This window comes from Platalea leucorodia (genome assembly GCF_965183815.1).
Source record: "Platalea leucorodia genome assembly, chromosome: 23".
Taxonomy (NCBI): domain Eukaryota; kingdom Metazoa; phylum Chordata; class Aves; order Pelecaniformes; family Threskiornithidae; genus Platalea; species Platalea leucorodia.
The window spans coordinates 1,523,140-1,779,513 of NC_138845.1; the positions used below are offsets into that span (position 1 = coordinate 1,523,140).

General features: G+C 69.5%; 28 protein-coding genes across 50 annotated transcripts; 16 read left to right on the forward strand and 12 right to left on the reverse strand.

The window, feature by feature from the left end:
* Positions 1 to 3,507: 3,507 nt before the first annotated feature.
* Positions 3,508 to 5,649, forward strand: C1QL4 (complement C1q like 4; the record flags this gene model as incomplete). Its single annotated transcript, XM_082332683.1, has 2 exons — positions 3,508 to 4,029; positions 5,470 to 5,649. The coding sequence occupies 2 exons, from the start codon at positions 3,508 to 3,510 to the stop codon at positions 5,647 to 5,649; spliced, it is 702 nt and encodes a 233-aa protein (XP_082188809.1).
* Positions 5,650 to 7,863: 2,214 nt separating this feature from the next.
* On the reverse strand, positions 7,864 to 10,934 carry PRPH (peripherin; the record flags this gene model as incomplete). The annotated part of the gene is made up of 9 exons (XM_082332674.1): positions 7,864 to 7,911; positions 7,987 to 8,063; positions 8,167 to 8,216; positions 8,592 to 8,812; positions 8,891 to 9,016; positions 9,087 to 9,248; positions 9,321 to 9,416; positions 9,626 to 9,686; positions 10,567 to 10,934. The coding sequence occupies 9 exons, from the start codon at positions 10,932 to 10,934 to the stop codon at positions 7,864 to 7,866; spliced, it is 1,209 nt and encodes a 402-aa protein (XP_082188800.1).
* A 1,567-nt stretch (positions 10,935 to 12,501) lies between these two features.
* Positions 12,502 to 14,521, reverse strand: LOC309600366 (tubulin alpha-1C chain; the record flags this gene model as incomplete). Its single annotated transcript, XM_082332682.1, has 3 exons — positions 14,293 to 14,521; positions 14,049 to 14,197; positions 12,502 to 13,476 (listed from the first exon to the last, which is right to left on the reverse strand). Exons 1-3 carry the CDS (start codon positions 14,411 to 14,413, stop codon positions 12,502 to 12,504), a joined length of 1,245 nt encoding a protein of 414 aa, XP_082188808.1. The 5' UTR covers positions 14,414 to 14,521.
* Positions 14,522 to 21,303: 6,782 nt separating this feature from the next.
* Positions 21,304 to 24,999, forward strand: TUBA1A (tubulin alpha 1a). Its single transcript, XM_082332661.1, has 4 exons — positions 21,304 to 21,388; positions 22,692 to 22,914; positions 23,010 to 23,158; positions 23,841 to 24,999. Exons 1-4 carry the CDS (start codon positions 21,386 to 21,388, stop codon positions 24,819 to 24,821), a joined length of 1,356 nt encoding a protein of 451 aa, XP_082188787.1. The 5' UTR covers positions 21,304 to 21,385; the 3' UTR covers positions 24,822 to 24,999.
* Positions 25,000 to 27,680: 2,681 nt separating this feature from the next.
* Positions 27,681 to 31,470, forward strand: TUBA1B (tubulin alpha 1b). The gene is made up of 4 exons (XM_082332662.1): positions 27,681 to 27,768; positions 28,931 to 29,153; positions 29,249 to 29,397; positions 30,295 to 31,470. Exons 1-4 carry the CDS (start codon positions 27,766 to 27,768, stop codon positions 31,273 to 31,275), a joined length of 1,356 nt encoding a protein of 451 aa, XP_082188788.1. The 5' UTR covers positions 27,681 to 27,765; the 3' UTR covers positions 31,276 to 31,470.
* Positions 31,471 to 32,097: 627 nt separating this feature from the next.
* LMBR1L (limb development membrane protein 1 like) lies at positions 32,098 to 37,490 on the forward strand. Of its 3 annotated transcripts, XM_082332658.1 has the most exons (17): positions 32,098 to 32,195; positions 33,779 to 33,863; positions 34,158 to 34,194; positions 34,376 to 34,515; positions 34,608 to 34,711; positions 34,792 to 34,918; positions 35,037 to 35,105; positions 35,343 to 35,407; positions 35,541 to 35,616; positions 35,738 to 35,821; positions 35,936 to 36,012; positions 36,086 to 36,163; positions 36,257 to 36,330; positions 36,412 to 36,502; positions 36,784 to 36,850; positions 36,931 to 37,092; positions 37,168 to 37,490. In XM_082332658.1, exons 1-17 carry the CDS (start codon positions 32,124 to 32,126, stop codon positions 37,224 to 37,226), a joined length of 1,467 nt encoding a protein of 488 aa, XP_082188784.1. In that variant the 5' UTR covers positions 32,098 to 32,123; the 3' UTR covers positions 37,227 to 37,490. The 3 variants fall into 3 exon arrangements, with proteins under 3 accessions (XP_082188784.1, XP_082188782.1, XP_082188783.1); XM_082332656.1 differs by having other exon boundaries at positions 36,257 to 36,502; XM_082332657.1 differs by lacking the exon at positions 35,037 to 35,105 and having other exon boundaries at positions 36,257 to 36,502.
* Positions 37,491 to 39,541: 2,051 nt separating this feature from the next.
* On the forward strand, positions 39,542 to 43,906 carry DHH (desert hedgehog signaling molecule). Its single transcript, XM_082332663.1, has 3 exons — positions 39,542 to 39,972; positions 41,561 to 41,822; positions 42,467 to 43,906. Exons 1-3 carry the CDS (start codon positions 39,661 to 39,663, stop codon positions 43,132 to 43,134), a joined length of 1,242 nt encoding a protein of 413 aa, XP_082188789.1. The 5' UTR covers positions 39,542 to 39,660; the 3' UTR covers positions 43,135 to 43,906.
* Positions 43,907 to 44,376: 470 nt separating this feature from the next.
* RHEBL1 (RHEB like 1) lies at positions 44,377 to 46,014 on the forward strand (the record flags this gene model as incomplete). Its single annotated transcript, XM_082332690.1, has 8 exons — positions 44,377 to 44,428; positions 44,813 to 44,884; positions 45,076 to 45,143; positions 45,243 to 45,325; positions 45,449 to 45,505; positions 45,576 to 45,623; positions 45,701 to 45,785; positions 45,867 to 46,014. 8 exons carry the CDS (start codon positions 44,377 to 44,379, stop codon positions 45,954 to 45,956), a joined length of 555 nt encoding a protein of 184 aa, XP_082188816.1. The 3' UTR covers positions 45,957 to 46,014.
* A 1,610-nt stretch (positions 46,015 to 47,624) lies between these two features.
* On the forward strand, positions 47,625 to 74,364 carry KMT2D (lysine methyltransferase 2D). 6 transcript variants are annotated; one of them, XM_082332610.1, is made up of 55 exons: positions 47,625 to 47,711; positions 49,280 to 49,362; positions 49,464 to 49,590; positions 49,681 to 49,910; positions 50,007 to 50,113; positions 50,205 to 50,367; positions 50,492 to 50,657; positions 50,744 to 50,858; positions 50,943 to 51,109; positions 51,243 to 52,018; positions 52,292 to 52,426; positions 52,514 to 53,364; positions 53,603 to 53,716; positions 54,085 to 54,195; positions 54,305 to 54,409; positions 54,656 to 54,837; positions 54,912 to 55,076; positions 55,167 to 55,276; positions 55,368 to 55,415; positions 55,525 to 55,740; positions 55,816 to 55,959; positions 56,050 to 56,166; positions 56,334 to 56,458; positions 56,570 to 56,759; positions 57,353 to 57,427; positions 57,816 to 57,920; positions 58,062 to 58,244; positions 58,563 to 58,647; positions 58,768 to 59,012; positions 59,311 to 59,384; positions 59,463 to 59,513; positions 59,664 to 61,373; positions 61,647 to 61,820; positions 61,904 to 62,052; positions 62,292 to 64,378; positions 64,483 to 64,606; positions 64,701 to 64,788; positions 64,988 to 65,054; positions 65,190 to 65,422; positions 65,524 to 68,640; positions 68,728 to 68,871; positions 68,946 to 69,110; positions 69,194 to 69,350; positions 69,435 to 69,516; positions 69,614 to 69,789; positions 70,345 to 70,493; positions 70,597 to 70,732; positions 70,817 to 70,956; positions 71,342 to 72,512; positions 72,676 to 72,812; positions 72,921 to 73,051; positions 73,136 to 73,421; positions 73,543 to 73,616; positions 73,729 to 73,837; positions 73,943 to 74,364. In XM_082332610.1, the coding sequence occupies exons 2-55, from the start codon at positions 49,314 to 49,316 to the stop codon at positions 74,033 to 74,035; spliced, it is 16,230 nt and encodes a 5,409-aa protein (XP_082188736.1). In that variant the 5' UTR covers positions 47,625 to 47,711; positions 49,280 to 49,313; the 3' UTR covers positions 74,036 to 74,364. The 6 variants fall into 6 exon arrangements, with proteins under 6 accessions (XP_082188736.1, XP_082188732.1, XP_082188733.1 ...); XM_082332606.1 differs by lacking the exon at positions 47,625 to 47,711 and adding an exon at positions 47,865 to 48,007; XM_082332607.1 differs by lacking the exon at positions 47,625 to 47,711 and adding an exon at positions 47,865 to 48,007 and having other exon boundaries at positions 59,469 to 59,513.
* Positions 74,365 to 76,148: 1,784 nt separating this feature from the next.
* Positions 76,149 to 79,607, forward strand: PRKAG1 (protein kinase AMP-activated non-catalytic subunit gamma 1). Of its 2 annotated transcripts, XM_082332675.1 has the most exons (12): positions 76,149 to 76,228; positions 76,318 to 76,402; positions 76,923 to 77,026; positions 77,219 to 77,300; positions 77,378 to 77,436; positions 77,547 to 77,592; positions 77,721 to 77,775; positions 77,881 to 78,007; positions 78,333 to 78,498; positions 78,650 to 78,687; positions 78,800 to 78,946; positions 79,033 to 79,607. In XM_082332675.1, exons 1-12 carry the CDS (start codon positions 76,223 to 76,225, stop codon positions 79,129 to 79,131), a joined length of 1,014 nt encoding a protein of 337 aa, XP_082188801.1. In that variant the 5' UTR covers positions 76,149 to 76,222; the 3' UTR covers positions 79,132 to 79,607. The 2 variants fall into 2 exon arrangements, with proteins under 2 accessions (XP_082188801.1, XP_082188802.1); XM_082332676.1 differs by lacking the exon at positions 79,033 to 79,607 and having other exon boundaries at positions 78,227 to 78,498; positions 78,800 to 78,902.
* Positions 79,608 to 88,520: 8,913 nt separating this feature from the next.
* WNT1 (Wnt family member 1) lies at positions 88,521 to 90,334 on the reverse strand (the record flags this gene model as incomplete). Its single annotated transcript, XM_082332673.1, has 4 exons — positions 88,521 to 89,009; positions 89,240 to 89,505; positions 89,721 to 89,974; positions 90,234 to 90,334. The coding sequence occupies 4 exons, from the start codon at positions 90,332 to 90,334 to the stop codon at positions 88,521 to 88,523; spliced, it is 1,110 nt and encodes a 369-aa protein (XP_082188799.1).
* A 2,758-nt stretch (positions 90,335 to 93,092) lies between these two features.
* On the forward strand, positions 93,093 to 96,798 carry ARF3 (ARF GTPase 3). The gene is made up of 5 exons (XM_082332689.1): positions 93,093 to 93,157; positions 93,890 to 94,079; positions 94,186 to 94,296; positions 94,422 to 94,546; positions 95,814 to 96,798. Exons 2-5 carry the CDS (start codon positions 93,932 to 93,934, stop codon positions 95,973 to 95,975), a joined length of 546 nt encoding a protein of 181 aa, XP_082188815.1. The 5' UTR covers positions 93,093 to 93,157; positions 93,890 to 93,931; the 3' UTR covers positions 95,976 to 96,798.
* Positions 96,799 to 98,411: 1,613 nt separating this feature from the next.
* On the forward strand, positions 98,412 to 101,392 carry FKBP11 (FKBP prolyl isomerase 11; the record flags this gene model as incomplete). Of its 2 annotated transcripts, XM_082332687.1 has the most annotated exons (6): positions 98,412 to 98,538; positions 98,953 to 99,018; positions 100,692 to 100,779; positions 100,884 to 100,917; positions 101,023 to 101,093; positions 101,175 to 101,392. In XM_082332687.1, the coding sequence occupies exons 1-6, from the start codon at positions 98,422 to 98,424 to the stop codon at positions 101,390 to 101,392; spliced, it is 594 nt and encodes a 197-aa protein (XP_082188813.1). In that variant the 5' UTR covers positions 98,412 to 98,421. The 2 variants fall into 2 exon arrangements, with proteins under 2 accessions (XP_082188813.1, XP_082188814.1); XM_082332688.1 differs by lacking the exon at positions 98,412 to 98,538 and having other exon boundaries at positions 98,964 to 99,018; positions 100,697 to 100,779.
* A 259-nt stretch (positions 101,393 to 101,651) lies between these two features.
* Positions 101,652 to 104,240, reverse strand: DRC2 (dynein regulatory complex subunit 2; the record flags this gene model as incomplete). The annotated part of the gene is given in 10 exon segments (XM_082332244.1): positions 101,652 to 101,813; positions 101,815 to 102,057; positions 102,189 to 102,341; positions 102,423 to 102,641; positions 102,718 to 102,915; positions 103,023 to 103,161; positions 103,290 to 103,459; positions 103,530 to 103,697; positions 103,788 to 103,978; positions 104,159 to 104,240. Coding segments are annotated over 10 exon segments (1,725 nt in total).
* A 310-nt stretch (positions 104,241 to 104,550) lies between these two features.
* DDX23 (DEAD-box helicase 23) lies at positions 104,551 to 112,944 on the forward strand. Of its 6 annotated transcripts, none has more exons than XM_082332617.1 (20): positions 104,551 to 104,712; positions 104,790 to 104,877; positions 105,932 to 106,041; positions 106,135 to 106,269; positions 108,127 to 108,344; positions 108,480 to 108,578; positions 108,746 to 108,842; positions 108,956 to 109,021; positions 109,177 to 109,315; positions 109,434 to 109,567; positions 109,647 to 109,759; positions 109,862 to 110,005; positions 110,197 to 110,422; positions 110,557 to 110,702; positions 110,797 to 110,974; positions 111,065 to 111,307; positions 111,476 to 111,627; positions 111,784 to 111,892; positions 112,042 to 112,216; positions 112,321 to 112,944. In XM_082332617.1, the coding sequence occupies exons 1-20, from the start codon at positions 104,593 to 104,595 to the stop codon at positions 112,542 to 112,544; spliced, it is 2,916 nt and encodes a 971-aa protein (XP_082188743.1). In that variant the 5' UTR covers positions 104,551 to 104,592; the 3' UTR covers positions 112,545 to 112,944. The 6 variants fall into 6 exon arrangements, with proteins under 6 accessions (XP_082188743.1, XP_082188744.1, XP_082188748.1 ...); XM_082332618.1 differs by having other exon boundaries at positions 109,437 to 109,567; XM_082332620.1 differs by lacking the exon at positions 104,790 to 104,877 and having other exon boundaries at positions 104,592 to 104,712.
* A 122-nt stretch (positions 112,945 to 113,066) lies between these two features.
* CACNB3 (calcium voltage-gated channel auxiliary subunit beta 3) lies at positions 113,067 to 119,566 on the reverse strand. 2 transcript variants are annotated; one of them, XM_082332660.1, is made up of 14 exons: positions 119,465 to 119,566; positions 119,236 to 119,328; positions 116,449 to 116,571; positions 116,245 to 116,367; positions 116,051 to 116,166; positions 115,921 to 115,985; positions 115,816 to 115,835; positions 115,543 to 115,623; positions 115,273 to 115,331; positions 115,081 to 115,190; positions 114,843 to 114,994; positions 114,672 to 114,767; positions 114,411 to 114,560; positions 113,067 to 114,297 (listed from the first exon to the last, which is right to left on the reverse strand). In XM_082332660.1, the coding sequence occupies exons 1-14, from the start codon at positions 119,504 to 119,506 to the stop codon at positions 114,007 to 114,009; spliced, it is 1,521 nt and encodes a 506-aa protein (XP_082188786.1). In that variant the 5' UTR covers positions 119,507 to 119,566; the 3' UTR covers positions 113,067 to 114,006. The 2 variants fall into 2 exon arrangements, with proteins under 2 accessions (XP_082188786.1, XP_082188785.1); XM_082332659.1 differs by lacking the exons at positions 119,236 to 119,328; positions 119,465 to 119,566 and adding an exon at positions 117,537 to 117,586.
* Positions 119,567 to 122,095: 2,529 nt separating this feature from the next.
* Positions 122,096 to 134,323, forward strand: ADCY6 (adenylate cyclase 6). The gene is made up of 22 exons (XM_082332435.1): positions 122,096 to 122,236; positions 123,045 to 123,879; positions 125,403 to 125,552; positions 125,660 to 125,781; positions 125,889 to 126,000; positions 126,068 to 126,195; positions 126,322 to 126,480; positions 126,569 to 126,710; positions 126,788 to 126,916; positions 127,591 to 127,616; positions 127,707 to 127,854; positions 128,254 to 128,351; positions 128,429 to 128,516; positions 128,590 to 128,706; positions 128,783 to 128,941; positions 129,619 to 129,794; positions 129,879 to 129,908; positions 130,504 to 130,633; positions 130,708 to 130,971; positions 132,134 to 132,338; positions 133,466 to 133,590; positions 133,674 to 134,323. Exons 2-22 carry the CDS (start codon positions 123,046 to 123,048, stop codon positions 133,800 to 133,802), a joined length of 3,471 nt encoding a protein of 1,156 aa, XP_082188561.1. The 5' UTR covers positions 122,096 to 122,236; position 123,045; the 3' UTR covers positions 133,803 to 134,323.
* A 538-nt stretch (positions 134,324 to 134,861) lies between these two features.
* CCNT1 (cyclin T1) lies at positions 134,862 to 144,253 on the forward strand. Of its 2 annotated transcripts, XM_082332427.1 has the most exons (9): positions 134,862 to 135,042; positions 135,849 to 135,930; positions 136,246 to 136,374; positions 137,252 to 137,312; positions 138,691 to 138,753; positions 139,140 to 139,185; positions 141,513 to 141,676; positions 142,031 to 142,101; positions 142,494 to 144,253. In XM_082332427.1, exons 1-9 carry the CDS (start codon positions 134,867 to 134,869, stop codon positions 143,919 to 143,921), a joined length of 2,220 nt encoding a protein of 739 aa, XP_082188553.1. In that variant the 5' UTR covers positions 134,862 to 134,866; the 3' UTR covers positions 143,922 to 144,253. The 2 variants fall into 2 exon arrangements, with proteins under 2 accessions (XP_082188553.1, XP_082188554.1); XM_082332428.1 differs by lacking the exons at positions 141,513 to 141,676; positions 142,031 to 142,101; positions 142,494 to 144,253 and adding an exon at positions 140,463 to 141,506.
* Positions 144,254 to 145,736: 1,483 nt separating this feature from the next.
* Positions 145,737 to 158,372, forward strand: KANSL2 (KAT8 regulatory NSL complex subunit 2). 3 transcript variants are annotated; one of them, XM_082332522.1, is made up of 10 exons: positions 145,737 to 145,772; positions 147,222 to 147,480; positions 148,435 to 148,613; positions 149,213 to 149,327; positions 149,753 to 149,920; positions 151,079 to 151,241; positions 152,016 to 152,112; positions 154,782 to 155,035; positions 156,799 to 157,035; positions 157,891 to 158,372. In XM_082332522.1, the coding sequence occupies exons 2-10, from the start codon at positions 147,230 to 147,232 to the stop codon at positions 158,017 to 158,019; spliced, it is 1,593 nt and encodes a 530-aa protein (XP_082188648.1). In that variant the 5' UTR covers positions 145,737 to 145,772; positions 147,222 to 147,229; the 3' UTR covers positions 158,020 to 158,372. The 3 variants fall into 3 exon arrangements, with proteins under 3 accessions (XP_082188648.1, XP_082188649.1, XP_082188650.1); XM_082332523.1 differs by having other exon boundaries at positions 145,749 to 145,772; positions 147,219 to 147,480; XM_082332524.1 differs by lacking the exon at positions 145,737 to 145,772 and adding an exon at positions 146,835 to 147,008.
* Positions 158,373 to 158,765: 393 nt separating this feature from the next.
* Positions 158,766 to 166,876, forward strand: NCKAP5L (NCK associated protein 5 like). Of its 3 annotated transcripts, none has more exons than XM_082332279.1 (13): positions 158,766 to 158,812; positions 161,850 to 161,891; positions 161,986 to 162,093; positions 162,498 to 162,566; positions 162,668 to 162,706; positions 162,785 to 162,904; positions 162,991 to 163,104; positions 163,605 to 165,346; positions 165,423 to 165,576; positions 165,659 to 165,737; positions 165,825 to 166,118; positions 166,266 to 166,405; positions 166,490 to 166,876. In XM_082332279.1, exons 3-13 carry the CDS (start codon positions 161,992 to 161,994, stop codon positions 166,724 to 166,726), a joined length of 3,090 nt encoding a protein of 1,029 aa, XP_082188405.1. In that variant the 5' UTR covers positions 158,766 to 158,812; positions 161,850 to 161,891; positions 161,986 to 161,991; the 3' UTR covers positions 166,727 to 166,876. The 3 variants fall into 3 exon arrangements, with proteins under 3 accessions (XP_082188405.1, XP_082188406.1, XP_082188407.1); XM_082332280.1 differs by lacking the exon at positions 158,766 to 158,812 and adding an exon at positions 161,330 to 161,419; XM_082332281.1 differs by lacking the exon at positions 158,766 to 158,812 and having other exon boundaries at positions 161,696 to 161,891.
* Positions 166,877 to 167,009: 133 nt separating this feature from the next.
* On the reverse strand, positions 167,010 to 170,663 carry TMBIM6 (transmembrane BAX inhibitor motif containing 6). The gene is made up of 10 exons (XM_082332277.1): positions 170,606 to 170,663; positions 169,059 to 169,162; positions 168,852 to 168,960; positions 168,625 to 168,745; positions 168,455 to 168,503; positions 168,284 to 168,381; positions 168,096 to 168,175; positions 167,876 to 167,976; positions 167,730 to 167,802; positions 167,010 to 167,631 (listed from the first exon to the last, which is right to left on the reverse strand). Exons 2-10 carry the CDS (start codon positions 169,112 to 169,114, stop codon positions 167,608 to 167,610), a joined length of 711 nt encoding a protein of 236 aa, XP_082188403.1. The 5' UTR covers positions 169,115 to 169,162; positions 170,606 to 170,663; the 3' UTR covers positions 167,010 to 167,607.
* A 389-nt stretch (positions 170,664 to 171,052) lies between these two features.
* FMNL3 (formin like 3) lies at positions 171,053 to 185,173 on the forward strand. Of its 2 annotated transcripts, XM_082332560.1 has the most exons (28): positions 171,053 to 171,246; positions 173,681 to 173,764; positions 173,847 to 173,927; positions 174,005 to 174,081; positions 175,525 to 175,608; positions 175,952 to 176,104; positions 177,101 to 177,209; positions 177,298 to 177,374; positions 177,453 to 177,546; positions 177,941 to 178,015; positions 178,099 to 178,209; positions 178,283 to 178,432; positions 178,561 to 178,662; positions 178,741 to 178,987; positions 179,168 to 179,236; positions 179,569 to 179,693; positions 179,779 to 179,981; positions 181,061 to 181,295; positions 181,385 to 181,453; positions 181,588 to 181,668; positions 181,770 to 181,899; positions 181,978 to 182,138; positions 182,675 to 182,776; positions 182,868 to 182,957; positions 183,056 to 183,167; positions 183,263 to 183,361; positions 184,692 to 184,724; positions 184,807 to 185,173. In XM_082332560.1, exons 1-26 carry the CDS (start codon positions 171,100 to 171,102, stop codon positions 183,352 to 183,354), a joined length of 3,060 nt encoding a protein of 1,019 aa, XP_082188686.1. In that variant the 5' UTR covers positions 171,053 to 171,099; the 3' UTR covers positions 183,355 to 183,361; positions 184,692 to 184,724; positions 184,807 to 185,173. The 2 variants fall into 2 exon arrangements, with proteins under 2 accessions (XP_082188686.1, XP_082188687.1); XM_082332561.1 differs by lacking the exon at positions 175,952 to 176,104.
* Positions 185,174 to 186,861: 1,688 nt separating this feature from the next.
* Positions 186,862 to 188,940, reverse strand: ATG101 (autophagy related 101). 2 transcript variants are annotated; one of them, XM_082332353.1, is made up of 3 exons: positions 188,900 to 188,940; positions 187,955 to 188,243; positions 186,862 to 187,822 (listed from the first exon to the last, which is right to left on the reverse strand). In XM_082332353.1, exons 1-3 carry the CDS (start codon positions 188,914 to 188,916, stop codon positions 187,418 to 187,420), a joined length of 711 nt encoding a protein of 236 aa, XP_082188479.1. In that variant the 5' UTR covers positions 188,917 to 188,940; the 3' UTR covers positions 186,862 to 187,417. The 2 variants fall into 2 exon arrangements, with proteins under 2 accessions (XP_082188479.1, XP_082188480.1); XM_082332354.1 differs by lacking the exon at positions 188,900 to 188,940 and adding an exon at positions 188,721 to 188,777.
* Positions 188,941 to 191,612: 2,672 nt separating this feature from the next.
* NR4A1 (nuclear receptor subfamily 4 group A member 1) lies at positions 191,613 to 196,570 on the reverse strand. The gene is made up of 7 exons (XM_082332573.1): positions 196,509 to 196,570; positions 193,510 to 194,318; positions 193,140 to 193,269; positions 192,873 to 193,024; positions 192,597 to 192,799; positions 192,332 to 192,510; positions 191,613 to 192,235 (listed from the first exon to the last, which is right to left on the reverse strand). The coding sequence occupies exons 2-7, from the start codon at positions 194,314 to 194,316 to the stop codon at positions 191,979 to 191,981; spliced, it is 1,728 nt and encodes a 575-aa protein (XP_082188699.1). The 5' UTR covers positions 194,317 to 194,318; positions 196,509 to 196,570; the 3' UTR covers positions 191,613 to 191,978.
* Positions 196,571 to 200,733: 4,163 nt separating this feature from the next.
* On the reverse strand, positions 200,734 to 204,892 carry TAMALIN (trafficking regulator and scaffold protein tamalin; the record flags this gene model as incomplete). The annotated part of the gene is made up of 8 exons (XM_082332478.1): positions 200,734 to 201,510; positions 201,587 to 201,653; positions 201,733 to 201,799; positions 201,871 to 201,964; positions 202,046 to 202,148; positions 202,511 to 202,565; positions 203,061 to 203,110; positions 204,758 to 204,892. The coding sequence occupies 8 exons, from the start codon at positions 204,890 to 204,892 to the stop codon at positions 201,083 to 201,085; spliced, it is 999 nt and encodes a 332-aa protein (XP_082188604.1). The 3' UTR covers positions 200,734 to 201,082.
* A 1,759-nt stretch (positions 204,893 to 206,651) lies between these two features.
* On the reverse strand, positions 206,652 to 225,149 carry ACVR1B (activin A receptor type 1B). The gene is made up of 9 exons (XM_082332464.1): positions 225,068 to 225,149; positions 215,828 to 216,067; positions 214,318 to 214,566; positions 212,854 to 213,084; positions 212,304 to 212,471; positions 211,610 to 211,766; positions 210,963 to 211,087; positions 210,172 to 210,302; positions 206,652 to 209,974 (listed from the first exon to the last, which is right to left on the reverse strand). The coding sequence occupies exons 2-9, from the start codon at positions 216,000 to 216,002 to the stop codon at positions 209,849 to 209,851; spliced, it is 1,362 nt and encodes a 453-aa protein (XP_082188590.1). The 5' UTR covers positions 216,003 to 216,067; positions 225,068 to 225,149; the 3' UTR covers positions 206,652 to 209,848.
* Positions 225,150 to 227,555: 2,406 nt separating this feature from the next.
* ACVRL1 (activin A receptor like type 1) lies at positions 227,556 to 237,877 on the reverse strand. The gene is made up of 10 exons (XM_082332465.1): positions 237,568 to 237,877; positions 234,182 to 234,252; positions 232,559 to 232,783; positions 232,036 to 232,235; positions 231,826 to 231,925; positions 231,338 to 231,484; positions 230,989 to 231,264; positions 230,241 to 230,438; positions 228,901 to 229,031; positions 227,556 to 228,805 (listed from the first exon to the last, which is right to left on the reverse strand). Exons 2-10 carry the CDS (start codon positions 234,246 to 234,248, stop codon positions 228,671 to 228,673), a joined length of 1,479 nt encoding a protein of 492 aa, XP_082188591.1. The 5' UTR covers positions 234,249 to 234,252; positions 237,568 to 237,877; the 3' UTR covers positions 227,556 to 228,670.
* A 3,677-nt stretch (positions 237,878 to 241,554) lies between these two features.
* On the reverse strand, positions 241,555 to 244,045 carry ANKRD33 (ankyrin repeat domain 33; the record flags this gene model as incomplete). Its single annotated transcript, XM_082332245.1, has 4 exons — positions 241,555 to 242,333; positions 242,473 to 242,613; positions 243,334 to 243,463; positions 243,740 to 244,045. 4 exons carry the CDS (start codon positions 244,043 to 244,045, stop codon positions 241,555 to 241,557), a joined length of 1,356 nt encoding a protein of 451 aa, XP_082188371.1.
* Positions 244,046 to 256,374: the final 12,329 nt, after the last annotated feature.

Sequence of the window (256,374 nt, forward strand, 5' to 3'; positions counted from 1 at the left end):
TCCCCGCGGCCAGGGCCCGGGCACCCGCTCCCCCCAGCCCTCCGTGCCTGCTAATTAGCACGCGGGCTTCCCCTCGCAGCCTGGCTAATTAATTTGCTGCTGCTGCTCATTAGGATCAGCCGGCGGAGGGGGTGGCGGTGGCGGTGGCGGTGGCGGGACTCCGGCGTCCCTGGGGAGCGGCACGGGCGGCATCGATGGCGCCTGGACCCCGTCCCCATCCCTGCCGGGGCGAGCGGGGGAGAGGCTCCGACCGCCGTAATTTGTTGCACAAACATTGCCGGGTTTTTCAGGATTGCATTGATCCTCCTGCATAAAGGGCCCATAAATCCATCCCATATCCCGGCTGATTGATCGCCGCCCTTTGGAGGGAGCTGGCCAGGCCTGCAAATTTAAAAACTATAGGGATAAATTACACACGCGGTCGCCACGGCGGGAGCATCTCCCCCGCCGGCCCCCCTCGCGCCCCGGCATGCATATGCACACGCATGCGGCGTGCACACACATGCACACAGCACGCCCAGAGCACACACACGCAAGCACAGAGCACACACACACATGCACTGAGCACACACACGCAAGCACAGAGCACACACACACGTGCAGAGCACACACACACATGCACTGAGCACACACACACATGCACAGAGCACGCACACACATGCACAGAGCACGCACACAGCACAGAGCACACACACGCAAGCACAGAGCACACACTCATGCACAGAGCACGCACACACATGCACAGAGCACGCACACAGCACAGAGCATGCACACGCATGCACTGAGCACGCACACAGCGCACAGCACACACATGCATGCACAGAGCACACACACGCATGCACTGAGCACACACACAGTGCACAGCACACACATGCACCCCGCCCCTGCACCCCGCAGCTTGCATCCGTGCACGCACGCAGACGCGGGGGGCCAGCCGCTGGCGCCGCAAGCACACGCGTGCACCCCTGCACGCAGCCACGCGTGTGCAAAGACCCCACAGGCCCGTCCCCACCCCGGCAGCTGCGTGCAGGGCCCCCCTCGTCCCGCAGCCCCAAGGGACCCCAGCCGTCCCCGGCGCGGGGCCGGGGGGCTCCTGCCCGGGTCCCCCGCTTTTCCCCGCTGCTTTGGCGGGCGAGGGCCGGCGGGGGAAGCGGCTCCGCTCCCGGGAGCGCGGAGGGCCGGGCTCCATCCCGCACACCGGAGCGACCGCGGGCAGGGCTGGAAAGCAGCAGCCGTGAATCCGGTCCCCGAGCACCCGCTGCGCCGCGGGGAGCCCCGGGGCCGGACCCGCACCCCGCAGCCCCGGCCGCTCGGGCCCCGGGGGCACCGGAGCCCCCCGAGGGCAGCGGCTCTGTCCCCGTCCCGCGGCTGGGGAGGGCCCCCGTCCCCCGGCAGAGCCCCCCCGGCCTGGGGCTCCCCGGCAGCGCCCTGGGGAGGGACCCCCAAAACCGGGCCCGTGGCCGCCAGCCCAGCCCCCGCGCGGGGCGCAGTCGGGGGGGCCCCGTGCACCCCCGCACCCGCAGCCCCCGTGCCGCACACAGCCGTGCACCCAGAGCCCCGCTCACGCCCCCGCGCCCGCCTTGCACACTCGCACACATGCACCCAGCACCCCCGGGACCCCCCGCCCTCCCCTTGCACACACACACGCACACCCCCCTGCACCCAGCACCCCCATCCCAGCACCCCCCGCCCTCCCCTTGCACACACACACGCGCGCCCCCCTGCACCCAGCACCCCCATCCCAGCACCCCCGGGACCCCCCGCCCTCCCCTTGCACACACACGAGCCCTGGCACCCCCACTGCGCCCTGCACACGCACCCCCGTGCACCGACACCCACAGCCCTGGGCACACCCACCCCTCATCTGTGCCCCCAGCACCCCCTGCACCCCCCTCCCCTTGCACGCACGCAGCCCCGCACCCCCGATGCGCCCCCCTTGCACACGCACGGAGCTGTGCACCCCCCCTTGCACACTCACACACGGAGCTGTGCACATGCACCCCCCCTTGCACACTCACACACGGAGCTGTGCACATGCACCCCCCCTTGCACACTCACACACGGAGCTGTGCACCCCCCCTTGCACACTCACTCACGGAGCTGTGCACATGCACCCCCCCTTGCACACTCACACACGGAGCTGTGCACCCCCCCTTGCACACTCACACACGGAGCTGTGCACATGCACCCCCCCTTGCACACTCACTCACGGAGCTGTTCCCCCCCCCCTTGCACACTCACTCACGGAGCTGTGCACCCCCCCCCTTGCACACTCGCTCGCGCCCCCCCGCGCCCCCAGCGCAGCCCTCCCCCCCCGCTCCCGTCCCTCCCCCCGCCCCCGCCGTGCCCGGTGCCGTCGAGCGGGGCGGGCGGAGCGGGGCTGCGGGCGCGGCGCGGCGCGGGCGGCGGCCCCGGCACGTGGCTCCCGGCGCCGCGGGCGGCAGGTACCGGCGGGCACCGGGGAGGGGGGGGAACCGGGGGGGGGGGCTCCGCCGCGGGCCCGGGGCCGCCCGACCCCGGGGACCCCGAGCGGGGCGCGGGGGCGGCTCCGGGAGAACGGCCCCGGGCGGCGCTGCCCGGCCCCGGCCCCGGCCCCGGCCCCGGCCCCCGCCGGTGCGCAGCGGGGAGCGCGCGGCGCGGGGCCGCTCCCGGGGGGGGGGGGGCCGCCCCCGGGGGGCCGCTCCCGGGCAACTTGGCGAGAAGTTGCCCCGCGCCTCGCGGCGGCTCCGTCCCGGCTCCGTCCCGGCTCCATCCCGGCTCCGTTACATCACCAGCTCCCGCACCGGCTCCGGTCCCGGCTGCACCATCGGCTCCGGTCCCGTCCCCAGCACCGGCTCCGGTCCCGGCTGCTGCAGGAGCTCCGCTCTCGACTCCGTCCCCGGCTCCGCTCTCAGCCCCTTCCCCGGCTCCGCTCCCGGCTCCGCCGCCGTCTCGGGTCCCGGCTCCGCTCCCGGTTCCATCATCGGCTCCGGTCTCATCCCTTCAGCAGCGCAAGTCCCGGCTCCACCCGCGGCTCTGCCCCCGGCTCCGGCCCCGGCCCCGGCCCCGCTCCCGGTCCCATCCTCGGCCCCAGCCCTGCTGCTGTGCCCATCCCTGTCCCTGTCCCCATCCCTGTCCCCGTCCCTGTGCCCATCCCTGCTGCTGTTCCCGCTCCCAGCTCCGCTCCCATCCTCGCTCCCAGCCCTGCTGCCGGCTCCATCCCCAGCCCCGCTGCTGTGACCATCCCCATCCTCATCCCCATCCTCATCCCCATCCTCATCCCCATCCTCATCCCCATCCTCATCCCCATCCCCATCCCATCCCCACCCTCATCCCCATCCCCGCTCCCAGCCCCGTCCCCGCTCCCAGCCCGGTCCCCGCCGGGGCGTGAGGCTCAGTGGGCGGCTGGGTGCCGTCCGCCCCCCCGGCACCACCATCGCGCCCAAGGGCGAGGAGGACCTGCTGGCGCTGGCCGCCTCCCGGCTGAGCCGCAGGAAGCGGGTGGCCGGGGCGGCCGTCGGCGTGGCCATGGTGCTGGTGCTGCTGGTGGCCATCCCGCTGCTGGTGCACAGCTCCAAGGCGGCCGCGCACTACGAGATGCTGGGCAGCTGCCGCATGGTCTGCGACCCCTACCCCGGCCCCGAGCTGCCCGCCGCCTCCCCGCCGCCCTTCCTGCCCGGCGCCAAGGGCGAACCGGGGCGCAAGGGCCGCGCCGGCGTGCGGGGCCCCCCCGGGCCGCCGGGACCGCGGGGGCCGCCGGGTGAGCCGGGCCGGCCGGGGCCACCGGGGCCACCGGGGCCGGGTCCCGGGGGGTACATCCCCTCCTTCTACAGCCCCAAGATCGCCTTCTACGCGGGGCTGCGGAAGCCCCACGAGGGCTACGAGGTGCTGCGCTTCGACGACGTGGTCACCAACGTGGGCAACTACTACGAGCCCTCCAGCGGGAAGTTCACCTGCCCCCTGCCCGGCATCTACTTCTTCACCTACCACGTCCTCATGCGCGGCGGCGACGGCACCAGCATGTGGGCCGACCTGATGAAGAACGGGCAGGTACGGGCCGGGCCCGGCACCGCTGCCGGCAGCCCCACGGCGGCTCCTCCCGGTGTCCCCGGTGCCCCCCGCCCCGCTCCCCCCAGCCGCTCCCTCGCCCTGTTCCACCCCGGCCCCTCCAGCTCCATTTCTCCGTGCGTCTCCACCGGGCTCCCCCATCCCAGCTCCCCCCATCCCAGCTCCCCCCATCCCAGTTTCCCCATCCCGCTTCCCCTGTCTTGGTTTTCCCATCCTGTTTCTTCCCATCCCTGTTTTCCCATTCCGGTTTCCCTTAATCTCAGTTCCCCCATCCTGTTCCCCCCATTCCTGATCCCCCATCCTGGTTCCCCATCCCAGTTCCCCCCACCCCAGTCCCCCCATTCCGTTTCCCCCAATTCCCATCCTCTTCTCCCCATCCCTCTTCCCCCATCTCATTTCCCCCCAGCCCTGGTTCCCCATCCCTGCTCTCCTCACCCCAGTATCCCCATCTACCCCCAGTCCGTTCCTCCTCTGGGACCATGGAGGGGGTGACTGGGGGAGCCACCCCGCAGCCCCACACCCGTCCCCACCGCCTGCCTCAGCCCTGGGGACACGAAACCCCCATCCCCGGGGCTCCTGCCGCAGGGACGGGGGGGACACGCTCCCCTGGGAGCGCCGGGCTCGGAGCTGCTGGGGAATGGGGTCCATTGGGGCCAGCTGGGCCAGCTGCCAGCACCGGGGGGGGACAGGCTGTGCCCCCCGGCCGGGACGGCCACCAGCACCGGGGGGGGGGACAGGCTGTGCCCCCCGGCCGGGACGGCCACCAGCACCGGGGGGGGGGACAGGCTGTGCCCCCGGCCGGGACGGCCACCAGCACCGGGGGGGGGGACAGGCTGTGCCCCCGGCTCGTCCCTTTGTTCGCGGAGGCGCAGCCCGGCCGGCAGCTCCTGCGCCGCCTCGCCCCGGACGCTTCCCATTTATTATGGGAGAAACGAGGATCGATCCAGCAGGGTCGATGCCGGCTCCGCGGCCCCCCCCGAGCATCCCTGGTCCCCGGGGCCGCGCAGGAGCGTGGGGCAGGGAGGGCCCCGGGCTCCCGCAGCCTCGGGGGCACCGGGGTTCTCCAAATCCGGTCCCCAGCGGGTCCTCGGGGCGAGCACCGCCGGTGAGACCCAGCTCCGACAGCCTGCCGCGGGCGTGGGGGGTGGCCCTACCCCGGGGGACCCCAGGGTGGGGGGGGCTCTGTCCCTGTCCCCCCCCCGTCACCGCTGGCGGCCGGCAACAGTTAGGGAGCGGGGGGGGACGCTGGCTCCCTCGCCCGGTTCTGCCGCAGCCGGGCGGCGTGACCTTGAGCGGTGATGGACGGGGGGGCCGAGCGGGCTGGGGGGGTCCAGAGCAGCTCAGCCCCCCCGTTCCCAGCCCCGCACGCCGCTCCCAGGCTCCCCCCGGGGCGGGGGGGTCCCTGACGGCCGTGCCCCCCAGGTGCGGGCCAGCGCCATCGCGCAGGATGCGGACCAGAACTACGACTACGCCAGCAACAGCGTCATCCTGCACCTGGACGTGGGCGACGAGGTCTTCGTCAAGCTGGACGGCGGCAAAGTGCACGGCGGCAACACCAACAAGTACAGCACCTTCTCCGGCTTCATCATCTACCCCGACTGAGCCCCCCGCCCCGCCGCGGGGCCGCGGTCCCGGCTCCCGCTGGTGTGAGCGTCCCCCGCGACGGCGCTGGGCGCGACGACACCCGCGGGGACACGCGTGCCCCCGCCGCCCCGCGCACGCGCACCCCCCGGCTCCTCCACGCCCCGCAGTCACCCCCACGCCCCCCCAGTGCCCCCCTCCCCGCATGCCAGCACCCCCAAAGGGCGTCGGGGTGTCCCGGTGCTGTCCCCGTCGCCGGGGGTCCCCCGGCCCCGCGGCCGATCGCTGGGCTCCGTGTTCCCCCCAATAAAACACTCGGGGTTTGGGTGCGCAGCTGCTGCCTTCGCCTCCGGGGGGGGGGCGGAGGGGACCCCTGGGGACGGGGCGGGGGGGACGGGGACCCCCAGGGAGGGCGCTTGGCCACCATCGCTCCTTGGCGCTGGCCCTGCTTGTCCCCTGTCCTCGCAGCGGGGACGAGCTCCGGGCCCCTGGTGGGGACCCTCATTGTCACCTCCCCCCCCCCCGCCTGCTGCCACTGGGGACAGCGACAGCCCCCCGCCACGCAGAGGGGCGCAGGCCACCCCGCGATGGGGCTGGGGTCCCGGGGGAGCGGAGCCGCGGGGTCCCCCCCGCCCGAGCCCTGCGGCCGCCGTGGCCGCGGGCCGGTGCTGCCACCGCGTGGCCAGTGGCCGGGAGGACACGGCTACCGCCGGCGGGGGGGGGCGGCGGCCCGGGGACCCCCGGGAAGGGCTGGCGGGGGGGGGCTCGGCGCCCCAGAGACCCCACGAGGTGCCCAGTGTCCGGGGGGGCGTCCCCATCCTTCCCGTCCTGCTCCCCCGGCGGGTCGGGGTCCCGGCTGCCCCCGGGGGTGGGGAGTGCGATCCCCCCCTCCCCAGGGTGCCCCCCTCCCCAGGGCCACCCCCCCCACTCTCAACCCCCCCATGGTGTCCCACCCCTCTCCCCAACTGGCCCCCACCCCCCCTCTCAGGGTCCCTCCCTGACCCCAGGATCCCCCCCGACCCCAGGATCGCCCCCCCCCGCCTGACCCCCCCCCAGCCCCAGGGTCACCCCCCCACCCCCCACCCCCCCCACCCCCCACCCCCCCAGGTGCCTGGGAGACACCGGGAAGAGCCGGCGCCGCCACCTCGGGGTCCCGCTGGCCCTCGTCCCCCCTGAGGTCTTGCACCCCGCTCTCCTCCTGGGGGGGTCCCCACGGTCAGGGCAGGTGGGGCTCCCCCCAACCTCCCCAGGGCCCCCAACCCCCCTGACCTGGGTCATGCCCCCCCCCCAGTTTCAATTCCCAGGGTGCCCCCATCTCCCCAGGCACCTCCCTGCCCCCAAATCCCCCCCCCCCCCCCCGCCCAGGGTCCCCCCACCCCGGGGCCACCCCACCCAAGCATTGCCGGAGCCTGGAGAGACACTGGGAAGAGCCAGCGCCGCCTTCACCGTCACCTCGGGGTCCCGGGGGGTCTTCGCCCCCCCTAAAGAGCTGCACCCCAACCCCTCCCTGGGGAAGCCCCCCCAGTCAGGGCAGGCGGGGGCCCCCCACTCCCCCGAGCCCCTGGGGGGGACAGGGGGCCCAGAAGGGCTCCGCACCCCCCAGCGCTCCCAGGCTGGGCCTGGATCCCCCCGGACCCCCGTGCTGTCACGCGCCTGCCGGGGGGCCCCCCCAGGGCTGCAGGGGCCGGGTGGCCACCCCCGGGCCTGGCCCCCCCCCGGCACGGCCCCTGCAGCCCCCCCCCCCCCCCCCCCCTTGGTGCAGCACCGGGTGCCCCCCACGGCCAACGCACGGGACCCAGCCACGTCCTCGTCACAGCCTTTATTTGCCACTCAAGCAGGATGGGGACATGGGGGGCAGCCCCCCGAGCCCCCCCAGCAGCGCCCGGGAGCCCCCGGAGCCCCCAGGCCCCGTCGGCGGGAGGGGACCCGGGGCCCCCCAGCCGCGGGCAGCGCGGGAGACGTTCGATAAACGTTCAGCACAACCGGGGTTCCGGCGGGGAGAGAAATAGAGGCAATAAATAGCAATAAATGGGGGGGGGCACCGGGCACCGGGCTGCGGCGCAGCTTCGCGCCGCGGCGCTGGGGAGGGGGCGCGGGGCAGCCGGCCCCCCGCTCAGCCCCCGGCCCCCCGCTCAGCCCCCGGCCCGCACCGGGGTCCGGCGAAGCCCCCCCAGCCGCCGCCCCGGGGGTCCGGGCAGCGCAGCCTGGGGGCCGGGGCGCAGGTCCCCTCCTCCGTCACTTCCCCGGCTCCGCTCGCTCCTTGTGGGACTCCGTCACCACCTGCTGCGGGGGGAGAAGGGGGGGTCAGCCCAGCCCCCCAGGCGGGGACCCCCCGGGCCTGCAGCCCCCAGCCCCCACCTGCCCGTCCCGCGTCTCGATGGTTTTGATGAGCACCATCCTGCGCGCCGGGCTCTCCGCGGGCTGCGGCTCCAGCACTGGGGCACAGAGAGGCCGTCAGCCCCCCTGTCCCCCCGCGGGGTGCGGGTGGGTGCGAGGCCACCCTGGGCAGGGGCGCGGGGACCCCCGGCCCCCCCTCACCTGAGCTCCTCATGCTGAAGGAGGTGGCGGGGTGCGGGGGGACGGTGATCCTGGGGGGGGAGAGGGGGGTCAGGGGCTCCCGGGCATCGCTGGTGACCCTGACCCTTCCACACCACGGAGCGGGTGACCCCCATCGCGGTCAGCCTGTGCCGGGCCGGCGGTGGGCTGTGCCCGCAGGCTGCCGAGCCGGCGGCAGCTCCCCCGCCATCGCGCCTTCCCTGGCCTCGCCTTTATCGCGCTGGCAAGAAGCTCCCGTGGGAACGCTCCGTCGGCCCGCGGAATCGGTGCCCAGAGCTGCCTCCTTGCAAGCCCACCCCGTAACAACCGGGCTGACCCAGCGGGGGGGACCCCCTGCACCCCGGCAGCGACGGGGCCGCGAGGCCGCGCGCGCGCTGGCCTCCCCTCGCCGGGCCGGGCAGCCTCACCGGCTCTCCTCGCCCTCCAGCAGCTTGCGGTACGTGGCGATCTCGATGTCCAGGGCCATCTTGACGTTGAGCAGGTCCTGGTACTCGCGCAGGTGCCGCGCCATCTCCTCCTTCATCTGCTGGATCTCCTGCTCCAGCCGCCCCACCACATCCTGGTAGCTCCCGATCTCCTCCCCGAACTCGTCCTCCATCTCCTGCATCTGCCGCTGCAGCGCCTCGTTCTGCGGGGGGAGAGGGGGCCGCGTGGGGCCGGGGCTCGGTGCCTGCGCCCCCCCGGAGCCCCCCGCCCCGGCTCTCACCATGCCCTTCAGCCCGTCCACCTCGCAGGTGAGGCTCTGGATCTGCCGCCGGGACTCGTTCATCTCCTGCTTGGCCAGCCGCAGCGCCTCGTGGTTGCGGTTGGCCGCGTCCGAGAGGTCGGCGAACTGCGGGGGCCGGGGGAGTCAGGGCCGCCGGGGCCCCCCGGCCCCCCCCGGCCCCCCCAGCCCCGGGTACCTTCGACTTGTACCACTCCTCGGCCTCCTGCAGGTTCTTCACGGCGATGCTCTCGTACTGGGTGCGGATCTCCCGCAGCGCCGCCGTCAGCTCCGGCTTGCGGACCTCCACCTCCACCGGCACCGCCGGGCTCGGGGCGCTCACCTCCAGGTCCCGCAGCTCCTGCGCGGGCGCGCGGGCCGTCACGCCGCGGCCCGCGGACCCGGCCCGCTCCCGGCCCCCCCGGCCCCCCACCTCCTCGTGCAGCTTCTTGAGGAAGCCGATCTCGTCCATCAGCAGCTCGACCCTGCGCTCCAGCTCCAGGCGGGACAGCGTGGCGTCGTCCACGTCCTGCGGGGAGAGGCCAGGCCGAGCTGCCGGGCAGCGCGGAGGGGATGGGGCCCCCCGGGAACCCCCCCGGGGGGGTGCAGGATGGGGAGCGCCGGGTGCACGGGGCATCGCGGGGGCCTTCGTAGGGCGGGGGCCTCACCGGCCGGCACCGCACGGGGGGGACGGGGAACGGGGACCACACGGGGGGGACGGGCCCCCCAGCCCCGCACCTTGCGGAACAGCACCAGGCTCTTCTCCGCATCCTCCCGTTTCTGCGTCTCGTCCTCCAGCCTGGGGACAGCAGGGGTGAGGAGGAGGCGGGGGCCAGGGTGCAGCCCCCCGCCCCCTGCCTCCTGCCGCCCGGGACCCCCGCCCTGCCGCAGCCCCCCGTGTGCTGCAGGAGGGGGAGGAGGCGCCCCCAGCCCGGGAAGGGGCAGCCCTGGGGTGTCCCTGTCCCCGCACAGCCAGGGCAGGACCAGCCCCTCCCGCAGGACCCCCAGATCCTGGGGGACCCCACCCGGGCCCCGTCACACCGCCCCGGGGCCACGACCCCCCTGCAGCCTCCCCGGGGGGGTCCAGCCCTGCCCCGGCCCCATCTCCCCCCAGTGCTCGTCCCAGTCCACGCCCAGTGCCCCCACCCCGCCGTGCGCCGCCCTTCCGCAGAGCCCTGCTCTCCCAGTCCCTCCCAGTCCCCACCCTGGGTCCCTCCCAGTGCCCCCCGTGCATCCCAGCTGCTTTCTCCGGCGTCTGCTGGGCGCATCCCCGGCCCCCTCCCCAGTTCACGCCCGCTCCCTCCCCAGTGCCCCCGGGGCATCCCCCGGGCCCTGTCACCCCCACGTCCCCCGGTGCAGCCCCCAGCCCCATCCCGGCGCACCCCTCATCCCGGTGCACCCCCCGGCCCCATCCCCGTGCACCCCCCGGCCTCATCCCGGCGCACCCCCCGGCCTCATCCCGGTGCATCCCTCATCCCGGTGCACCCCCCGGCCCCATCCCCGTGCACCCCCCGGTCCGCCCCATCCCGGTGCATCCCTCATCCCGGTGCACCCCCCGGCCCCATCCCGGTGCACCCCTCATCCCGGTGCACCCCCCGTCCCGGTGCACCCCCCGGTCCCCATCCCGGTGCACCCCCCGGCCCCGTCCCGGCGCACCCCCCACCCCGGCGCCCACCCACCGCTGCCGCAGGGCCGCCAGGTCGCCGGCCAGCCCATCCCGCTCGGCCTGGAGCCGGTCCCGGTCGCGGCCGAGGCGCTGCAGCCGCTCCCGCAGCCCCCGCAGCTCCCCCTGCACCAGCCCCGCGGTGCGGGGCGCGGCGGCGGCGGCGGCGCGGCCCAGGGCGGCTCGCAGGGCCCCGTTCTGCCGCTCCAACGCCCGCACCCGCTCCAGGAAAGCGGCGAAACGATCGTTCAGCGCCGCCAGCTCCTCCCGCTCCGCGCTCCGCGCCGCCGCCGCCGCCGCCAGCCGCCCCGGAGCCGCGGGGATGGGCGGCGGCGGAGCCCCGAGGGGGCGGCGCGGGGGGGGGGCGCGGGCGCCGCGGCTCATGGCGGTACCGGGAGGGCGGCGGCCGCCGGTACCGGCTGTTTATAGCGGGCAGCGGCTCCGCCCCGCCGGGGGGACCCGGGGGTGCGGGAGCGAGGGGAGGGGTCTCCCGGCCGGGGGGAGGACCGGGGGCTGCGGGTGTCCCCTCGGGGGGGGAGGGGGGCCGGGGGGGGCCGGGGACCCCCGTCGGGCTGCGGGACGGGGGCTGCGGGGGTCCCCTCGGGATGCGGGGTGGGGGCTGCGGGACGGGGGGCTGCGGGGGTCCCCTCGGGATGCAGGGTGGGGGCTGCGGGACGGGGGGCTGCGGGGGTCCCCTCGGGATGCGGGGTGGGGGCTTCGGGACGGGGGGCTGCGGGGGTCCCCTCGGGATGCGGGGTGGGGGCTGCGGGATGGGGGGCTGCAGGGGTCCCCTCGGGATGTGGGGTGGGGGCTGCAGGGGTCCCCTCGGGATGCGGGACGGGGGCTGCAGGGGCCCCTCGGGATGCGGGATGGGGGCTGCAGGGGTCCCCTCGGGGGTACAGGCAGAGGAGCCTGGTGGCCCCAGGGGCGGTGGGCAGCGGGGCCGGGGGGGCCCAGACCCCCACTGGGGCAGAGGGAGAGGGGCTGGGCAGCACCGGGTCTCCCCCTGCCAGGACGCAGGAGGGGGCTGGGGGACCCCGCGGGGCGCAGGGCAGAACCAGGGGGTGCGGGGTCCCCCCCAAGCAGCACGGGGAGAGGGGGTGCAGACCCCCCACTGGGATGCAGCGAGGGGCTGGGGGCTGCAGGGTGAGGCCCATCCTCACCCCCTGCTGCGGGGCTCAGCAGAGCCCCCTCCCCAGCTGGGTCCCATCCTGCCCCGGGTGCTCAGCCCCAGGGAGCAGGCGATGCAGGCCCTGCCCATGGCAGCCCCCAGGACGGGGGCCCTGTCCCCCCCATTTTGGAGGGACAGCCCTGACGCGGCTCACGATGGCCTCAGCCCCCCTTCCCATGCAGTGCTTATGGGAAGGGGTCGGTGCCCTGCCCGGGGGGGCCCCTCCCGCCCAGGACCCCCCCAGCGCTGCAGAGCACAGCGCAGCGGCCAGCGCCATGCCAGGAGCCGCGCCACGCCACGTACCGCCCGTCTGCACCAGCCGTGCCCGGGGCCGCATCCTGCCCACGCACCCGGGGCTGGAGCCGGGGGGCGTCTGCTGGGGCAGCAGGGGCTCCCAGCCCCCTGGGGGCTCTTCCCAGGGGTCCTCACCCCCCCAGGCACCCACCCATGTGACAGGGAGCCCTGGGGACAATGGTGGGGGGACACAGACCCCCCCCAGAGCAGGCAGCCCAGCAGGGCAGAGCCAGCGCACAGCACAGGACCCAGCCGAGGGACCCCAGGCCCCCGCAGCCCCCCCAGCCCAGCCCCTGGGCCAGCTGGCAGCAGGACCTGGCCACCAGCCCAGGCCAGCTCTGCCCAGCCTGGACCCTCCCCCCCCCCTCGGGACGTCCCCCCGGGTCACCGCGACGCAGATCCTGCTGGGACAATCACCGAGGCCAGCCTGGAAAGAGCGATTTTAATGAACAGCAGCACAGCGTGACCGGCGGAAGAGACAAGGCGCTAGTATTCCTCCCCGTCCTCCTCGCCCTCCACGCTGTCGGCCCCCACCTCCTCGTAATCCTTCTCCAGGGCGGCCATGTCCTCCCGCGCCTCCGAGAACTCCCCCTCCTCCATGCCCTCCCCCACGTACCAGTGCACGAACGCCCGCTTGGCGTACATCAGGTCAAACTTGTGGTCCAGGCGGGCCCAGGCCTCGGCGATGGCCGTCGTGTTGCTCAGCATGCACACGGCGCGCTGCACCTTGGCCAGGTCCCCCCCGGGCACCACCGTCGGCGGCTGGTAGTTGATGCCCACCTTGAAACCGGTGGGGCACCAGTCCACGAACTGGATGGTGCGCTTGGTTTTGATGGTGGCGATGGCGGCGTTGACATCCTTGGGCACCACGTCCCCGCGGTACAGCAGGCAGCACGCCATGTACTTGCCGTGCCGCGGGTCGCACTTCACCATCTGGTTGGCCGGCTCGAAGCAGGCGTTGGTGATCTCCGCCACCGTCAGCTGCTCGTGGTAAGCCTTCTCGGCCGAGATGACGGGGGCGTAGGTGGCCAGCGGGAAGTGGATGCGGGGGTACGGCACCAGGTTGGTCTGGAACTCCGTCAGGTCGACGTTCAGGGCCCCGTCGAAGCGCAGGGAGGCCGTGATGGAGGACACGATCTGGCTGATGAGGCGGTTGAGGTTGGTGTAGGTGGGCCTCTCGATGTCCAGGTTGCGGCGGCAGATGTCGTAGATGGCCTCGTTGTCCACCATGAAGGCGCAGTCGGAGTGCTCCAGGGTGGTGTGGGTGGTGAGGATGGAGTTGTAGGGCTCCACCACGGCCGTGGAGACCTGCGGGGCCGGGTAGATGGAGAACTCCAGCTTGGACTTCTTGCCGTAGTCGACGGAGAGGCGCTCCATGAGCAGGGAGGTGAAGCCGGAGCCGGTGCCGCCCCCGAAGCTGTGGAAGACCAGGAAGCCCTGCAGCCCCGTGCACTGGTCAGCCTGGCGAGGAGAGACCCCAGCGGGGTCCGGAGCAGGTCAGCCATGGCTTCGCACCCTCGTGCGCCCCGGGATGGCCCCGGCAGCAGCCACCCGTCCCACGCAAGCCCGTGGGCAGCCAGCTCAGCCTTTGATGTGCCGGGAGCTCCCCGAGCGGAGCCCGCGGCACAGCAGGTCCGGCCAGCCCCGGCGCCAGCCCCGGCGTGGGAACCAGAGGTTCAAAGAGCTCGGGCAGCCGCACCAGTCAAACCAGTGCCGCACCAGCAGCCAAAGCAGGGCTGCGCAGCCCCCTCTGCCCCGGGCATGGGGCTTCCCGTCCTGCTCTGCTCCACAGCCGGGCTCGGCACCGGGCTGGGACAGGGCCGGGCTGCCCCCAGGGCAGCAGTGTCCCCTGTGGGCACGGGGGACAGCCCAGACCCGCCACCCACACCCCGGGGCAGCCCCACCTTCTGTCCCAAAGCGCTGATGGGGCGAGAAGGACCTGCTGGTCACCTTCCCAGGGACACCGGCTTCCCGGTGTCCCCAGCCACCCCCTGGGGACGGACCCACCCCGCGAGACCCCACGGGACGCTCACCAGCTTGCGGATGCGGTCGAGGACCAGGTCGATGATCTCCTTCCCGATGGTGTAGTGCCCGCGGGCGTAGTTGTTGGCCGCATCCTCCTTGCCCGTGATCAGCTGCTCGGGGTGGAAGAGCTGCCGGTACGTCCCGGTGCGCACCTCGTCTGCGGGGAGAGCCCGCCCGCCCCGTTAGCGCCCGGCACCCGTTGACGCCGGGCGCGCCCTTCGCGCCGCCTGCCCCCCGGCCCCCCGCGCTCACCGATCACCGTGGGCTCCAGGTCCACGAAGACGGCGCGGGGCACGTGCTTGCCGGCCCCCGTCTCGCTGAAGAAGGTGTTGAAGGAGTCATCCCCCCCGCCAATGGTCTTGTCGCTGGGCATCTGCCCGTCGGGCTGGATGCCGTGCTCCAGGCAGTACAGCTCCCAGCAGGCGTTGCCGATCTGCACGCCCGCTTGGCCCACGTGGATGGAGATGCACTCGCGCTGCGGGGGCACGGGGGGATCGGGCTCAGCGGGGCGCAGCCCCCACCCCAACGCCGGTCACCCCCCACTTCCCCAGAGCCAGGAGCTGGGGCTCCCCAGGGTTATTCCCAGTCCCCACCATTCCCACTTCCCACCACCCAAGGCCTGTACTGGGACAGGGACAGCTTCAGCCCCCTCCCCACGGGGCTGCCCACGCCCCTCCCAGCCGCCCCCACTCGGGACCAGGGCAAACTCCATGGGCCGGGCAGAGCCTCCCCCATCGCGGCTGGGGTGAGAGCGGGGGCTGCCCCCGCCACAGCCCCACGCTGCCGTGGCTCGCTCCCATCCCCAGGGAGAGGCGGCGGGGGGCCCCCCAGCACCCCGCCACGGAGCAGGGTCCCCTCCCAGCTCGGGCAGCCCCAGGGGCAGCCGTGGGGACGTGTCCAGGACCTGCGTGGGAGCCCGGGCCACCCCGGCGTGTCCCCACGCAGGGGGGCAGGGAGCACCCAGGACAGCGAGCCCCGGCCGGGGGGGACCACGGCTCCGGCCCCCCGCCCCACACCGGGGGCACACAGAGCCCCCCGTGTCCCCCCTCTCAGGGCCTGCAAATGCTCGGCGGCCCCACGGGGTGTCCCAGACACGCGAGGAACCTTCACACATCCCCCCACCCGGACCGCAGCCCCACGCAGCGCCCTGGACACGGGGGACCCGGCACCCCCCTACCCCTCAGCCCCACGCGTTGCCCCGGGGGGTCCCACGCCCCCCCGGGGGGTCCCACGCGTGTCCCCCCGACCCTCACCATGGCCGCTCGCTGCCCGAACCGGTTACGGAGCTGCCGAGGAGGGAGGCGAGGGGCGCCCGGCGGGGCCCCCCCGATATACCCCGGGGGCGGGGCCTCCCGAGGGGCGGGGCGCGACGGGCGGGGCACCAGCCACGCCCCCCGCCAGCCACGCCCTCGCCGCCCGACCACACCCTCGCCGCCCCGCCTCGATTCCGATTGGCCGGTTCGAAAGCCGGCCAGGGTGCGTAGGCGGTGACGTCGGCGGAGTGGAATGTGGAGGGCGATGGGCGGGGCGATGGGCGGGGCATGGGGCAGGAGGGGCGGGGCGTTAGGGTTGGGGGGGCTTTAGGGGGGCATCGGGGGGCTTTAGGGAGGCTTTGGGGCGCATTGGGGGCTTTTAGGGGGGCTTTAGGGGTGGGGGGCATTGGGGAGCTTTAGGGGGGCATTAGGGGGGCATTAGGGGATTTTAGGGGGGCTTTAGGGGCAGGGGGGGCTGTGTGGGGTATTAGGGTCGGGGGGGTTCAGCAGGAGGGGTCCCTGCACCCCCCGGCCGCAGCCCCAGACCCGGGCTCTGCCCAGGGAGCACCACGGCCCGGCCTGGGCTGGGGGCCACGGGGGTCCAGCGGTCCCCATCCCCGTCCCGTCCTGTCCCCATCCCGGTCCCGGTCCCGGTCCCGTCCCCATCCCGGTCCCGTCCCCCTCCCGTCCCGGTCCCGGTCCCGGTCCCGGTCCCGTGGGAAGCCCCGCGGGCCCCCGCCGCGCCGGCTCCTGCGCCCGGCCGCCGCCCGGGTTCCCCGCCAGCCCCTGGGGCGGCTCCGCGGGGGAACCCACGCAGGGACGGGTCCTGCGGGGCGGGGCGGGGCGGGGGGGCCACCCCACGCTCGCCCCCGGGGAGCAGCGCCCCGGGCCCCCCCTGCCCTGGGCTGGGGCGAGCGCGGGTCGGGGCCACGCTCCAGGGCCGGAGATGGGTGTGGGGACGGCGTGGGGACACGGGTGGCCCCAGCGACCCCCAGCCCTGCAGTGGGGTCTCTCCCTCGGTGTCCCCCCCCCGGCAGAGGGACCCTGTCCCCACGCAGGGCCGGTGGGCAGAGAGCCGGGCGTGGGGGGACCAGGACGTCCCCGGGGGACCCGCCACGGCCATGCCCCCCTGCCCCGGGGGGGCTCCTGGCAGGGCCGAGAGCAGCGTGTCCCTGCAGGGCCCCCGTGTCCCCCCGTGCGCCCCGGGGTCCCTGTCCCCCCCCGTGCCCCCCTGTCCGCCCCCGCCCCAGGGCTGCACCCGGCCCCCACTGCACAGCATCCTGCACCACGGCTGAGCCGGGCCCCCCAGGGCTCCCCCAGGCTCCCCCCGTGTCCCCCCGCCCCCTGGGCACCCCCGTGTCCCCCCGCCCCCTGGGCACCCCCCGTGTCCCCCCGCCCCCTGGACACCCCGGTGTCCCCCCGCCCCCTGGGCACCCTGCTGTCCCCCCACTCCCTGGGCACCCCCGTGTCCCCCCGCCCCCTGGGCACCCTGCTGTCCCCCCACTCCCTGGGCACCCCCGTGTCCCCCCGCTCCCTGGGCTCCCCCCGTGTCCCCCCACTCCCTGGCCACCCCCGTGTCCCCCCGCCCCCTGGGCACCCCCTCGGTGCTGGCACCCACCCGGGGCCGGGGTGACCGAGGTGGCCGATGTCCCCACGACACCCGCTCCTTGAGCCACCCATGGCACCGGAGCCCCCCGAGCCCCCCCCCCCCAGGCTCCGGGGCCCTGCGGGGGGTCGGGGGTGCTCGGGGGGGCCGGGCAGAGCGGGGACCCCCCCGCAGCGGGGTCTCTCCCGCCTCGCCCCCGCCGCCGCCGCCGCCCCGCTCCTTTATCGCAGGCTTTGCCGCAATGCGGTGCTGCCCCGCCAGCGGCGAGCGATGCTGCAGCCCCCTCCCCACCGCCAGCCTGGCCGCAGCCCCCCGCCCCGCCGCTGCCTCCCCGCGCCCTGTGCTGCCCCTCGGGGGGCCCGTGCCCCCCTCCCGGGGCTGCGCCTCCGCGGGGGGCAGGGGGCACCCGGGCTGCGGGGGGACGGGGGGACACCCCCGCTCCCTGCCCTGGGGACGGGGTCACCCGCTGCCCCCAGCACCAGGGCTCGGGGGGTGCCTCGCCCTGCCCTTCAGAGGGGGGCTGCGGGGTCGGGTGCGGGCAGGGATGGGTGTCACCGCCCCCCCGTGCCCCTCCAGCCCCCCAGTCCCACCCCGAGCCAGCGGGGGGATGGTGGGACCCCTCCGGAGCCCCCCGCCGCCCCGGGGCCTCATCCTGCACCCCGGCGAGGCGCGGCCCCACCCCCGAGCTGCCCCGTCGCTCCGTTTCAATGCACCCGTCACATCGATGGTGGCAGGGGACGGACAGACGGACAGAGCGGGCGTTCGCACGCCGCGTTCTGCGGGAAAACAGGTTAAAAATAGCAGCAGCCGGTGCCCGGGCTGTCACCCCCTCCCCGGGAGCCCCCGGCAGGGCCAGGACCCCCTGATCCCCGGGGACGGATGCATCCCAGCCGGGGGGGGCGAGGTCACCAGTGAGGGACCCCCGGGAAGGGCCCAAACTGGGGGAGCTGGAAACCTCGGCCATGCCGCGGGCAGGGAGCCAGAGGCCGGGCAACGAGCCCGCGGCGGAGGGGAGCGGGGACGCCGGCTCTCGGAGCCCCCCCGGGCTGGGCATCCCGGGGGGGGGGGCAGCCATGGGCAGGGCTGGGGGCTCTGCGCGGCCGGGGGGGGCCCGGGGGGCCCGGGGCCTGTCCCACTCGGTGGTGGTGACATGGAGGGGGGAGCAACCGTCACCAGGAGCCGCGCGTTGCTACCAACAGTCAACAGAGCACCGGCGGGCGGGAGGCGCGGGGGGGTCCGGGAGCTGGGCCAGACCCCCCCCCCGGCACACACCGGGGCTGGGCACTGGGGGGCCCGGGCCCCCGGGGCAAGGCGCAGTGGGGCTGGGCGCTGGGGGACCCCAGCCCCGTCTCCCCGCGCCCCCGCGGCCAGGCCCCGGGATGGATGTTGGGGAAGGGGAATGCGAGGGGGGGTCCCCAGGCTGTCTCCTAGCAACCGGTCTCCTAGCAACCCTGCCACCACGACCCGTTGCCTGGCAGCGGTCGGCGCGGGGACGAGTGGCCTTCCATACCTAATGATGGGAAGGGGCTGGGGGGGGACCCCCGGCACCCAGGGCCCCTCGCCCTGCACCCTGCATCGCACAGGCCGAGCCACCCGCCGCCCCACGGGGCACCCCCTGCCCACGGCTCGGGGATGGGGTGGGCAGCGACCCCCCCAGCCTGGAGAGGGGTCCCCGAGGCGGGGGCTGCTGTGAGCCCCCCGCACCCCAGGCCCTGGGGACGCCCCGGGGACGCCCCGCCAGGCCCCGCACCGGCGCTGAGGCCTCGGGGCCGGGGGGAAACAAAGGCAGGAGACGTCTCCCACACGAGGACCGAGCCGGCGTGGGGCTGGGGGCTGAGCCGCTCTGGGGCCGGGGTCCCCCTAAACACCCGTTTCGCCCAGCGGGAGCCGAATCTGCCGGAGCTGCTCGGCTCGGCGCAGCCAGGGCCGCCCGGTTCTTTGTTCTGGCGGGCGATGCCCAAATCCCGGCCCCTCTTTGTCTGCTCGGGGACCGAGCCCCGGCCCCTCCCTGCTCCCACCCCGCTCCAGCAGCACCCCAAAAGCACCCGGCCGGCAGAGCCCGAACAAAACCGGGAGGAATCGTTGAGCCAAAGAATAGAAGAAATAAAAGCTGAAAGAAAAAGGGGAAGAGGAGGAACAAAAGGGGAAAAAGGAGTAGGAGAAAGAACAGGAGGAGGAAGAACAGGAAGACTGGGGGAAGCGGTTGGACTCGATGATCTTAAGGGTTTTTTCCAACCTAAATGATTCTATGACATTGGGCTGACAGCGGGGACGTGGGGCTGGCAGTGGGGACGTGGGGCTGATGGCGGGGATGTGGGGCTGATGGCGGGGACGTGGGGCTGACGGCGGGGACGTGGGGCTGGCAGTGGGGACGTGGGGCTGATAGTGGGGACGTGGGGCTGATGGCGGGGACGTGGGGCTGACAGCGGGGACGTGGGGCTGATGGCGGGGACGTGGGGCTGACGGCGGGGACGTGGGGCTGGCAGTGGGGACGTGGGGCTGATGGCGGGGACGTGGGGCTGACAGCGGGGACGTGGGGCTGATGGCGGGGACGTGGGGCTGATGGCGGGGACGTGGGAACCTGGAGCTGCCCAGAAATCTGCATAATGTGGGGAATGCAGAGAAAAATGTGATTTCTCGGCAGGGGGGGGCACCCTGGCAGCTCCACCTGCGGCAGCCGGGGCCAGCTCTGCCCGCGCGTGTGGCGTGAGGTCACCCCGCTGCAGGGACTGGGCCCCCCCGCAGCCCCCCGCCGCGGGGGGACGACCCCCAGCCCCCAGCCCCAGGCTCTGCAGGGACAAAGGGGAGGGGGAACCCCCAGGGCCACGGGCCGGTGGCTCGGGGGGGCCGCGCAGGGGCTGCGGCAGATGGAGGGGTGGCCGGGGGACGCGTGCCCCGGTGTCCCAGCTGTGTCCCAACCACCAGCTGCCGCAGAGCAGCTGCCGCTCGGTCCGCGCCCCCCCAGCCCCAAAAACTGTGCTGGGAGCCACCTCAGGGCTTTGTCCCCCGTGTCCCCTGCCGTCCCCGGCCCCCGGCCCCAGCTGCCCGGGGGGAAGGCGCTCTCTCCCCCCGGCTGGGCCCCGCGGGGCTGCTTGCTGCAGACAAAGAGGCGCTGGAAGGGCCAGGGCACGGCCGGGAAAGGGCCAGGCTGCGGCCAGGCCAGGCACCGGGCCACGGTGGGGACGGGGGCCAAGACGTGGCTGGGAAGCAGGGCACTGGGGCATGGCCAGGCACGGGGACAGTGTCCCCAGGGATGGGGCCAGGGCCAGGGATGGGGACCAGGGCGTGGCTGGGGCTGGGGACCGGAGTGCGACCAGGGATGGGGACAACAGCGTGGTTGGGGACAGGGACCAGGGCGTGGCCAAGGATGGGGACAAGGGCATAACCGGGAACCAGGGCAGCGGCCAGACAGGGGGACGGTGGCACAGCTCGGGACGGGGACAGGGACATGGCCGGGGCTGGGGACCAAGGCGTGGCCAAGGATGGGGACAGGGGCACAACTGGGAGCCAGCACAGTGGCGCACGGCCGGACTGGGGACAGTGGCACGACCAGGGATGGGGACCAGGGCGTGGCTGGGAATGGGGACCAGGGCGTGACTCGGGATGGGGACAGGGCCATGGCTGGGAGCCAGCGCAGTGGCGCACAGCCGGACTGGGGATGGTGGCACCACCGGCGATGGGGACCAGGGCGTGGCTGGGGATGGGGACAGGGGCACAACTGGGAGCCAGCGCAGTGGCGCACGGCCGGACTGGGGAGGGTGGCACCACCGGGGATGGGGACCAGGGCGTGGCTGGGGATGGGGACAGGGGCACAACTGGGAGCCAGCGCAGTGGCGCACGGCCGGACTGGGGAGGGTGGCACCACCGGGGATGGGGACCAGGGCGTGGCTGGGGATGGGGACAGGGGCACAACTGGGAGCCAGCGCAGTGGCGCACGGCCGGACTGGGGAGGGTGGCACGACCGGGGACGGGGACCAGGGTGTGGCTGGGGATGGGGACAGGGGCACAACTGGGAGCCAGTGCGGTGGTGCACGGCCGGACTGGGGAGGGTGGCACGACCGGGGACGGGGACCAGGGCGTGGCCGGGGACGGTGGCTCGGCCGAGAACGGGGACCGGGGCACCGGGGGACACGGCCGGGGACAAGGACGCGGCTGGGGACAGGGACCCGGCGACGGCGGGGGCCGGGGACGAGGACACGACCGGGGCGCAGACGGCGGCGGGCAGGAACGGGCGGCGGGGCCGGGGTCGGTGGCCGCCGCAGCCCCCGGCCCCCCCGCCCCGCCCGGCCTTTGTCTGCGGCGGCGGGGGGCCATTACCTCATCGCGGCCGCGCCAATGGCCGCCGCCGCCGCCGCCCCCGGCCCCGCCGCCCGCCCCGCCCCGCCGGGCCTATAAAGCCCCGCACCGAGCCCGCCGCTCCGCCGCGCCTCTTACATCGACCGCCTCAGCGTCGGGCTGTGAGACCGCCCCGGAGCCGACCGCCGCCATGGTGAGGGGGGGGCACGGGGTGGGGGTCCCGCTCCTCCCGCTCCCCGTTCCCCCGCTCCCGCCTTTATCCCCGGTCCCGACCCCCCCCCCCGCCCGGGATGGGCCCCGGGGCTGAGCCCGCACCGGGCGCGGCTCCCGTTACGGCGGGGGGGGGGGGGGGAATGGCCCGGGACCCAGCCCCGAGTGTGGCTGCCGTTAAATGAGCCCCCCCCGCCGCTTTCCCCGGGGCTGAGCACCGAGCCCCCGCAACGGGCGTGGCTCCCGTTAAACCGGGCGGGGTGGGATTATCGGGCACGGTGCCCGTTAAGCCGGGCAGGATGGGTCCCCGGGGCCGAGCACCGAGCCCGCACCGGGCGTGGCTCCCGTTAAACCGGGCAGGATGGGTCCCCGGGGCCGAGCACCGAGCCCGCACCGGGCGTGGCTCCCGTTAAACCGGGCAGGATGGGTCCCCGGGGCCGAGCACCGAGCCCGCACCGGGCGTGGCTCCCGTTAAACCGATCCGGATGGGTCCCCGGTGCTGAGCCCTGAGCCCGTCTTGGGCGTGGCCCCGCTTCGACGAGGCAGGATCGCCCCCCTCCCCCCCCCCCCGGTACTGAGCCACCGTCCCGCACGGGGCGTGGCTCCCGTTAAACCGGGCAGGACGGAGCCCCCCGGTGCTGAGCCCGCAGCCCGCACTGGGCGTGGCCCCGGTTGAACGGGGCAGGATGGGTCCCCCGGTGCTGAGCACCCCATCCCGCAGCAGAGGACGAGGCAGGGCAGGATGAAGCCCCCCCAGTCCTGCACTGGGCGTGGCCCTGCTTCAATGGGGACCCGAGTGGGCAGGATGAGCCCATGGTGCTGAGCCCCCCATGCACCGGGCATTGCTGGGTCTCAGCAGGGTGGGTAGGGCAGGATGGGACCCTCGAGGCTCCCCATCTCGCCCTGGGTGCGGTCCCAGTCCCTTGGGGCAGTATGAGCCCCTGGTGCTGAGCTCCCCATCCCACAACAGGCAGGGTCCCAGCTCCCGGGGAGGAGGGGGGGGCAGGATGGGACCCCCGGAGCTGAGCACCCCCCTGTACTGGGTGTGGCCCTGGAGCGGGGCCACCCCGCGGCCCTCTGCGCCTGCTGGGGCCCAGAACAATAGGGTGCGGCTGGGCAGGATCTGGCCCCCGGGATGAGCTGGCCCCATCCAGCCCTGGCCACTGGCCCTTCCCCGCTCGGTGCCAGCCCGTCCTGGGGGCAGCGTCCCCGCAGGGTCCTGGGGGGGGGAATGGGGACAAAGGGGGGACCCCGGGGTGACACGGCCCCATGTTCTGTCCCCGCAGCGCGAGTGCATCTCCATCCACGTGGGCCAAGCGGGCGTGCAGATCGGCAACGCCTGCTGGGAGCTGTACTGCCTGGAGCACGGCATCCAGCCCGACGGGCAGATGCCCAGCGACAAGACCATCGGCGGGGGGGACGACTCCTTCAACACCTTCTTCAGCGAGACGGGGGCCGGCAAGCACGTGCCCCGCGCCGTCTTCGTGGACCTGGAGCCCACGGTGATCGGTGAGCGCGGGGGGCCGGGGGGCAGGCGGCGCGAAGGGCGCGCCCGGCGTCAACGGGTGCCGGGCGCTAACGGGGCGGGCGGGCTCTCCCCGCAGACGAGGTGCGCACCGGGACGTACCGGCAGCTCTTCCACCCCGAGCAGCTGATCACGGGCAAGGAGGATGCGGCCAACAACTACGCCCGCGGGCACTACACCATCGGGAAGGAGATCATCGACCTGGTCCTCGACCGCATCCGCAAGCTGGTAGGGGCAGGGGGGGCTCGCGGGAGATGAGCCGAGGGCACCCAGGCTGGGTTCTCAGGCTCTCCCTCCCCCCTGGGCTAGCCGAGCTGCCTTTAGATTTAATATATTAATTAATGTTAATCCTGTTCTGCAGCAGCTGCCATTGGCCGGCAGCAGGACGCGGCGCAGCTGGGGCGTCGGCGCTGCGGCCCCCGGGCGCTGGCGGTGCTGAGCTGTGCAATTCCCTCTTTGTTCCCGTTTGGCTCTCGCCGCGGCCGAGTCCAGCTGCGGGCGGCTGGGAACGGGCGTCCCGGGGACTGCGCAGGCGCTGGCAGCCCTGACCGGCCCCTCCCGGAGCCCTGCGGCCGTGCTGAGGCCGATGCTTCGGCCCCCTCCCCGATGCCCAGGCCCCCTCCCCAGACCTGTCCCCGTTCTGCTGCCGAGCCGGTGGCACCCAGCCCAGGCTGCGGGGGGCTTCTGGCCGCTCTCCCACCCCGGGGGCCAAGGGGCTTCCCTAGGGGATTCACCGCTCCTATGAGTCAGTGCCCAACAGCCGGGGTTGGGGCCACCCTGTCCCCATCCCGGTGGCCCCTGCTCTGCTGCTGGAAATCCCCCAACTCTCCTCGTGAGGCCACGGAGAGGAAGGAGCAGCTTCTGTCGCTGCCCGGACTAAACATGGCCCCCCCTTGTCTCTCCTCGCCAGGCTGACCAGTGCACGGGGCTGCAGGGCTTCCTGGTCTTCCACAGCTTCGGGGGCGGCACCGGCTCCGGCTTCACCTCCCTGCTCATGGAGCGCCTCTCCGTCGACTACGGCAAGAAGTCCAAGCTGGAGTTCTCCATCTACCCGGCCCCGCAGGTCTCCACGGCCGTGGTGGAGCCCTACAACTCCATCCTCACCACCCACACCACCCTGGAGCACTCCGACTGCGCCTTCATGGTGGACAACGAGGCCATCTACGACATCTGCCGCCGCAACCTGGACATCGAGAGGCCCACCTACACCAACCTCAATAGGTTGATAGGCCAAATCGTGTCCTCCATCACGGCCTCCCTGCGCTTCGACGGGGCCCTGAACGTCGACCTGACGGAGTTCCAGACCAACCTGGTGCCGTACCCCCGCATCCACTTCCCGCTGGCCACCTATGCCCCCGTCATCTCGGCCGAGAAGGCTTACCACGAGCAGCTCTCGGTAGCGGAGATCACCAACGCCTGCTTCGAGCCGGCCAACCAGATGGTGAAGTGCGACCCGCGGCACGGCAAGTACATGGCGTGCTGCCTGCTGTACCGCGGGGACGTGGTGCCCAAGGATGTCAACGCCGCCATCGCCACCATCAAGACCAAGCGCACCATCCAGTTCGTGGACTGGTGCCCCACCGGTTTCAAGGTGGGCATCAACTACCAGCCGCCGACGGTGGTGCCCGGGGGGGACCTGGCCAAGGTGCAGCGCGCCGTGTGCATGCTGAGCAACACGACGGCCATCGCCGAGGCCTGGGCCCGCCTGGACCACAAGTTTGACCTGATGTACGCCAAGCGGGCGTTCGTGCACTGGTACGTGGGGGAGGGCATGGAGGAGGGGGAGTTCTCGGAGGCGCGGGAGGACATGGCCGCCCTGGAGAAGGATTACGAGGAGGTGGGGGTGGATTCGGTGGAAGGGGAGGGAGAGGAGGAAGGGGAGGAATACTAAACTCTCACAAGGGTGCTGCTCTTACAGGGAACATAACCTAGTTGAAGACCCCCCGTGGGTCTGTAGCAGTGTGTGCGCCGCGGTCTGTCCTGTTCAATGGTCTGTGCTTCAGTGGAAAAGTCTGTTCCGGACCCACCGTCCTCTCCGTGGGTCTGAATAAAAAGCATTCCCTGTCTTACCCCTGCCTCCGCTGTCTTTACTCCGTGCCGCGACGGCCCCGACAGCCCGGGGCATGGCCCTGGGGTCCCTGCCTGCACCCGGGGTCTCTGCCCTGGTCCCTGAGCGTGTCCCCGGGGCTGTGCTGAGCCCTGCAGCCCCCCCCAAACGGCGCCTCCCTCCCCGTCCCGGGGCAGCGTGCCCCCCGTGCTGTGCCCCCGCTCTGCAGGGGGGGCTGGGTGTTCTCAGGGCCAGGAGCCGAGCGAGCCCCAAGTGAGCGCGTGGGGGGGGTTAACTCCTCCTGGGGGGCTGGGGATCTCCGACACCCCCCAGTTTGGCAGAAGCCTGGGGGGGCCCTGCTGTGCCAAGGGGGGGGGCTGCCTTGCCTCAGGGGGCCTGGTTGCTGGGGGGCTCCTGCTGCCCACGGCGGGTGGGAGCACTGGGGCTGCAGATCCTCAGTCCCCAGGGTGCTGGGGTCCAGGGATGGGTGTCCCCCCCTCCCCCCGTGGGGTGTCCGGGAGCCCCTCTGCTCCCTCCTGCAGGGTGGGGCAGTGGCCCTGGCAGCCCCGGTCACCGGGAGGGGGGCAGCAGCCCCCCCAGCCCTGCCCAGGTACCCGGGCCCCGCCGCCCCCCCTCGCTGCTGGCTCCTGGCAGGGATGAATAATGAAGGGAAAGCTGAACGCAGAGTGAAACTCGAGCGGGTGCTGCAGCGAGGCGCAGGGTGTCCTGCAGTGGGGGGGGACCCCCCGGGACCCCCCAGGAGCCCGCAGCCCCCGGGCCACCGTGCCAGAAACGCCAGCTCCGGGCAGGGCGGCCATGAGCGGGGCTGGGAGCGGCTCTTCCGCGGCCACGGCCGGCCACCACATTGGCATCGCCGGGAGCCGAGCTGGCCCCAAGCCCCGGCCGGGACCCCCGCACCGAGGCGGGCTGCGGGAGCCCGATGCGGCGGGGCAGAGCCGGGGGGAGAGAAGCCCTTCCCGGCGGGAGCGGAGGTGCCGGGGCGGCCATGCGGCAGCCGGGCGAGGCAAATGGCGGGGAGCCACGTCACCCGCTGCAATGCAGCTGCGGCGGATGCTGCTGCGCCGGCCCCAGCCCCGTGCACCCCGGGGTGGTCGAGGCTGCGGGGCGGCCGTGGCTGCGGGGGGGCCCCGGGGGGGCACAGCGGGGACAGGGGGGGCCCCGGCAGCGCGTGGCGGCGGTGCTGCCGAAGGGGCCGCTGGGTTGTCCGCAAAGCTCTCGGCAAAACAGGAAGGCGGATTATCGGGAGCAAATAGCTCCGGGGATTAGGTGGGGGCTGGTGCTGGCCCCCCCCGGCCCCCCCCGGCCCCCCACGCCGGGCACCCCGCGGCCTCGCAGCCGCGCAGGCAGCCGCCCCGGGGGCCGTGGCGGGCCCCCCGCGCGTACCCCATCTTGTGGGCACTGCAGCGGGCCCCTGCGGCGGGCGAGGGGGAGCGTGGGGGGCCGGGGTCCCGCCTGGGGGGGGTCCCGCAGGGAGCCGGGGTCCCGGTGCTGCAGGCAGGGCTGGGACAAAGCCCACGGCAGCGAGAGCGGGAGCTGCCCCCCCCCCGGCCACTGCAGGGGGGCCCGGGGCACCGCACCCCCCCATTGCGGGTGGGTCACCTGCGGGTGGGCTGGGGGGGCTCTCCAGGGTGCAGATGGGCCGGGGGGGGAGTGTCCGTGAGGTGCAGATGGGCTGGGGGGGGGGCTCTCCAGGGTGCCGATGGGCTGGGGGGGGTCCGTGGGGTGCAGATGGGCTGGGGGGGGGGCTCTCCAGGGTGCCGATGGGCTGGGGGGGGTCCGTGGGGTGCAGATGGGCTGGGGGGGGGGCTCTCCAGGGTGCAGATGGGCCGGGGGGGGGGTCCGTGAGGTGCAGATGGGCTGGGGGGGGGGCTCTCCAGGGTGCCGATGGGCTGGGGGGGGTCCGTGGGGTGCAGATGGGCTGGGGGGGCTCTCCAGGGTGCAGATGGGCCGGGGGGGGGGTCCGTGAGGTGCAGATGGGCTGGGGGGGCTCTCCAGGGTGCAGATGGGCTGGGGGGGGGGGGCGTCCGTGAGGTGCAGATGGGCTGGGGGGGCTCTCCAGGGTGCAGATGGGCCGGGGGGGGGCTCTCCAGGGTGCAGATGAGCTGGGGGGGGTCCGTGAGGTGCAGATGGGGGGGGGGGCTCTCCAGGGTGCAGATGAGCTGGGGGGGGGGGTCCGTGGGGTGCAGATGGGCCGGGGGGGGGGGGGCGGGCGGTGCAGATGGGCCGGGGGGGGGGCTGGGGGGAGTCGGGCGGGAGAAGCCGATTAACGGCGGGGGCCGGGGGGGCACCGGGCGCGGCAGCACGTGCCGCCCCCCCCATGTCGCAGTTTTCCTCTGCAGCGGAGCCGCACCGGGCGGGGGGGGGAGGCGGGGGGGGCGGGAGCGGCCGTGCCCCCCCCATCCGCCGCAGGCGCAGTGAGGGGGGGGCTGAGGGCCGCGGGGGGGGGGTCAGGCCCCCCGGTCACCCCCCCTCCGTACCGGGGGTCCCTTCGCAAGCCCCGGGCGGGGGCTGCGCCCCGCGGGGGGGGGGGGGGGCCCAAAGCCCCGCAGCGCCCGCCCGGCAGCGGGGGGGGGGGGGGCGCCACGCGTCTCAGCCAATCCGCGGTGGCGAGGGCACGGATGGGCGGGCGCGGCGGCCAATAGGGAGGCAGGGCGGGGGCGCAGGGCCCGCCCCCCGGGCCGGTATATAGCGGGGAGCCCGGGGGCGGCTGCAGCCTGGTACTTGCGTCGATTCCTTGCTTGTCGGGACGAGTAACCGAGCCGCAGCCATGGTGAGGGGGGGCTGCAAGGGGGGGGCTGGGGCTGCAAAATGGGGGGGATTGCAAGGGGGGGGTGCGAAGTGGGGAGGATTGCAAAGGGGGGGAGGAGGAAGGCTGTGGGCTGGGGGGGAATGGGAAGGGGGAAAAGGCTGGGGAGAGCAGGGAGCTGGGGGGGGACGGGGATCGGGGGGGCGTAGGGTAGAGACGGGAGTGGGGAGGGACGGAAAGACAGACAGACAGACTGACCGCGGGTGGGGTGGGGGGGCAGAGCAGGGGCTGGGGGTGCCGCCCTTGCCAGGGGGAGCACCCCTGGGGGGGTCACAGCACCCCTGGGGGCGTCACAGCCCCCCTGGGGGGGCAGCACGTGGTCCCTTTCACCCCCCCCCGCCCCGTCCGGTGGGGGCGGGGCTCTGTCCCGCTTTCGGCGCCCGGCCCCGACCGTTACCGTTCCCGCGCGCGGGAAGGCGCGGGGCAGGGGCACAGCCCCACCCCCCGCAGGGGCGCAGCCCCGCCCACTGCGTCACCCCCCCCCCCCCCAAATCCAGCCCTGAACCCCCAATCCCCCCATGGAGGGGGCAGAGGGTCCCTGCTGCGCCCCCCTGCACCCCCCGAGTCCAAGCCACGGGGCTCCTCCTGCTCCGGGGCTCCCGGGGGAGCCCCCACGGGCTCCCCCCGCCCCCCAAAACCGGGGCTCCCCCCCGGCGGGAGGAATGCGCGGGAGCAGGGGGTGCGGGCAGGGAGCGGCCGGGAATGTGCTGGATCGGGGGGGGCACGCAGGGACCCCCGGGGTGACGCCATCCGCCCGCCCCGCGGGGCTGGGCGCAGTCACGTCCCCGCCGCTGCGCTGTCGGCTTCCTCCTCCTCTTCCTCCTCCTGCGGCGCAGCCTCGCCCTGCCCTGCTGCGGGCTGGAAAATGTCCTCCCTCTGCGCCATTCGGCAGCAGCTGGGGGGGGCGCCCCCAGGGCTGTGCCCAGCCTGGCTCCAGGCTGTCCCCAAACACGCGTGTCCCCCACCTCCCCCCCCGGGGCGAGCTCGGCCCCTGGGCAGCCCCCGCGCCGCTCGGCCGGCGGTTTGGGCTGGCACCGCGTCTGCTCCGGCCAGCCGAGCCGGGGCACAGCCGGCGTTGGGGTGGGGGCTGCGCCCCGCTGAGCCCGATCCCCCCGTGCCCCCGCAGCGCGAGTGCATCTCCATCCACGTGGGCCAAGCGGGCGTGCAGATCGGCAACGCCTGCTGGGAGCTGTACTGCCTGGAGCACGGCATCCAGCCCGACGGGCAGATGCCCAGCGACAAGACCATCGGCGGGGGGGACGACTCCTTCAACACCTTCTTCAGCGAGACGGGGGCCGGCAAGCACGTGCCCCGCGCCGTCTTCGTGGACCTGGAGCCCACGGTGATCGGTGAGCGCGGGGGGCCGGGGGGCAGGTGGCGCGAAGGGCGCGCCCGGCGTCAACGGGTGCCGGGCGCTAACGGGGCGGGCGGGCTCTCCCCGCAGACGAGGTGCGCACCGGGACGTACCGGCAGCTCTTCCACCCCGAGCAGCTGATCACGGGCAAGGAGGATGCGGCCAACAACTACGCCCGCGGGCACTACACCATCGGGAAGGAGATCATCGACCTGGTCCTCGACCGCATCCGCAAGCTGGTGGGTACAAAGCCCGGGTGGGGCCGGCGCCACGGCAGCCGGTGGGGAAAGGGGAGCCCTGCGGTGGGACCTGGGCGGCAACGAGGAGCCGGGCTCTGCCTCCAGGGTCCGGGTGCGTTTTATGGTTCTTGGCACCCTGCACCAGGTCGGGGTCTGGATCCTGTGAGTGGAGATCGGGATCAGCCCCTTCCCCTCCCAGTGGGCTGCTCGTGGGGGTTCACCCTGCCTCGGGGCCCTGCAAGCCCACCGCAGCTGCAAGCCCAGGATGCGCACCCCAAGGGCGAGATGGGGCCTGGGGGGAGGCTGCCTCGTTTCTGCCCTTGGGAACACCTTATTTCATCCCTTTTTTAGGGTCATGTGAGGTTTCTCCTTGATCTGGACTCTGATCCTTCTTGACCAACTGCTTATGAGCAGCTTTGCTGAGTGTTTAACCCGTGCTGGGGCAGCTCGTGCCCTGGGAGGGGAGCGCGGGCACCCGGCAGACCTCGATGGCTGCCAGCCTCCCGCCCAGGCAGCGCCCGCGCGATGGCGGCTCTGGGTGCCCTAACGCGCTCCCATAAAGCACCGCGGGTTTCCTCTTCCCCCAGGCAGCCCGCGCGGGTCGTGCTGGGTGTGGGCGCTGCAAGGGCCGGCTCCTGTAGCAGGAAGGAGCCGAGTGTCCCCGAATCCCTGCGGGAAGGGGCCCCTCTCCCAAGGGCAGGTTGTGCCCCCGCACAGGGCGCTGCGGCGGGGGCCGAGCTGGGGTGCTCAGGCAGGTCCCTGCCTGCGGCCCCGAGACAGAGAGTCCCCAAAGGCCAGAGATGCTGGGGTGAGAATTTGCCTTCCTGGGCAATTCAGGAGCAGCTTAAATTCAGAATTACTGACAGATCTGTCTTGTTTTCTCTTCCCTTCTTCCAGGCTGACCAGTGCACGGGGCTGCAGGGCTTCCTGGTCTTCCACAGCTTCGGGGGCGGCACCGGCTCCGGCTTCACCTCCCTGCTCATGGAGCGCCTCTCCGTCGACTACGGCAAGAAGTCCAAGCTGGAGTTCTCCATCTACCCGGCCCCGCAGGTCTCCACGGCCGTGGTGGAGCCCTACAACTCCATCCTCACCACCCACACCACCCTGGAGCACTCCGACTGCGCCTTCATGGTGGACAACGAGGCCATCTACGACATCTGCCGCCGCAACCTGGACATCGAGAGGCCCACCTACACCAACCTCAACCGCCTCATCAGCCAGATCGTGTCCTCCATCACGGCCTCCCTGCGCTTCGACGGGGCCCTGAACGTCGACCTGACGGAGTTCCAGACCAACCTGGTGCCGTACCCCCGCATCCACTTCCCGCTGGCCACCTACGCCCCCGTCATCTCGGCCGAGAAGGCTTACCACGAGCAGCTCTCGGTGGCGGAGATCACCAACGCCTGCTTCGAGCCGGCCAACCAGATGGTGAAGTGCGACCCGCGGCACGGCAAGTACATGGCGTGCTGCCTGCTGTACCGCGGGGACGTGGTGCCCAAGGATGTCAACGCTGCCATCGCCACCATCAAGACCAAGCGCAGTATCCAGTTCGTGGACTGGTGCCCCACCGGTTTCAAGGTGGGCATCAACTACCAGCCGCCGACGGTGGTGCCCGGGGGGGACCTGGCCAAGGTGCAGCGCGCCGTGTGCATGCTGAGCAACACGACGGCCATCGCCGAGGCCTGGGCCCGCCTGGACCACAAGTTTGACCTGATGTACGCCAAGCGGGCGTTCGTGCACTGGTACGTGGGGGAGGGCATGGAGGAGGGGGAGTTCTCGGAGGCGCGGGAGGACATGGCCGCCCTGGAGAAGGATTACGAGGAGGTGGGGGTGGATTCGGTGGAAGGGGAGGGAGAGGAGGAAGGGGAGGAATACTAAACGCTGGGTTCCTTCTGTTGCTGTAGCATGTCCACAAAATGTCCGCTTCAAACACTTTGGCTTTCCTGTGCACTGGGTGGGGTCCAGCCCCGGCCCGGCTGGAGGGGCGCGCTGCTCTGGCTGGGCTCTCCGATGTGATCATGTCGGTTTTCCATGTGTCTGTACCATGTCTGTGAATAAAAGGCTTTAAGAGAATCTGCCACTGTCTTGGATACAAACCCTCTGTGTCAGCACCCGCGGGGCCGCCTGGCCCCGGCCCATGGGAACAGACTGGCCCCATTGTCCGTGCCCAGCGAGACGATGGCCGCGCTCCGGCCGGAGCTGGCTCTGGCCAGCGCTTCCCGGGGTGCCCCGGGCCGGGGGCTCTGCCAGGGCGCCCCGGGTGCTGCTCTGCTGGCTCCCCCCTGGGCTGCCTTTGGGGTGCTGCAGCCCCCGGGGGGCCCTGCCCTGCTCGCCGCCCCAGCGCCGGGCTTAGCCCTGTTCTAGGGATTAGTCCCGGCCCGGGGATTAGCCCCGGCCCAGCGCCTAATCCCGGCTCCCGCCGGCCCGCGGAGCTGCTGCCCCCGTGGGAGCGGCGGCCGGGCGCCCTCAGCCTATCGGAGCGCTCCGCGCCGCCCTCGACCAATCGGCGGCGCCTCATTCACAAAGCAGGGCCAATGGGAGGGAGGAGGCGGGGCGTGGCGGGGCCCTTTCAGGCCGTGGCGGCGCGGATACATTGTAGCGAGTACCGGACGCGGGGGGCGGAGCCGCCCGGCTCGGCTGCGCTCGGCGGTTCCCGGTGCTCCCCGGTGCTCGGCCCGCAGAACCGGCCCGCCGCTCGGCCCCGGCCCGGCCATGCTGGCCGCAGCATGGCCCCTGCGGAGCAGGACGCGCTGGCCGTGCGGGAGCAGCTCTTCCACGAGAGGGTCCGCGAGTGCATCGTGAGTGGCGGGGCGGGAGAAGGGTCCCGGGGCGGCGGGAGGGTCCCGGGGCGGCGGGGAGCCGTGGGTCGGGGCTGGGAGGCCGCAGCCCCCCCGGGAGGGTCGGGTTCCCCGGCGGCGGCGGCTCTGGGCGCCGGCTGCCGCTGTGCCCCACGCCCGGCCCTTATCGGTGCCGGAGGCGCGGCGGCCGCCGTGCGCCCCGCAGATAGCGGGGTCCCGGGGCTGGGCCGGGCCGGGGGGGCCCCGGGCGAGCGGGAGGGCTGGGGGTGCCGGGTGCGGCGGTGTCGGAGCCGGGCCAGACCCGTGCCAGGCTCCCTGCTCTGTCCCCGTCCCCAGGCCAGCAGCTCCCCCGGGCGCTCGGTGCCAGCGGGAAGGGGCCCCGCAGAGCCCCGCAGCGGGGGCAGCGCGGAGGAGGCCGCCGGGCCTGCTCCTCCGCTCCCGCTCTGCCGGCCAGGGCACCCGCTGCCACCGGCCCAGGGATGGGGCCGACCCGGGCGTCCTGGTCCCGGCGGCTCCCGAGGGCCTCCGGGATGCCGCGCACCGGCGGCCAAGCGGGCTGTGACCAGCGGCCGGGGCGGCCCTGCCACGGCCAGGCTTGGTGCCTGCGGGCAAGAGCGGGCGGCCGGAGCCTGGCACCTCTGCCCTGGAGCCCCCAGACCTCAGCCCCGACCCCTCCCAGGGAGCCGCATCTCGCCCAGGAGCTCCTGGCTCGGCGCGGCCAGCGTGGAGCTCGCTCGGCCTGACTTCGCCGGGTGTGGAGGTGTTGGGGGTCCCCGGGCCAGGCAGAGCTCTGGGCTGCGGGGTACAGCCTGCGGCAGGGGGGACCCGCGGCCCTTCCCTGGGCGGGAGCAGGAACGGGAGGACCCGCTGGGCACTGCCCCTCCGGGGGTCCGGAGCTCCCAGGGCCCCCTGCCACCCCTCCCGGCAGACCCCCAGGACCCCCGGCCAGCCGAGCCCCCCAGGCCGGGCAGCAGGGAGGTGTCGCGGCTGCTCCGCTCCGCCTGTGCCAGGGTGGCGGGTTCGGGTGACCTTTCCCCGTCCTGCCGCGTACCCGGCGGGATGAAAGGTCGCCGTGTTCCTCGAACGTCTCCCGCTCCGGCTGGACCTCGGCATGCCGGCAGGGGTGGGAGGGACGCCGCGGCCGGCCTTGGCGCCCGGCTCAAGGCTGTTCCTGCGGCTCTGCCAGGTGCCGGTGCCAGCGGGGCGAGGGCTGCGGGGTCGGGCAGTGCTGGGGCGGGACGGGTGTCCCACGGCGTCCGGGCCACCCCGATCCCTGCGGACCCCTCAGCTCTGCCGGCACAGGCCCACCCAGAGCTGCTGGGTGGGCTCTCCCCATGGTCTCAGCCCCTCTGGGCCCCCCTGGCCCCCTGGGTGCTGTGGCAGCTTGCAAGCACCCATGGGTGAGCCCTGGGTGCAGCCCCCATGCACGGGCAGGGCCGAGCACACGTGTGGGGTGTAACCAGTGCCACGAGTGGAAAAACAAATAGGGTGGAGCTGGCGGGCCCTGGGGCCGGCGGCATCGCCCGGGGTGGGAGCGCTGCCCCTCGGGCCTGCCTGCGCTGCCCGCGCTCCTCTGCCTGCAGATCTGCACCCTGCTCTTCGCCAGCCTCTACATCCTCTGCCACTTCATCATAACCCACTTCAAGAAGCACACGGACTTCGCGGCAGGTAGGAGGGTGGGAGCTGCCGGCGCCGGGCGGCCGGCGGCAGCCGCCTTCAGCCTCCCCGGGGCTTGTTCCTCCATCGCTTTCTGCCTCCCCCCGAGCCCCGGTCCCGCTGCAGCCCGGTTTGCGGCATCGGTCGCTGCAGGGCACGGGAGAGGAGCAGAGCCCAAAGCCCTGGGAGTGTTTCTGCAGCGTTCAGAGCAGGGGAGGTTTGGGAGCGGGCAGGGGAGCAGGCAGGGAGCGATGCTCCAGGCAGCCCTGCCTCCCCCAGCCCCCTGGTTTGGGTTTCCCCCCGCAGTTCACGATGACGAGGATGCCGCTGTCAACAGGATTGCGTGAGTTCCTGCCCGTCCGCTCCCTGCCTGCGGGATGCTCGGCCGCTTCCCCTCCCTGCCCGGCCGGGACGCGGGGTCCCCCCAGCCCGCGGGGGCCGGTGACGCCGGGGGCCGCGGCCGGGCTGTGACACCTGCGGGGGCCCAGACCCGGTGCCGGAGCCGACGCTCGTCCCTCCCGCAGGCTGGGGCTCTGCACCTTCACCCTGGCCGTGGCGCTGGGCGCCGTGCTCCTGCTGCCCTTCTCCATCATCAGCAACGAGGTGCTGCTCTCCTTCCCCCAGAACTACTACATCCAGTGGCTGAATGGGTCCCTTGTCCACGGTGGGTGCAGGGAGTGGCCCCAGGGTGCCCCGAGGGCTGTGGGTCGGGGTCGCACCCCCGGGAGCTCACCCCACGCTGTCCCCCCCCCCCAGGCCTCTGGAACTTGGTCTTCCTCTTCTCCAATCTGTCCCTCGTCTTCCTCATGCCCTTCGCCTACTTCTTCACGGAGTCGGAGGGCTTTGCGGGATCTAAGAAGGTAGGTGGCCCTGCGGGTGGCCCTGCGGGTGGCCCCCCCGTCACCCCATCCCCGCCTCCCCGCTAACCCTGCTCCCGCAGGGCATCATGGCCAGGGTGTACGAGACGTCGGTGGTGCTGCTGCTGCTGACGCTGCTGGTGCTGGGCATGGTCTGGGTGGCCTCCGCCATCGTCGGCAACGACGCAGCCAGCCGCCAGTCGCTCTACGGTGGGTGCTGCTGGGGTGCGCTGGGGCTCTCCCGGCTCCGGCGGGGCAGGATCGGGCCACGTGCTGAAGGGGAGGAGGGATGCCCGGTGCCTCTGGCCTGACTCTGCCGTCTCCGCAGACCTCTGGGAATGCTACCTGCCCTACCTCTACTCCTGCATCTCGCTCTTTGGCATGCTGCTTCTGCTGCGTGAGTCGTGGGACGTTCCCCCGCGGTGCCCCGGCCCCGGTGGCCCATCCTGCACCGGCTGCGGGTCCCCCAGGGTGCCCGGCTGGGAGCAGGGGCTGCTCCCTGCAAATGGTGCTGGGGTCCGGAGGGGTCGCGGTGCAGGGCTGAGCCCCCAGTCCCTATCCAGGACCCTTCTGGGGGTGCGGGGAGGGGTAGGGTGCTGGGGCACCCCCTGCTCAGCCTCTCCTCCCGCTGCAGTGTGCACCCCCTTCGGCCTCTCCACCATGTTCACCGTCACGGGGAAGCTGCTGGTGAAACCCCGGGTAAGGTGTCCCCCCGGTCCCGCTGCCCCAGCCCCGGGGCTCGCTGTCCCCGGGGCTGCCTGCTCTCCCACCCGCGCCCGGGTGCCATTCGCACCCCCCACCGGCTGCTCATGGGCTCCTCGCCCTTTCCCAGCTCCTGGAAGACCTGGACGAGCAGTTGAGCTGCACGAGGCTCGAGGAAGCCGCCGTGTCCCGCAGGATCTCCTCCGGTGGGTGCCCAGCACGGCCGCTGGCCGGGAGCGGGGGGCTCAGGGCGGACTGGGGGCCCCTCTGCCCCACCACATGGGAACCCTCAGCCCCCACGAGACCTCGGCATCTCCTCCCTGGCAGGCAAAGCTTCCTGCTGGCTGAACTTGAACGTGGAGCTGCTGCGGGAGCAGTTCTTTGCCATCCGGAGCAAGAGACGGAAGCTGGGTAAGGAGCCTGGGGGGGACAAGCCCAGGACGCCTGGGTTCTCTCCAGCTTGGCACTGGGAGCACTGGTTCCCTGGGAGCCCGTGCCCCATGGCGGGCATGTCCCCCCCTGCAGAGCTGCGGCACCGAGCGTCGCCCTGGCAGAGGAACCTGGGCTACCCCCTGGCCATGCTGGGCCTCCTGGCGCTGACGGTGAGTGTCCCCGGGCTCCCGGGGAGCTGGGGCTCAGCCCTGGCCGCCCTCACTCCCTCCCTGCTCCTCCCAGGGCATCTCCGTGCTCATCGTCTGCTTCCACGTCCTGGAGCTGCTGCTGGACGATGCCGCGATGCCGCGGGGCATCCAGGTACCCGGGCGGGGGGACGGGGACAGCGAGGAGTCGTGTCCCACGCCGGCCCGGGGACCGCTCCCCCCAACGTGCCTCCTCCTCCCCCGGCAGGACGCGTCCCTGGGCCAGGTCTCCTTCTCCATCTTCGGTTCCTTCGGAGCTGCCCTGCAGGTCGTCCTCATCTTGTATCCTTCAGGCAGGCGCTCGCGTCCCCGCGCTGTCCCGGGGCCGTCCCACCCCGTTCTCCTCCTTAACGCCCCTCCCAGCTACCTGATGGTCTCCTCCGTCGTGGGCTTCTACAGCTCCCCGCTCTTCACCCGGCTGCTCCCCGCGCGGCAGGACACCCCCCTCACCAAGGTGGGAGCTCGGGCTGGGGCTGGGGGCTCCCGGCCCCCCCTCAGGGTGCAGGACCCCCGGTCCCCGCAGCGCGCGGCCGTGCGTGTCCCCGGGCACTGTGCGGTGTCCCCACGTGAGGGCACCGCGTGTCCCCCCCACCTCCCGGTGCCTCCGGCACAGCCCCGGGCACGGGCAGCGTCCCGGTGGGTCTCCGGCAGCGGGGAGCACCTTCCCCAGCCCGGGGGGGGCCCAGGCCCCACGGCAGCGCTGCCCCCCCCCCCAACGCTCCTTCCTCCCCCCAGATCATCGGGAACTGCGTCTCCTTGCTGGTGCTCAGCTCGGCCCTGCCCGTCTTTTCCAGGACGCTGGGTGAGTCCCGGGGGGCCGGGGTGACCCTGGGACTGGGGTGTCCCCCGGACTGGGGTGCCCTGACCGGTGTCCCCCCCCAGGGATCACCCGTTTCGACCTCCTGGGGGACTTTGGCCGCTTCAACTGGCTGGGGAACTTCTACATCGTCTTCCTCTACAACATGGGCTTTGCGGGGCTCACCACCCTCTGCCTGGTGAAGAGGGTCTCCTGGGCCGTCCAGGCCGAGCTCATCCGCGCCTTCGGTGAGGACGGGGACGTGGGGACACGGGGACAGGCACGGGTGTCCCCCCCGGCTCTCACGCTCTCCCTCTGCCCAGGTCTGCACAAGCTGCCGCTGCCCGTGCCGCGCTCCCGGCGCCGCGGCAAGCCCCGCTAGGGCCGGGGGACGGGGATGTGGCCCCCCGCGCTGCAGGGACCCAGGACGGCCACCCGCCGCAGAGCCGGCCCCCACGGCTTCAGGGATGTCGGAGCCCCCCAGGGAGAGCCGAGACCCCGGGGGGCCTGGCCCCCTCCCCCCGGGTCTATCTCAGCCCGTTGCGCTACTGAGCCTTGGCCTTGAGCCGCGTCCCCGTCACAGCCCCCCAGGGGCGCGGGGTCCCCCGGGGGCCGCGCTGGCTGTGGCCCCCCCCCCCACATACCTCATGCGAGGGCGGCCGGGCCCCCCCGCCCCGTGCCGCCCCTTGGGGTGCGGGCGGGCTCTGAACGGCCCCCCACCCCGGGGACGGTCCTGGCACTACAGCGGGGCCCGCGCCCCCCAGGCACTCCGCACCCCGTCCCCGGTCACCCCGGGGGGCACTGGCTGTCCCCCGCCCCCAAGGGAGGAGCAGGGCCGGGGGGGGCCAGGGTGCTGGGGACGAGCCCCCCCCAGGCAGCTTGGTGTGACGAGTGGGTCAGGTCTCTGTTACCACAGAACTTGTTTAGAGCAATAAACAAAGTCTCTTTTTTTTTAATATAAAAATATCTGAATCTGGGGGGTTTTATTCCCCCCGAGGGCAGGGCCGAGCGAGGGGGGGCTCCCTGCCTGGGGGGTCCCACTGCTGCCCCCCCTCCCTCCCCTCTCCCTGGGGGCCGCCATGCCCCCCCCCCCCCCCGGCCGGGGCTACGGCGCCGCTCCCAGCAGGGCCCCAAGGGGCTGAGGGACCCCGGGGGTGCGGGGGGCACCGGGCAGCTGCGGGGGGGGGGGCGAGCTGCCCGCAGCGAGGGGCACGGGGGGGTCCGGCTCGGGGGGGGGGGTCCTGCGGCCGGAGCGGAACCGGCCCCCCACCCATCCTGCCCCGGCCGGGGCCCAGCCAGGCCGCCCCCCCGGCGGGGGTGGGGGCCCGCGCCCCCCCGGCCGGGGCCGAGCAGGAAGCGCAGGAAGCCGCTTTATATTGCAGGAAATGAGGCCAGCGGTGCCCGCGCCTTCCCCGCACCGGCTCCCCTCCCAGTCACCCCGGGCTGGCACCGGGGGGGCTGCGGGGGCCCGGGCCCCCCCCAGCCGCTCCCAGCCCTCCGCCGCCCCGCTGCTGCCTCCCGCGCTGGCCGGGGCCCTCGGCACCCTTGGGTGCTCCGCCGGGAGCTCCGGGGGTGCTGGCGGGCGGGGGGGGGCACGGGCCCCGCTGCCATGGGTGCCCCCGGGGACCCCGCTCCCAGCCCCGGGGGTGCCCCGGTGGCGGGGGGCGCCCGGTGCCGGGGGTGCTCCGGTGGCGCGGAGGGGGCGGCCGGGGCAGGGCAGCGCGGCGGGGCCCCGGCGGGGGCGGCCCCGGGGGAGGTGGCCGCCGCTGCCGCCGCTCCCGGGGGCCGGGTCCGAGGCGGGGCCCGGCGGGGCCGCCAGTGCCGGAGCCGAGCGGCCGCAGGTGGGGGCAGCCCGGCCGGGGCGGCTGCGGGCAGCGCACGGCGCCGAGCGGCGCCCGGGGGAGCCGGTACCGGGGGCTGGGCCAGGAGCGGGTACCGGTACCGGGGGTCGGACCGAAGAGGGGGCACCGGGGCAGTGCCAGGAAGGGGGTCCCGGGAGCGGGGCTGTGCCAGGAGACGGAGCAGGTGCCGGCGGCGCAGCGTTAGGATAACGGGTGTCCCCGGTGCCGGGGGCAGCGGTCGGAGCAGAGGCACCGGGGCCGGCGCCGGGAGAGGGGAATCCCCGGTCCCGAGAGACGGCGACAGGAGAGGGGAGAGGTCCCGGGACCGGGAGCGCGGCGTTAGGACCGGGATAAGGCGGGTCCCGGTACCGGAGCGCGGTGCCGGGAGCGGGGAGAGGAGCCGGTACCGCAGCGCAGGGCTCAGACGGGGAGAGGGAGCGGGAGCGGGGCCCGGGGCCAGGTCCCGCCGCCGGTGCCGGGGCAGCGCCAGGAGCCGGGTGGCCGGTGCCCGGTGCCGGGGCAGCGCCAGGAGCCGGGTGCCCGGTGCCGGTCCCGGCGGGCAGCGCCCGGAGCGGGGTGCCGGTGCCCGGTGCCGGTAGCGGGACGCAGCGGTAGGAGGGGCACGGGCTGGGGCCGGGAGTCCCCGGGGCCGGGCTCCAGCGCCAGGCGAGGGGGTGCCGGGCCCGTGGGCGCGGAGCCGGCGGCGGGGGGGCCGTGCCGGTGCCCGGGCGCCGCGCTCCGAGTGGGTGGCGGCACCGGCGGGGGGGTGGCGTGGGGGGGGGGTGTCAGTCGTCCCGGGATCCCGCAGCGGCGACGGGGCCGTGGGTGTGAGAAGGAAACGGCGCCGACCCGCCCCTGGCACCGCGACCCTCTAAAAGCCCCGGGGCCGCCGCACCGGGACCATGCCCGCCCCGGCCGCCCGTGCCCCCGGCGACTGAACGGGGCCCGCGGAGGCAGCGGGGCCCGGCGGCCGGGATGCCCCGGCGGAGCCCGCTCGCCCTCGGCCTGCTCGGCCTCGCCGCCTGCCTGCTGGCCGCGCCGGCGCTGGGCTGCGGCCCGGGCCGGGGCCCGGTGGGGCGGCGGCGGCTGGGGCGGCGGCAGCTCTCGCCGCTGCTCTACAAGCAGTTCGTGCCCAACGTGCCCGAGCAGACGCTGGGGGCGAGCGGGAAGGCGGAGGGCAAAGTGCTGCGGGGCTCGGAGCGCTTCAGGGACCTGGTGCCCAACTACAACCCCGACATCATCTTCAAGGACGAGGAGAACACGGGGGCGGACCGGCTCATGACCGAGGTGGGGGCTGCGCCCGGCCCGGCCTCGCTCCCGGGGACGCGGGGACGCGGGGGCGGCGGGGGGGAGCGCAGCGACCCTCCCCGGGGGGCACCGGCCTTTCCCCGGGGGCACCGACTCTCCCATGGCGCACGGACCTTTCCCGGGGGGCACCGACCCTTCCCAAAGGCACGGAGCCTCCCCGGGGCGCACCGACCCTCCCCAGGGGCACGGACCCTCCCCGGGGCGCACCGACCTTTCCCGGGGGCACGGACCGTCCCCGGGGTGCACGGACTCTTCCCGGGCGGCACCGACCCTCCCGGGGCGCAGGGTCCCCCCCGGACCGCACGGAGCCTCACCCCGGTCCCCGGTCCCGGTCCCCGGTCCCCGGCCCTTGGCGGCGGCGCGGCAGCACGGACCCGCCGTCGGGGATTACCGGGGCGGGGGCGGCGCCGGGGCCCGGCCGCCGCAGCGGGGGCACGGGGGACCGGCGGCTCCGCTCCCCCCGCGCCCCGGCCCCGGGGTGGGTCAGCGGGGAGGGGGCGGCCCCGGTTCCCGTCCCCCGGGGGGGGATCCGGGGCGGCGGGAGCCCGGGACGCGCCGCGCCCCGCCGGGATGCTCAGGGTTGCCATGGCGAGGGGCGGCTCCGCGGTCGCCATGGCGACGGGGGATGCTGCGAGTGGTCCAGGCGGCGCCGGCGGCTCCCGCGGGCCGGGGCGGCGGGGGCGGCGGGGCCGGGGCGGCGGGGCCCGGCGGGGCCGCGGGCGCGGAGCCGGCCCGGGGTGCGGGCGGCTGAAAGGGCCCTTTGTGGCCGTGCCGGCATTCCCGGGGCCTGAGGTCAGCGCCGGGCTGGAAGGCGCCTATTGTCGCCGGGCCGGGCCGGGCCGGGCCGGGCGCATTCCTGCCCCCCCGCCGCTGCCGCCCCCCCGGCCGGGCCGCCCCGGGCCCGCGCCCCGCACTCCCGCCCCCGCGGCCCCGCGCTCCCGGGAGCGCCTTTGTTGGACGGGGGGCACCGGGGAGCGGAGGGACACCGCGACCTCCCCGGTGCCGGGGGGGGACCGGGGGGAGCTCCGACCCCTGCACCCCGCGTTGGCGCTGCTGGTGGGGAGAGGGACCCCGGGGCCGCCCGGGACCCCCCGCCATCGCCCTCGGCTCTGGGCGCTGGAGCCCCGGACCCCCCGTATCCCCCCGGCCCTGCTCCCATCCTGCCCCGCCTGGCCAGGGTGCTGCTCTGGGACTCGGGTCTGGTGCAGGGTCAGCTGCGCCCCCCGCTCTGCCCCGCAGCCCCCCCGCCGGGTTAATCAGTCACGGCCGTGGCCGCGGGGAAGGTGACACCGTCCCGGTCCCCTGCCCGTTCTGCCCGGCTGCCCGCACCGCGGAGCGGCTCCACCGCCGGACCCCGGGGCACGTTAACGTTCAACCTGTGCCCAGCCGGGGGGGCAGCTCGCCCGTGCTCTGCGCCCGGGGGGACACCCCATTGCCCCCCACCAGCGGGCTCCGAGCCCTCTGCAGGCCCGGTGCCCGTCTGTCCGTCTGCGTGCAGGACCCCCCGGGGAGGGGATCGGGCACGGCGGCGGGCCTGGGGGTGACGCCGGTGCTGGTCCCCCCCCAGCGCTGCAAGGAGCGGGTGAACTCGCTGGCCATCGCGGTGATGAACATGTGGCCGGGGGTGAAGCTGCGGGTGACGGAGGGCTGGGACGAGGACGGGCACCACCTCCCCGACTCGCTGCACTACGAGGGCCGGGCGCTGGACATCACCACCTCCGACCGCGACCGCCACAAGTACGGCATGCTGGCGCGCCTGGCCGTGGAGGCCGGCTTCGACTGGGTCTACTACGAGTCCAAGGCGCACGTCCACGTCTCCGTCAAAGCAGGTACCGCGCGGGGGGGCCGCCGGCCCCGTAAGCATCCCAGCCTGCGGCCCCGCGGCCCCCTCTGCTCCACCTTGGCGTCCCAGATCCGCATGGGACGCAGCCCTGCTCTGGCTGGTGTCCGGCCCCAGCGGGCTCAGCCCGCGTCTGGCCCCAGCCCAGCTTCCCCCGGCCTTTCCGGCCACCAGATTGGCAAAAAATGCACTTCCCCCCACAAATTTCGCCGGGCCGGAGCCACCCTCACGGTTCAGCTCCCGGTGCGAGGCAGAGCGAGGGTTGTTAAGCCGGTCCGGACGGCCGCAGCCCAGCCCACAGCCCCCAGCCCCGCGGCTGCTCCGGCCAGCAGCCCCCGTCCGGCCCAGAAATGACAATCGACAGAAAGTGAAAGTGGCCGTAAATGTCACCGTCCCCAGCCCCGAACAAAGGGCGTCAGTGCGGGACGGACAAAGGGGCCCTGCAGCACCCGGCCTCCCCGGGAGCCGCGCTCAGGAACCGGGGGGGGCTTCAGAAAATACCCGCTTTGTTCCGGGGGCGGTTTGGGGCCTGGGGGGGGCGGCTCCGCTCGGGGCCATTTCCCCTCTGGAGGTGGTGGCCAGTGGAGGTGGCCAGCGGGGACAGGGGACCCACGGCTTTCTCCATCCACCCAGATAACTCGCTGGCCGTCCGCACCGGCGGCTGCTTCCCCGGCCACGCCACCGTGACGCTGCGGAGCGGCGAGCGCCGGGGCCTGGCTGACCTGCGCCAGGGCGACTGGGTGCTGGGCGCGGAGCCGGGCGGGCGCCTGGTGCCCACCGAGGTGCTGCTCTTCCTCGACCGCGACCTGGGCCAACGCGCCTCCTTCGTGGCCATCGAGACGGCCAGCCCGGCGCGCCGGCTGCTCCTCACCCCCTCCCACCTGGTCTTCGCGGCCCGCGGGGCGGCCAACGGCACGGCCGCCTTCCTGCCCGTCTTCGCCCGCCGCGTGCGGCCGGGCGACGCGGTGCTGGCCCACGGGGCCGGCGGGCAGGGGCTGCGCCCTGCGCGGGTGCTGCGGGTCTCGCGGGAGGACGGCGTGGGGGTCTTCGCCCCCCTCACCTCCCACGGGACCCTGCTGGTCAACGGGGTGCTGGCATCCTGCTACGCCGTCCTGGAGAGCCACCGCTGGGCCCACCGCGCCTTCGCCCCCCTCCGCCTCTTCCACGGGCTCCTCTCGCTGCTGCCCGCCCGTGCCGAGGCGGGCAACGGGACGGCGCCGGAGGCGGGCATGCACTGGTACTCCCGCCTGCTCTACCGGCTGGCCGGGGGCGTGCTGGGCCACGAGGCCCTGCAGGCGTAGGGGTCCCCGGCCCCCCGAGCCGCCGCACCGCAGACCGCACCGCACACTGGAAGCGGGGGGCTCCGACCCTGGGTCCCCCTTGGGCCGGCGGGTGCTGGGGAGGAGGGGCGGGGGCGCCCCCAGCCCCGCGGGGAGGTCGGGGTGCCTCTCGGCTCAGCGCCGCCCAGGGGCGCGGGGCGGTGGGGACGGGGTCCCTGGGACGGGCTGTCGTGAGGTGGCCCAGGGACCTGGCCGCAGCCCCCCCGCGTCCCGGAGCCCCCCCGCCGCGCTGCCTGGCCGGGTCCCCGCGCCCCGGACCCCCGTGCGCTCCCCCTGTATTTATTGCTTCATTAACTGCCGCGGCTGGGGCCGGGGCTGCTGCCTGGCGAGCCGAGGCTGGGCACCGCCGGACCCTGCCCCGGGGCCACATCCAGCCCAAGGAGGGGGGATGCAGAACCAGCCCAGCACCCAGCATCTGGCAGCAGCTCCTGCCCGTCCCCCGGCTCTGGGTCTGTCCCTCCGTCACCCGCGGTGTCCCTGTCCCCGAGCGGCCCAGTGCCGCGGGGCGGCTGGACGGGGCGGCTGCCGCGGGCCCCCTGCGCCGGCCCGGCTCTAACCGCGCTAACCGCTAACCCGCCCTGCTTGAGAGTTTTATTTTTCTATTTATAAATGATAATATAAATGTCCCCCGCGCCCGCCCGCCCTGGCAGCGGGGCCCGCCCCGCGGGGCAGGGGGCCAGCCTGCTTTTAACCACTTGTTTAAAAAAAACCCCAAAGAAATACTACTATTTAATTGTTTGGAGAAATAAAAGAGACTCTATGGCCCCGGTGGAGCCGTGGCTGGGCCGGGGGGGCTGGGGTCGGGCATCCCGGGGGGCTGGGGGTCCCTGGGGCTGGCGGAGGCCGGGGTGGGGACCCCGGGGAGCAGGAGGGGGGTGCGGGTCCCCGGGGCGGGGGGGGGGAGGGCAGGAGGCGGGCACCCCCCACCCCCGCCCGTTCAGGTGTGCGGCCACCACGTGGCCCCAGCCGTTCCCTCCGTTTTCATGAATGGAGCCCCGGCGGCCAGCGCGGCTGCGCCGCCGCCAGGCCCCGCCCCCGCCGCCGCGGCGTGGCCAATGGGAGAGAGCGGGCGGGCGGTGTTGTGGTCACGTGGGGCCGCCGGTGTAGTGGCGGCGGCACCGCCCCCCCTCCCGCCCTCCCCGCCGCGGCGGGCGGTTTATAACGCCGTGTGCCGCGCCCGCCCGCCCCCCCCGCGGCGTGGCCATGCCGCCGCTCCGCCACCGCAAAGTGCTCATCCTGGGGTACCGCGCCGTGGGTCAGTGCGGGGGGGCGTGGGAAGGGGCTGAGCCCCCTGCCCCACGCGGCTCCGGGCGGGGGGGGGACCTGCCCGGGCGGTGCGTGGGAGCGGGGCTGCCCCGCGGGGGGGGGGGGGGCTGTGCCGGGCCCCTCGTGGGTGCCCCCCCCGCCGCCGTGGGGTCAGGGCATGGCGGGTCCCCACCTCGGGTGGGGGCTGTGGGGCGGACGCCCACCCCGGGAGGCCCCGTCACCCCGCGGCCGTGTCCCCTGCGCCCCCCGGGAGGGGGTGGCGGGTGCAGGGGCAGGGAGCCGGTTCCCGGGTCCCTTCCCTCGCTCGGGCTCCTTCCCCTGCCCCGCGGTGATGCTGGGACCCCGGCCCCCAGCCCTGCGCTTCCCCCCCCAGGCAAAACCTCCCTGGCCCACCAGTTCGTGGAGGGGGCGTTCATGGAGTGCTACGAGCCCACGGTGGAGAGCAGTAAGTTGGGGGGGGCTGCCTGGGGTCCCCCTTCCCGCTGCTTCCACGGGGCCGCGGGTGATGAGGGCAGATGTGACCCCGCTCCTGGGCTGCACCCCAAAGCCTTACGCCAGGGGCCGAGGCCCCCCCGGCCTGGGATGGAGCCCTGGGGGGTCCCGGGCACCCCCGTTAACCTGGTGCCACCTCCGCAGCCTACAACAAGATGGTGGTGGTGGGGAAGGACGAGTTCCAGCTCCAGCTGGTGGACACGGCCGGGCAGGTAACGCTGGGGGCAGGTCCTGGGCCGGGGGGGCCCGGGGGGCGGGCGAGGGGCTGCTGGCCCCGCAGCCGCCCCGGCACCGGCCCTGTCCTCCCCCAGGACGAGTACACCATCCTGCCCCACTCCTTCGTCATCGGCATCCACGGCTACGTCCTGGTGTACTCGGTGACGTCCCTGCGGAGGTGAGGGACCCAGCTGCCCTCCCTGCCGCGCCGTCCCCGCGCCCTCGGGGCTGGGACGGGTCCCCTTGAGGGGGGGACCCCGGTGGCGGGGGGCAATGCCTGGATCTCCCCTTCTCCCCGCAGCTTCCAGGTGGTGAAGACCCTGCACAACAAGCTGTACGAGAGCCGGGGGAAGACGCGGTAGGTGCTGTCCCTCCCGGGGAGGGGGGCGCCCGGGGGGGCCGGGCCCTCACCCTCCCCGTGCCCGCAGCATGCCCGTGGTGCTGGTGGGGAACAAGGCGGACCTGTCCCCGCAGAGGTAAGGAGGGCTCTGGGGGTCCCGGCCCCCCCGGGGACCCGGTGGCCCATCCTGGCCATCTTCTGCTGTGTCTCCAGCCGGGAGGTGAAGACGGATGAAGGGAAGAAGCTGGCAGAGTCGTGGGGCGCCATCTTCCTCGAGTCCTCGGCCAAGGAGAGCCAGGTCTGGGGCAGGGTGACGTACCCCGCCGGGGCTGGGAGCGGGGTCCCCGAGGTGCCGGGGCTGACGTCCCCTCGTCCCCAGGTGACCCAGGGGATCTTCACGAAGATCATCGAGGAGATCGACCGGGTGGACAACTCCTACGGCAGATCGAGCGGCTGCCGCCTGATGTGAGCCCTGCCTGGGACAGACCCCCGGACGGGGCAGACCTCCCATGGGACCTTCCCCCAGACACGGCGGTGGCTTCGGGGGGGTCCGGGGCCACGCGGTCCCGCCGTTGTACGGGACCCCTCACTTTGCACAGTCTGTGGGGCTCACGAGGGGCTGGGAGCGGGGTGGGGGTCCCGTCCCGGCCGGGGAGCACCCCCTGCTCATAGCTGCTGTCCCCCCACACGCACAAGGACACGCTGGGGCCGTTGCCACTCCGGCCGCGGGGAGCCGGGGCTGAATGCGGGTGTTGTTCCCGGCGCGGGGCCGCGGTCCGGCTGTGCCGCGCTGGCAACCGCCGCTCGTGGGAGTCAGGGCCGCGGGCTGGAACAATTAAACGTTGTTTTGACTGTGAACCCCCTCGGAGCCCGGGCTGGGGCTGGGGGGGCTGCTCCTGCCCCGGGACGGGGGGGTTGAAGGTGAGGCAGCATAGGGGGACCCCCAGCACCCCGGCAGTGGGCTCCCCCCCAGCCCCGACTGCGCCGTGGGGCTGAGCACCCCCCGCCATGGGGCTGGGGACCCCGGGGCCGTTGCTGGGACCCTGGGGGGCTCTGCAGCCCCGTCCCCCCGGAGCCGCAGCCCGGGCTGGGTGCCTGTGGGGGGACTCGGCAGCGCCGGGGTGCCCGGCCTGGCTGCGGTTCCCCATGCGGCTTATCTCCACCCAGCCAGGCTAATTACGGCTAATTACCCAATTAGGCTGTTTAGCGAGGAGCAGGGAGCTGCTGAGGAGGGAAGTGGGGTGTTGGGGTGCGGGGGGGCTGCTCCGTGCCCCCCGCCAGCAGCGCCGGGCTGCAGAGGGGAGCGGGTGCTGGGACGTCGCAGCCACCGGGGGTCGCGGGGGGGCCCTCACCCAGCCCCCACCTCCCCGTGGGACCCCGGGGCTGTCCTGCCCCGGGCGGGGGTCCCCGGCTGCGACCGAGGGGGCCGGGGGCCGGTTCTCCTTCCCCCCCCGCCCGAGCGGGGTCTCCGGGCCCGAGAACGGAGCCGCGGCCCCGATCCGGCCCCGCTCGGTGCACGGGTGTCCCGGGGGCGGCGGGATGGGCGCGGGCGGGGGGGGGGGCGCAGGGCGGGTGACGGGGCACGCGTGGGGCTCCCCGTGTGCGTGGCCCGGGCTGCCCGGTACCGGCAGGGACCACGGGTACCGGCGGGAGGGCAGGGCCGCGGCTCAGCCACCCGCGGCTGCCGTGGGGCGGCCTGTCCCAGCACCGGCCACGGCGGCTGCTCCGGGGACACCGGGACCGGGCGCGGAGCCCTCCCTACGGGCACCCACGGACACCCGCGTCCCCGGCGGGGCCGCTCCGGTCCCCGGGAGGGCGGGGGGGGGGCGGAGCCTCCGCCGTTGCCCGGTGCCGCCCCGCCGTGCCCACGTGCGCGCCCGCCCGCCCCGGCGCCGGCGGGGTTAAGCGTCGCGGAGGGATCCCTCCCGGCAGCGTGCGCTGCGGCCCCGCGCCGTCACACCCCCCCCCCCTCCCTCCGCCGCCGCACAGCGCCCGCCGCGCAACGTCTCCCTCCGCCCGAACCCCCCGCCGCCAAGTAGTGCGGGCGCGGCGCCCCCCGGCCGCGGCCCCCAGGGCGCAGCGCGGCGGCCCCGGCGGGGCGGGCGGGCGGGCGGGGCGGGGCGGGGGCGGGCGGCGGGACCTACTTTCCTCTGGAAATGGCCGCGCCGGGGAGCACCGTCCGCCCCGCGCCCCGAGGCCCGTCGGCGTAGGGGCGGCCGCGGGGGTAAGAAGCCGGGCGGGGGACGGGGGGCGGCCCCGCCGGGGCTCCCGCGCGTTACGGGACCGGGCCCCCGCGGCTCCGGAAGGGGAGAGGCCCCGCGTTCGGCCCCGGGCCGCGCCGCCTCCGCCGCGCCGGGCCGGGCCGCGCCGCCGCCGCCGCCTCCTCCCGGCCAGGCCTCCCCGGCGGCCGGGCCCGGAGCGCGGTTCCCGGCTCCCTTTGTGTCCGCTACCGGTACCGGCGATGCCCGCAGCCCGGGGAGCCGGTGGGGCCCGGGCCGCCGCGCCGCCGCTTGAGAGCAGGTACGGCCGGGCCCGGCGCCCCGGGGCCCCGGTGCCGGTGCCCGGGTAGGCCGCGGCGGGCCGGGGCACGGGGCCTGGCTGGCTCGGCCCCCCGGGAGGGCCCGGTTGTACCGGGGACGGGGGGAGAAGCGCGGCCCGGGGGCACCGGCGGTGGGGGGGGGTCCCCGCGCGGTGCTTCAGCCCCCCGGGGGTGCGGGCAGGGCCGCCGGGCCCCTCCGCCGACCCCCCCGGCCCCGGTAGGCGCCGGGGCCCTTCCGGGGAGGGCGCAGCCGCCCCGGGGCGGCCCTAATCCCCCCGGGATTACCGGGGAACCGGAGGGGATTTGCTGGGGGGGGCGACCCCCCCCACCCCCGGGCCGGGGGCTCCCTCCGACCCCCCCCGCGCCGCCTCGGGGGGGGCAGCCGGGGTTTCGGGGCGCGGGGGCTGCCCCCGCCGGTTCCCGGTGCTCGGGGGTGGGGGCCCCCCCCGGACCCCCGGTCCCCTCCCCTGCGCCTGGCTGGCGGGCGGGTTTGGGGTCTCCTTTGCCATCCCCCCCCCTGCAGCCGCCTGGGCCCCCCCGGGTTTTTGGGGCTCAGGTGAAGTGTGGGCCCCCCAGCTTTGGTCGCGGTGTTTGTGGGTGACCCCCCCCGGCGCTGCGGGGGCTCGGCTGCGTCGGCGCTGGCTCTGGGGAAACTGAGGCACAAAGGCGGGGGCCGGGTGCCGAGGGAGGGGACCCCGGGCACCCCGCTTTATCGCTGCACCCCAAATCCTACCTGGCACCGGGGGGGTCCCGGCTTCACCACGGGCACTGTGGGTGCTCCCTGCCCCGCGGAGCCGGTGCTGCCGCTGCCGGGAGGGTCTGGGTGGCTCCTCGGGGGTCCCGGTGTGACACCCTGGGGTGCCGCAGAGCCGAGGTTGTCCCCCCCCGCCAGGGTTTAATCGGGGTTGCGCACCCCCGGCCCCCACGCCGGTGGGGAGCGGGGTGCCCCAGGTACCTTGGGCTGCCCCCCAAGGGCGCTGGGGGGCAACCCGGGGGGCCAGTGGGCGACGGGGGGGAGGGTAGGGAGGAGCTGTCCCTGCCCGGCCTCTCGTGGACCCCTGGGGAACCAGGACCCGCCACCCGCTTGCGGCACGTGTGGGGAGGGACGCTTCGGCCGGGCTGAGACCTCGCAAACTCATCTCAGGGGGAGCGGCCGGAGGGTGCTGCCGTGTCCCTTGGGTGGGTGGGGGGTCACGGGGGGGCCGGGGAAGGGCCCCTTCGCCCCTGCGCTGACGGATCTCGCCCCCTCGCAGCTGCGGGCCTCCCCCGAGGGACGCCGGAGGCAGGATGGACGAACAGAAGCCGCCCAGCGAGGAGAAGGACGCGGCCGCGCGAGGTGAGCGCGGGGCAGGGTGCTGGGGGGGCTGGCGCTGTGTCCCCCCGGGGTGCTGGGTGCTGTCCCCCCCCCGTGGTGGCTGATGGCCGCTCTCTCGGCAGCCGATGGGGCCGTGGCCTCGGAGGAGATGGGCAGCGCGGAGGGGGACCCCCTGAAACCCCCTGAAGAAGCCTCCGCGGGGCCGGAGCTGGAGAGCACGGAGACGAAGGGACCTCCCCAGGGCCGCAGGTGAGGACTGGGGGGCTCGGGGGTGGCGTGGAACTTGGGGGGGGGGGGGGGGGGGTCCTGAGTGTCCCTGATGCCCCCTGTCCCCCCCAGCACACCGGCCCGCCGCTGCGCCCTCTGCAACTGTGGGGACTGGAGCCCGCACGGGCAGCGGGAGCTGCAGCGCTTCGAGCCGGCGCCCGACTGGCCCGAGCGGCTGGCGGGGCACGAGCCCCCCGAGGGTCCTGGCCAGCCCCCCCCGGAGCCGGAGCCGGCAGGCGACGACCTGGCGCAGATCGGCTTCTCCGAGCGGGTGACTCCGGTGCAGCTCTTCGAGCCGACGGGTGAGCGCAGTTGCGGTCCTGGGGTCCCCATCCCGCCGCCCCGGGTGTTCTGCCCGGCCCGGGGACCCCCCCGTCCCTGACGCCCCCTCCCCACAGGGCACTGCTGGGTCCACCGCTGGTGCGCAGCCTGGTCCGCGGGCGTGGGGCAGGAGGCGGCGGGGCTGGCCGGCGTGGACAGAGCTGTTTTCTCAGGGATCTCACAGGTGAGCGGGGCCCGGGGAGGGTGGGGGGCGGCGGGGGCTCAGCCCGGCCCCGGGCAGCATCTCTGACCCCGCCGGGCTCCTCCGCTTTCAGAAATGTGAACACTGTCGGCGGATGGGGGCCACCATCCCATGCTGGGCGGCCGGTTGCCCCCGCCTCTACCACTTCCCCTGCGCCGCCGCCGCCGGCTGCTTCCAGTCCATGAAGACCCTCCGGCTCCTCTGCCCCCAGCACGTGGCCGAGGCCGTGCAGATGGGTGCGTGCGGGCTGGGGCTGCCAGCCCTGGGGGCCGGGTCCTCCCCTGCCCTGGAGGGGGGCCGCAGGGGGGCAGAGCCCCGTGAGGGGGTGGCTCTGACACCCCCGTCTCTCCCCCTGTCCAGAGGACGCCCGGTGCTCGGTGTGCGACGGGCCGGGCGACCTGCGGGACCTGGTTTTCTGCACCAGCTGCGGGCAGCACTACCACGGGGCCTGCCTGGACATCGCCCTGACGCCCCGCAAGCGCTCGGGCTGGCAGTGCCCCGAGTGCAAAGTGTGCCAAACCTGCAGGTGAGCCCGCGTCCCCGTGGCGGGGGGGACAAGGAGGGGCGCACGGGGGAGCACGTGGCCCTCACAACCCCCCTTGCACCCCGCAGGCAGCCCGGCGAGGACTCCATGATGCTGGTCTGCGAGGCTTGCGACAAGGGCTACCACACCTTCTGCATGGAGCCGGCCATCGAGGGCCTCCCCACCGACTCCTGGAAGTGCAAGGTGCGTCCCGCTCTCGCCGACGGGGCGCGGGGGTGCCCGGTCTCCCCCCCTGCCCACCCCTGACGTGCCTCTGCCTCCCCCCAGAACTGCCGGGTCTGCTCAGACTGCGGCCGGCGCCCGGCCGGGCTCGATCCCGGCTGCCAGTGGGATCGGAGCTACTCGGTGTGCGAGGGCTGCCAGCAGCGCCGTGCCACGGAAGATGCCCACGGGGCGCCGGCACACGCGCCCCCGCCGGACCCCCCTGCCCAGATGTGAGTGGGGATGGGGGACCGGTTGGGGGGGTGTCGGGCTGGGTGCCCCCTTTGCAGGTGGGAGGACGGGTCCCGCGCCGCAGGGCGGGGGTCGCCTGAGCCCCGCTCCCCTCACCTGGTCCCCCCCATCCAGGTTGGCGTCCCCCGACCGCAGCGAGCCGCCGGACGTGCCCGTCCCCCCGCCCGAGCTGGAGCCCGCGGGGTGCGATGAGAAGCTGCAGCCGGGGGGGGACCCCGAGGAGGCACCCCCGGGCGATGGCGGGTCTCCTTCCGGCGAGCCAGCCCCTGTGGAGGTGCCCCCCAGTGAGGTGCCCCCCGATGAACTGCCCCTCGACAAGCCACCTCCCGATGAATTGCCCCCTGACGTGCAGCCCCCCGAGGAGCCCCCTCCTCTCGTGCAGCCCCCCGAGGAGCCCCCTCCTCTCATGCAGCCCCCCGAGGAGCCCCCTCTCGTGCAGCTCCCTGAGGAGCCCCCTCCTCTCATGCTGCCCCTTGACGAGCTGCCCCTTGACGAGCCACCCCTCGAGAGACCCGCCCTTGACGAGCCGCCCCTTGACGGACCCCCCCTCGAGGAGCTGCCCCCCAGCGAAGCATCCCTTGATGAGCCGCCCCCCACCGAGCCGCCCCTCGACGAGCTGCCCCTCGACATACCTCCCCTCGACCAGCTGCCCCCCAATAAACCACCGCTCGAGAAGTTGCCCCCCGACGAGCCGCCCCCCGACAAGTCTCCCCACCATGAGCCACCCCATGACGTGTCGCCGCCCCTTGACGAGCTGCCCCCTGACGAGCTGCCCCCCAACCAACCGCCCCCCGAAGAGCTGCCCCCTGAAGAAGCACCCCCTGACGAGCTGCCCCCTGAAGAGCTGCTCCCCAGCGAGCCACCCCCCGAGGAGGACCCCAAGCCACCAGGTAAATGGGGGACCCGTGAGTGGTCTGTCCCCTTCCCCGTCCCGTTGTCTCCCATGGGTGCTGGGGTCCCACGCCTGGGTCCTCTCCCAGCTCTTGTGTGACTCTCAACCTGTTGACCCTGATTTTATGCTTCGATGCCCCATTTTGGGGGTACGCAAGGGGCTGGGGGGTCTCTGGGGCAGGCTGAGGTGATGCTTGTTGCATCCCAGGCCGGGTAGCACAGGGGACAAGGGGACCCCCGTGGCCCCCCTCACTCGCGGCCGCGTCCTGCAGGTCTCCTCCCTGAGGTGGCTGCGGCAGAGGAAGCGCCAGCCCTGGCCCCGGAGGTGCCCCCCGAAGAGGAGATGGAGCTGGAGCCGGCGCCCTTGCTGCCCCCCGAGATGGCACCCCCACCCCCGGCTCCCCCAGGTGGGTCTGGGGACGCGCTGGGGTCGGGGGGGGTCTCTGCTGGGGGCTGCGGTGTCACCGTCCCCTCCCTCCTCTCCACCCCCGCAGATCTCCGCGCCATCTCGCCCGCCCACCCCCCAGACCCCTCGCCCGATGCCAAGGAGGACGAGGTGCCCGAGCCGCCCACCCCAGCCCTGCCCGAGCCCCCCGGCAGCCCCGGCACCGCCATGGACACTGAGCCCCCTGGCTCCCCACCGCCCCCCCTGGGATCTCCTGCCTGCACCCTGGCCCCCGCCGAGCCCCCCGAGGATGAGGAGATGGAGACGGCCGGTGGTGAGGGGGAGTCACCAGCCAGCCCCCCTGGCGATGGCCCCCGTGCCAGCCCTGCCCCAGAGCTGGGGCCCTTCCCGGGCCTGCCTGAGGAGGAGGAAGAGGAGGAGGAAGAGGCGCCGAGGCTGGAGCGGGAGGGCACCAGCGGGAGCTCCCCGCCGCTGAGCGAGGAGGATGCGCTGGACGAAGGCCGGGCTGGGGGGGACCCTGAAGCCAAGGGGTCCCCCTTGCTCCTGGAGCCGGAGGAGCTTGGCCCCGAGACCCCCATGGAGGTGTGCGCCGCCGGGGAGAAGCTGCTGGGGCGTGGAGACGAGGGGGGCCCCGAGCCCCCCGCCCTGCGCCCCCGGCCCGACATCCTCAACGAGATCTCCAACCTGAGCCAGGGGGACACGAGCAGCAGCTTCCCCGGCTCGGAGCCGCTGCTGGGCTCCCCGGACCCCGAGGGCGGGGGCTCGCTGTCCCTCGAGCTGGGGCCGGCCTCGGCCGACGCCAGCCTGCAGAAGGAGGACGCCGGATCGCTGCCGCTGGGCGCCGAGACCGACGACTCGCTGCTCTTCGAGCCGGCCGCCAAGGGGGACGGGGACAAGAGCCGGCGGCGCAGCTCCCCAGGGCGCTCCCGCGTCAAGCAGGTATCGGGGGGACCCCACCAGCCCCGTTCTCGGGGGGACCCACCACCCTCACCGCCCCGCCGGGGCTGTGCCCCCCTCCCCGGGCTGCCCCTGCGGCGAGTAGGCGAGGGCCGAGCGCGCGATGGGGGTGGGATGGGGGCCGTGCCCCTCCGCTGCCCCTGCCCCGGCCGGGATGCGTGGCGGGGGTCCAGCCGGGCCCCCCCAGGTTGCTGTAACCGCCCTCTCCCCTTGGCCCTAGGGTCGCAGCAGCAGCTTCCCCGGGCGGAGGCGCCCCCGAGGTGGGTCCCACGGGGGCCGGGGCCGGGGCCGTGCGCGCCTGAAGTCGACCACCTCGTCCGTTGACACCCTAGCAGTAAGGCTGGGCTGGGGCAGAGGTGGGGGGCCGGGGGGTCCCCAAGCTTTTAGGCGGCAGGGCTGAGAGCCGAGCCTCTCCCCCCATCCCTTTTCCTCTCCATCCCGGTCCCTCGGAAAGGCTCGGGAGCCCTGGGGGTGGTGTGGGGTGGGTGGGGGTCCTGGGGGGGAGGCGATGCCTGGGGCTGTGCTGTGGGTCTGGAGGTTTCACCCCACAAGCATAGGGCTGGTGAGGGGCTGCCCCCCGGGGTTCTGCTGCCCCCGCGTGTTCCTGTGCCCCCCCGTTTGACACCAGGCTGTGGCTGGTGCCCCCCCAAACTGCACGGAGAGCGGGGGTCCTTGGTGCTGAGCCCCCCGCTCTGTCCCCAGCTCGCCGATGTAGAGAGCTCGCCCAGCAAGGAGGAGGATGAGGACGATGACGACACGATGCAGAACACGGTCGTCCTCTTCTCCAACACCGACAAGTTTGTGCTCATGCAGGTAACCGGGGTGCTGTGGGACGGACAGACGGACGAGACAGGACAGACTCCTGGTCTCCCCCAGCTCCTGTCCCCCCTCCCCGGCTCCTCTCACGGCCCCTCTCCCCCAGGACATGTGCGTGGTGTGCGGCAGCTTCGGGCGCGGGGCCGAGGGGCACCTCCTCGCCTGCTCCCAGTGTTCCCAGTGCTACCACCCCTACTGCGTCAACAGCAAGGTGAGGGCGACGGGGTCCCCTGTCCCTGCGCCGGGCAGGCAGGATTGTGCTGTGCCCCTCGGGGACCCGCACGGCCGGGCCACGTCCCTTGTGGCACGCACGCAATGTGCCCAGCGTGGCTGTACCGAGCCCTGGGGTGTCCCCTGTGGCCGCGCTGAGCCCTGGGGTGTCCCCCACGGCCACGCTGAGCCTGGGGACCCCCGTGGCCGCACCCAGGGCTCACGCAGCTGCCCTCCCCGTCCCCAGATCACGAAGGTGATGCTGCTGAAGGGCTGGCGCTGCGTGGAGTGCATCGTCTGCGAGGTGTGCGGCAAAGCCTCCGATCCCTCCCGGCTCCTGCTCTGCGACGACTGCGACATCAGCTACCACACCTACTGCCTGGACCCCCCCCTGCAGACCGTGCCCAAGGGCGGCTGGAAGTGCAAGTGGTGCGTGGGGGGCGCGAGGGGGAGCCCCGGGGGGGCTCGGGGCCGGCGCTGACTCCTCAGGACCCCCCCTCCAGGTGCGTGTGCTGCGTGCAGTGCGGGGCGGCTTCCCCCGGCTTCCACTGCGAGTGGCAGAACAACTACACCCACTGCGCGCCCTGCGCCAGCCTGGTCGTCTGCCCCTTCTGCCGCGAGAAGTACGTGGAGGACGACCTGCTCATCCAGTGCCGGCACTGCGATCGGTGAGCGCCGCGTCCCCGGAGCGCGGGGTCTTCGCGCCTGGGTTCCCTGTGGGGCGGCCGGGGTGCGTGACGGGTCCCCGCTGCCCGCAGGTGGCTGCACGCGGCGTGCGACAGCCTCTTCACGGAGGAGGAGGTGGAGCAGGCCGCGGACGAAGGCTTCGACTGCAGCGCCTGCCAGCCCTACGTGATCAAGCCGGCCGGTGAGCGCCCGGGATAAGGGGAGCCCGCGGGGTTCAGGGGACGTTTGGGGGACGCAGGGACTCATCTCCCCGTCTGCTTTTCCCTCTGCAGTGCCCGCGCCTCCCCCGGAGATCGCCTCGGTCAAGGCCAAGGAGCCAGGTACGGGCGGCGCTGAAATCGGTGCTGGGGTCGGTGCTGGGGGCATCCGGGCGCTGGCCGTTCACCCAGCGCTGGCTTTTGTCCCCGATGCTGGCTTTCGTCCCCACAGGACCCCAGTATTTCCGCTTCGAGGGCGTGTGGCTGACGGAGACGGGGATGGCGGTGCTGCGCAACCTCTCCCTGTCGCCCCTGCACAAGCGGCGGCAGCGCAAGGGGCGGCTGGGCACCCTGAACGGGGAGGGGGGGCTGGAGGGGGGCGACCCCCTGGGCCCCGACGACAAGAAGGACGGCGACCTGGACGCCGATGAGCTGCTCAAAGCCGAAGGTTGGGTTTTCCTGGGGGGCTGCGGCGTGGGGGTGCCGGCGGACCCCGCTAAGGTGTCGTGTGTCCCCCCGGCAGTTGGTGTCGAGCACATGGAGTGCGAGATCAAGCTGGAGGCTCCGGCCAGCCCCGACCGCGACATGGGGGCTGACGTGGACTCGGGGAAGGGGCTGGAGGACCCGGAGGAGTGCAAGAAGAGGAAGCGCAAGCCATACCGGCCCGGTGAGTGCCGCCCGGGGCCCCCCCCCCCCGGGACCGGACCCCCCCCAGCCCCGCTGTGACCCCCCCGCCTCCTCTTCCTCTGCCTGCCAGGCATTGGTGGCTTCATGGTGCGGCAGCGCAAGTCCCACACCCGCTTGAAGAAGGTGTCGGCGGTGCTGGCCGAAGTGGGGCGCGAGGGGCTGAGCGCCGAGGGGCACCCGGAGGACGGTAGGGCCCGGTGGCACCCGTTCCCGTCCCTTCCCTGCCCGCTTGTCCCCTGGGGCCGGAGAGGGACTGCGGGGTGTACCCCGTGGTGCTGTACCCCAGCCCCTCCTGTGGCACGGGAACAGCCCCAGGCTCTTTGGGGGGAGGCGTTAACGGGGCGGCTGTTGCAGGGGCGCCGGGGGACCTCCCGGCCGAGGGTGGCCTGGATCCCGGCTCGGCAGAGGGGGACGAGAAGAAGAAGCGCCGGGGAAGGAAGAAGAGCAAGCTGGAGGACATGTTCCCCCCCTACCTGCAGGTGGGGCGGACGGGGGGGACGGAGGCGGCCCTGGGGTGGACGGGGTGGGGATGGACGGCAGGGACGCCCTGATGGACGCCGTGGCGCTGACAGCGGCTCCCGCTTTGGCAGGAGGCGTTTTTCGGGAAGGCGCTGATGGACCTGAGCCGGAAGGCGCTGCTGGCGGCGGGCGGCGTGGGGGACGGGGCCGCCCGCCCCTCCCTGGGCCAGGGCGCCCCGCGACCCAAGGGGGACCCCAGCCTGGCCGGGGCGCTGCAGGGTGCCCCCCCCGACAGGAGGGAGACCCCCACGCACCCCCGAGGTGAGCGCGGCCGGGGAGCCCGGACCCCGGCCACCGTCCCCGAGAGGGGTCATGGGGGGCTGGAGGGGGAGGTTTGGGGGTTGCCATGGACACCAGGGGCTGTTGGGGGACCCTGGGATTGTGGGGGGTTGTTGGGGGACATTGGGGTTGTTGGAGGTTGTTGGAGCACCCTGGGGTTGTTGGGGGATGCTGGGGGGCCCCAGGATTGTTGGGGGACATTGAGGTTGTTGGGGGATGTTGGGGAGCTGTTGGAGGACCCTGGGGTTGTTGAGGGCTGTTGGAGGACCCTGGGGTTGTCGGGGGATGTTGGGGGGCCCCGGGATTGTTGGGGGTTATTGGAGGACCCTGGGGTTGTTGGGGGACATTGGAGGGCCCCAGCGTTAGTGGTGGTTGTTGGGGGACCCTGGGGTTGTTGGGAGCCGCTATGGAGACTGGGGGTTGTTGGGGGCTGCTGAGGGCTGCTGGGGGTTGCCGTCGACACCGAGGGCTGTAGCAGGAGGCTGGGGGTTGGTGGAGGACCCCGGGGGCGGTTGGGGGGTACCGGTCCCCCTGCCGGAGGCGGCCCGGCCCCACTGAGGCCTGGTGCCCCGCAGGGGACGACAGCACCGACGGCAGCGCCGCCGCTCCCGACGATGACGGCAAGGACGACGCGAAGGCCGAGGACCTGGGTGAGCCCCGGGGACCCCCGCGGCCCCCCCGCCCCGTCTGTGGGCCGCCGCCCTGTGCGGGACAGGCCGAAAACCGGGGCCTTCGAGAGGCGGCCTAGAGCGTCCGCAACCACAGAGACGGAACTGCTCTATGGTTGAGGAGTACGCTCTAGGCAGGGCGGGAAAGTGCGGGGGGGAACTCTATGCTCTCTCGGAGTGACTCCCGGGCGCCGGTGACCATAGAGTAGCGCCTAGAGCGCCCCCGCGTGGGGTGGCGCTCTGCACGCCCCTGGGGGACTCCTGTCGCCCTGTAGGGGCGGGGGGCGATGGGGGTGCCCCGTGGGGGTCCCGGGGTGCTGAGGAGGGGGGTCCCGGGGTGCTGAGGGCACCTGGTGACTCTTCCCCACAGGGGCTGATGAGCCGAAGGATTCCCCGGACCCCGGGGACGCCGAGAAACCGGCCACCCCGGGCGAGGGCGCGCTCAGCTCCGACCTCGACAAGATCCCCACGGAAGGTGAGGGTCCCTGCGCCCCTCTTGTGACCAGAGGGGGGTCCCGGGGCCGGCACCCCCGCGTTTCTCCTCCAGCTCCTGTCAGCGCAGGATCTGCACCATGCGCCGCCCGCGACGGCTCAGCTCTTCCTTTTCCCCCTGCAGAGCTGCCCAAGATGGAGAGCAAAGACGTCCAGCAGCTTTTCAAGGACGTGCTGGGCTCGGCGGAGCGCGGGGAGCAGCCCCTCAACTGCGTGGCGGCGGGGATGGAGGCCGGCGGCGCAGGGCAGGACCCCAGCCGGGCGCAGCGGCCGTTCCTGCAAGGAGACCTGCAGCTGCCGGGGCAGGGTGGGTGGAGGTGGCACAGCCGCAAGCTGAAACGTGGTGACGGGTGGGGGGTCCTGGTGTGTGGGCTCGCTGTCTGCCCCGGGAGAGCCCCCACCTTGTGTCTTCGTTGGGGTGAGCTGTCTGAACGGCAGCGGTGCCGGTGGTACAGGAGAGCCCGGGCTCCTGGGTGTTCCCTGGTGCTGTGGGGGTGAATGTGGAAAGCGTTTTGGGGGCGCGTGGGGGGATCTCGCGTTGTCCGGGGGCTGCTGGGGCCCCGGGCGGGCGCAGGCTGGAGCCCCAGCCCTGCCCTCCCTGCAAGCCCTCTCCCTTCCCTCGCAGGGAGCGTCTCTCTGGGCTCGCTCTCCGGAGCCGTCTCCCTGGAGTCGTATTCGGGCGTCTGCCAGTCCCCGTTCCTTGATAACAGGTACGCGGGGGGACGGGGGAGCTGCGGCTGGCCTCCTTGGAGGGAGCGAGCCCCGGGGCGTTGCGGGACTCCCTCTTTCCTCCCATGCTGCCAGTCCGTGACGCTCTCTTCTCCACGCAGGGAGCGGAGCGGCTTCTTCAGCCCAGACCACTGCGAGCCCGAGAGCCCCTGGGCCAGCAGCTCAGCCGCCACCACGCCCTCAACACCCACGACGCCGACGACGGAGGGCGAGGGCGACGGGCTGTCCTACAACCAGCGCAGCCTGCAGCGCTGGGAGAAGGACGAGGAGCTGGGCGAGCTCTCCACCATCTCGCCCGTTCTCTACGCCAACATGAACTTCCCCAACCTCAAGCAGGATTATCCAGGTAGGGCTCTGGGGGGGCTGCGGCCCCCATCGGGGCGAGGGCAGGGGGGAGCTGGGTGCGGTGTGACACCCCTGGTCCCTCTTCGGAGGGGAGATCCCGTCCGCTCCGGCACAGGGCTTGGCTGTAGGACTGAAACGCTCCCCGCAGTGATGGTGGGGGGTCTCAGCACCAGCTCCTCGGCATGGGGCCGTCCCCGCACGTGAAGGGGGACGGTCACCCGCTGAGGACGTGGGTGGGCTCGTCAGGCACGGGCTAACGTAGCTTTTCTGCTGTTTGTCTGCTCCTACTGGACTCCCAGACTGGTCGAACCGTTGCAAACAGATCATGAAGCTCTGGAGGAAAGTCCCCGCCACAGACAAAGCCCCCTATTTGGTGAGTGCTGGGGCGTCGCTGGGGTGGGGGGCCTGGGCGCCGGGGGCTGCGAGTCAGCTGGCTTCGTGTTTTTGTTAGCAAAAGGCCAAAGATAACCGGGCGGCTCATCGCATCAACAAGGTGCAGAAGGTACGTGCTGCAGCGGGGAGGTGCCCGGCGGCCCTGGCCCAGCCCTGGGGGACATGGAGTGCCCACCCCGTCCCCCTTCGCCCCTTCCCCAGCCCGCTGGGAGGGCAGGCGTGGCTCCCCGTAGCCCTGACGGCCGGGCTCTCTCTGCAGCAGGCCGAGAGCCAGATCAACAAGCAGACCAAAGGGGAGGGACTGCGCAAGCCGGAGAGGCCCTCGCTGCACCTGCGGATCCCGGTGCCGCCGGGGGCACAGCCCGTCTACATCAGCAGCCCCCCTGCCACCGGAGAGAGCTTCTTGAAGCCCCCAGTGGGTGCCGGAGGGGGCCCAGAGTCGCCCAGCGAGCTCTTCCTCAAGCTCCCACCCCAGTCCCCTGCCCAAGTGCCTTCGCACGATCCCTACGGCGCGGCGCCCGCCTACGCGCTGGAGCCCCGCTTCCCCTCGCCCCTGGGCCAGAGCCCCACGGCGGGCACTGCTTTCCAGCCCTTCCCTGGCCAGCCCCAGCCCCTCGCCGGCCCCCGAGCTATCCCCGGATCCCAGCCCCCCGACTTCCACCCCACGCCGCCTGGCACCCCCCGGCACCAGCCCGGCACCCCCGACCCTTTTCTGAAGCCCCGGTGCCCCTCCTTGGACAACCTTTCGGTGCCGGGGAGCCCTGGGGCCCGGCCCCCCGAGGCCCTGCTCTCTCCCCTGCCTTTTGGGGAGCAGAAGAAGGGCCTGGAGGTGAAGAAGGAGGAAGGGGGGAGCCTGGGGGTTTGCTCGCCCGGCTACACCCCCGCTATGGGCTACGGGGACTCCCCGGGCGGCCCCCACCTCTCCGCTGCGGAGTTGAAGGCGGCCGACGTCTTCAAAGCCCCCATGACCCCACGGGTCTCTCAGGTAGAGCCGCAGAGCCCGGGGCTGGGGCATCGGCCCCCCGACCCCCACCCCCTGGCCCCCTCGCCCCCCGGCCACCCCGATCTCTACCGCCAGTCGCCCTACCCGGACCCCTACTCGCAGCCCCCGCTGACGCCCCGGCCGCAGCCCCCCGAGGCCTGCTGCGCCCTCCCGCCCCGCTCCCTGCCCTCGGAGCCCTTCTCCCGCGTCCCCGTCAGCCCCCAGTCCCAGTCCAGCTCCCAGTCCCCCCTCACCCCCCGGCCGCTCTCCAACGAAGCCTTTTGCCAGTCCCCCGTCACCCCTCGCTTCCAGTCCCCAGACCCCTACTCCCAGCCGCCCTCCCGGCCCCAGTCCCGGGACCCCTTCACCCCCCTGCACAAGCCCCCGCGGCCCCAGATGCCGGAGCCGGGGTTCAAGTCGGTGCCGCTCTCGCACAGCCCGGCGGCCGGCGGGGGCTTTGGGGGCACCCCGGCGGCCGAGCCCCACGCCAAGGCGCCGGGTGGGCAGCAACCCCCCTTTGCCCGCTCCCCTGGCGCCAGCGTCTTCCCGGGCAGCCAGCCCCCCATGCGCTTCACCTTCCCCCCGACCGTCTCGGAGCCGCTCAAGGGCTCCCCGTCCCACCAGCCCCATGGGATCAACAGCCATTACGTCCCCGGCAAGACCCAGAGTTCGGCCTACGCCTCGTCACCTGGCTTCCACCAAGCCGGCAGCCCCCTGGGGCCGGGTGCCGCGGCTGCCGAGACCTACAGCCTCTCGCCCCTCCGGCCCCCCTCGGTGCTGCCGCAGCAGCCCCCAGCCACCCCGCAGCAGCAGGACGCCTCCATCGCCTTCCTGCCCCGAGCCGCGCTGGGGCCACTGGCTGACAAGAGGGAGGAGGCGACGGCGGGGCTCTCGGCACCCCCAAACCGGGACCTGGCGGAGCTGCCCGGCGGCCAGGACGGAGCCCTCGGCACCATGAGCCAGTCGGAGCTGGAGAAGCAGCGGCAGGTGAGGGCTCGCCGGTGGCGAGCATCCGTCTGCATTCAAGAGGGAATGCGAGGGAGGAACCGGGACCTCTGCGGTCGGTGGGGGGGTCGAGGAGCCTGGCTGTGCTTGTAGCTCCTTCCCCAGAGGCGTGGAGGGGGCACGGGCACCCGGGGTGGGGGGCGTAGGTTGGCACGGCCAACGCGGTCTCCATGCGTGGTTTGTCCCTGGGTCCTGGGATGAGCTGGTTTCGCTCCCGTGTCCCTGCTCTCGGTCTTAACGCTCGGTTCTTCCCAGCGCCAGCGGCTCCGTGAGCTGCTCATCCGCCAGCAGATCCAACGCAACAGCCTGCGGCAGGAGAAGGAGAGCGCGGCGGTGGCTGCCACCTCCTCGCCGGCGGGCTGGGCCCCCGAGGCCGGCAGCCAGGCCTTCGAGCTGAGCCGGGGCATGGCCCCCTACCAGCCGGCACAGGTAGGAGAGTGCGGGGGAACGGCTCTGGGGGGAGGCCGGGGGCGGACAGAGGGGTGACGCTGCGTCCTTCCCTTCTCTTCCAGGACAAGGGTCTCCTTGGGACGCTGGCCACCGCAGCCAGCGCCGGGAAGCTGCCCGGCTCCGTCATGGTGCAGGCAGCGTTTGCGCAGGATGAGCGGCTCTCCCGGCCCCCGCCGGCGGCTACGCCGTCCACCCTGGACATCAATGGGAGGTGAGTGCCCAGCGGCGGGGCGACGGGCTCACCGCAGCCGGTTAGAAACGAGCAGAGCTTCGCCCTGGTGGGGTGCGTCCCCCCCCAGCTCTTGCTTGCGGGGATCGCCCAAGGGGGATGGGGTGGCTGTGGTTTTCCTGGGTGCCTGGTGTGGTCCGAGGGGGTTGGGACCCCTGGCGTCCTGTGCGTGGCGCGCCGTGGCAATGCCAATCCGGTCCCAACACCACGGTGTCTTGCAGGGCGGCGGTGGGGCCCCCCCAGGCCTTCTACCCCCGTGGCGTCTTCCCGGCGCCGTCCCCGCAGCAGCACCTCTGGCAGCAGCAGCAGCAGCAGGCGGCCACGGCCCTGCGGCTCCCCGTTGCCTCCCGCTTCGCCCCACCGGCCGCCGGCACCCCCGTGGGCAGCCTGAGCACCCGCCTGCCGGCGCCCGCCGAGACGGTGCCCGCCTCGCCCGCCGCCCTGGGCGCCCCTTTCATCGAGCTGCGGCACAACGTGCAGAAGGGACCCGGGGGGGTCGTGGGCTCCCCCTTCGCCCCCCAGGCACCCCGGCCCCGCTTTTTCTTGCCCGGGGAGGAGGGCACCCCCCAGGCCCTCTGCGCCCCCGTCGTGCCCATGCAGGCGCTCCCCGCCCCGGCGCTGCAGCCCCAGAAGATGCCGGTGCCGCTGCCGCCTGCCTCCCCGCAGGGTGCCGAGATGAGCAACAGCCACCACCAGCCTCACGCCAAAGCGGCCGCCCCCCCGCCGCTGCCGGCCCCCAGCCTGGAGCTGCAGCACGTCCCCCCGCGCCCGTTGTCCTCCGGCTCTGCTCTCCGCCCCGAGGGCCCCAAGGACGGCTCCGCAACGGACCCCACGCCGGCTCCGGCCCCGGGGAAGAGCCACCTGAACCTGGAGGGGGGACGTCTGCCCTGCGAGGTGCCCGTGGAGCCCGATTTGGACGATGACTTTGGCTCCCACAAGGACCTGGAAGATGACGATGATTTGGCCAACCTGAGCCTGGATCCAGACGTGGCTAAAGGGGACGACGACTTGGACAACCTGGACAGCCTGGAGACGGCAGACCCCCACCTCGACGACCTGCTGAACGGCGACGAGTTCGACCTGCTGGCCTACACCGACCCCGAGCTGGACACCGGCGACAAGAAGGACATCTTCAACGAGCACCTTCGCCTGGTCGAGTCAGCCAACGAGAAAGCCGAGCGCGAAGCCCAGCTCAAGACGGAGCCGCCGGCGCCCAGCTTGAAGCTCCCCGACCCTGGGGATGGCAAAGACGCGGCCCCACCTGTGGAGGACCGGGAGGTGCCCAAGGAAGGGCTGGTGCCTGGGGTGGGCTTGGGACCCGCTCCCTGCCCGACGGGCGCCACGCTGGCACCCGACCCGGCTTTCAAGGCGCAGGGCACGGAGGCGAAGGCGGGCGCGCTGCCCACCGACGTCAAGCCCAAGTTGGAGGATGGCTGCCTGAAGACCTCTCCTTGCCAGTTCACCACCGGTGGCCCCGAGCGGCTCCCGGTCCCCGTCAAGTCGGAGGCCCTGCAGGGCACGGATAAGATCTCTGCCTCCCTGGGACTGAGCCTCAAATCCGGCCAGACCCTCCTGAGCCCCGGCGCCGGCCCAGCTCGCCTCGGCTTGACTCACTTCCCTAACAGCAGCCACGCCGGTGTCCCTGTGCCGGAGAAGGACCCTTATGCCGGCCCCGGCCGCGGGCTGGCCCCTGCCCAGCTGGGCAGCCAGAGCAACCCCTTGCTGGAGAAGTTCGAGCTGGATGGCGGAGCCCTGGGCCTGGGCAGCGCCCGGCACTCGCCAGCCGATGACCTGGACAAGATGGAGAGCTCCCTGGTGGCCAGCGAGCTGCCCCTGCTCATCGAGGACCTGCTGGAGCACGAGAAGAAGGAGCTGCAGAAGAAGCAGCAGATGTCGGCCCACCTGCCCCGGGGCACCCCCCACCTCCCGGCCCCGGGGCACCCCATGCTGCACACGGCAGCGGCCGGGCAGCCCCCCGAGGGGCAGCCGCCCCGCCTGGGCGCCCCGCAGCCCCCCCTCCAGCTGGGGCTGGTGGCCAGGCCGCCGCTGATGCCGCCGCAGCCACCCCGGCTCGGTGCACCCCAGCAGGGCCCGGCGCTGGCCCCCCACATGGGCATGGCCCCCGGGCAGCCCCATGTGCTGGCGGCCCCCCACGGCGTGCAGGTGGCCCTGGCGCAGCCGCAGCAGAGCCAGCAGCAGGTGCTGGTGCAGAAGCCGATGGCCGGGGTGCAGCCACCCGCCCTGGGCCTGAAGCCCCCCCAGCTCGTCATGCAGCAGCAGCTGGCCAACAGCTTCTTCCCGGACACAGGTAGGGGCTGCGGGCGGTTGTTTTGGGGGGAGGTAGGGCCCTTTTGGGTGGGGGGCGTAGGGCTGAATGTGCTGCGGCACCGTCCGATGACTCTCTCTTGGCAGACCTGGATAAGTTTGCGGCCGAGGACATCATGGACCCCATTGCCAAGGCCAAGATGGTGGCGCTGAAGGGCATCAAGAAGGTGATGGCTCAGGGCAGCATCGGGGTGGCCCCGGGCATGAACAGGTAAGGGGCGCGGCGGGCGGCAGGGCACGGCCTGGGGCGGGCAGGGCGCCTCGGCCCCGGCTCATCCCGCGTCCCTGTGTGTCCCCCCCCAAAGGCAACAGGTTTCCCTGCTGGCCCAGCGGCTCTCGGGGGGCCCGGCCGTCTCCGAGATGCAGAATCACTTGCTGGCGGGGAGCGGGCAGGTGAGTGGGGCGTCCTGGGGGGGACGGGGGTCCCGTTGGGGCTGCCCGGCTTGGTGCCGGGGACCCCGCCAGGCAGGGGCCGCGCTGGCCGGTGGGTTTGGGGTTCCCTGGGGAGGTGGGGGCTGTGGAGAGGGGATGGGGGGGCACTGGGGAGGGGGCACGGCATGGCACGTGTCCCCAACACTCTTCTCTCCGCCAGGAGCGGAGCGGCACCGACCCAACCCAGGCTCGCCCCAACCCACCCACCTTCGCCCAAGGCGTCATCAGTGAGTACCGGGGGGCTGGGGTAGCGCTGGCCAGGTCTCATCCTGCCCACGCAGGCTGGGCTGAGCAGGGCTGTGGCCAGGCTCGCTCCAGAGCCAGGGTCCCTACTGATCCGAGCCCTCTCCCCGCTCCCGCAGACGAGGCCGACCAGCGGCAGTACGAGGAGTGGCTGTTCCACACGCAGCAGCTCCTGCAGATGCAGCTGAAGGTGCTGGAGGAGCAGATCGGGGCGCACCGTAAGTCGCGCAAAGCCCTCTGCGCCAAGCAGCGCACCGCCAAGAAAGCCGGGCGGGAGTTCCCCGAGGCCGACGCCGAGAAGCTGAAGCTGGTGACAGAGCAGCAGAGCAAGATCCAGAAGCAGCTGGACCAGGTAGGGCTGTGCGGGCACCCTGTCCCCGGTGCTGACGCCATGCCGTCCCCGGTGCTGACGCCGTGCCGTCCCCGGTGCTGACGCCGTGCCGTCCCCGGTAGGTGCGGAAGCAGCAGAAGGAGCACACCAACCTCATGGCCGAGTACCGCAACAAGCAGCAGCAGCACCAGCACCAGGCCTCGGCCGTCATGGCCCTGAGCCCCTCGCAGAGCCCCCGCCTCATGTCCAAGCTCCCCGGGCAGCTGCTCTCGGCACACGGCGTCCAGCAGCCGGCGGGGGCCGTGGTGGGCGCGCAAGGCCTCGGCCAGCAGCCGGGGCAGCCCGGGGGGCTGCGCCTGCCGCAGGGCGGCGTGTCCATGGCCGTGCAGCAGAGCCTGTCCTTCATGGGCCAGCAAGCCGTGGGGAACGCCCCGGTGCCCGGCACCTCCAACGCCTTCTTTGCCGGGAACCCCGCGCTGCGCGGGCTGGCCGCCGACAGCCGCCTGATGCAGGAGAGGCAGCTCCAGAGGATGCAGCTGGCCCAGAAACTGCAGCAGCAGAACATGCTGGGACAAGTGTCGCTGCAGCAGCAACAGGGCGTGATGGGACAGGCGGCCATGCAGCAGCCGGGTGTGATGGGACAGGCGTCGATGCAGCAGCCGGGTGTGATGGGACAGGCGTCGATGCAGCAATCGGGCGTCATGGCGCAGGCGTCCATGCAGCAACAGGGCGTGATGGGACAGGCGTCCATGCAGCAACAGGGCGTGATGGCGCAGGCGTCCATGCAGCAGCCAGGCGTGATGGGACAGGCGTCGATGCAGCAACAGAGCGTCATGGGGCAGGCGTCGATGCAGCAGCCGGGTGTGATGGGACAGACCTCGATGCAGCTGCAGGGCATCATGGCACAGACACCGATGCAGCAGCCGGGCGTCATGGGACAAGCTTCGATGCAGCAGCCGGGCGTTATGGCACAGACATCGATGCAGCAGCCGGGCGTTATGGCGCAGACGTCGATGCAGCAGCAGGCTGTCATGGCGCAGACATCCATGCAGCAGCCGGGTGTGATGGGACAAGCGTCCATGCAACAGCCGGGTGTCATGGGACAAGCCTCAATGCAGCAGCCCAGCGTCATGGCGCAGACGTCGATGCAGCAGCCCGGCGTCATGGGCCAAGGCTCGATGCAGCCGGCAGCCATGGTGGGGCAGCCCAGCCTGCTGGGGCAGCAGCAGCCGGCGCCGGCCCCGCAGCCGGGCGCGGTGGGGCAGCCCATGGTGCCGAAGCAGCCGGGGCTGATGGGCAGCCAGCAGAGCCTGCTGGTGCAGCAGCTCTCGCCCCAGCAGCAGCCAGGCTTGCTGGGCCACGCGCAGGCGCCGGGGCTGCAGCACCAGGCGGTGCTGGGCCACCCCCCGCCCCAACGCCAGGTCCTCCTGGCCCCCCACCAGCAGCGGGTCCTGGGCTCGCCCCAGCTGGCGCCGCAGACTCCGGGGATGCTGGGCCACCGGCTCGTGCTGTCCCAGCAGCTGGGGCAGTCGCGGGCGCTGCTGGCCCCGCAGCAGCAGCAGAACTCGACGGCCGCCCAGCCAGGCCTCCTGGGGCTGGGCCAGGGGCAGTCCCCGATCCAGCACTTTCCGCAGCACGGGGCGGTGGGCCAGGCCCCCTCTGTGCTGCACCTGAGTCAGGGAATGCAGCCGGCCCCGGCGGTCCTGGCTGCCAAGGACCAGCCTGGAGGGGCGGACGGCAGCGCCCTGCCCGCCGAGGGTGGCGAGAGCGGGGGGCAGCTGCACGGGGGTCCCCAGGAGCAGCAGGGAGCCCTCAACCCCCCGGGGCTGGGTGGCCCAGAGCCCTCAGCCCCCAAGCACCAGGCTGAGCTGGGGCAGGGCCAGCAGCTCCTCTTGGCCTCCCCGCAGCCGGGCGTCCTGGGCTCGCAGCCGGCGCTGCGGGCAGCCCCTGTGCAGCCGGGCACCCTGCTCGCCCCGTCCCTGCAGAGCCCCGGGGCCACCCGCCCCGAGCTGTCCCAGCAGCATGGGGACAGTGCCGGGGTGGCGGAGCCACCGCTGGGCTGCGGGACGGGCCAGGTGCAGGGTATGGTGCTGCCGCAGGCGCCGCGGCCCCCGGAGCAGCTGGCAAAGGGGCCGTCGGGCTCGCTGCAGGGCCAGCCACAGCCCCCGCGGCTCCAGAGCCCCGGGCAGCACAAAGCGGGGCTGGCAGTGCCATCGCCGGGCACGGCCACGCTCCCCCCGGGCCTCCTGGGGCAGGTGCCGGGGCCGGTGATGGGCCAGATCCGGGCGCAGCTCCAGGGCGTCCTGGCCAAGAACCCGCAGCTGCGGCACCTGACGCCGCAGCAGCAGCAGCAGCTCCAGGCCCTCCTGGTGCAGCGGCACCAGCAGAGCCTGCTGCAGCAGAGCCAGGCGCTCCGGCCCCCCAGCCCCTTCCCCGGGCAGGCCCCGGACCACAGCTCCCCGGCCCCTGTGGCCCGCCAGCCCCCTCGCCCACTAGGGCCCCTCTTCCAGCCGCGGCCGGGCGCCCCGGCAGAGGCACAGGCCGGCTTTGCCACCGAGCAGGGGCGGGCGCTGCCGGGGCAGCCCCCCCAGCAGCCCCTGGCCGAGCTGGTGCAGGCAGCCCTGGCTGCCCGCGGCCCCCAGCCCGGCCTCGTCCGGCTCCCCACGCCGCCGGCCCCCTCGCCCCTGGGCTGCGCGTCCCAGCACCTGGCCAGCCCCGAGCAGAGCCCCCAAGAGCCAAAGAAGACATCGCCGGGGGTCCCGGCCTCGGCCCCCAGCCCCGCGGTGCCGGCAGAGCAGGGGCTGACGCCCACGCCGAGCGGCACCCTCCCCGACCCGGCACATGGCCCCTGGGACCCCGAGGCACCCGGTGCAGACACAGCCGACCCCGGCGAGACCCACATCAATGGGGCTGTGCCGGAGGGGGCCTCCACGGCAGGTGAGCCCCCCCAGGTGCTGGTGAAGCAGGAGCCGAAGGATGAGGCAGCGGCGGCACAGTGCGAGCTGGATGGAGACGAGGCGGCAAAACCGGAGGCCAACGGGGACCCCGGGGCCGGCCAAGCCAACAGCCTGCTGGCACCGGGCGGCCGCTCCGAGGCCGGGCACCTCCTGCTGCAGAAGCTGCTGCGGGCCAAGAACGTGCAGCTCTCGGCGCAGAGTCCAGGCGAACTCAACGGGCACACGGAGAGCCGGGGCGCCGGGACGGAGCTGCGGCCGCAGCCGGTGCTGCTGGGCCGGGAGGTGAGCGGAGTGCTGCGGGGTGGGATGGGGGGCGATGGCCGTGGGGCTGCGCTCGGCATGGCTCCCACTCCCCTCTTTCCCCCCCAGGACCCCTCCATCGCCAGGAAGCCGGCGGCCACCAAGCCCAAGAGGGTGCAGAAGGGCAACGAGCGGGTCCCGGCCTCCCGCAAGAAGCTGCGGAAGGACGAGGGGCTGCGCCCCGGCGAGGCCCTCATGAAGCAGTTGAAGCAGGTAGGGCTGCAGGCCGGGGCTGTGGCGGGGGGCTGCCTTCTCTCCCCGTGCCCTCCTCACCGCTTTGCCCCCAGGAGCTGTCGCTGCTGCCGCTGACGGAGCCGACCATCACGGCCAACTTCAGCCTCTTCGCGCCCTTTGGCAGCAGCCCCATCAACGGGAAGAGCCAGCTGCGGGGCGCCTTCGGCAGCGCCGTGCTCGACAGCGTGCCCGACTATTACTCCCAGCTGCTCACCAAGGTGAGGCGGGGTTGTGCCCTTGTCCCCCCCTGTCCAGGGGTCCTGGGCCGCCCCGCCGTGCTCACCCCGCTGTCTCCCCCCAGAACAACCTCAGCAACCCACCCACGCCGCCCTCCTCGCTGCCCCCCACGCCGCCCCCCTCCGTGCAGCAGAAGATGGTGAACGGTGTCACGGCGCCCGAGGAGCTGGGCGAGCAGCCCAAGGACGCCGACCCGGCCCGCGAGCCCCACGGCCAGAAAGGTGAGTGTGGCTGGCACAAGGGTGGCACGGAGTCCCTGCCGTCACCCGTCCCCCCGCTGTGATACCTGTCCTTTCCCCACGCAGACACGCCGGCCGTGGAGGTGAAGAGCCTGGACCTGCTGGCAGCTCTGCCCACCCCTCCTCACAACCAGACCGAGGACGTCAGGTGAGCCACCGGCCGCGGTGACCCTCCACGGGTGACACCAGCCCCCTGCCATGGGTGACGCCAGCCCCTGCCGCCTGTAACACCTCCTTCCCTGCAGGATGGAGAGTGACGACGAGAGCGACTCCCCCGACAGCATCGTCCCCGCCTCGTCCCCCGAGAGCGTGCTGGGCGAGGAGCTGCTCCGCTTCCCCCTGCTCAGCGAGGCCAAGCCGGAGCTGGAGGAGCGCGTGCTGTCCCCCATCATCCCCATCATCCCCCGGGCCAGTATCCCAGGTGGGCTGGGCCGCACTGGGGGCGCGTAGGGACCAGGGAGGGGCAAAGCAGGGCAGGAGGGGGCTGCGGTACGTGTGACCGGGCGGGAGGGCGTCCACGGGACGTATGGGCCGGGCGGGAGGGGGTCCGTGGGGCATCTGGACCAGGCAGGAGTAAGGCAGGGCAGGGAGGGGGGCTGCAGGGCGCGTAAATCGGGTAGGAAGGGCTCTGCGCAGGGTGCGGACGGGGCAGGAGGGGTCCGTGGGTGTGTGGGCTGGTAGGGGCGTGGGGGGACAGGGGAAGGGTCCTTGGGGAGCGTGGGCTGAGGGAAGGGGGCTGTGGGGTGTTCTGCACCTGGGCAGCGGAGCCCTGAGCGTGGCCCCGTGTGTCAGGGCTGGCCTGTTCCCGAGGTGCTGGGTGCTCTGTCCCTGTCGCTGCACCCCAGTCTCTGCCCCACACGAGGGGATGGATTCCCAGCAGCGTTTCTGCAGGGGGCCGGGGCGGCTGGGTGGGCTCACAGGTGGCTGTCGGCGGGGCTGGGTCTGCGCAGCTCTGACCCCCCTCTCCCCACGCCAGTGTTCCCCGACACGAAGCCCTACGAGGCCGCGGAGCCCTTCGGGGCCCCCCCTGGGAAGGTGGGGGCAGTGGGCCCAGGCGTCCCGTGGGAGAAGGGCAAGAGCAGCGAGGTCTCCGTCATGCTGACGGTGTCCGCAGCGGCCGCCAAGGTGAGCGAGGGGACGGGGGGAGGCGAGACCCTCGGGGTCCTGGCACTGACCCCGTGTGGTGGCATCCGGGGCCCCGAACCCATCCCGTCCTCCTCTCGCCCAGAACCTCAACGGGGTGATGGTGGCCATGGCGGAGCTGCTGAGCGTGAAAATCCCCAGCTCCTACGAGGTGCTGTTCCCGGATGGCCCCGTGCGAGCGGCCGTGGTCGAGGCCAAGAAGGTGGAGACGGACATGGCTGGTGAGCGCCTGCCCCGTCCCCGCGGGCTCCCCCGTGTCCCCAGGCCAGGCGCCCCGTGACGGGCTCGCTCGCTCTCTCTCGCAGCGGTGCTCGGTGGCAAGGAGAAGGCGGCGCTGGCCGGGAAGGTGCCGGACAGCAGCTCCGAGTGGCTGAAGCAGTTTGACGCGGTGCTGCCGGGGTACAGCCTGAAGGGCGAGCTGGACCTCCTGACGCTGCTCAGACAGGTCAGCGGGGCGCGGGGGCCCCCCAGGGCTGTGGCCCGGGGAGAGGGCTTTTGGGGTCCCCGTAAGGCTGTGGCCATGTGGGGGTGCAAGACCTTTTGGGACCAAGTGTGAACGTGTAGAGAGGTGTGTGGTGGTCCCTGTAGCTCCCCCCGTGACTGCAGGGTGGTGCAGGGGGGTTCGTGAGGGGCCAGGTCCCCCCGTGGAGAGGTGCTGAGTCTCCCAGGACTGCGTGGAAGGGGTCGGGGAGGCCCTTGCAGGGCTGGGAGCGCGGTGGGGTGCTGAGGGGTCCCTGCAGGGCCAAGGACCCCTCCCCATGCCGTGCAGGGAGGTTGGGGGTCCCCATCCCTGGGACGCTCTGACCCGCTCCCCCCTCCCTGTGCCGCAGGAGAGCCCCGCGCCCGAGAAGACCCTGCACCACTGCTACGTCAACAACGTCTCCAACCTGGATGTGCGGCAGCTCTCCGTCATGCCCCAGGAGCCCTCGCCCCCGCTGTCCCCCTCTGTCCCCTCCCCGTCCAGCCCCACCGAGGCTGCCAGGGTCCCCGACCCCGAGGCGGCTCACGAGGCGGCCCCAGCCCCCCCGTCGCCCCTGCCGCCGGCCCCCTCGCCAGCCCCCCAGGAGGAAGGGGCCGCGGCCCCCCACTCGCCACCCCGCTTCAAGCCGCGCTCGCGGCCGCCGGAGGACGGGGACGAAGCGCGGCCCCGGCTGAAGAAGTGGAAGGGGGTGCGGTGGAAACGGCTGCGCTTCCTCGTCACCATCCAGAAAGGGGGGGCCAAGCGGGACGGCGACAAGGAGATCGCGGAGTTCATCGACAAGCTGGGCACCACCCTGCGCCCCGAAAAGGTGCCGCGGGACCTGCGCAAGTGCTGCTTCTGCCACGAGGAAGGCGACGGGGCCACGGACGGGCCGGCACGCCTGCTCAACCTCGACCTTGACCTCTGGGTCCACCTGAACTGCGCCCTGTGGTCCACGGAGGTCTATGAGACGCAGGGAGGGGCCCTGATCAACGTGGAGGTGGCCCTGCACCGCGGGCTGCTCACCAAGTGCTCCCTGTGCCAGAAAACCGGCGCCACCAACAGCTGCAACCGCATCCGCTGCCCCAGCGTCTACCACTTCGCCTGCGCCATCCGCGCCAAGTGCATGTTCTTCAAGGACAAGACCATGCTGTGTCCCTTGCACAAGCTGAAGGGCCCCTGCGAGCAGGAGCTGAGCAGCTTCACCGTCTTCCGACGCGTCTACATCGAACGGGACGAGGTGAAGCAGATCGCCAGCATCATCCAGCGTGGTGAGCGGCTCCACATGTTCCGCGTGGGCGGGCTGGTCTTCCACGCCATCGGGCAGCTCCTGCCGCACCAGATGGCCGACTTCCACAGCGTCACGGCCCTCTACCCCGTGGGCTACGAGGCCACGCGCATCTACTGGAGCCTGCGGACCAACAACCGCCGCTGCTGCTACCGCTGCACCATCTGCGAGAACAACGGCCGCCCCGAGTTCGTCGTGCAAGTCATCGAGCAGGGCCTGGAGGATCTGGTCTTCTCCGACTCCTCGCCGCAGGGTAAGGGAGCTGCAGGCGCCGGCCCGCTGCCTTCCTCCACCCCCTGGCCCGCTGATGAGGAGGATGGGGTGACGGGAGGTCCCGGAGTGGCTTGAGCCGGGGGTCCGCACCGCCGGGCAGCCTGGAGCAGGTCCCCAGCTCCAACCCCCTCTTCTCTCGGCAGCCGTCTGGAACCGGATCATCGAGCCGGTGGCGATGATGAGGAAGGAAGCCGACATGCTGCGACTCTTCCCCGAGTACCTGAAGGGCGAGGAGCTCTTCGGCCTCACGGTGCACGCGGTGCTGCGCATCGCCGAGTCGGTAGGTCCTGGGGGGGGGGTCTCCTCTCTGCGCCGGGGGTCAGCCCCGTTGGGAAGGGGGCTGGGGGCGGCTGCTCGACCCACGGCCCCTCCGCTCCCTCCTCGGCAGCTGCCCGGCGTCGAGAGCTGCCAGAACTACCTGTTCCGCTACGGGCGCCATCCGCTGATGGAGCTGCCGCTGATGATCAACCCCACCGGCTGCGCCCGCTCCGAGCCCAAGATCCTCACCCACTACAAGCGGTGAGCGGGGCTGGGATCCACCGGGAGAGCCGGGATCCCTGGGGATCCCTCAGGTCTGACTCCCTCTTGCCCCCTCCCCGGCAGGCCCCACACCCTGAACAGCACAAGCATGTCCAAGGCCTACCAGAGCACGTTCACGGGCGAGACCAACACGCCCTACAGCAAGCAGTTCGTGCACTCCAAGTCCTCCCAGTACCGGCGCCTGAAGACGGAGTGGAAAAACAACGTCTACCTGGCGCGGTCCCGCATCCAGGGGCTGGGGCTCTACGCAGCCAAGGACATCGAGAAGCACACCATGGTCATCGAGTACATCGGCACCATCATCCGCAACGAGGTGGCCAACCGGCGGGAGAAGATCTACGAGGAGCAGGTGGGGTCCGGCGGGATGTGGGGGGCTCTGGCGGGATGTGGGGGGCTCTGGCGGGATGTGGGGGGATTTGGGCGGGATGTGGGGGGCTCGGTGCAGCCGCTGACACCCTCTCCCTCCCCAGAACCGCGGCATCTACATGTTCCGCATCAACAACGAGCACGTCATTGACGCCACGCTGACGGGGGGCCCGGCCAGGTGAGCGCGGGGGGCTCGGGGGTGGTGGGAACCCCCGGAGGGAGCAGTGACCGTCCGTCTGTCCTGCCCCCCGGCTCGGCGCTGACCCCGTGCCTCCCTGTCCCCCCCCCAGGTACATCAACCACTCGTGTGCCCCGAACTGCGTGGCCGAAGTCGTGACCTTCGACAAGGAGGACAAGATCATCATCATCTCCAGCCGGCGCATCCCCAAGGGGGAGGAGGTCAGGCGGGGGCGCGGGGTGGCCGCGGGGGGCTTGGGGTGGCCGCGGGGGGCTTGGGGCCGGGCCCTGTGCCGCGCCGTGGGTGACTCCCCGCTCCCCCCCCAGCTCACCTACGACTACCAGTTCGACTTTGAGGACGATCAGCACAAGATCCCCTGCCACTGCGGAGCCTGGAACTGCCGAAAGTGGATGAACTAGCTGGGAGAAGGGGCTGGGGGCCGTGGCCCCCGCCTCGGAGACCTCGCCAAGACCCGCGGGGGCCGCGGGAGGTGCCAGGGCGGCCGGGCAGGCGGCCGGGGCACGGAGGCTCCGGCAGGGAGGGCGGCCGCCGCGGAGCCACCGGCCCTGCCCGAGCGGGACGGACGGACGGACGGACGAACTGGCAACTCAGGGTTTTCTTTGCTTCGTCCTGCAAGGAAGGGGGGGTCCGGCGAGACCCCCACCCACCCACCCACCGCCCGCCTCCCCCGTGGGGGAGCCACGGGGGACAGAGTGGTCCCAGTGGAGCCGGAGCGAGTTCGGAGCCGGCCTGGATTAATTAATTTTTTTTTTTTTTTTTTTTTTTTTTTTTTTTTTTTTAGAAACAAAACTAATAATATTTGCTCGCTAATTACCAAGGTAACACAGACTCCTTGAGCTCGACAATCCGGGCTCTGCCCCGTCGCGCCGCGGCGGCCAGAGCTCGCTCGGTTCCTTTGCTCTCTTTTTGTTTGTGCGTGTGGACGAGACCCCGGAGCGCGGCGGCGCGGGAGGAGGCGCCTGCGGCGAGGGCCCCCGGCAGACACGAGGAGCTTCTGCACCCAAACCTACCTCATTTTAAGTGTTAGATGGTTTTTTTTTCTTGGTTTTTTTTTTTTTTCTTTTTTTTCTTGTTGTTGTTTTTAAATGTGAGCCCCCCCCCACCCGTCCGGGCAGAGCCTCCTGCCCCCGGGGGGTCTGTCCCTCTCCCTTGGGCTCCAGGGGACGCGGCCCCCCCCCCCCGTCCCCCTCCTCCGGCCGGGGCTGCCGGCCCCTCGCCGGGCTCCCCGGGGAGAGGAGGGGGGCACGGGGGCGCCCCTGGCCTTGTCCCCCGCCCCGGGGGGGTCCCAGCCGTGCGACGTGCCAAGGTGCGAGGCGGGGACGGGGGCGGGGGGGGCCGGCCCCACTCCCCCCACACCGGGGGGGCTGGCGGGGACGGGTGGGGGTCCCCCCCGCAGCACCCAGGGCCGTCGGTGCGGGGGGGGGAAGGTTATTTATCTATTTATACCTTATATTGTATATATTAGATGGGGGGGGGGCTCTTTGTGCTCTGCTGGGCTGAGATTTGGGGTGCAGGGGCGAGGGGGGGCCGCGGCATTTTTAAAATCCCGATCTCCGAGGGGCTGGGGGGGGCTGGAGCCTCGGAGCGCGAAGCAGCGAGTGGGCATTACACCCCGGCCCCCCCAGCCCTGACCCCCCCCGGGGTCACCGCCTGCCCCCTGCCCTGGGGGGGTCCCCGGGGGTCCCCGGGGTCTCTGAACGCACAAACCTGGGCGTGGGGGGACCCTCCCGTCCCGGGGGGGGGGGGGGCGAAGGGGGTCGGTGCCCCCCCCCCCGCCCCGGTGTGGCGGGGGCAGCGCGGGGGGGGGCCGGGGCGATCTTTAAAGCTGCTTCTGCAACTCGTCAAAGCTGCAAAAAAAAAAGTTTAAGGTAAAAATGATTTAAAAAAAAAAAAAAAAAAAGAAAAGGAAAACAAAAAAAAAGACAAAAAAGCGAGAGTGGGGGTGGGGGATGAGAAAGTTTTAACAGAAAATATACGAGAAATTTAACTTTCAGAGCTGTACATAGCCGGGGCGTGTAGAAATCCCGTTTTTACCAATACCGAAACCACTGGATGTTATTTTAAAATAAAGCGCGTGAGAAGCCAGGCCGCCTGCCTGCCTGCCTGGGGGGGCTGGGGGGTCCTGGGGGGGTCCGGGGGGCTCTGGGGGGGCCCGGGGGCCGGGGGGGCGCGGGCCGGCCCTCCCAGCGGGGGGCACCGGGAGCCCGGGTCCTGGCACCGGGGGGTTCCCCCCCCCCCCGCCAACGTGTGTCTGTCCCCCCCGGGGGGGCTCGGCGGCCCCCAGGGTTGGGGTCCCCGACGTGGTGTCGTCCCCCGTCCCCCCCCCCCCCCCGGGGCTTGTGACCCCTCCCCAGGGGACCCCATGTCGTGTGTTCCCCCCCCCCGGGGACCCCATGTCGCCATGTCGTGTGTGTGTCGTTCCCCCCTCGGGGCCGCCGTGACCCGGCGGGAGGGGGAAAGGTCGCCCTACGGTCATGAGTCACGTGCGCCTGGCGCTTCCGGTCACGTGGGAGGTGCTGGCGGAAGCGGGTGCCAGGCGCCGGGCGGAAGTGGGGCGGTGGCGGCGGCGGGACGGACCGGGGGCCATGGAGGTTGGGGGGGACAGCGGGGCCGGGAGGGCGGGCACGGGGGGGAGCGGGGCCGGGGGCCGCGGCCCGAGCCGACCCACGTCTGTCCGCAGGATCCCGGCTCCGGTCCCGGTCCCGGTCCCGGTCCCGGTCCGGCTGCAGAGAGCCCGGCGGAGCCGAACGCCCCGGGGCTGGAAGGTGATAGCGGGGGTGCCTGGGGGGCACGGGGGGGGCCGGGAGGTGCCGGCTGTCCCGGGGTCTGCGACGGCCTTGGGGGTCCCTGTCCTGGGGGCTGGAGGGTCCCGGGGCACCGGGGGGGGGGGGGGCCGGGGTTTGGGGGGTCCCGGGGTTCGGGATGTCCCGGGGCGCTGGGGTTTGGGGTGTCCCGAGGGTCCGGGGGGGGGGGGTCCGGGGTTTGGGGGGTCCCGGGCTTTGAGGGGTCCCAGAGCCCTGAGATGGGTGGCCCAGGGTCTGGGGGGTCCTGGAGTTTGGGGGGTCCCGTGGTTTGGGGCGTCCTGGAGCCCTGAGGTGGGTGTCCCGGGGTTTGGGGGGTCCCAGGGCCCAGGGTTTGGGTGCCTCGGGGTCTGGGGTGTTCCAGGGCCCTGGGGCGGGGGGTCCTGGGGTTTGGGGTGTCCCAGGTTCCGGGGGGTCCTGGGGTTTGGGGGGCTCTGGGGCGTCTCCTCGCTGCCGGCAGGCGCCTCACGCTGCCCGTCCCCAGCGGGGCCCCACCACGGCCCCTACACCACCTTCATGAAGTCCCACCGCTGCTACGACCTGATCCCCACCAGCTCCAAGCTGGTCGTCTTCGACACTTCCCTGCAGGTGGGCGGGGGGCCGGGCTGGAGCCCGGGGGCGCGACGGGGGCCAGGAGGCCGGTTTGGGGCTGGGGGCCGGTCTCAGGGCTGCTCGCCCGCCGTGTAACGGTCTTGCGGAGGGACGTGGGCTGCAGGGCGTCCCCGCTGCCCCGGGGGTGCCCCGTCCCTCCCGTGACGTCCCCCGCCTCCCCGGCCGCAGGTGAAGAAGGCTTTCTTTGCGCTGGTCACCAACGGCGTGCGGGCCGCCCCGCTGTGGGACAGCAAGAAGCAAAGCTTCGTGGGTGAGCGAGCGCGACGAGGGGTCCCGGGGGGCGGCGGGGGGCTGGCGGGACCCCGCTCACCCCGCCCGTCCCCTCAGGCATGCTGACCATCACCGACTTCATCAACATCCTGCACCGCTACTACAAGTCGCCCATGGTAAGGACCGGGGCGCCTGCGCGGGGTCGTCCCCGCGGGGAACCGGGCTCTGGCCTCTGCCCGCTTCACGCGTGGCCGCGGTTGATCCCGGTTTCTCTCCTCGCGCCCAGGTGCAGATCTACGAGCTGGAGGAGCACAAAATAGAGACGTGGAGAGGTGAGAGAGATCGCTGCCGCCTGCCTCCCGCCCTCCGCGGACCCGCCTGGGCGGCCCGGAGCCCCACGGCTCTGCACCGTGCCTGCCCGCGGCGCTGCCGGTCCCCTCAGCGTCTCCTTTCCCCGCAGAGCTCTACCTGCAAGACTCCTTCAAGCCGCTTGTCTGCATCTCCCCCAACGCCAGGTACGCCTGTGCTGCGGGGAGGGGGCACGGCTGGCGGCGGCGCCCTCGGGTGCGAGGCCGGGGTCCGGGCGAGCCACGATTCCCCCTCTCCCTTCTGCCCCGCAGCCTCTTTGACGCCGTCTCCTCCCTGATCCGCAACAAGATCCACCGCTTGCCCGTCATCGACCCCGACTCGGGGAACACGCTCTACATCCTCACCCACAAGCGCATCCTCAAGTTCCTCAAACTCTTTGTAAGTCCCGTCCCTGCCCCGCGGCGGCGGCGGGGGCCGCCCTGAGACGAGCTCGGCCCAGGCTGTGCCAGGTACCGCCGGCTCCGGGGCGCGGGGGTGGGTGCAGCTTTGGTGCCTCGCGGCGTATGGTGGGTGCTGGGGGGTCCCCGGGACACCGCGTGGGCTCCGGGGTCCCCCAGGCCCCGCTCCGCACCCAGCGCTCTCTGCTTTCACTCCTAGGACCGCGGCCCAGGCCCCCCACAAGCCGGAGCCGGCAGCACCGCGGGGCCTGGGGCGCGGCAGGCCGAGCCAGCGTCAGCGCTGTCCCCCTCCCCGTCCCCTGCAGATAGCAGAGGTCCCAAAGCCCGAGTTCATGGCCAAGACGCTGGAGGAGCTGCAGATCGGCACCTACAGCAACATCGCCATGGTGCGGACCAGCACCCCCATCTACGTGGCGCTGGGCATCTTCGTGCAGCACCGCGTGTCCGCTCTGCCGGTCGTCGATGATTCGGGTAAGGACGGGGCCCGGCGCGGGGCACAGCGCGTGCTGGCTGTCCCCAAACCGCCGGCTCAGGGTCCACGTCCCCTCCGGTGTGCCGGGACCGGCCATACGGAAGCCCAGCGCCACGGGCGCCTCTCACAGCTCGCTCTTTCCCTCCCTAGGGCGGGTGGTGGATATCTACTCCAAATTCGATGTTATTGTGAGTACTGGGGGGGCTGCAGAGGTGGGGAGGGGGCAAAGCCTGGGCTGGGGGGGGACCGCGGGGCAGTGGGGTGGCCCCGCTGTGTCCCCAACGCCTCTCCCTGCCCCAGAACCTGGCGGCCGAGAAGACCTACAACAACCTGGACGTGACGGTGACGCGGGCGCTGCAGCACCGCTCCCACTACTTCGAGGGCGTCCTCAAGTGTTACAAGCACGAGACGCTGGAAACCATCATCAACCGCCTGGTAGAGGCCGAGGTAACTCGTCCCCGGGGCGCCGGTGACGGCCGGGGGGGGCCGGGGTCCCCGCGCCGGCCTCAGCCCCTCCCTGTCCCCCCCGCCAGGTTCACCGGCTGGTGGTGGTGGACGAGAGCGACGTGGTCAAGGGGATCGTCTCCCTCTCGGACATCCTGCAAGCCCTGGTCCTCCCGCAGGGCCCCTGAGGCGGCGAGGGGGGGAGATTCAGCCCCTCCCGGTGCCCCCACCCTGCCTCTCCTGCCACGCCGCGTCCCCCCGGGCCGGCGGGGACCCCACTCACCAGCAGTGTCCAGCAATAAGCTCCAGCCGCGGGGCAGCCCCACGCCGCCCCAGCCCTTCCCGGGGCGGGGAGAGCCCGCGGCTCCCCCCACGCTGCGCCCCAGGGCCGCGATGGCCGGGCGGCGGGTGCTGGGGGCAGCCCCCGACCCCCCCGGGGTGCAAGGCCAGGTTCAGCCACCTCCAGGCCAGGGCCGTCCCCTCTGCGGCCCCTCGTCCCCCGTCGCGGGGTTTCGCCGAGTTTGGTTTTAGTCGCCCTCCTTCAGCTCCGTCCGGCCCGGGGCTGCCCCCCCCGCCCCACCGCGCTCCCCGCCGGGCTGCGTCCGCGCCCGCCACCGCTTCGTGTGTGCAGAGAAACCGCGAATAAACACAGACCTGGCACGGACCCGGCCTCGCTGCGCGGCGCTCGGGGGCACCGGCCGCCGGTGCCGAGGGAGGGGGTGCCCGGAGAGGGGGTTCGCCCCCCCCCCCGCGGGACAGGGGGAATCTGCTGAGCTCGCCCAGCCCCTAAATCCCTGTTTGTTCCGCTTGTGGCTTTTCTAAAAGGCCGGGACTGGGGACGGGACAGGGACGGGGACCCGGCGGGACACGGGGACCCTCCTGGTGGTGGCCACGGTGAGCGGGGGGTGTCGGGGCAGGGGCTGGAGGGCAGCACGGGGGGTGCTGGGGTCCCCGGTGGGTGCTGGCGGGGGTCACCGGCTGCGCGGAGGCCTGGGTTCGCTGCCGGTGCCGCTCGGGGGAGGCGTGAGGCCCGGCCGTGCTGAGCGTGGCACATTCCCGGCCGGGGGGGAGGCCGAGACGCGGCCCCCGCCACCACCAGCTCCCGCCAGCGCTGGGGTCCGGCACGGGCTCCGGCGCAGCGGTGCGAGGTGAGAGCCGGGGACGGGTGCCCATGGGGCTGGGGGGAGTCTGGGGGGGCCCGGTGCCATACCGGGGGCTGGTGCCGGTGCCGGTGCCGTTGCCATGCCGCCGCCGAGGGTTGCTAAGCTCCGCTCGGAGCCCGCGTGGGCTGCAGCGCTCGGTGCCAAACCCGGCATCGCTTCGCTTTGTCGCAGGGGGGGAAGGGATCCCGGGGGGGGGGGGGGCACCCCCGGGACGGCCGGCGGGGTCCCTGCGGTGTGCCGGGCTCCCGGCCGCCGGGTGCCCTCCGGCCTGGCGGTGCCACCGGGCAGGGCGCGGGGGTCCCCGGGGGTGCACGTGCGGCGGTGGCTGCGTGCGTGTGCGGGCGGGCGCGTGGCTCCACCGAGGCTCCGGCGAGCGCGTGGCTGCGGGGCCCCCCCCGGCCGCCGGCGGCGGGGACCCCCCGGTCCCCCGGTGCCATGCTGGGGGGTCCGGAGCGGGGCGCGGGGCGCCTGCGGATCTGCGAGCGGACCAAGCTGCTGCTGGTGGAGATCGACACGGTGGCGTGTTGCAGCCCAACCGCCGGCATGGCCGCGGGGTGCCGGCCCGCGCCCCCCTGGACCTACCGCCGCATCGCCGGGGAGTACGCGTGAGTGGGGCCGGGCGGGGTGGGGGGTCCGTCCCCAGCCCTCGCGCCCCTCACGCCCCCCTCTCTCTCTTGCAGGTACCTGGAGAAGCGCTTCGTGGCGGAGCTGGCCCCCCCCTGGCCCCCGGCGCCCCCCGCTCCCCCCTGCCGCCCGCAGGACTTCGCCACCGCGGCCCCCCCGGGGCGCCAGAGCCGGGCACCCCCCGCCCGCTGCCCCCCGGGGCAGCCCGAGGGGACGGGGGACAGCGGACCCCGGGGCCGGCACCCCCCGTCCGCGCCCCGTCCCCCGCTGCCGGGGGGCAGGCCGGGCCCCCCCAGCTACGAGGCCCACATGCGGCGGGTGCAGGCGGCCCACGCTCGCCGCGGGGGGCCGCCCCCCTACATCTCGCCCCCCGCCTACGACGCTCCCCACCGCACCCTGCAGCTCCGGCCCCCCCGGGGAGCGCGCAGCCCCCCGCCGGCACCCCGGGGCCGCAGGGCTGTGCCGCGGGGCTGGAGCCACACGCTGCCCCGGGCGGCCACCGAGGCCGGGCACCGGCTGCCCCGCGGGATGCAGCCGTCCCCGGGGGGGCCCGGCACCCCCCGGCACAGCCAGACGCTGCCCCGGGCGGCGGCCGGCCGGGAGCGGGTGCTGGGGCGCGGCGGGGGCCGGCGGGGGACGGGGGGGCACGTCCTCATCGACGCCACCCGCGTGGTGGTCCGGGCCCAGTACGTCCCCCCGCCCCAGCGGCAGCAGGTCCGCTACGCCGGGGGGTCCCCGGGGCCCGCCGCCCCCCCGGGCGGCCCCCCCGCGGCTGCCCCCCCCCCAGCGGCCCCCTCGCCCCCCCGGGAGCCCCCCGGCAGCCCCCGCAGTCCCTGGCGGAGCCCGGGTGGCTGCGGGGGTCCCCGGGGCCGGCCCCCGCCGCGGCGGCCGGCGCTGTACGCCCAGGCGCTGCGCGAGGCCGTGTCCCGCATCCGGCGGCACACGGCGCCCGACTCCGACTCGGAGGCGGAGGGGGGCGCGGGGGGGGTCCCGGTGGCGGCACTGCCGCGACGCCCGCGCCTACAGCAGCAGCAGCAGCAGCCTGGAAAGCGTCGGCCCCCCCCCGGGGGCCGCCAGCCCCCCCCGCGCCTGAGGGGCGGGGCTTGGCGGGGCGTGGTGCCCCGGGGGCGGGGCTTGGCGGGGTGCGGTCCATACGGGGCGGAGCTTGGCGGGGTGTGGCCCTCGGGGGGCGGGGCTCGGGGCTGCGGTTCCCGCGGGCTGACCCCAATAAAGGCTGCGGGATCCCCCTGCGTCGCCTCCGCCCCTTGTGTGTGCGCGGCGAGGGGGGGCCCGGGGCCCCCCACCCCCCCACCCCAGCCCCCCCCGGGGTCAGTCGGAGGCCCCGGGCGTCCCGGCGGGCACCGCGGCGCGTCACGGCGCGGGTGGGACGCGCCGGCCACCCCCCCCACCCCGGGTCCCCCGTAATGAGTAGGTGAGCGCAGCGGCGCTGGCCCGCGGCCACCGGCCCCACGTCACGGCCGGGGGGGGACCCCGGGTGAGTCACCGGGGGGGACCGTCCCCCCCGACGGCCGCCACCTCTTAGTCATGGTGCGGGGGGGGGGGGAGGATCCCCGCGGCCAGAGGAAACCGCACAAATAACGTGTCCAATTTGCACGTTATTTAAAACCGGCTCCTCCTCCGCCCCCCTGCGCGACCCTGTCATTATCCCGGTGACACCGGCCGGGAGGTCACGGCGCGGGGCAGCCAGCGCAGCGGGGGACCCAGGCGCCCGGGGCCTCCCGCGCCCCGGGGGTGCCGCTCGCGGGGCAGCCCCGCGGCCACGTCACCCCGTGCGTCCCCCGTCCTGGCGCGGGGCCTCAGGTGGCCGCACGGCACCGGGGTCCCGCGCCTGGGCCTGACCCGAGCCGCGCCGGCCACCTCAGCCACCGCGGCGCGGCTGCGGTCCTGCCCCGGCTGCCCCGGGGCCTGGCACGGCTCGGCATTGCCCGGCATGGCACGGTACGGTCTGGCACCGCTTGGCACAGCTCGGCACAGCCTGGCACGTCTTGGTACGACCCGGCACGGCTTGGCATGGCTCGGCACAGCTTGGTACAACCCGGCATAGCCTGGCACAGCTCAGCACAGTCTGGCACAGTTCGGCACAGCCAGGCATGGCTTGGCATGGCACAACGCAGCCTGGCACGGCTCGGCACAGCCCAGCAAAGCCTGGACTAGCCCGGAACAGCTCAGCACAGCTTGGCAGAGCCCAGAACAGCTCGGCACAGCCCAGAACAGCTCGGCACAGCCTAGAACAGCTCGGCACGGCTCAGCACAGCCTGGGCCAGCTCGGCACAGCTCGGCACAGCATGGCACAGCTCGGCATGGCTCAGCACAGCCTGGCACAGCTTGGCACAGCCTGGCACAGCTCGGCACAGCCCAGCACAGCCTGGCACAGCTCAGTACAGCCCAGCACGGCTCAGCACAGCCTGTATCGGCTCGGCACAGCCTGGCACAGCTCGGCACAGCCCAGCACAGCCTGGCACAGCCTGGCACAGCTCAGTACAGCCCAGCACGGCTCAGCACAGCCTGGCACAGCTCGGCACAGCCTGGCACAGCTCGGCATGACCCAGCATGGCTCCGCGCAGCCTGTATCAGCTTGGTGCCACACAGCACGGCTCAGCACAGCCCAGCCCAGCTCGGCACAGCCCAGCACGGCTCGGCACGGCTCTGCATGGCTTGGCACGGCTCTGCATGGCTCAGCACGGCTCGGCACGGCTCGGCATGGCTCGGCACGGCTTGGCACGGCTCAGCATGGCTCGGCACAGCTCTGCATGGCTCAGCACAGCTCGGCATGGCTCGGCACGGCTCGGCACAGCTCTGCATGGCTCGGCACAGCTCGGCACGGCTTGGCACGGCTCGGCATGGCTCAGCATGGCTCAGCACAGCTCTGCATGGCTCAGCACAGCTCGGCGCGGCTTGGCACGGCTCGGCACGGCTCAGCATGGCTCGGCACGGCTCGGCACGGCCGGGCAGGCTGCCCGGCGTGGCGCAGGGCGGCCCAGACGCGGGGGAAGCGGCGCGGCCCTCTGCGGGCTCCGCTCCTGCCCAAACCCCTCCCGGCCCCGCCGGGAAAAATCACCCTCTAATTCGGGCTGCGCTGGCGCCAGCGCCGCCCCCCGCCGCCCCCCGAAACCGGGCTCCCCGCGGGGGGGGCGCAGCCGCGGGAGGGGCCCGCGCGTGGGAGCGGGGGGTCCCGTCCGCTACCGGTGGCACCGGACCGGGGCGCGGTCCCGCCCGTGGTCGCCAGGTGTCACCGCGCCGCCGGTGACCGGGGGCCCCGGGGGTCCCGGGGCGGGGGGGGCCCTGCCCTCAGCATCGCCCTGCCCGCCCGGTGCCAGCGGGGCCGGTGTCCCCAGAGCCACGCGTGTCCCCGGTGCTGGCGGCGTCCCCGGGAGCCGCGGTGCGGTGCCAGCCGTGTCCCCGGAGAGCCGTGGTCACCGTGCGCCGGTCCTGGCCGCGTCCCCAGAGCCGTGACCCACGTGTGCGGCTGGCATCGGCCACGCCACGACCCACGCGCGCCGGCAGCGCTGGCCGCGTCCCCACGGAGTGGTGGCTCTGGCGTGCACGTGGTGCCAGCCACACCACGGCCACACAGTGCCGGCCACGCCACGGCCACGCGGTGCCGGCCACGCCACGGCCCGGGACAGCAGCGTCCCACCTGCGCCCACTGCATCCCCACAGCCCGGTGGCCACCAGGTCATGGGCACAGTGGCCGTGCGGTGCTGGCCACGCCACGGCTCTGGACAGCCACATCCCACCTGCGCCCATTGCATCCTCGCAGCCCGGTGGCCACCAGGTCACGGGCACAGTGGCCATGCGGTGCCGGCCACGCCACGGCCCTGGACAGCCACATCCCACCTGCGCCCATTGCATCCTCGCAGCCCGGTGGCCACCAGGTCACGGGCACAGTGGCCGTGCGGTGCCGGCCACGCCACGGCCCTGGACAGCCACATCCCACCTGTGCCCATTGCATCCTCGCAGCCCGGTGGCCACCAGGTCACGGGCACAGTGGCCGTGCGGTGCCGGCCACGCCACGGCCCTGGACAGCCGCGTCCCACCTGCACCCACCGCGTCCCCGCAGCCCGGTGGCCACCAGGTCGCGGGCGCGGTGGCCACGCGGTGCAGGCCGTGGTGCCGGCTCTCCTAGGCCGCGCGCAGGAGCCGGCGGGAAGGGGGTGCGGTGAATGCGGCATTGTTGCGCGGGGTTGGAGTCACAGATAATTACCTCAATTAGTTACAATGGCAGAGTAATAAATACAGGCTTAGCGGCTCCTTCCCCACTGCGGCTTCTCAGATTAATCCAGCCCGGGCGAGCGGAGCTGAAAGGAGTGATGGACAATTCATTAAACTCGCCGAATGCCGCACAAGGCACCCGTGAAGGCCGGCGTTAGCCCCCGGCGGCTCCGGCTTTGTCCCTAATTGTTCGTCTCGGGCATTGGTCACCTATCGGGGAGTGGGTGACGGCGACGGTCCCCCCGGGGCTGGCATGCCCGGGGATTAGAGGCCAGCCCTGCCACGGTTGCTGGGCGCGCTGGCCCCGCGCCGGAGGAATGTGGCGGCCGGGGGGGGCGGCCGGACAAGCCGGGCGCTGGCGGGACGCGGGCCCACGCCGACCGGAGGCGAGGGGAGCCGGGACGGGGCTGCGCCGCTGCCGGCGGTTAACGGGGCACGGGATGGGGACGGGATGGGGACGGTCCCGCAGGCGGGCTGCTGCCACCGGCCAGCCGATGGCTCTGTCCCCATGTCCTGCACCTCTGGGCACTGTCCCGTCCTTCTGTCCTGCGCCTCTGGGAGTGACACTGTCCCCCTGTCCTGCACCTCTGGAAACAACCCTGTCCTTCTGTCCTGCACTTCTGTGTGCCATCCTGTCCCTCTGTCCTGAAACTTTGGGCACTGTCCCATCCCTCTGTCCTGCACCTGTGGGCACTGTCCTGTCCTTCTGTCCTGCACTTCTGGGAATGACACCGTCCCTCTGTCCTGCACCTCTGTGTGCTGTCCTGTCCTTCTGTCCTGAAACTTTGGGCACTGTCCCATCCTTCTGTCCTGCACCTCTGGCAGTGACACTGTCCCCCTGTCCTGCACTTCTGTGTGCCATCCTGTCCTTCTGTCCTGAAACCTTGGGCACTGTCCTGTCCTTCTGTCCTGCACCTCTGGGCATGGCTCTGTCCTTCTGTCCCGCACCCCTGGGAATGACACCGTCCCTCTGTCCCGCCCATCTGTGTGCTGCCCTGTCCCTCTGTCCTGAAACCTTGGGCATGGCTCTGTCCCTCTGTCCTGCACCTGTGGGCACTGTCCTGTCCTTCTGTCCTGAAACCTTGGGCATGGCTCTGTCCTTCTGTCCTGCACCTGTGGGCACTGTCCCATCCTTCTGTCCTGCACCTCTGGGAAGGACACCGTCCCTCTGTCCCGCCCGTCTGTGTGCCATCCTGTCCTTCTGTCCTGAAACCTTGGGCACTGTCCCATCCCTCTGTCTGGCATCTCTGGGCATGGCTCTGTCCCTCTGTCCTGCACCTCTGGGCATGGCTCTGTCCTTCTGTCCTGCACCTTTGGGATGACAGCGTCCCTCTGTCCCGCCCGCCTGTGTGCTGTCCTGTCCCTCTGTCCCGCGCCCCTGGGCAGAGCCCCCCCGCGCCCCGGCCCTGCCGGGAGCCCAGCCTGCAGCAGGCCCCGCTTGCGGCCGCCATCCAGCTGTTACCCGGCTTCCCAGATGTGACGGCCGGCGCGGGGCGGGACCGCCTGTCCCTGTCCCTGTCCCTGTCCCTGTCCCTGCGCCGGCCCCGCCGCTGCGACAGCAGCTATTTCCAGCGCCCGGGCGTATTTGTACAAGCCGGGGAGGTCTGCACCCTGCAGCCGGGCGCCCGCCCTGCGCCCGGGGTGCCCCTGCCCGCCCGGGGGTCGCGGCTGCCCGAGGTGCCCGGCGGTCACCGGCGCGCAGGAAAAGCTGAGTAACAGAGGTGACTTATAAGAATGTCATTATCTATATTCCTGACTCGCTACCGCAGGAAAACAGGCTATTTTCATGCCCTGTGCGTGTGCAGAATTTAGCAGGCAGATAACTCCCGGCAGGCGGGAGATGCTCGGAGGGTTATTTCGGGCTGTGTTCCTTTCCAGACGTTCTTTCTCGCATTTCTTTATTTTATTGCACCACGCCAGGCTGTGTTTTTACCTTGGCACGGACAGCGGGGGCCCCCGGGGTTTTTTCTCCCCCCCTCCTCTGGGTCTAAACATCAACTTTTCCACTATCGGCTCCGGGGATATTTCGGGCGGCGGCAGCGTCATCCCGCAGCCTTTGATGCCGCGGATCCCCAGGGGCCCCGCGAGGTTCCCGGCTCCGGCCGCGGGGCAGCCCAGGCTGTGGGGACCCCCGCCGCGGGCGGGTGCTGACGGGAGCGGGGGTCCCCGGGCAGGGACGGCTCCCTGCCCGCTCCCCGTGGCTGGATGTCACCGCGGCCCCGTGGTTCGGCCCGTGCCGGACACGGGGACGGGGGTTGCAGCCCGTCGCCTCGCTACGGTGCAGTGGGTGCATGCCCACCCTGGGGGGATGCCTGTCCTGGGGGGATGCCTGTCCCGGGGGGATGCCCACCCCGATGGGATGCCCGTCCCAGCGGGATACCTGTCCCGGAGGGATGCCCTTCCCGGGGTGCCCGTCCTGGGGCTACGCCCACCCTGTGGGCGCTTATCCCAGGGGGACCCCATCCCGGGGGGACGCCCGTGCCGGCGGGGCAGAGCTGCGCCCCACCTTTGCCGCGGCCTTTCTCCGGCTGCGGCCAGACCCCACGCACGGGTGAGCGGCCGCGTGTGGGGCCAGTGGCCGATCCCGGCCCCCCCCGGTCCCGGTAACCTCGGTGCCCTCCCCGGCCCCCCTCCTCCCCCGGAGCCGAGGGGAGCCGTCAGCCCCGGCCGGGAGCGGTGATGGACGATGCTCATTCCCTGTCTGCCGTCTTGTACCTCCCGTGGCCGCTCCCAACGCCCGGCCCCGGCGGCACCAGCTCTGCCGCCCCGGCAAATTCCAGCGCCGGGGATGCCGCAGCCCAGGTGCCATGGTGATGGGCGCCTCGGCCATGGGGATGGACGCCCCGGCCGGCAGCGGCGGCAGGGACGGCTGGGCTGGAGACGGGCACGGCGGGAGAAAGAAGGGGGTCTGCGGGGAGGGGGTGAGGGAGGGGAGGGCAGGGGAAAGGAGAAGGATGGACAGACGGACGGCTGGAGGGGCTGATGGACGCAGAACGGGGAGGTGAGTGGATGGAGAGGGGACGGACGGATGGACGGGGTGGGTGGACGTGGGCAGCGCTCTGGGGGACGTCGCTCCCCCCGCAGCTCGTCCCCTCCCTCCCTCAGCCCCCAGAAACGAATCGGGGCAGGACTGATAAAAATATATCCTTTATTCTTCTCTAAAGGCTATCAGTGAAACCTGTAACAAAGCATTATTATTATTAATTATTATTAATTATTATTATCTTTAATTATAAAAAACAGGGCCTGGGGCCAGCGAAGCGCGGGGCGGGGGGCGGCATCAAACCGCCCGCAATAAATATTTTATTTACAGCGAGGAGGGGACCCCGCAGAGCCGGGGCGGCCGAGGGGCGGCCGGGAAGGTGCGTGGCACCGAGCGCACCCAGGCCGGCTGCCGGCCTCGGGGCGGCCGCTCTGCCCGGGACAGGACCCGGGGCGGGGGGTTCCCCAGGGCGCAGCCACACGCGCACCCGTGGGCGCCTTCAATCCAGCCGGGCACCCGTCATGGGGGGTGGCGCAGACCCCCTCCGGGGCTGGGCAGCGTGCTCCCCGGGGGCTCACAGGCACTCGTGCAGCACCTGCGTGTTGGTGCAGTTCAGGCAGCTGACGTGGCAGCACCAGTGGAAGGTGCAGTTGCAGCGCTCGGTGACGCGCTGGGTGCGCGTGCGGTACCCGCGCCCGCAGCACAGCAGCTCGCACCCATCCAGCCCCGGCGAGGAGCTGTTGCAGAAGCGCCCGGCCGTGCCCGCCGTCCCCGTCTTCCCGCTGTAGGTGCAGAAATTGGGTGACTTCTCGAAGTAGACGAGGTCGTGGGGCGAGGGGGGTTTGTGGGCCGGGTTCTCGGGCTCCAGGTGATGCAGCTCCACCCGTGACGCCCGGTTGCTGCCCTTGTTGCCGTAGATGACGCGGGAGGCGCCGTCGAAGCGATCCTTCAGGACGTCGCCCACGGCGCGGAAGGTGGGCAGCCGCATCCAGCACGTGCGGACGGTGCAGGAGCCCGACATGCCGTGGCACTTGCACTCCTGGCGCATCTCCGAGAAGACCGTCTGCGAGGGGGGGATGCGGGGCACCGTGAGCAGCCGGGGACCCCCGGGGACCGCCGTGCTCCCGCGCCCCGCTTCCCCGCGGCATTACATCACGCTTAGCCTGCCCAAAGCCAGGCGGGAACCCCCTCGCCGACGGTTCCCACCCCACGCACGGGGACAGGCTGGGGGTCTCTGGGGCCGTGCCCATCCCCGTCCCCCCCGGCGCTGCCCGCGGCCCCTCCTGCCCTCACCATGCGCCCGGCCTCGTTGTTGTGCAGGTTCATGAGGAAGCGCAGGTCGCGGCCCTTCTCGCTGGAGTCCACAAACTCCCTCCCGAAGAGGCGCCCGAAGTCGATGTTGTCACTGCAGCCCCCCCAGTGCCAGTCGGGCCCCCCGGGGCCGCGGCGCCGGTAGTCGCAGGTGCAGGACTCGATGGAGCCCTCCGAGCAGGAGCGGGCCACCGAGTGCGTCACGCCGGCGCTGGTGATGGCGAAGATGAACGCAGTCTCCCGGCAGCCTGCGGAGGGGAGCGGGGCCTCAGGGTGCTGCTGGGGACGGGGAGGGGGCACCCGCCGGCACCCCCAACCCGCAGCCATGACGGGCTGGTGATGGGCCGGGGGCCGGTGATGCCCCGCGGCGAACCAGGGGTGCTTTGCCAAGCATCCCGGCTCGGGGTGCCGCGGAGGGGGTCCGGGGAGCCCCGCGCCGCCTCCCGCCGCCCCGCGGCCTCACCCCGGTTGACGATTTTGCCGAAGATGTTGGGGCCCTGGGAGGTGGGGCAGTTCCAGCGGCGGTTGCGGAACTGCCACTTGCACTCCTTGATGGCGGTCTGGAGGCCGGAGCTGACGCTGTGCAGGATGCCGGGGTTCTGGCGGATCAGCTTGCGCTGCTTGCGGCTCAGCAGCTGCAGGCTGGGGTCCAGCACCAGCTGCACGTTCTTGGAGTCCGTCAGCAGGTTGGTGGACGAGGCCACGTTGATGATGCCCCTGCGGCACAGGCAGGGACGGCGATCACCCGGGAGGGGTCCCCGGCACCCCGCTCCCCACCTCACCCCCCGGGGGGCCCTGACCCGGCTCCTCTCCGCTGCCGGAGCATCCTCCTCCCCGGGCATCCCCTGCCACCGCCCCGCGTCCCCCCCGGGCGCACCTGCGCACCCCATCCCCGGGTACGGCGCAGCCGGTGCCAGCCCCGCTCCCCCCCCCCCGCCCCCGGTGCCGGTGCCGGTGCCGGTGCCGGCGGACTCACCACCACCGCCCGCTGTTGTTGACCGCCAGCGTGTTGGAGAGGGAGGAGAGGGCCAGAGCCCAGAGCGCCCGGAGCGCCAGCCCCAGCGCGGCGGCTCGCATGGCTCCGGCACCGGGAGGCCCCGGCAGAGTGCGCGGGCGAGCGGCCGCCGGGGTATTTATGGTGCCGCGGAGCCCCCGGCCCGGCCGCTACATCCACGCGTGTTTCCGGACGCGCGGGGCGCGGGCAGGGCGGGCGGCTCCGCTGAGGGCGGCCGCGGGGGGCCGCGGGGAGCGCCGGGCGGGCGGGCGGACCGGCACCGCCACCGGCACCGCCGCCGGCGCCGGCACCGGCACCGGGCTGCAGCCGCTGCCCGCGGCGCGGCGTCGGGAGCGCGGTGCCCGGCGCTCCCTGCCCGGTCCCCGGAGCGCGGCGTCGGGCGAACCGTGCGCGGTGGCCGGTGCCGGTGCTCGGCGGTCCGTACGCGGTACCCGGTGCCCGGTGCCGATGCTCGGCGGTCGGTGCACGGTCCCCGCCGGCTCCCCGGGGAGGCGGCTGGGCTGGACTCGGCTCGGCGCGGCGGGTGCGCAGCGCTCAGCACCCGGGAGCATCTTCCAGCCCCTTCCCTCTTATAGGGGCGGCGCGGAGGGTCCCCATGGGCCGGTCCCGCCGAGCGGGGCCTCCCCGCGCCCTCGCCCTAACAATGGGGAGCGGCGGAGCCGCCGCACCTCTCACGGGGCGGCCGGAGCGGCGGCGCCGGGCCTGTCCGTCACGGCCCGGATTAGCCCGGCGGGTGGCTGCGCCCCGGCCCCGAGCGCACAGAGCGGCCGGGGAGGGGGGGGACACCCGGCTGCCGCCCCCCGCCCTCCCCGCACACGCCTACCGGCACCGGCACCGGCGAGGGGAGGCCGGCACGGCCCGGGACAGCTCCCGGCGCAAGGAGGAGCGGGGTCCCGGAATAGCCCGGGCCGGGCCGGGCCAGCTCCGGGAGCGCGGGGGGAGCGGGGGCCGGGGACAGCCCGGGATCTCCCGGGACGGCCCGGGGCGCACGGGGGGGTGGAGTGCCGGGATCTCCCGGGACGGCCCGGGGCGCACGGGGGGGGCAGAGTCCCGGGACAGCCCGGGGCGCACGGGGGACCCCGGGACCGGGACCCCCGGCTTTGGGGGGGGAAGGGACGGGACGGGACGGGACGGGACGTGCAGCCCCCCGGGGCGCGGCACCGTCGGGGCTGCGCCGGTCGCCGGTGCCGGTCCGGAGCCCCCGGCCCCCTCTCCCGTCCCGGCGGCCGCCCGTACCGGTCCGTGCCCGGCGCGACGGGGCGGCCGCGTCCTCTGGCCGCTCGGGGCCGGGCCGGCTGCGGACGGGGCCCGACCACCGGCCCCGGGCCCCCCACGGACGTGTCCGTGGGCACCCACGGCGGGGGCAGCCCCGGGGCGCCGGGCTTGGGCCGGTACCGGGTGTCGGAGGGCGGGAGGGGTGGACCGGAGGGAGGGGGGGGGGGGGGAGGGGAAGGGCAGGGGGTGCCCGGGGCGGGGGGGCTGGCGTGCCCGTGGACGGGGCACGGTGGCGCGGGGCCGGTGCCGTGCCCGTGGGGACGGGGGTCTGTCCCTGCTGTCGCCTGCCCCGGGGAGGGGGGGGGTCGGGACCCCCCGGGGCCGGGGGGGCTGAGCCGAGCTGCGCCCCCCGTTGCGGCGGGGTAATCCCCCCGCGGCCGTTTCCCCGGACCAGTCATGCGGGGCCGGATTAGCCCCGCTCGCCCGTCACGGCCCGGGGCCGCCGCTCACGGTTTCAATTGAAGGACGGACAAAGCCCGGGGCGGCGGCGGGGGGGGGCTCGCACCGGGCACCCCCCCTCCCCCCTCCCCCGGCCGGGGTCCGCTCCAGGACGGCGCTCCCGCCCCCCCCGCCCCGGTTCCCGGCCGGGCCAGGCGGTGTCCGCGCCCTCGGGCCGCCGCCCCGTCGGGGCTCCCGGGGCTGAGGTCAGCGGCCGCGGGGAGGCCCCGGGGCGCGGCCGGGAGGGCCCTGCCCGGGGCCGTGCCACCAGCGGCGGGGCCCAAACACCCCCCCCGGCTCCGTCCCGGGACCCTCCCGGGGGTCCCCCGGCCTCCCCCGCTGCCCCCCGTCCCCTCCGCTGCCCCGGGGGGGGCGATGCTCGGTTCTCCCCCCCCGGCCCCGGGGCATCCGCGGGAGCGCGGAGAGGCTCCCGCAGCCGTCGGGGCGCCCGGTGCTACCGGTACCCCCGGGGCGGCCGCCTTTACCTGCCCGGGGCGGAGGGGGGGGCGGCGCGTCCCGTCCCGTCCCACCGCACCGAGCAGGGATGGACGGACGGACGGCGGGACGGACGGACGGCGGGACAGCCGGCCGGATCGACGGACGGGGAGCGGGGGGGGGGAACGGGGATGCCCCGCGCCCGCTGCCAGCCCCTGCCCGGTCCGGGAGCACCGGGACGGCCTCGGTACCGCACCGGGCCGGGGCGGGGGGAGCCACCCCGGGACCCCCGTGCGGTTATCGGGGTCCCGCCCCCCCCCCCGTGCGGTTATCGGGGTCCCGCCCCCCCCGTGCAGCCCGGGACCCCCCCCCCCGGTGCTCATACCGGGAGGGGGGGGGGCACCGGGACCGGGAGGGGGGGACACCGGGACCCCCCGCTCCCCTCCGCCCCCTCCCGCCGCCCCCTCCCGGTGCAGCCCCCCCCCGCCCCGCGCTGCTGCAGCCGCTGCCATGGAAACGGCTCGCGGCTCTCGCGAGCTCGGCGCCCCCCCCTCCCCCCCCCCGCGCTTTTCCCCGCGCGCCCCCCCGGGCCCGGTGCGGGGGGGGGGGGGGCGGGAAGCGGGGGTGGGGGGAACCGGGCGCTCTCGCGAGATCGGCGCGTTCGGGCCTCCGCTTCCGGCGGCGGGAGCGGTGCAGAGTCAGCTGCGGGCGGGGGGCGCCACCGGTACCGGCACCAGGTGCGGGGGGGGGGCCCGCACCGGGAGCGGGGGGGGGGGGCGGCACCGCAGCGGCGCGGGGGCTGCGGCGCGTTGTGGGGGTGCACGGTGCATCGGGGGTGCGGAGCACCGGGGCGGGGGGGGGCATCGCAACCGGGGGAGGGGGGGGGCGGGATGCGGTGCGGCGCGGCGGGGCGGGGGCGGGGGGCGATGCGGTGGGGGGGGGGCGGTGATTTGGGGGGGGCGCTGCAATCCGGGGAGGGGGGAGCGGTGCGTTGGAGGGGCGCAGTGCGGGGGGGGGGGGCGATGCGGTGCGGGGAGGGGGCGTTCAGGGAATTCGAGGGGCTGCGGGGGGGGCACCGGGGGCGGGCGGCAGCCCACGGGCGGGGGGAGCGCTGCGGGGGGGGGGGGGGGGCACGGGGGGGAGGCTGCGGGGCCGGGGGGGGCCGCGCAGGGGCGGGGGGGTGGGGGCTGTGCCCCCCCCCGAGGAGGGCTGGGACCCCTGCCTCAGTTTCCCCAGCGCAGAGCCCTGGCCTGGCCCCCTTGGGGGGGGGGGGGCACATCCCCAGCACGGCCCCCCCCCCCCCGAGAGGGGCGGCCTCCACGGCGCGCTGGCTCCCGGTGTCCCCCGAGCCCTGCATCCCCCCCAGGACAGGGGGGTCCCCGATCCCCACAGCACCCCCCCGGAGCCCCCCGCCCCCCCCGCTTCTGAGGGCCGCTCCCCGCCCCAGCGCCTGCCCCGTGCCCCCGCAGGATCCGGCCTCGCCTGCGGACGGAGCCAGCGCCGCCGTCACCATGGGCAACATCTTCGGGAACCTGCTGAAGAGCCTGATCGGGAAGAAGGAGATGCGGATCCTGATGGTGGGGCTGGACGCCGCCGGCAAGACCACCATCCTCTACAAGCTGAAGCTGGGGGAGATCGTCACCACCATCCCCACCATAGGTGTGCGGGGTGGGGGCGCGGGGGGGACCCCTCCCCGTCAGGGCTCCTCGGGAGGGGGCTCGCGGCCCCGCGTGCCTCAGTTTCCCTCTGTTGTCGCTCCCCGCAGGCTTCAACGTGGAGACGGTGGAGTACAAGAACATCAGCTTCACCGTGTGGGACGTGGGTGGGCAGGACAAGATCCGGCCCCTCTGGCGGCATTACTTCCAAAACACCCAGGGTAGGACCCCCCCCGGGCCGCGGGGCGGGGACGGGGCTCGCCGGGGCGCGGGGCGGCCGCGGGGCCGGCCGGATCCTGCGCGGATCCTGCGCTCCCAGCAGCGCCCGCTCGCTCGCTCTCCCCAGGGCTGATCTTCGTGGTGGACAGCAACGACCGGGAGCGGGTGAATGAGGCGCGGGAGGAGCTGATGCGGATGCTGGCGGAGGACGAGCTGCGGGACGCCGTCCTCCTCGTCTTCGCCAACAAGCAGGTGGGTCTGGGGGCGTCCCCGTGGCCGCGACCATCCCCGGGGCGTCGGGGCTGGTGTCTGGGTGCCTGTGGCAGGAGCGTGCCCGTCCCCGGGGCGTCGGGGCTGATATCTAACAACCCCCGTGGCAGGACCGTGCCCATGCCTGCGGCATCGAGGCTGGTGTCTAAGAGACCCCGTGGCAGGACCACGGCCGTCCCCGTGGCGTCGGGGCTGCCGTTAAACAGCCCCTGTGCTGGGGCTGTGCCCATCCCCGTGGCATCAGGGCTGGTCGTTAAAGCTCCCTCTGGCTGCACCGTGCCCGTCCCCGTGGCATCAGGGCTGGTGTCTCGCATCACCATGGCCGCCCCGTGCTCCTCCCCGCGGCATCAGGGCTGGTGGGCGTCGGGACTGCCGTCGGCCCCCGCGGCGGGATAGCGCCCATCCCCGCGGCGTCGGGACTGCCGTCGGCTCCCGTGACGGGATAGGGCCCATCCCCGCGGCGTCAGGACTGCCGTCGGCCCCCATGGCGGGATAGCGCCCGTCCTCCGCGGCGTCGGGACTGCCATCAGCCCCCACGACGGGATAGCGCCCATCCCCACGGCGTCGGGACTGCCGTCAGTCCCCGTGTCGGGATAGCGCCCATCCCTGTGGCGTCGGGACTGCCGTCGGCCCCCGTGGCGGGATAGTGCCCATCCCCGCGGCGTCGGGACTGCCATCGGCCCCCACGGTGGGATAGCGCCCATCCCCATGGCGTCAGGACTGCCGTCGGCCCCTGTGGCGGGATAGCACCCATCCCCATGGCGTCAGGACTGCCGTCGGCCCCCGTGGCGGGATAGCGCCCGTCCTCCGCGGCGTCGGGACTGCCATCAGCCCCCACGACGGGATAGCGCCCATCCCCACGGCGTCGGGACTGCCGTCAGTCCCCGTGTCGGGATAGCGCCCATCCCTGTGGCGTCGGGACTGCCGTCGGCCCCCGTGGCGGGATAGTGCCCATCCCCGCGGCGTCGGGACTGCCATCGGCCCCCACGGTGGGATAGCGCCCATCCCCATGGCGTCAGGACTGCCGTCGGCCCCTGTGGCGGGATAGCACCCATCCCCATGGCGTCAGGACTGCCGTCGGCCCCCGTGGCGGGATAGCGCCCATCCCCGCGGCGTCGGGACTGCCGTTGACCCCCGTGGCGGGATAGCGCCCATCCCCGCGGCGTCGGGACTGCCGTTGACCCCCGTGGCGGGATAGCGCCCATCCCCGCGGCGTCGGGGCCGGCGCGTGACGCCGTCTCTGCCCTAGGACCTGCCCAACGCCATGAACGCGGCGGAGATCACGGACAAGCTGGGGCTGCACTCCCTGCGCCACCGTAACTGGTACATCCAGGCCACCTGTGCCACCAGCGGGGACGGGCTCTACGAGGGCCTCGACTGGCTCGCCAACCAGCTCAAGAACAAGAAGTGAGCGGGCGGCCGCCGGCCCCGGCCCCCTCCCCGTGCCCCCGGACCTCCCCGGGGCCGAGCCAGGCCCCCCCCGGCCGCCCCCTCCCCGCCCCGGTTGGGTTTTGCTTTCTTCTGGCACCGGTTGCTGTGGGGTTTTTCGCCTTTTTTGGGGTCTCCTCGGTTCCCCTCGGATCTCGTGTGTGCGTGCGTGGAAATATAGCTATATATAACGTATCTGGGGGGCGGGGGCAGAGCCCCGGGGAGTGGGACGGGGGCTGGGGGCTGCCCTGCCCGGGGGGGGCCATGCCGGGGCACCCCGTCCCCGTGCATGTCCCCGCACCCCTCGCCTTCCTCTGGACCAAATGTGGGGGCAGCGGGGCCGCAGGGGGCATTTGGGACCACACACACCTCCCCCCCCCCCCCAGCACCCCCTCCCGGCCCCGCGTGCCCCCCGGGGGTCCCACACGTCCCCGGCCCCCCCATGTCACTTCGAGGCAGGTCTCCTCCCCGCAGCGCGACCCCCACGGTGGGAGGCACGGGGCTGCCGGGACCCCCGCGGTCCCCCCCCAGCCGTGCCCCCCGCCCTGCCCTGGCCGCCTGCACCCCAACCCCATGCCAGCATAGTGATTGTATGTCCCTGCCCCTGACGGACGGACGGATGGACGGACGGCCCCGTACTGTACCCCCCCCCTCGGCACCGTATTTATACCCCCGGTCTGTGCTTGGTGTGACGTGTCGCTGCGGCTCTGCCCCGTCCGGGGACGTGTGTACTCGCCCCCCCACCCCGCGCCTGAGACGGTGGGTGACCCCCGGCCCCCCCTTGGATATTAAACATGTTTTATGTAGCGCTGCCCCATGGCTCTTCTTCCGCAGCCCCCCGGCGCGGGGGTCCCGCGGAGGGGGGCGGTGATGGACAGCCCCGGGCCGCTTTTAATTAGAAAGAGCTTAGCGGGGCGAGGGGGGCTGGCGGGGGGGCGAGGGGGGCCCCCCTTCCCAGGCTCATCTTTAGGGGAATATTGGATGAAATGGTAAATCCCATTAGCGCTAATCCCAGCTGGGGCGTGGGGACGGTGCCAGCGCCGGGACGGGCGCGAGTGGGGCTCAGCCCCCCTGCGTCACCCCCCCACGGGCCGGGGGACCAGCTGAGTCCCGTCTGGGGCCAGCGCCGCGCTCCCCATCCCCGTGTCCCCTCTGCGTTGGTGGCTGTGGGGCTGTTGGCACCCAGGACCCCCCCGTGCCGGTGTCACCGAGCCGGGGCGCGGTGCTGGCTGCCCGGACACCTGGGTTCCTCCTGTGCCGGGGGGGCTGGAGCGGGGGTGACCGTTGTTCCCCGGTGGGCTGGGAGCCACGGAGCCGGCACCGGCACGTTCCCACCGGCCGGGCCGGGGGCTTTGTCTGGTGGGGGCCAGCCCGGCGCTGACCCGGTGGCCCTAATCCCATTAGCGCCCCGGCCCCCAGCCGCCAGCCCGGCTTCCCCACCGCTCGGCAACCGGGGCTGGTATGTGGGTGCACCGGTGGGGCCGGCGTGCCGATGCCGTCGTCCGGGAGCTGCACCGGGGCCTGCGCCACCACCACCGCCAACGGGGCCACCACCGCCGGCACCAGGGCCATCGCCGCCAGCACGGGGCGAGGGAACCGGGCTGCCCCCCGTGTGCCCCCCCCGAGCCGGGGCTGCTCCCCGTCTTCCCGGGGCCGGTGGCCCCCCGGCGCAGGGACGGGGGCTTTGGGGCAGGTTCGGCTCTGCCGCGGCCCCAGCCCAGCCCCGGGCCCCTCCGGCCGGCTCCTCTCTGGCGGGGCTCAGCGTCCCTCGTCCCGCATGGCCGGGGGCGGGCAGGGGTGCTGGGGTGCCGGGAGAAGGGATGCTGTGCACCCACTGGGTGCCGGGGAAGGATGCTGGACCCGGGTGGGTGCTCGGGAAGGATGCTGGGCTCGGGTGGGTGATGGGGAAGGGTCCTGGGCCCGGGTAGGTGCTGGAGAGGAATCCTGCACCTGGGTGGGTGCCCGTGGGGGGGGTCCTGCACCCGGGTGGGTGCCGGTTTCTCCAGGCTTTGCTGCCGCCTGCTGGTACCGAGCCCCGACGGCGCCGGTGCTGCACCCAGCCGCTGCCCCGGGACGAGCCCCCCCGCCCGGGATGGGCGGCTCGGCCCGGGAGCACCGGGCCAGGCCCCGGGCAGAGACGGACACCCGGTGCCGGCCCGGGCCGGGTGGCACCGGAGCGCGGACGGACGCGTGTCCCCGGGCACCGAGGGGGTGACCGGGCCCGGGGACCCCCTCCCTCCCGGTCCCACCGGGGCTGGGGGCAGCTCCGGCCGCCCCGCCGGGGCCCTGCCTTTCCCGCCGCCCGGTCCCGGTTGCAGCGTCCCGGGGCCGGCGGGGGGCGGGGCCGGGGGGGGCGGGGCCGGGGGGAGCCCGGGGGCCGGGCGGGGCGGTCCCGTCCCGGTGCCGCCGCCGCCGCCGCCAGCCCGGCCATGCCGCCCCCCGCCGCGCTGCTGCTGCTGGCGCTGCTGCTGCCGCCGCCGCCGCCCGCCCGCGCCACCGAGAGCGAAACCGAAAGCGGCTCCCGGGGGCTGCGGCTGGAGACGCTCGTGAGCCCCGGGGGGAACCGGGGGGGGGGGGGCGGGGGGAGCGGGGCACCCCCGGCGGCCCCCTTGGGCGGGGGGCTGAGACCCGGGGGGGGCCGGCGGCACGGCGGGGCCGGGGGCACCGGGGAGATGCTGTGGGCCGGGGGGCGCGGGGGGGGTGGGGGCACCGGGGGGCCCGGCCGGGGCGGGGGGCGCGCGGGGCACCGGGAGGAGCGGGCTGGGGGGGGGCACCGGGAGGAGCGAGCTGGGGGGAGGGGGGCACCGGGAGGAGCGGGCTGCGGGGGGGAGAACGGGGCAGCGGGAGGACGGGGGGCCCGGGGGGGTCCGGCCCACGGAGCGCTCGGGGGAGCCGCGGGGTGCGCGGACCCCGAGGCCGGGGGGTCCCGTCCCGGTGCCCCGTGACCCCCCCCGTTGCAGGTGGCCCCCCCCGAGGGCTGCACGGAGCTGTCGGCGCCGGGGGACACGGTGCACATCCACTACACGGTGCGGGGCGGGCGGCGGGAGGAACACGTCAGCACTGCGCTCCGCCGGGCGGGGCGGCGGGGGCGGCTCCGGCTCCGGCACCGGGCACCGGCACCGGCACCGGCGGGGGGCCCGGGGCGGCGCCGGGGTGGGCTTGGGGGTGGCACCGGGGTGGTACTGGGGTGGGCACGGGGACGGCACTGGGGTGGGCACCGGGGCGGCACCGGGGTGGGCTTGAGGGTGGTACCAGGGTGGGCTTGGGGGCGGCACTGGGGTGGTACCGGGGTGGGCTTGGGGGTGGCACCGGGGTGGTACTGGGGTGGGCATGGGGGTGGTACCAGGGTGGGCTTGGGGGTGGCACCGGGGTGGTACTGGGGTGGGCACTGGGACAGCACTGGGGTGGGCACCGGGGCGGCGCCGGGGTGGGCTTGGGGGCGGCACTGGGGTGGTACCGGGGTGGGCTTGGGGGTGGCACTGGGGTGGTACTGGGGTGGGCTTGGGGGTGGTACCAGGGTGGGCTTGGGGGCGGCACTGGGGTGGTACTGGGGTGGGCTTGGGGGCGGCACTGGGGTGGTACCGGGGTGGGCTTGGGGGTGGCACTGGGGTGGTACTGGGGTGGGCTTGGGGGTGGTACCAGGGTGGGCTTGGGGGCGGCACTGGGGTGGTACCGGGGTGGGCATGGGGGCGGCACTGGGGTGGTACTGGGGTGGGCTTGGGGGTGGTACCAGGGTGGGCTTGGGGGCGGCACTGGGGTGGTACCGGGGTGGGCTTGGGGGTGGCACTGGCGTGGTACTGGGGTGGGCATGGGGATGGCACTGGGGTGGTACTGGGGTGGACTTGGGGGTGGTACCAGCGCGGGCTTGGGGGCGGCACTGGGGTGGTACTGGGGTGGGCTTGGGGGTGGCACTGGCGTGGTACTGGGGTGGGCATGGGGATGGCACTGGCGTGGTACTGGGGTGGGCATGGGGATGGCACTGGGGTGGGCACCGGGGCGGCACCGGGGTGGGCATGGGGGTGGTACCAGGGCGGGCTTGGGGGCGGCACTGGGGTGGTACCGGGGTGGGCTTGGGGGTGGCACTGGGATGGCACTGGGGTGGGCAGCAGGGCGGCTGCGGGGCAGCACTAGGGTGGGCTTGGGGATGGTACCAGGGTGGGCACCGGGGCGGCTTCAGGGTGGTACCGGGGTGGGCATGGGGGTGGCACCAGGGTGGCACTGGGGTGATACTGGGGTGGGCATGGGGATTGCAGCGGGGTGGGCACGGGGATGGCACCAGGGTGACACTGGGACAGGCAGGGACTGGCATAGGGACAGCACTGGAGCGGGCATGGGGGCAGCACTGGGACAGGCACGGTGACGGCCGCGGGATGGGCCCTGGGTGGCACTGGGACTGGCATGGGGGTGGCACTGGGACAGGCATGGGGGCAGCCCCGGTGTGGGCATGGGTTGGCACTGGGACCAGCACAAGGATTGTCCCGGGCTGGCCCTGGGAGCGGGGTGGGGATGTCCCCAGGGCGGCACTGGGGGTGGCACTGGGCCTGGCACTGGGATCAGCACAGGGGTGGTCCTGGGGGGGGCACTGGGACCAGCGCTGGGCCCAGAGCGGCGGTGGGACGACGCTGGGACCCGCCCGGGCTCGGCCCCGGGGCAGAGCCGCCTCCGCGTCCCCAGGGGTGAGCGTGCCCGTGCCCCGCAGGGCAGCCTGGAAGATGGCCGGATCATCGACACCTCGCTGAGCCGGGACCCGCTCCAGGTGGAGCTGGGCAAGCGCCAAGTCATCCCCGGTGAGCTGGGGGCCGGGGGGGTTTAACCGGGGCCTGGCCGAGGCGAGCGGGCTGCGGGACGCCCCCGGCCGGCCCCGCTCACCCCCTGCCCCCTCTCCTCGCAGGCCTGGAGCAGAGTCTGCTGGACATGTGTGTGGGGTAAGGCGGGCGGCGGGGCGAGGGCGCGGGCAGCGTCCCCCGCCGCGGTTTGGCGCGGGTCCGGCCCCGCGGGGCACCGGCGCTGACGGCCTCTCGCCGCGGCAGGGAGAAGCGGAGAGCCATCATCCCCCCTCACCTGGCCTACGGCAAGCGGGGCTCCCCTCCCACCATCCCAGGTGAGCGCAGCCCTCGGGGTCCCCGTGGGGTCCCCGCCGGCCCCCCGTGGCCCCCGCTCAGGCTCTGTGTCCCCCTCCCAGGCGACGCGGTGCTGCGGTTCGAGGTGGAGCTGGTCGGTTTGTCCCGGGCCAGTTACTGGCAGAAGGTGGTGAACGAGGTGCTGCCGCTGCTCTGCCTGGGGCTGGTGCCGGCGCTGCTGGGGCTCATCGGGTACCACCTCTACCGCAAGGCCAGCAGCCCCAAGCTCTCCAAGAAGAAGCTGAAGGAGGAGAAGAGGAACAAAGCCAAAAAGAAATAAAGCTTTTCCCTCGGCATCCGCAGCTGCTCCGTCCGACTGCGGGGGCAACGGGGGGGACAAGGCTGCGGGAAGGGGCTCTGCACCCCCCGGAGCTCCCTGCCCGCTCCGGCAGCGGGGATTTGGTGCAGCCAATGCATCAGATGTGAGCGGCAGGCGACAGACCCCCGCCTGCCCTGACAAAGCTCAGTCTGACCAGAAATAAGACCCTGGAGCACTTTTTTCGGGCACAGTTTAGCTCTTTTATGGCCCCTCCGGGCAGTCACGGTCTCTGCGGCGTCCCCGAGCGCCAGGCTGGGTGCCCCGATCCGCAGGGCGAGCGATACTCAGCCGGTGCCGGCGGCGCTGGGGATGGGATCCGGGTGGGCGTCCCCTCCCGAGAGGCTGTCGGGGTGTGCGGCGCCCCGATGACCCTGTGCACGGCCGCCCCCGGCGTGGGGCAAGTCCTTGGGGACGCAGCTCTTGCGCTCGACGGCGAGGAGCGGGTTGGGTTCGCCGAGCACCTCCTGGCTGACGGAGATCCCCGCCAGGTACTGCCGGAGCAGCTCCCGCAGGCGCCGGTTCCTCTGGCTCAGGGCCGCCCGCTCCCGCTCCAGCGCCTGCTCCTCCAGCTTCGCCTTGTTGAACCGCTGCCAGAAGCGCTCCAGCCCCGCGTAGTCCCGCGCGGCCTGGGCGAGAGGCGGGGAGGAGGGCAGGGGGTCCCCAATCTGCCCGCGCGCCAGCCGGGCCGTCCCCAAAGCCGGATCCCGGCCCTCGCTCCCCCGCGGCAGCATCCGGGACCCCGGCGCTGCCTCCTCACCCAGGCCAGGGGCTCCGCGGGCGTCACCTCGAGGACTCGCCGGGCGTCTCGCTGCTCCCCCTCCGCCAGCGAGGAAGGGTAGAAGGGCAGCACCTTCTCCTCCTCCGTCTCCAGCCTGCGGCACATCTCGGCCAGCCGCAGGACGCGCTGGGCCTGGGGAGGGCTGCGAGTGAGGGCAGAGGACGGCGGTGGCAACCCCCGGTGCTCCCCCTGCCCGCCGGCTGCCGGCCTCACCTTCTCCACCACCCGCGCCAGCGCCTTCAGGGCAGCGCCGCTCTGCACGGTGAGCCTGGCCAGGCTGCCGTGGGCCTTAGCCCTGGCCTGGTTCATCTCGCTCTTGAGCTCCTGGAGCTGCCTGAGGACCTTTTCCTTCTCCTCCCGCGCGCGCCGGTTCTGCTCCTCGCTCTCCCGGAGGTGAGCCGCGATCCGGCCCTTGGTGGCTGTGACCGAGTCCTGGGGACAGGCGAAACGTGAGCAGCGGGACGGGGACGTCTCGGCTCCCGTGGCCGCCCCTGCGCCCTGCCGCAACCTGGAGCTTTTGCAGCTTTTTCGCCTGCGTCTCTATCTCCCTGGAGCTCTTCTCGTCCTTCTGCTTCAGCGCCTCAAAAGCGATCTTCTGGTGCTCGGTGGCCTCTGTGTAGCTCTGCATGGCCCGCTGGAACTGCTCCCAGAGCACCTCCGCCTTCCCGCCCAGCTGCATGCGGCTGTACTGCTTCTCCTGCAGGCTCTGGGGACAGAGGCGGGCGTGGGTGACCCAGCGCCTCTCAAACCTCGCCATGTGCTCTGCTCGCAAGCCGTAAAAGGCTCCTCGCCGGTTCCTCCCCCTGCCCGTGCCTTGTTTTTGATGTCATCCCGGGCGCTCTGGAAATTCAGCGTGGCCTCGTGGTCATTCTTGGCATAATTCTGCTCCACGGCCAGCGCCACGTCCCGCAGGTAGCAGCTTTCCCGCTCGTGCTGCTCGAGGATGGTTCTCCTGGGGAAAACACGGGGGAGCTGCTGACAGAGGGAAGCCACGGTGGTCCCGACCGGGCCGTGAGAGGGCTCAGCACCAGGACAGGACACCCCGCGGGCGCCACTGCCGTCCCCTCTCCCCCTCCGTACCTCTCAGCCTCAAACTCCGTCTGCAGGGCCTCCAGCTGGGCGCCGTACCCCTCCTCCAGGCAGGCCAGGCGGCAGCGCTGGAGCTGCAGCAGGCGGTCGACGTTGTGCAGGTGGCTGCGCAAGGCCTGGGCGTGCTGCTCCTCCGCCTCCTCCAGGTCTGTGGCCAGGGACTGCGGAGGTTTTGGGGGGGGTCACGGGTGGGCCCCGGCGTCGCAGCCGCCCCGCCAGCCCCGCGCTCGCCTCGATGACGCTGTCCTTGCAGTCCATCACCCGCGCGAAGGTCTGGCTGAGGATCTCGACGTCCCGGCGCAGCTCCTTGTCCTTGGTCTCCCGCAGCACCGCCCGCCACTGCGCGCTGAGCTTGTGGAGGTTCAGGGCGCTGCTGCGCTCCTCCTTGGCCAGCTTCTCCTGCGCGGGGGCCACGAGCGGCGGGGAGGGGGGTCAGGGGCTGGGCGGCATGTGGGGAAACGCTGCCAGTCCCCCCGGCCCCCCACGCACCTTCAGGAACCGGGTGAGCATCTCCCCCTTCGTCTTGGCCGCCTCCTCCTCGGCCAGCGCTTGGCTCTGCAGCAGCAGGAGCCCGTCCTCCGCCGCCATGGGGGCTGCCGTCTGCGGGCCACGCTTGTCCGTCATGGCGGCTGGGCCGGGGCAGACGGCGTGAGAGGTGGCGGGGATGCCTGGGGTCCTGGCTGCGGCCCCCCCAGGCCCCGTTCCCCCTGCCCACCTCCATCTCCTCCCCCTGTGGCCCCCCCAGACCCCGTTCCCCCCTGCCCTCCCCCACCCCCTCCCTCTGTGGCCCCCCCAAGGCCCCGCTCCCCCCTGCCCACCCCCATCTCCTCTTCTTGGGGCCCCCCCAGACCCCCCCCCACTTTGGGGCACCCCCAGGCCCCGTCGCTCCCGCACCCCTCCGGTCCCCCCCTGCACCACGAGGGTCCCGTCCCCCCCCCCCATCCCGGTACCGGTCGCGTCCCCCCCAAACGCCCCCGGCCCAGCGACCGGCGTCCCACCGGTCTCCTAGCAACCACCACTTCCGGTTTGGGGCGGGAGCAGAGCCCCACTTCCGTCCGCAGCCAGACAGGCGCCCCCTAGCCTGGAGGAGCGGCCTCGCACCCGAGGGGGCGGGCCCCGGTTGTCCCCCGCCTCTCCGCCATTGGCCGGAGTGCCGGGAGCAGCCGCGATGATTGGCGGGCGGGCGCCGCCGTGGGCGGGGCTCGGCGGCGGCCGGGTATATAAGGGCGCTGCGGCGGCGGGGCGCAGGGCCGGCGGGCGGGCGGCGGGAGCGGCCGCGCTCTGCGCCGCCGCCATGCGGGAGCGGAGGCCGGTACCGGCAGCCCCGGCCCGCTGCAAGCTGGTGCTGGTGGGCGACGTGCAGTGCGGCAAGACGGCCATGCTGCAGGTGCTGGCCAAGGACTGCTACCCTGAGGTGAGCCGGTGAACCGGGACCGAGCACCGGGGGACCGGTAACGGGACCGGGCGCTGACGCTCTCGGTGCCGTTGCAGACGTACGTGCCCACCGTGTTTGAGAACTACACGGCGTGTCTGGCCAGCGAGGAGCAGCGGGTGGAGCTGAGCCTCTGGGACACCTCCGGTACCGGGGGGGGGAAGGTGCATGCACGGGGGGGGCCCTCCGGTACCGGGGGCTGCAGCGGGGCGGGGGCAGCCCCGGCGGGGGGTGATGGGGGCCTTTGCTGGGGGAAGGTGGGTTGGGGTTTGGGGGGGGGCTGCAGTAGCGGGAGCCCCGCAGTGGGGGGGGGCTCGGTGGCCGCAGCGGGGACACCGGGGGGGGGCCCGATCCTTTGGGCTGGGGGGGGCCCGGCTGCCGGGGAGTCCCCGGGGACTGGGGGGGGGGGGGAGACGGACACAGGACTGGGCCCCCTCCTGGAGGGGTCCCCTGCAGCGGGGGGAGCCCCCCCGGGGGGGGGGGCACGGGGTGCGTCGGGGGGGGGGGGGTCCCCGCGCCCTCCCCACGGGGCTGCCTGCGAACGGGGGGGTAACGGGGCCCCGGGTGCTGCCCCTCCCCGGGCACCCCCGGGGGGCTGGGGGCGCCGGGGCAGCCCTGCCCGGTGCTGCAGTGTCCCCCCCGCCGGAGGGGGGGTCCCCGCCACCCGCGGTCCCCGCGTTGCTATGGCGATGCGCTGGCGCAGCCTCTTTGCTATTCCACGCACGGAGCGTCTGGGCTGCAAACCCCCCTCCGAGGCCTTTCGGGGTCGGGGGCGGCGATGGGGGGGCCACCCCGGCCACCCCCACACCCGCAGGGGCGCCCCGAGGCCCCTGCGCCCCCGGGCGCCGTCGCCCACCGCGGTCCCCGGTGTGGTGACGGTGGCCCCGCTTCCCCGGGGACCCCGTGGGGGGTGGCAGCCCCCCACCCACCCCGGCTGCCCCCCGACACCCCGGCCCGCTGGCGGGGCTCCCCAACATGGCGGGGGGCCGTGTTATATAAGCACCGCGGGATCCATTTCCCGCTGCCTCCTTAGGGGCGATGGCGATGTTCGCGGGGAGCAGAGGTGGCATTTGGGGGGCTCCCGAGCTGCGTGCCCCCCGCCCCAGGCCGGAGAGGGGCCGTGTCCCTTGGCAAGCACCTCCTGCCCGGGGCCCTGCGTCCCTCGGGGGGGGCCGTGCCATGACACCCCCTTTTCTCCCAGGTTCTCCCTACTACGACAACGTGCGGCCCCTCTGCTACAGCGACTCGGACGCCGTCCTGCTGTGCTTCGACATCAGCCGCCCCGAGACCCTCGACAGCGCCTCCAAGAAGGTGAGAGGCAGCGGGGGAGCCCCTCGGGGTGGGGGGAAGCGTTTTGGGTGGCCGTGGCTGACGGTGGCTCCGTGCCCCCCCCCCCCCCCGCAGTGGAAGACGGAGATCCTGGACTATTGCCCCAACACGCGGGTGCTGCTCATCGGCTGCAAGACGGACCTACGGACGGACCTGAGCACCCTGATGGAGCTCTCCCACCAGAAGCAGGCGCCCATCTCCTACGAGCAGGTTGGGGAGGGGGGCGGCAGCGGGGTCCCACGGGGGAGGTTTTGGGGGTGCCGCGCCGGCCTCACGCGGGGTTGGGTTGCAGGGCTGCGCGGCGGCCAGGCAGCTGGGAGCCGAGGGCTACCTGGAGTGCTCGGCCTTCACCTCGGAGAAGAGCGTCCACAGCATCTTCCGGACCGTGTCCGGCATCTGCCTCAGCAAAGCCCCCCCGCAGCCCCCCAAGAGCCCCCCCCGCAGCCTCTCCAAGAGACTCCTGCACCTGCCCAGCCGCTCCGAGCTCATCTCCTCCGCCTTCAAGAAGGAAAAAGCAAAAAGCTGCTCCGTCATGTGAAGAGGGGGATGTGAATGCTGCCCCCCCCTTCCTCAAAGCCCCCAGCCCCCCCCCCCCCCCCCCGAGTCCCCAGGATGGGGACTCCATCCTGGGACCCCTCCAAGGAGGATGGGGTGCCTGCCGCCCTCCCATCGCACCGCTTCCCCCGCCAGCCCCCCTCCTGGGGGGCAGCCCCCTGTGGAGCTGCCATGGGTGGGGGGGTGGGGGGGCGCAGGGGGGTGCTCGGCAGCAGCTCCCCACCCCGGGGGGGGGCTCATTCATGGACTCATCCTGTTCCCCCCGCGCTGCCCCATCCCTCATCCGCTGCTTGGCCCCGGGGACCCCGGCGGGGAGGGGGGGGCGCCGGGGGGGGGGCTGTTTTATGGACTGTCTGGGGGGAGGGGGTGTCTCTGTTCCATGGTCAATGTTATTAAAAAGCTTATTTATTATCGGAAATATAACACCCACCCACGTGCAGCGGGCGCCTGGTCCTGTCTTTGGGGGGGAATCGTGTGGTTTTGGGGGGGGGGTCACCCTGGGGTAGGGTCCCTCCTGTGCCGGTGGGGCAGGGTGACAGCGCTGTTGACGTCTGCCTGTGCTGTCACCCATGGGTGGCGATGCGGGGGACAAAGTCCCTGGGGTGGGGGGGTCCTCGTGCAGTTGGGTGACCCCCAAGCACCCCATAGGGCCCCCCCAGACCTCTCCTGCTACCCCCAGCCTCTGCCTGGACCCCCCCAACTTGGGCATGGGGGGGTGTTAATGGGGCTGGGGGGGTGCGCAGGGAGGGGGGGCCATTGCGGGGGTTTGGGGGCGCAGGGGGTCAGGGGCGCTGCGCGGCGGAGGGATCCGCGGTGCGCGGCGGTGCTGCGGTTGTCGCGGGGGTTGCTGGGAGTTGTAGTCCCGGCGCGGGGGCGGCCTCGCCTTCCCGGCGTGCCCCGCGGCGCCCGGCGGACATGGCGGCGGCGGCGGCGGGGCGGCGCTGAGGCCTGGGCCTGCGGGCGGCGGCGGTGAGCGGGGCTCGGGGGGCACCGGGCGCTCTGCGGCCGCTGGGCTCTGCCGCAGGAAGCCCCCGAGGGTCTGGAGGACCCCGCTACCGCCTCACCGGGCTGCACCCCAGCACCGGGCACCCGGGGCAGGGCCTGGATCCCCGGTCCCCCCGGTCCCTTAGCCCTCCCCGCTCCCTCCCGGGGTCCCCTGGTCCCCCCCGGGTCCCCCAGTCCTCCCTGCTCCCTCCCAGGTCCTCCTGAACCCCCCCTGGGTGCCTCAGCCCTCCCCGCTCCCTCCCGGGGTCCCCCTCTGTCCCCCCTCGGGTCCCCCAGTCCCCCCCCGGGTCCCCCAGCCCTCCCCGCTCCCTCCCGGGGTCCTTCTGCCCCCCTCTCGGGTCCCCTTGTGCTCTCCCCGGGTCCCCCAGCCCTCCCTGCCCCCTCCCGGGGTCCCCCTGTGCCCCCTCCCGGGGTCCCTCTGCGCTCCCCCAGCTCCCCAGCCCTCCCTGCTCCGTCCCGGGGCCCCCCGCCCCAGTCCCCGGCTCCGTCTGACCCTCTCCCCCGCAGATGGCCGGAGAACTGACGGACAAGAAGGACCGGGACGCATCCCCCGTCAAGGAGGAGAGGAAGCGCTCCCGCTCCCCAGACAGGGACCGGGATCGTGACCGGGAGCGTGACCGGGACCGCAAGGGTTCCCCCTCCAAGGACAGGAAGCGGCACCGGTCCCGGGACAGGAGACGAGGCAGCCGGTCGCGGTCCCGCTCCCGGTCCAAGTCGCCCGAGAGGTGAGGGGTGTTAGAGGGGGCTCCCCGGCTTTTTGGGGAAGAGCTCTCCCGCTCTCACCTGTCCGTAACGGCCCCACGAAGGGGTGGGGGCGGGTGGTTGGGCTGGGACCACACCGTGACTGCCCTGCTCCGCAGGGATCGCCGGCACAAAGAGCGCGACCGAGACCGGAGCAAGAAGGACCGGGACCGGGAGAAGGATGGGCACCGGCGGGATAAGGACAGGAAGCGGTCGAGGTGAGCCCCCTCTCTTTTCGGGGTGTCCCTGGTCTCCCGTGAGCACCCCGGTGCTCTTTCCTGTAGGAAGCCTTGTCCTGGGTGAGAGCGGGATTCCCGCGTCGGCGGGGACAGGGTGACCCTGGGGCTGTGTTCGGTGCCTGATTCCTCTCTGTTTTGCTGGGAAGCTTGTCCCCGAGCAGGGGCAAGGACTCAAAGTCCCGGAAGGAGCGGGACTCACGGAAAGCGGAGGAGGAGGAGGAGAACGCCCTGAAGAAGGAGAAGGTGAGGAGGGGGCGGAGGGGGCTTGGCTGCAAACGGCTCCCAGGGGGGAATCGCTCTGGCGAGGCAAAGGGTCCCCGTTGGGCGCTGCTAACGGCCTGGCCCCGCGTTCGCAGGCCCAGCCCCTGTCCCTGGAGGAGCTGCTGGCCAAGAAGAAGGCTGAAGAGGAGGCGGAAGCCAAGGTAGGAGCAGAAACCCTCTCCCCGCGTCGGGGCTCTCCCGTACCGTGCCTGCAGTACGGGATGGATGGCTGGGAGGGGGTCCTGTCCTGGGGCAGCCCCGGCAGCGAGGGGGTCGCTGCCGGGCCCCGTGTGAGCCGTCCTCTCTCCTGCCCCAGCCCAAGTTCCTGTCCAAGGCGGAGCGGGAGGCCGAGGCCTTGCGGCGGCGGCAGCAGGAGGTGGAGGAGCGGCAGCGGCTGCTGGAGGAGGAGAGGAAGAAGAGGAAGCAGTTCCAGGAGATGGGGAGGAAGATGCTGGGTAAGGTGTCGTCCCCACCGCGGTCTGCCTGGCTGCGAGGGGCTGAGGCAGGACCCCCTGAAGCCCCCCGGCCCTGGGGGGGGCTGCTTGGCTCTGAGACCCTCCCCCTGCTCCCCAGAAGACCCCCAGGAGCGTGAGCGCAGGGAGCGCCGCGAGCGCATGGAGCGGGAGACCAACGGCACGGAGGACGAGGAGGGCAGGCAGAAGATCCGGGAGGAGAAAGACAAGAGCAAAGAGCTCCACGCCATCAAGGTAGCGCCGGGGGCCGGGCTGGGGCGCCAGGGGGGGCCGGGGGCGCCGGGTTCCCTCCCCGCTGATCTCCCGCCCGCAGGAGCGTTACCTGGGGGGAGTGAAGAAGCGGAGACGCACGCGGCACCTGAACGACCGCAAGTTTGTCTTCGAGTGGGATGCGTCGGAAGACACATCCATTGATTACAACCCCCTGTGAGTGGTGGGGTGCCCCTGGGGCTGGGGGTGCCCCTGGGGGTGCTCCTGGGGGTGCGGGGCAGCCCCACCCCTGCCCCTGACGCCCCCGTCCCGCTCTAGGTACAAGGAGCGGCACCAAGTGCAGCTGCTGGGCCGGGGCTTCATCGCGGGAATCGACCTGAAGCAGCAGAAACGGGAACAGTCGCGCTTCTACGGGGACCTGATGGAGAAGAGGCGGACGCTGGAGGAGAAGGAGCAGGAAGAGTGAGCGCACCTGGGGAGAGCTGGCGGGGTCCCGAGGGGCGTTTGGGGCGCTGGCTGCCTCTGCGCGGCCGGGGTGCGGAGCTGGGGGGCGGCTCTGGGCTGCAGGACGTCCTCCGGGTGGGTGGCAGCTCGATTCCAGCCTCCCCAGAGCCGCGGGGTGAGCCCTGTCCCCTTCCTCGCCCTCCATCCAGGGCCCGGCTGCGGAAGCTGCGGAAGAAGGAGGCCAAGCAGCGCTGGGACGACCGGCACTGGTCCCAGAAGAAGCTGGATGAGATGACAGACAGGGACTGGCGTATTTTCCGTGAGGACTACAGCATCACCACCAAGGGGGGCAAGATCCCCAACCCCATCCGCTCCTGGAAGGACTCCTCCCTGCCCCCCCACATCCTGGAGGTCATCGACAAGTGCGGCTACAAGGTGGGCGCGGGGAGGGGGGGCTGCTGCCAGCAGACCCCGGTGGCCCGCGGGGGAGCTGGGTGGAGGGGAAAGGGGGTCTTCGGGGGGGCGAGGAGGGGAAGTTCTGCTCCCAAACCTGCTGCTCCCCTCGCCAGGAGCCCACCCCCATCCAGCGCCAGGCGATCCCCATCGGCCTGCAGAACCGCGACATCATCGGCGTGGCCGAGACCGGCAGCGGCAAAACCGCGGCTTTCCTCATCCCGCTGCTGGTGTGGATCACCACCCTGCCCAAGATCGATCGGTAGGTGGGCCGGGGCGGGGCGGCAGGGTGACGCTGCGGACAGGGGGGATGCGTGGCACCGTGGGTGACGCGGCCGTGCCCTGCCACGCCGCAGGATTGAAGAGTCGGACCAGGGTCCCTACGCCATCATCCTGGCCCCCACCCGAGAGCTGGCCCAGCAGATCGAGGAGGAAACCATCAAATTTGGGAAGCCGCTGGGCATCCGCACGGTGGCCGTGATCGGAGGCATCTCCCGCGAGGACCAAGGCTTCCGCCTCCGCATGGGCTGCGAGGTGAGTGTCAGCGCCGGGGAGGGCGGCGGGGGCACCTGGGAGGAGCCGTTCAGCCCCAGGCTGCGGACCCCAACCCTCCTGGTCCCCCAGATCGTCATCGCCACGCCGGGACGTCTCATCGACGTGCTGGAGAACCGGTACCTGGTGCTGAGCCGCTGCACCTACGTGGTGCTGGACGAGGCGGATCGCATGATTGACATGGGCTTCGAGCCCGACGTACAGAAGATCCTGGAGCACATGCCCGTCACCAACCAAAAACCCGACACCGACGAGGCCGAGGACCCCGAGAAGATGTTGGCCAACTTCGAGTCGGGGAAACACAAGTACAGACAGGTGGGTGCAGGCGGGAGAGCCGGGGCGGCGGCGTGGGTGCTCCCGCGGGGCTGAGGACGCTCCGCAGGGTGGAGAGGGGACAACCTGGGGCTTTGGGGAGCGGGCCGAGGAGCGCCGCCGCGTTCCTGCCCCGCGGGGGCCGTTGCTCACTGCCCCCTTCCCTCACAGACCGTCATGTTCACGGCCACCATGCCGCCAGCGGTGGAGCGCCTGGCCCGCAGCTACCTCCGTCGTCCGGCCGTGGTCTACATCGGCTCCGCCGGCAAACCCCACGAGCGGGTGGAGCAGAAGGTCTTCCTCATGTCGGAGTCGGAGAAGAGGTGCAGAGCGGGCCGCCGGGGCGGGGAGGAGGGGTCTTGGGGGTGGTCTGGGGCGTTTGAGGGTGAGGGAGCCCTGAGAGGGGGACCCTGGAGAGCGGAGGGGCTCCGGCGGGGCACCTCAGCCTCTCCTTGCCCAACTGCCCTCCTCCCCAACAGGAAGAAGCTGTTAGCCATCCTGGAGCAGGGCTTCGACCCGCCCATCATCATCTTCGTCAACCAGAAGAAGGGCTGCGACGTGCTGGCCAAGTCCCTGGAGAAGATGGGGGTGAGTCCGGGCTGGGCCCGAGCCCCTCGGCGTGGGCTGCGGCGGGTGGGGGGCGTCCTGAGCCCCTGCACCCCCGTCCCGGCGCGGGGACGCCGCGACGCGGCTCCGGGCACCGCCGGCCGCCCGCTAACCCCCGCCTCGTCCCGCAGTACAACGCTTGCACCCTGCACGGCGGCAAAGGCCAGGAGCAGCGGGAGTTTGCCCTCTCCAACCTGAAGGCCGGGGCCAAGGACATCCTGGTGGCCACCGACGTGGCCGGACGCGGTATCGACATCCACGACGTCTCCATGGTGGTCAACTACGACATGGCCAAGAACATAGAGGGTGAGTCAGGGCCGGCGCGGGGGGCCGCGGGGTGCGGCGGGGGCTGCCCGCACCCAGGCGCTGCCCGCACCGAGGCCCTGCCTGACCCCCTCGCCCCCCTGCAGATTACATCCACCGCATCGGGCGGACGGGCCGAGCGGGGAAGAGCGGCGTAGCCATCACCTTCCTCACCAAGGAGGACTCCACCGTCTTCTACGACCTGAAGCAGGCCATCCTGGAGAGCCCGGTGTCCTCCTGCCCGCCCGAGCTGGCCAACCACCCCGACGCCCAGCACAAGCCTGGCACCATCCTCACCAAGAAGCGGCGGGAGGAAACCATCTTCGCCTGAGTCCCCGGGGCCGCCCTCCCCCTCTCGCTCCCTCCTTCGGGGACGACGGGACCAGCGGGGCCGGGGGCTGCCAGGACTTTTCTGGCCGCTCTTTTTGCAGACCCCGAGACCCCTGTGCAGCCGGGACTGCCGCTAGCAGAGACTGGGGCCGGGATTGTCCCAAAATGTCCCCCCTCTTCTCCCAGTCCCCCTCCCCGCCTTCCCCGCGGACCGGCGGAGCTGCCGGAGGCTGTCTGGGGGCAGGTTCCTCCCTGCCCGCCTGCTGCCGGGGCCGGTGCAGGGCTGGGGCCGGCCTCGGGCTGGTTTTTAGGCAGGGCTGTCCCGGGAGCTGGGTGCATTTCATCCCTTTTTTAGCTGAAACTCCAGGCTGCCGGAATAAACCCGCAGCTGCGTTGCCGGCCGTCGCCTCCTCGTGTTCTCCCTTCCTGCGTCCCTGGGTGCCATCTCCCCGCGCCCTCCGGTGCTCGCAGAGGTGCCGGGAGCCAGCAGTGCCCTAACGGGACGGCCTTTGGGTGCTCAGTACCCACCAGCGTTGGGCCCTTTCCCCCCCCAAGCCCAACGGCCCCGTGCCGGGGCGTCCCCTGTCCCCCCACAGACACGGACACCGGCGCCTCCGAGCACTCTTGTGTTTCTGAAACCGGTTACAGGGAAATCAGTGCTTTCTACAAAAGAAATTATAACAAATCTGTGGCCCCCAGCCGTCTCCCCGCCGCCGGCTCGGGCCGGCTCCCTGCCGAGGGCCCCGGGGGTGCTCGGCCCAGCGCCGGGACCCTCCGCCGAGGGCAGCGGGTGCCGTATTTACAGGACTGTGCGGTGATGGCTACGTGGGGAGGGGGCAGCGGGGACGGGGCAGCGAGTGCAGGCGTGGCGCGGGCCCCCCACCCCGTGCAGGCTCCGGCCGCCCCCCTCCGTCCCCGGGGCGGGGGTTTGGCTGCGGCGACCGGGGTGGGGAGAAATGGGTGCAGAGCAAAGCGACTGGTGTGGCCCCCTCCTCCCGGGGGTCCCATGCAGGGGCAGGGGAGGGGGCAGGCCGTGCCCGGGGGGGGGAGCGGGCACCTTCCCCTTCTTCCTCGGGTCTGTGCGGGATGGGGGACGCTGCTAAAGCTGCCCCCCCCCCCCCCATTACCTGGTCTTTCGGGGGGAGGCACCCCCTGTTTATGGGAATGAGCCTGCGATGCAGGGGCCAGGCGGGGAAACTGAGGCAGGGAGAAGGCATGTGGCTGCCCCCAGGTCCCCAGGAGCTGGGGGGGGGTCCTGGGGCATCCTGGCCGCCGGCCCCCCGCCCTGTGCTTATGGCTGAAGACGTGCCCGGGGGGCCGGGCGCGAGGAAGCTGCCGGTGCGGAGGAGTTCCCCGAGAGAGGGAGATTGTCTGAGCACCCCCAGCGCGGGGCTGGGGCGAGGTGGGGAGCGCCCGGGGTGGGGAGGGGGCCGGTGCCCAGCCGTGCCCCCCCCTCCCCGCCCCTAATAGCTGTCCTTGGCCCAGGGCCGGCTGCGCTGCCAGTTCCTGTCGTGGTTGCGCTCGGTTTGGCGGTCCGGCGCGCCAGGGCCCTGCAGCCCGCTGTTGTGGTGCCGGTGGGGCTGGTAGAGGTCGGGGTAGGGGTCCGCGTACTCCTCTTCCTCCAGGTGCCGGGAGCTGCGCTGGGACGCGGCCCCCCAGGGCTGGGGCGAGGTCTCCCCCGCCTCGTCCGACGGCATCAGGCTGTCGTGCTCCAGCGGCGAGTGCTCCCCCCGCTCCCCCAGCAGCTGCTGGCTCTGCGGGCAGGGACGGGGCTGCGGGGACGGCGCGGGGGGCTGCGTGTCGTCCCCCCCCCCGGTCCGTGCACCCCTGCGCCGGCCGCGAGCAGGGAGGGGGGCTGCGGGGGTACCTGCAGGCCCGGGAGGCCGGTGGGCGAGGGCACGGCGTGGGGGGCGTGCGGCGGGTGGTGCGTGGCACGCCAGTACACCTCCAGGTACTCGGCCAGGTGCTCGCAGGCGTCCTCCAGCTGGTTCTCATCCAGGATCACGTCGAAGAGCTCCTGGGGGGTGGACGAGAGGGGTCAGGGGTGGCTCGGGGACCCCCCTGGGTGTCCCCAGGGTGGGGGGGACCCCCCCGGGCATCCCTGGGGTGGGGGGAGCTGGGGGCTCACCGGGGGACACTGCACCAGCTTGTCGGCCGCCATCATCTGCACGTTGAGGTGCTTCACCTGGGACTTGCCGCGGGACTTGATGAGCCGCTGCAGCACCTGGGGAGGGGAGAGGAGGGTGACGGCACCGCGGGGGGCTGCCGGGACCCCCCCAGAACCGCAGTCACCCCCCACCTTGGGCGAGGACACCTTGACGTAGACGATGATGGGGGCCAGCGAGGTCTTGGCCAGCTGGGCCGGGTGGTTGATGGTGTCGGCGTCCAGCACCACCAGCTGCAGGGACTTGGCCAGCTCGAAGATGCGCTCGATCTCGCTCTGCACCTCGGCTGGGGTGGGGGGAGAAAGGGGGGGGGGTCGGGCTGGGCTGGCCCCTGGGGGGTCCCCGCACCCCGGGGCGAGCCCGGCCCCTCACCGATGCTGGAGCGGGTGGTGGAGCGCTCCAGGATGGCCTGCTTGCCCAGGTTGTTGAGGATGGAGCGCTTGGCCAGGGAGAGGTCAGCCGTGATGTGGGTGATGGAGATCCTGGGGGGCAGAGGGGCGGCGGTGGGGACCTGGGTGCCCCCCGGGCCGTGGGGGGGCCCTGGGGAGGGGGGGGGCGTCTCACCTGCCGTCGAATCTGTGCTTGAGGAAGTCGAAGAGGGCTTTCTGCATCATGTCGGTGACCTGCCGGCAGGGCCGCCAGCGCGGTGAGCCCGCGGTGAGCCGGCGGCAGATGGCACCGGCAGGGAGGTGGCAGCCGCCCGGCGCCCTGCCAGCAGCCCTCGGCCCCGCCATCTGCCCGCTGCCGGCACGGGACGGGCAGGGAGGGGACAAGGGGCGCAGGCCACCGCCGGGGGGGCCCAGCGGGGCCCCCCGCCCCCCGGTCCCCCCGTACCTCGTATCCTTTCAGCGAGGGCCCCACCAGCACCACGGGCCGCATGGAGGGGACCACGTCGTAGGGCGGGATGTGCTGTGTCTGCGGGGGGGACACGGGGACACCTCAGCGCCCTGCGCTCCCACCCCCAGGGAGAAAGGGGTCAACGAGCCTATTCCAGTGAACCCCACCACCCTGGAGCCCCCCAGCCCCATAACCGGGGGCAGAGACCCTGCCTGCAGCCCCCTCCCCATCTCCCCCTGCCCGGGGCACGGCCCTGCCCCGGGGACTCACCTGCTTCTGCTTCTGCTTGGCTTGGGGAGAGGAGAGAAGAGACAGAGGTTGGTGAGAGCAAAGGGGGACCCCCCCGGGACCCCCCGGACCGGGACCTGCCCTTACCTAAGGAGGGGGGAGGCGATCGCCGGTTCCCGCTGTCGCCGAGGCCCGAGGCGTTGCCAGCTCTCCTGGGGGAGGAGGGGGGTGAGCGAGCGTTTGGGGGTCCGGGCGTTCGGGGGGCTCCGCTCCTTACCTGGCTTTCTGCTCCTGCTTGAGCCTCATGGCTTCCAGGCGCTGGGGGCTGGGGATGAAGGCGATGTCCCCCCCCTCCTTCACTAGGCGCCCGATCCACCAGTCATTGCTGTATTTCTGGGCGAGGGCAGGGCAGGGGTGAGGCCGGGGAGGGGGTCCCTGGCCCCGCTCCCCCCCCCCAGCACCCCAACTCACCTCCTTGATGTGCAGGAAATCTTTGGCTTCGAAGTTGATGGCGGCTCCCTGCACCGGGCACTCCTCGTCCAGCGCCCCGCAGTAGCTGACATTGGTGCGGACGGCAAAGGCGACCGGCTTGTGCTGGGGATGGCGGGGGGGGTCAGCACCCCCGGGCCCCGCCAGCGCCCCCGGGGCTGTGCCCTGGGTGTCCCCCCCCGCTACCTTGGCCCTCTCGAGCTGCTGCTGGGCCTGGCTCTCCACCTCGCGCCGGGCGCCCTCGCGGTCCTCGTCCAGGGACACGTCGGAGTCCAGGGACGGGCGGCTGGTGTAGGAGTCTGCCGAGCCCTGGGGGGACGGGGCCGAGTGCCGGGGGGCTGCGGGGACCCCCGCAAAGGGGGACCTCGCCCTGGGGCGCTGCCGGCCCGGGGAGGGGACCCCGCTGACCCCCAGCCCACGGCCCCTTCTGGCCTTCGGGCGTCCACGGTGGCATCGAACCGAGCAACCCCGGGTGGCATCGCCCAGCACGGCTGCCCTGGGGTGCAGCCCCCCGCGTCCTGGGGGGAGCCGTGGGGGGAGACCCCCGCGGCGCCGGGGAGGGCCGGGCTGGGGCCAGGGGTCCCCGTCCCCCGGCGATGTGGGCCTGCCGCGGCCGCCCCCGCCCTGGGGTGCCCGGCGGGTGCTCGGCGCAGCCCCCCCGGCTCCCCCCGGTAATTACCCGTCGCCTGCTGCGCCCGGAACAGGCGCAGAAGCTGCGGTGAAATATTTATAGGTCCCTGGATGTGGCTGAGCCCCCCCGGCCCCCCCGAGGCCCCCGGGCCCCGCCGGGCTGCGCTCAGCGCCGCTGCCCAGCACCGACCCCCCCCGCACACGGGGCCCCCCCACCTCACCCACAGCAGGGGGGGGTCCTGGGCCCCCCCCACCCCAGGGCAGGCAATATGGTTTCCCAGCATGGCCCCCCCCAACATGGCCTCCCCAGCACGGCCCCCCCAGCGTCGTCACCGCCCCCCCCGAGCATCTTCCCCCCTCCCCAGCATCCCCAGCACGGCCCCCCAGTACCGCGTCCACAGCGCCCCCCCCCCCCCCAGCACGACCCCCCCATGCAGCCCCCGGGGGCCTCGCCCCCCGCCCGGTCCCGGTGGCATCTGCCCGGGGGGGGGGGGGGGCGAGACCGGCGGCGGGGAACAAAGGGCCGGGGGGCGGCAGAGCCCCCCCGCAGCGGGCACGACCCCCCGCCGCGGGCACGGCCAACCCCCCCCCCCCCGGGCACAGCCCCCCCCCGGGCACGGCCCCCCCGGTACCGGGGCCGGTACCTCGTTGAGCAGGAAGGTAGCGCTGGAGTCAGAAAACGACATAGACGGGGCGAGCCGAGCCGAGCCGCCCGCGCCCCCCCCGCCCGCCCACGGCCCCGGTACCGGCTCCGGTTCCGGCTGCGGCTCGGGCTCCGGCTGGCCCTGCCCGCTCCGCCGCGCCGCCGCCGCCGCCGCCCCTCCCCGCCCCTCCCCGCCCCCGCCTCCCGCCGCTCCCCCGGGGCGCGCGGAGCCGCCCCCGCCGGCTCAGCCCGGGGGGGGGGGGGGGGGTTGGGGGTCTCGCTTCCCCCTTCCCGGGGCTGGCGGGGGGCTCCGGTCCCCCTCCGGTGGGACCCCCGGGGGGGGGGGGGGGGCTGCGCTGGCAGCCGGAGGGCCCGAGCGGCGCCGGTGCGGTGCGCCGGGACGGGGCCCCGGGGCAGCTCCCGGGGGAGGCGGGGGGGAGTTTGCAAAAAGAAGGGGGGGGGGAGGTCCCGGGGCGGCGGCGGAGGGGCCGTGCCGCCCCCCGGAGCCCGCGGCCGGGGGTCCGGGGGCGGCGGCGGGGGGGTCCCCGCGGGTACCTCCATGCTCCGGTGCGGCGGCCCCCGTCCTGCCCCGAGCCGGTAGCAGCCCCGTCTGCAGGGCGAGCCCTGCGGCGGGGCCGGAGCCGCTCCCGCCCCCCCGCCGCGCCCCCCCCGCCCCCGAGGAGGGGGGCAGCGGCGGGCCCCGGGGGACCGGCCCGGCCCGCCCCGTTACCGCGCAGCGGGACGGGCACCGGAGGGACCGGCCCGGGACGGCTCGGGGCCTGACCGGGGGCCGCGGGGCAGCGCTCGGCGGGGCGGGGGCTCCGGGCAGCGGCGGGACCGGCCGCGGGTACCGGCACCGGGCACCGAGCACCGGGCACCGGGCACCGGCCCCGGTACCGGGCAGCGCGGCGGGGCCGGGCCGGGCCCTCTCCGAGGTGCTGAAGGGGCCGCGCCGGGAGCGGGGCCGGGGCCGGGGGTCCCCGGGGGTGCCGGGGGGTGCCGGGGGGTACCGGGGGTACCGGTGCCACCCCGGGAGGGAAACGGGATGCTGGGGCCGCTCTGCGCCCCCCGGGGCCGCCCCTACCGGACCCCCCCGCCCTCCCCGGGGCCGCCCCGGTGCCCGCTCCCCCGCCGCCGGCCGGGCCCGGGTAAACCGGAGCGGGCGGGCGGGGGGCGGCGCGGGGGGGGGGTCCATGCCCCCCCCCCCCCGTCCCGGGGCAGCGCGGGGGGGCGGCCCGGTGCCGGCCGATGGAGCGGGCGGGGCGGCACAGCGGCCCCCCGCCCGCCCCGTTCCCCCTCCGGTGCCTCAGTTTCCCCGGGGCCGCCCCCCCGCGCCGCAGTGCCGGTGCCCGGCGGCCGGCCCGGCCCTGACGCAGCACTCGCTATTTTTAGCCGCGGGGAGCGGCTGTTGCGATGCTACCGGCGCCCGGTGCCGGCGCCCAACCGCGGTCCCGGGGGAGCGGCGGGGCGGGGGCGGCCGCCCGGATCCCCCCGGTGCTGGGGATGGGGCGGGGGAGCTCGGCCGCTCCCCCCCGCCCCGGTCCGTGCCTTAATGCGGAGCCGCAGCGCCGCTGCCCCCGGGAGCGAACGGCGGCGGGGGGGCCGGGGCCGGCGGGGCTGCCCCGCCCCGGGGCCGGGGCCGGGGCCGGGGCCGGGGCCGGTGCCGGGGCCGGTGCCGGGGCCGGGGCCGGCCCGCTCACCTGCCTGCGGAGGATGCTGGAGGTGGTGTCGGACGAGGTGCTGCCGTCCGAGCGCTTGAAGCGGCTCTTGCGCTTCGGGAGCCTCCGGGGGCTCTGCGGGGGGAGCGGCGGGGGCGGCCGGTCAGCACCGGGCGGCACCGGGCGGCGCGGCCCCGCCGCTGCGGGTGGGACCGAACCGAACCGGGCCGCACCGGGCCCGCGGCGGCCGGGAGGGCTCCGGCCCGCTCACCTGGAAGGAGCCGGGAGCGGCGGGCTGCGCCGGGGCGGACATTCCCGGCGGCACCCACCGGAGCCCCCGGGATCCCGGCGGGGCCGCCCCGCACCGGACCGCGGCGCTCCGCCGGGAAGGGCCGCGCCGCCGCCGCCGCCACTGCCGCGCTCCGCATCACACGGGGCCGCCGGGGCGTCCCGGCCGTCCCCGCCCCCGCCTGCCCGCCCCCGCGCCCATCCCCGTGGCGTCCGGCCCGCGCCCCCGCAGCCGGGCGGCCACCGGGGGGCACCGGGGGAGACCCCCCCCCCCGCAACCCGCCGTGCTGCACCGGGAAAGAGGAGCCCCGGGGCCGCCGCCGTGCCCACGCGTGTTCGGGGATGCGGGAGCCCCGCCGCCCGCATCCCACCGGGACGAGGCCGGCGGCCGCCGTGCCCCCCCGCCCGGGGGTATCTGCCCCCCCCGGGGGTATCTGCCCCCCCCGGGGTAACGCCCCCCCCCCGATAACGGCCCCCCCCGGGTAACGGCCCCCATATGCCCCGCGTGGGGCAGGCGGGGCCGTGACGGGTCGCAGCCCCCCCGCGCACTCGCCCCACGCCCCGTGGCCCCGCCGTGCCCGCGGGGGCGGCCGGATCCGGCCCAGCGCCGTGGTGCTGCGGCGTCGCCGCACCGGCCGGGGCGACGGGCGGGGGCTGCGGTGGCCCCGGGGAGCGGGGCGGCGGGATCGGGCCCGGGGAGCCCCGGCGGGGCCAGGACCCGGCCCAGGGATCCCCAGCGTGGCCAGGACCCATCCCAGGGATCCCCAGCGGGGCCAGGATCTGGCCCAGGGATCCCCAGCAGGGTCAGGATCCACCTCAGGGCTCCCCAGCGGGGCCAGGACCCAACCCAGGGATCCCCAGCGTGGCCAGGACCCAACCCAGGGATCCCCAGCAGGGCCAGGATCTGGCCCAGGGATCCCCAGCAGGATCAGGATCCACCTCAGGGATCCCCAGCGTGGCCAGGACCCGACCCAGGGCTCCCCGGCAGGGCCAGGATCCCTCCAAGGGATCCCCAGCGGGGCCAGGATCCGGCCCGGGGGTCCCCAGCGGGGCCAGGATCCGGCCCGGGGATCCCCAGCGTGGCCAGGATCTGGCCCGGGGATCCCCAGCAGGGTCAGGATCCACCTCAGGGGTCCCCAGCGGGGCCAGGATCCGGCCCGGGGGTCCCCAGCGGGGCCAGGACCCGGCCCAGGGCTCCCCGGCAGGGTCAGGATCTGGCCCAGGGATCCCCAGCGGGGCCAGGACCCGTCCCAGGGGTCCCCAGCGGGGCCAGGATCCGGCCCGGGGCAGGGCCAGGCGCAGGCAGAGCCCCAGCGCCCATCCCCGCGCTGTCGGGTGCCGGCGCCCCGCGCTGGGACCCCCCGGTCCCCCCCGGTCCCCCCCGGCTCCCCCGAGCTGCCCCTGTCCCCCCCCCCGCCGGGCTCCGGTGCCCCCCCCGCGGCGGGACTTCCGCGTGGGGCCGCGGGGACACGGGCCCGCCGCCGGCGGCTGCTAATTAATGATTAATCAGCGCTCCCCGGGGCCCGGCTGCTGCGGGGGGGCGGCTGCGGGGGGGCCCGGCTGCTGCGGGGGGGCCCGGCCCGACCCACGCACACTCGTGGGGGGGCCCTGCACCCGCCTGGGCACGGGGGCGTGCAAAAGGGGTGTGTGTGCAAGGGGATATGCGTGCAGGGGGCGTGCGTGCAAGGGGCGTGCATGCAAGGGGGGGTGCGTGCAAGGGGCGTGTGTGCAAGGGGGGTGCGTGCAAGGGTGTGCGTGCAAGGGTGTGCGTGCAAGGGGTGTGTGTGCAAGGGGGTGTGTGCAAGGGGGGGGTGTGTGCAAGGGGTGTGCGTGCAAGGGGGTTTGTGCAAGGGGTGTGCATGTGCAAGGGGGTGTGCGCAAGGGGGTATGTGTGCGCGAGGGGGTGTGTGCGAGGGAGGGATGTGTGTGCAAGGGGGGGGTGTGCGAGGCGGGGCGTGCAAGGGAGGGATGTGTGCACAAGGGGCATGTGTGCAAGGGGATGTGTGCAAAACGTATGTGCGCGTGTGCGTGCGTGCAAGGGTGTGCATGCGCGCGTGCGTGCAAAACGTGTGTGTATGTGTGCAAGGGGGTGCGTGCACGTGTGTGCGCGTGTGCATGCCGGGGGTGCCTGAGGGGGTGTAGGTGCGTGTGCAGGGGGTGCGTGCGCGTGCACCCACCCACACGCGGAGGGGTGTACGTGTGCGCGTGCAAGAGGGCCGCACGCGTGTGCAAGGGGGCGCGCGTGCGGGGTGGGCGCGCAAGGGGGGGCGCTGGGGCGCGCGTGCAAGGGGCGCCCTGGGGGGGTGGGGGGGTGCGCGGGGCCGCGCGTGTCCCCGTTGTCCCCGCCATGTCGGTGCGGCGCGTGTGTGCGCGTGTGTGCGCGTGTGTGCGCAGCCCCGGGGGTACCGGTCCGCCCGCGCCCGCGCGCCCGCCGCCCCCGCGCGCCGCCCGCGCCTCCCCCGCCGCACCGGGCCGCACCGGGCCGCCGCCGCCGCCGCTGCACCTTTAAGGCCGCCGGCCGGGAGCGCCCGGGAGCGGATCCGGGCGGGGGGGGGGCGGGCACCGGCCGGGGCGGGCCGGGGCCGGGGCCGGGGCTGCGGCCGGGACCGCCACCGCCACCGGGGCCGCCACCGGGGGTCCGGCCTGGGCGCGGGATGCGGCGGCGGGGGCGCAGCGCGGCCGCCGTGTAGGAGCGAGCGGCGGCGGGGCCGTGCCGGGGCGCGGGGCCCCGCGGGCGGCGGCGCCGGAGGCGGAGGTGAGCGGAGCGGAGCGGAGGCGGCCGGGCGCACCGGCGGGGGGCCGGGGCGGCGGCGGGGACCGGGAGCGGGGAGCTGCGCTGCGCGGGGCCCGGTGCAGCGGGGCGGGGGGGGGGGGGCGGGCTGGGCCCCGGGGCGGCGGGAGCGGGGCGGCCCCGGGGGGGCTGCGCGGTGCCCGGGGAGCTGCTCGGTGCCCGGGGCGGCGGGAGCTGCCGGGGCGGTGGCGGGAGGGCGCTGGCGGGTCCGGGGTGAACGGGCCGGGCTCGGCGGGGCTCCCCGCGGGCCGTGCCCGGAGCAGGCAGGCGTACGGGCAGGCGTACGGGCAGGCGTACAGGCAGGGAGGCGGCCGCCGCCGGGGCCGGCCCTGCCCGGGCGGCCGTTCCCCACCGCCGCTCGCCCGGGGCTGGGACCGGCTGCCACGTCCCCTCCGGTCCCCGGTGCCCCGGGGCCGCCGTGCCCGGTGCAGCCCGTTGGCCGCCGTTCAAGATAAACAGGGCCGGGACGGTTCCAGCTTTGCCGCAGGTCGCTGCGCCGGGGAGGACGGGCTCGGGGCGGCCGCGGCAGGGCCAAGCACCGGGCACCGGGACACCGGGCACCGGCCGTTCCCGCGGGGGCCGTGGGGCTGGCGGGAGAGCTGGGGCTTGGGGTCCGCATCCCACGGGCCGGGACAGCAGGGCCCTTCCCTGCCCGCGCTGCCTGTCCCTGCCAGGGGGGAAACACGCTGCCTTGCACCCCCGTGGGCGCCGGGGTCCCTCTCGGGGCGTCGGGGTGGGGGACCGAGCGCTGATCCCCTCCCGGCGCCCGCAGCATGTCGTGGTTCAGCGGCATCCTGGTGCCCAAGGTGGACGAGCGGAAGACGGCATGGGGGGAGCGCAACGGCAAGAAGGGCCCCCGTCCCCGCGCCGCCCTCTGCGGCCCCCGCTACATGAGCTGCCTGCAGGACCCTGAGATGGAGCGGGGCGGGGGGCCCCCCCGGGGGCTGCGCTGCACCTGGCAGGAGGACCACTACGGCAAGAAGGGGCCCGCGGGCGACCTGGGGCTCAAATCGGTGGACCTGGGCTTGGAGGACGGCGAAGCCAAGGGGCCGAAGGGGGCCGACGGCCGTGGGGGGCGGCCGTCGGCCGGCGAGTGCTGGCGACGGCTACTCCAGGTTTTCCGCTCCAAACGCTTCCAGTCGGCCAAACTGGAGCGGCTTTACCAGCGCTACTTCTTCCAGATGAACCAGAGCAGCCTGACGGTGCTGATGGGGGTGCTGGTGCTGGTCTGCGGGGTGATGCTGCTCTTCCACTGCCTGCCCGGCACCCCGCACGTGCCGGCGGTCGCCGCGTTGGCGAGCGCCACGGCCCTTTTCTTGCTCTTGATGGTGCTGTGCAGCCGCAGCGCCTTCCCCCAGGACTACATGTGGGTGGTGAGCTACGTGGTGCTGGGGCTGCTGGCCGGGGTGCAGGCGCTGGGGACGGTGGCCGTCGCGCCCCGCAGCGCGGCCGAAGGCGTCTGGTGGAGCGTCTTCTTCATCTACATCACCTACACGCTGCTGCCGGTGCGGATGCGGGCGGCCGTGCTGGCCGGCGTCCTCCTCTCCGCCCTGCACCTCGCCATCGCCTGGCACCGCAACGCCGCCGACCCCTTCCTCTGGAAGCAGGTAGGGCTGGGGGGGGGCGCGGGGGGGCTGCGCCGAGGGGGTCCTGCTCACCCGTGGGGTGGGGGAGGCCCCGGGTGGGACCCCCCGTCCCCGCCGGCAGCTCCCCGAGTCCCGCTCCGCAAAATTGGGCTTTTCTGCACTTGATGTTTCCGCACGTGGAAAATTCTGGATGCGGGAGGGGTCCCTCAGCTGCCGGGGGGTGCGGGGGGTCCCGGGGGGGTCCCCCATGCCAGGGGCCCGTGGGTGCTGCCTGCGGCGTGGCCGGGGGTCGCTCCGCTGCCGCAGCCCCGCGCGGGGGCCCCTCGTCCCGGCGGGGCTGTGCACAGACCCGCCATTGTGGGCTGCGCTGGGGGGGGGGGGGCACCCACAAAGCCCCCGTTGTGGGGCTGGCGGAAGCCCCCGAGGGGGGACGCAGGGCCAGGGCGCCAGGGCAGGGGGGTGGCTGCCACCCAGGGGGGCTGGGACCCTGGCAGTGTCCCCTGTCCTGCCCCCCTGGGGTGGCGGGTGCTCCCCGTGGGGTGCTGCATGCACAGGGGGGCACGGGGGGGTCCCCTCATCCCCGGGGCCGTGCGTTCGCAGTCCCTGGCAGGGCCTCGCTGTGCTCCCCCTCCTTGCGTGGGGCCACCCATCACCCTCGCCCTGCCTGGCCGGGGCCGGGGCCATGTGCCGTCCCCATGGGGCGCAGGGCGAGGAACGCGATGCCGGGCGGGGGGGACGGGGGGCTGAGGGCAGCGGGGCTTGGGGGGGGTCATGGGAGGGGAAGCCTCCCCGAGCGGGGTTATCCCCCATGGGGGGGGGGGGGCGATGGGGCCGTGGCCCCCGGCCGGGGGGATGCGATGGGGACGGTGGGTGGGTGCGTGGCCCCCGCTCCCAGCCCGCCGGAGCGCTATAAATAGCCTTGGCCCCGGTCCCGGGGGACGGGGACGGGGAGGGGGGAAACCACAGCGCTCCCGCTGCAGCCATCTCCGCTTCCCGGCCCTCCCCCGGCTTCCTCCGCTTCCCGAGGGCCCGCGGGGCCTGGCTGTGTCCCTGTGTCCCCCCTGCCCCAGGTCCCTGTGTCCCCCCTGCTCCGGGTCCCTGCGTCCTCATATGCCCCCTGCCCTGGTTTCCTGCACCCCCAGGTCCCCGTGTCCCCCCCTGCACTGGGTTCCTCAGGTCCCCCACGTTCACCCTGCCCTGGTCCCCTGTGTCCCCATGTCCCTGCAGCCCTCCCCACCCCAGTTTCCCATGTCCCACATCCCCCTCCCCAGTGTCCTCAGGTCCCTGCATCCCCTGTGCCCTGGGTTCCCGTGTCCCTAGGTGCCCCACATCCCCCTCCCCCTGGTCCCCAGGTCCCTGCATCCCCATGTCCCCCTCCCTTGGGTCCCCATGTCCCTCCTTGCAGCCCCTCTGCTCCTCCTGACAGCACCCCCCGTACCGCAGCCGGGGTTTTGGGGTGCAGAGGAGGGTGGCAGAGCTGGCCGGGTCTTGCCGTGGGGCCGGGGTTCCCCGGGCGGCTGTGCTGAGCCCACCTCCCTCGCCAGCTCAGCGCCAACGCCCTGATCTTCCTCTGCACCAACGTGGTGGGGGTCTGCACCCACTACCCGGCCGAGGTGTCGCAGCGCCAGGCCTTCCAGGAGACCCGTGGCTACATCCAGGCGCGCCTGCACCTCCAGCGCGAGAACCGCCAGCAGGTGGGCCGGGGTCCCGGGGGTCCCGGGGACAGCGGGGTCTCCCGTGCCGGGCTGGGGGGTCCATCAGGGCCCAGGCCCCCCGCTAACGGGGTGGTGCTGGGGTGCAGGAGCGCCTGCTGCTCTCGGTGCTGCCCCAGCACGTGGCCATGGAGATGAAGGAGGACATCAACACCAAGAAGGAGGACATGATGTTCCACAAGATCTACATCCAGAAGCACGACAACGTCAGGTACCGCGGGGCTGGGGGCGTGGGGGAGGTTTGGGGGGGTGTCACCAGGTGAGGGGGGCCGGGGGGCTGCGTGGTCCCTCCCCAGCCCATGCTCTTCCTCCCGGCAGCATCCTCTTCGCGGACATCGAGGGCTTCACCAGCCTGGCCTCGCAGTGCACGGCCCAGGAGCTGGTGATGACGCTCAACGAGCTCTTCGCTCGCTTCGACAAGCTGGCGGCGGTGAGTGGGGGGCCGGGGGGGCCGGGGGGGGTCCCAGAGCCCCCCTGACCTGCCCGTCCCCCCCCAGGAGAACCACTGCCTGCGCATCAAGATCCTGGGGGACTGCTACTACTGCGTGTCGGGGCTGCCGGAGGCGCGCGGGGACCACGCGCACTGCTGCGTGGAGATGGGGGTCGACATGATCGAGGCCATCTCGTGAGCGGGGCGGAGCACGGGGGGTCGCGCCCGTCCCCGGTGCTGGCGCGTCCCTGCTGCTCGCCGGCCCGGGACGCGGTGTCACGGTGCCTCGGGCTGACACGGCGGCGCCGGTGCCGTCCGCAGGCTGGTGCGCGAGGTGACGGGGGTGAACGTGAACATGCGCGTGGGCATCCACAGCGGGCGGGTGCACTGCGGCGTCCTGGGGCTGCGCAAGTGGCAGTTCGACGTCTGGTCCAACGACGTGACGCTCGCCAACCACATGGAAGCGGGCGGCAAAGCCGGGTGAGCCGGGATGGAGGGGCTGGGCTGGGGACCGGGGTGCAGGACACGGGGCGGGGGGGCTCAGCGCCTTCATCCCCCCCATCCCCAGGCGCATCCACATCACCTGGGCGACGCTGCAGTACCTGAACGGGGACTACGAGGTGGAGCCGGGCCACGGGGGCGAGCGCAACGCCTACCTCAAGGAGCACAACATCGAGACCTTCCTCATCGTCGGCTGCAGCCAGAAGCGCGTGAGTCGGGGGGCCCGTGGGGCGGACACGGCGGGGGGAGCCGGGGCCGCCCCTCTCACGGCCGCGTCGCCCTGCAGAAAGAGGAGAAAGCCATCCTGGCCAAGCTGCAGCGGGCTCGCGCCAACTCGATGGAGGGGCTGGTGCCGCGCTGGGTGCCCGAGCGCTCCTTCTCCCGCACCAAGGACTCCAAGGCCTTCCGGCAGATGGTGAGCGGCCTCGGGGGGGACGTCGGGCACGGGGGCCCACACCGCGGCGGTATCGGCTGCTCGCCGCCTTTCCTTGGCTGCCGTTGGGCTTCCCCAGCCCTGCCCGCAGCCGTCGCCTGCTTCCTCCTGCCTGCCGCAGCCCGTGGCCTCGGGGAACCCCTGGGTCTCCCCCCCCAATCCTCAGCAGCCCTCAGGGATCCCCCCAACCATCACCAGCCCATGGGGACCCCCCAGGTGTCCCCCCCAATCCTCAGCAGCCCTCAGGGATCCCCCCAACCATCACCAGCCCATGGGGACCCCCCAGGTGTCCCCCCCAATCCTCAGCAGCCCTCAGGGATCCCCCCAACCATCACCAGCCCATGGGGACCCCCCAGGTGTCCCCCCCAATCCTCCCCAGTTCTTGGGGATCCCCCCTGTCTTCCCTGGCCTTGGGGACCCTCGGGTCCCCATCCTTCAGACCCCTTCCCCCTCCCTTTGCAGACCCCCACCCCGTCCTTGCCAGGCTTGGGGACCCCTTGGGGATCCCCCCATCCTGGTTACCCTGGGGACTCTGTCCCCCATCCTTGGTGGCCTTGGTGACCCTGGAGGATGCCCCGTGTCCTTGCCATCTGTGAGGGTCCCCCCCATCCGTGCCGGTGTCTCTGACACCCCCCACCTCCCTTGTGTCTCCCCAGGGCATCGATGACTCCAGCAAGGACAAGTAAGTGTCCCCGTGCTGGGGTGCCCGGGGGGTCACAGCAGCCCCTCCCTGGGGCAGAGCCGGGGGTCCCTGACCCACCCCTGCCCGCAGCCGCGGCGCCCAGGAGGCCCTCAACCCCGAGGACGAGGTGGACGAGTTCCTGAGCCGGGCCATCGACGCCCGCAGCATCGACCAGCTCCGCAAGGACCACGTCAAGAAGTTCCTGCTCACCTTCCAGACACCTGAGCTGGAAAAGAAGGTGGGGGTCCCTCCGTCCTGGGCCTGCGGTCCCCTCCGTCCCCGAAGTCCCCTCTGTCCTGGCCCCATCAGCACCTTTGTCCCCCTCATCTCCCCTCCATCCCCTGGGGTCCTCTCTGTCCCCCTTCATCCCATCCTCTCCAGCCCTTGGGTCCTCTCTGTCCTGGCCTCGTGGTCCCCTCCATCCCAGCCCCTGTGGTCACCTCCACCCTCTCCATCCCAGCCGTGGGTCACCTCTGACCCCCCTAATCTGTGGGGTCCCCTCCATCCTCTCCATCTCATCCCCCCGGGGTCCCCTCTGTCCCCTCCATCCCCCCGGGGTCCCCTCTGTCCCCTCCATCCCCCCGGGGTCCCCTCTGTCCCCTCCGCCCAGCCCGGCTCACCCCTCTCCTCCCCGCAGTACTCCAAGAAGGTGGACGACCGCTTCGGTGGCTACGTGGCCTGCACCCTCCTCGTCTTCTGCTTCATCTGCTGCCTCCAGATCGTGGTGTTCCCCCAGTGAGTGCCGCGGCCCCCCAAAACCCCGGTCCCTGGCCCCCTGACCCCCCAGTGCTCATGGCCACCTCTCTCCCCAGCTCCCCGCTGATGCTCGGTGTCTATGTTGGCATCTTCATCCTCCTCGCTGCCATCCTCTTCGTCTGCGCTGTCTACTCCTGCATCGCCGTGAGTACAGGGCCGATGGGTGGGGGTGTGGGGGGGCTCGGTCGTGCGTGACGAGGTCCCTCTCCCCCCGCAGCTCTTCCCCGCCGCCCTGCAGCGGCTCTCCCGGAAGATCGTCCAGTCCCGCGTCCATAGCACCGTCATCGGGGTCTTCACCATCCTCCTCGTCTTCATCGCCGCCTTCGTCAACATGGTAGGGGCGCGGGGCCGTGGGGGGGCGGGGGCTGCGGGGGCCGGGGGGCACCGGTTCACCCCTCCCTCCCTCCCAGTTCGCCTGCAGCCGGGTGGCCCTGCGGGACTGCGCCGCCCGCGAGCTCAACGTCACCCCCGAGGCCGTGGGACCCTGCCAGCTCCGGGCCCTCAATTTCTCCCTGGGGACCCCCGCGGGCCCCTGCCACCGCGACGGGCTGGTCTGCGACTTCCCCGAGGTGAGCGGCTGCGGGGCACCCACGGGTGCGGGGTGCTGGGACAGGGTCCTGCTTGGGTGCCAGCACGGGTCCCTGTGAGTGCAAGGTCCTCTTTGGGTGCTGGCACAGGGTGGCTGAGGATGCAAGATGCGAGGGGTCCCCATGGGTGCTGGAATGGGGTCCCCACAGATGCAGGGTGCTGGCATTGGTCCCTGTGGGTGCAAGGTCCTGCATGGGTGCAGGCGCAGGGTCCCCGAGGATGCGGGGTGCTGGCACAGGGTCCCTGCAGACACAGCGTCCCCAGGGATGCTGGCACTGGGTCCCCGATGGTACAGGGTGCTGGCATGGGGTCCCTGCAGGCACAGTATCCCCCAGGGTGCTGGCATGGAGTCCCCGAGGATGCAGGGTGCTGGCATGGGGTCCCTTCAGGCGTGGTGTCCCCAAGGGTGCTGGGCATGGGGTCCCCAAGGGTACCGGGTGCTGCCCGTGCAGTGTCCCTAAGAGTACAGGGTGCTGGCACAGGGTCCCCGCAGATGCAGGGTGCTGGTATAGGTTCCTACGGGTGCAAGGTCCTCCATGGGTGCTGGCACAGAGCCCCTGAGGGTGCAGAGTGCTGGCAGGGGGTCCCCGTGGGTGTGGGGTGCCGGCAGGGGGTCCCCACGGGGTGCCGGCGCATCCCCGCGGCGTCTCTCCCGCAGTACTTCAACTACAGCGTGGTGCTGAGCCTGCTGGCCTGCTCCGTCTTCCTGCACATCAGCAGCATCGGCAAGCTGCTGCTCATGGTGGCCATCGAGGCCACCTACCTGGTGCTGGTGGAGGGGCCCCAGGCCGCCCTCTTCGACAACGCCGACCTGCTGGTGGTGGCCAACGCCCTGTGAGTGCCCCGTGTCCCCCCCCGGGGTCCCCACCCTGGCCGCTGCGTCCCCACCCCGCTAACCCCCGGCTCCTCTCCCCCCAGGCCCTCCTTCAATGTGACCCAGGGCGAATGGTGAGCGGGGAACTGGGACCAGCGGGGAACTGGGAGTAGGGGGCTGAGGGTGGGCAGCAGCAGGAGGGTCCCTTGGGGGGCTGTGCTGCAAGGGTGGGTGCAGCTTTGGGGGCTGGGTGCAGCCCTGGGGTCCCTGGGGTGGGAGCATCCTTGGGGGATTGGGTGCATCTTAGGGGGTCCCTGGGGTGAGTGCAGCTTTGGGGGCTGGGTGCAGCCCTGGGGTCCCTGGGGTGGGGGCATCCTTGGGGGACTGGGTGCATCTTAGGGGGTCCCTGGGGTGGGTGCAGCTTTGGGGGCTGGGTGCAGCCCTGGGGTCCCTGGGGTGGGTGCATCCTTGTGGGATTGGGTGCATCTTAGGGGGTCCCTGGGGTGGGTGCATCTTTGGGGATTGGGTGCATCTTAGGGGGTCCCTGGGGTGGGTGCATCTTTGGGGTCTGGGTGCAGCTTTGGGGTCCCTGGGGTGGGTGCATCCTTGGGGGATTGGGTGCATCTTAGGGGGTCCCTGGGGTGGGTGCATCTTACGGGGTGGGTGCAGCCCTGGGGTGGGCACGGACTCGTCCGGCATCCCGTCTCAGCGGGCGGGGGGTGCCCGCAGCCCGGCGGAGGGGAAGGTGGCCCTGCGGTACGTCACCCCCGTCATCCTGGCCGTCTTCGCGCTGGCGCTGTACCTGCACGCGCAGCAGGTCGAGTCCACCGCCCGCCTCGACTTCCTCTGGAAGCTGCAGGTAGGAGGAGGGGCGAGGGGCCGGGGCGGACGCGGGGCCCCGGCGCGGCTCCCGCATGGCGCTGTGCGACGCAGGCGACGGGCGAGAAGGAGGAGATGGAGGAGCTGCAGGCGTACAACCGGCGGCTGCTGCACAACATCCTGCCCAAGGACGTGGCGGCGCATTTTCTGGCGCGGGAGCGTCGTAACGACGAGCTTTACTACCAGTCCTGCGAGTGCGTGGCCGTCATGTTCGCCTCCATCAGCAACTTCTCCGAGTTCTACGTCGAGCTGGAGGCCAACAACGAGGGCGTCGAGTGCCTGCGGCTGCTCAATGAGATCATCGCCGACTTTGACGAGGTGCCGGAGGGCGGAGTGGGGTGCGATGGGGTGGGGTATACGGGGATGGGGCGCGTGGGGTGCTGGAGAGGCCGTGGAGCAGCGAGCGTGGGGCTGGGGTGCTGGAGAGGCTGTGGAGCAGCGAGCGTGGGGCTGTGGGATGGGGTGCAAGGGGATGAGGTGCAGAAGATGGGGTGCATGGAGCCCCGGAGAGGTTGTGGAGCAGCGTGCGTGGGGTGCAGAGGGACAGGGTGCAAGAAGATGGGGTGCAGGAGGTGCTGGAGAGGCTGTGGAGCCGCGTGCGTGGAGTGCGCAGGGGTGGAGTGCAGGAAGATGGGGTGCGTGGGGTGCTGGAGAGGCCATTGAGCACTGAGCATGGGGATGGGGTGCACAGGGTGCTGGAGAGGCTGTGGAGCAGCGTGCATGGAGCCAGGGGATGGGGTGCCTGGGGCCCCAGCGAGGTTGTGGAGCAGTGTGCGTGGGGTGCAGAGGGACAGGGTGCAAGCAGATGGGGTGCAGGAGGTGCTGGAGAGGCCATGGAGCAGCGTGCATGGAGCTGTGGGATGGGGTGCAAGGGGATGAGGTGCGGAAGATGGGGTGCATGGAGCCCCAGAGACGTTGTGGAGCAGCGTGCGTGGGGTGCACAGGGATGGGGTGCAGGAAGATGGGGTGCAGGAGGTGCTGGAGAGGCTGTGGAGCAGCATGCGTGGGGTGCACAGGGATGGGGTGCAGGAAGATGGGGTGCAGGAGGTGCTGGAGAGGCTGCAGAGCAGCGTGCATGAGGATGTGGTGCACGGAGATGAAGCGCACAGGGTGCTGGCGAGGCCGTGGAGCAGCGTGCATGGAGCTAGGGGATGAGGTGCAGAAGATGGGGTGCACGGGCTGCTGGAGAGGCCACGGAGCAGCATGCATGGAGATGAAGCGCACAGGGTGCTGGAGAGGCCGCGGAGCAGCGTGCATGGAGCTGTGGGATGGGGTGCAAGGGGATGAGGTGCAGAAGATGGGGTGCACGGGCTGCTGGAGAGGCCACGGAGCAGCGTGCACGGAAATGAAGCGCACAGGGTGCTGGAGAGGCTGTGGAGCAGCGTGCGCGGGGCACGCAGGGACGGGGTGCAGGAGCTGGGGCGCGCGAGGCGCTGGAGAGGCGGGGTGGGGGTGACGCTGCCCCCCATCCCCGCCCCAGATCATCAGCGAGCAGAAGTACCGTCAGCTGGAGAAGATCAAGACCATCGGCAGCACCTACATGGCGGCCTCGGGGCTGAACGCCTCCACCTACGACCGCGAGGGCCGCAGCCACATCGCGGCGCTGGCCGACTACGCCATGCACCTGATGGAGCAGATGAAGTACATCAACGAGCACTCCTTCAACAACTTCCAGATGAAGATCGGTGAGCGCCCCTTGCACGCCCCTTGCACGCCCCTTGCACGCCCCTCTGCACCTGCAGCCGCCCCGCGCGCCCCTGCGCGTACCTGGCCCTTGCAGGCGGCTTCGCCTCTGCCGGCTCTCGCGCGCCTCGTCCCTTCCGCGCACGCGGCCCTGGGGCGTAGCCTTGCACGCGTGGCCTTTGCACGCCCCTTCGCCCTTGCACACCCAGCCTCTGTGCACCCCTCTGCACAGGCAAAGCCTTGCACGCCCCTGCCCTTTTGCATGCATGCCCTTTGCAGACAGCTTTGCGTACAAGCCCTTGCACACCCCTTGGCCCTTGCACGCCCCTCTGCACACCCAAACCCTTGCACACCCTTTCCCCTTTGCCCACACAGCCCTCACACGCCTTTGCACATACTGATGTTGCACACCCCGTTAGCCCTTGCACACGTAGGCCCTCATACACCCCTTTACACACTTCTTTGCCATCGCGCACCCCTTCGCACATGCAAACCCTTTGCACACCCCTTCCTTTTTGCACACATGGCCTTTGCAGGCCACTTTGTGTACAAGCCCTTGCACACCCCTTGGCCCTTGCACACCCCTCTGCACGCACAAACCCTTGCACACCCTTTCCCCTTTGCACACACAGCCCTCACACATGCCTTTGCACATGCAAGCTCTTTGCACGCCCCCTCCATTTTGCACACGCGGCCTTCACACACCCCTTTGCCTTCGCACGCCCCTTTACACACCTCTTTGCCCTTGCATGCCCCTTTGCACACCCCTTTGCACACCCCTGCGCCCTTGCACGCCCCTTTACACACCCCTTTGCCTTCGCACGCCCCTTTACACACCTCTTTGCCCTTGCATGCCCCTTTGCACACCCCTTCACCTTTGCACACCCCTTCGCTTTCGCACACCCCTTTACACACCCTGTGCCCTTGCACCCCTCTTTACACACCCCTTTGCACGCCCCTTCGCCTTCGCACGCCCCTTTGCACACCCAAACCCTTTGCCCACCCCCTCCCCTTCCCCCACACCCCCCTTTGCCCCCCCCTTTGCCCCTCGCGCGTCCCCGTGCCCTCGCCCCGGTGGCCGTGGGGGGGTGGTGACGCTCCCTCCCCGTGCGTCCCCCCCCTTCCCCAGGCCTGAACATGGGGCCGGTGGTGGCGGGGGTGATCGGGGCCCGCAAGCCCCAGTACGACATCTGGGGCAACACCGTCAACGTCTCCAGCCGCATGGACAGCACCGGCGTCCCCGACCGCATCCAGGTCAGCCGGGGGGCGGGGAGGGGGGGACAGGGCCCCCCCCGAGCCCCCCCTCACCCCCACGTCCCCTTCCCCATCCCCGCCAGGTGACGACGGACCTGTACCAGGTGCTGGCGGCCAAGGGCTACGCGCTGGAGTGCCGGGGGCTGGTCAAGGTCAAGGGCAAGGGGGAGATGACCACCTACTTCCTCAACGCCGGCCCTGGAGGGAGTTAGGGGGGGCCCCCGTGGTGTCCCCCCGCCCCGGGCCGGTGCCCCCCAGCCTGCACCGGGGTCGGACAAAAAAGGAAAAATCCCCAAATCCACATATTTAAAAAAAAAAAAAAAAAAAAAAAAAAAAAAAAGAGGAAAAAGGGAGGTGGCTGGGGGGGTGCCCCCCCCCAGGGTGGGGTGTTGGGGGGGGCATTTCCCAGCCCCGCACCGGGGGGGTTTGCGGAGGGGGGGCGGCGTGCAGCCCCCCCCCCCCCCTTTGCTGAAATCCCCCACGTGCCAAAGAGGGGAGCTGGGCCCCCCCGGAGGGGCTGGGGGGCTTGGGGGGGTCCCCAGCCCCCTCCCTGTGCCAAACTGAAGTGCCGCCTGCGGGGGGGGACACAGGCAAAGCACCTTCGCAGCCCCCCCGGGGCGCCGGCCCTCCCCGGCCAGGGGGTCCCGCTCCCTCCCGGGGGGCTGCTGGCGGGGAGGGGGGGGGGGGCAGCTCCCCCCCCCTTTTAAATGCAAAAAAACCCACAAAATAATGAAGTGACTTTTTTTTTTTTTTTTTTTTTTTGGTTGTTTTTTGAAGCGGTTTTGGGGCGGGGGGGGAGGGGGCTCAGCCCGAGGGGGGGCACCCCCCCCCCCCAGCGCAGACCTGAGGTACTTTGTCCTTCGTGTGTACAGATAAATTATATATAAAACTCACTTTGGATACGAGCTGTGGCCTGGCGTGTGGGGCGGGGCGGGGGGCACCGGGGGGGTCCCGGTGCCGGTGGCCGGGAGGCCGCGGCGGGGGGGGGGGGGGCCCTGCGGTGCGGGCCGGGCTCGGGGCCCTCGGGGGAACCGGAGCCGGGGGTTCCGCGGCGGCGGGGGGGGAATGCGGGGGGGGGGGGGGGGAGCAGCCGTTACCCCCCCCCCCCGCCATAGCAACGCGTTCTGCGTCAGAACGCGCAGGCGCGAGCCGCCGCGCACGCGCCTCAACGGCTCCTCCCCCCCGACGCAGCCGTACGCGCGCGCCGCCGCCCTTGTGACGTCGTCGCGCCGTTGCGTGCGTGCGTGCGTGCGTGCGCGCGCGGGCGCAGATCGCCATGGAGGCCTCGGCGGGCGGCGGGGCCGGCGGCGCGGCGGGGCGGCGCTGGTACTTCAGCCGCGAGCAGCTGGACCGCAGCCCCTCGCGTCGCGCCGGGCTCGACCCCGACAAGGAGCTCTCGTACCGGCAGCAGGCGGCCAACCTGCTGCAGGACATGGGGCAGCGTCTCAACGTGTATCCGGCCGCGCTAGGCCGCGCGGCCTGCGCTTGGGTGCCGCCGCCGGGCGGGGGGGGGAGCGCCGGGGCCGGCCCCGGAGCGGGGAGAGGGGCGGCCTGGTCGCCGGGAGAAGCCAGGGCCGGTAGCGGGGAGGGCCGGGGTCGGTCGCGGGGGAAACCGAGGGCGTTTTGGGAGCGGGGAGAGCTGTGCCGGGGTGCGGGGAAGGCCGCGCCCGGCCCGGCCCGGCAGCGGGGAGGGCTGAGGGCGTTTTGGGAGCGGGGAGAGCCGGGCCCGGCCGCGGGGAGAGCGAGGCCCGGAGAGGGGAGAGCCGCGCCCGTTTTGGGAGCGGGGAGAGCTGTGCCGGTACGCGGGGAGAGCCCGGCCCGGGAGCGGGGAGAGCTGTGCCGGGGTGCGGGGAAGGCCGGGCCCGGCCCGGGAGTGGGGAGAGCCGGGCCCGGCCGCGGGGAGAGCGAGTCTGGGAGAGGGGAGAGCCGGGCTGGGGTGCGGGGAAGGCCGGTCCCGATCCCGGGGAGACCCCGGCCTGGGAGTGGGGAGAGCTGTGCCGGGGTGCGGAGAGGGGAAGGCCAGGCCCGGCCCGGGAGCTGGGAGAGCCGGGCCCCTTTCGGGAGTGAGGAAAGCTATGCCGGTGTGCGGGAAGGGCCAGGTCTGGACCGGGAGCGGGGAGAGCCCGGACCGGGAGCAGGGAGAGCTGAGTGCATTTCGGGAGCGGGACCCAACCCGGTGCTGGTGGGATGTTGGGGAGCTGAGGGCGCTGCTCGGGGGTCGTTGTCAGGGCTGTGTGTTTCCTTAACCACCCCATCAGCTCTCAGCTCACCATCAACACGGCCATCGTGTACATGCACCGCTTCTATATGGTGCAGTCCTTCACCCAGTTCCACAGGAACGTAAGTGTGCTGGGGTCTGGCGGGGTGGGGAGTGCTGGGAACCCCCCAGCTCTGCTCCTGCTGCTGCCTGGCAGCCGGCTCCGGGGGCGACGCGCTGGGACCGACCCTGGGGAGGGGGCTTGGGAAAGGGAGGGTGGTTCGTAGCTGCCAGTAGTCACCGGAGATCCTTTTCCCTCCTGGTGGCATTTGGACTTGTGCAGGCTTTGTTTCCTAAAGGAATACTTGTTTTAGATGTGAGAATTAGCCTAATTTATTTGCTTTAATTTTGGACTTATTAACTTTAAAAAAAATAATGTTGTTTTTTTTTCTCTGAAGTCGGTGGTACCAGCAGCTCTGTTCTTGGCAGCCAAGGTGGAGGAGCAGCCTCGTAAGCTGGAGCACGTAATCAAGGTAGCACATGCCTGTCTGCATCCCCAGGAGACTCTTCTAGACACCAAGAGCGAGGTAAGTGTTGAGATCGGAGAACTGGGCTCTGATGTGAGGAGCGGAGGCACGAGGAATGGGAATGGCGGAAGCGTGCTGCATCCTGAATCGCGTGGCTACAGCGTCTCGCTAAATCGGGTTCAGCAGCGCCCGCTCTCTAAGCGAGCGGCTGTGTCCTAGGATGGTCAGTGACAGCTTTCCAATTCGACTGCTCTTACGCTACTGAGAGCTTTTTGGCTTCTGTACAGCAGAAGGCTTTTCTTTCCTGCTCTGTGGCAACCTCTCTTCTGTTCTCCTCTGCTGTGCTGCTGCAAATGTGACTCAGATGTGCTGTGTAACAATGTCTGCGTGAAAAGCTTCTGAGGAGGGCATGGATGTTGGCTGCTGCGATTGAGTAGTGTCTGTGGCAGAGCAGAAGGTGGTGTGCGCAGTTGGTTCTGTTCTGTCCCCACACGTTTAATGGTGGGTTTGTTAAAAACGTTGCTGATTCCCCCCATCTCTCGAGACAGCCCGTCTTACCTGGAACTGAGCAGCCGACCCCGCTGAAAAGGGGCAGCTTTATCCAGGAAAGCTTAAGGAAAAAATAAAAAAGCAGCTAATTCCTCTCCTGTACTGCTCGTATAGCCGTCCCGTGCAGTGCGAGGGACCAGGACTGAGAGGGCCACTGTGGATCCCGAAGCAGCCATCCCCTAGCAGAAGCCCTAGCAGGGGAGCGGGTCCGCCCCAGCACTCTGCTTTCTCTTTTCTGGCAGGGAATCTGTGCCAGTTCCCCCAGTGCAGATCGGCATAAAGATTCCCCTTTGCTATTTTTGCCTCCCTGAGAAAAGGGTGTTAGAAATGTGCAGGCTTTATACGGAGTGCCTCATCGTGAGTAACTTGCCTGTCCTCTCAACCCCAGGCTTACCTGCAACAAGCCCAAGACCTGGTCATTCTAGAGAGCATAATACTGCAGACCCTGGGTAAGTTTTTCAAAGCGGACGGGCTGCCACACGAATCCCAGACCCAGGAGTGTTCCGCAGAGCGGAGAGCCTAACCGCACAGTCTTCTCCACAGCTGGAGGGCAGATGTACAGCTGGCCAGTGGGACAGCAAGAGTCCAGGCAACAAACTCTATTTTTTTGCACCCACTCCTTCTGTTTTCCTTTTAACATCAGTTTTTTCAGGTGTAACTTGTGTCAGGTTCAATGCTCAGAGAAATTAAAGTGTGGAAGTGTGGCTCGTCTCTTTTTTTTCCCCCCACAACAGGTTTTGTACCGCTTGGACACTGGTCGCTGTCCTCCGTTGTGCTGTTGAACTCGATAATGCTCTAGTCCTGTGGCCAGGAAGCAGTTTGCACTGAGAGATGTCTCGCAAAACCTGGGTTGAAAGTTAATATTTTGATCAGATAGCTGAACATGGGGAAAAAAAACCAAAACAGCAACAGTTTTGGTTTTTTTTTGAAAGTAGAAGCTGGAGCCTACATTTAGGGCTGCGGCCGTTGGATCTGGTATCCTGTTCCTTTCTAAAATGTACTGTTAAAAGTTGTTTTTACTAACATACGTTCCGTTTCAGAGGCAGTTTGTAGATAGCGCTCCGCTCCAAAATACTCAGTAGGCCTTTGTTATTTCTGACTCGGTTCAGAGCAAACGCCGTTAGCCCCTCGCTCAGGAGGGGACAGGAGGGACAGGAGTGCCGAGGGGTCACAGGCGCTGGCCTGGCAAGCCAGTGGCTAAACTGCGACCCCAGTCCTGCAGTGACTTGGTTCTCCAGTTGCCTTTTTGAACGTCCCAGTTCTTCTAGAATGTTCTGCATGGGAAGAACCAAATCTGTTGCACACATGGACCAATTTGAATTTTTTTTTTTTTTTCTCTGTAAAACATAATGCCCAAACTGAATAGGAAACCGAAGCGAGGATTAAGTTCAGTTGTCTTTAGTGCTGTAGGCTCCTTCAAAGGGAAAACGTCTGCTTCCTCTTAGCTTTTTGGGTGACAGAAATTCCTTTGAGCAGATGCCATTGTCTTCTCCTTCCTCCCAGCTGCTGTAAGAGGCTTTGTCCTGCTATTTTTAAAATCCTTAATAGTTGTTTTGTTTTCAGTGAGGTCTTTCAAGCGCAGAAGTCATTTAGCTGCTTGGAGGTCTGGCAGCAGCAGTGACCTTCGGGTTTTGTGACTGGAGAACTTGAGTCTTCTGGATACAGGAAAACGGGCTCCTCTATTCCTGCTTGCTTCCGAGCAGAGAGCAGGGGCTGTAGGAGGGAAGGGAGAAGGCCTTGTCCCCCAGGAGCAGGAAACGTGAGGTTCGTAGATCCGTGGGGGTGTGCTGCTGGTTTTCTGATGGCCGTATGTCTGTGTTCTTCCAGGTTTCGAGATCACTATTGACCACCCCCATACCCACGTGGTGAAGTGCACCCAGCTAGTGCGAGGTAAGCGACGTCCGACGTCGGGTGCTCGCGGCTTCTCCGCGTAACCTCAGCCTGATAGAGAAGAGCCGTGAAAATACGTTGTCGTGTTTAGCTGGGATTGCCCGAGAGCTTGCCTGCAGTCAGCCTCCTTAATAACCATAACGAATGTCAAAATAGAGGCAGTCGCACACGACTGACGCGACGCCGCGGCTCTGCTGAACCACGCAAAGCTCTCTACGTACAGTAATTTCTAAAATCCTTCGAGCTGTGGCGTAGAGTTAGTCGAACCGTGCTGGCTGTCTTATTTTGTGCGGGGTGGCGAGAGGCCCGTGGTTCTTGCACTAAAATGGAATAACGTTTGTCAGGATGTGCAGCCTAACGTCCTGTTTTTTCCTTTTCTCTTTCAGCCAGCAAGGACTTGGCCCAAACTTCCTATTTCATGGCTACCAACAGGTTATTATTTTACAATTGATTCATATTTGACAGAGGGTCTTATCTGGAGGAGATGTGCTACTGGTGACCCCTGGGGCATCGGTCAGCCTGCGAGCAACTGGGGATCGCTCGCTTTGGTTCAGGAAGAGCAGGAACCCTTTCTCCTGCTAGCTGCTGGTCAAAACCAGCTGCGGCATTGGCCATAGAAGCGAGGCAGATGGGATGCTCAGGAGCTTCGCTGCTTTCTTTTATGGGGAGTTAGACAGTTGTCAAAGTTAAAAAAAAAAAACAAAAACCCAACCCAAACCAAAAAGGTAGACTTGAAATGAATATATACATTTTTACTTGCTTAGTACCTAGGCGTCAGAGAGTTTTCACTGAACCAGGTGCTGTGCAAATGGGTGACAAATACGGTCTGTACCCCAAAGAAGGCGGATCTAGAGTATAAAGGGAGAAAAAGGGTAGCTGGATGCAGGCGTGAGGCGTTACAAGAGAAAACGATAGCCTTGTCTGGCCTGCGTGACTGGACAGACAGTCCTGTAAGCAGAGGCTTGGAAATGAAAGAAGCCTCTAGCTTTTTTCACTTTGAGAGGTCCGGGTCGTTTTGTCACTCGATTCTCACTGCCAGGCTGATAGCAGCCCTTCTGTTGGGACTTCTTACGGGTTTTTTTAGATTTAATTTCCTGGCTTACCAGCTTCAGGCAAATCACAGAGCTAATGCTTGGAACAGACCAGGTCGTGGACGCGGAAAACCTTGTGTTTTTGTGAAAGAGCTCGCAGAAGTGAAAGGAGGGGAGAAAAAGATGGTTTAGGCGCTAGCGCAGGTGAAGCTGCAGAGTCGGAGAAGGCTTCCAAGCCCTGGCCGAGCTGCGAATGTGCGTGGCCTTGGGCGAGTCGTTTCTCTCCTCTCTGCCTGCGAGAGGTGTTACCTGCTCGCCTCCACAGCGCGCTGGGAGAATTGTTTGTTGAAGGTGCTCTGTAGCTCCAAAGGGCACTGTGTGGGTTTCCTGCATAAACTAGCGTAAAGGGAAGGTGGTGTTAGTAATGTGTGGGTAAATGCATCCTCGAAATGTGTTTTATCCCTGCAGCAATAATTGCAAAACCAAGGAATTATGAGTTAAGGTTATACTTGAAAGAAATCCAGGCAGAAAGCAAGAAATGCGGCCAGGCAGCCTCAATTTTGCCTTAAAGTGATGCCATGAAACGCCTGATTAAGGTGCTTAAGTGATGAACTGGATTTATCAGGTGTAGCTACGGATGTTTAACTTTTATTTCCTTCTGGCATCATTACGGGGCAGAGTTAAGGCTCTTTGTGCACCTTCGCTTCACTTCCTACCTTGGCAGACTGGATACAGGCTCTGAATTTCCTGGGTTTGACTCCTTGGTGTATGGATAAATACAGTATCCGTGAAACGGCTTCAGACTTTCGGGCTGTAGATGCATATTTCTGTCTCTCCACATTGCATTGATGGAAAAATGTTTAAGTAAGCCGAGCATGGCGAAGAAATGCAGATAATGCCATCCTGCGGCTGCACGTAGATGCCCAGCGGCACCATTTCCATCAAGCGCTCTTTGAAAGGGCCGAGTCACGAGTGTGACAGCGGGCAAATCCCGCGCTCAACTTGCTGTCACGGTTTCGGAGGCTTAGTGGACCTGGTGTTCCTGCAGGTAGAGAGCAGGATGCTTTCTTAGTCCATCGGTTCTCCTGTGCTCAGTGCTACCTAGACCTCCCAGCGCTGACGTCCGAGCTGTCGCGTGGCAAATTAATTTACTCATGAAAACGCTTGCTAAGCGGCCAGGCTCCCTTTTAGGCGCTCCTGAGTCACTCCAGCCTATGGTGCTATTCACAGCCGAAGCTTCAGTGCTTTTCCTAAAAACCATTTGGGAAAGACCAGACCCTTCCTAAAGCCGAAGAGGGCCAGGTTGCTCCTTGAACGCCATCCCAGGAGCTGCACTTGGAAGTGTCTGAGTTTCTTCTCAGATCGAGCAGAGCCCACAGCAGAGGTGGGGGCTGGCAGGTAACCCAGCCGCTCGCTTTCTCCCTCGGAGGAGGGCTCGAGCGGGGCGGCAGCGTGCCTCGCTGCTCCCGCGCGAGCCGCGGAGCCTTGAGCTGCCAGAGTTGCCTGGACCCAAATTATCTGCAGCGGAACGGGGAAGGAACAAGCAAATCGGTGGAGCGGGATAGAGACGCCCGTAACAGTAGGGTTGTACTGGGGGAGGAACGGCAGGGACTTCCCCACCACGTCCACCTCTTGCGCAGCGTCTGTTCAGTGGGCGATTGTGAGTGCTGAAGTTCAGGCTTGGGAGTTCATGGCTTTCTGTTTCTCTCTCCCTGCTGGTGACGTCAGCCTGCACCTGACCACCTTCAGCCTGCAGTACACCCCTCCCGTTGTGGCCTGCGTCTGTATCCACCTGGCTTGTAAGTGGTCCAACTGGGAGATCCCAGTCTCCACGGACGGGAAGCACTGGTGGGAATACGTTGATGGCACTGTAACTCTGGAGCTCTTAGATGGTAAGTTTTGGAGCGAGGTTCCCCCCCAAAGGCTCTTACATTATTTTGGCATCTCTGTTCCTGGCTCTGCCGTTCAAACGCGGCCACCGGCCAGTTCACGGACTCCAGGACTTCAGGTCTTGCCAAGGTTTCCAGTGCAGCAGCAGCTTCTATGGTACAACAGAGATGGCAAAAGGCGCACAGTGAGATGAGTTTAAATGTGGTCAGTGATGCTAGTTCTCAGTATTTCCCCTCCTGGAGTAGCTCCATCTCATCAGTAGCTCCACTCATCAGTAAGTAGGGGGTTGCCCTGATGGATTCGTGCTGGTCTGCCCGCCTCTGACCCTCTTGTTTGGGTTTGTGTTTCCTCTGCAGAACTGACTCATGAATTCCTGCAGATCCTTGAGAAAACTCCCAACCGGCTTAAACGTATTCGGAACTGGCGGGTAAGAATCTGCTTTGGACCGCGGGCACTTGCAGGCGAACACAGGCTCCGATTTCTTCTGTGTGCGTGAGGCTGTGTGGCATCTCCGGTATTACAATGCCAGGCAGTGTCTGAAGGGCGTGTGTGGGGGGAAGTGGGAACGCTCTGCGTCTGCAAAATGTTGCTTCAGCGCTTGAGTTCGTCTGTTCCGAGTTAACTCTGTAGAGACCTCGGTTTTTCAACTGCTCCAGCAACCCCGCTTGCAGTGGTTGGGTCTTTTCCCACAAGGAGAGATGGGGGCAAAGTGGATCTGTCATTAAATGAGAGCTTGCGCTGTACCGGGTGAGCTGCTTGCATCAAACCAGCTCTAGTGACAGCCCGAAGTAAATGACTGGTCCCTGCTTTTTATTCCAGGCCTCTCAAGCAGCCAAGAAGTCAAAGGCTGACGACCACGGTGAAGACGAGAGCCTGTCGGAGCAGACGATCCTCAACATGATTTCCAGGAACAATAGTTCGGACATGAACATCGCTGGGTTAATGAGCATGTCAACGTCCTCGACCGCCGGAGCAGGGCCTTCTCTGCCGGCCACGGCGGACTCGCCCAGCGACCAGAGCAGTGCGGATATGTCCCAGCCCGAGCGCTGGCTGTCCCAGCATCCTCCACCCAAGCTGGAGGCTGGCCAGAGTCACAGGACTAACGAAAGCTCGTCGGCTGCTGAGCATCCTTTACAGCAAGATGGCGCTGGTTATCAGAAGCAGAGCGGCAAGAACGCCCCTTCGGCCAAAGTGTCGCTCAAGGAGTACCGGGCCAAGCACGCCGAGGAGCTGGCGGCACAGAAGCGGCAGCTGGAGAACATGGAGGCCAACGTGCGGTCTCAGTATGCCTACGCCGCGCAGAATCTCCTGGTCCAGCAGCAGCGGGAGAGGGAAGTCCAGCAGGACAACAACCCTTCTCCCATCATCCTGAAAATCCCCATCGGCGGCTCGGAGAACCCCGAGCGCCCTCCCGGCCCTGACAAGAGTGACAAAGCCTCGGCTCTGAAGCTGCGGATCCCGGTGGCAGGTGGAGGTGGGGAGAGGCCGCTCCCGTCCAAGCAGGAGGAGATAAAAATGCGGATCAAGGTGCCGGCCGCTGGAGACAGGCACGGCTCCTCGGACGAGAGCAGCAGCAAGAACCGGGAGCACAAGGAGAAACACAAGGGCCACTCTTCCAACCACCACCACCACCACCACAACCACCACTCTCACAAACACTTGCACGCCCAGCTTGGCACCGGCCCCAGCAGCGTGGCGAACAAGCGGCCGGGAGACTCTAAACACAGCAGCCAGCCTAGCGCCGTGCCCCACAAAAGCTACGGTCCCCTCGCCTCTTCCCGCAAGAGGCCCCTGCCAGAGGAGGCGGCAGCCGCGGCCGCAGCCCACGAGCACCAGCCCAAAGTCAGCAAAGGCTCCAAAGGCCCCGGTGTGCCCTTCCCCTACCCCCACCTCCCCGGGGCGGCCCACCTCCCGGGGCACAGCTCGGATGCGGGCAACCTCCCCTTACCCCAGGCCAACAAAGCCCGGGGCACCCACGGCAAATCGGACAAGGGTCCCACGGGGGCCAACGGGCACAACGCCAACCAGGCCAGTGACTACCAGGATACGGTCAACATGCTGCACTCGCTGTTGAGCGCGCAGGGCATGCAGCCCACCCAGCCCCCTGCCTTTGAATTCCACTCGTACGGCGACCTCTTGAACCCCCGGGCTTCCACCAGCTCCCGAGCTGCCGCCAACACGGACAAGCCCCGACCGCCCCCCCTGCCCTCAGAACCGCCCCCGCCGCTGCCCCCGCTCCCCAAGTAAAGCCCCTTTTTACTACTGAGTTTGTCCAGAGCCCAAGCCCAAACCTGGGCTGCCCCCGCGGGGGCGTGAAAGGGCTCGTTCGATCTCCACTGCCTCACGAAGAACTATTTTATTATATTATAACTTTTATTATTGATATTTAGAGCGCGGAGTTGTTGAAGCTGTGAAAGGATAAGAAACCCTTTCTCTATTCCTTGCTCCCTTCCCCCATCGACTTCCAGTTAGCGACGGGCTCTGTCCCTGCTGGAGCTGAAGCCCCCTCTGGGGAACACGCGTTGTTGGGGGGCTCGGGGGGGTATTTAAAGTATGTCACAGAAAATTTAAGACGTTTTACAAATAATTTAAGCAGTAACTTATATCTTAGTGTTTTGTTCATTTGAATTTTGTGGTGCTGCGGGGGCCCCCGGCGAGGGTTCGGGGCGGTTTGTCGGGTGGTTCCGCTCGAGCTGTTGGCGACAGAAAGGGGGTTCAGGAGCTTTTGGGGGGCGGAGGGGAGGGCAGGGACCGGGGGGGCGAGGGAATCCCAGTGGCTGCGACCGCGGGGTGCTGGTTGCTGCTCTCCCTGCTGCAGGTCCGGTTTCCTCGCTCCAAAAGCTGCTCTGGTTTCGGGGTCCCGGCTCCGTCCCTCGCTCCCCTGCTGCGGGTTTCTGCTGGAAACCCCGGCGGCGGTGGGGCTGCGGGGGGCTTTCGGTGGCGGCTCAGGGCGGCTGGCGTCGAACAGCCAGGGCGAGGTGACGGACGGAGGGCGCTTGGCCCAGGGCCTGCCCCCCACCGCTGCTTTTTGGGGGGCAGAGAGCCCAGGGGAGCTGCCGCTGGTGGGGACGAGCGGTGCTGAGCGAGGGGCTTGTGCGTGGAGCCGGATTGTGCCCGAGAGCACCCGCCGGGGCAGAGCGGCCCCATGCCGGGAGCTGGCTGGGTCCTGCCACCGGCGGTGCCGCCGGCGCGCGTAGAGCCGGGTTTAGGCGTGAAAGGTCCGTGGCCGTGCCGGTGGAGCTGGATCGGAGCAGCGTGGCGCGTTCCCAGCGGGGACGCGGGGCGAGGCGGCGCGGGACGGCTGGCTGGAAGGGTCACCCTGCCCGGGGCGGCTCTTCCAGGGGATCCCGGCGGCGCGCGGCTGTTGCAGCCGAGCTGGAAACGGCTTTTACCGGCGAGCCTCGACCCTGGGCCGGGGCAGCCGCCTGAGTTTGGGTTGAACATTTCGGAAAAGCCCATTTCCTTTGTTCTCAGGCTTTCCTTTGCCACCCTGCAATAAATGCGCTGTCTCCGTACGGTTTTGCGAAACTCCCGTTCTACATCAAGCTTGTTTTTAAGAGCAATCGGTGCCGCCGACCCTCGCCGGTGCCCCTGCCGTTGGTCCCCCCCCCGCAGTTTTGGGCACGGTTTTTAGGTTTCAGGCCTGTCCCTCGCTTCCCCCCGCTGCTTTTGGAGCCTCTTGGCTGCTCCCCGGTTGCCGGGCTTTGCAGCGGATCCCTCCTTCTTCCCTTTCCCTCCGCCAGCGGGGAGCGATGCCTGTCTGCAGCTGGCCCGGGAAACCGGGAGGGGACGGGGTAGAGCCGGGGTGGGGCTCTTGGTTCCCGGGATCAAGCCGGTGGCCCCGGGGCTACCGGGAGCCCCTGCCCAGCCGGGGCCGGCAAAGCCCCGGGCCCCGCCGCGCCCACGTGTCGGCTTCCCGCCGCGCCGCCCTCACGTGACTCCCGGGGGCGCGGCTGGTTCCTGCGGAGTGACGGCAGCCTGGACCAACCGCTACGCGGCACCGCCCCCGCGCCCGTCGCGGATTGGCGGCCGGGCGGGCCAGTGAGGTGGCGGGGCGGGTGCGCGGCGAGGCAGCAGGGAGGCCGGGGCGGCAGCGAGGTAAGATGGCGGCGGCGCCGCCCGCCCCGAGCGGGGCCCGCGCAGCCCCTTCGCCGCGACACCTGCGCGCTCCCCCGGGGCCCCTCCACCCCGCACCGGCCGGGGGTGCGGTTTCCCCCCCCGTCCTCCGCTCCGGTAGCGCTGCCTGGACCCCGCCTCGGGAGCGCCCCTCACGCCCGCCGCCCGCGGACAAAATGGCGGCGCCGGGGCAGCCGGGTGGCTGCGACTGCGCATGCGCGCGGCCGGGGCGCGCGGGGCGGGTGGCGGAGCACGTGCGTGGGGGGAGCGGGACCCGCACCGGGATGCACCGGGAGCGGGGATGGGCACGGGCACCGGGATGCACCGGGATGCACCGGGAGCGGGGATGGGCACGGGCACCGGGATGCACCGGGAGCGGGGATGGGCACGGGCACGGGCACCGGGATGCACTGGGAGCGGGGATGGGCACGGGCACCGGGATGCACCGGGGGCGGGGATGGGCATGGGCACGGGCACCGGGATGCACTGGGAGCAGGGGATGGGCACCGGGAGCGGGAATGGGCATGGGCACCGGGATGCACCGGGGGCGGGGATGGGCACCGGGATGCACCGGGAGCAGGGGATGGGCACCGGGATGCACCGGGGGCGGGGATGGGCACTGGGAGCAGGAATGGGCACCGGGATGCACCGGGAGCGGGGAATGGACACGGAGGGCAGGGGATGGGCGCGGAGAGCAGGGGGCCGTGCACCGGGAGCAGGGGATGGGCACCGGGATGTACCGGGAGCAGGGATGGGCATGGGCACCGGGAGCAGGGGGCCGGGCACCGGGAGGCTGGGCTGGGCACCGGGAGCTGCATGGGGGGGCTGTACTGGTGCTGTACTGGGAGGGAGAGATCCTGTACTGGGCACTGAGCTGCGGACGGGGAGGAGGGGCGTGGGGCTGGGGAGCGCTGGGCTGCGGGAAGCGTGGAGAGGGGCAGGGCTGGGAGAGGGTGCCCGCTGAGGAGGGGGCCGCAGGGGCCGGGCGATGCCAGCAGGGAACGGGGTTTGTACTGGGCGTAATGGGGCTGGGGGGCCCCGGGAGGGTGCGGAGCTGTGGGATTCCAGCACTGGGAGGAAAGGGTCCTGCGCTGGGGCGGTGGGCGTAGAGGGGTGCCTCTGGGACGTGCGTCCGTGCGTCCCCCCCAGCCACGGTGCTGGCAGGCAGCAGCGCTTGTGCCCGCACCTTGGCATGGACGTTGCTCCTTGGTGGCTCGGGTGAGTGACGTGTATTTCGTTCTGTGCAAAAATGGGGTTGCTGCAAAGCTCAGAGTTTCCCCAGACATGGAAGAAGCTGCCTCTGTAGGAGCAACTTCATTTGAGGGGGTCAAAGAGTTTTATTCAGATGCGTTAGTAGGTGTTAGCAGATGCTGCTCCTCTTTATCAGTAGTTTGTTTCATTTCTTTTAACTGGTTTGCATCTCTCAAGCAGGTGTTGGCATGAACAGAATTCGGATCCATGTTTTGCCGTCAAGCCGAGGACGCCTCACTCCTGTGCCGCGGCCGCAGGAGCCTCTGTCATGTGCTTTCACCCACCGCCAGTGCTCCCAGCCGCGGCTGGAGGGGCAGGAGTTCTGTATTAAGCACATTCTCGAAGACAGGAGCGCCCCTTTCAAGCAGTGCAGCTACGTTTCAACAAAGAATGGAAAGCGGTGTCCCAACGCTGCGCCCAAACCAGAGAAGAAGGATGGGTGAGTAGCTCTGTCTCCTGGTTCTCCGGGTCTGTACCATACGGAATTAAAACGGGCAGGAGAAGGTCCTTCTCCTGATGCAGCTGCTGCACTTGCGTTACCTCAGACAAGCGGCTCCCTGTTTCTGAAGCATTTTTAAGCTAGAAAAAGACTCTGTGAGTGCTGGACGCTGCGTGGAGTCCTCTTGGCCCTGCCCGACTGTCGGGCTGCTGCCCTTTGCCATCAGAAGGTGGCTGCAGCGATCCAGGTCCTTTGTAAGAGCCGTACGTGCGCCCACGCGGTGCCGTACCTCCGCTCAGCCCAGCAGATTTAACTTGCCGCTGTCTGTGCTTACGGATAATCCTCAGCACAGATGCTCTGGTCGCGTGTTACGTGGAGTGGATGGCCTGGTTGTGCTTTTCGCTCTTTGATGCATATGAAATGTTCTGACCACTATGGGTGGAAGGACCTAGAATAGTTACCGACGTCCAGTAAGCACCTCAGCAGAGCACGGTTTCCCTTACGGGAGCATCCACACGCATTTCATTCTCGGAGATTACGGGGATGCGGACACTGGTTGTCTTCATTCCGTCCTTGATCCCTGTGCGATAAAAAGGATCCATCCGATGTGGGCCAGCGTGCTCTGCGTGAAACAGAGTCAGTGTGAATGGTTGGGAGCAAAGAGGTCGCCTCAGTGGCTTTAAGTAAAAAGCTCTTTTCTCTCCCTGCTGCTGTGCCATGTGGCTGCCAGCTCCCGCGCCAGAGGTGGCATTTCGGCAGTGGTGTGTGGTCTGCGAGCCACCCGGGGCTCTCTGGCATTTCCGAGCCGTACCTGCAGCCAGCGGCTCTCTCCGTGAGAGAGCTGTGGAGGGGATGTGCTTTCCAGGTGCCAGGGAACGTTTCTCACTGGATCGCTTGTTCTTTTTGCTGGCTGAGGGCTTGGAGTTGTAATGAGCTTGTGATTTATTCCCGCAGCGTGTCGTTCTGTGCGGAGCATGCCCGTAGGAACACTCTGGCGCTCCAAGCTCAGATGAAGAAGTCCAATCCTGGGCCTGTAAGCGAGACTCTCCTTTGCCAGCTTAGCTCTTACGCCAAAACAGAGCTGGGCTCCCAGACCGCAGAGAGCAGCCGCAGCGAAGCCAGTCGGATCCTAGGTAAGAATTGAAAGCAAAAACCAGGGAGAGAGGACCTGGAGCTCTCTGTTCTGTGTGGAAATGCCAAGAATATCACTTCTTAAATCCAGTGAAAAAAAGATCCTAGGGGTCTGTGGGTAAAAGATGGTGTTCTGCAAACCCTGGTGTGTCTCGCCTGCCACTGACTGTAGCAAGTCACGCCGCCAGACCAAAGTCCTGCAGGTTTTCTTCCCTTGCAGTCGCAGAGTAGAAACGTTAGCTAGCTTCCCTCTTTGCGGGGTTAGTCTCTAGCGGTGCCTGTCAAACGCTGGCTCAGTGCTGAGCCTCCCATCTCGCGGGGTCGCTCGGCGGGGCCGGCCGGCAGTTCGCGGTTCCTAGGTGGGCAGGAGCGTTGCTCCACGGGAGCTGCGTGTTCTGGCTGCGCCGCGTTGGTGGGTTTCCTGTCGTTGCGTGTCGCTCGCTCACGCTGTGCTGGGGAGGAGATGCCTCTCCTGGCAAGAGGCAGAGCTGGTTCACCTCCGTGGAGCCGAGCTCCCGGGGTCCCCGGCCGCCCTGTGCCGAGCAGCGAGCGCTGGGACGTCGGGCCGTGTCCTGTCGCTCAGGGTGACTTGTCTTTTCAGATGAGGACAGCTGGAGCGATGGCGAGCAGGACCCTATCACAGTGGACCAGACGTGGCGAGGAGACCCAGACAGCGAGGCTGACAGCATCGATAGCGACCAGGAGGATCCCTTGAAGTAAGCTGGGTGCCAGCGGCTGCAGGCTGCTTACACGCGCGTAGCGTGCAGAGCGTTCTGAGCTCGGTGTGGTACCAGAGCAGATGGCAGTTACGTTAAAGAGGTGACGTTGTTAATTGGACTTTGTGCCTTGGGGAGTTGCTAGGCGCGAATGCTCGCAAGTCTTGGACCTGGTGGTTCTTCTGGGAGGTATTTGATGGTCATCCTCTTTCAGTGTGGAGTGGTCCATTCAGCAGCAGTCTCTGGGTGATCTCTTAAATTAAAAATATATCCGTAAAGATCAGTATTTCTGCTCGTCATCCATTGATCTGTCTAATCCAGCCCTGCTCAGCCCGTGTTTCTGATGACATTCGTGTCATTCGGTCAGGAGAACAGCCCCGAGGGACCCTTAGAAACTTCACCCTGTTTGTGTGGGTGTCTTTCAGGCATGCTGGCATATACACGGCTGAGGAGGTGGCTTTGATCATGCGAGAGAAGCTGATCCGCCTGCAGTCTCTCTACATTGACCAGTTCAAACGACTCCAGCACCTTCTGAAGGAGAAGAAGCGCCGATACCTGCACAGCTGCAAGGGAGAACACGAGGCCCTAGGCAAGTACTGGTACGGGTAGTCACCGATCCGTATTCATCTGGCCGAGGGCACAGCGCTCCTCTAAAAACACATACAGAACTCTACATTAAAAAAAATGTTTTTTTTTCCCCTTTGTAGAAGCAGATTTCAGAGCAGGGCTGTCTCAGTAAGGGTGAGAATTACCCTAGGACTGAAACTCAGCTAGAGAAGGTATTTCTGTGGCTGGCCTCGTGCCTGGAGATTGGTATCGTTCGGGTTAGAAAGGTTGCCGGATTTCTTTGCTCTTCAAAGTTTGCAGCGTTGTCAGGAAATGAGACTACAAAGTTAATTCTGAGGCAGAAGTTCTTTTTTTGTATGGGATTTCCTGTTTTTGGCTTTATAAACAAAAAAATTTATTCATCTGTAAGGTCCTGTCTGTATCGGCAGAAGTTTGTTTCGGTCGTTACACCAGTACTGCCGCAATGACATACTCCTCCTTAGCACAGATGCAGCTTTCCCTTGCAAAAGCGCTTCTGCCTCGGTTGGATTTCCCCCTGTACAGAACGTACTCTTGGAGGCAGGAGTTCGTAGTTCAGCGGAGGCCGAACCGGGTTGTATAACTGGTTGCAAGTATCGCAGTGCAAAGAATGCTTTCCCTAGCATAGTCTTATAATAGCTCATCCTGGAAAATGGCATAATATGGCTCGATCTCAAATAAAAATAACTGGAAATTTGGTACATAACAATTTTGCAGAACTCTTTTTAGCAAACCAGTAATAGAAGAGCAGATCCTGAGCGTTGCCCTGTAATTACGGCTGGGAGTGCTTACTGGAAGCTTCCAGAACTTGCACAGGAGCAAGCTGAAATTTGACAAACTGCTACTCTGCCTGCAGAAATCACAATAGACTTTGGAGCGGCCAAATTCTTTTAAAAGGCGCTTAAAAACATTCAGTTGGCTCCTTGTGCGCACAGAGCAGTTGGGATCAGTCTGCTTTGTCATCCTCTTATGTAAGAGAAAGATGTGCTTCCCGTTTATACGTGCGACTCTGGCTGCTCCTTGCCTCCGCGTGTTGACGTCTGTGTCGTTGGCCAGCTGTTGGAGCTCTCGACAGCTGATTTTGGCTCTCGATACCAAAAAAAAAATGGGGGGATGTGGCAGGTGGGGTGGTATTTTCTGACCCCTCCCTCGCTCCCCGCAGGCAGCAGCCTTCTGACGGGCCCGGAGGGGCTGATGGCCAAGGAGCGTGAGAACCTGAAGCGCCTGAAGTGCCTGCGCCGCTACCGGCAGCGCTACGGCGTGGAGGCCCTGCTCCACCGGCAGCTGAAGGAGCGCAGGATGCTGGCGACCGACGGCGCTGCCCAGCAGGTGCGTCCAGCAGCTCGGGAACCGGGTACGGCTGAGTTACGGCCTCGCTGGGTCTCTCTTGTCCCTTCCTGGGAGCGATCCCAGGCCAGGTCCGCTCTGGCCCTGCCGGATCGCCCCTTGTAACACCCTTCCTGCAAGGCCGTGAAGATCTGGTCCCGGCCAGCACCCTCGGTATCCCCGCCTTGGCTGAAACATTGGGGGTTCCTAGAGTCCTTTTAAATGGGCACCAAAACTGCAAAAGTTAAAGTGTGGGGTTGGAGAATTTTCCCTTTTGCAAGGGAGGGCTCAGTACAAGGTGGCCTGATTTTCGTCACTGAAAAATGTGTGGAAAATACTCCTTACGGTGGTGAAACCCAGGCTTCTCCTAGACCTGGGGGGACCCAAAGGCAGGCCCCTCGCATCACGCATGAAACTAAATGTGAAGCTGGTGTGCAGCCATTTCTTTGTAACCGTTTTAAAATTCAAAGCATTCCCTTAGCTGACTTCTGAACGTCGAAAGATAAGTCTGAGAAACCTCGTTCCTTGAGACATGCTTCCGAGGTGAAGTCCTTCCTATTGAAATCGGGTTGCGCCTTATTATCTCAGCTCTGTTTAATAAAAGCTTGAATGGGAAGGACATAATGAGGAGCGAGGCTCTGCTGGAGTGGAACTGAGAGTTTGGTCTTGGCGTGTTTTGAAAGCAGGACGCAAGTGTTGTATAGCCGAGGGGGTTTCTCTGGAGCAGAGCCGCACGACTCTCCAGCGCAGCTCTGAGCTCTTCTCTTGGACTTGCAGGCGCACACCACCCGCTCCAGCCAGCGGTGCTTGGCCTTTGTCGACGACGTCCGATGCTCCAACCAGTCCCTCCCGATGACCAGGCACTGCCTTATGCGTATCCTTTGATCTGCCCGGGCTGCGCTCCTGACTGCTGGCAGTTGGAAGTGTGGTTGATCCTCCTTTTTTCTCTTTGGCCCTAAATCAAGGCCATCGGTTTGCTGTAGCCGTTGGTTTCAAACAGGAGCCCAGAGGAAACGGCTCCCGGTCTGTTGGCGCTCCCGTCCCCGTGGAACGGCCAATTCGTGTGGGAGCGACAAAAAGCCGGGCTTGCCCATGCCTCTGCCCGGGCAGGTCCCGCTGCGGCCGCCCCGTGGAACGCTGGCCGATCCAGAGCATCCGAACGGGGTGGCTGGTTCACTGGGAAGCGCCAAGGGAATCTGACGAAGCCTGAGGGAGGCAGGAGTTTCTGGCTGCGTGTAAAGGGGGCAGAAGCAGGTCTGCTCTCGGCTTGGCTGCAGGGGCTGGGTGCCAGCAGCCATCCTGAGCAGGGCTGGGAGCTCTCGGTACGAGTCCTGCTGCGAGGGATGTTTGAGGAAAGGGTGCCTGACTGCCGAAGCACGTGCTCGGTGATTTTTGGGAGGACCCGGATGAGGGAGTAGTTCCTAGCCTGTTTGGGTCAGCGCAGTCTCCTTTTACTCCTTGGAAGGTTCGCACACGTGTGCGTGAACAGCCCCGAGCTGTTCGACCTCCTGCAACGGCCTTGGCTTTTTGAGGGCCAGCCCTGAAATTTCCACCGGGATCCCCCCAGCTCAGGGATCGCCGCCCCAACGTGGGATCCACGAACCCAGCCTTGCCCCGGCTGCATCTGCGCAGCTCTTGTCCGAGCGGGATTGGGTGGATGTGTCCAGGAGCAGGTTTGGATCGTGTCGGAGCTGCGTTAGCAGCCGTCGCTGGTGTGAGTCAGGAGAGGCTCCGGCGCTGGGTCCCAGAGCAGAGCTGGCAGCCAGGGGGAGGATGAGCTCTTCGTTTTGAGCTCTTCGTTTTGTTTGAGCTCTTCGTTTTGTTTTGTTTTGTGCCTGCAGTTGGCAGACTCGACTCCGGCTATGCGCAGGGAGCAGCCCGGGGAGCAGGAAGCTGCCTTTGTTTCTCTCTAGTGACCGTATACTGCAAAATAAAGACAGGATAAATACCTATAAAACGGTTTGAGCGAGTCGCTGTGCGCAGCTGGCTCGCTTTGAGCAGGGCAGGCCGAGAAGGGAGTGGAAAAAGCGAGGTTTGGTTTCCTTACGTCTGAGCTGTCAGCTGACTTTCACTGACACAAACAAGATTTTACTTTGGTTAGCCCTGCTGAGCCGATAACATCTGCAGTCTGCTCGGCTTTGTGCATTGTCAGGAGGCTCTTGGGCTTTGTTTGCTTTTCAGGAGCTGGATTGTTTGTGACAATGCATTAAAGGGAGCGAACGCAGCTGGGCTGTTGGGCTCCAGGTGGAGCATGTGATTTTGTCATCTTGGCAATCCATGCTTTTTGGCTACCAATAAAGTCAATGCTTGATCTGGGAGTCATTCAGAGAGATTAAAATCTGGCTTCCCCACCCTGCTGTTCATACAGAGACGCTTTCCTCACCGCATCTGCCCTCGAGTGTCTGAGAGATCTGGCTCCTCTGGGCTGGGCTCCCTACCATTGCTGCTAGCACAGACGACGGGCTCCCGCAGCCTGCCGGGAAGTCGTATCGGCGCGTTCGCAGCCGCCTCGGTGCAGGGAGGAGAGGAGGAAAGGATAAATCTGAAACCTAGACGGCTTAAGGAACTGGGTTAAACTTGGCGCCTTTTGCCAGTTTGTGTGGGTTTGGGGGTCTTTTTCCTCTCCCACGCTGCGCTGTGTGAAAAGGAGACGGCGGTGTGAACCCCACAAACGTCAGGGACGGCGGGGTCGTTACTTGGGTGGGTTCGATATGGAGGTATCTGACCTGAAAGACTCGATCCGCTCCTGAAACCTGCTTTGGCCCCAGCTCCGGAGCGTCACCTGCGTGGAGGTCGTGCCTCGCTCTGCTCTCTTGGTGACACAATCCCAGCCGTTCCTTGCAGCAGGAGGAGAAGCTTCACGACCGTCAGTAAAACGTCGCTCGTGCGGGCCCTCGGGCAGCCTGGGCGGTGGGCCCGTCTGTGGTTGCGCAGGGCTCTTGGAAGAGGCTGGGATTTGCTCTGTAGCTACTCTCTGCTGGTGCATTGCCCTGCAAGCCCGATGCAATTGGAGCAGAGTTTCTGCTTGTGATTAAAGGCAGGAAATCCCATTTACACCTCTGGCAGGAATAGGTTTTCCATGGGGAAGGAAAATGCAGTGGGAAGATAGAAATACCGGAACTAAACTCCTGGCTGTGGAAAAAGCATTGTGTGTGCTCGTATCTCCGCTGCACGTTAGATGTTAAGGCTTGTGCAGACGCCTTTTAAATGGATGTCTGCAAATAAAAGTAAGCCCGTGCATTTGTAATATCTTCCATCTGAGGATCTGCGAGTGCTTTACAGGGATCCAGCTCCGTCTCCCAGCCCCCGCGGGGAGGCTGCCGCTCTCGTCCCCGTTTCCATCACGCAAGCGACGTCGCCCGCGTTGCCAGGCGGTTGGGGTGCGACTCGGGAGTCCGGACTCCTGATCCTGGAGAAGCGAATGGGGTTTTCAGCCCCGTTTGCTGGAGGGTGGCGGGTGAGCGAGGAGCGTTTATGCCTCTGGATGCGTGTCTGTCCGTAGCTTGGCTGCTCTGCAGGTTTCCCTTGACCGCATCTCCCCAGACATCTGCCAGGACACTAACCAGACTCTGTTTAAACCGTGCCAAGGCTCCGAGGAGGTGCCCTGCAACAAACCGGTTCCCGTGAGCCTTTCCGAGGATCCGTGCTGCCCGCTCCATCTCCGCCTGCCTCCGCAGATGTACGTCCCCGAGCAGGCGCTGGCCGTCCCCGAGGAGCTGGAAGCTGCCCCCACGGACCTGTACTTGAGCGCGGCTGAGCTCCAGCCCACGGAGAGCTTGCCCCTGGAGTTCAGCGATGTAAGTGGTGCAGTGGGCTTCAGGCCGTGGTGTCCTGCAAAAAAGCTTCCCCCCGAATATTGCTGTTTTCGTGACGCGCCGTGCGGTCGCACGGAAATACTGGTGGAGTGAGCTGCAGTGCGGCAGACCCGGCGCTCTGTGGAGCGTGCATGGATGTCGTGTAAAGCGCTGCCTCCCCAGCACAGATAACGTAGAATTATTTTTATTCCTGCTGGCTTGGGGAAGGAGAGTCTCTTGAAGAACGGGCAGGAATGCAAAAGGTTTGGGAGATGTTTGTTTCTGTAGGGTTGGTGACTGCTCCTTTAGATGGGCTGTGCTCTCATTTAAATCCGTATTTAGGGGCTTTTTAAAAAGAGGATTTTTTTTTTCCCTCTCCTCTTCCATGAGGAATATATGAGGAGTTTAATCCCCAGATTATTCCGATGTCCTGCATGCATGTTAAGCCTACATGCTTAAAATCCCCTGAAATTTATTTAAACAAAAAAATACCCTGGTCGTTTGGAGCTGCTCCTCTGAACGAGGCGTCGCTTGCTTTAGCATTCGGATGCCCCTGAGATTCTTGAGCGCTGCCATCAGGAGGCAAACCTCGTAACCACTTTGGAGTTTGCTGATGGAGGGGGGATCCCCAGCGGCCGCGGAGTCCCAGGGATGGCGGCAGCCCCAGCGTTACCATGGGAGAGCGAGCGGGGTCCGGCTGGGCCCAGCACCCCCGGGGTCGGGGGAACGCTCCCCCTGCCTTGGGCGGGCACCAGACCAGCTCCCAGCCCCCCTTCCCGTGGGGCCGAGCCGGCACGCCGCGCTCTGAAAACAGCCTTTGTGGGAGGTGGGGTTTGTTTTTTTTTTCAGGTCAGACATGAAAAACGTAACTGTTCCTCTCCCCCAGCCTGTCCTTCAAGAGGGTCCCCTGTTCTGTGCGGGGTTTCGGGTGCTTCAGGCAGGAACCCGGGCGCCTCGCTCCTGCCCTGAACCCCGAGCCGTGCGTGGGCACCCTGCGGCACCCTCCGTCCTCGGCTCGGAGGGATTCGGAGCCACAGCAGCGTACGGCTGCGGAGGGCAGCGGTGTTTTATCTCGTGTCACGCTAGGCTGGTAGAGTGCCGCTCGTGAGTCGCAGGCATCTCGCCTTGATGTCAAACACCCTCCGAAGCCAAAACAAACCCCGGCCGCTAACAAAAGCCTCGCAGGAATCCCAGCCTCCCGCCTCAGCGGGGTTATCCGCGCAGGCAGCAGACGGCAGCGAGCAGGGCGGACGGAGGAGTAAGCCAGAGACCGTCCGCACCAATACGGTGTGTCGGGGCAAGCGGAGAGCGTTGTGTGAGATCCTGGGAGCGGGGTGACTGCTCCGGGTGTGCTGAGGAGGGCAGGATCGGACCCTTTCACAGCCCTCCTGGCTGCTGCGGGGATGCTTCTGGGGCAGCACATCGTGCTGGGCTCCGGACCTTGTGCCCCGCACCTTGCTTGCAGCATGGGCGCAGCGCTGCCAGCCTGGATCACGCCGTTTCTGCAGGAGGCGGCCCCCGTAGCTGCGTTCCCAGCTGCCGAGGCTGGGGGTCCTGGTGGCAGGGTGCCCGCTGCTCCGTGGCGCGGTGCCCGCTGCTCCGCCTTCCTCCTCCCGTGCCCGTAAAGCGGCGGAGCAGCCTGCTGCCCGCTCCCGCCCCGCTGCTGAGGGGCAGCAGAGAAGGGCTGCGAGGACTCGCGCCGGCTCCCACGGGGCTCCTCGGGCCCCCTCCTGCTGCTGAGCCGCTCCCGCTGTGTTCTCTCCTAGGACTTGGACGTGGTGGGCGATGGCATGCAGTGTCCCCCGTCCCCTCTGCTCTTCGATCCTTCCGTGGCCCTCGATCAGTCCCTCAGAGACGTTGCCGAGGCCCCCATAGACATACTGGCCCTGGAGGAGCCCTCCCACCCAGGCCTCGCTCCGCAGACGGCGCCGACGGAGAGAGGAGGCTCCTCTGCCCACGTCTTCTCCCCGGCGGCCGAGCCCCCGGCCGAGCTGCCTGCGCAGGTACAGCTGGGGGAGCGCAGCGGGGGCTGCCAGCGGTAGCGCGGCTCCTGCCGCCAGCGAGCCGCTGGCCCCGGGCGCTGCGGTGGGCTGGAGGATGTCCCTTCCCGGGGGGGACGAGTCCCCGTTTGCCCTCCCGCCGTGCAGCCAGCCCCTCGGGGGGCTGCTCGCCCAGGCAGCGGAGTTTGGACGCGTGCGACGCCCGGGTCTGGATGGTATTGGGAGCGTTGGGGGGGGGGAGCCAGAGCCAGAGCCTGGCCCCAGTTGCCTCCCCGTGGGCAGCTCGGTGCCACCCTCTTCTGCGCGTGGGACGGGTGGCGGGAGCTGTCGGGGACACAGCGGGGACGTCTCACGGGCTGGGGATGCTGTGGGGAGCCCATTTTCTCCCATCTGGGGATTTTCAGGGGAGCTGTCGTCTTCCGGGCAAAGAGCTGCTGCTTTCTCCTTTCGAGTCTCGTTTTTCACTTGCAACTTGCTCCTCTTGCGTCCCACCCGGCGCCCGCGGCTCGCTCGGGTGTCCTCGGGCGCCCCGTCCTGCGGCCCGTCACCCCTCCCGCGCTGCCCCTGCAGCCGAGGAGCCCCCCCAGTGCCTCTCCCCTGCTGGGAGCCGAGCCTTGGGCTGGGGGGCCCCCCGCCCTGGAGCACGCAGCCCCCCGGCTCCGACTGAAGACCACCGCTTTGCTGTAGCCGTTGGTTTCAAACAGGAGCCCAGAGGAAACGGCTCCCGCTCTGCGGGCGCTCCCGTCCCCGTGGAACCGCCGATTCGCGTGGGAGCGACAAAAAGCCGGGCTTGCCCTCGCCTCTGCCCGGGCAGGTCCCGCTCCAGCCAGCCCACCGTCCCTTTTCTGTCCCTGACAGGGTCACCTGCCGATGGCGGCGTGCCGGCCGGTGCCCCGGGACGACAGGCGGCCGGAGCAAGCCGTCTCCGCCACCCAGGCCCGTGGAGCGGCCGCCAACGGGAGCCTGGAGCCGGCGTCCGTGAGCTGAGACCGGCAGCACGCGGCGTCTCTACCGGCCACCGTCCCTTGTGAACGCGAGCTGCGCCGGTGGCCTTGCCCAGCGCCGGTGGCCTTGCCCGGCACTGGGCCGAGCTGCGGCTCCGGCTCCTCTGCCGGCGGCGTTCCCAGAGCGGCGGGGGCCGAAACCCCGGAGCGGGGACCCCAGCCCCTCCGTCCCCCCGCTCTGCCTGCCCGCGCCGCGGGGAGCCCCGCGGGGCCCGGCCGGCTGCCGAGGAGCCGGAGGGGGACCCGGGGAAGGAGGGGGCGGCTCTGGCCGCTCACCGGGGTCCTGCGGGGGGGCCCCGAGGCCGGGCTGCGGCGTGGGCTCCCCCCCACGGGTGACCCCCCAATAAAGCGATGGAGATGAGACCCGAGCGTCCCCGTGTCCTGCGGCGGGGGCGGGATGGGGGGGTGGTCCCGGGGGGGTCCCCCAGCTCCGGGGGTCGCTCCCGCGGAGCGCGGCGGGGGGGACGCGGGGGAGCCGGGCCGGTCCCAGCCGCGGGCACCGGCTCCCTCCCGGGCAGCTCCGGGGATCGGGGCGGGAGGCCCCGGGGAGGGATGCGGCGGCAGCGGGACCCCGCCGCCCCGGGACCCCCCCCCCCCCGCCGCCCCCGGGCGCGGATTGGCGGCGGCGGGGGCGCAGGGCGGAGCCGGCCCGGTGGAGCCATGACATCACCGCCGCCGCCGCCGGGCCGGCCCCAGCCCCGGCCCCGGTCCCGGTCCCTGCCCCGGCCCCGGCCATGGCCGCGCCGCCCCGCGCCGCCGCCGCCCCGTAGCCCCCGGTGAGTCCCGGCCGCGCCGCGGCGGGAGGGAGGGAGGGGAGCGGCGGCGGCGGCGGCGGGGGGGTCCCCGGGGAAGTGGGGCCGCAGCTCGGGGACACCGGCAGCCCCGCGGTGCGGAGGGGGGGGGCCCCGCTGCCGCCGGGCACCGGGACGTGCGGGGGGGGGGGGGGGGGGGTCCGGGCGGCGGGGGGGGCCCGGGGGAAGCGGCACCGGGGGTCCCGGCCGGTCCCCCCCGTATGGCCCCGGTGCCTCCCGGTGCTCCTGGGGCGGCCCCGGTGCCTCCCGGCTGCTCCCGCTGCTCTCCCCGCTGTCCCTGGGCTGCTGGCCCCAGAGCATCCCACGCACCCCAGCGCATCCCGCCCGTCCCCGCTGTCCCCGGTCTGTCCCTAGCGTGTCCCCGGTCTGTCCCCGGTCTGTCCCCGGTCTGTCCCCGCTGTCCCCGGTCTGTCCCCGGTCTGTCCCCGGTCTGTCCCCGGTCTGTCCCCGCTGTCCCCGCTGTCCCCGGTCTGTCCCCGGTCTGTCCCCGCTGTCCCCAGTCTGTCCCCAGCGTGTCCCCACCATCCCCTGCTACACCCAGGCTCTCTCCCCGCTGTGTCCTGCCTGTCCCTGCCGTGTCCCCAGTGTCCCCAGTGCATCCTGCCTGTCCCTGCTGTGTCCCCAGTGTCCCCAGTGCATCCTGCCTGTCCCTGCTGTGTCCCCACTGTCCCCAGTGCATCCTGGCTGTCCCTGCCGTGTCCCCCACTGTCCTCCATCCCACCCGCCGGTCCCCACTGTCCCTGGTACATCCCCGTGTGTCCCTGCTGTCCCCACTGCATCCTGGCTGTCCCCAGTGTCCCCGCTGCACCCTGGCTGTCCCTGGCATGTCCCTGGTGAGTGCCCGCTGTCCTCGATGTGTCCCTGCCACCCCAAGGCTGTTTCTCCAGCACATCCCCCTTGTCCCCAGTGTCCCCCGGCTGTCCCCAGCGTGTCCCCGCTGCCCCCGGTGCATCCCAGCTGCCCCAAGAGCAGCGCAGCAGGGTTGGGGGCTGTCACCCCGTGTCCCCGGGCTGACGGTGGGGACCCTGGCGTGGGGCAGGCCGAGGCCGGCCCGCCGCAGCTGTGCCATGGGACCGTGGCCTGGGTGCAGGGGACTGTTCCCTGCCGCGCTGGCACGGCCACGGCCGCGTGGTTTGGGCATGTGCCGTGTCCCCGCGGCGCCTGGGGCAGCGGGTGCGAGCGGCTGCTGTCCCTCGGCCCGGGGTGACCGGGGTGGGGACAGGGGAGGGGGACGTGGGCCCTGCTGGAGCTGCGTCCCCCTCCCCACGGGGACCCTGGCGCTGCCACCGCGGGGCCCTGTGCTGGGGGAGGGGACGGCCGCGCCGTCCATCTGTCGGGGCCCCCCAGCCGTCCCCCGCCGGCGGGGCCTGGGGGGGCCGTGGGCTGCTCTTCCCCTCCAGACGGAGCCTCACTTCCCCCGGTGACGCAGCCGCAGCCGCCGGCCCCGGGGCCGCTTCCTGCGCCGGGGGCAGCCCGAGGGGGGCCCACGCACCCCCGGGCACCACGGGCCACCCCGGGGACCCGCCTGGGTCCGCTGCCGGCCCCGCGGGCTGCGAGGGGACGGGGACAGCACGTGCGAGGTCAGGCCGCGTGCGCCGGTGAGGGTGCACGGTGCTGCTGCGCACGGGCCAGCGGGGGCCCGGGCTGTGCGGCCAAGGTCACGCAGCCCGTCGGGCTGGGGACGGCCGGCTCGGGCCTGGGGGGGACGCGGGGACCATCCCGCAGCCCCTCTCTGCGCCCGTCCCCGCTGCGCCGAGCAGGGCTGTAAATACCGGCACGCCGGGCATCTTTGCCGCTGTCGTTGTGCTGGGTGGGAGAAGGCGGCCGAGTTTGGTCCGGGGCCGTCCGGCAGCCCCCAGCGCTCCCGCCCGTGGGGCAGCCATGCGGGGTCCCCGGCGGGGGACAGGGCTGTCACGAGCGCCGCACGCGCCCCGACCTCGCCTGCTTCCAGCGACCTCGCTCCCGGCCTCGCCGCCTCCGTCACCCCCAGGCCCTCCCGGTTCCCCCCGCGCCGCTGAACCCCGCCGCCGCGGCACCGGGCGTTGCCAGCGTGGGGTCCGGCTGAGCGCGGCCCCGCGTGAACCCCAACCCTGCCCGGCTCCTGGGGCGCAGGGTGGGGGCCACGGCCTGCAGCCACGGCACCGCTCCGTGCCCGGGGGGCCCCGGGGGCCGCCCCGAAGGCGCCCGGGCTCCCGGGGGTCCCTCTCCAAAGGGTGCTGGGTGCGCCGGGGGGGGCCCTGTCCCCCCGGGGGTGCCCGGTGCCCCCTGGGGAGGCCCGGTGCTTCCTCTCCCGGGATGCCCGGTGGCCCGGTGCCGCCTCTCCCGGGGCTCCCCGGTGCCCCGGACCCCCGGTGCCGGCTCCCCGGTTCTCCCTGCCCGGGGCTGGCGCCGGCGGAGCCGCGCACCGGGGGCGGCGGCGGCGGCGGCCCCGGCTCCTCCCCGGCCGCGGCGGGAAGGCGGAGCCGGGCCGCCGCCGCCTCCCAACAATAGCGCGGCCGGGCCGGGCCGGGATGGAGCCGCCGCCGCCGCCGGGACCGGCCCCGGGGCCGCGCTGAGCCGGGAGCCCCGGGCGTGAGTGCGCGGCGGGGGCGGGAGCGCGGCGGGGGGGCCCGGGCCGGGGCCCGGTACCGGTACTCGGGGCTCGGGGCCGGCCCCTGCTCCGGGGCGAGCGGCGAGGGGAGGCACCGGAACCGGGGAAGCCCCGGGGGAGGCGGGAGGCCCGGCTGCAGCCCGGGTGCCGTGCAGCGGGTGCTGCCCGTCCCGGTGCCCCGAGGTCGGTGTCAGCCCCGGGGGGGCTGCGCATCCCGGCGCCCCGGGGCCGGACCCGGCGGGGCTGCGCATCCCGGGGCCCCGGGGCCGGTCCCAGGGTCCCCGCACGCCCCGGGAGGGGAGGCGGGTGGCTGGGCTGCGGGAGGGGCCCCCGTGGCTCCGGGTGCCGGTACCGGTGGGGTCAGGGCTCCCCCGAGGCTCCGTCCCCCCCCAGCCCCGTTCTCCCCTGCAGGTGACACCGCGGAGGGACGGGGCTGGGGGCGTCCCGAGCGAGGTAAGGGCGTCCGGGCTGGCCAGGGCCTGGCCGTGCCGCGGGCCAGCGGGCAGGGGCCGGCGGGGACCCCGGCCTGACGCGCGTCCCCCTGCAGCCAGCGATGTCGGAGAGCGTGGCCGAGGCGCCGGGAGACGGGAGCCCCGCGGTGCTCGGCGAGGCGGGCACCAGCCATGAGCTCCTGCAGCGGCTGCGGGAGCTGGAGGTACGGCGGGGGCCGGCAGCCGCGGCCACCGAGAGCTGGGACCGCTGGGCAGCCATGGCCACCAGAAACCAGGGCCACCAGGGCAGCCGTGGCCACCGGGCAGCCATGGCCATTGCCTTTGGGTAGCCGTGGCCAGTGCCGCCGTGCAGCCGTGGCCATTGTGTAGCCGTGGCCGCTGCCATCGTGCAGCCAGTGCTGCCACGGAGCCCGCAGCCCGGACGCCATGGTGGGGGGCAGCACTTGCCTGCTTTCCACAGCCCTCGTGTGCCACCGCAGCCCCGTCCCTGCGCGCGGGGCCCTGGGTCCCACCAGGCAGGGGAGGGGGCCCCTGGGTGCCACGGGGGGGGTCCAGGCTCCCGTGCCCCTCTGCCGCGTCCCCCGAGCCGTCCCCGCTCTGTCCCCAGGCGGAGAACTCGGCCCTGGCCCAGGCCAACGAGAACCAGCGGGAGACGTACGAGCGCTGCCTGGACGAGGTACCGGGGCGGGGCGCGTGGGACGCGCGCACACGCGTGTGCCGGGGCGCGGGGCTGCGCACGCCCTCGCCCCCCGCCCAGGCTCCCCCTCTGCTCCCCAGGTTGCCAACCACGTGGTGCAGGCGCTGCTCAACCAGAAGGTGGGTGTCGGGGGGCTGCGGGGGGCTGCGGGGGGCTGGGGGGTCCCAGCTGACGCCCCCCGCTCCCACCCCGGCCAGGACCTGCGCGAGGAGTGCATCAAGCTGAAGAAACGGGTGTTTGACCTGGAGCGCCAGAACCAGGCGCTGAGCGACCTCTTCCAGCAGAAGCTGCAGCTCTCGGCCGGATCCCTGCCCCAGGTGCGGCCGGGGCTGCGTCGGGGCTGGGCGGGGGTCACGGGGCAGAGCCCCCCCAAAGCTTAACCCGGCCTCTCCCTCCTCTCCAGCTGCCGCTGCACCCGGTGCCGGTGCCCCCGGACGCCCCGGCCAGCCCCCAGCCAGGCTCCGCTGAGCAGCCGCCCCCGCCGCTGCCCCCCGGCCGCTGCCTCTCCCCGCCCGAGGTGGGTACCGGCGTCTCCGAACCCCCCTGCTCCGCTGTCCCCCTCTCCGGGCTGCGGCATCGCCCTCCCCGAGCTCACGCTATTGCCGTGTCCAAGCCTGCGGTGTCCCCAGGCCTGCGGGACCCCGCTGTCCGGGCCTGTGGTGTCCTCCCCTCTGTCCCCTTCCCTGGATCCATGGCGTCCCCATCCCTGAGCCTGTGGCATTGCCCGTTCCAAGCCCGACTGCCCACGGTGTCCCTGTCCCTGAGCCTGTGGTGTCCCCTTCTCCAGGTCCCTGGCATCCCCCTCTCCGCCTGTGACATCCCTGGCCCCAAACCCCTTTGTCCCCGCTGTCCCCGTCCCTGACGCCACTGTGTCCCCATCCCAAACCCCATTGCGTCCCTCTCCCCGTCCCCCTCCGCCCGGGGTGTCCCCAGGGCGTCCCCCTCTCCCAGCCCCAGCACGGTGCCGCGGGGCTCAGCACCTGCTGCCCGTGGGGTGACGGTGCCCGGTCCCTGCAGGCGACCCCGTCGGTGCCATCGGGCAGCCCCGGGCTCAGCCCCGGCGCCCCTCCCCTGGACGCCCTCTCCCCCTTCTTCAAGAAGAAAGCCCAGATCCTGGAGGTGCTGCGCAAGCTGGAGGAGACGGACCCGCTGCTGGGGCCCCCGCCGGCCTCCCCCGGCTCCCCCGAGCCCTGCGCCGCCCCGGGCTGGCCCCCCTGTCCGCTGCGGGGGCCGGGGGCTGCCGGCGGGTGGCGGGGGGCCGAGGGCAGCCCCTGCTCCTCGCCGGAGGAGGCCGCGCCGCCGCGGGGGGCCCTGCTCAGCGCCTTGGCCGAGCGGCTGCTGCGGGGCGAGGGGGGCTGCTGCCGGCACAGCGGCGAAGCCCCTGGGGGCCCCCCCCGGCAGCGGTGCGGTGAGCACCCCGCTTTCCTGGGGCTCTACGCCGCGGGCGAGGAGAGCCCCGAGGGGGGCTTCGCCCCGCTCTCCGCCGGGGGGGGGACCAGCCCCCTGCCCTCCCCCCCCAAGGTGCTCAAGCTGCCGCCCCCCCCCGGGGCTCTGCGCCTCAGCCCCCAGCTCGCCCGCGCCTCCAAGATCCCCTGCCGCAGCGGCAACCCCGAGGCCTCGCCGGCACTCAGCCGCCGCGCTTCCCCCGACGCCCCCCCGGAGCCCGGCTCCCCCGAGCCCCCCGCCTTCCCCCCGCCACGCACCTACGAGGCGGCTGAGCAGCCCCCCGGGCCGCCGGGCCCCCCTGGCAGCGGGGAGCGGGCGGCCGCCTCCCCCCCCAGCGCCCGCCGTGGCACGGGGGGCTCGGCCCCCTCCCGCCGCCCTGGCAAGAAGCCCCCCGAGCCGGGCTACCTGCCCTTCAAGGAGCGCCTGGCCGCCCTGGGCAAGCTGCGGGGGGCTGAGGGCCGCGAGCCCCCCGGCCCGGGGCGGCCCGAGCGAGGCCACGGGGCCGAGCCGCGACCCCCTCCCCGGGGAGGTTTGGGGGGCAGCCTGAAGCACCCCGAGCCGGCGCACGGCGGGGAGCCCCTGGCCCGCTGCTACTCCTCCGGCTCCATGGGCGAGCCCGGCAAGGCGGGGGGCAAGGGGCGCCCGGCCGGCGGCAGGACCCCGCCGCGGGCCCCCCCGGCCCCCCCCGCCAAGGCCGCCCGCAGCCCCCACGGCAGCCCCACCAAGCTGCCCACCAAGGCGGGCGCCGGCAAAGCCGGGACGCCACGGGGCGAGGAGCCGGCGGGCGCCAAGGCGGCGGGGGTCCCCCGCAAAACACCACCGGCCCCCGAGCCTCCCGGCGCGGGGCCACCGCCAGGCGCTGCCGGACACTCGGCCATCGAGGAGAAGGTGATGAAGGGCATCGAGGAGAACGTGCTGCGGCTGCAGGGGCAGGAGCGGGCGCCGGCGGGCGAAGCCAAGGGGAAGGCGGCTGGCGGGTTGGCCAGTTGGTTCGGGCTGCGCCGCAGCAAGCTGCCGGCTCTCAGCCGTCGCGGCGATGGCAGCCGGGGCCGGGAGTGGGCCGGAACGCCGGCTCCCCTGCGCCGGGAGGTCAAGTTGGCCGCCCGCAAGCTGGAAGCCGAGAGCCTCAACATCTCGAAGCTGATGGAGAAGGCGGAGGATCTGCGCAAGGCGCTGCGGGAGGAGCACGCCTTCCTGCAAGGGCTGGCGCTGGAGAAGGGGCGCCCGCGCGGGCCCCCCCGCGGCCCCGGCCACCTCCCGGTGATGTACCAGGAGGTGACGGCCGAGACCTTCATGCAGCAGCTCCTCGACAGGTCAGCGGTGGCCCGGGGGCTGGGGGGTGACGGCGGTGGGTGCCCCCAGCCCGCCCTGACGTGGCGTCGTCCCCAGGGTGGACGGGAAGGACGTGCCCTACGAGAGCCGCCTGGAGCACAAGCGGGAGCTGTGTGACCTCCGGCGGGTGCCGCCCGACGCCAAAGACCCCCGGCTCTGCCGCCCACCCCGCAACGGCATCGTAGGACACCTGCGGGAGCCCCCTGACAAGGTGAGGACCCCCATCACCACCGCCGGCCGCGTGCCCTCTCCGGGGGGACCCCGCGGCCGCTCACCCGCTCCCCCCGCCGCAGGTGCCCGACGTGGGGCTCCGGGACGAGCTGCCATCGGACGAGAGCTTGTCCGAGTCGGGGACGTCACAGCACTTCGCCGGTGAGGGGGTGCCGGGGCGGGGGATACGGCAGGGAGGGAGCACCGGGGCGGGCACCCCGGCACTGACGCCTCCGCTCGTGCCGGCAGCCTGCGGGTCGCTGACGCGGACGCTGGACAGCGGGATCGGGACCTTCCCGCCCCCCGACTACGGGGGGGTCCCCGCCAAGAGCACCCCCAAACCGCGGGGCCGCCCTGAGCCGCTGCCCGGTGCCGTGCCGGCGCGGCCGCCTGCCATCACCAAAGTGCCGCGCAAGGCCCGGACCCTGGAGCGGGAGGTGCCCAGCGCGGAGGAGCTGCTGGTGGCCGGCAAACACCGGAGCGCCCCAGCGTGCCGGCCCCCGGCCCCCCCCGGCCCGCACGGCCACCGTGCCGGTCCCCAAGGTCGGTGTCCTGCGTGCCGGGGTGTGCGAGGCCCTGCCGATGGTGCCGGGTGTGCACCCATGCTTGTGCAAGGTGCACCGGGGCTTGGCACCCGGTGGGGGTCGCGGGGGGGCCCTGCAGGCCAGCACTGACCCCCCCTTCCCGCAGACGCCGGTGCCGATGCCGGGAAGCCGCGGCGCGTCCAGCCGAGCAAGAACTGGACTTTCCCCAACGCCAAAGCCTGCGGCGCCGCCGACCCCTTCCTCTGCCCCCCCGGGGGGCTGGAGGGGCTGCACCGTCCCACGCTGGTAAGGGGGGTCGGGGGGGGGGGGTGGCATTGGCAGGGCGCGGGGGGCGCAGCGAGCCCCCCACCACCACGCTCTCCCTCCCAGGCGCCGGTGTGCAGCCCGGCGGGGTGTCGAGGGGCGTCCCCGGAGGCCCCCCCGCCGCTGCCCCCCACCCTGAGCGCCAGCAGCAGCCGGACCCCCAGCGCCTCGGACGTGGGGGACGAGGGCAGCACGGAGGCCCGCTCGCGGGACGGGGGGCACGGCCCCCCGGGGCTGGAGCACTCCGAGTCGCTCAGCGACTCCCTCTACGACAGCCTCTCCTCCTGCGGCAGCCAGGGCTGAGCCCCCCCCGGCCGCGCTCGCACGTCTTCCGCCCCCGCTGCCCCCCGCTCCCCCGCTCTGGGGGCGCTGCCCGGGGCTGGGGGGGTCCCCGTGCCCCGTGCCCCCCGCGCCCGGCTCTCTCCGATGGTGCTATCGCAGTGTACAGCCCCCACCGCCGGGTTTTTAACTCAATAAAGCCGCCCTCCCCCGGTTTATTTATATACGTTATCGTGCAGCCGCTGTCGTCTCTGCGTCGGCCGCATCCTGCCCGCGGGAGCGAGGGAGGGAGGGGGCCAAGTTCGAGTCTGAGCGTTTTATTGAATCATCCCGGTGTACAAAGAGGCGACGGCGGGATTGGGAGAGCGCGGAATCAAACCACCTTCGTCCCCGCGGCCCCGCCGGACGGCTCGCCCAGCAAATCGTTTTCTTTTCCGTTGTATTTCTTGGCACTGGTGCTAAAGGAGAGGCTCCTCCGTTCAGTTTGGCTTCGGGGGGGGTCCCACCAACGCCCCCCCAGCTGGCACGGGGGGGCCCACGGCTGCGCGGGCGGGGGGATAATGCCCCGGCTGCTGGCGCAAGGGTGCAGCGGGGCCGCGTCGCCCGCGGGGCCGCGTCGCAACCTCTCCGGGAAGCTCAGGAGTCGGCGATAACCCCGAGGGACGCGGGCTCTGGGGGGGAGCCGGGCTGGGGAGGGGGGAGCTGAACTCCAGCAGGATCCGCAAATCGGCCGGTTGCTAATCAAAGAACAGCTAAAGGAGAGAAAAACCCACAAGGTGCGAAAGCTTCTGGGCTGCTTTTCATCGGCAGCAAAGCGCAACCCCTTTAATGAATCAGAGAAGGGACGGGGACGGGGTGGGGATGGGGACCGGATGGGGACAGCTCCACCTCGGCCCGGAGCCGCTTCACTTCTTCTCCTTCTTCTTGTTCTGCAAGAGGAGAGGCGGCCGGTCAGCGCGGGCCGCATCCCCCGCCACGAGGGGCCGGTTTGTCCCCTCCCGGCCGTGCCCGGGGGGCCGTCACCCACCTCGGTCATGCCCAGGATCATCAGGAGCTCCCGGAAGATGTTGACGAAGTCGAGGAAGAGATCGACGCAGTGCCTGCGGGGACGGAGGGCGCGCTCAGGGGGGCCCGTCCTGTCCCGCGGCCCCCCGCCGCGGCCCCGGCACCCACCAGATGTAATCCTTGTCCCCGCTCTCCGCCTTCTCGATGATGAGCTGCGTGTCGAAGAGCACGAAGCCGCACATGATCATCAGCCCCAGGTACAGGTTGGCCTGCGGGAGGGAGAGGGGACGTTAGATGGGGACAGCCCCGTGTTGGCGTCACCGGTGCGAGCTGATGTCCGTCCGTCCGTCCGTCCGTCTGTCCTCCCGCGGGGTGCCGGGGGACTCACCGTGAAGAGCCAAGTGGATCCCATGAAGGCGTTAACCACGGAGGACAGAAGCATCAGGGTGAGGCCGGAGAGCAGGAAACCTGCAGGGAGAGGGCAGGGAGTGAGGCCTGGCCCCGGCGCCCGGGGGGCGGCCCCTGCCCCGTGCAGGGAGCCCCCAGCCCCCCGCGGGTCCCCCCAGCCCCCCTCACCTCCCAGGTAGAGGAAGCTGCGGCGCCGGGCGTACAGGGCGCTCAGCGAGAAGCAGGCGAAGATGGTGGCGGTGCCGAGGAAGGCGGTGGGGATGATGCTAGGAGAAAGGAGAGGGGGTGAACGGGGCCCGGGGGGCGGCGGGGGGCGGCCGGGGGGGGTGACGCTCCTACCTGGGGTTGATGGAGATGCACATTTCCAGGAGAGGCCCCAGGTTGATGCCTGGAGGGACAGAGCAGGGTGTCACCGGAGCCATGTTGGAGCCGGTCGGTGCTGCGCCGGGGCCGTCATCCCCCCCTCCCCAGGGCTCGGGGTCCCGTGGGACTCAGGAGGTCCCACCTACCCGTCAGGAAGGCGAAGCCGGCCAGCATCCCCAGCCTCTTCTGCTCCGTCTCCCGGCTGTGCGGGGTGGCCGTCAGCCAGATCATCAGCCCCAGGGCACCCAGGCCGGTCAGGAAGCTGAACTGTGGGGCGAGAGGCAGGTGGGGGCCCGGCATCGCCTCGCCGGGGCGGCGCGGGCCGGGGTGCGTGAGCACGGGGACCACCTGCGACGCCCCAAAGGCCCCTCACCTGGAAGAGGTGGGTCACCACGTTGATGTAGGCCCCCGCGGCCGCCACGAACATGCAGAGGGCGAAGCTGGCATAGACCCTCTTCAGGTGCTCCTGGGTGGAGGCCGAGCTGCGGGCGAGGGGGCGGTGGTGAGGCCGGCGGTGAGGCTGGTGCAGCCCCCCGTGAGCCCCCCGACTCGAGCCCGGCCTGCCCGAGGCGTTACTCACATGTGGGAAAACTTGAAGAGGGCGTCAAAGTTGATGTTTCGGTCGAAGACGTTCATGGTGCCGGGCTGGGAGCGGGCACACCGGCCGCTTCGCAGAGGTGCAATCTGCAAGAGGGGAGGTGGCTCAGGGGGACGCCGGAGCCCTCCCGCGCTCCCAACGCTCCCGCCACGCAGCAGAGGAGCTCAGCGGGAGATGAGGACCTGCCCGTTCCGCGCGGAGCAAGCGGCAGGAGCTGCGGGCTGCTCGGGATCCGCCGTGCTCTGCGCCGGCCGGGCCCCAGAGCCCTCCTCGCCCAGCTGGTGCAAGCGTTGCGGGCTGTTGCGAGACTGGGGCTGCCCCCGGGGAGGCTCCGACCCCGCGGGAGCGCTGCCAGCAGCTGGAAAGCGTCTTTGTGCCAGGCTACTATTAGCGCCCGTAATGACGTCCCCAGAGGAGGCTCCAGCAGCGCAAGGCTCCCGGCGGGGCCTCCTCCTCCTCGCCCCTTCCCGCTCCGGCCCTTCCGCCAGCTCCCGGTCAGGCCGGCTCGGCCGGTGCTGTTTACCCTGGCACCCGCGGGAGCCCAACCAGCCCAGCAAGTGGCCCGAGCCGCCTGTCCCCGCGGGGTGGAAGGGACCGAACAGGCTGGGGCAGACAGGGCCCGAGGGGGCACAGGCCGTGGGGCTGCCAACCGGGAGGGGAGGGCCCGGGGTCTCCTCCTGCCACACGGACCCCTGTGCCCGCTGGCCTTGCCCAGGGCTGCGCTGGTTTCGCCCCAGCACTGGGACAGCGAGAGCTGGGTTGTGACCGGGCTGGTGCCACCAGGCCAACGGGGCCCTCCTGGCGCGGCCCCTCGGCTCGCGGCGGGGCAGAGGCAGAAGTTGCTGCCCCGCGGCCTCGCCGTGGGTTGCGCAAGGCAATGGGGAAGCCGGCTCTGCGCGGGGCGTGGCGGCTGCAGAGGTGTGCGACAGCCTCCTCCCGGCGCAGCGGTGACAGCGAGTTTCGTCAGGCAGGACCTGCCCTCCCTGCGGAGACAGCGGCCGGGTCCCGGCCCCCGGGACGGCGGCGGGACTGGGGCCTCCCGCGCCGGGACAGCAGCCCTTCGCCTGGCACGAGCGACCGCGACGGGGCCGCAACCGTTTCGGTTTCGCTGGTGACGTCCCCGCTCGGTGGCCCAAGGGCGGCCGCCGGGCGCTGTCGTCAATGGGTAACCGGGATCGCGGCGGCCGGGCGACCTTTACCCACCCGCGCCCGGCCCTGGCGCTGCCCCGCGCCCACCGGCAACCGCCCCCTTCCCCTGCGGGCGCCCCCGAGGGGGCTCCCCGCGGCCCCCACCCTGCTGCAGCCCCTGGAACCAGACGGAGCCCCCGGGGGGTCCGGACCCGCCTGCACCCCCACCCCCACCGGCGGCGAGGCCTGGTGGGGGGGCGGGGGCTGCCCGGGCCGGGCCCCCCCGGGGGGAGGCCTGGAGGGGCGGCGGGGGCTGCCCGGGGCCCGCAGCCGCCGTGGGGACCCCGGGGGGCGGCGGGGACCCCCGCGGCCGGGCCGGACCCTCCCCCCCCCGCCCTCACCTGCGCCGCGCTCCGCCGTCCGTGCCAGGCCTCGAACGGTCCCCACTCCGCCACGCCCCTGGCCCTCATTGGCCGGCGCGCCGCGGAGGCCCGCCCACCACCTCGTTCTATTGGCCCGCCGTCACCACTTGGGGCGGGGCGGGGCGAGCCGCCGCCGTCTCCTATTGGCGGCCGGCCGCACCCGAGAGTCGCAATTGGCCAGACGCCACCTCCCCCGCACAGAAGCGCGACGCTCATTGGCCTCCGCAGCCGGGCCAATCGGAACCTCCCGTTCGCTCCCTGCCCTTGGGCGCCCCCCCGGTGGCGCCGCAGCCGGTCCGCCCTTGGGCGCCCCCTGGCGGCTCCGCCGCGGAACCGCGGGCGGGGCGGGGCGGGGCCGGGAGGGGCGGGGCCGGGCGGGGCGGGGCGGGGCCGGGCGGGGCCGGGAGGCGGCGGCGGCGGCCGGACGCGACGGGCTGAGGCTCCCCCGCCGCCCCCCGGTGCCTGGGCCGGGGATGGGGAACGTGGAGAGCGCGGACGGGGAGGCGCTGCCCCGGGGCCCGGGAGCGGCGGCGGCCCCGGGGGGCCCCGGGCTGTTCGCCCCCGGTAAGATGCCGATGCCGGAGCCCTGCGAGCTGGAGGAGCGCTTCGCCCTGGTGCTGGTGAGAGACCGACCCCCGCCGTCCGCCGCCCCGCTCCGGTTCCCGGTGCGCCCCCCCCGTGCTCCCTCCCGCTGCTCCTCCTCGGGTCCCGCGGCGCTCTCCCGGTCCGCCCCTCCCGGGACCCCTCCCGGGGCGCCCTCCCGGGCCCGCCGCGCCCCGCCGCCGCTCTCCCCTCCCGGCGGCCGGCTGCGGGCGGGCGGGCACGGCCGGGAACGGTACCGGTGCCCGGAGGGAGGAACCGGGGGCGGGCGGGGAGCGCCGGTGCCCGCGGGGATGGGCAGCGGCCGCGGGGCCGGGGGCGGCCGCGGGGGAAGCCTGAGCCGGGACAGCCCCGGGGGGTGACGCCACTCCCGGTGCCACCGGGGGGGGGCCCTGCGGGCCCGGGACTTTCTGACCCGGGAAAGTCCCGTTGAGGCGGCGCCCAGGGCTGGGGCCGGGTCCCCGTGGGTGCGGGGGTCCCCGGGGCTGGGGGTCCCCCGTGGGTGCGGGGGTCCCCGGGGCTGGGGGTCCCCGGGGCTGGGGGGTCCCCCGTGGGTGCGGTGTCCCCGGAGTTGGGGGTCCCCATGGGCGCGGGTGCCCTGCGCAGCCCCGGGTCCGCTGTCACGGCCGGGGCGGTGGCCTGCTCGCAGCGGTCACTGGCCAAGGCCGCGGTGCCGTCCCGTTACCGGGATGTGCCTCGGCGGTGACCCCACCCCCACGCCGTGCCCCCGGTGCCATCGGGACCACCACCGCCATGGGGGCCACCCCGTCCCACCGTGGCGCAGCGGGGCGGCCCTGTGGCTTGTCCCTGTTGGGGTGGCCCATCCGCGGTGCCGGCACGGCGCTGGCTTTGTTTGGGGGGGGGGGGGGCACCGGTAGGGACACCGTGGCCGGGTGACACCCGGGGCACACGGCCCCCGACGCCCGGCACCACCGTCCCGGTGGCGGCCGTAGCCAGCGGAAGCTGCGTCCGGGCAGGAAATGCTGAGCGTGGCCCGGCGGGGCTCTGGGAGCCAGAACTGGGGGGTACTGGGAGGCACTGGCACCCCCAGTGTGGGACTGTCCAGCCGGCGGCGAGCGGCACCCGCCCGCGAGGCCGTCGCCCGTCCCTGCATCCCACGCGGGGCGGATGCGGCAGCCGGTCTCCGCGGGGCCGGTGGTGGGGGGACGCATCCTGCCGGGTGACGCCGACGCCGGAGGGGGGGATTTTGGGGGTGGAGGCACCGGGGGGGAACCCGGTGAATCCCCCGGTGCCGCCACCCCCAAAATCCCCCCCTCCGGCGTCGGCGTCGCCTGGTGCCGTCCCGGCTACTGCCGGAGAGGAAAATATTTCATCATGTGATGGGGCTGCAGCGCCAGCGGCCCCAGAACGGGCAGGATCCGTCCCCGGGTGTCCCCCAGCCCCAGGGTGGGCTCCAGCCCCGGTAGCCCCCGGTCCCCGGGGGCTCAGTCCCGGGGCAATCGGGGGGGGTCCGCGGTGGGGAGCGGTGGCGGAGGAAGTGCCCGGCCGGGAGCGGCCCTGCTCCCGCCACAAAGGCAGGAAGCCGAGCGGCGGGAACGCCGGCGAGGGCGGCTGCGCTTCAAAGCCCCCCCGGTGCCCCCCGCCTCCACCCGGGGCCTCCGCATGTCCCGGTGTCCGTCCCCCCCCGCCTCCATCGCCGGGGTGTCCGCGGGGGCCCCGTGATTTTGCCGTCGGCCACGGCGTACAAATAAGCGTGGCCCTGTGGGGAGGGAGGCACCGTCCCCGTCTCCGGGGCGGTTTTGGGGGGACCCCATCCTGGCGGTGACGTCCCCGCTCCCGTGGGACTGCCCCGGCTCTGCCCCGGCTTCCTGCGGCTCCGTGGGGCCGGGATGGCCAGGGGAGGGATAATTTTAGCCACCACGGGGCGGGTGGAGTGCCGGCACCTCCCGGCTGCGGCGGTGGCCGGCTCCCACCAACGGCGCTGCCCGGGAGCTGCCTTGCCAGGGTGGCATCGCCCACTGGGGTGGCATCACCCAGCGGGGTGTCATTGCCCGCCGCGGCAGCCCCAAGCCTGTGGCCATCCGGCATCCCCGGTTTCCACCGCGGCATCCCATTTGTGTCCTTGCTGATACGGGCGCCCCGGGCCGCATCCTGCACCCGCGGTCCCTGGGGTCTGCCGTGAAGATGCCCGGCGCCCCGGCAAGCCGGGCACTGGTGCCAGGCTTGGCACCGTGGTCGGGGAGCGGAGGCTGCGGTTTGCCGGCGAGGAAGCGGGTGCAGACAGGAAGGAGGCGGCGGCGCTGGGGAGATTTGGTGCTGCCGGCAGCTGGCGCGTGGCATTGGTGGCACTGCCGTCCCCGTGCCACGCGTGGGGCCCCATGCCCACCAGTGCTTCCCAGTGCCAGGGACCCTGGCTGTGCCGTGGCACTGGGTGCCCTCGGAGGGGCAGCGTCCCCATGTCCCCCGGGGTGACAGCCCCCCGTCTGCCCCCAGAGCTCCATGAACCTGCCCCCGGACAAAGCCCGGCTCCTGCGCCAGTACGACAACGAGAAGAAGTGGGACCTCATCTGTGACCAGGTGGGGGACTGGGGGGGGGACTGGGGGTCCTGGGGGGGCCTGTGCTGCTGTGCCGCTGTCACCGACCCCCCGTCCCCCCCAGGAGCGGTTCCAGGTGAAGAGCCCCCCCCACGCCTACATCCAGAAACTGCAGAGCTTCCTGGAGCCGGGCGTCACGCGGAAGGTGAGGGGCTGGGGGGGCCGGGGGGCCGGGGGCCGGGGGCCGTGGCGGGGCACCCCTCAGCCTCGCTCTGCCCCCAGAAGTTCAGGAGGAGGGTGCAGGAGTCGACCAAGGTCCTGCGCGAGCTGGAGATCAGCCTGAGGACGAACCACATCGGGTGAGCGCGGGGTCCTGGGGGGTTGTGGGGTCCCGGGGCGGGGTGTAGGGTCCCAGGGGGCACAGGGTCCCGGGGGGGCACAGGGTCCCGGCCCCGCCGCAGCTGCAGGGGAAGTCGGAGGCACTGCAGGAACTGGGCCGGTTCCTGCCCCGGCCGTGCCGCTGGCCAGGGCCGCCGGCGGGCAGGTCCCACGGGCGGATGCCGCGGGCGGATGGGCCGGCGATGACGCCCTGCGTGAAGCAGCATGGCCAGATCCTGCCCGGCTCCTCCCAGCACCGGAGGGCTCGGCACCATCCCCGAGCCGGCCGCACCACGACCCCGCGCCGGTGGCTCATGCCTCCGGCACGCAGGGAGATGCACCGGAGCTTCACGGGCCGGCCAGAAGGACGGGGACGTTGCTGGGGCCGGTGGGGACGTCACCGGCGGGTGCCCGGTGCCGTGGTCGTGCCCGCGTGCTTGGGGTGGCTCGTGCACGTGCCGGGCTGTGCCCCGCCACCGGCCCCGCCACGGCCTCGCCGTTCGGCTCTTCCCCGCCCGCGGCCCGAAAATAGCAGCAGCCGGAGACAGGAAACGGGCTGGGGCGAGGGGCTGGCGGCGGCAGGAAAGGGGCGGCCGCGGCCCCCCGGGCCCCCCGGCTCCCGCTGCTGCCTGACTCACGGCCCCGGCCGCGGGCAGGGCTGCAGGCAGGGGCACGGGCAGCGCACACCCTGTGCTGCTGGGTGCAGCCCTCTCTGCCCGTGCACACACGCACCCCCCCCGTGCACACGCACCCCCCCCGTGCGCACACGCACCCCCCCGTGCACACAGTTGCGCTCCCCCATGCGCAGACCCCCCGGGCACGTGCACAGCCCGTGCGCGCTGCCCCTCTCCCCGTGCCCCCCCTGCCGTGCGCACCCCCTCTGCACACCCCCTGTGCACACCCCCCCTCGTGCACGCTCCCTGCACCCATGCACACCCCATGCACGCTCCCTGCACACGTGCACACCCCCTCTGGACGCCCCCTGTGCACGTCCCATGCACACGCACGCCATGTGCAACCTCCCCCCCCCATGCACACGCACATCCCTTGCACCCCCCCACCGTGCACCCCTTGGCCGGGCTCAGCGCCTCACTCGTGCACCCTCACACCCTCCCAGGGGGCCGGGGCACCCCGAACCCCCCCAACCCCAGGGCCTGGGATGGGTGCAGAGCCCCAGCACCCAGCTCAGCTTCCCACCTTGCGCCCGGGGCCGAGCCCTCCCTGCCCTGCAGCCGGCAGATAAAGCCACGCAGGCGCCGGCACCGCTGATAGTAGAGGGGCTGCAACCGTCGCCGGAGCTCCGGGACGCTCCCGCTGCCCCCTCCCCATCCCTGTGCCGGGCCGGGGGTCCCCATGGTGGGGGGGATCGTGCCGGAGGGGGGTCCCCAGCTCCTACGGGCCCTGATGGGTGCCTGGTGCTGTAGGTGGGTGCGCGAGTTCCTCAACGATGAGAACAAGGGGCTGGACGTGCTGGTGAACTACCTGTCCTTCGCCCAGTGCGCCGTCATGTGAGTAGGGTGCTGGGGTCCCTGGGGTGCTGGGGGACCTGGGACGTGAAGGGTCCCCGTGCCCTGTGGCAGCTCCCTGCCGCGGGCAGCCGATACTGCTCAGCCCTGCATCGGCACCGGGGCAGCCCGGCCGGCGCGAGGGGACCTGCCTGCCGTGGGGTCCCGAGGGACACGGGATGCTCGGCCCCCTCCTGCCCGCTCGGGCTGGGGGTCCCAGGGCCACCCTCGCGCCTCTCCCTGCCCCGCTGCTGCCCAGCCGCCGCCCGCTTCAGCGCTTGCCGCGGTGGCTGTGCCGCTCCGTGCCGAAGCCGTGTGCCCGCCGCCGCGCGCGTGTCCCACCCAGGTTGGATTTTGAGGGCCTGGAAGGCGGCGAGGACGGCGCGCTGGAGAAGCTGCGCGCCTGGAGCAGGTCCATCGAGGATCTGCAGCACCCCAGCGCCCTGCCCGCCCCCTTCGCCAGCAGCCTCGCCCGCTCTGCCCGCCAGACCGCCCTACGGTACGTACCCGCCGCGCCGGCTGGCCGCAGGGGTACGTCCCGCCGCTGCGCCCAGCAGCTGCCCCGCTCTGCCGGCTTCGGCTGGCCACGGCGCTGCCGCTTGCTGCCTGCCATGCCGTGTACCGTCCTGCCTGCGGCGTGTGCCGTGCCGAGCACCATCCTGCCACGGTGTGTGCCGTGCCGTCTTGCCCTGTGCCATGCGCTGTCCTGCCTGTGGTGCGTGCTGTGCCATGCACCGTCTTGCCCGTGGTGCGTGCTGTGCCATCGTGCCCTGTGCCATGCGCAATCCTGCCATGGTCTGTGCCAGGCCGTGCGCCGGCCTGCCCGTGGTGCGTGCTGTGCCGTGCGCCGGCCTGCCCTGTGCCGTGCACCATCGCGTGCGTGGTACGTGCCGTGTCCTGTGTACCGGCTGCCCCGTGGTGCGCCCTGAGCGCCCGGCTGTGCCTTGCCCACGGTGTGGCTGTGCCGTGTCCCGTGCCACGTGTGCCGCATCCTGCGCTGCCTCGCGCGCCGTGTCCCGTCCTGCCGGCCGCGGGCACCGTGCCCTGCCCGCCCGCAGCGGCTCGGCGCTGCCGTCCCCATCCTGCCCACGCCGCCTGCCTGTCCCTCTGCCTGCCGCTCTGGCTCTGCCCCCGCGCCCCGGGGTAACGCGCCCCGTCTCTGCTTCCAGGGCCGGGTCCCCCCCTCTCTGGCTGCGCTCTCTCTCTCTCTCCTCCGCGCCCGCCTCGCCGCTCGCCCGCCGGGTAAGTACCGGCTGCCCGGGGCCGGCCCGGCACTCGCGGCGGCTTCGCTCCGCGTCTCCGCCAGCCTCTGTCCCTCTCGCCCTCCGGCCGCTTCTCTCTGCCTCTGCCCCTTTGAAAGCCCTGCTGTCCCCATGCTGTCCCTACCCTGGTCCCCACCGTGGTCCCGCGGGGCCGGTTCCCACCCGGGTGAGCGCTGGCGGTGCAGCACCGGTGGTGCGAGGGTCCCGCTCACCGGCGCCCGGTGTCCCCCCAGCTACGGCACGCTGCCAAGCCGCAGGGCGCTGAAGAACTCGCGCCTGGTGAGCCAGAAGGACGACGTCCATCTCTGCATCATGTGTCTCCGGGCCATCATGAACTACCAGGTACCGCCGCCGCGGGGGGGAACACCGATGCCGCCGGTGCCGCCGCGGTGCTGGCGCTGCTAACGCCGTCCCCGCTCCTTCCCTGCAGTACGGCTTCAACCTGGTCATGTCCCATCCCCACGCCGTCAACGAGATCGCCCTGAGCCTCAATAACAAGAACCCGAGGTAAGGGGGGGTCGGGCAGCGGGGAGGGGGTCCCCGGCGCCGGCTGGGTCTGACGGTGCCGGTGCTGCTCTGTCCTAGGACGAAGGCGCTGGTGCTGGAACTGCTGGCGGCCGTCTGCCTGGTGAGGGGTGGCCACGAGATCATCCTCGCTGCCTTCGACAACTTCAAGGAGGTACGGGAGGAGCGGAGCCGGCTGGGATGGGGGGAGACAGGACCAGGCTGGGATGGGGGCACTGGGGGCACCGGGATCAGGGACTGGGACCTAGGGAATGGCAGAACGGGGACACCAAGCAGGACCAGGCTGGGATGGGGGCACCGGGATCAGGCTGGGATCAGGGACTGGGACCCAGGGAATGGCAGAACGGGGACACCAAGCAGGACCAGGCTGGGATGGGGAGTCTGGAGCGCAGGGGATGGGGGGATCAGGGAGGATGAGGCCAGGCTGGAATGGGGGGTTTGGGGGCACCAGCACCAGACTGGGATTAGGGGACTGGAGCCCCGGGGACTGGGGGGCCGGTGGCTGGGGGGGCCAAGCCAGGTTAACCCCATGGCCGCTGCCCACTCAGGTCTGCAAGGAGAAGCACCGCTTCGAGCGGCTGATGGACTACTTCCGCAACGAGGACAGCAGCATCGACTTCATGGTGGGACACCCGGTCCTGGGCGGGGGTCTTTGGGACGGCAGGGGGGCTGGGGGGGCTCCCGGTGACGCCCGCCCTGCCCGCAGGTTGCCTGCATGCAGTTCATCAACATCGTGGTGCACTCGGTGGAGGACATGAACTTCCGCGTCCATCTCCAGTACGAGTTCACCAAGCTGGGGCTGGAGGAGTTCCTGCAGGTACGGGGGGTCGGGGGGCTGGGGGGGCCGCCCCGAGGACCCCCCGTCCCTGACGCCGCCCCCATGCCCACAGAAGTCGAGGCACACGGAGAGCGAGAAGCTGCAGGTGCAGATCCAGGCGTACCTGGACAACGTCTTCGACGTGGGGGGGCTGCTGGAGGACGCCGAGACCAAGAACGTGGCCCTGGAGAAGGTGGAGGAGCTGGAGGAGCATCTGTCGCACGTACGTGAGCGTGGGGGGACGCAGGGACACCCCTTGCCTGGAGCATCCCCTCCCAGGGTCTGGCTCTGCCCCAGCGGTGACACCGGGGGGGTCCCTGCGCTGGCGTCACAGCCGCGTCCCCCCGACAGCTAACGGAGAAGCTGCTGGACCTGGAGAACGAGAACATGATGCGGGTGGCGGAGCTGGAGAAGCAGCTGCTGCAGCGGGAGAAGGAGCTGGAGGCGATCAAGGTGCGTGGGGGGCCGTGGGGGGCCGTGGGGAGCGGGGCAGGGTCCCGGCCCCCCCGGCCTGACGCTCGCCATCCCCAGGAGACCTACGAGCACACGAGCCACCAGGTGCACACGCTGCGGCGGATGATCAAGGAGAAGGACGAGGCTTTCCGGCGGCGTTACGGCTCCGAGCCGCCCCCCGTGCCGAGCGCCGAGCCCCCTCCCCAGCCTGAGCCCGAGCCCCTGGAGGAGGCCCTGCGGCTCCCCGTCCTGCCCCCCGCGGAGGCTGCGCCCCCCCCGCCCCCCCCGCCGCCCCCGCTGCCGCCCCCCGCGCCCCCGCTCCCAGGTGAGGCTGGGGGAGCCCCCGGGGCATCCCCAAATCTGGGGCAGGGCTGGGGCATCCCCAGCATGGGGGGGGCTCCAAAACCGGGGTGTCCCTGGTGCTGGGCCACTCCCAAGGCTGGGGGGTCCCCGAAACTGGGCCATCCCCGCTGGGGCACGGTCTCACCCTCTCCTCCCTTCGCAGGCAAATGCCCCCCGGCCCCGCCGCTGCCCGGGGCTTCGCCCTCCATCGCCCTCACCGTTGGGCTCTCGGGTAGGTGGGGAGCGTGCGGGGACCGTGGGGATGGGGAGGGTGCGGGGACCGTGGGGACAGGGATGGGGGGGGCATGGGGACAGGGACAGGGAGGGCCTGGGGACCGTGGGGACAGGGACAGGGGACTCAGGAAGGGGAAGGGTTGCAGGCACCAGGGTGTTGGATTTGTAGTCGCCCGGGGATGGGTGCAGGGACCACAGCACGGGGATGGGGTGGCCCAGGGACGGTGACAGCCCGGGGACCCATGCACTGGACCTGGGTGGCTCAGGGTGGGCACAGGACGCGTCCCCCTGCCCCGGCGGGGGCTGAGCTGGCTCCTGCCCCGCTGGCAGCCATCCGGATCAAGAAGCCCATCAAGACCAAGTTCCGGCTGCCCGTCTTCAACTGGACGGCACTGAAGCCCAACCAGATCAGCGGGACGGTGTTCAGCGAGCTGGACGACGAGCGGGTGCTGGAGGTGAGCCCAGGACCCCCGGCCCGAGCGGCTGGGTGGGCACCGCCGCCACTGCTGCCACCTCTGAGCCCCCTCCTCATCCCGCCAGGACCTTGACCTGGAGCGCTTCGAGGAGCTCTTCAAAACCAAGGCGCAGGGTCCGGCCCTCGACCTCGTCTGCGCCAAGAACAAAGCGTCGCAGAAGGCGGCCAGCAAGGTGACGCTGCTGGAGGCCAACCGCGCCAAGAACCTGGCCATCACCCTGCGCAAGGCGGGCCGCAGCACCGAGGAGATCTGCAGGGCCATCCACACGTACGTGCCCCCGCGCCGGGGTGCAGGGGGGGAGTGTTGGGGGGCTGGTTGGGGTGCAGAAGACCCTGGCAGGGTGCAGGGGGCTAGTTGGGGTGCAGGGGTCCAGGCAGGGTGCAGGGGGGCTAGTTGGGGTGCAGGGGGGCCAGGCAGGGTGAAAGGGGGCTGGCTGGGGTGCAGGGGTCTAGGCAGGGTGCAGGGGTCCAGGCAGGGTGCAGTGGGGCTAGTTGGGGTGCAGTGGGGCCAGGCAGGGTGCAAGGGGGCTGGCTGGGGTGCCGGGAGGTTGGCTGGGGTGCAGAGGTCCAGGCAGGGTGCAGGGGTCCAGGCAGGGTGCCGGGAGGTTGGCTGGGGTGCAGGGGGTCCAGGCAGGGTGCAGGGGTCCAGGCAGGGTGCCGGGAGGTTGGCTGGGGTGCAGGGGTCCAGGCAGGGTGCAGGGGGTCTGGCTGGGGTGCAGGGGTCCAGGCAGGGTGCAGGGGTCCAGGCAGGGTGCAGGGGGTCTGGCTGGGCTGCAGTGGGGCCAGGCAGGGTGCAGGGGGTCCAGGCAGGGTGCAGGGGGGCCAGGCAGGGTGCAGTGGGGCCAGGCAGGGTGCAGGGGGTCCAGGCAGGGTGCAGGGGGTCTGGCTGGGGTGCAGGGGGTCCAGGCAGGGTGCAGGGGGTCTGGCTGGGGTGCAGGGGGTCCAGGCAGAGTACAGGGGTCCAGGCAGGGTGCAGGGGGTCCGGCTGGGGTGCAGGGGGTCCAGGCAGAGTGCAGGGGTCCAGGCAGGGTGCAGGGGGTCTGGCTGGGGTACAGGGGTCCAGGCAGGGTGCAGGGGGTCCAGGCAGGGTGCAGGGGGGCTAGTTGGGTTGCAGGGGGTCCAGGCAGGGTGCAGGGGGTCTGGCTGGGGTGCAGGGGGTCCAGGCAGGGTGCAGGGGGTCCAGGCAGGGTGCAGGGGGGCTAGTTGGGTTGCAGGGGGTCCAGGCAGGGTGCAGGGGGTCTGGCTGGGGTGCAGGGGGCCCACGCAGGGTGCAGGGGGGCTAGTTGGGGTGCAGGGGTCCAGGCAGGGCGCAGCGGGGAGCTCCCCAACGATGTGGGCGCGGGGCAGGTTCGACCTGGCGACGCTGCCGGTGGACTTCGTGGAGTGCCTGATGCGGTTCCTGCCGACGGAGGCGGAGGTGAAGGCGCTGCGGCAGTACGAGCGGGAGCGCAAGCCGCTGGAGGAGCTGGCGGACGAGGACCGCTTCATGCTGCAGTTCAGCAAGGTGGAGCGGCTGCCCCAGCGCATGGCCATCATGGCCTTCCTCGGCAACTTCGCCGAAAACCTCCAGATGCTGACGCCGGTACGGAGCTGGGGAGGGGGGGATTGCACCCGCTGGGGGTGCCAAGACCCCACACCCCAGCTGAGCGCCCCTCTTCTGTCCCTCTGCAGCAGCTCAATGCCATCATCGCAGCCTCGGCCTCCGTCAAGTCCTCCCAGAAGCTGAAGCACATGCTGGAGGTGAGCGTGGGGGGACTGGGGACGTGGGGACCGGGTCAGCGTCCTGCCCTCCGTCCTTGCCATAGCTGGGCGGGGGGTCCGGGGGGGTCTCGTTCCTCCCTGACCCCCCCCATCCCCGGTGCTTTCCCCTGCAGATCATCTTGGCGCTGGGCAACTACATGAACAGCAGCAAACGCGGCGCCGTCTACGGCTTCAAACTGCAGAGCCTGGACCTGGTGGGCATCCCCGGACCCCCTGCCCAGGTCCCTGGGACCGCGTGGGCTCCCGGGGGTCCCATCCCACAGCCCTGACCCCCCCCCCCCCAATCACCCTGCAGCTCCTGGACACCAAGTCGACGGACAGGAAGATGACGCTGCTGCATTTCATCGCGCTGACGGTGCGGGAGAAGTACCCCGAGCTGGCAACCTTCTGGCAGGAGCTGCATTTCGTGGAGAAGGCGGCCGCAGGTGTCCCCCGTCCCCGCACCCCTGGCTCGCCGTCCCCCGGGGCCGAGGGTCCCCTGACCCGTCCCTGTGTCCCCGCAGTGTCCCTGGAGAACGTGCTGCTGGACGTGAAGGAGCTGGGCCGGGGGATGGAGCTGCTGCGGCGGGAGTGCGGGCTGCACGAGAACAGCGTCCTGCGCGCCTTCCTGGCCGCCAGCGAGGGCAAGCTGGAGCGGCTGCAGAAGGACGCGCGGACGGCCGAGGTGAGGGCTGTGGAGCGGCCGTGCCTTGCACGGCCCTCGCACACGCCTTGTCACGCACGCCTTGCTTTGCACGGCCCTTGTGCACATCTTGCTTTGCATGGCCCTCATCCCCACCTTTTTTTGCACGCTCCTCATGCGTGCCTTGCTTTTCAGGGCCCTGGTCCGTGCCTTGCTTTGCGTGCTCCTTGTGCGCGCCTTGCTTTGCACAGCCCTCGTGCACATCTTGCTTTGCACGGCCCTCGTGCACATCTTGCTTTGCACGGCCCTCGTGCACATCTTGCTTTGCATGGCCCTCGTGCACATCTTGCTTGCACAGCCCTCATGCATGCCTTGCTTTGCACGGCTCTCGTGCACATCTTGCTTTGCGCGGCCCTCGTGCACATCTTGCTTTGCATGGCCCTCGTGCACATCTTGCTTTGCGCGCTCCTCATGCACACTTGCCTTGCTTTGCACGGCCCTTGCGCACACCTTGCCTTGCACGCCCGGGAGCCGCGGGACGTGCAGCCCCTCGGTGACCGCCCCGTCCCCTGCTCCAGGACGCCTACAACACCGTGGTGCGGTATTTCGGCGAGAGCCCCAAGACGACCCCCCCGTCCGTCTTCTTCCCGGTCTTTGTCCGGTTCATCCGCTCCTACAAGGTGAGGAGGGGCCGGGAGGGGACAGGCGGGGGGGCGGTGGCACTGGCGCCGGGGGGAGCTGGCTCCCAGCGCCATCCCCTCGCCCCGGCAGGACGCGGAGCAGGAGAACGAGACGCGCAAGAAGCAGGAGGAGGTGATGCGGGAGAAGCTGCTGGCGCAGGAGGCGAAGAAGCAGGAGAAGGTGAGCGTGAGTGGGTGTGGGCTTGGCTGGGGGGGGGGGACACGACACGGAGGGGCCCCCTGCGTCCCCAACCTGGGCCCCCTGCGCCTCCCTCGCAGCGGAACAAGTGGCAGCAGCAGGAGCTGATCGCGGAGCTGCGGCGGCGCCAGGCCAAGGACCATCGCCCCGTCTACGAGGGCAAGGACGGCACCATCGAGGACATCATCACCGGTACGGCCCCCGCCGCCCCCCGCGGCCCGGACGCCTGGGTCGCGCCCGCGTGCGGGGGCTGACGTCTCCCTGTCCCCCCACCCGTGCCCCTGCAGCGCTGAAGAGCGTCCCCTTCACCGCCCGCACCGCCAAGCGGGGCTCGCGCTTCTTCTGCGACCCGTCCCACCACGACGAGTCCAGCTGTTAGCCCCCAGGTACCGCCTGCATGCCCGGCCCCCCCGGGATCCCCGGATCCCCCCTGGACCCGCATGCCCCCTCCTGCACGCCCCCTCCCCGCATGCCGTCACCCCGGGGTGCCCAGCACCCCCAGCCCCTCGGAGCGGAGCAGGGGCCTGGTGCAGGAGCCTGGTGCAAGGCTGGGTCCTGGCACTGGATCCCAGCACGGGATCCCGGGGCAAGGCTGGGTCCCGGCACAGGATCCCAGCACGGGATCCCGGGGCAAGGCTGGGTTCTGGTACAGGGCCCCAGCACAGGATCCCCATGCAAGGCTGGGTCCCAGCACCGGATCCAGCACGGGATCCCGGGGCAAGGCTGGGTCCCGGCACAGGATCCCAGCACGGGATCCCGGGGAAAGGCTGGGTCCCAGTGCAGGATCCCAGCACGGGATCCTGGGGCAAGGCTGGGTCCCGGCACAGGATCCCAGCACGGGATCCCGGGGCAAGGCTGGTTTCTGGCACAGGATCCCAGCACGGGATCCCGGGGCAAGGCTGGGTCCCAGTGCAGGATCCCAGTGCAAGGCTGGGTCCCAGCACAGAGTCCTGGTACAGGATCCCGGTGCAAGGCTGGTTTCTGGCACAGGATCCCAGCACTGGATCCTGGTGCAAGGCTGGGTCCCACTGAGGGCCCTCGTGCACAACTGGGTTACCAGCAAGGGGGGGGTCTTTGCAGCAGTGTGGGGTCCCAGTGCAATACTGGGTCCCAGTGCAGGATCCCAGCGCAATACTGGGCCCCAGTGCAATACTGGGTCCCAGTGCAGGGTCCCAACGCGATACTGCGTCCCAGTGCAATACTGGGTCCCAGTGCAGGGTCCCAGCGCAATACTGGGCCCCAGTGCAATACTGGGTCCCAGTGCAGGGTCCCAGCGTGATACTGGGTCCCAGTGCAATACTGGGTCCCAGTGCAGGGTCCCAGCGCAACACTGCGCCCCAGTGCAGGGTCCCAACGTGATACTGGGTCCCAGTGCAAACTGGATCCCAGTGCAGGGTCCCAGCGCAATACTGGGCCCCAGTGCAGGGTCCCAGTGCAATACTGGGTCCCAGTGCAGGGTCCCAGCGCAACACTGCGCCCCAGTGCAGGGTCCCAACGTGATACTGGGTCCCAGTGCAAACTGGATCCCAGTGCAGGGTCCCAGCGCAATACTGGGCCCCAGTGCAGGGTCCCAGTGCAATACTGGGTCCCAGTGCAATACTGGGTCCCAGCCCGATGCCTGGAGGACTGGCCCCGCGCTGCCTCGGCCCCGCTGGGGTCCCTCGGGCCCGTCCCCCCGGCCAGGCGTCCCCTGACCCTGTCCCTTCCGTCCCGCAGCCCGCAGGTGGATCCGCCTGTAGCCGAGCGAGGGTAAGGACCCCGGGGCCGGGGGGGGGGGCTGTGGCGGCCGGGCTGCCTCAGTTTCCCCTCCTCACCGTGCTCTGCCCCACAGGTCCAAGGGGGGGTCTCTGTCCTGCCCCCAGCACCGCGCAGGGACGTCCCGTGCCATCGTCCTCACCGGGGCTCGCAGGCGGCGTCCCCGTCCTCCTGACCCCGGGGGGAACTCGTGGCCTGGACCCCCCCCAGTCTGCCCGCAGCAGAGGCCAAATCCTGCCTGCGGCTGCGGTGGGGGCCCAGCGGCGGTGGCTGACCCATGGGGTGCCCCCTTCCCATCGGGGTCCCCTCGTCCCCGTGGGGGTCACCGCCCCAGAGCCCCCGTCCTGCTGCGGGGGACCACGGGGCCCCCCCCGCGCTCGTCACTTTGACCACTGATGTGAACACTAATTGCCAAAAAAAAGGGACCAAAGCCAGGCCGGGGCGGGGGGTGGCAGGATGGTGCCCCCCGCCCCGGATCCCCCCCGGACCCCCCCCCAGTGACTTTTTGTACATGTGAAATATATGGAGTCTTTTACATGGCTGCTGCCTGCCTGGGGGGGCGGGGGGGGGGCACAGAGGAGACCCGGGCATCCGGGGAGACCCCCATGGCGGGGGTCCCGCGTCCCGGGGCGGGGGGCACGCATCTGCAGGGAGCAGGCCCTTAAGCAGGGCTTTGCGGCGGTGTCAGTAAAGCTGCGGGCTTAAAGGGGGTGGGGGGGCCCGTTCTGGTGGGGGGAAGCCCCCCCCGCCCCATCGCCAGCCCCGCTCCGGGGTGGGGTGGCCCCAGTTCACCCCACTGTCGGCAGCTGTGGGAGACTGGGAGCAGCTTAGGGCCGGGGAGGGGGTCTGCAAGAGGGGTGGAGGGGCAGAATGCGGCCCGGGAGCAACGGAGGGGCAGGGGCAGGCCTGAGCGTCACCGGGGCAGAGCAAAGGGGGCAGGGAGGGGCAGGACGGGGCCTGGGGACCCCTGCCAGCAGCGGCGCTGGGGCAGGATGCGGCCATCGCGTCTCTGCCGGCGGGGGCTGAAGGGCTGGGAGGAGCGGGATGCGGTCACGGCGTCCCTAGAAGGACAGAAAGGGTTCGGGGTGGCAGGATGCGGCCCTGGCATCTCCGCTGCCGGGGTACGAGGGGTTCAGAGGGGCGGGGTGCGGCCCCGGACCCTCCCGGAGCCGCCAGCGGCGCCGGCCCCGCCAGCCCAGGGATTAGCCCTGGAACAGGGAATAAAAGTTTCCCCTAATCCTCTCGGGGGGGATTACCAGCGCCGCCGCGCCCACGGCCGGATCCAGACCCGGCCCCAGGACACCGGCCCCCCCGCTGGCCCCGTTGCCTTTTAATCCATCTGTACAAGCCGGGGACGCTGCGGCCCCCAGCGCCATCCTGCTCCGTCCCCAAGCGCCATCGAAGATGCTGCGGGCAAAGACACTGCTGTCTGTCCATCCGTCCATCCGTCCGTCCATCTGCCGGGCTCGGGCTGGTCCCTACGCCCCCTCGGTGGTCTCCTCGGCCTCGCGGGACAGCCGCTGCTCCCCCTGCGCCGGGGCTGCCGCTAGACTCTCCGCCTGCAGCAGCAGGTTGCAGCCGAGGAAGAAGACGGCGAAGGCGACGGCGAGGCAGAGCACCAGGACGACGGCGATTTGGGCGGCCTCGGCCACCCACACGTCCCCCCAGGCACTGGCCTGCGCGCTGGCGTTCATCTCTTCCTCCTCCTCCTCTTCCTCCCGGGAGCAGAGTGCGGGTGCGCGGGGCGGTGGTGGGTCGGCGACAGACGGGGAGGGTTTAAGTGATGTCAGGGCCCGTCTTAGCCGCCCGCGCGGCCCCCCTCGCTCTGCTGAGGCTGGTGCCCGCTGGCTGCTCCCCCCGGGTGCTGTGGAGGGGTGCAGAGTCCTGCACGGAACGGGGATCGCCCCATCCCCTCCCCTGGGTGCGCCTGGGGGGGCAGCGGGGGCTCAGGGTGTCGCTCCCAGGGGGTGGGCAGCACCCACCCGCCCGGGGACGTCAGCCCCCCATCCCGCTCCCCACGGCGGCTGCTGAGCCCCCGGGCACGGGGACGCGGTGGGGTCCCCCAGCTCAGCCTCGGCGCCTGCTTCCCCTCAGCCCGTAGTGGGGAGCCAGGAGGTGACGAGACTCCACGTGAAAGGAGAAATACTTTATTTTGCCCCCGAGGAGGCAGCGAGCTCGTCTCCGGGCCCCGCAGGGAAGCGGCTCGGTCCCAGGAACAGGGTGCCACCAGGGGGGACAGGCGGTGACGGGGGACGAGGCTGGTGCTGGCCACGGCGCGCAGAGCGAGCTGGAGAGCGGCCGCAGGCAGGGCTGGATGCCGTTCAGATGCCGTCCCCGCTCCGTGCTGATCCCCCGCATCGCTCTGCCGGGCCACGGGCCCGGCGCCGAGCCGGTGCCAGTGCCACGCGTGCCGACCAGGCCGACCGGCAGCTCCCGCCCCGAGGACTCACCACCCCTCAGCCAACCTGGGAGCCACCGAGCCGGTTCTCCAGGACGGGCGAGTGCCCTGCAGTGCAAACCAACCAGCAGCACCCCCCAATTAAGGGCCAGGCCGAGTCCAGCTCCCTGCAGAGGCTTTTTGGAGGCGGAGAGGAAGGATCCAAGCAGAGACGCTGTCCCAAAGAGCCAGGGGCTGTGCCGGAGAGGTGCCACCGCGCGGGGTGAACCTGCCTTGGTGGCACCCGGCCCTACAGAGCCAGCGTGTCCTTGATGAGCCGGCGCATGGTGGTGGTGACCGAGGTGCCCAGGGAGTCCGTGATCTGGTAGGAGATCTTGTACAGGTAGGGCTGCACGTCCTTCAGGCTAGTGTCAAAGACGTTGTCCACCTCCGACTGGGTGGGCATCTTGGGCAGGTACTCGTGGCGGTTCATCACCTCCACGATGTTGATGATCTTCTCGCAGAGCTTCTCGCCCACCTTCTCCCGGCAGATCTGCCGCTCCTGCTCGTTAGCCAGGTTCACCACGTTCACCTTGATGGTCCACAGCTCCCAGGGGATGCACTCATCCGAGAAGGGCCAGCGCGACTTCTTCTTCTGGTAGAACTCCAGGGAGATCTGCCCCATCCCGTCGCTGCCCGAGTTGCGCAGCGCATCCTGCCGAGAGCACGTGGCTCCGCTCAGGGGGGGCCAGGGACTGACCTTCCCCTCGCAGGCGAGGACACGGCACAGCCCGCAGGTTTTTAAGCTCCCGCTTTCAGCCCTGCCGGGTCCCGTGGGGGTCCTTACCTTGAACTCCCCGACGGCCTTGCGGAGGGCCCGGTCCAGCTCCTCGGAGGAGACACGGACGTAGGCGAAGTCGATGAAGTCACAGTCCACGTCCTGGGTGCCCACGGTGCCGATGGAGTAGGTGCCCTCCTTCTTGTAGTGGAACTTGCCGGTGCTGCGGTGCAGCAGGACGGTGTGGAGCACCGCCAGCATGGCCTCCTCCACCTGCCGACCCTCCACCGACACCTCCAGCACCTCCGCGCGGCAGTTCATGGCGGGGGCGGCTCCGGGGCGGGCGCGACGGCGGGTCCTGGGGGGAAAGAAGGGTGTTGGGGGGGGTTAGTTGTGCCCCTGCTTGGGCAGCAGCCCCGGGTAACAGCCCCTCTACCAACCCCCTTTACCCACGCTCTGGGGACCCTGCTGTCCCTGCGTGTGCCCTCTCCACCCCACGGGGACCCACGTATCCTGCTCTGGCTCCCTCACACCCCACAGGCACCCAGGCATCCCGGTCCGGCCCCCCCCCACCTCGCAGGGGCCCAGGGCTCCCGGTCGAGGCCCCCCGCGACCCCCAGCCACCTTCACCCACGGTCCCGGTCCCCTCACCCTCTCCCGGGGCCCCCATCCCCTCAGCCCCACGGCTCCGGCCCATTCAGCCTCTCCCGGGGCCCCGGCCTCCCTCACCCCCGGGGCCCCTTTCCCCTCTCCCGGGCCCCGGCCCCCCTCACCCCCGGTCCCCTCAGCCTCTCCGGGGCCCCGCTCCCCTCTCCCGGGGCCCGGCCCCCCTCACCCCCGGGGCCCCGCTCCCCTCTCCCGGGGCCCGGCCCCCCTCACCCCCGGGGCCCCGCTCCCCTCTCCCGGGGCCCGGCCCCCCTCACCCCCGGGGCCCCGCTCCCCTCTCCCGGGGCCCGGCCCCCCTCACCCCCGGGGCCCCGCTCCCCTCTCCCGGGGCCCGGCCCCCGCACTCACCGCCCGGGCCCGACCATCTGACCGCGGGGAGGAGGGAAGTGGAGCGATCCATCCGCATAGGGGGGGATGGGACACACCACCTACGGATGTGGCGGCGCCTCCCGCCGCAGCAGCCGTGTTTCCTCACTATACGCCTCTTGTCGTTAACGCTCTGCCCTTCAATGCCGTTTCCCGGCCGCGGTGCGGCCCTGGGGGCGGAATCGCCGTCCCCGTTCCTCGGCTCTCCCCCCCCCACGCTTGGTTCGGTCCGGGAGCGGGCGCCACAGAGCTGGACGGCGCAGAGCGGCTCATTTCCTCGGGGCGCTGCCGGGCGCACAGCGCCCCCTGGGCTGCAGGCTCCGCGGCGGTACTGCGGCGGGGCTGGGGTCCGGTGGCCCCGGTGACCCCCGCAGGGCCATGGCCCGGGCCGGGGGGGGCACGGCAACAGGGGACAACGGGGGGACCTACGTGGGGACACAGGACACGGGCAGGGGCCAGGGGGCCACGGGGCCACGGGGGACACCAATATGGGGACATGGGGAAAGCAGGGACACGAGGACATGGGGCCACGGGGGACAAGGGGACATAAGGAAAGGGGGGACATATGGACAGAAGGGACAGGGGGACACGGGGATAGGGGGGCACGGGGCACAGGGACACAGGGGATACTGGAGACAGGGACATGGGGGGCGGGGGGACACAGGGACAGGGGGATGGATGGACATGTGGACATGGGGGACAGGGAGATGGATGGACATGGGGACATGGAGGACATGGGAATGGATGGACATGGGGGACACCAATATGGGGACATGAAGAAGGCAGAGACACAAGCACATGGGACCACAGGGGCATGGGGGACACGGGGACAAAAGGAAAGGGGGGACATGGGGACATACGGACACAAGGGACAGGGGGACACGGGGATATGGGGACACAGGGCACAGGGACACAGCGGATACTGGAGAGAGGGACATGGAGGGCGGGGACACACAGGGACAGGGGGATGGATGGACACAGGGACATGGGGGACATGGGAATGGATGGACGCGGGGACATAGGGGACAGGGGGACATGGGGGACACAGGGACAGGGAGATGGATGGACAAAGGGACATGGGGGACAGGGGGACATGGGACCGGATGGGCACGGGGGACACAGGGGCATGGGGACACGGGGATCTGGGGCACTGGCACCAGGCTGCCCACGCCGCCGTGGGGCCACGTGTCCCGGTGTAAATAACAGGGAGGGCTGTGGCTGTGGCATGTCACCGGGCGGAGGGCCGGGCACACGCCGTGACACATGTGCCTGTGCCGTGCAGCCCCGGGGCAACCGGCGTGGCTGGAGCTGGCCCCCGGGCTATTTTTACCTGGCCCTGCTGGCACCATCGTCCCCGTCCCTCCTGCAGCAGCCCCTGCCAAGGGGCTGGGGACAGGGACAGGGTTGGGGACAAGGTGGGCAGAGGCCAGCCCTGTGCCGTGGGGAGGGGACAGGGACCCGCCACCCCGCTCTGACCCGGCCGGTGGCCTCGGGGTGCCGGGGGCTGCCCTCCCTGGTGGCTTTGGGGTGTGGGTCGGCACCGGGATGGACGTTGGGACAGGCAGCTGCTGATCTGTGGCACGGCACAGCATGGCACGGCACAGCCATTCCTGCCCCACGGCATGGCCATTCCTGCCCCATGGCACAGCACGGCCATTCCTGCCCCACGGCACGGCCATTCCTGCCCCATGGCACAGCACGGCCGTTCCTGCCCCATGGCATGGCCGTTCCTGCCCCATGGCACAGCACGGCCATTCCTGCCCCACAGCACGGCCGTTCCTGCCCCATGGCACAGCACGGCCGTTCCTGCCCCACGGCACGGCCATTTCTGTCCCATGGCACAGCACGGCCGTTCCTGCCCCATGGCACGGCCGTTCCTGCCCCATGGCAGAGCACAGCCATTCCTGCCCCACGGCACGGCCGTTCTTGCCCCATGGCACAGCACGGCCATTTCTGTCCCATGGCACGTCCACTCCCGCCCCACGGCCGGAGCAGAGCCATGCCGTGCCATGCCGGTGGCCCACCCCGTCCCCGCGGCTCCCCTGGCCCCCCGCAGACCGACCCCCCGGCCGTGGCACCGCCGTGCGTCAGCGCTGTCCCCACGGCGGGGGCGGGGGGGACAGAGGGGCCCTTGTTGTGCGCCGCCGCGGGGCCCCCCCAGCCCAGCGCCTCAATGTGGCCCTTGTTCGGCACCGGCCCTTGGTGTCCCCGTTAACATTTGCTCCGGGGCCAGGCTGTCCCCAGCAGGAAGAAGGGGACAAGCGGGGGGACTGCGCCAGCCCGGCGTCCCCCGCCACGCACCGGGACCCCCAACCCTGTCCCCAGCCCCCTGAGACCCGGGCTGGCACGGGGACCCCCAACGCCGCGTCCCCCCCGCCCCGGCCAGGGCTGGCCCTGCCAATGGCCGCGGCCCCGGGGACACGGGAGGGGGGGACCCGGTCACGCTTCCCGGTTATTTTGGGGAGGATAAATCAGGCGGGTGACAGGTGCGGGGCCGCGGCAGCCGCCGCCGCAGGGGTGAGTGACGGTTCAAGGGCAGCGGCGTGGGCAACGTGCGGCTCCGGCGCCCCGGCTGTCCCCACCCCGGCTGTCCCCAGCCCTGGCACTCTGCCACCCCCCCTCCAAATCACCGTATATTAAATATAGATGATATTAGCAGGGGGGACGCACAAGAGATACAGCCCCTTTCGGTGGCTCTCGATGTACGTACAAGTTTATATACAGAAAATGGCCAAAAGAGGGAAAAAAAAAAAAAAAAAAAAAAAGAAAAAAAATATATAAAGGGGAGGGGGACGAGGCTGGGGGGCCGGAGCCCCCTCCCCGTCCCGCGCTCCCCGCTCTGTACAGGATCCGGCCGCTCGCTATTTACAACGGGGGCATTTTTACAGGGGAGAAGGGGAGCGCCGTGCCGGCGATGCCCCCCCCGGGGGGGAAAGGCACCGGGGCTGCTGTGCGTCTGCGTCCGGCGCCGTGAAGGCACATGGGGGACCCGGGCGTCCCCGGGGCTGATCCAGGCGTCCCCGGGGGCTCGGGGGCTGGCAGCAGCCCCCCCGCCGGGGGCTCAGAAGGGCAGCGTGTCCATGAAGATCTTGTCGACGATGGGCGGTGGTGGCACCAGGTCCTCCAGCTTCAGGTAGAAGATGCGCTGGAGGCCCTGGGTGCAGAGGCTGCGCAGCTCGGGCAGTTTGCCCAGCAGCTTGGAGAGGCAGCCGGGGCGGCCCGGCTCGGCCCCCGCCGCCGCCACGTGGTCCTTGAGGCAGCCCACGATGCGGTTCTGCAGCTCCTCCACCCGCTTCGGCTCCTTCAGCCCATGGCGGTCTAGGTGGGGGGGACACGGAGGCGTGAGGCCAGGGTGACGGCCGCAGGGTGGGGAAGGGGACAGTGGCGGGGTGGGGACCGGTGGGGGGGTCTCACCTGTGATGATGACGAGGGCGGCGAGGCAGGAGAAGGAGGGGATGTCGACGCTCATGCGGTGCAGGCTCTGGGAGAACTCGAGGATGGCGTCGATCCACTCGCCGAAGCCCCGCACGCACTGCAGGCGGTGCAGCACCACCCCGTTGCAGAAGATGAGTTTCCCTTCCTCCGGCTTGGAGCTGTGGGCACAACCACGCGTCACCCCCCCGGCACGGCCCCGGGCTCCCCGCCGTGCCGTGCCATGCCGCGCCGTGCCGGGGCTCACCGGTACGCCAGGCGCAGGATGAAGAGCTCGAGGAAGGCTGACTCCAGCAGCAGGTCCTGGTCCTCCTTGGGCAGCTCAGCAAAGCCCTGGATCTTCTCAGCCCACTTGCGGATGACGTCCATGGAGCCGGTGAGCAGGTCGTAAAACTGCTGCACGTCCACCGAATCCTCCTTCTCGAACTGGCACGGCGCCGAATCCTGGAACTGCCGCGGGGACGGGGTCAGGATCCGGCCCTGGCGCGGGCCCGGGGAGGGCGCGGGGTGGTACTGGCCCTACCTTGGAGTAGTCGAGCTTGGTGGCACTGGGGACGGAGTCGATGTGCGCCCGCACCAGGGAGGTGATGAGGCTGACGGGGGACGTGTCCGGCGGCTGCTTGGGCTTGGAGGGCAGCCGGCCCCGCCGCCCCTTCAGGCTGTCGGTCCGGACCACTGCGGCGAGGGACGTGCAATGAGTGTGTCTGTCCTCAGCGCAGCCAGGTGGGCCGCGGAGCGGGGCCCCCCACTCCTGCTGGGCCCCCCCCACCCCAGGACGGGGTCCCGGTACCTTCTTTGACCATGCCGACGGCCAGGCACTTCTGGAAGCGGCAGAACTGGCAGCGGTTCCTCCGCCGCTTGTCTACGGGGCAGTCCTTGTTGGCCAGGCAGATGTACTTGGCGTTCTTCTGCACCGTGCGCTGCGGGCGGGGAAGGAGCAGCCCAAGCTCAGCCTGGGGCGCCGAGCCACCGAACAAAAGCCCTTCTGTCCTCCCCTGCCTCCCTCTCCAGCCCGGCATCCGGCTCCGCATCCGTGGGGAGGGCTCCCGGGGCCACGCTCCCTGCCCTGCCCCTCCCCGGGGTGACCCGCAGCATCCTCCCGCTGCTGCAAAGCACTGTGGGAACATCCCGCGGCGGGGCCGGCGGGGGGGTCCCCTTACCTTGAAGAAGCCCTTGCAGCCCTCGCAGGTGCGCACGCCGTAGTGCTGGCAGGAGGCGTTGTCCCCGCAGACGGCGCAGCGGCCCTCGCCGGCCCCGGGGCTGCGAGCCTTGGTGGGGGCCAGCGCCGGCCCCTCCAGCAGCGGCGAGGCGGGGGCCAGGGGCAGCCCGGCGAAGCCCCCGGGGGAGCCCTGGGCCAGGGCGAAGGCGTCCGTGTCCAGCAGCCGCGGGTCCAGGCGGGGCGAGGGGCCCGGCTGCCCCTTCAGGGTCCCGGGGGACCCGCCGGGGCTGGGTGCCGGGGGGCCGAAGGCGAAGAAGGGGGGCTGCGACCCACCGCCCTTGGCCGGCTCAGCCCAGGGCCTCCCGCCCTCGTAGTTCGGCGGGGTCGAGTACGCCCCGAAGGAGCTTTCCCAGCCCGGAGCCTGGGGCGGCTGGAAGCCCGGCGTGGCGGGCGAGGGGACGGAGCAGGGGCTGCCGTAACAGTCCGAGCCGCTGGAGGAGAGGGTCTCGTCCGGCTGCCCGCCAAAGGTGCCGGGGTAGCAGCCGTACACCTGGAAGTCCTCCAGCTTGAAGGCAGCGGCGGTGGCGGTGGGCTGGCTGCCGGCCGGCAGCTGGTAGAGGAAGGCGTCGAACTCACCGGCGTAGCCCTCCATGAAGGTGCTGAAGCTGGGCAGGGCGGGGGCGGCCGCCAGGTCCGCGCCGGCCACCTCCATGGGGAAGCGGCCGCCCTCGGGGCTGAGCAGCTCGGCCGGGCAGCGCTCGCAGGGGCCGGCGCCCGCCGTGCCGTACTGCGCCTGGATGCAGGGCATCTCTGCGGAGAGAGCGGGGCGTCAAGGGGGACCAGGCCGCCGCACCCACCCCCGGCGGCCCCTCCGTCCCGGGCGGGGGATGGAGACGGGGTGAAAAGCGCGGGGGCTTCCCCAGGATCCCCCTCGCAGGCAGCCGGGGCCGGAGCTGGACCCCCGGAGCCGCTGGCTGTCCGGTGGCGGCCGCTGCCGTCCCCGGGAAAGGTCACACCGCAGCCAATGGGCACAAAGGACGTTCCCCAAAACGCTGGCTTAGCAAAGCTGCCGAAAGGGAAGGAGGGAGGAATGCGGCCGGCAGATTCCCGAGCCCCGGGCTGGCCGGGGAAAGCCAGAGCCGGGGCTGAACCAGGGCTCGAGGGTCCGACTCCCCCCCCCACCCGTTTCGAAGCCTTTCGGAAAAGCAAACGCAGCCGGACGCGCCGGCTGCGGCGGGAAAGAGGAGCCCACCCCCGGCCCCGCAGCCCCCCGGCACCGCGGCACGGATCCGGCCCCACGTAAGACGTAACAGGAGTCCCGGGTCCAGCTGAAAGCCAAGCCAGGAGTGACCCCGATGGCAAGACGATAATGTAATTCATCTTGCAGACCTTTAAAGGTCACGCTGCGCCTGGCCCCCGGCTGCCGCAGCCCCGGCACGGCACCGCTGCCAGCTCACCCGCCGGCCCCCGGCTTCCCCCAGCCAAGTCCGGGCAGCTTTCACCGGCGCCCAGAAAGCCGATACGCGCCCGGGGAGCCAGGTTTAAAAATACCCAGCGTGGGTCCAGCCCTGGCACCCACGGGGTGGCACCGGTCCCCAGCCCGCTCCCAGTGCCCCAGTAGGGTTAGTGCTCGTCCGCCGGGGACCAGGGCTGTGCCGGGCTCTGACGGTGGGTTCAGAGGGGACAGTGACTCCGCGGCTGCCTCCTGTCCCCCCAGACGGCCGGAGGCACGAGGCCGCGCTGGGGCCATGGCAGCAGGGGACACCGGCTCTGCCAGTGGCAGCTTTCCTCGCCTGCATGCAAATCCCGGCTGCAAATCCCCGGCCGGGCTATGCAAAGCCTCGTCCCTCCCTGCGGCCCGCCGCGGGGTTTGCCTGGCAGCAGCGGGCAGCGCCCGGCGCGGTCGCCGCTTCCTTATTCAAACGCTTTTGCCTTGGCCGGCCGGCGATGTTTGGGGTCCCCCCTGCCACGAACCCCCCGTGCGACCAGGCACAAATTCCCGCAGCGGCCCCCGCGCTGCCCACGGCCCGGGCAGGAATTGCAGATTCCTCGTTTGGGAGTGCAGGCAGCTGCCTGTGCCCAGGCCTGGAGGTCGCTGCCCGCGCAGGCTGGTGGCAGCCCCTGGCACCGGGCCCTGGGCCGCGGGTGGGCGAGAGCAGCCGGCAGCGGCGGTGGGGGGTAACGCTGCCCACCTCCCTGCCGGCACCTGCCGCCTCGCCCTGCCAAAACGCAGCCGCTGCCAGGCCAGCCCGGTCCCTGCCACCGGCACCCACGACTCTGCCGGTGGCACCGGGGATCACCGGGACTCACGGACACGCGAGCCCCAGCTCCCCTCAGTGCCACTGGGACGCTCGATCCCATGCACTTTGCAGGACGCCTGCCGCCCTGAGCTCCCGGTGCTACCGGGACACCCGACCCGGCTCCCCCGCTGCCACCGGGACGCCTGATCCCATGCACTTTGCAGGACGCCTGGTGCAACTCGCCGCCGGTAGCACCGGGACACCCGATCTGGCTCCCCCGGTGCCACCGGGACGCCCAAACCGGCTTCCCCGGGTGCCACCGGGACGCCCGACCCCATGCACTTTGCAGGACGCCCGCTGCAACTCGCCGCCGGTAGCAGCGGGACACCCGAGCCGGCTCCTCCCGGTGCCACCGGGATGCCCAAACCGGGTCCCCCCGGTGCCGCCCGACCCTATGCATTTTGCAGGACGCCCGCCGCAACTCGCCGCCGGCAGCACCGGGACACTCGACCCGGTTCTCCCTGGTACCACCGGGACACCCGCCGCTCCGAGCTCCCGGTGCTCCGGGGACACCCGACCCGGCTCCCCCCGGTGCCACCGGGACGCCCGACCCCACGCCCTTTGCAGGACGCCCGCCGCCCCGAGCCCCCGGTGCCACCGGGACGCCGAACCCCCGCTCTCCCGCCGGTGCCACCCGACCCCGAGCGCACCCCCCGTCCCCGCCGCCCCCGGGACGTCCCGCCCCCGCTGCCCCCCGTACCCGGGTGCCGGCGCGGCGGGGCTCCGGCTCCGGTTCCCGCTCCGCCGCCGCCGCTGCGCGGGCTCCGCCGGGCTCCGGCCCCGCCACTACTTTCTCTTAAGCGCTCGGTGACGCGCGGGGCGGCGCGCGGGCCCGTGACGCACGGCGGCGCCGTAGAAGGCGCGGGGGGGGGGCGGTTCCGGCGGGGGCGCGGCCGTGACGCACGCGGGGTTCCATTGACGCAACCGCGGCGCCCGCGCTAAAAATACCCGCGCGGCCCCGGCTAAAAATAGCCCGGGCGCCCCCCGCCCCCCCCCCTTCCCGGGGCTCCCGGGGCCGCCGGCGGGGGGGGGGGGGGCGCGGGGGGGAGGGAGGCCCCGGTCCCGGTCCCGGTCCCGGTGTCTGCACCGGTGTCCCCGGGGCCGGTGTCCTCGGTGCCCCCATCCTCGGTTCCCCTTCGGTGCCGGTATCCGCGGTGTCCCCTCGCCGCTGGTACCCCGGTGCCCCCATCCCCGGTGCCCCCATCCCCGGTGCCCCCATCCCCGGTCCCCCCTCGGTGCCGGTATCTCCGGTGCCGGTATCCCCGGTGTCCTCTCGGCGCCCCCATCTCCGGTGCCGTTATCCCCGGTGCTCCGTCGGTGCCCCCCATCCCCGGTACCCCCACCCCCGGTGCCGATATCTCCGGTGCCGTTATCCTCGGCGCTCCCTCGGTACCCCCCACCCCCGGTACCCCCATCCCCGGTGCCCCCACCCCCGGTGCCCCCATCCCCCGTACCCCCATCCTCGGTGCCCCCACCCCCGGTGCCCCCCTCAGTGCCGGCACCCCCCGGTGCCGTTATCCCCGGTGCTCTCCCGTCTCCCCGCTGCCGGTATCTTCGGTGCTCAGCACCCCCGCTGCCGGTACCTGCCGGTCTCCTCCCGCTCGGTACCCGGGGAGGCCAACCCCGGGCCGGGGGGGACGCGGGGTGGCAGCCCCCCGGCGGGACCCCCGCGCCCCCCCCCGCCCGGTCCCGGCGGGGAGACCCTGGCCGGGGCGATGGAAAGAGCGGCGGCCGCTGGCGGGCGCCCAGCGCCGGGAACAGCGCCCGCGGGCTGGAAAGATGAGCTCAGCCCGAGCGGGGCCGGGCCGGGCCGGCGGCAGGGCGAGGGGCGGGCGGGGACGCGGGACCCCCGGGGCCCGCCGGGACCCGCTGCCGGGGGGACCGGGGGTCTCGGGGGGCCCGGCCGCCGTGCCCGCTCCCCTCTCCCCGGTCGGGCAGCCCGGGCAGTGTCCCCCGCCCCCGTCAGTGCCCCCCCGTTAGTGCCACCAGCGATGTCCCCCCGTTAGTGCCCCCCCGTTAGTGCCACCAGCGATGTCCCCCCCGTTAGTGCCCCCCCGTTAGTGCCACCTCCGTTAGTGCCACCAGCAATGTCCCCCCCGTTAGTGCCCCCCCGTTAGTGCCACCAGCAATGTCCCCCCCGTTAGTGCCCCCCCGTTAGTGCAACCCCCGTTAGTGCCACCAGCAATGTCCCCCCCGTTAGTGCCACCAGCGATGTCCCCCCCGTTAGTGCCCCCCCGTTAGTGCCACCAGCGATGTCCCCCCATTAGTGCCACCCCTCCTTAGTGCCCCCCCGTTAGTGCCACCAGCGATGTCCCCCCATTAGTGCCACCCCTCCTTAGTGCCCCCCCGTTAGTGCCACCAGCAATGTCCCCCCCGTTAGTGCCATCAGCAATGTCCCCCCCCGTTAGTGGCCCCCCCTTAGTGCCCCCCCGTTAGTGCCACCCCAGCAATGTCCCCCCCGTTAGTGCCACCCCCGTTAGTGCCACCCCCGTTAGTGCCCCCCCGTTAGTGCCCCCCCGTTAGTGCCACCCCCGTTAGTGCCCCCCCGTTAGTGCCCCCCCAGCAGTGTCCCCCCCGTTAGTGCCAGCCCTTTGCAACGCCCCCGGCGCTGCCCCCGGCGGTGCCCCCGCAGCGGCAGAGCCCCCGGGGGGTGCGTGTCGGGCACCGGCCCATCCCCGGGGCGGCGGGGCGGCCCGGCGGGGCCCGGGCCCGGGGGGGGGAGCTGCCGGGACCCTGCCCGGTCTCACGGCCCCCCCCCGGGAGCGGGGGGGCCGGGGGTAGCGGGGGTAGCGGGGGTACCGGGGGTGACGGCCCGGGGCCGGGCGCCGCCGCCTCCTCCCGCCGCCCGTTACCTCGCTCCGGCCCCGGCCCCGGCCCCGCCGCCGCGCGCCGCCCGCCCCAGGCGGGGGCCCCGTGACGTCACACCTGGCCGCTGACGTCCCCGGGATCCCGCGGCATCACCGGAGCCGCCCCCGCGGGGATCCCCCGGGCTCGGCCGGGACCTGCCGGGGTCCCCGCACCCCGCGCGGCCGGTACCGGGGCTCGGCCCGGGGCTGCGGCCGCTGCAACCCGGGGGGCGCAGGCGGTGCCAGCCCGGGGCTTCGGCCAGGAGCCCCCGGGGCAGGGGGGCCCGGAGCTGTCGAGGGTCCGGAGCCGTTGGGGGGGGTCCCGGGAGCCATTGGGGGGGTCCCGGAGCCGTTGGGGGTCCCAGAGCCATTGGGGGGTCCCGGAGCCATTGGGGGTCCCGGAGCCGTTGGGGGGTCCCGGAGCCATTGGGGGGTCCTGGAGCCGTTCGGGGGTTCCTGGAGCCACTGGGGGAGCAGAGCGTGGCCAGTCGCAGCCCCCTCGCACCCCTCGCTCGGTGGCCAAGCCGGTGGCGGTGCTGCCGGCGGCAGGAGGGTGACGCCGGCGGCCCCCGCACCCGGGATTAGCTGTACCCCGGGAGAGGCCGCGGGGCCCGGCTGGCTCCGGGGGAGGAAACCCGAGCCCGGTCACCCCGGCAAGGCCACGGGGGTGCACGGGGGGAACCCCGGCTCGCACCGGCCCGGGGGTGCCGGATCCGCCCCAACGCCCCAGCGAGGACATGGGGACACGGTGGCCACCAGCCGGCCCTTCCCCCTGCGCCCAGGACCCGTGTGGCCGGGGCCGGGTGGGTGTCGGGGGATCGCAGGGTGCCCACGGGCCGGGTGGGTGTCGGGGGATCGCAGGGTGCCCACGGCCAGGCGGTGGTTGCAGGGTGCCCGTGGCCAGCGCCGGCTCCCTGCCCCGGGCCTATATTTGTCGGTAATGACAGGCTGCTGCGGGGCGTTCCCGGGCCGTACCCCGCAGCCTCGGCCCCACCGGCACTGCCCGCTGCCACGCGTGACCCCGGTGTCCGGCCAGCGCCTGCCCAGCCCCGGGCGCACGCAGCCCCAGGTCGGGGCTAAAAAAAGCTCGGCGTGGGGTGGCAGCTGCCGCAGGGGGGGTCCCGTGACGGCCGTGACGGGGACGGGGTGCCCCGACCCTGGCAGCGCGCAGGCGAGCGCGGCTCCGTCAGCCAGACCATAAATGTCCAAGCACGGAGCCGTCCTGGAACGGGGACAAGGCAGGAGAGCGGCGGGGGGCCGGCCGGACCCCACGCTCCCCCGCGGCCCTGCCCCACGCACACGTGCAGGCACGCGGCACACGTGTGCACGCGCACGGCCGCGGCACGCACACACGCAGCCCTGCAGCACGCGCCCCACGGCAGCACAGCGCAGCTCCCCCTGCCCCCAAAAACCTCCTGCAGGGCCCCCCACGGCGGAGCCACGGCCGGACACCCCGGGGCCCGGCTGCGGGGTGCGGGAGCTCCCCGAACACGCGATGGCCCAGCCAGCGACGGGCACAAGCCAGAGGGGAAACTGAGGCACGGAGCCTGCGGCAGAGAGCTGCTTGCACAGAGCGCTCGCGCAAGGCCACCCTTGTGCAAGGCCACCCCCGTGCACCCGTGGGTGCTCGCTGCAGCAGCTGGGGGGGCTCTGTGTCCCCCAAGGCCTCTGGATGCTGCTTCAGGGGAGCGGGGGGCAATGGGGGACCCCAGTGCCCGTCCCGCTCCCCGCGGGCACCCTGGCCCCCGCGGGCGGAAGGGCTCGGGGTGGGACCGGCTTCCCGCCGGCTGCCGGAGGAAGCGGGGCAGGAAGGGCCTGGCCGGGGCCCCGCAGCGCCGGGACGCGACCCACGGCACCGGGGCTGCGGCGGGTGGGGGGACACGGGGGTCCCCGGGAGCCCACGCGGGGTCCGAGGTGACGTGGGTCACCCCAAGGCCTTCCTGCCCGGGGCCCGGCCGGCCAGCGGGAGGGCAAAGGGGGCTGCGGCCCAGTGGGCTCCCCCGGGGGCCACGTCCCCCCCAGCCAGCCTGTCCCCGGCCCCACGGGGCTCTGTCCCCCCCAGTCACAGCCACACACCGCTGCAAAAAGTCTCTGTATTGGCGAGCGCCGGGCGTGCCGGCACGGTACAAAAGCCCCCGGGGCGGCGGAAGGCAGGACCCCCGTGGCCCCTGAGCGGGGCGGGGGGACGCGGGCCCCCCTGTGCCCCCCAGCGAGGAGGGGGCTGATTCCTGAGATGAGCGGTGGCTTCGCGAGCCGCCTCGGGGAGGGTCCCCGCATCCGTCCCTCGGTGCCGCGACAGCCGGCGGCCGAGCCGGGACGCCCAGGGCCGACCCCGAGCTCCTTCCAGCGGCCCCCGGGGAGGTGGGGGGCACGCAGCCGCTTGCAATAAATAAATAAATAGGCCTGGGGGGGCCGGGGGGGCCCCCGGCTAGAGGTGGCTCTCCTCCTCCTCCAGGGCCCGGTTCAGTCCCGGGATGAACTTGAGCAGCCGCCGGCGGAAGCTGCTGTGCCGGCCCTTTCGGGGGGCGGCCGCCCCCTCCCTGGGGTCCCCGGCCCGGGCCCACAGCCGCCCCGCGGCCCCCGGCCCCCCGCCGCACTTGAGGCTGGCGCTGCGGGCCAAGGCCGGCCGCGGTCGTGGCGGTGGGGGCGCGGGACCCCCGCCGTCCCCGTCCTTGTCCCCGTCCTTGTCCCCATCCAGCGAGTCGGCGGAGGCGAAGAGGCAGGTTTGGTAGAGGGAGTCGTCGCTGCCGCAGGCGCTGGCGCGGGGGGAGCCGCCGGGCAGCCCCCCCTCACCCTGCAGGCACCAGCGGATCGACTCCAGCGTGTCGTAGATGCTGGGGTCCTTGGCCACGACGCCTGACGGGGGACACGGCGACGGGGAGGTCAGGGGGGGCCGGGGGGAGCCCCCCAGCCGCCCCCGGCCCCCACTCACCCCGCACCAGCCGCTGCTCCTGCACCATCAGCGAGCGGTACTCCCCCCACTTCTCGTAGAGCGTTTGCTGCGGGGAAGCGGAGGGGGGTGAGGACCCTGGGGGGGGTCCCCAGCTCCCCCCGCCCCCCCAGCCGCCCCCCGCTCACCTTCAGGTACTGCAGCCGGGCCTCCAGCTCAGCCCTCCGGACGGACGTCCCGTAGAGCGTGTCGAGCCTGTGGGGCAGCAGCCGTCAGCGCCGGGGGCGGGGGGCCACCGGGGACCCCCCCGCACCCTCCCAGCTCACCGGAGCACGTTGCCCGAGCTCCTGATGATCTCCACGATCTCGCGGTGCCGGATGCCCTCCACGTTCAGCCCGTTCACCCCTGTGATCGTGTCCCCTGGAGCCGCGGGGGGGAACGGGCTCAGGGATGCTGGTCCCCGCTGCCGGGGCCCCCCGGCCCCCCCGGGGATGTGCTCACCGGTCTTGAGTCCCGCCGCCTCGGCCGGGCTCCCGCCGTGCACCCGGCACACGAAGGTGAACATCTCCACGCTGTTCCTGTCCTGGTGGTGCAGCCCGTAGGTCTGAAATGGGGGGGCTGGTGAGGGGCACGGGGACCCCCCGACCCCCGGGGTCCCCCCAGGCAGCACCCACGAGGTGGCAATCGCAGCATCTCATTGCTGCCGGGCGATGCGGGGCAGCACCCCGGCCCCGGGGGTCTCGCCCCAGTTGGCTGCGCCCCAAGCGGGGCCCCCCCGGCCGCCCCCGCCGCCATGGCCGGGGGAGGCTTCGGTAAGCAGGCAGCTCCGTCACCGCTAAAAATAAACCCTGGCTCAGAGACAATTTAAAAATACCCTCGATGCAAAGCAAGGTGCGGGCTGGGAGGGTGGGGAGCGCGGCGCGCCACGGCTCGGCGCGGCACGGCACAGCTCGGCACGGAACCCACCTGGATCTCGAAGCCGAAGGTCTCTTCTGACTTCTTCTCCAGCGTCACCACCCTCCTGGGGGACACGGGGATCAGGGATGAGGCAGGGCCCGGGGCACCCCGACCCCGGCTCGCCCACCGAGGCCTCGGGCGCTTCTCTAATGAAACGCTGCTTCGGGCTTGGGGTTTGCTCTGTGCTGGGCAGGGCCGGGACCCCAGGGCCGGGACCCCAGGGCCGGGACCCCCCCCCAGGGCCAGGGCCGGGACCCCAGGGCTGGGACCCCCCCCCAGGGCCAGGGCCGGGACCCCAGACCGGCCTTGGGCAGAGCACCGTGGGTGCCAGGCAAGGTCCCCGTGGGGTCTGGGGGTGCCAGGGCCCCCCAGGGCGCTGTGTCCCCATCGTTTCTCTCAGCCGCCCCAGGTTCCCCAATAAAATCAGCCCCATTTCCAGCCCCCGCGGAGTGTCCGGAGCGCAGCGGAGTCCGGGGGGCCGAGCCCCGACCCGCTGGGACACCAACGCCAGCCCCGCTCCTGCGTGTCCCCCCAGCAGGGCCCGCTCCCCCGTCCCTACCTGTGCTCCTCCGGGGACGGGCTCGGGGACGCCCACCTGAACCCCACGCCCTGCGGCAGAGGGAGAGCCATCAGCGGGGGACACCGTCCCGGGGCACGTCCCCTGCCACCCCCTCCGGGGACAGCCGAAAGGGGCTCTCCCAGCAGGACCCCACCGAACCCCCGGGGAGCACCGTGCCAAGGCGGCACCGCACCAGCGCCCGGGTGCACCCACCGCCCCGCGGCCCCCCCGGCCGGCCGGGCATAACGAGGCTTTTATCGGTGCTCAAAGCCACCCTCACATCTGCTCCGCGCTCGCCCCACGCTTTGACGTCAGCCCGCGCCGCACCCCACCCCACGCCACGCTCCGGGGGGGCCCCGGCCACAGAGGGGCCCTGTTGTGGTCACAAAGTCGGGTTTTTTCATGCAAAATCCCCCCCCCGGCCCAGACAATGTCCCCGTTGTGGAGGGCGCGGAGGCGTGGGCGGGCGGAGGGACCGGCCGGGCACTGCAGGACCCTCGCCGCGGGGCAGGAGGTGACAGGGCTGTCCCCAAATGCCCCTCCGCGGCCCCTGGGCTCCGGCAGCCGCGGTGCGGCCAGCGTCACCATGAGCTGTGCCTCGAGAGCGGCACGTGGCCCGGCCACTGGTTCCCTCTGCTCCGTGCCACACGGGTGTCACCAGCCCCGCGGGTGTCACCAGCCCCGCGGGTGGCTGTCCCGAATGCATCCATGGGCGTCGAAGCGCAAAACCACCAGAATCGGGTGCGCTTGCCGTAGGAAAAGTCGCCGCCCGTCACGTCGGGCCCCCACGTCACCCCAGTGACAGGGAGGTGACGCAGGCCGCCCCAGCCCCCTCGGGGACATCTCCGGCGGTGGCCTCGGCCGGTGAGCGGGAGCCAGGCCGCCGCACGTGACCCAGCCCAGGCCAGCGCGGCCGCGAGAGCCACTTCTGCTCCGGATGTCGGCTCCGCTCTCGCTTCCCCCCGACGCTCAGGAAGCGCCGCGGGGCCGGGGGGAGCATCGGGGCGGTGACAGCCCCAGCGCCGCCGGAGAGGGGCTTTCCCAGCGACGCGGTGGCGGCTGGTTCCGCGTCCCCCCAAACCGGACCCCGGGGTACCTCACGCCCCGTCCCCCTGCCCTCCCCGCAGGGCAGCGCCCGAGGGCCACGGGGCCGCTCCGGTCCTGGTGACATGGCCACGTACAGCGGGGTGGGGGCCTGTCCCTGCGCCCCGAAAGCTGCAGGGCAGGAGGTGGGGAAGAACCGGGACAGGGCACGGGGCTTGGGGGGGACACTGGGACGGGGTGGGGGCACAGGGAAGATACTGGGGCAGGAGGCGGGGAGGAACTGGGGCAGGACATGACGCTTGGGGGGACAGCGCTGGAGTGGGATGGGGACGCTGGGAAGATGCTGGGGCAGGATGGGACCGGGGGGGGGCAGATGCTGGGGCAGGAGAGGCTGGGGGGGGGTCACCGGGGCAGGACCGGGACCCCGGGGAGGGCACCGGGGCAGGGCAGGAGCCCCGGAGCAGACGCCGGGGCAGCCCCGCAGGGTGCAGGCACCAGCGGCCGCACGGGACGGGGACACCCCGCACCCCCGGTCCCCTCCCAGCCCGTTACCGGTCGCGGCGCCGCGTCCCCACCGGCGCGGGTGCAACAAACCGGGAGCACCGGGGAGGCTCCCCCGCCCTCCCCGCGCCCGGGGCTGCCGGCAGCCCTACCTTCCGCACCCGGGGCAGGGTACCGCCGGCCACCGCCAGCGCTCGGTAGACGTCGGCGGGGCCGGGGCGCTCCGGGGCCGCCGCCGCCGCATCCTCCTCCTTCGGCCGGAGCCGCCGCAGCCGCCGCAGGGTCATGGCCGGGCCGCGCCGCCCCGTGCGCCGCTATATCAGCCCGCGGGGGGCGTGGCCAGCGCCAGACACGCCCCCTCCGGGGAGAACACGCCCCTTTCTGCGCCAAACCACGCCCGGTTTTGCGCTAAACCACGCCCCTTACGCGCCAGACCACGCCCCCTTCGCGCCAGACCACGCCCCCGTAGGGTTAAGCCCCGCCCCGCATCGCGGCCCGCCCCCCCCCGGGCCCGGGCCCGGTATGGGGTCCCCGGGGCGACGCTGCGGGGCCCGGGGCTGCAGGGGCGGCACCGGCCCGGGGGCCCTCGGGGGGAGCACGGGAGAAACCAGCGGGATCCCCGGAGCCGGGCTCTGCCGCTCCCCCGGCCGCACCGGAGCCGGGCCGACACCGTTCCCCGGGCTGCACCGGAGCCGGGCCAACACCGTTCCCCGGGCCGCACCGGCACCGCTCCCCCGGCCGCACCGGAGCCGGGCCGACACCGTTCCCCGGGCCGCACCGGCACCGCTCCCCCGGGCCGCACTGGAGCCGGGCTCTGCCGCTCCCCGGGCCGCACCGGCGCCAGCTGCGCAGCCCCAGCTCTCCCCCCCCCAAAGCCGCATTTAGGGTTTAATTCGAAGCAGAAGCTGGAGCAGCCGGAGCCCCGGGCCCCGCTTCTGACGTGGGCGGATGGGAGGACTTAAACCGGCCCCGGCGGAGCTTCGCCCGCACCGAGGACGGGGACACGGGGACACGGGGACATGGGGACAGGACAATTCCCGGAGGCAGGCGCGGCGTCTGCTGCGGACACGTCGCGCGGCACCGGGAGGCGGCAGGAATTTTCCAGCTGGAACGGAGGGGTTTGCCCAGATGTTTATTTAAAATTTGCCAAAAAAAATCAGTTTGTAACAATCCCGCTGGCGCTACCGCCGAGCCGGCCGCCCACGGGTCGCCCGGGAGGCAACTGCTCCCAGCGCCGAGCCGCTCCGGCCTGGAAGTGCTTGGGAAAGGGCAGGATTGAGCCCGGCGCCCACCCCGGCGCGCCCAACCACGACCCTTGAGCGGGGAGCAAGGACCATCCCATCCCCTTCCCAAAATCTGGCGGCCCCGTAAGGCCTTGGCCCCCAGCCGAAGCCATCCCAGAGCCCTTTTCCCCTGACGTTTCCCAAAAGAGCAGCAAAGACCATTTTTCCCGTTAAAAAAAGCGTTCCCTCCGGCTCCGGGCGGGGGTTGGAGTTTCCCGGGAGCTGCGGCCAAAGCCGGGAAGCGAGGGGGGGCGAGGGCAGATGGCGGCCCCCCCTCCCCGCGCCGAGCCCACGGGGGACCCCAGGCCCCGCCGGATTTTCCCCCTGATCCGCTCAGAGCCCGCTCCTTGGCGGGAGGGAGGCCCTAATTAGGGAGAATTAGCGGGGGCAGTTTGTGTACCAGCGGGTGCCCGCAGCAAACCGGATTTCATAGGGGCGCCGGGAAGGTTGGACCGAAATTCATCCTTCTGTGAAGCTGCGGGGGGGATGCTGCCGCCGCACCCCCTCCCCATTACTGTCCCCCGGGGCGGGAGAGCCGGGTTCAGCTGCTCACCCCTCCCTGCCGCCTCGCCGCCGCTACCACCCAGGCACCTCCGGAGCGCCCCGCGTCCATTCAACGGGGAGAGGTGCTGAGCAGGAGCCCCGGGGGATTATTTTAGCTGCGGGTGAACAACCCCCCCGGCGGCTCCTCTGGAAGCGCTGCCGGCCCTCGCCGCCCGGTTCCGACGCCCCTTCGCAGCAAACCGCCAGAGACTCCCACGCCTCACGTGAATAAAACAAACTTTTAATAATGTACAGCAGAAATCGACAGCCTTGTTTTATATTAAACAAAAGATTTCCTATATTACATTGTATTTACATTTGCATACTGAAGAGGTAAAGTGTCTAAGTGGCTATTTTACAGTCCGTTTCTAATAAAATATACAAAACCAAACAAATAAAAGGGGCAGATAAGTACCGAGAGATCTGTTCTGAAGCCAGCGTACCACGGATTAACCCTGCGCCACGGCCGAGAAGCACAAGCTCCGTACCTCCGCCTCTCCCCAACACGATTTGCCCTCGAGTATCCGACGTCTCCCCTCCTCGTTCTGAGCTGCTGCGGCTTCGCGCTCTTGTCCTGAACTCTCTGCAGCGTCGTGTTTTTTCCACGGCTGCTGCAGCCGCCCCCGAAGCGGCCCCGTTTCGGAGCCGGCCCCGTTTCGGAGCTGGGCAGCGATTCCTACGTTTGCTACCAGTCAGCTAAGTAAGCACTGCACCTCCCTGGCACGTGTTTGCATGAAAAGTGCTGTATAAATGCTACATAGTCAGCGTTCCCATCTCGGATCCTCCTCGGTTTTGACCATCTCGCGATGGCATCTCTCTACAAACGAGGCTTCTTCTGCAATCCTGCTCATAGGGGATAACCTGCCGTCCTGCCCTCACCCCTTCTAACCTTATCCGGTCTGAAACCGCTCCGCTGTCTGCTGTTTGGTTTAGCGCTGAGGCAGATGCATGTGTGGCTACAGTTGGAGGGGCGGGTGGGTGAGTCAGTGCAAGTTACGTAGCTGATTTAGCGTCCTCGAGAAGCAGCCTGCAGAGTTAACAGGGACGGGAGACTCGTACTCGGGAACGAGAGCCCGCAGCGCCCTGGGAGGAGCGCGCGGCAGACGTACCTACCGGCGTGACGGGCTTCCCTACGGCAGTTTAGTTGCAGCCGCTAAGCCTCCCTCCCCAGCCCGCCGGGACGGGCCGTCGCCAGGGGCCCGTCCCAGCAGCCGAAGAGGCTTTAGGGCATCTGCGAAGCGCCCGCCGCCCCGGCTTCTAAATGCTGAAGGGTTTGGCTAAGGGACGTACGGTACTGGAGGCAGACGGTAACCTCTGGCCGCGATACGAGTCAGAACAAATCGGAGAGGGAAGCTGTACATTCACAAAGCGCACACCCCACGCTGCTCCACGAACCAGCCCCACGCCCGCCGGCGCTCCCGCCGCCGCTCCGCCGCGCTCCACGGCAGGACGCAAAACGGCTCCGAACACGACGCGAAAACCACGCTCCTCACTTTACACAAAGTCACAGACGAGATAGGGAGTCTGGGGGAGGACGGACACGCAGACAGGTACACAGACAGCAAGAACAGAGTGTTTTTAAAAAAAAAAAAAAAAGTTAACCCCGGTGGCCGGAGCAGAGATGAAACCTCACCTTACAGAGCAGGCGCAAGGTTTGAGTAGAAACAGTTCCAGTGTAAATCGAGCTGTGTGCATTTGGTTTTTTTTCTTTTTTTGCAGTGATTTCTTTACAAACAAACAGGTCAAGAGGTAATAATTATAGATTGTTTTTCTTCTCTTATAAAGAATTAACAATATTAAAAAAAGTTAAAATCCAGACCCTCCCATAAAATAATAATAATTATAAAAAAAAATAATAACCAAAACCACTCCAGTTAAAAGTTATGGCTTCAGAGTTATATACCGCAGATACTGACCTAACCACCGGACAACCAGCGCTGCCCAGACCGCCTTCAGCGCTGCCGGCAGCACGGCAGACGCAGCCCTCGGCCACTTCCATTTCTGCTAGGCCCAGCTGTAGCCAACAGTCAAACCAACCCTACTTCACCCTGATTCGGCATTTAATCAAAAGAAAATTCATGCAGTTCCCCCCACCCCACGAGTTATACACAGCCACTTCCAGATTATGAGATATTTATATATGTATATTAAAAAGATGGACATCGATTTCCAAACCCCCGCCCCGCTGTCAGACCCTGCCCGGCGCCTCTCGGGAGGTGCAGAGCACACCCAGGCACCCAGCGCCCGCGGCCGCGGCCCCGGGAAGCCTGCCCCGCGCCGCCGAGCGCGCCTGGACGGGGGGCCCAGGCACGGCGTTCCGGCGAGAACGGCCTCCTGCATTTCCCCGCGGCCTGCTCTCCTTCCAGCCGGGCGCAGTGCCTGCTCTCTCTCCGACACGCATCTCAGCTCCGTGGCATCTCTCCCGGCCCAAGTCTCTCTTTCCACCCTACCAAGAATTACAAACCCCAGGGGCTCAAGACAAAAAGCCTGGATTCCAGGAGTGAAGTCAGTTCCTCGTTTGTTTTGTCTTAAAAAAGGGAGGGGGTGGCAGTGAGGCAACCTGATGGGAAGTTCCTGCAGCCGGCGTACGGACGGCAAGGCCACAGCACCCATCGGAGAGCTAAGGATCTGGTTTGAAGCAGCCTGTCCAAGCTAGACAATGCTCACTACTCAACAAGGAGAGCACCAGCGCGCACAGCTCAAGAAAAGGACACTCTAGATTTGCACATGCACAGAAAGCACGAACAGAGATGAGCCACCCTACGGGCAGACACCGCACGTCTACGGAAGGAGATGAACAGGCACAGGGACACGCGCACCTCGCGCATGCATACACCATTGCGCACACTGACAGCCAGTCAGATTTCTGTTTTTGACTTAGAATTTTTCAAGCTTAAGAAAAAGGAGGGAAATGGTTTCACGAAGCTGATAAACTCTTCAGGCTCAGCCTCTCAGAAGGGAGCACCATTTGTTTTGCAAATGCTTTTTCTGCATTAACGTGCCAGTCCCTGGAAAAATCCTCAGAGTACGGCAAGAAAAACCTTCCCTTTCCCTTCCCACTCCCAGCACCTAGCACCCTGGCCTCAAACACCGCCAACGGGTGCGCCGCGCGCACTGAACTTTACAGGGATTTCCATTAAAGAAACAAGAGTTACGATCATGGCTGAGATCCCTCAGGTTAAGTCCCTCTCCAGTCTTCACGCTGTCAGGAGGTGATCGTTAAAGGTTTCTGATTGTTTCATACCCAAGCAGGGAAGAGAGCGATTCAATAGGCTCCGTCACCCCACCTAGCAGCCTGTAGGTCACGCTGTCTGGTTGGTAGCAGTAGATTGGGCAGAAACACGAGGTAGGCCTCCATCACACGTCTACTCTAGCATGGCAGCTTTTGTGCAGTTTCCTCCTGCTGGGGCTCAGAGCCTAGATTTTCACATCTTCCTGGACACTGAGCTGTGAGAGGGTTTTCTTAATGCGGAGGGCGGTGAGGCGAGCCGCTCCGTTGGCATACCAGCACTCTCGCATCATCTTACCCATCACCCGTAGTGCCTAGGCAAGAAACAACGGCAGGTGTCAGTGCTCTCCTCTTCCCCGACCCCAAATCGGTCTCTGCCAGGCTGCCGCCGCCCGGCTGGACGCCGACATAGACCTCCCCACCTCCTAAAACGGGATCTCAACGCAGGGTACTTACTCTTTACTCACCTTATCGAAGGGGAAGGGGATGCGAAGATGAAAGCAGACCTTACCTCGTAGCTTTGCCACCAGTTCGGGATATTAGGCCGTAATTTCTGATCACATACGACCTTCCGCATCTCCTCAATGGAAGGATCGGAGGGTACAAGATCGTAGTACGGAAGCTGGTACTCTTCGTGGATACCTGAAAGGCAGAGAAAGGGAAATGCAATTCCTGGGAGAATGGATCATCCGCACAGGGCTCACTGAAGGCAGACTGACACTGGTTTGGACTACATGACTCATCGCTGAGATGCGTCAACACTTTGCAGTTATTTAGAACAGAAACGAAGAATCTGGGATTTGAGTTTACAAGAAAAATGCAGGGAAATAAAATGCAGCTGCCCAAACTGGAACAGAGTCAGCGTGCTGCAATCAACACCTCCCAGCACAGAGGCAGGGTCGCCGAATCGCGACCGAGCCGAAGGCAGCGGGACTGGCACAGGCACGAGGGTGCCGCGCTCCTGCCCGCGGCTGGATGTGCCACGACGCTCATTCATACCGATTCGGGGGAAGAAAGCGACCCGCCAAATCGGCACCGCCACTTCCTTAAAATCCATCCAAAGAAACATCAGTCACCGGGCAGAGCATTAACCTCCGCCTCCCCACACGGGCCACGCTTAGCAGCAGCCGCCGGTCACTTCTGTTAACCCCCTCGGCAGCAGCGCGCACGGACGTACCCTCCCGCAGCCCCGTTCTCCAGGGTCCCCTCAAACCTCGCCAACACCCGATCCGCAGAAACCACCGAGGCTGGGAAACCCAGGAGCAAGGCAAGCCGATGGCACGGGCACACGAAGGGTATTACCTCCGGCGTTGCACCTTCGAGCGATCTCCCAGTAGACCAAGCCCAAGGCATAGATATCGGCACATTTAAATGAATCAAAATGCTTCATGTTAATGGTTTCATCCAAGACTTCAGGGGCCATGTATCTGCAGAAGAGAAAAGGAACAGCATGTTAATTTTGAGAGGGGATTCTCCTGAAGACAGTAAATGGCAGGTTTTCCCTCACAGCACTTCTCAGCAGACAAAACTCTGCTCTGCACAGCCTTAATCAGAACAGAACTGGGCCCCATGGTCTAACAGAGTGAAGAAAATAACTCAAAAAGAATAGCAAGTTGGGAAAGAGGTAAAAACGTCCAAAAGCACATCAGGCTCCAGACAGCAGGCCTCAAAAGGCTTTGGAAAATGCCAAGCTCGTTGCCAAGTATTATATGAGCTCCCCGGTGCTGAATTTACGTAGCTGGCCTACACCGCTCAGCTTGATGGCACCTGGAGACGAAGGTACTGACGTCCCTTCAACATCAATCTGGGCACGACGCTGACACTCTGCGAGACACTTGGAAATGCTTAAGACAGAGAATTTCACCAGTGCTCAACCAGCAGCTCAGGCATTTGCTAGTCACACTCTAGAAGACGCCTTCGAACGCTGGCCAAGAACACCGTTCTCCTACCGTTTGGTTCCGACCCTTTGATTCGGTGCAATATCAATCGTATCCGTAACCGAATCATGCCGGACGGCCAGACCAAGGTCAGCGATGGCACACGTGCCATTCTTCTTCACCAAGATGTTCTTGGATTTCAGGTCTCTGTGAGCAATCCCGGGCTTTCCTAACAGAGCAAAATAAAGAGAAGCAGGGGTCAAGGTCTGGTGAAACCTATTAGTCAAACTGGCGCAGAGGCAGTACCGGATTTCAGGGCGTTAGTTAAACTCTCAGTGTTGCAACACATTTTCCTGTTTGGATGCACTTCAGCGCTGAAGAACAGAGCAGCGCTGACAGCCTGCGGTACGCAAAGGCTCCGCTCACGCTTCCAAGGCACTGCTGATGCAGTAGCACCCAGAGGCCTCAAGAGGGACGGAAACTCCATCGTCCCAGGCATCAGACACGTTGATGTGGACGTAAGGAGTTTATAATTCTGCTGCTGCCTGCACTAACATCCCACCCAAGCAGCACCAATTTTAGGATGGGGATGTGAAATGCTGATATAACTCCCAGGAGCTAGCGCAAGGCTAACCCACTTTGCAGCCAGCCAAAGCAATCCGTCTATTTCTGGTCACTGCCGTTTTCTGCGCAGCACACCGGTTCCCCTCGTCCGTTCTGCTTTATTCTCAAGAATTCCCAGCACCTTTTCAAACTTTGCTCTTACCCTGAGTACCCACAATCTCCATGTGTAGGTGGGCCAGCCCGCTAGCAGCGGACAGGGCGAGCTTGATCATCCCCTCGATAGTCACTGTGTATCGATTAAGGTAGTCAAAGAGAGACCCGTGCTCATGGTAATCGGAGACGAGCCACAGCTGAGTCCACGTTCCGTTATCTGCGGCAGGAAAGAGACTGCGCTCAGACAGATACAAGGCAGGGACGGCACACAACCATCGAGCATTTTGCACCCTTTTTGGTACAGAGGAGGGCTGCTGGGTAAGGCTGCAGCTCAACAGCCAACCTGGGGGCAAATAAGGCAAAGAACTTTAAGGCAAAACACGACTTTAAGGTACAGCTAATGCACCGTCGCGCCTCTCAACAGCAGCAGTAATTTTACCATCTTTTGGCGAGAAACATTCAAATACGTAGCTATTTGAAAAGCAGGCTGACAGCTTGCTTTAACCATTTAACTGCAAATCCAGGCGAAGAAATGCAGCTCCCAAGAGCAGGCTGCGCACTGGTGAAGCCTCTGCTCTCAGGACTGAGGCACTTTTTACCTTTGTTATCCGCAGCAATAAATCCCAGGATGTTCTCATGGCGCAACATAACGGTTTGATATATTTCCGCTTCCCTAAACCAGGAACGCTCCTCACGGGAAGAGAAGATTTTTACGGCTACGTCGCCTCCACGCCACCTGCCGCGCCACACTTCCCCGAAGCGGCCTTTACCAATGATCTCCTGAAGGACAATTGTCCGAGCCACAGTCCGCTGGACAAAAAGCGGCAAACCTACGGACAAGAAATTGGAGGAATGAATGCCGGTTGCGGCCAGAGAAACTCCTGAAACCTCAGAGTCTGAAGTAGAGCATCATCAAACCTAGAAGGCTCTACGTTTGATAACGACCAGCAGCCTAAGCAAGACCCAAGCCGGCAAATGGCGGCAGCTCCTGCGTAGGACGTGCCATTTGGCGGCTTGGGCAGCATCTGCCCATCGCTTTGAAGTCGCTTGCAAACCGCCAGCGATTAGGCACAGAGCAGTTGGGAACTCCTGCTCTATGCCAGATCAAAGTAACTTCAGCCTGAATATGCAAAGAGTGGAACTCGTTGGAGACAGACTCTACTAAAAAGCAGTAAACCCCCCGAACTTCTCTTAAGAAAGGAGTCCTAACACAGCCGCCACCTCTTGTGTAAGCTACAGAGCTCACCTGCTGCGAGCGTGCGCAGAAGGGATCCCAAAACATTTCATGTACAGCAGATGTGGTGCTAAAGGTTTATTCCCTGGTCAAATATCAGGTTGTTATATTCTCTGCCTCTGTGGATTAGCCTACAGTTTCCATCTGCTGCAAAATTCTTTTTTTTTTTTTTTTTTAAACCTAACTGCTTTCATAGTTCAAAGTCATGAATAAAACGATGACTTCCCTATCTATTCTGGGGAGGATTTCTTTTAAGTACTACAGAAGGGAATGCTGTACATCGTCCGCTTCCGAAGACCCAAGGGTTCTTTGGGATGAAATGGGCTGTGCAAACGCAGTATTTGCACACTGTAACATTTTCAGCTGCTAGGATCTTTCCCGTTTTCCTGCCAGCTTTGATGCAGGTGACATCCTGCGTCCTTCGCTGAAAGCCAGCAACCCCCAGGTTAGCAGCTAATGTCTGTCTCCAACCCAAATCCAGTTCCAGGGCTAAACCTGAAATAGATGTAGCCGTTTGAGCTATCCTCTTGCAGAAAAGGAGGAAAGCTACACAAATCTATTTTTACACATCAGCAGTTAAGGAGGAGTTGAACTATTGCTTTTACCCAGCCTAAGCACTGAACACCGACACGGGGCCGCGGCTACAGCGCCTACTGCATGACCGAATTTAAAACACGCCCTCCGCATTACTCATGACAAGGCAACCTGAACAGGCTGACGATGCAACGGCCTCGCAGCCGTGCGAAGCTGTGGCAACCAGGAGCCCGGAACAGACTCCTCCATTACAATTACAAGTTCGCATTCGTCATTTCCAGTCATATCTTAATACCTGAGCCAGAGCCGGAGGTGGAGAGATCGTAGACGAGATCTTGCAAGGTCTTATCCTTCGACAGGCACATTTCACAAGAGGGGTCTTCCATGTCCAGCCGCTGACGGTTGTGATAGACTCGTTGGTGGTGATGAAAAACAAAGACTACTATGATCATGACAACAAAGACCAGGAAGACGGGTCCGGCAATCACCGCCACTAGCTCCACAGGACCCCAGCTCGACGGGGGTTCGTTATCTTTCAGGTGTCCTTGAGAGGAAAGGGAGGAGAAAACCAGACACTTTTAGAAAATTATCACTCCTTCACAAGCGTTCTTTAAGGACTTTCTTCTTGTGTTTTAATTATCCTCTCAGAGCCTGGACAATTTTAGCTTGCTGTTCCAGGATGGTAGAGGACACATCAAATAACAGCGTTAAGATGGGACTGATCAAGTCATCAGGCAGGCAAACTACAGCTAAAACCCCCAAAAGAAGACGGTGCTTCAGTTGTGGGAGCGGGGATTATTGGCACTTGCTACTTAAAAGAGGACGGGAGCCTGTTCTGGGCTGAAGTTGCTAGAACAGCCTGCATTTTGCCCTCCAGAGAAAAACCATCCAGTCAGTAAGGACTCATTTCTCCCTCTTTCCCCTTCTCCCTGTAACAACCAGAGAAGACGACAATTATTTGTCTTTTTGAGAACAGATAAGACTTCCCCACTGCATCCAAGGAAAACGGATACTGCAATCTTCATACGACCCACTAAATAACAGCCCAAAACGGAGAGTAACAAGGTACGAAGAAGTACCGCATGCCCTCTCCGTCCCAGGAATTAGAGAGCAGCAGACGCCTCCCACACCCTCTCTCAAAGGCTGGGCCGCTTCCTCTTGGCGTGTTCAGGATCCAGGCACCCCTCCACCCCGCACACTTTGCTCTCAAGCTGCTGCCACGTTCCCGTACTCATGGCTCATCACCGAAAAAATCTGCAGTCCTAGAAGAAGGAAAGCCACCCTAGCCGATAAAAGGCAGGCTACAGCACAACTCAGCACCAGAAAAGGGACGCGGAGCCGTGCCCAGGGAACACGCACCGTCCTCAGGCCACTGCAGGCACAGAGCATCATGCAGCAGAAACTTATATTTAACCGTAGATAAACACTGCTGCTCTCAGGAGTCTGTGAGGATACCAGCAGCAGGGCTGATAAGGTGAGAGGAGTTTCCTCACAGGGAGCTACAGAGTGGAGTAAAACTGCAAAAAACCCCAAACTTTGGAAGCTTCTCCTACCCTAAAGTATAACCTCATCATCTGGTGACATTTTGTCGGCCACAGGGGAGTTCAAGCAACTTCACATTTTAATTTGAAGTAGTTTGTTGTTATTTCCACTTTACAGATCAAGGAAATAAACCTAGTGCTCAAGTTCACACAGCAACCTAAGGGAAGAAGGGAAAACAGGGCCGAGAACTCCTTATTCCCAATCCCAAACAGACAGGTCCTCTCCTCCCCACTTCAAACAGATTTATTTAGCTCTCTACTCACCACTGGGAACCATTAAATCAATTTTGTTGCAAAAATCAGAGTAGCAGCAGTGAGTATTGCGCAGATCTTCCGAACTCAGACAATAGAAGGGCTTCCCAGCGGGAATCAGCTTTGCTTCAGGAATGCAGGTCCGAACGTGATGTTTAACACCATCCAGGTTGAAGACCGAGACCATGCACGCGCCGTCCGTTTCACAGGTGGAGTTCGCTTGCTTGCAGTCAGAGCACAAACATGTCAAAGCTGCAGAAATCCAAACAAGACCACCTCCTTAAAACGCACCAGAGACCAAACGCTCAGACAAGGGAAAACTTCCTTCTTTCAATCGCCCATTTCAGAGGGAAGGGGCCATTCTTAGGCTCGGGATAATTCCCGACTTTAGGAACACAACAAGTCATACTCGGTATTTCAGACCCGCAAGAACCCAAGTGAAGCACGAAACACAAGGTGGAAGCAGAGGAGCCTTTCCAGAAGATGACTGCCCAGCCCGCCCTTTTTCCTGCCCCTGTTGCAACCACTAACAGGGATGACCCAAGCCATCCCTGCAAACTAGGCTAGATTTTACCGAGATCCACTCCCGACCCAAGCTAGGGTCAGAATTCACGTTGAAAACAACAATTACTCAAACTGACGGACTCGATTTCACCTGAACTGCCTGCCCAGGCTTCCTCAGCTACGCCACAGCCGAGCTGCCCGTTACGGGTCAGCGAGGGACGACCACCCCAGCTCCTGGGAGACAACAAGCAGCTGGCAGATGCCAAAACAAAACCAATTCAAACCGACTACACAAGCCAAGCACGCTACACCCAGCTGGATCAGTCACTTATTTAGTAACTGCTTTCCTGATCCGAGACACTACCTTGGGTCAAATACATTCCTGGCTTTTTGCCTGCTCGCCGTGAAGATTATTTGGGTAAAGAGCGAAGGAGAAACTCCGAGGCAGATTCCCACATTTTTCCGCCTCCCAGCTGTCATTGTGCTTTTCTCAAGCTGCCTGAAAAACTGTAAGCAAATCCCCAGGCATCGCCATCCTTGGGAACAAAGAGCGAATACAACAATGTCAAGAAGAAGGGTGGGGCCTGTTTAGCAGCACGCAGTATTTTCTTCAGCTTTCATCAGATCTTTCAGCCTCCCTGGAGGGATTCAGAAACATGTACTTACCCGCTGCAGAAATGGTCTTTCAGGTAGGGAGAGTCTGAAGAAGTGCTTTAAAAGATACAGGCGCCACAGTTAACTCTCCCCAGTCCGATAGCTAAATCCTCTACGTCTGCTTGCACCCTCTCGGTCTAAAGACACAGGCCAAGGTCGCTGTCAACACTCGGGTGTGCGTCAGCCACCTCCCCGTGGGGCAAGGGAAACGCCGAGCCCTCAGTCGTGCCATCTCTGGCAACCAGCAGGTTTAAGGAGCGTCGGCATTCGAGGATATCGACGGCACTGGAAGAGCCTCTTGCTCCCAGCCAGCGCAGCGGAGAGGCACGCTGCTGGGGGCACGTTACCTCGAGCTTAACGAAAAACAAGCAGGTCCTGATCAACTTCAGGGTTCGTTTAGGAGGAAGGCACCCGTTATCCCTTATCGCCAGTGTCCTAGGTAAATCGGTTAGGCTAATTGCATTACTATGCACTTAATTCTCTCTGGACGCTCTGCTCCTCATTTCCTAGCTGTTGCTGTGAGCTGCTTAACAGCTCCAAGGTGGGCTGCAGTATCTCCGACAGGCTAAATGCAGCTGCTGGGGAGTTTTGAACCACCAGCTTCAAAACTGCAGAAGCAGTAAAAAGCCAGCAAACCGCAGAAGAGCTGGTAAGTGAGGCGCCTTTAAAAAGCATCACGAGCAAATGTAGCTTATTACTATGTGCTTAGCAAGGCCAAGGAAAAGGGACGTAGAATAGAAAATGGCCAGGGGAGACCCTGAGACCCAACGACATTGAGAAGGGTTGAGAGCACCGCGCCCATGGATTATGCAGCTTTTAAGGGGAAACTCCATAATGAAAGGAAAAACACTCGCTAATGATCAACTTGACAAACAGCTCCGAGTACACCGTACACCGTTTGCCAGTGGTCAGCAGAGCACGGAAAGGACAATTCTTCTGAAAAACACGCACGCTTGGGGGAACAAAGGTTGGTTATAATGGAGTTTTTATGAAACCATGAGAAAGGAAAGAGCAGCCAGGGCACATTCCTACCTTCAAGTATACTTAAAAGGAAATAGTGTTTTAAAGCATCTCCTTTATTACTTTATCAAAAACTCAAGGTACAAATCAGAGACATTTAAACCACACACATTTCACCATGGAGGCTCTTTTCAACTTGGTTTAGATACAGCAAAACTGAACTTTGCTCCTGTTAGGCTCATTTTTAAGGTCTCAAGCCCAAGATTTAGGCTATGGCAGTTTCGCTTCCAGAAGCTCAGAAGTAAATAAAACACTTCAAGGCACTAATAAAACTGGTTTTGTAAACTTCTTACTGAAGTATCTGGCCTGAAACTAAGCATCCTTTTGAGAAGGAAAGCAGAGGAGCTGGTTGTATCTGCTCAGTTTCATTTGTAGAGTTAAAAAAAAAAAAGAAATCTGTTTACCTTCGAGGTACGATACCAGCACCCCAGTGCACAGGGACAGAGTCGGGAGATCCTTATCTGTTCTGCGCAGAAAGCAGAAGTTTCCTGCTAAGGAGGGGTATGCCCCGCAGAGCACGGCCCCGTTTCACCTCCTGGTGGTGTCAGCCGATGCTCCCCCTTTGAGACAACCGCTCGTTTTTAAGAGCGATTCTTACAGTTCGCACCTCAAAACCCGCTACGGTAAGGACAGCAATGCGAACAAAGAAAACTAAGCCTTCGGCACACGTATGTACTTCTGCTACACCTCGCGTGAGAGACCCTCAAGGGGCTTTCTAGATATTCCAGTCCATAACCTCCGGGCTGCAGGTAGGCACTCAAATTTTAGGAAAGATGGTCAGATCCCTGGGTAGGAGCTGAAGTCCAGCTCCAGCCTCCCTCAGGCAGCCAGGAGTCGACTCTGTCTTTATTTTTACTACGAAAAAGCCCAGGATATACATCTACCATGGCTACAGCCATATCCGCCCGAAGCATCACCTACCGCTGGCTGCCAGCGCTGCAGGAGAAGGGCCCCGCTCCCGCAGGCACCGGCTGTGCCAGGGAGGAAAGGCCTGTCTGCACCGGGGCTCGCCGGGAACCGGGAAGCTTCCGGCAGAAAGGAGAATTACAGGGCAACCCACGCGGGTCCAGCATTTCAAGTTTGATTAACCAGAAGGGAAAATTCTTCTCATATCAGTAACACCAGAAGCCAGGAAAAAGCAACTGTTCTTTCCCCTTGGGTGAGGGTCAGAAAACGGACAGGTACGCAGAGCTCCCGGCCCGGCATCCCTCGCCCGCTTCCGAGAGCAGCTGGGGACGCCTGGGCAAAGCGAATGGAGACAGGAGTGAATAAAAGCATTTTTTCGTGCCAACAGCATTCTTTTTATTTGGGAAGAAAAGCTCCTATTGAGCAAAACATATAATCTACTTAATAAAAGAAACTGACTGGGCTGAAGAAAAGAGATGGGGCAAAGGAAAACAAAAGAGCAGTTCACACAGCCGGGGCGGCGCGTTCCCCTCTCGCAGAACGCCTGGGGATGAGTCTGCATGGAAGGTGCTCCAGAAGTTGGCAGCAGAGCCTGCTCTATCTGCTCAGCACACTCTTTCTGACATTCTGCTCAGAGACAAACCCAACCCTTTAAAGAAGCTGTTTAAACAAGCCTAACATTAAGCTGCAGATCCCCAGAATGAAAGCTTTGTTCTCGCTCAAGAGATGGATCGGGTTGGTATTTATACTCGAGCAAACCCTCACACTGCGATTTAATCCGAGGCAGAGCGCAGGTGGTCGTGACATCAATCGCAGGAGCGAGCCAGCCCGGTGCCGGTCCTCACCGCTCTCCCTAAAGACCAGAGCGCGGTCAGTCGGCACTGCCAAAAGATAAACTCTCCTCGATCCTCGACTAAGGCAGCCCAGGGCTCGGCTGCCGGGCCGGGTACTCCTTCAAGTGACCACCCCGTGCCCCAGAGGTGCTCCTGCTCCCCAGCGAGGTTCACGGGTTACAGGTGGCAGCAGGGCTGCTCCCGGCAGGAACCGTGGGCACGGAGGTATTAGGATCCCTTTGCATTAACTACAGCAGAGAGGAAAACAAGAGAAGGCCCCCTTGGACCAAATTCCCCCAGTAAAGGTGACGGGCATTTACCAAATGAATCCAAACAAAGAGGTGGGGGTCCGTGGATGAGAGCTCTAGGCTCCAGGGAGACTAAAATATTAAGCTCTGACAGTCAAAGAACATTTCTTTTTTTCCCAGCAACTATCTGAGCTCATTTTGCACATATTTATTCTCGCACAGGATTGCATGTGTCAAGATGTCTCTGCAGCTAGACAGGGGAAAGTTTCGCAGCAAAATCTAATGCAATGGTGTTAACCACCTTTTGGAATACATTTTCCAAAATCTCCCGAAGCCGTGCTATGCAAGATGACATCTTCTCAGGGCTAAATGCTACCTGATCAAGATGTATTAAGAAAATTAACCTGAAGATGATCATTGGTAAAATTGCCAATAACCACCCACGTATTTACCAGATAAACAGATTTTTGCAGCGATTGTAAGCTGCTGTTCTTTTTCCACAGTTTGAATCGAGGCTGGAAGAACAATGATTCCCCTGACTTCTGAGCCTTTATAAGGCTCTGGAACAGGAGCTGCAATTTATTATGTCTCTGTACAGCACCTAACTTAATGAGACCCAATCTGGTAGTGATGTTTTAATGCTGCAGCAGCATAATGTTAGCAAGAGAAATGGAAAACAATTGGGTTTGTACCTCTGCTGTTTCTTTAGATGCTATAATGAAGAGGGACATGTGTAAACACGCTTGGAAGAAAGAAATACCTTTCAGTGTTTCGCTATATGCCGTGCCGAAATAAAGAAAGAATAACCTTTATCACAGAGCGTTTTGCCCAAGAGCAGGTTAGGAATAAAATCCATTCCCTTGCGGCAAGGGAGCAGAGGTCTGTTCCAGGAGTCCCTTTGCGCCCCTCGTTCAACCATTCCACCCCAAGAACCGTGCTTCAAGAAAACAACCAGGGCTTCAGTTTCAAAAGGCAGGGGTGAGGACACTCCGAGCCACCTGACGGAGACTTTAAAACCAAAGATTTACTTTCCATTATATTCATCTCGATTCATCTGCTGCCTGGCGTCAACAACCAGGATCCCTACATCCCTCTCTAAGATACGCCCGAGTCCAAAATGCCCGCGTCGTACAGCACACCAGTATCTGCTCCGAGCCCCAGAGCCAGCTCACCTACACCCACCGTCTCCAAAGTCAAGTGCAAGGCCAGTTCTGGGTGCTCACGCTGCCCCTGTTTCTTTACAGAGGAGCTGAAGAAATGCGTACAGATTTGCTCCTCTGTAGATACAGTACCACCACCTCGAATATCTTTCCTACATCTCGCTGCCCCATCAGCTTCTCCTCCTACTTTCAGATCTCAACATGTCTTTTCCTCCTTGCCGGTGCTTATGAAATCTACTGACCCACTGCTGCTAAATGAAACAGAGTTAAAATTAGCTGCAAAGTACTATGAAAAAAGCACTTTCATGCAAGTCATCCAGAAACTAAAAATTGTACTAGGATATTTAAAGTTGGAAACAAGAGTCTCAACTTTTTCAAGCTGGCTGCAGTCCCCTGGCACAGGTTGAACCTGACATGAACACATCATGGCTGACTAGAAAACATCTACTAAATGGAAAAAAAAAAAAGGGCAGGAAGAACGTTTAAAGTGAAGAACTTTCCCTGCATCTACTCAAGCAACACAAAAGGAGAGCTTCTAAATGAATTTTAAATAAGTGAATTGACAGGAGTCTCATCATTAATAGGTTAATTAGAAGAAGCCTTGACATTGCTGCTGCTGTTGCTCTGCAACTTAGAAAACAGACATATGGCTCCGAACTCCCTCTCCAGGCTCTGGTCTGACACCTATTTTGTGTTTTAACTTGTTAGGAAACCAGTTTAGGAGCCAGCCATACCATACCAGTACTGTGGAAGAAAGCCCTGCAAACCAGCCGCATGGCAAGGCAGATGCGCAGGTCGTTATCGATGGCTTTCAAGACTTAAAACCGACGCTGTGTATTCTCGGGCAATTGGCACACGCTTTTTCAGGGTCTAAATAACAATTTGTTTAATGTGTAGTCTATATTCTGACACCCAGCAGTCCACGGGTTACTTCCAAAAAGCCCACAGAAAGCAGCAAGCGCTAGAAAACCAAGCCTTTGATGAGGGGCTCTAATGTGCAGTGAAGTCTGCTTTTCTGGTAAAAAAATAAACGTATGGGTCCACAATCAATGAGAAGGGAGGCTGGCAAGCCAGTGGCTGAAATAACGAGGACAAAAGAGGTCTCCCACCCCTACGACTGCTCACACACGAGGGTCTGGCTCCGCAAGCTCAGCACCAGCGAACGTTTCATCCCTGTAATACCGTCGCAGCTTTCTCCCTCGAGACGAGCAATTCCTTCTCGGTCTGCTCAGATAACCGCGCTGGCTGTGCGGTGGAGAACATATTTCCACTGGTCAACACCCAGTGAACTTTGCTTGCTGTTAAGAGAATTGACGTTTTACTTCACTCCTTTCGCAATAGCGATTTCCGGAGCATCCACTACTGGCAGCGGACGGCGTACCCAGGGAAAAAAAAATCCGACTGTCTGGCCAAGGAGCTGAAGGAGTTCAAGAATGCTTGTTGGACACTGTTTTTAATTTCCAGTTAGAGGAGTCTTTCTTGGAAAGTTGTAGGATATAACTTATGGACCACGCGGAGTTTGCCTGATTTAACCGGGTAAATATTTTAAGCAGGTGTTAATAATAAAATCTGCTGGCCCAAGATTGCTCCCCACAGTATTCTTTTGCTTTATTTCAAGCACGCAAACAAAGCCGACCTACAACCACCCTGTAACCGTCGCTGCAGAGGCACCTTTTTTTTTTCTTTTCCTTTTTTTTTTTTTTTTTAAAGGAAGGAGTGTGGGGGGTGTTTTCTACTCTGTTTACCGACGCACACAGAGGTTCACAGCTCCCAAGCACCGCAGAAATTAGTATGTAGACCTACCCTGAAATAAGCAGCTGCTAAGACCTCTTGTATAAAGCACAATAGTAAGGGCAGGCCTGGCTGGCTGAGGCGGCACGCCGAGCGTGCATCATGGCTGCTCGAGCAGCAAACAATTCGCAGGGTTAGGGTCCCTCTTCCCTGCCGTCCTGCTCCCAGCTCCAAACGCAGCTCCCTCGCGCCCCTGAAGCCAGGCTGAGCTCGCACCTTCTACCGGACAGCACGAACAAAAACGTACAGCACATACTGAGCGGAAACAATAGCCAGCCATACAGAGCCCAATATCAAAGGCACTGATAGTCGGCTGAGTTTCCAGGAGATACGCACAATTGGCCCTTTCCTGTTTATTTATTATTATTTTTTTCTTAAATAAACGCCAGCTGTATATAAAACGCAAAGTGAAAGTCTGAGAGGAGACGTGCGATGAGTCTCATTTGGTCCCGCTTTGCCATTTATCACAGAAAAGCTGAAACACCTTCCTCAGGCTGGATTTTACTTTAGGTTAAAACAAAGCCCAGCCACTCTCCCCTGAAGCACATTTGTATGACCAGATTCAACAGGACTCGCAAAAACACCCCTAACCTACTGCCCTAGTGGGGTTTAAAGCCATTTTCTGTAGCTAACAAGTCCAGATCTGCACACACAAAGTTATTACCTTCTGACAGTCGGTTGGTAATACATAACATGAACGGCGAGAGGATTGGGGAGGAGAAAAATGTTTCAGTGCGGTTCCTGTTAGAACAGGTACCTGCATTACACAAGCAGCGATCGCCCCCGATAGCCACGGAGAGATGGACTGGGCGGCGAAGCCTCGGACGCTGGAAAGGCCACTGCCACCGGCCTGTCCTCTGTCCCTGCCAAGAGGCGCTCAGAGATGCTTCGGGCCCGTCCAGCTCGGGGGAAAGGGGCTGATCTTTGTAAAAGCATGGAGCTGATACCTCTCGCGCTTCCCCTAGGAAGCGGCAGCGGTCGCACCCCCCCAGGTAAAGAAAAAGGATCGCCACAGAACAAACAACTGAAACAAAGGGTTTTCCCTCACTCACCTCCCTCCAAACAAATATTTACAGTCATTACAATCCAGAGGCACAGGGTTCTAGAAGGTTTCTTTTAAAAAAAAACCCCACAGATTCCACGAAGCTATATATTAAGCACACCCCGAAGTCTCTGGTGCATGGGGGCTGCCGAATGCCCCCCTCGGCCGGGTGGACAGCCGATGGGAAGAGGCCACCAACTCCCGAGGTCTGCTGGAGGCTCAGCAACAACATGGTGGCACTTCCCACCCCGCGGCTGATCCGGGGCCTGCCCCACGCCGAGCCCTTCCCGGGGCCGCAGAACACCCCCGGGCCCGGCCCCCAACACAGACCCCCCCCCAGGTCTTCCTCGCTCCGGGAAAAGCCCATCAATTCCAGTTTCCTTCGTCGTCTCCTGAAGCCAGGCTCCCAGATCTCCCCCCAGCCGAAGCCGAGGCCAGCCTGTGCCTCCTCGGAGCATCCCCGGCACCGGGAGGAGGCCCCACTCTCCGGCCCCCTCCCCCGGTGCTGCCGCCCCCCCAGACACGCAACCGCCCCCTCTGTGGAGGCCGTGGCCCCCCCAAACACGCTCCAGGGTCCCCCTCACACCCCGGCCAATGCCCCCCCCCGGCCAGGCTCGACCCCCGCCCGGGGGGCTCGGTGCTACCCAACACCCCGGGGGCCCAACCCTACCCCAGGCCCTCGATGCCTCCAGAGACCCCCCCCAGCCCATGGACCGCCCCCATCCCTTCTCCCCCCCCCGAAACCCTCTCCTCTGCCCCCCCAGCCCCTCAGGGCCCTCCCGCGGCCTAGAGGAACCCTCCAGCCCCTCTCGCACCCCCTTCTCCCCCCCCAAAACCTCCCCCCCCCCCCGCCCCCCCCAGGCCGGCCTCACCCCCGGGCCCGGGCTCGCCCCTGGTTCCCCCGCTCCCCTCAGCCCCCCGCATCGCCTCCCCCCTCGCTCCTCCTCATCGACCCCCGCTTCCCCTCACGATTCCTCCCCGCTTCCCCTCAGCATCCCCCCACCCCCGGTTCCCCTCACGGCGCCGGGCGGGGGCGGGGCGGCGCGCCGCCATGTTGTCCCCGGTGCGGGCCGGGCCCGGGAGCCGCCACTCACCGCGGGCCCCGCCGAGTCCCCCGGCCAGGAGCAGGGCGAGCAGGACGGCGGCGGCGGGCGGCGGCGGGGGCCGGCGGGCGCAGGGCGGCGGCGGCGGGGGGCGGGCGGCCATGGCGAGCGCCGCGGCCTCGGTGCCGAGCGGCCGCCAGCGCCTGCGGGAGGGGCGAGCGCCGGCGCGCGGCCCGGGGGCGGGGCAAGCCTTAAAGGGGACGCCCCGCGCCGCGCGTCTTAAAGGGGAGCGTGCGCCAGGCGCGGGTCGGCCGACACGGAACCGGGCTGGGGGGGAAGCGTGCAAGGGCGTGCGTGCAAGGGCGTGCGTGCAAGGGCGTGCGTGCAGGGGCGTGCGTGCGGGATTTGTGTCTGCACGCATGCAGCTGTGCACGGGCGTGCAGGCTGTGGGTGTGCAGGTGTGCGTGCACGGCTGCGCGCCGGCGGGAGGGCGTGTGCGGTGTGCACGCGTGGGGGGCACACGCAGCGCGCGCGCGCGCGTGTGTGCGTGTGCACCGTGAGCTGTGCGGGGCACGTGCAGCGCGCTCACCTGCAGCGTGGTGTGGGTGCGCAGGGGGTGTGCAGAGCGTGTCCTTCGTGCACAGTGAGCGTGCACAGTGTGAGCGTGCAGTGGGTGTGCACAGTGTGAGCGTGCACAGTGTGAGCGTGCAGTGGGTGTGCACAGTGAGCGTGCACAGTGTGAGCGTGCAGTGGGTGTGCACGCCGGTCTGTGTGCAGTGGGAGGCTGGCAGGGGCAGGCAGTGCAGGCAGTGCAGGCAGGGGACCCTGAGCCCCAGGCCTGGGGCGTGGTGGGGACGGAGCCATGGCCAGGCTGAGCACCCCAAACCCTGAGCTGAGCACACTGAGCACCCAAAACCCTGAGCAGGGCACCCCAAACCCCAGGCTGAGCACCCCAAACCCCAGGCTGAGCACCCCAAACCCTGAGCAGGGCACCCCAAACCCCAGGCTGAGCACCCCAAACCCTGAGCAGGGCACCCCAAACCCTGAGCTGAGCACCCCGAGCCCCAGGATGAGCACCCTAAACCCTGAGCAGGGCACCCCAAACCCTGAGCTGAGCACCGCGAGCCCCAGGATGAGCACCCTAAACCCTGAGCAGGGCACCCCAAACTCTGAGCTGAGCACCCCGAACCTCAGGCTGAGCACCCCAAACCCTCAGCAGGGCACCCCGAGTCCCGGGCTGAGCCCCAGGCTGAGCACCCCAAACCCTGAGCTGAGCACCCTGAGCCCTGGGCAGGGCACCCTGAGCCCTGGGCTGAGCACCCTGAGCCCCGGGCTGAGCACTCCAAACCCTGAGCAGGGCACCCCAAACCCTGAGCAGGGCACCCCAAACCCTGAGCTGAGCACCCCAAACCCCAGGCTGAGCACCCCAAACCCTGAGCAGGGCACCCCAAACCCTGAGCTGAGCACCCCGAGCCCCAGGATGAGCACCCTAAACCCTGAGCAGGGCACCCCAAACTCTGAGCTGAGCACCCCGAACCCCAGGCTGAGCACCCCAAACCCTCAGCAGGGCACCCCGAGTCCCGGGCTGAGCCCCAGGCTGAGCACCCCAAACCCTGAGCTGAGCACCCTGAGCCCTGGGCAGGGCACCCTGAGCCCCGGGCTGAGCACTCCAAACCCTGAGCAGGGCACCCCAAACCCTGAGCTGAGCACCTCAAACCCCAGGCTGAGCACCCCAAACCCTGAGCAGGGCACCCCAAACCCTGAGCTGAGCACCCTGAGCCCCAGGATGAGCACCCTAAACCCTGAGCAGGGCACCCCAAACTCTGAGCTGAGCACCCCGAACCCCAGGCTGAGCACCCCAAACCCTGAGCAGGGCACCCCAAACCCTGAGCTGAGCACCCCGAGCCCCAGGATGAGCACCCTAAACCCTGAGCAGGGCACCCCAAACTCTGAGCTGAGCACCCCAAACCCCAGGCTGAGCACCCCAAACCCTGAGCAGGGCACCCCAAACCCTGAGCTGAGCACCCCGAGCCCCAGGATGAGCACCCTAAACCCTGAGCAGGGCACCCCAAACTCTGAGCTGAGCACCCCGAACCCCAGGCTGAGCACCCCAAACCCTCAGCAGGGCACCCCAAACTCTGAGCTGAGCACCCCAACCCCTGCCCTGCGCACCCCGACGTTCCCCTCACCCTGGTGCCAGGCCCGTCGGGGGCCAGCAGCTGCCCTTTGCTGACCAGTTTCTCCCAGTCCCTGACTGGGAGCTGGGCACAAGGGCAGGATGAGACAAGCTGGCGGTGGCCGCAGCGATGTGCCAGGGAAGGCCAAGGTCCCGCGGGGGCCGAAGCCCCCCGGACGGCCGCGCTCTCCCAGGCCAGCTCCCCTTTCCTCCTGGGGGGCTTCGCCCTCGCCCCCAGACCGTGGGCGCCGCGGACCCGAGAAGCGGGAGGGCCGGCAGCCGCAGCCCCCCCGGCGCAGCCCCAGCCCCTCGCGGGCGCAGGGAGAGCGATGGCACGAGGCTGGAGCCAGGTTTATTGCGGGATCCGGCGGTGCCGGAGCGATACGCGGCAGCTACACGGTGTTGAAGCAATAAATTAAGCCATGCAGAAGCGCTGGGGTCTCATCCTGCCGCGTCGCCCGCTGGGGGAGGTTTGGCAGCTGTTAAGCGATAAAATAGCTTTACACTTTATTAAATATATTAAATCTTAATAATTAAATAATTATGGAGTAGGGCACAAAGCTGGTTCTGCTGAACATCCCAGTCCCATCTGCACAGCCCCGAACGTGGGGTGGTTTTGGGGATGGCGGTGAGCGGTGTGGGCTGGAGCCGGCCACAGGGTGCACCGAAACACCCCGGAAAACACCAAAACGTTGGCAAAGACCAAAAGAGCTTAGAAAGGGGGGCTGCCGGCTGCTTGGCGGGGAAGGACCAGGCCACCGCGGCTGTGGGAGCCCCCGTCTCGGTGGGTCCCTGCAGCACGGGGGATGCTCGGGCCCCGCTCGATGCCGGCGGCTCCTCGTCCCGGGGAGCCCCATGATGCGCCGGGGCGTGGATCCGGCGTGGCCAGGGGGACGCTGCTCCTGGACCATCCTTTCCCAGCGAAATCCAGACCTCCTCTGGCGAGAGGCGCGCCGGGCACCGCAGCCCTGCCGGGGAATTCCTGCTGCTGCCGCCGAGCCTGCGGCATCCCCGCTGCCAACGCGCCAGGCAGGCAGGTTTGGGCAGCACCCGCTGCCTGCGTGCCACGCCGGGCGCCAGCGATGGGGTGGGTGCCTGGCCGGGCACGGGGGCTGCGGCAGGGGCCGGTGCTGGCTCCAGCGCCTGCTTGCCCCTCGGCCATGGTGGCCGGCCGGGGGTTTGGGGTGGGCCGCCAGCCCCAGGCGCCCGCTGCCATCCCCGCCGGGCAGGCGAGACGGGCCGGCGTCGGATGACAGATCCGGGGGGTATTTTTATAACCGGGCTGGAAGATTCCTCCCCTGCTTTTTTTTTTTTTCTCCTATTTTTTTCCCTCCTTGCAAATTAAAAAGGCTCCAAGGAGGGGTGGGAAAGGTGGGGGCTGCGAGCAAAACCCCCTCTGTGACTGGGAGCCATCCCGGCGCTGGCTTCGCCGCCGTCCCCGGTGCAGCCCGCGAGCGGCTCCGGCGTGTGCCCGGCCCTCACTGCTCCGGCTTGGGCTTTTCCAGGGAATTGTTCAGCTTCTTCAGCGTCTTTTTAATCCGCAGGGCAGTGAGGCGGGCCGAGGGGCTCTGGTACCAGCACTCCTTCATGATCTTTGCCAGCGCCGACAAAACCTGGGGGAGGCACAAAAAGAGGGGAAAATCGAAGGGTTTCATGGGGAGCAAAGGTTGGGCGTGGGGTGGGAGGGGGGCGGCCCCCCGGGACTCACCGAGTCGGAGAAGAGGCGGTTGGGGACCACGGGGGTCTGCTGGTCGATGCACACCACCTTCTTCATGTCCTCGAAGCTGGGGTCGCTGGGGACGGCGTCGAAGAAGGGCGGCCGGTACTCCTCCACGATGCCTGCGGGAGTGGGGGCGGCGTGAGGGCGGCGGGGGGGCACAGGGTTCACCCCCCACCCTGCACGTCACAGGGTGCCCGGGGCGGCCAGCACGACCGACCCGCGCCCTGCCTTGGGGGGCACGGGGGGCCCCGGGAATTGCCGGTGTGATTTGCCGCACCGCACCGCACCGGCGGTGATGCTGCCCACGGGGTGCACGGCTCCAGCCCCAGCTGCACCGCAGGACCTCACCGGGACGGCACGGGGTGGCTGGGGCCGGCTCCAGCACCGGCTCTGGCACCGCTGGTGGCTCCAGCACCAGCTCCAGCACTGGCAATAGTCCAGCACCAGCCCTACCATGACCAACAGCTCCAGCACCAGCTCTAGCATCAACCATGGCTCCAGCACCGGCTCTAGCACCGGCCCCGACCCCGTACCTCCATCCGGCAGCCCCATGGCTAACCTGCCAGCTGGCCAGCTAATCTCCGCTTAGTGCCTCCATATGTCCGTGTGTCCGCGAGGTTTAACCCCCCCTGGGCCGCCCTGAGCACCCACCAGCTCCCTGCACCCCAGGGGGTGGCCCCCGAACCTCAGGGTCCCCTGGAGCCCCCGTCCCTGATGCCCTGGGGCCGCGCAGGGGCTGCTCAGCCCTTTCTGGGGGGCGAGGGTGCCTGGAAGGGTTAAAACCAGCTGGCTGAAGGTCATCCCCTGCACATGGCTTTGGTAATTCAGAGTAAATGTTTAATCTGAAGGAGCCCCGAGGCGGTAAATGAGATTATCCCGGCCAGACTGCGCCTCGGGGGGACCTCCTGCCTCACCCGCCAGCGCCCACCATTTAATTAATGCTTCTAATGGACTTTGCCGGCAGCGAGCGGCGCTGGCCAGGCAGCCCCGAGGAGGCTTCTCCGCAATGTGGGGGACCCCGTCCCTGTCCCCGTCCCTGTCCCCATGAGCCAAGCCCCGCCGGCCGGAGGTCCCGGCCGTGGCCGGCTTCCAGGCAGCGCTCGACGCTGCTTGTTTTCTAATCAGCGCTGAACAAACAAAGCGCTGATTGAGTCTAATGGGCCCTTTAATCAGGGAGCCGGGTGCTGACACTAGATTACAGTGTTTATAATTTACAGCTAATCTTCTGGGTGAAGGGAAAGAAAAAAAAAAACATAAAAAGAAGGAGGGAGCGAGCGCAGAGCCTTGCCGCGAGCCAGGAGCGCGGCAGCCGGCTGGGAGCCGCTCACCGTTCACCACCGTCCGCCGGGCGATCTCCCAGAGCACCAGCCCGTACGCCCAGATGTCCGTCTTCTTGTAGGACTCGAAGCAGTCGGTGCGGATCTGCTCACTGAGCACCTCCGGGGCCATGTAGCGCTTGGTGCCCACCCGGGGGTTGTTGCCGATGTCCAGGTAGTCGCTGCCCTGGGAGTGCATGACGGCCAGCCCTGGAGGGATGCCGGCCCCAGTCAGCACCACGCCGGTGCTGCAGCCCCGGGATACTGCATCCTTGGGGCACCGCATCCCTGGGTGCTGCATCCCTGGGGCACCGCATCACTGCATCCTGCATCCCCGGGGCACCGCATCCCTGCGTGCTGCATCCCCGGGGCACCGCATCACTGCATCCCCGGGGCACCACATCCCTGCGTGCTGCATCCCTGGGGCACCGCATCCCTGGGTGCTGCATCCCTGGGGCACCGCATCCCCAGGTGCTGCATCCCCGGGTGCTGCATCCCTGGGGCACCGCATCACTGCATCCTGCATCCCCGGGGCACTGCTTCCCCGCGTGCTGCATCCCCGGGGCACCGCATCCCCGGGTGCTGCATCCCTGGGGCACCGCATCCCCGGGTGCTGCATCCCCGGGGCACCGCATCCCCGGGTGCTGCATCCCTGGGGCACCGCATCCCCGGGTGCTGCATCCCCGGGGCACCGCATCACTGCGTCCTGCATCCCTGGGGCACCGCATGCCTGGGTGCTGCATCCCACCCCCTGTCTCACCCAGGTCCGCGATGCAGCACTGCCGGTTGCTTTTCACCAAGATGTTCCTGCTCTTCAGGTCGCGGTGGGCAATGGCGGGCTTGCCCTGGGTGCCGAAGATCTCCACGTGGAGGTGGACGAGGCCGCAGATGATGGAGGAGGCCAACCCCAGGCAGGTCTCCACGTCCAGGGCCGTCCGCTGCAGGTAGTCGTAGAGCGAGCCGTTCTCATGGTAGTGGGTGATGAGCCAGAGCTGGGTGCTGGAGTTCCTTGACGTCATGTCGGAGGCGATGAAGCCTGGACGGGGAGAAGAGCTGGGACCGTGCAGCTGCCGCGCAGCCGCCCCCCGGCCCCCCGGCTCCCCACTCACCCAGGATGTTGTCGTGCCGGAGGAGGACGGTGTTGTAGATCTCCGTCTCACGGAACCACGACTGCTCATCCCGGGAGGAGAAGATCTTCACGGCCACGCTCTCCCCGTGCCACACGCCTCGCCACACCTCGCCGTAGCGCCCTTTGCCTGCCACGGCCACGGCACCGTGTCACGCAGCCCCTCCGGCCCCCGACCCCCTCCCCACACCCAGCTCCCGGTGTGGAACAGGTGGTGGTGCAGGGTCCATTGACCTTGGCCAGCTGCCACCCACCCACCCACCCAGCTGCTCTCTGCCCCCCCCAGCAGGACAAGGGGAGAACTTATGGGCTCTATGGGGTTTTGGCTGAGACGGTTGGGTCCAAACTCCCCTCCCAGGTCTGGGGGCGCAGTGCCATTGCCTGCTGCTGGGGGAAAGGGGTCCGGCACGTGCCCAAGCACCGGCTGGGGGGCCGGGGCAGCCTCCCCCTGCACCCGGTCACTCTCCTTACCCACACACTCCACGAGGGTGATCTGCCGAGCCACCGTTCGCTGGACGAGGAAGGGCAGCCCTGACCCGCTGCCCGTGGTGCAGTCGTCATTCAGCAAGTCCTGCACAGCCAGGGTGGCAACGGGGTCAGCCCGGCGGCCACCCCACGCTCGGCACGTCCCGCCCTCCCGCACCTCGGGGGCATTCGGGGTCCCCCCCAGAGCTCACCCACCTCTAAAGTGCTGTCTCCCACCATGGATGCCTTCAGCATGAGGTCCATGTCTCCCAAGTCACTTTTCTTGTGGCGGTGCTGGGCCACCTTCCAGCAGAAGAGCGCTGTGAGCGCCGTGAGGATGAGGAGGGCGAGCAGTGGGATGAAGATCATCAGGAGGAGGTTGGGCAGGGAAGGTGCCTTTCCCAGGTCCTCTTCTCCTGGGGGGGGGAAACGATGGATGGGAGCATGAAGGTGGTGCTTGGGCTTGGGCCTGGGAGGGTGGAGGTCGTGGTGTTTGGGCTGGGACCTGGGGAGGGTGGCTCTGCACTGGGGTCAGCCCCGTGGATGGCAGCTCTGCAGGCACAGCCCAAGAAGGGACAACCGAGGACGTCTCGCTGGCCCTGTCCCACCTGGGAAAGGGTGACCCTGGAGGCACTGAGCGAGGAGGGGGACGGTCTGGAGACCCAGCCACACCTCCAGCCATGTGGACAGCTCTGCCCCTCTCCCCTCTGGGTCCTCGAAGGGAACCGTGCCCCCGTACCTTGCAGGAAGATCTCCAGGTCGGCGTTGCACATGCTGGAGTCGCAGCATCTCATGCCGTACTGCTCCGTCACGGGCGTGCGGCAGTTCTCCAGGATGTTCTGGGAGAAGCAGCCCTTGTGCTGGGTGATGGTCCCCTCCTCCTTCCTCTTGCTGACGAAGCACACCTTGCCCGTGCAGGTGGGCAGGCTGCAGTGCGGCACGTCGCAGGCACACAGCAGCTCGCCTGCGGGCACGAGGAGGGGACGCGTTGTGCCGTGGGGCCACCCTGCTGCCCAGCCCGGGGCACGCTGGCGGCTTTGGGGACAGTGACATCTGTCCTAAAGACTCTTGAACCAAATTTTGAGAGCGGGCAGCCTGGGAACACCATGGTCCGGGCTGGGGAAGGCGGCTGGGGGTGCTCAGCACAGGGAAGCCTATCCTGAGACCTCTTGGAAAATCGCTCGCTCCCAGCTGGGACCCAAGCACCAGCCCCGGAGCTGGGGGTCGCCTGTCGCCGTGCCCCCGGGAAGGGAGCGGAGGGGCCGTGCATCCAGCCCCACCAGCTGGGATTAACTGGGATGCACTGGCTCACAGCACACAGGGTCACATCCTGCCCGCGGGGCCCCGGGGGATGTGGGAGCACCCCACTCTGGGGCCGCCTGCGGGAGCTGGGTTCTGGGAACCAGGACGGGACCAAAAGCCCCAAACTCAGCCGGTGCCACCCCAGCGGGTGCCGCGGGGATGCTGTGTTTCGGGAGCCGGGTGCCAAACCCGGGGTCTTTCCTGGAGCTTTCCCTGGCCGCCCCAAAAGGCGCTTCCCTGCGCCGTGGTGCCGGCGCGGCACGGGGGGCGGCCGTGCTCCCAACCTCCCGATTTAGCTCTGCCCTTTTGCGCAGAAAATATCCCTCCTGGAATCAGCGAGTTCAGCGCGAGGGCAGCCAGATGGACGGCAGCGAGGGGACGGACGGATGGCGGCGAGGGGACGGACGGCTGTGGCCAGCCCCGCTCCTGCGCCCGTCACCCCCCTGCCCCAAAGGCTGCCAGGTGCCAGGGCCATGGGGTGGTGGCGAGGCCGGGTCGGTAAGCCCCAGGGGCTGGTGGCCCCGTGGGCAGGATGGGGACCCGGTGGGGACTCGTCCCCCTGACGAGCTCTGCTGCCCGTCCCCAGCACAGCCACGCTGCTTCGGTCCTCCCTGCACAAGCACCCAGCCCGGATCTGTCCCCAGGTCACCCTGGTGCTCCCCTGGCATCACGAGCAGCTCATCCCTGCTCCCCACCATCAGCACCGTCACCCCTGGGAAAAGCCGCGTTTTAAAGCACGTGCACGCAAGCCTTTTCCCCATCTCCCCTCCAGTGACATCAAAGCACCTGATGAACCGTAATTAATTAAGCTGGGATCCTCTCTGGGAGGCAGGTCACTGTCCCAGAGGGGAGAAGCCCCTCGCTGGGGACGGCGAGGGTCCCCGAGGAGCCCTGCCTCCCTCGGTGCTCGCTCGAGGCGAGCTTGAACGAGCTGCCCTCTGCGCTGGTTTATTTTAGGCAGAGCAAGCGATGACGTTCCCAAGGAGCCAAGGGCTTATTTTAACCCCCTGCGCATGGTGGAGAGCGGCCGGTGCCTTCACCGCGTCGTTTTGGTACTCACCGGCTGCGAAGCCGAGGGAGAGGGTCAGCAGTGCCAGCACCGCCCGGCCGCAGGCTCCGCACGACATCTTCCTGTGGGGAGCAGAGGGGGTGAGAGGCAGCCCCCCGCGGCCCCCCGCGGCCCCCCACGGCCCCCCACGGCCCCCCGCAGCCCCTGGCCCCCCGACGGGCTCATTGCCGCACCGGGGGCGGCCACGGAGGCTTTGGGAAGGAACTGGGGGGCCGTGGTGAGCGATGGAGGCCGGCGGGGAGGGAGAGGGCGGGCGGAGCGGTGCGAGGTAGGATGTGCTGCTTCCAAGCGGAGTTCGGCTCCGGACGTCCCGGGTTCAGCCCTTCCTGAGAGCAGATCCCTGGGACCTCCCGAGCTCCGGGGACCTCCCGACCGCGGCGTGGGACACCGTGCGCAGCCCCACGGCGCTCGGGAGCACTTCGGAACAGGGACCTCGCCATGTCCATGCTTCCCCAACATCCTTCCTTTATCCCAGCAATCCGTATTCCGGCATTTCTCACCATTCCCATGGCTCCTGCCTTGCAAAAACGCAGCTGGTGGCCTACCCTGTGGGCTCGGCAGCCATGGCGAGCGCGGTGATGCCACTGCACCACCGGAGACCCCAGGTTTGGCAAGACCTATGCCACAGGACGGAGCTCGAAGCCCCCCTGCCGCGGTGCACCCCCTCGCCGGCGCCGGAGCCACCGGGTGCAGATGGCCGTGGTCCGGGGCTTGGTCCCCGGGGGGCTTTTGCACGGAGCTTATCGATGACACAAGCAGAGGCGCTGCGGGCAGCCAAAACCTCCCCAGCTGCGCCTTTGGGGGAGTTTTTGCTATTTTTTCTCTTCTTTTTTTTGCCTTGTAAAAGAGAGATTTCTGCCAAGCCAAACACGGCGGAGCCGGCGCTGCCCCCCGCCCCTCGCCCCGCCGGCATCGCTGCCCCTTTCACATGGCCGAGAGCTCGGCCGGCGGCAGCCGGGGCTCCCCAGCCCCTCCTCGGCTCATTCTTCGCGGTTCCCGACACAAACACGCCAAAGTCTCCGTTTCCTGCAATTGAAGGAGCCCTGCCCAGGGCTGCCGGGACAGGAATCAAGATTGTTTAGATTCTGGCCTTGATGGGGAAGCGAAGTCACGCAAGCCCGGCCCTCGAGAGCACACGCGTACGTGGCTGACCCAGGCAGGCTCCGGCCGCGGCACAAAATGGGCTTTTCCTCCCCAAAATAGCTCGCTTGGTTGTTGCTTGCGGGGAGGAAACGGCGCCCGGGTCCCGCGGCTGGAGGGCAGGAGCGGGGTCTGGTCCTGGGTGCCCCGTGCCAGCAGCGATGCCCGGGCTGATCTCCGGCTGACGCAGCGACCGGTCCCTTGGCTGGCCCAGGATCAGCTTTGTTTTAAAAAATAAACTCCCCTGGAGCTGGGCTGCTGCCCCCGAGCCTCCAGGATGCTCCCAGGCACAGCGCCTTTCCTTGCAATCCCGAGAGCTACAAAACGCATCCTTCTAATGGGGAGCCGAGGCTCCTTGGTGGTGCGCTCCCTTCTTGGGGGCACTTCCATGAAATCCCGAGCCGTTAGACGGCCGCGGGACCTTTGCCGTGAAACACAAAGCGGTCAGGGCCTCACCCAAGCCTTTGCTGTACGGGCACCAACGTCACATGGATTTTCGGTACTAACCAAGAGCAAACCTTAACCCAGAGCCATGCCTGGCGTCCCGCGGGAGAAATATCCCGGGTGCTTCTGTAATGGCTCAAACCAGCCCTTGCGTCCCCATCCCTGTCCCCAACCTCCCTCCCTTCTCTCACACCGGAGCTGCAGCTCACGCGCCCTCCGGAGCATCTTCCCCCAGCTGTGTTACGTCCTTCCATCCTTCGGGATTTGCAGCAACAAGAGGAGAAGGAAAAACCCCAATTAAAGCCTCTCGGAGGGGGTGCAAGCGCTGGCCGAAGCGGCTGGGAGCGATAGGCAGCCGTGCCGTGGCGCTGGCCGGGGGCGTCCGGAGCAGCCCTGGGGAAGGGGAATTTCCCCGCGACCCCACGGAGAGAAAAGCGAAGGAGCTGTTGGGGGGAGACGGGGTGGGAGGCGGTGGGCGCCTGGGGAAGGGGGTGGCTGGGTGCGATCCTCCGGGACACGCGGGATGGCTGCAGGACCCCTTGCTCTTACCGGGGCGGCTCGGCGGAGCTTTGCAATCCCGGCGCTTCCGCCCTCCCCTGCGGTTTCTGCTGCTGCCGGGGGGGTTTGCCGCAGGATGCGGCTCGTGACTCAGTTCCCCTGTGTCGCCTTCTCGCAGGGAGCCAGACACCGTGGAGACCCTTGTGCCGTCTGGCCGGGCAGTGCCGGCACCAGTGCCGGCGCTGGCTGGGGGGAAGCAGGGCGAGCCAGGCGTGTGCCGGCTGCCGACGGCGCTGGCTGCAGGTGTGAAGGGCTGGATGGACACCACGTCGGGGGTGGCAAGGGCTTTGCCGCAGACTCCAAAGGCTTCAGCCTGGTTTCAGGCAACAGATGGAGGTTTTTCTCCCTCCTCCCCATAGCTGCAGGTTGGTCACGCACGCAGCAAAGCTCTTTGCATCCTCTGGACCCTCCGGCGCAGCCGGTGCGGGAGGGAAGGATGCAGCTCTCAGGTCAGGGACCCCCACGGCTGGGCTGCGCCGCCCCGGCCCCTCTCACACCGACGGGCATCGCGGTGCCATAAACGAGAGATGCAAAGAGAGCAGCAAAGCCGGCTCACGTTCCTCTCTTCGTGGGGCCGGCGTCGCACGCGGCTCCTCATGCAGAGCGGGGAGGAGGGGAGCGTTCCTGCCCGACCTTGCGGCGGGGTTCGAACGCCGGCGGCAGGGCAGAGCTCCCACGGCACGGCTCACGCCAGCTTGGCTTTCGGCACTTTGCTCTGAAAGCGGAGCCTCTGTAGTGGCCGTTTGGCTCTTCCTCGCCCACCCCTGCTCAGAGGGACCCGGGGTTCGGCTTTGCAGAAGGGGTGCATCGAGGCGGCGCGTCCTGCGGCGTCGCTGCCGTCGGTGCCCCGCCACCCTCGCTCCAGCCCCCAGCTAGCGGAGCTGTCAACTTTCCCTCATTTATCCCCATGCCTTTTCAAAATACACCCAAACTCCCCATTTCCCACGTCAGCTCCGGGCTGTCGGTAGCAGCCGCGTATTATTTCAGCTCTTTAGCAAGGACCTGGGGACGGAGCCTGCTACTACTGCGCCGGTGTAAATCCGGATTTATGCTCCCAGCTCTGCCAGAGCCCCGATTCCACCCTCTGCTACACTGACATCAACCCCGGTGTCCCACCGAACGCAAAGAAAACAGGGCCAAATCCTGCTTTCGGCTGCGCTGGGGTAAATCAGGAGGGAAGCGCTGAGCTCGGTGCAACCCCGGACCCCCCAAGTGCGCGGCGCTTCCCCACTCACCTACAGCATCGGCGTCCCACGGGCGCCCACGGCACGGCCCGGTCCCGGTGAGACTCTCCCGGCCGCGGTCCCGAGGTCGGAGGCGGCGCGCGCGGCTCAGCCGGGGCAGCTCTGCTCCGTGCCGTGCGCCCCGGCTTGGAGGAGCTTCATGGGTCTGCTCCCCTCCTGCCGCCCGTCCCAGCACCGTGGGGGCTCCCGCAGCCGCAGCGTCACCCGTTCTGGCGGGGGAACGTCTCCGTCCCCGGCCCGGCCCCGGGCGCTCGGCTCGGCGGCCCCGTTGTCCGAACACAGCCGCTTGGCAAAGCGCTCTGTGGTCTGGATGTGGGAGAAGTCAAAAAAATGTTTCTTATTACTGCCTCTTCCTGCCTGGCTTCTCTCCACCACTCCCAGCTAATAAAGCATTTCCTATTGCTGAGCACACATCCACGGCCAGCCTCCCTTCCTCCCGCACACCGGGCCCCAGCTCCATCCTGGTTGCTCTCCCTCGGCCCATTCCTCCCGCCCCTGTCCTTTGCCGGGCGCTTGCCCTCCCCAGTTTCCCGGCTTTCAAGGCAAACCCGAGCCCTTGGGCTGCAGCTGGCGGGGGGACACCCATCCCCTTCCCGGAGCACCCAAAGGCCTTTGGCAGAAGCGCGGCCGGTTGCTTTGATGGTGCCGGGGGTGGGAACGGTCTGGAGAGATGCGTGGGAATGACCTTGACGTGCTTGGCCATCCCTCCCGCTCCAGCATCCAGCCCTCACGGGGATGGGAGCATCACGGCGGAGCCAAGGGGCTCCTGGTTATTCGGTGCCGGCGACACCACTTTTGGGTGCTGCGCTGGAGGGCGGGGGAGGGTTTCTCCCCGGGTGTAACGCAGCACTGGGGGTGCTGCCGAACGGTCGCCCCCCCAGGGATGCTCTGCCCCGGCTGCGGGCACGGAGCGGGGCTGGGGTGGGCCAAGGGGGTTTGCTCGGTGCCTCCTGCCGCCACGTCCCCGCCGCGGCCCTCGAGACGCTGCAGCAGCGGGCGCTGGGACGCGGGTGGTGGGACCGTTCCCGTGGCGGGAGGCTGGGCACTTCCCGCTCCCCCAGGACACGCGGGGCTGCCGGGACTGCGGGCAGCGGAAGCGTCGCTTCCCCTTTTGCCGCTTCGGGGTTATTTTCTTTCAGCCACCCCGCTCTCAGCAGCTTCGCACTCCTCCTGTCCCCCTCCTCTCCCTCCAGCACCTTTCCAAGCCCCATCCCCGCCTTTCTCCCGGCTGTTCCCCCCGGCACGGTGACCCGCTCCCGTGGGCAGGCAGAGGCAGCAGGCAGCGGGCTGGCATCGCAGCCTCTTTCCTAACGAACTTACGGGGCCTGATTTACCTCTTGGTTCCCCATTGCATCACCACCCCCGGGTGTATCATGAACCCAGCTGGCACCCGGACCCTCCCCGTGCCGGGGGAGCGGAGCGCGGCTGCGAAGCTTTGAGGTCTTGCCGGCCGCCTCTCCCCCGCTATCGCCTGTGATCTCGGAAGTTTAAACAAACAAAAGTACAAAACCAGGATAAAACACGAGGGACCTTCACGCGTGACCTTGCCCGCGCCGGGGCCGGGAGGTTTGCGGAGCCGGCGCAGGGGAAACGGGCAGTTTCCATCAGATAGGAGCCGCCCGGGAGGAAGCCGGTGCCTGCAGACGCCTTATCGCCCTGACCATCTTTGCTCCGGCGCGCGGGTCTCGGTGATCCGACCGGCGATCGGCCACTCCCAGGGTTATTCCTGGATGGCTCCTGTGTCCCTGCTGCCTTCCACGGGGGCAGGCACACGGTGGGTGCCGGCACCCCGCTTTTACAGCTGCAGGCAGGAGCCTCCCCGGGCAGCTGAGCGCGCCGGCTCTCTGGTGAGGGCTGGTGCCAGCTACTTTGGTCCCTGAACTTTCATCTTCCAAATGGGGCAGCTCCATGTTGCTATCAATAATCATCACTGGGGAGATAAATACTTGCTTAAAAACTTCTAAAAGTTACCAAGTCCTAATCCCGGGCAACTCAAAGGTCAGGGAGGGGTGGGACCCCCAGGCTGGGCTGTGGCTCCGGCGCTGCTGCCGTGGGAAAGCAAATTCACGCAGAGGCGGGACTGACGGTAGGGTACGCTAACGAACGTACCAAACCCACCCCAGGCGCTCCCGGCCGCAGGCAGGGCGATCCCTGATCCCTGCCCCGCTCCGCACTCGCGCCGGTGCCAGCCCCTGGCTGGGGCAGAGGGGGTGAATCAGCGGGGACGGGCGCCCGCCTCGGCGCTGGGCTGAGCGCCGGCACGCCGGCAGCACCGTGACTGGCGGCCCCGCGCCGGCCCTGCCCGATATGGCGCAACTTCCCGCCACCTCCCTGAAGCCAAAGCAAGGCTTTCCGTCATCATTTGGGCGCTCATCACCGCGCACCGTGACTTCATCCCGCAGAAGGGTGCGGGCACCCCTGGGCCGTGGTTGGACCCCGCCACGGGTGCATCCAGCCTCGGGGTTTCACCGAGCCGTCCCCGCAGCAGCGGAGGGGGACGAGGGGCCGGCGGGAGCCCGGCTCTCCCTTCCCCCCGCGCGGCAGGAGCCCGGCTGGCACGACGCGTGCGATGGCTGCTCCATGTGCCGTCCGCCCCCGGCTCATCTGCGAGCCACCGCCGGGAGCTGGCGAAGGAGGGCAGCCACGTGCCGGGGAGCCCAGCGCGAGCCAAGGGCTGGAGGGGAACAGACGGGAGGTTGCAGCTCCTTCCCAACGAGCATCCTTCCCCGCGACTCAGCCCAAACCTCCCGGTGCCCCCGAAAGGCAGAGCTGCAGCCTAGAAGTGGGGAGTGGGGGCTTTTGCCCCCCTAAAGAAGGGGGCAGCGAAGGGAGGGGGCCCCGTCCTGGGCTCCGTGCCGGGCCAAGGGTTCTTTATTACCTGGATAACCAGCGCTTGGAGCAGCTCTCGCCACCAGTCGCTCTCCCTGGGGGTCAAACCCTGGGTGCCCAGGTGCTGCGGGAGCCAGCGCGGCTGCTCGAGGTGACCAGCACCTCGGTTTCCCCTTCCTACGTCCCAGGATGGAGCCGGATTTAAGAAGAGCTTGAAATACGGGGAGCATGAGCTCGCTGCAGCACATCGCATACCCCAGGCTGTGGGCAGATGACAACAACGCAGCTGCAGGGCTCCCTGTGGGAGCGGGTCCCGGGGGCTGCACGGGTGCAGGTGAGGGGTCCCGGGCTCCGATGGGCGCAGGCGGGAGCTCCCGGAGGGTGGTTGGCTTGGGAACGGGGAACCACTGGGTCCTGCCCTGGGTAATGCTGGGGCACAAAAGCTGCCTCCTCTCTGACCGGCCCCGCTCCGGAGGGCAGCTGGGCCGTGGGGCAGCGGGGGACGGAGCCCCTGAGCACCCCGCGTTCGGTTTCCAGCCTGTGCCTGGCACCCGGAGCTGCTGTGAACCCTCCGGCAGCACGGAGGTGCTTCCCCACACTTGTCCTCTGCAACCCAGGAATACACAGGCGCGAGGACGTTCATGTCACTGAGGAGGTGACGGGGACGCTGGCAGCAAGGGAGAAGCATTTCTGCCAGCCCACCAAGCAACCCTGAGCTTTATTCGGTACATCAACCCTGTTAACATGGCAACCACTTCCATTTTAATTTGCACGGCTACATTCCACCATGCGCTGCAATATCAAGATCTCAGGAAGATCAAAGAGGTTAAAAAAAAAAAAAAAAAAGGAAAAAAAAGAGAAAAGAGCCACTTCTGCCACAGACCTGCTCCCTGGCAGACCCAGAGCCCAGCCCAGGGCAGGGTCTCGGCAGCCTGAGCCCAGCACGACCAGGGCTGGGCCGGGGTGGCCGCCCTCGAGGCGGGAGAGGCCGAGGGGCTGGGCAGGGGTCCGGGACCTGGGTAGGTCCACAGCCCCCTCCGCCCTCGGGCATCACCATCCAGCCGGGGAAGGAAACCACCCCTGTGCCAAAGCAGCGAGCAGCGCCAAGGGGACAGCAGGGACCTTGCTCCCACCCCGACACCTCCTGCCTTAGCAGCTCTTCCCCCCTTTCTCCTTTTTCTCCTTGCTCTTCCCCTCCTTGGCCGCTTTCTTCTCCTCCTTCAGCTCCTTGTACCTCCACTTGGGCGGCTGCAGCAGGTCCTTGTTTCCCCCACGCTGCCTCCGCTCCCTCGAGCGGGCAGGCGGGCCGGAGGCTTTGCTCACTTTGATTTTCGGGACGGGCTCCGCGGGGAAGATGCTGTTCCCGCGCCGCAGCCACCGGGGCAGGAAGCTCAGCAGGCCGCCGGCCGGCCGGCGCTGTGGCAGGATCCGGATCTCCGACATGGCTTGGCCGTTGCAAGAGGATGCGCCAGTGCCGGGGCACGAGGTGGCTTCTGGCTCGGTGTCCGGATCCGGCACGTGCTGCCCGAGGATCTCCGGCACAGACAGCCTGCGCTTGCCCACCTCGGGGGGGCTGTCAGGGCAGACGGTTTGGCAAGCGGTGGCCACAAAGGGGCTGGCGAGGGAGGTGGTCATCCTCACCATGTGGTCCATCACACCGTCCTCCTCAGGGTCGCGGGGGAAGCTGAAGGTGAACGTGGATCGGATCTTCTCCAACAGCCTCTTGCTGCTGGATTTGGGGCTCAGGGCTTTGGCCACCAGCTCGGCCAGGGCCGGCCACTCGGGCCGGTACCGGGTGCTGAACTGCTCCGCCCGCGGGCGCCGCAGGAGGCTCCGGATCTGCACGGTTGTCTCGAAGCGGCCGGTGAAGGCTGCCCACTCCCTGGCCGTCTTCCCCTTGATGGGATCCACCGCTTGCAGGTCTGCTCCTGGAGACGCCGGGATGCAGAGACCATCGCCACGGCGTCCCACCCTGTCCCACCCCAGAGCGCAGGGTGCAAGCGCAGGGCGAGCAGCAACGTCACCCCTTCCCAAAAAATCCCAGAAGGTCCCTGGGGAGATGCTCACCGGCCAGGAGCAGGGCGGCCACGCAGTCCTGCCGCCCCTGCACCGCAGCCTTCATCAGCGCCGTCAGGCCCCGGGGGTCTCGCTTGTCCACCTCCAGCGCGGGGTAGTAGTTGAGGAGGTAGTTGAGGATGGTGATGTGTCCTTAACAGCCAGAGAGAAGCTGCGTTAGGGTTTCGACAGTTAACGAGTGATAACTGCTGATGCCTGTTGGAGAAAGAGTATTTAGCAACTGCATCTTGTGAGGACCAAGGTGCAGAAACTTGGAGGGAGCAGGACTGAAAGGGTTTGGGTTTATTTGGTTTTGGGTTTGGCCGTGCAAGGAACAGCGCTTGTGCACCAGCTGCTTCAGCAGAGAATGCAGGAGAGAGTCCAAAAATGCAAAAATATCATTGATTCCAGAAAGGATAAAGTGGGAATAAAGGGTGATCCCACTTTGAGACCCTCCTCCTTTCCCCCGCGGTGCATCAGGGCGGAGGGAGCCGGACTCTTCTGCCGTAACGAGGAAAACCGTCGTGACCGGAGATTGGGTCCCTGCACGCGGCATTTGCCAGCTCGGACCCTTGTGCAGGTAAATCACCGCGGCTCGCGGGGCTTTCCCGGGGCACGTGGGGCAGCTCCGGCGCAGCTCGGCCGCTCGCCACAACCGCTCGGGCCGGACGGGTTGCAGGACAACACTGCTGTAGGAATCTCCATTTTTGCATCACCTACCCAGTTGTAAAATGGTGCTAAGCCGAACCATAAACTCCGATGGGGAGGGTCCCGTCCCTCGAGACCCTCAGCTTTCCCAACGGCTCATTTTAGGTTTTTGGAGGGGAAGCCCAGGGGGCCGCAGCGCGTCCCGAGGGGCTGCGCGGTGCCTACCTGCCTGGGCTGCCATCATGAGGGCCGTGTTCCCGTCCTTGTCCTGCTGGTTGACGTTTATGTAGGGGCACTTCTGCAGCAGGGGCACGATGTCCACGAAGCCCTTGGAGCAGGCGACCATCAGCCCGTTCTGCAGAGGGGCAGCACTCAGCCCCGGGGCCGGCACCGCACCATCCTCCCCACGGCCCCCCGTTCTCCCCCCGAACCAGGCAGGCTCGGGATGGGAGGACAGACGAGGTTCTGCTCCAAGGACTGGATCAACCCCAGGAGACCCATCCCTTGTCAGAGCCATCCCACCCAGGACTCTCGCTCCTCCTCCACCTGCTTTAGCAACCACCATCCTTCAGGATTTGCCTGTTCCCGGGAAATCCTTTCTGCTCCGCAGGGTGCCCACCCAGCCGCTCACCCTCCCGTTGACGTCCAGCTCCGTGGCCTCACTCCGGGTCACCCCGTGCTCCAGCCTCTCCTGCACCAGCTTGGCATCGTTCCTGGCGCAGCACTGGTAGAGGCTGAGGTCCCCGGCACCACCAGCCCCCAGGGAGAGCTCGTAGCAGGGGTAGACGGAGTCATCGGAGAAGATGCTGCTGGTGTCCGAGGGCTCCGACTCATCCTCCTCCTCCTCCTCCTCCTCGTAGTGCAGCTCCGGGTCAGAGGCATCCAGGCTGGAAGCGGGGGCTGCAGCATGTTCTCCTCCACCGCAGGCATCTGTCATCCGGCCCGGCCGGGGGGAGCGAGCCCAGCCTGGCCCCGAGCCCTGCCTGGGGCCAGGAGCCTCTCCCGGGGGGACGAGGGGGCTCTCCGGACCGTTCACTCCCCCCTGCGCAGACACAGAGCGGGCGTGGGAACCGTGGCGGCTCCGGCATCCCTCACCCGCCGGGAAGCCTCGGCCGGCTCCCAGCCGCCGGCACAGCCCGTGGGTCCAGTCCCCACCCTCTGCCCCACGCGAAGGCTTGTAGCGGGGACTTGGATGCTGCAAAACCCCAGCGGGGAGCAGCTCCCCGCAGCACCGTCTCCAGCACAGAGCGGGGCAAACAGGGGGATGTCCTGGGTGTGTGAGAGGTGGATAAGTGTCCCATGGCTTAGGCGCTGAAACCAGGCGGGTGGGGAGATTGGGAATGTCTCTGGGGCGGTAGGGATGCCGACCGGGGCGCTGAACGCAGCCGGGCTGCTGTGCCAAGGCGCATCTCCATCCCTCCCCGTGCCGCAGCCCTTCCCACGGCGCCCTCCCCACTGAACTGGTGTGCATCAATACGGCTGCAAAGACCTTTCCTAGCAGCAGAACCAGAGCAGCCTACAGAGAGAAGGGTTAAATCCGGCTCCTTACGACCAAGCAGCAGGAGAGCTGAGGCCGGAGCAGCTCCCCGAGGAGCCCCTTAAACTGCACGGCCCAGGGAAACCCGCAGCCCTGGGACGGGAGCTCTGGGGCAGGGATGGACCAGCTGCAGCCTGGCAGCAGAAATTAAACCATTTTGCTGCTAAGTAGAAGCCAACCATTAATTGATTGGGGCTGTGAAAGGCAGAGAAAGCCTTCGCAATTCCATTAAAGTCTCCCACCCCTCTTAGAAAGCCCAAAGCAGACCCTGAAGACGAGGGATGCTCTTCTCGCCGCACCCTGATCTTACCTGGGGCTTCTCAGACCTTCCCCGCGGGTCCCTCTTCGGCCGGGCAGCATCCCGGCTCAACCAGGAGGGAAAACGTTGCAGGAGACAGTGGAAAATCACCCTACCCTTTGCAGCAAGAAAGAGGTTTCTGCTCTGGGTCTGAGCTGGCCTTCGGGCACCAAAGCTGTGACAACCTGCACGTTGACGTGGGCTCAGCTAGCCAAGACATCTTAATTTAAACTGTTGCTTAAAATGGCTCCATCCATGCTGAGCAGGATCAGGGCTGCTTGGGCAGGATTTAGCATCTTTAGCCAAGGAGCTGCTGGCAGCCCGGGGCTGTATTTTCGTACCTGCTTCACCTCAGTAAGATGCTGCTGCCTGAGCCACCCCCACCAGCTCAACCAGCCCCCAGCCCCTTCCAGCTCCCTTTATACCCGGGAGAATTTGCTGATCAGGTAAACCTGGGGAGCTGCCGCTTGGGCGGAGGGCACAGGCACCTGTAACCGTGCAGGTGTGTTAAACAAACTCTGCCGTCCCCCGGAGGGGTGGCCCCGGGCCTCCAGCCCCGCTCGCCGCCGGGCATCGCCCTGCCGAGGCCTCAGGGCAGCGTCAGCAGAGGGGCAGCAAAAAGGGGGTTCCTGAATTCCACGTGGAACCTGCCTGCTCCCGTGCCTTCATCCTTAAAGGGTTTTTTTGTTGGTTGTTTTTAACGTGTTTTCTGAGGTAGAGGGGCCAGCTGGCCCGTGGGATCTGGGAAAGGGCAATTTTAGTCCCCGGATCAGCTATTTTCACGGCAAAAAGGCATGAGTTTGGTTCCAAAGCAGATCGTGGGAGGCCGCGTCCTCCATTTAAAGCAACCGTTAAGGCAGAGTCCCAAAGGTCACCTCGCTTGCATCCTTGGACATGGAAACGCGGAGCAGATGAAGGATCCCAGCTGTCGGCTCCGTGCTGGGCGCATCCTGCTGGGAAGCGCGAGCTGAGGGTCCCGGTGCTGAACGCTGCGGAGCCGCAGCTGGGCTCTGTGCCCGCGGTGTCCTCCCAACCCTGGTGTCACCGCGGCCGTGCCCGTCCCTGCCAGGGGCCGGGACCTGCTCCGAGGCTCCGAGCTGCCAGCCCGCTCCGGGCGGCTCCGGAAGGCCCCCGAGCGCCACGGGGAACCTCCGCGGTGCCGGATCCCCTCTTGCACCACCGAGAACCAACCCTTCGGGGCTGAACCCAACTCGCCTCGGGGCTGAACCCAACTCGCCTCGGGGCTGAGCCCTCTGCTCCCGCCGCAGCAGCGGGCTGGCGTGGCCGGCACGGCGTCACCCCGATGTGACACCTCCTGTCCCATAGCCGCCCTCCCGCGCTGCCTTATCTCGGGAGAGGGCCGGGAGCAGATTTAGGGCTTAGGGAGTTATCTGGGGAGCTCTGGGCCGTAATCTGCCGCCCGCCGCAAGCAGGAGGCTCTGAGCCGGTTGCGTAAGGACGAGCTCTGGGGTGCCGTGGTCTCGCCCCCCCCCCCCCGTTTGCCGGTGCCTCGGTGGGGCTGGGGGTTTCCCCCAGCTCGGTGCCGTGCCCCAGCCCCGGGGGGGCCCGGCCGCGGAGGGGCCAGGCGGGCCGGCACCGGGGCACGTTTCTGGCAGAGGCTTCTGCTGCTGGCGGGGCTTTGCAAAGCCTCCGGCTGCCACAAGGGGAAGCCGGAGCCCGCGGAGGAGGCTGCGCCCGGCCGCGCCGCTCCGGCCCCGGCCGCGCTGCCCGGGCCGCCCGCGGGGCTGGGCTGGGGCTGGGCTGGGGCTGGGGCAGCCTCCCTTTAGGGCCTAGATTGGTTTGTTATTCTTATTTATTTATTTTTTTTTTAAGAAGTTTGTACGTAGAGGTCACGCCATCCTCCCAGATGTGACGGCATCCTCCCAGATGTGACGGCATCCTCCCAGGCGTCGCAGCGTCCTCCCAGATCTCACAGCATCTTCCCAGATGTGACGGCATCCTCCCAGGCGTCGCAGCATCCTGCCACGTGTCATGGCATCCCTCCAGATGTGATGGCATCCCTCCAGATGTGATGGCATCCCTCCAGATGTGATGGCATCCTCTCAGGCTTCTTTGTACGTACCTGAGCCTCACTGCCTGGGAACCTGTTCCTTAAGGACATCCTGGACAGCGGGAGGGAGGGAAGCGCGGCTCGGAGATGAACAACGCAGCCGACACGTGGAAATGGTCGTGGGGAGAAGGAGCCTGCCCAGAGCACCGGAGCCGGCCGCTTCGCTGCGGGGCTGCGCTGCTGAGAGCGGCTCCTCCGGCGGCAGAGCATCGCCCGCTCTCCCGGTGAACCCGCACGCACTAAATCACGGCTGACGCTCAGGAGCATCCAGGCAGGTGGGGGGGCCGGGAAGGGGCTGGAGGACAGCCCTGATCTTTCACCCCTTGCCCAGGGTCCGGCTGGGAGCGCCGAGCCCGGTGGTCTGGCCCAGGTCACTCATCCCTCACTGCCCGGTCATCTCCATCACAAAACCAGGGCGCAATAACTCAGCATGGAAGGGAAGTGGAGGGCGTTGATTTAAACCCGCGGCTGGGCTCTCCTAACCCGGGCCCTCCTCGCCGCGGTCAGGGACGGGTCACGGCCGAGTGCGGCTCCTGCCCCGTGCGCAGGAGAGGGCTGCGGGGACACGGTAACAGGCTTTGCGGCACGGCCGCATCCAGCCCCGCTGCCGATGCCCGGGGAAGGAGCAGAGCGGCAGGGAAAGGGCCGGGTGCTGGCGCGGCCGGCTGCGGGAGGGTGAGGAGGTGCCTGGTCTGTCACAGCCCTGCTCCCGACCCCGTCGTAAATCAGTGGCGGGTGTCACTGTACGAGATGACAAGGCCAGCCCTTCGCAGAGGGCCGGCAGCCGGTGCAAACCTGGGGTCAAGCCATGATTTACGTCAGCGCGGCTGTGCGAGCGCGGCGGTTGTGCCGGCAGGCGGCTGTGACCGGTGCGGTTCCCGCACAAGCAGCAAAACCTGGCGCAAGCAGGAGTTTGCGGGCGCTTGGCGGGGGCAGCAGCAGGGTTTGCACGTGAAGCGCGAGCCGAGGGTTTCTCTACCACGGTGCAAAATCCCATCCTCTGCCTTTCCCATCGGCTGCGTGGCCGGAGACCAAACCATCCGCCTTCGCCGCTGCCCGCGTCCCTTTTCCTTATCCTATGGAGGGGGGATTGCCTCCCGCGGCGGGTCCTGCCGGGCCGAGGAATGTCACCCCCTGCCACCGGCGAGGCCAAAGCCGTCCCTGCCTCCGTCGCACTCGGCCGACCACCTTGGGGAGCTGCTGCCCGCGGGGCTCGGGGCGGCGGGACAGTAACCCCCTCTCCGGGGACAGTGTCCCCCTGTACCGTGCCAGGACATCCCCGGAGGGGACACGCGTTGAACGGGGAAGCGGCACGCCTGCCCGCTCCAGCACGTGCTCGAAACCGGGGGATTTCCCTGGGATTTACCTTGAATACAGGTTAAGATCATAAACCGCCTGAGCCGAGGCTGTGGGCAGGTGCTCTGGCAGGGACGTTGTCCCCTGCCTCCTGCTCCAAAGCAAGCAGGCAGCGTTACGGCGCACAGGTTAACAAGGGTTGCAAGGAAAAGTTACCTTGGGCAGTAAAAAGATATAAAATCCCATGGAAATCTGGATTTTGGTCCCTTATTTTACACAGTTTCACAAACCCAGCGCAGGCAGAGGGGGATCCAGCCCTGGCACAGCCTGGCTTTGCTGAAAAGTCAATGGAGGCCTTGCGTGCGTGTGTTATGAGCGATTTCTTTCTCCTTTCTGCTCCCCTAACAGCAGCATCGGGTCAAAGGGGTTTTACGAGGCTTTTGCATTACTGTTCTGCAATTTGCCTTTGTTTTCGGAAGCGCTGGCCTGAGGCCCCGAGCCCAAACCAGGGAAGAGCCGCTGGATCGAGGGTGTCCGTGGGGAGCAGAGTGCAGGATTGGGCCCTGGGGACCAGGTTATCGAACCAGCCCCGCCTGCGGCCGGGCACGGCTCCTCGGCGCTGCCGGTCACCGGTTGGCGAAGCCCGAGCGAGTCTCCACGCGTAGGGACCGGCGAGATGCTTCGGCGACCGCCGCGGCTCCCCGAAACCGCAGCCGAGGCTCGGGCCGCTCCGGTTCCCACCCCGCCACCATCCTTTTTAATTTAGGACCTTGGGGTTAAAAAAAATAAATAAATGCCAAGAGAGAGGCTTTTCTGATTAAATTACAGCTGGCCAGCGCCGGAGCCGGAGATCAATTTCAATTTCTCCCTTTTCTTTTTGTTTTGGAGGGGGGGAAGCGCCGGGGACGGCACAGAAGAGGGGGGAGAAAATCAGACTTGCTAATTCCCCGGCTGTAATTATACCTAAAGAGAACCGGTGCCGCATGAGGTCCCTGGTGTGCGAGGAGTAATTTAGGGTTGCTTTGCGAGGCCTCTATGAAATTTGGAAGGAGAGGGGCTCCCCCCACCCCCCGTTAATTGTATTTCTGGTGCCGCAGATGGTGCTGGCTCCGGATACTTGCTATAAAGAAGATGGATCGCGGCACGCGGAGGGAGGCGAGGTGACGGCATCGCTCTCTTGCCTTCATGATGAGCATTATCCATCAGGCCCTTTACAAGGCAGCGGGAGCCGGGACAATAAGGAATTGCCCGGCAGGTAAAGGCCACCCCAGCCCGTGGCCAGTGTCCCCGTCCCCAGCCAGTGTCCCTGCCACCGCCTGGGCTTATTTCCAGCCCATCTTCTTCCATCTTCTTCCCTCGGCCTTCCCAAACCTCCACCAAAATGGCTCTTCACCGGGAGCGAGGTCCAGGGCGACGTAGCACCGTGGCGGCTGCACGGCCGCCCGTCTCTCTGCGCCGGAGCGGAGATGCCCAGCATTCGCCTGACATTCGGGACGTCTCTTGGCCCCGTGATCTGGGAAGCCCCGTTAGGTCCCGGGTGTCTGGGGGGGCTGAGGACGAGCCCGGCCGTCAGGGCGGCAAGGAGAAGCCTGGAAACGAGCCCGAGCGCAGCAGCGAAGGTCCCACGGGCTGGGGGTGACCGTGAACGCAGTAATTGATTTTTTTTAATGCTTCTGGCAGGGGAAATGGCTGTGTCGTTTGCGGGTATTTCCCCATATTTATAAAACACCGTTTCTCGAGCAGCTGTCGGGATACCTCCCAGCAGCACGAGCGTGCACAGCCGTGCTCGCACACCCGTCCTCTTCCTCCCGCCGGGTCCCTCCCCACCAAACGCGGCCGCTGCTGCTCGGGGTTTGCCAGCGGCTTCGCACAATCCTCGGCCGGGGGAAAAGCAGCTCCTGGGGCTGAGAAAAACCCTCAAAAACTCCCCCACCTCCAAGGTGCTTAACCCAGCCGCGCCGAGGTCTCCTGCTTTTGGAGCCCCGGGAGAAACAGGGGCCAGGGGAAACCTAAGCGCTGCCCCGGGGCGGCCGAGCGTGGCGAGCTAAAAGAGGAGCCGGGTCCTGGCTATGTGAATAAATGTCAAGTTATCTGATCACGCAGGCAATAAATAGAAACAGGAGAGCCCGGCGATGGGAGCCGCATGCGGAGCGTCACTGCGCGGCCGGGAAGGGTGGGATGCCCCGAGCGCGGGGAAGGGACGGCAGGAGGGGCTGGGGATGGAGCCGCGCTCGGTGATTTACAAGATGTGACAAGGCCGGCTGAAAATGATGGATAGGAGGTGGGGAATGCCGCTCCCCAGCTGGGCTCCGCCGGCGTTAGCGGAGGGGAGAGGACGTCCCCAGCTATTTATCATCTTTCCCCAGGCCCCTCCAGGACCGTGAACACCCAGTGTCCAGCACACGCTGGGGGGGTTAACCCTTTCCGAGGGTGCCTGGGGGAAGCCTCTGCCGCCCGTGTCCTGGCTGCAGCAGGAGGACGCGCGTTCGCTCTCTATTTCTGCCCCAAAGCACCCGCAGATGGGTGGGATGCTGCCGCTCCGCAAGAAGCAGGCAGGGGCTGGGCGGGTTGGTTCCCGCATGGAAAACAGAGTCTTTCCCTTTTTCCAGTTTTTTTTTTGTGCCTGGGGTGCAGTGGGGGGAGCGGCTGTGGGCAGGCGGGGCGGGCAGCACCGGGCAGGCTGAGGTCGGCAGCTCATCGCAGCGGTGAGGGTGGTGAGCCCAGCATCGCCTGCGCAGGGAGGGCAGCAGCACACGGCGAACAGCAACCGCAGCCACAGGGAGCCCCCCTGGACCTCAGGCGTTGCCGTCCCTCCCGTAGCTCCTCGGCCAGCGCTGCCTTATTAGATTTGGCAAAATATCACGGGAGTGTTTGGAAGGTTAATTAACACAAGGCACTGCGGCATGGGAACCCGGCGTGGCCGGTGGGTTAGCCCTCGGCCAGCCGAGTTCAGGCTGCCGAGCTGAAATAAAACCTGCCCCAGCATGATGCGCCCAGGACCACCCGGTGCCTTTTCGCAGCCGCACGGGCTCCTCTGCGCAGGATTAGACCTGGCACCGTCCGGTCCTTCCCGCTGCTGACTGCGCAGCATCAGAGCATCCCCGATGTGATGCTTCCCGGTTATCCTGACCCTATAGGTACCAGGCATATAGGGGACCCGCTTCGTCAGTGGGAAAGTGAGGAGCGAAGCTGGGAGGGGAGCTGGCTGCGTCGCGCAGGAGAGCCGGGCCGGGGCTCTGCCCGCACTCGGCAGACGCTGCTGCTCACCAGCAAGAAGCCACCTCGTCCCCCTGCCTGGGTGCTGCTTCTCAGCCCCCGTGAGCCCCAAGGATGAGATAAACCCACAAACAGCTCCTTACGATGCACTTTGGGCAGGGCAAAGGTTTTTCCTTCAACATCAACTGGATTTAGAGGAAAACCCTGCTCCTGGCAGCTCGGCGGTGGCAGGGTCTCCTTCAGCATCACCGCCCGGGGCGGCCGTGCTGGGAGATGCTGGGTGCCGTCCCCAGGCCGGGGCTGGGGGAAGCGAGGGGCAAACAAAGCCGAGCTGGAGCCGGGGAGCCGGCGGGGGCTGCGATGCCGAACAGCCCTGGCTGTTTCCCCCCTCCCGCTTCCCCCGCAAGCCCCGCGTGCGTGTCGGGGTGCAGCCGCACGGCCGGTAACCCGATGCTCCCATTCCTGTCATGTTTTACATGGCCGGGCATGTGGTTATATTTTGTTTTGCCAACCTTTGCTTTCCCCAAAGGAGGGAATGAAAGGGCCAGTGTGCCGCCAATTTATTGTGCCTCCCGAGAGCCCCATGGCTGCCGAAAAAGCAGATGCCTTCTGCTTAATCTGGCCTGTTGCTATGTAAACCTCCTTCCCGCTTTGATGTCCCCTATAAATACTCCATGTGTTTCCAATAAACTGGCATTTTTATCACTGGAGCTGTTAAAGGCAGATCTGTGTCAGATTTGTCCCTGGGCTCGGCCGGGGTTCGCTGGGGATAACCTCCCTGCCCTCGTAAAGGGGCTCATTGTATCTGGGAACGGGGGTCCGGCGCTGGGAGGGGACGCGGCCGCCGCAGCGATGGCACCTCCCCGGGCCCGGCGTGATGCTCCCAGGGGAATGGGATGCTGCCTGGGTGCTGATCCTGCATCCGCCGGGGCTGAACCCTGCGCTGGGACCTCCACGGCCCCGGGACCCTCAGGGCTTTGCCTGCCCGAGCGGGGCTCCCCCTCGCAGCCCGGCCTCTCCAGGAGTGCTGCTCGCCCGCGGTTCTTTTCAGCCCTTCTTGCAGGCAAGCCGGGAGCCCGGGCTCCTTGGTGGCGATCTCAGGCATCTCATTTTTTTTTCCCCAGCCCCTAATTTTGTAGCTTGAATGATGCGACGGCCAAAGGGTGTGCAGGGGATGCAACCCAGGCTCCTGCAGCCCAGAAGCAAGGCCCCCCCTTGTTTTTGTTCATATTATTTCCCTGAGATGTTGGGATGAGACCCGCCTCACCTGCTCCCAAACACCTTCTTAATCTCCCTGTTCTCCCCCCTGCCCTTTCGCTGAAATAAATCTCTCTGATTATCATTGTCGCCCAAGGATGGAGCACCCCCCCCCCGGCTCGGGGCACCTCCTCCATCATGTTCACGGGTCAGTCCCTGTCCGCCGCAGCGGGTGCTGCTGCTGCCGGTGATGCTGGCAGCACGCGAGGCTTTGGGGTGCTCGGCCCCGACGGGGGGTCCCCGGGGGAGCCGGGTTGCGGCTGGAGCATCGGCCCCGCTCCTCTCTGCAGGAGGAGATGGCCTGGGGCGGCTGCGGAGGGCCGAGTGCGGCCCCGCGTCCCGGGAGGTTTGGCGACGAGGTCGGAGCGTGGTCTGGGGCGTTAACAGTCTGTGGCAAGGACGCTCGTGCGGCAGAGCTGAGATGGACGCGTGCGCTCGTTCAGATGGGTGTTGGATACAGGCAAGGCTGCTGTGGGTCTGGGTCTTCCCAAACGCTCTGCGTGCTGGCCGTGAGCATCACCGTACCTTGTCACTGTGCAAAATTCGCCCTAAGAGACCCCTGTGGGGCAGGGGGCTCTGCTTTAAACCTTTCCAGCCTCGGATGCTCCTGCAGGGACGGGACTCGCACTGCGGCTGCCTGCGGGACGGCAGCTCCGTCTCATCCCCCCCCGAGCTGCAGCGTCCCCCTCCTGCGGCTGCATCCTCCCCGGGGCTTCTGCCCCTTCCACCGCCCGGGGATGAAGGCCTGGCTCTGCTCCCGCAGCTCCGGCATCTCCATCCCGATGCCACAGCGCACACGGAGGGCGCCTGGGTGGATCGTGCTCCGGGCACGACCGGCGTGAAGCTGAGCTCCCCATCAAAGCCCAGCGGCGACTGGGTTCCCAGCTGTGGGATGGGCAACCAACGTCTCTGCCCCATTGGGAAACAGGGGGAGGGGTTGCTGGGGGTTTTTTTAATCCCTGTTTTGGCCTGAAATGTGGTGTCAGAAGCCTGGCTGATATATGCTGCAAAAAAAGGGGTCGGCAGCGCCGGTATTCTTTATTTTGACAGGGCAATGAAAGTGTTATGTAGTCGTGACGCCTCCCTGCTGCTCCACCCCCCTCGGCCTTTATCAACCTGAAAGAGCCCAGGATCCTATTTATAACCTAACCTGAATTGTGCGATGCGTGGGGAAGGGGCCACAAAGAGCAGTGATTTATGAACGTGGAAAAAACAATGCAGACCCTCCACGCTCTCCCCCGGTCCGGAGGGGAGACCCCTCCACCCAGCCCCAGCGCCGCGGGGACGAGCCCGGGGGGGCTCGAAATGGCCCTGCTTGGTTTGCACAAGGTGGAAGCAGCCCCTGTGCTTGCTTTTGGGTTTGGGATGGGAAGCCAGAGCTTCCCGGGCACCTGGTCCCCCCCCAGGCCCTATAGCTGCTATATGGGCCGAGCGATCTGCCCGGTCCTGTCCGGGTTTGCAGCCTTCACGGGCGGGTTGTGCTGAACATCCCGAGGCTGTTTGTACCCCGGGTTACCTCCTGGTGCTCTTCTGCAACGCCGGTCACCTCGAGATGTCCACAAACGTCTTTCTAAAATTATTTAATAGGCTTTAAATTAATTACTTTGATAAAAAGTGCTTTCTGCTCGCCCGTCAGGAGCGCTGACAGATTGCAAAGCCCCTCGTTACGGCGCGGGGGGAAGGGGAGGGATGACAGCGAAGCTTGTCTCTCCAAGGTCAAACCACTTCCATTCCTCACCCTTGCCTTTCTAATAACGTTGTCAATGAGCGCCGGCATCGGCAGCTTCGGGGGAAGGAAACTTGCCGTCAAGCTTGGCTCCATGCGCAGGCGTGTGGGGACATCCACGGCAGTGTCTTGGGTGGGTTTGGGGTGGCTGGGTGCTTCCCTGGCCCTGGTTAAATGCCTGATACCCGCCGTCATCAATAGCAATTAAGCTTTTCAACATCTTTTTTATCCCTCGCTGCGCTGGGTCTGCGGGGGTTCCCCGTGCCTCCTGCCCTCCCGCACCCCAGCGCTCTGTTCACATTTCCCCTTTTCCCCCTTTTTCGGATAGAAACCGGGAAGCAGCCAGGGCAGGGGCGGTGACGCCGGTGCCATCGATGGGCCTCTTGCCCCTTGTATGTATATCAGGTTATTGCTGATGACATCTGAATTTGGCATTTGGAATACCTCCCTTCTGAGTTGTGACACATTGATGGTTGAAGCAACCCAGCAGGGTTTTGACTTTCCCTGCCTAATTACTGCCAGATTGCCGGGCCCCGTCCCCGCGCTCCCCGGGGACGCGGCTGCACGCGTGGGGAGCCGGGCAGGGGCAGGCTGGGCTGCCCGGGCTCTCCTGGCTCGGGAAAACTCCCCCTCGTCGCAGCTTCGCCGCGGCCAGGCTCTGCCGAGAAAGCCGCAGCACCAGAATTAGCTTCTTAGCAATTTCCAGTGCAAAAGTGCCTGGAAGTTGAGCTGGGCAGCACTAATGTTTCATTAAGGATGCGCTACCTGCTGGCGGAGATCTCCTCCATCTCCCCATCCCTGGACCATCAGCCGGGGGTTGACGTGCTGGGTACCACCGTCCGCCGGGGTCGGTCCATGAGCTCCCCGCTCCCGGCACAGCCCCCGTGCTGCAGTTTCACGCTGAAGAGCTTAACGAGGGTGTTTCTTCTATCTTAACTAATTTATTCTCATATACATCGAGGTCAGCCAGGGTGCAGGGCACTGCAACCCGAGTGAGAAAAGCTCTTGACAACAGAGATCTTGCTCTGCTTTCCGTCAAGCGTCAGCCCCGCTGCCATCGGCGTTTCCCTTTGGTGTTGGAGCCGAGCTGCCGGCCGGGGACGCGGCACCACTGGGGAATGATGCTGGGGACCGGCCGCCTGTGCGTGCCACGGCCACGTTGTGGCGAGGTTTGGTCCTGCCTGTCCAAGCGGAGCCACGGGAGCGGGCAGAACACGGCTCTCTGTGCCTGTCCGGTGCCATGGCCACTCGAGGTGCCGGCTCCTGGGCTGCGGTGAGCCACGGCACCGGCAGGACTGCCCGGAGCAGAGGGGGAAAATAGTAGTAAAGAGATTTTTTTAGGAGGCAGCTGCTTGCAGGGGCTTGTTGTGGGAAAAGCAGATCCAGGTGCTGCGCCCAACCAAGCATGAAAAATAGCAAAGGGGAAGGGAGAGAGCTGCTGCGTGCGCTGCGGTCGCCCGGCTTTTACTGTGCAGGGGAGAGCAAGAAGCTCATCTTGTGTCCCCAGACACTGGGGACAGGAGGGAATCAAACTGGCCGGAGAGGCGGGACGTGGCCGGCTGGCTGGGAGACCCTGGGGATGCGAGGAAGCGATGGAGCCGCTGGGCATGGCGGCTCTGTGCGGCCGAGCTGCGCCGGCGCGTTCCTCCCTGCCCCTTCGCACGCTCGTGTGAGCGGGCTTTTGACCCCACTCGCCCTCGTTGCCCTGCGGAGGGAAGAGAGGCTTGAGGTCCTGCGTCTGCCTTCCGACGCACACCCACGGGTGTTCCTGCCACCTGGAGCAGACCTGCGGCTTCTCCTCCCTCTGACCCCTTTGGTCTGAGGAGCTGCTGTCAAACTGTATTGGATGGTAAATGGTGCCGTCC

Bases quoted from the DNA above. Each gene is read 5' to 3' on its own strand.
- TUBA1A (XM_082332661.1), top strand. The intron at 22,915-23,009 runs GTGAGCGCGGGG...CTCTCCCCGCAG, and splicing joins CCTGGAGCCCACGGTGATCG to ACGAGGTGCGCACCGGGACG. The intron at 23,159-23,840 runs GTAGGGGCAGGG...TCTCCTCGCCAG, and splicing joins TCGACCGCATCCGCAAGCTG to GCTGACCAGTGCACGGGGCT.
- TUBA1B (XM_082332662.1), top strand. The intron at 29,154-29,248 runs GTGAGCGCGGGG...CTCTCCCCGCAG, and splicing joins CCTGGAGCCCACGGTGATCG to ACGAGGTGCGCACCGGGACG. The intron at 29,398-30,294 runs GTGGGTACAAAG...CCCTTCTTCCAG, and splicing joins TCGACCGCATCCGCAAGCTG to GCTGACCAGTGCACGGGGCT.
- LMBR1L (XM_082332656.1), top strand. From the start codon at position 32,124: ATGGCCCCTGCGGAGCAGGACGCGCTGGCCGTGCGGGAGCAGCTCTTC. The intron at 34,919-35,036 runs GTGGGTGCTGCT...CCGTCTCCGCAG, and splicing joins CAGCCGCCAGTCGCTCTACG to ACCTCTGGGAATGCTACCTG. The intron at 35,617-35,737 runs GTGGGTGCCCAG...CCTCCCTGGCAG, and splicing joins GTCCCGCAGGATCTCCTCCG to GCAAAGCTTCCTGCTGGCTG.
- DHH (XM_082332663.1), top strand. From the start codon at position 39,661: ATGCCCCGGCGGAGCCCGCTCGCCCTCGGCCTGCTCGGCCTCGCCGCC. The intron at 39,973-41,560 runs GTGGGGGCTGCG...GTCCCCCCCCAG, and splicing joins CGGACCGGCTCATGACCGAG to CGCTGCAAGGAGCGGGTGAA. The intron at 41,823-42,466 runs GTACCGCGCGGG...CCATCCACCCAG, and splicing joins CCACGTCTCCGTCAAAGCAG to ATAACTCGCTGGCCGTCCGC.
- KMT2D (XM_082332606.1), top strand. From the start codon at position 47,949: ATGCCCGCAGCCCGGGGAGCCGGTGGGGCCCGGGCCGCCGCGCCGCCG. The intron at 69,517-69,613 runs GTGAGCCACCGG...CCTTCCCTGCAG, and splicing joins AACCAGACCGAGGACGTCAG to GATGGAGAGTGACGACGAGA. The intron at 72,513-72,675 runs GTAAGGGAGCTG...TTCTCTCGGCAG, and splicing joins CTCCGACTCCTCGCCGCAGG to CCGTCTGGAACCGGATCATC.
- PRKAG1 (XM_082332675.1), top strand. The intron at 77,027-77,218 runs GTGGGCGGGGGG...CCCCGGCCGCAG, and splicing joins TCTTCGACACTTCCCTGCAG to GTGAAGAAGGCTTTCTTTGC. The intron at 78,947-79,032 runs GTAACTCGTCCC...CCCCCCCGCCAG, and splicing joins ACCGCCTGGTAGAGGCCGAG to GTTCACCGGCTGGTGGTGGT.
- ARF3 (XM_082332689.1), top strand. From the start codon at position 93,932: ATGGGCAACATCTTCGGGAACCTGCTGAAGAGCCTGATCGGGAAGAAG. The intron at 94,080-94,185 runs GTGTGCGGGGTG...CGCTCCCCGCAG, and splicing joins CACCACCATCCCCACCATAG to GCTTCAACGTGGAGACGGTG. The intron at 94,297-94,421 runs GTAGGACCCCCC...CGCTCTCCCCAG, and splicing joins TTACTTCCAAAACACCCAGG to GGCTGATCTTCGTGGTGGAC.
- DDX23 (XM_082332617.1), top strand. From the start codon at position 104,593: ATGCGGGAGCGGAGGCCGGTACCGGCAGCCCCGGCCCGCTGCAAGCTG. The intron at 110,703-110,796 runs GTAGGTGGGCCG...GCCACGCCGCAG, and splicing joins ACCCTGCCCAAGATCGATCG to GATTGAAGAGTCGGACCAGG. The intron at 110,975-111,064 runs GTGAGTGTCAGC...CTGGTCCCCCAG, and splicing joins GCCTCCGCATGGGCTGCGAG to ATCGTCATCGCCACGCCGGG.
- CACNB3 (XM_082332660.1), bottom strand. From the start codon at position 119,506: ATGTCCGCCCCGGCGCAGCCCGCCGCTCCCGGCTCCTTCCAG. The intron at 115,986-116,050 runs GTAAGGAGCGGA...CTCCTCCCCCAG, and splicing joins AAGCAGGAGCAGAAAGCCAG to GAGAGCTGGCAACGCCTCGG. The intron at 115,191-115,272 runs GTGAGACGCCCC...TCTGCCCCCCAG, and splicing joins AAGCACAGATTCGACGGCAG to GATCTCCATCACCCACATCA.
- ADCY6 (XM_082332435.1), top strand. From the start codon at position 123,046: ATGTCGTGGTTCAGCGGCATCCTGGTGCCCAAGGTGGACGAGCGGAAG. The intron at 126,917-127,590 runs GTGAGCGGCCTC...GTGTCTCCCCAG, and splicing joins CCAAGGCCTTCCGGCAGATG to GGCATCGATGACTCCAGCAA. The intron at 130,972-132,133 runs GTGCCGGAGGGC...TCCCCGCCCCAG, and splicing joins TCATCGCCGACTTTGACGAG to ATCATCAGCGAGCAGAAGTA.
- CCNT1 (XM_082332427.1), top strand. From the start codon at position 134,867: ATGGAGGCCTCGGCGGGCGGCGGGGCCGGCGGCGCGGCGGGGCGGCGC. The intron at 135,043-135,848 runs GTATCCGGCCGC...CCACCCCATCAG, and splicing joins ATGGGGCAGCGTCTCAACGT to CTCTCAGCTCACCATCAACA. The intron at 138,754-139,139 runs GTAAGCGACGTC...TTTCTCTTTCAG, and splicing joins GTGCACCCAGCTAGTGCGAG to CCAGCAAGGACTTGGCCCAA.
- KANSL2 (XM_082332522.1), top strand. From the start codon at position 147,230: ATGAACAGAATTCGGATCCATGTTTTGCCGTCAAGCCGAGGACGCCTC. The intron at 149,328-149,752 runs GTAAGCTGGGTG...GGTGTCTTTCAG, and splicing joins GACCAGGAGGATCCCTTGAA to GCATGCTGGCATATACACGG. The intron at 151,242-152,015 runs GTGCGTCCAGCA...TTGGACTTGCAG, and splicing joins CCGACGGCGCTGCCCAGCAG to GCGCACACCACCCGCTCCAG.
- NCKAP5L (XM_082332279.1), top strand. From the start codon at position 161,992: ATGTCGGAGAGCGTGGCCGAGGCGCCGGGAGACGGGAGCCCCGCGGTG. The intron at 165,347-165,422 runs GTCAGCGGTGGC...CGTCGTCCCCAG, and splicing joins ATGCAGCAGCTCCTCGACAG to GGTGGACGGGAAGGACGTGC. The intron at 166,406-166,489 runs GTAAGGGGGGTC...TCTCCCTCCCAG, and splicing joins GGCTGCACCGTCCCACGCTG to GCGCCGGTGTGCAGCCCGGC.
- TMBIM6 (XM_082332277.1), bottom strand. From the start codon at position 169,114: ATGAACGTCTTCGACCGAAACATCAACTTTGACGCCCTCTTCAAGTTT. The intron at 168,504-168,624 runs GTAGGTGGGACC...CTGTCCCTCCAG, and splicing joins CGGCTTCGCCTTCCTGACGG to GCATCAACCTGGGGCCTCTC. The intron at 168,382-168,454 runs GTAGGAGCGTCA...CCTTTCTCCTAG, and splicing joins TGCATCTCCATCAACCCCAG to CATCATCCCCACCGCCTTCC.
- FMNL3 (XM_082332560.1), top strand. From the start codon at position 171,100: ATGGGGAACGTGGAGAGCGCGGACGGGGAGGCGCTGCCCCGGGGCCCG. The intron at 171,247-173,680 runs GTGAGAGACCGA...GTCTGCCCCCAG, and splicing joins AGCGCTTCGCCCTGGTGCTG to AGCTCCATGAACCTGCCCCC. The intron at 183,168-183,262 runs GTACGGCCCCCG...GTGCCCCTGCAG, and splicing joins CATCGAGGACATCATCACCG to CGCTGAAGAGCGTCCCCTTC.
- ATG101 (XM_082332353.1), bottom strand. The intron at 187,823-187,954 runs GTAAGGACCCCC...TGCTCTCGGCAG, and splicing joins AGGCCGTCGGGGAGTTCAAG to GATGCGCTGCGCAACTCGGG.
- NR4A1 (XM_082332573.1), bottom strand. From the start codon at position 194,316: ATGCCCTGCATCCAGGCGCAGTACGGCACGGCGGGCGCCGGCCCCTGC. The intron at 193,025-193,139 runs GTACCGGGACCC...CCCTCGCCGCAG, and splicing joins CGTCGGCATGGTCAAAGAAG to TGGTCCGGACCGACAGCCTG. The intron at 192,511-192,596 runs GTGAGCCCCGGC...TTGTGCCCACAG, and splicing joins ATCCTGCGCCTGGCGTACCG to CTCCAAGCCGGAGGAAGGGA.
- ACVR1B (XM_082332464.1), bottom strand. From the start codon at position 216,002: ATGGTCTCGGTCTTCAACCTGGATGGTGTTAAACATCACGTTCGGACC. The intron at 213,085-214,317 runs GTATTAAGATAT...TCTTGTCCGTAG, and splicing joins CACCTCCGGCTCTGGCTCAG to GTTTGCCGCTTTTTGTCCAG. The intron at 212,472-212,853 runs GTAAAAAGTGCC...TTCCTGCCGCAG, and splicing joins TATTGCTGCGGATAACAAAG to ATAACGGAACGTGGACTCAG.
- ACVRL1 (XM_082332465.1), bottom strand. From the start codon at position 234,248: ATGTCGTGCGGAGCCTGCGGCCGGGCGGTGCTGGCACTGCTGACCCTC. The intron at 231,485-231,825 runs GTAAGGAGAGTG...TGGCCGTGGCAG, and splicing joins CACCCTCGTGGAGTGTGTGG to GCAAAGGGCGCTACGGCGAG. The intron at 229,032-230,240 runs GTGAGCGGCTCC...CCACTCCCGCAG, and splicing joins CCGGCGGACGGTGGTGAACG to GCATCGTGGAGGAGTACCGG.